The following is a 288358-nucleotide window of genomic DNA, read 5'->3' as shown; positions in this document are numbered from 1 at the left end:
TTATTATATATTCTTGTTTTTTACACTCTCTATTAATATTTGTTGTCTGATCTTCTTCTTTTCCTTTAACATAACATAACCATAACAGATCAAAAAAACTATCGTCCTATCAGTTTGCTTTTAAACATATATAAACGCAAAGAAGCAATACGGAGCACAGGAGGCCTACCAACTAGATGGACTGATGACCTGAAGCGTGTAAGTTACAGCTGGATGCAAGCCGCACAAGATAGAGACAGATGTAAAGATCTGTGGGAGCCCAGCAGTGGACGCATACAGGTTGATGATGATGATCTAGTGAAGGTATTCGACCGTGTCCAACTTAAAAACATTATATATCTCCTCTATGATAGACATATTCTACACAAACTAATCAAAACTTTGGAAAACATAAAGAGAATCAATTTCTAGAATTAAATAGAATCTAAAATAAACGGATGACATTATCAGTTTTAATAAATCAAATGAAATAATTCAGATTTTCATCCTTACTTACTTACTTACTTAGTCCTAAGCCTTTCTACCGTTAGGTGTAAGGCTGGTGGGGTTAAGATTTGCACTGTTGTCTCCATGCTATCCGGTCTTGTGTTAGATTTCGTGCACTTTCCCATGTCAATCCTTTCTTCTCAACTTCTTTTCTGATTTCGTCTACCCACCTAACTCTTGGTCTTCCTCGTTTGTTTTTCCCTTGCATTCTCGTTTCAAACACTCGTTTTATTAATCTTTCATTCGACATTCTACACACGTGCCCGAACCATCTTAGTTGCCCCTCTACTATTTTTTCGTTTATTGGTTCTAGTTTTAGGTTTTGTCTGATTGTTTCGTTTCGTATTTTGTCTGTCCTCTTTCTGTTTGCTATTTTCCTCAGGAACCTCATTTCCATAGCATTGTAGCTCTAACTACTGATTTAACGACTGCCGTTTTTACCTTCTCCGGTATTTCTTTTTTCCCCAAAAATGTTGTTTTCATAGTGTTAAATAAGCTTCCTGTTCGTCCCATTCTCTCATTTATTTCCATGTCTTGTTTACCGTTTGATTCAATTATTGCTGCTATTTATTTAAAATGTTCCACTTGTTCTAGTTGTTTTCCGTTTAATTGTATTGCGTGTGTTTTCTCTTATTTGAAATTATCATTGTTTTTGTTTTCTCTGTATTTATTTTCATATTTATGTTTGACAGTTCTTCTTCTAGGATTTCAAGGTTGTTCTGTAGGTCTTCTCTGTTTTCTGCTATCAAAACCATGTCGTCTGCAAATAGAAGCTCTGATGAGTCTGTTTCATTTGCCAGTATCCTAATGTTAGTTTTCTCATTCTTCTCTTGGCTTTCTTTATTGCTTCATCCAGTACCACTGAAAACAGCAGTGGGCTCAACACGCATCCCTGTTTGACGCCTTGACTTGTGTTGTTGGTTCTCACCGTATTTGTATTATTATTGTACATATCCTTTATTACATCAATTGTTATCCTGTCAACTCCTCTTTCCTTTAATGTCCTCCATACGTCCTTTCCTTTGTATTCTGTCAAACGCCTTTTCCAGATCATTAAAGCATATATATGTATTTCTCTATTTTTACTGATTACTTTCTCACTTATTTGTCTTATTGTGAATATGTGGTCTTGCGTGCTTCTGTTCTTCCTGAATCCACATTGTGTATCTTCCATAGTTGGTTCTATTTGGGTTTTTATTCTTGTTTCTATTATTCTTTCGAATACCTTCCCAGGAATACTTGATATAGTAATACCTCGGTAATTATTACAGTTTCTCTTGTCGCCCTTTTTGTGTATTGGTAGTATAATGTCTTTCTTCCAGTCCTGTGGTATTTCTGCTCTTTTTATGATATCATTCATTAGTTCTTTCATGCTGTCCACTCCCTCTATTCCCATGAATTTTATCATTTCCGGGGTGATATCATCCTTGCCTGGTGCTTTGCCTAATTTAACTCTTTCAATTGCCTTTTCTAGTTCCTCTGTTGTTATGGGTTCTACTTTTTGTTCTTCATTAATTTCTTGTATCTCCACTATGTTGTCTACGTCTGTATCAGTTAGCTCTTTGAAATGTTCTCTCCATCTTTCCATTATTTGGTTTTCTTCTGTTATTACCTTTCCATTCTTGTCTTTTATATTCGGCATCATGTGTTCTTTCTTTTGTCTGAGCTGTTTTAATGCGCCATAGAAGAGTTTTTGGTTTTCTCTATAATTATTTGTCATTTTTAGTCCAAACTTTTCCCATGACCTTTCTTTTTCTGCTTTCACAGCTATTTTAACCTCTTTTCTTTTTTCTTTATATGCCTCATAATCTTCAGGGCGCTTTGTACTTAGATATCTCTTCCATTTTTCTTTTTTGTTCTTTACTTTCATACGTATTTCGTCCGTCCACCATTCAGTTCTCCTCATGCTATTATTTGCTATTTTTGTCTTCCCGCAAGTTTCCTCAGCAGCTATGATTAAGCTGGTCTTGAGATTTTTCCACTTTTCTTCTATACTAGCAGTTTTTACCCTACCTTTCAAAATATTGTCTAATTTTTTCTTGGAATATCTTCTTATATCTTTCTTCTTTTAATTTGTAGCTTTTTACTTTTTCATTTACTACCTTTCTCCTCTTTTCTTCATTTTCTTTTGCTGTTCTCATTCTCATTATTACTAGATGATGATCACTGCCAATCACTGAGCCTCTTTTGACTTTCGTGTCTTGTACTCTTTTCCATTTGTTGCTACTTACCAAAAAGTAATCTATGATTGATTTTTCATTTCTACTTTCTTGTACTCTCGTGTATTTGTGTACTTTTTTATGTTTAAATTTTGTATTTGTTATAACAAGTTTATTCTCCATACATATTTCTATTATTCTTTCACCATTTTTGTTTAGTATTTCTTCTCCTTCTTTTCCCATGCATTCCTCAATTCCATTGTTATTATTTCCGACTCTACCGTTTAGATCTCCCATTACAATTATATTTTCTTTCCCATTGTCAATTTGCATTTGGAGCTCCTCGAAAAATTTATCCTTCTCTTCCTTTTTTGCATCTTCATTTACTCCGTAGGCTGTTATTATTGTCCATATTTCCTCGTCTATCAGTTTCATTTTCAGTGATAATATTCTCTGGTTAACATATGTTTCTTCTATAACGTATTGTAGTCTATTCGGTGCAATTATTATCCCTACGCCTTCTTTTGCTCTCTCCTTTGCATCAGCTCCTACCCAAAATAACCAATATCCTTCGTGTATCTTTTTAAAACCTCTTCCTTTCATTTTCGTTTCCGTTATTCCTAATATTTCTATTTTTTGTCTGATCATTTCTTCTACAAGTTCTACCTCTTTTCCATTGATGCTTCTTACGTTCCATGTTCCCATTTTTATCTCTCCTTTTTTCTGCGGTATATCTTTCATCTTCTTTCTATTCTCATCCTTGTTTACCTTTGCATCGTGCTTTTTCCTATCGTTATTCCTATTAGATTACATTAGATTAGATTAGATTAGGTTAGATTTTCATCCTAATTTTAACAAAAGTCTGATAGCTCAGCCACCTCTCGTTACATAGCAATAACATTAGTCCCAATGTTTTTAAAAAACACATAACAGTTACCGTTACCGATACTTACAACAACAAATAACTACTAACACCAAACCAAATATTCAAAAAAATGAATTATGCCACTAATGATATTTGATATGCATTCAAGTTTATTCACTTTAAAAGAATGCGGACTGGAATCTCTTACAAAATACCTATAATTTGTGGATGCAGACTTTGAGGTCATGAAGCACTTTCTTCTATTTTTTTACCTAAATTAGATCCTTAAAATTAGATGTCGTGTCAAGAAAACGCGGAATAATTTTGGAATAGGCATGTTAATTATTTTTACACAAATTCGTTGCATTCCTGTCTAAGTATAAGTTTTAATGAATGTAGATTTTTTTTCGTGTACCAATTAGTTCATTATACGGGTCTTTGTAAAAAAATGTGGTCTTTAGATTATCGCACACAGTAAGGATACTTTTAACGGGAACAAAATAAAAAATAAGGAAAATATGAAAGCAGTGTCATTGCAAATTAGTCATACAAGTATAAATGAACGTAAGTATACAGTTATGTAATTCTGGGAGAGAAGACACTGCATAGACACGACCACTATTCGCGTCCATTCCAGCTTAAGTGAAAAGGAGTTCTGAATTAAATGGGGATTGAGGATGAGAGAATCAGCAGCCCCATAGAGATGTAGGATATGTGTAAATGACGTCTTGCCAAATAACCTCCCGCGGATGATCGGATCATATGGTCTAAGATAGCAGCTATGTTAGTGGCTCAAAACTGTAGAAAAATGATTCATCATTCTGGCGTTACAACCTTGCGTGGATCCTAGCCTCCTCAAGAATTTCTCTCCAGTCGTCCCTATCCATCGCCTTCCTCCGCCAAGCACGTATTCCCATATTTCTCATGTCTTCATCGTTGTTATCAAGGAACCTTGTTCCAGGTCTTCCTCTTCTTTTCTGACCAATGGGTCTATTAAAGAGCGTTTTTCTAGCTGGCTCATTTTGTTCCATCCGCATTACATGCCCTATCCACCTCAGACGTCCTATCTTAATATGTTTTACGATATCAGGTTCCTGGTATATTTTATAAAGTTCGAAGTTGTATCGCTTTTTCCACACTCCATTGTCATTCACTGCTCCATAGATTCGCCTTAGTACTTTTCTTTCGAAACAACCTAACATGTTTTCATTATTTTTTGTTAGATTTCAGGTATCTGAACCATATGTTAGGACTTATTGTTTTGTAGAGTTTTATTTTTGTATTTCTCGATATAATTATGGATTTAAGGAGGAGATTAAGCCCAAAATAGCATCTGTTGCAAAATTATATATTAATAATCGTGCTTTTCATTGATTGCCACAGCTTCTTCAGTGGAACGCTGTCGTAGGCTTTCCGTAGGTCGACGAACAACGTATGATTCTCTTGATTCCTTGTCATCTTTTTTTCTATTATCTGGGTTAAGCAGAAAATGTGGTCAATAGTGGATCGACCCGTACGAAATCCTCCTTGTTCTTCTGCTTCATAATCTAAATATTCTCTCTCGATTCTGTTCTTTAAAACCTTTCCATATATTCGATTCATAGATCCGGTTACAGCTATTCCTAGGTAATTTTCGCAATTATTTGTATCACCCTTTTTATGTATAGTACTGAGGTATGATATCTTCCATTCCGTAGAGATTTCACTTGTGTTTATGCATTCTTGAAATAGTTGTCAAAGACATTCATACAATTTGTTCGTTCCTTACTTAAACAATTTTCCGGGTGTATCCCCTGGTCTGGGTGCTTTGTTCTTTAGCTGTTTACATACATTTTTAATTTTTTCTATTGTTAATCTAATTGGTAAGCCGACTATTGAAATTCTATCTTGGTTTTGATTCCTATGTTCTTGAAATTCGACTCTATTCTCTGCCAAAAAGTCTTTGAAATACTCTTCCCAGTCTTTAGGTTTTATGCTCTGTATTACTTCTTTATTCTTTACTTTTCTCATTTTTTTTATCAGTTTCCAGCTCTTTCTGTGCTTCTGGTTCCCACAAGATAAGTATTTATTGGTTGGCAGTTTCCTTCTAAAGACTCGTTCTTCTTCTTAGAGATTTTCCTTCGTACTTCTACTTGTTTTTCTTTATATTTTATTTTGTCTTGTAATGATTTGGAGCTTAAATATTGTTAGTATAGTTGTCTTTTACATTTTATTTCTTCCTCTATTTCGTTATCCCACCAGTAGGGTTTGTTTGCCTTGGGTTTTATGTAGTATCCCATTGCTTCAAATGCTGCTTCGTGTAAACAGTTTTTTATTTGTTCATATAACTGGTCGATATTCTTAGGGTCGGAAATTTGTAGCTTCTCATTCAATCTATTTTTGAATAACTCTTGCGTACTTTCTTCATCTAGGCTTCTGATGTATCTTCGTTTCTATATCTTTTTTGTCTTCTTTATGTATATATGTGTTTCTCTCTGTTATCTTCGGCTTGGAAAGTGTATTTTTGAAGTAATAAATAGTGATCACTACCGCATGTTGCGCTTCTCTGAACTCTTACATCTTGTACTCTCAGTCGGGTTTTTTGTTTTGTTACAATATAATCGGTTATTGATTTTATGTTTCGTGTTTCCTGAATCCATGTATAGCTGTGTATCAGTTTATGTGGAAAGTATCCATTTAAGATTCTGAGTTGATTCTGGTTGCATAAATCTATGAATCTTTCACCATTGTTGTTTCTGGTGTCTTCTCCGTATGTTCCTACTATTTCATCCGCATATTTTCTTCCTACTCTACTGCTAATATCCCCCATTAATATTATTTCCCGCGATTGACTTATTTTCGATATTTCTTCGTGTAGCTGTTTAAAAAATGCGTCTTTTACGTTGGCTAGTGCGTCGTTACTTATTGCGTATACGCCCATAATAATTGTTACTTTATATCCGTGAAGACACATATTTACTTTAATTAATCTTTCATTTATGGCTTCCCAGGTTGTTATGAATTGTCTTAGTCTTCTGTGAATCATTAAAGAAATTCCCTGTTGAGCTCTACATTCTTTTGGTACTCCACTATAGAAAGGGTCATATTTTCCTAGATTTTCCGAGTCGGTTCCCTTCTTTTTTGTTTCGGTAATGACTGCTATGTCTATTTTTAGTTCTGTTAATTCATGTAAGACTTCATTGAGTTTTTTTGATATACCTTGAACGTTTTTTTTTGGAAGCTTATGTCGTCTTTGTTGTGCCGTCCTATTCCGAGGCGTGTGATTGTATTTTGAACATTTTTATGTTTTTTTTTTTACAAGTACTAGGGAGTTAGCCCAATGCCTTAACCCCCCAACCTGGAGGACCAGGCGTTTGGGTTCAGAGTTTCCCTTTCCTGAGTGGAGTAACAAAATTATAAAATTAAGAATAAATTTATTAGTGAAAATCTAGGTAAGGCATCAAGTACGAAAAACAGAAAAGTTCTTGGAATAAGAAGCGAGGAAAATAGGAGAACTTTGTGGAAGGTGCTTAGATAAGATAGGTATGTCAAGGTGATTAGTATTGGTATGATGTAATACAGAACCTTACGAAAAATGTAATTAGGGAAGCCAAGTCGTCATAGTAATGAAAGTAAAGATAGTGATGCTATGTTTCTATCATGATTTAGTTTTTGCTTTTGAAATTGTAATTTCTTATACAATTTTTCGGTGTTTTGATGATTTGTATTTGCATTTATTGCCTTAGCTAAATTATTACTGTAAGTTTTATTGAATAATGATTGCACATTTATATGAATCATATGGCACAAATTAAGGCTCTGAAACAAATTAAACAACAGAAGTTAATAATTAAAGATATCTAAATTACATTTAGGACATATTTGTATTGGCATTTAACTCTTTTCTAAACATTAAAATGGATCTTTTTAATTAAGATCAATAAAATGAATAATAAATACTCAAAGCAGCGCCATCATGTTTGAATTATAGTTGGGACCTTTTATATTGCAATAAATAATCTCTTTGGTTATTAACGACGTTCGGCTGCCTTTGACATTTAACATTTGTTTTTATAGTTTGATAAGTTTGAAGATACAAGAATACAATATGGGTATAGTTCGTACATTCTTGTGTCGGTAGGTTGAATTAATGTTCATATATATTTTTTTTATTTAATTTAATTATTTTATTAGAGAAATTGATGGTAAGAATGTTCGTAAATACAGATATCGTAACATGAGTTAATATTTTAAAAACTCGTCAATATTCCTCAGTCTTTCGTCATTCGTGCATATTCTAACAGTGGAGTAGCAAGACCGGTGAAGTTGGGTATCTTGTCCTGTTAAAAAAGCCACTCCTAGTAGGGAGGGGAAACGGAAAATATCGAAGTATAAGGATTTGTACGCCGTAGAAAAAAGTTTCAACCAAGAAATGTAGCTGAGATCATTTTGAACAAAAATGTTTATTAGCACTTTTTATGTAAAATGAACCGTCCCTTCATGAAACAACGCTTGAAGCGACCGGCGATTTTGAATGTCAATTACGCGCGAAATCAATTTTTTAACAGCAACTCGGCGGTAAAAATTCGATATCTTTTGATCAGAGTATACTATCGACAGAAATTAAAATGCGTTTTTTAAAGGTTCTTTAAAGGTTATTATATCTAAAATATATACACAATTACGGTGAGTTAGAACACTTATTTATAAGTCAGGTCTAATGGAGTTTTACGTTTTAGGCTTTTAGGCTAAAAAACCATCCAAAACGATCCATTAAAAAAAACGCTTTTAGGTTAAAGCAAGTTTATAGCCAGGGCATTTGGATGGTTTTCTAGACGTTTTAGGTAGCGAGTACTGCACTAAACTATCACTTTACTGATCGTAGATATTTTGGATCACAATAAATATCTTTGTTTGGTACGAACCATGGGGCGTCTGATATAGGCGTAACAATTTGGATTGAAATCTTTCCATTATGGATAAACCGTTTATTAAGAATAGACAACTTCTATGTTCTGCCCAGTATCCTATAATGTTTAGGAAATTTTAAGTTCAACACTGTTGGTGCTTTTTCCATATACCTATGGGTTCTTCATGTCAAAGTTTTGGCCAGGTGCATTCCAAGGTATTTAACGCTTTCAGATTGTGGAATTGCTTTGTTATTTATTTCTATACTAGGTTGATGGTATGTTGTGATTTAGATTCATTGATCTTTATGCACCATCTTTTTGTCCCTTTTCAATGTACCTAATATGCCCTTGAAGAGATTCAGTAGCTGTTGCAGGATTATTATCTGTGGCTAACATAGCAGTGTCGTCTGCGAAAGTTGTAGTCGTTACATTTGTGTTTGTTGGTATGTCGTGCGAAAATAGCAGATACAATAATAGGACCGAGAACACTACCTTGAGAGACTTCAGATCGTATAGGATAGATGTTTGATGTTTCTGATCCATACTAAACACGGTAGTATCTTCTTTCTTAATATGATTTTAGTAAAGTAAACATTCACTCGAATGCTCATTTTTATTTTGAATAGCAACCCTTCATGCCAGACTTTATCAAAAGCCTGGCTGACGTCTAGAAAGAGTGTAGAGAAGTATTTCTTTCCTCAAAAGTTTTATACAGTATATCAACGACTCTATGTACTAGTTCTATTGTTGAATACTTCTCTCTGAAACCAAACTGATGATCCGGGAAAAGATTATTATCAGTTATTATCTTAATAAGTCTTGGTCACTGAGTTGGTACAATTTTGAGCTTTGGTACAATTGAAAAGTTATGTCATCATAACTATTCCTTTATCTGCTAACTCTTTTAAGATAGTTCCTGTTATAAGGTCATAACCTGGTGCTTTTTTTGGTTTTTAATATACATATATTTAATATCACTTTTTACATCCCTCTTTGATACTGGTTTAATTTGCACTCTTGGCTGTTGGATTGTTGCTACACTTTCGTAAATAGCTTAATCTTCTTCAGCATTGGCCGAGGGTACAGGTTGAAAATTTTCTTCAATATATTTTCCAAATGTCTCTGCTTTTTCTTGATCTATTCTCGCCCATGAACCATCTGGGTTTCTTAATGCTGTTATGTGTTTACTGGCTTGTTTTAATTTCTTGGTGGCCTTTTAAAGTGAATAATCGGTATCTACTGTTGGTGTTAAATTTAGCAGATAATTTTCAACGTAGGCGTTTTTGTGCTGTACTATTGTATTTTTTAGTTGTCTTGCGGTTCTCTGTAGTTAATTTTATCTTGCTGCTGCCTTGTTTGCCATATCTTCCTTAGTCGCCTCTTCTCTTTAAGTTGGTTTTTAATATTGATGGCACGGTTTCTTTTATCCTTTAAGTGTGGTAAATTCATATACCACCATTTCAAATTTACCTTTTGTTTTATTTGAAATATTAAGGTTTATTTTTTTATGTATTTGTTCCTTATATGAATTCCAATAAGTTTTGTAATTGTGCAGTTTCGCTGGAGATTCCTTCTCAACAAATATTGAACTTAGCGTCCCTATTACTGGGGTATGGTCTGAAGCAACATAATCAGGTACAATTTTTAGGTAGCCTTTTTAAAGCCTTTGCTTACAAAGAAATTAAGACAGAAAGTTTACTGGGGTCCAATCAAATTGGACCACTAGACATATATTATAATATCGACGAAACTGGAATCACTACAGGGTGAATTTCAGACAACATATCTAAAACAATGTTCCACCAGGAGGTATTAGAAATACAAGTTCTTTCGGGGTGAATCACAGCAACTAATTTTTTAGAATGGTGTAAACATTTTGTTAACCATGTTACGTGTTCCCTGAAAACCTGTTCTGCTATTGCTGGATAAAGATGACTCTCACCTGTCCATTGCTGCTTTAGATTTCCTAAAAAATGGCGTGGCAGTGTTATCTTTTCCTCCACACTGTTCGCAAGACTTGCCGCCATTGGAGAGATCGGTTTAATAGAGATATATTTTCAGAAGAAATAAAACGAAGACTAGAAGCCCAAATTACTCTTTAATTAGGACACGTATTTCATTTTAGAGAAGAAAAAGACACTTCAAATGGTGGAGTAGGATTCATTATACATAGAAAGCACACATAAAATGTAGTTGAAATTATCAGCATAAGCCCGAGGATTGTATATCTCATCTTCAAACTAAGTGCAATATAGGTATAATCTTAAAGTCCAGGTCCAGATCCAGACATATGTTTCAACGACTACCCACTCGGATGAAGCAATTAAAGAATTTTATGAGGACCTAGAAACAGCGTTACATGCCCACCAGCATATTACACAATAATTACGGGCGACTTTAATGCGAAAATGGAGTTTAAACAAGATGACGCAGAAGTAGCAATGAATAAGTAGGGATATGGCGAAAGAAATAAACAAGGACAAAGATTGCTCAACTTCTTACACTAGGAAAATTTATTCATTATGAACTCTTTTTTTGATAAAAAGTCTCAGCGTAAATGGACATGGATCAGCCCAGGTGGCCGTATCAAAAATAAAATAGATTATATCATAACAAAACAGACAAATACTTAACAAATTTTCAATAAGAAGCGACCACAGATTAATTCGAGACTAATGAATGTCAAATTGGAAAGAACAAAAGTGATCCTAAAAACAAGAAAAAAGAAATGGATTCCCCCAGAAAACAACGACCTGTATGAAGATACACTAACTAGACATATACAAGACTTGCAAGACGAAATGGAAGATGTAGATCAAGCAAATGATGGCATAACGAAAGCTCTAAAAGAAACGGGAAGAGAGTACTGCTCGACCGTTCTGACCCATAAAGAAAAACTAAAAAAAATACCAGAGAGCTAATAGATATAATAAGACAACTGACGGAAAGCAGAATGTGAAGCTGAAAAGCTGAAGCCTTGGGAAAAACAAGGAAACTGAACAAGAAACAAATAAATTCTGTATACAACGAAGAGTACGGCAAGGAGATACCGTCTCTCCAAAGCTATTCACAACGCTTCTAGAACATACTTGTAAGAAGGCACATCTGAACGAGCATGATATCAATATAAATGGAGAGAAGCTCAGTCATTTGAGATTTACAGATGACATCGTCCTTATAGCCGATCGAATGGATGATGCAATAATAATGTTTGAAAAATTACATCACGCTTCCTTGGAGGTCGGACTAAAGATTACTATGAACAAGACGCAAACAATGAGTAACCTGGTGCTAAATCGAAATATTGCTGTTGATGGAAGGGATATTGTGCAGACTGCATCGTATAAGTAATTAGGACATGAAATTCGGTTGGGCAAAGATAACCAGACATGTGAGCTTACACGTCGCATAGAATTAGTCTGGGCAGCGTTTGGTAAATTAAACTAGATTGTTATTTAAATAAGACCTGCCCATATACCTCAAAAGGAACAAAAACAACAGACGTCATCAGACACTTCGCCAGATTATCAAACAACCGATGGACAAAACGTATTGTCGAGTGGAGACCAAGAAGCACTACGGCGCAGAAGACGCCCACCAACTAGACTGACGACCTGAAGCGTGTTATCAATAAACGAATGCAAACCGCACAAGACAGAGACAGATGGAAAGAGCAGAGGGAGACCTATGTCAAGCAGTGGCCGCATACAGGTTGATGAGATAATGATTTTCAGAAGAAGAGTTTATGCCTCATATTCTACAGATCGTCCTGACCCACGAAGTAGTAATTTAGACAAAATGAAGAGACTAGAACAGCACGTTTAGATTAAAAAGCGTCTAATGAAAATGTCATCGTTAAAAAAAAACTCAAGATGATAAAGCAAACAAAAACAAACAAGATCCAAAAAAATTTTTGTTCATGTATTAATTGTCTAAATTCTAAATGAAGACGAAATAATTAGTAATTGATAGATAACGATAAATAACTTGGTGTTTATTAAATAATATTTTCTTTTTGTATATCTTATTAAAAAATAAAAATAGTTTAAAATTAGTCTATTAAATTAAAAAGAAGGGTTCGCGACAACGTTCCACGACCCAGCGACAACTTGCGCCGAAGCGAGGTAAGTTGCCGCGGAATGTATCGCGCTAAAGAAAATAATTTTCTTCAAAATCTTAAAATTTATTTATTTCTTCTTCTTAAAAAAATCAATCCCTGTAATTGCTTAAAAACTAAGTGAAACTAAAATCTTAATATAAATAAAACAAACTATTAATTATATATGAAACAAGATGAATTAAAATAAACAAAAAAGTACCTATAAATTGTCAAGCTCTTTTTATCCAATTTTTAAATGAAGCCAAGGAGACACCAAATATTTCTAAATTGTTCCTATTTATAATTTTCAGTGTTGGCTCAATGGTTGAGTGCTTACCATAATTTGTACGGTAAAAAAGTATATAAAACTGATCAACATATCTGAGACTTCTGGAGGAAACATATAAGTTAATAGATTGGAGAAGTTCGGGACAACAAATTAAACCATTTAATAATTTAAACACAAATACTAAATCAGGTAAAAAATTAACTAAAAAAGGTACTAAATGAACTTTGTATTGTGGAGACCATACAATAGATGCATATTCCACTTTAGATACGACCAAAGCATAATAAACCGTTCTTAAAGCCCAAACAGATAGTCTCAGATAGTTGAGAATGATAAAACCTAAAGCTTTTAAGAATTACCTGTTACATCATTTATATGTTTTACAAAACGCAACTGTTCATCAAATGTGACTCCTAAGTGTTTTATTGTTTTAACATAAGATAATTCATTATCATTAATTGTATACAAAGTATCATATTTTTTACAACTTCTATAAAAACTTATATAGCAGCATTTAGCAACATTTAAATGCAAAATAATATTCTCACACCAAATACTCAATCGGTCTAAATCTTCTTGAATTAAAGTTACTTATGTCATCATTTCTGATAACCTGGGTCATATAATGCGCAATGAACAACGATACAACCCAATTCGGACCATTCTTCAAGGTAAAGTGCATGGGAAAAGAGGTCCAGGACGAAGAAGAATATCCTGGCTGCATAACCTGCGACAATGGTTTAACTTTACCACTACCGGACTTTTCAGGGCAGCAGTCAACAAAGTCAGAATAGCCATGTTAGTGTCCAACATCCGTAACGGATAGGCACCATAAGAAGAAGAAGATGTCATCATTTGGACCTACGGATTTAAATAATTTCAAATCATTTGCACACATCAGGAAATCGCAGTTTCTTAAAACATTCTGATATATCGTTCACAAACATATTAAATAACAAGGGTGAACCGTGAGCTCCTTGGGGTACTCCTGATGTCACATGAATTATATTGGAATTAAAACATCCTATTCTCACTTGTTGTGTGCGGTCTCTTAAAAAGCTGCTAAACCATTGTAAGGATTGATGACTGAAGCCAAAGGCATTTAGTTTTTCTAATAGGATGTTATTATCTACTCTGTCAAATGCCTTGGAGAAGTCATTATAAATAGTATCCATCTGACTGTTATTCTCCAAGGCGTTTAATTTGTTACCGTTGATTTATTCTGATAAAATCCATGTTGATTGTGTATTACGTGCTCTTTACAATAAAATTTTAATTGATCGTGCATTAGTCTATCAAAAAGTTTTGGTATGGATGATTGTTTACACACGCTTTGATAATTTGTTATGTCTCGTTTATTACCTGATTTAAAAATTGGGCAGATATAAGAATGCTTCCATAAAGTTGGGAAAACTGATGTATTTAATGATGACTCAAAAGGAAAATGTAAAGGATTAGTTAGTGGATAAATACAATTCTTTAGAAAGTAATCGGGAATACCATCTGGACCACTGGTTAACTTATTAGTTAAGGTTAAAATGTTGTTAAAAATGTCTTCGACTGAGATTGAAAAATTAGGTATAAAAAGATTGCGGTTTTCATTTACTTCCAAGTTATTAATATTTGATTGTGGCGAATATTAGCTAATAAATTTTGATGCTGCCAAATTGCAACTAAGATATCCATTTCTATATTATTATATGTATCCATCAATCTTAATTAGTTGTTTTTAAATGGTATCGACCGACTTGCCCCAGTCTCCCCTAATCTTGGATTGAAAAATTGGAATTGAACGATTTTTTCAGAATTTGGATGATCTTTAACAGGATTAAATTTTCTGTCAATAAATAATACCGTTTTCAAAAAAGCCACAAGTTAAATTAAATCTGCTCTTATTAGTGTACAAGTAGGTATACAGAAAAAAAATAGCGCTAAACAATTTTACTTAGTGGCAACATTGAATATAGGTAATTGTATCTCCTTTGTATTTACGAACCGCAAAATGAATGCACATATTTTTAACTTAAGTACCAACAAAATCGAATTTTCCATCTATTTAGTTATGCAAAGTCGTTCAAATCTACAATAAATTTTATTTTTATTAAATACTAATATGATAAATAAGTAAAATGGAAAGTACCACAACTATAGGTTAATAATGAGTTAAAGAGCTAAAATTAATGAACGCATTTCTTTAATAATAATAAGTAGATTAACACAAGATCATATTTCTTTAAGAATAATAGATGAAAAATAAAAAATACCTAATATATTCAAAATATTAACATATAATGAAAATCCCGCATAAATTGTAACAATATCGTTTCAATACAGCAGTTTTATTGACAGAAGATTGCAAGGATCTTTATGGAGGACTGTTTAACGTATAATAGAAAAATTATAAACATCCATACCTTCTTGTGTCAGTTTTGTACAAGAGTTATAAAACTCTCACTAATTTTAACGAATAAAAAAGGTTTTTTAAATACTAAAACCCTATTTCATAAAAAAATTTACATAATATTCGCCCTTCACGCATTAGTGTTTTCAATTATCTATTTATTGTTACTTATCTAGAACAATGACATAATCGTACCATACATTCCCTTTGATCTAAATATAGCGACCGATTTTTTTTGAATTTTTATAATTGCCTAATTGGACATTAAAAAAAGTTTTTATATTGCATAAGAGAAATATTAAGAAAATTCAATTAAACCCTTTAATATGTCTAGAAAAATATTTTAGTAATTATTATACAATTTAACTGCAAACTATCATTTTGAAATATTATGAAACAGGAACAGGACCACAAAAACGATTAGCGAAAATATATTTTAAATATAAGTATATTATGACATTTGAATGCTATTTATTATTTTACTAGACATAATTTGGAGTATCAGTTTTTATAATATATTCAAAACTTTAACTAGATCACAATCTGACATCGACTGTTCATCGAATATCCATTAATATTTAGAAATTTATCCTATTAATTACATTAATTCTTACCGCTTGACCGAGTTGTAATTTGATATAACCTACACTTTGCAAAATGTAAATACTACTTACCTTTTTTATCGGCTATCAGCACCTACAAACTCTCCAGAAACCACAAAAACGACTTAAGGAAGAAAAACACGGTTGAATTTTAATCGGATATTAAAAGTGTCCACTTTTTACTGTCAGGTTTCGATTAATTGAAGCTTATCTTATTTTTCGGTAAAATTTCACCTGTACTAGATTCACGCACGAAACACGGACTTGCCGCGACACACTGTCCGTAGTCCCCCTTTCTCGGTTGTCACTGCAATACTAAAAGAAACAAAATACAAAACAACTCACGAAAGGTGTACACAAATGGGTAGATAGTTGTGTCTCTCGTAGTCGTATAGTATCTGACCGACCTCTTAAGCCCGTAGTCCGGTGGAAGTAGAGCTTCTTCTGGAAATAATACTTACCTGCAGCTACAGGTAACATTTTACCTAAATGTGTCGAACTCACGAATTGTCTCGCAGACGATAAAATTTATGCTTTAACCTGTAATAATTTTATTGTGTTAAAAATATTTACTGTTTAAAAGTGAAATCGAGATTCTCTTAAGGAGTTTGGCGTGGAATTAAAGGGATGAATTTTAATATTTTCGTTGTACGTAATTTTAAATTAAAAAAAAACATCTTATAATCCATTTGAAAATTATTTATAGCACTATTACAAAAGCACCGAAAACGTCAACAGGAAGAAAATATTTTTAAAATTAGATATCTACTTTAGACAAACTTTTCTTCTTCCTCTTAAGGTGCCGTGCATTTCTATGTAAGCATCCACCGTACATTGTCTTGTCAGGCGAGATACTAGTCAGGAATAAATTATTCTATTTTTAGCAGCATTCCGAAGAATTTCGTAACTGTGGATTCCTGACCTCTCTTACCCTCTATCTTTCTTTGTAGTACTAGTTGCTAAAAAGTGTATCGTTCTCTCCGTAATACGTACCCTAATTATGCAGTCTTCTTACTTTTTACATAATCAAAGAGTGCCCTATCCTGGAGGCCTGCTCTTCTTAATACTTCCTGATTTCTGACTGTCTTCTTCTTCTTAGGGTCTGTCCGTTCCGAATGTTGGCGATCATTCTGGCTATGATGACTTTGTTGGTTGCTATACGGAATAGCTTTCTATACCATGCTCTCTTAGCAGCCAGGATATTCTTCTTCGTCCTGGGGCCCTTTTTTCTTTAATTTTACCTTGAAAAATGCATTGGAGTAGCTCGTATCTGCCTTGATTTCTCATTATATATGTCCCAAGTACTGCAGCTTATGGCCCTTCACGATGTTGATCAAATCCGCGGTTGTGTTCATCCTCCGCAGTACTTCGTCATTGGTGACTTTGTCTGTCCATAATATCTTCAGGATCCTTCTGTATAACCAAAGCTCAAAAGCCTGAAGTTTTGGTAGAGTTTCCGCCTTTAATGTCCACGTTTCTACTCCGTACAGAAGCACTGAGTATACGTAACATTTAAGGAGCCTTATTTCTGTTTCTAGGGTGAGGTCATGGCTCTTGAATACAGAGCTCACAGTCAAGAATGCACTTTTTGCCTTTCCGATGCGACATTTAATCTCTTGGGTATTGCCCCACAACTCATTGATGATAGTTAAGTAGTTGTACTGTGAGACACGTTCAATTCTCATTTGGTTCACATACAGATTTGCTCCAGTTATGTTTTCCTTGCTGATGATCATTAGCTTGGTTTTGCTGGTGTTTATATCCAGTGCATATGTTCTACTTGTTTCCGTTATTTTGTTCATTAAGTTTTGCAGCCCCTCTATGGTATGTAGCAGTACGCTAAACGTAACACTTTAGCATCCAGTGAAAAAATTATTTAAAGATTTTTAACATCTTAGGAAATGTACCTGTAAAATAATTATTTCATGCTTTAATTATGTGGCATTTAGCACATTGGCATTTGTGGCATCCGAATTAATTAAGGTTCTATGTTAAAGCTCGAAGTTTTAAATAAATTATAATTTTCTTAAGTAAGTACTATGGTTTAATTCCTAAAAAGTAATTAAGACAACTAAGAAAAATTATTTGTAATGTTTTTCTGAAATGTATTAAAATATGGCAGTATTTTAAACGAATTGTTAAAATGTCAATTATTTACAATAAAAAACACTTTATATTTTAACTGAACTAGTGTTATGTATTTATTAAGCTTTAAAGGTGTTGAATGCCGAGGGCTTTAACTGAATTACATAGTCAACAGTAAAAATAAAATACAACAGACAACGTTTTTATTAATTCTAATTTATTTTTTACATTATACTCGGACTATCAGTAATTTGTTTACTTGTGAACTAAAGTTAAATTAGATACTTGTACTTGACAATAATTATTATAATAAATGTTCAAAGTGACCTCTATCTGCGCGAACACATGCATTGATACGACGGATGCGATTGTTTGTAATGCCATAGTTAACTAAATTATGTCGAATAGTTTATGCAGCATACAAAATGCGTTCCCGTATTTCAGCTTCTGTTTCTAACTAAAACTAACAATTTCATATTTCCCCAAAAATAAAAATCCAGTACATTGCATTTGGTACTTCGTGGTGGCCACAGAATGGGTCCATTCCTACCAATCCAACGAAGAGGATACGTGGTATCAAGAAGATTTTTAACAGCTCTGGTAAAACGTGCTGGGGCTCCGTCGTGAAGAAACCAGATTTCACGGAGTTTTTGCAAAGGCACGTTTTTAAGGAATACCGGCAGAACATTTTGCAGGAAATTATAGTAGGTCTCTCCATTTAGTGTTCTTGGTAATTCATATGGTCATATCAAACGTTTGCTAATTATTCCAGCCTATAAATTTATGCTAAATTTTCGTTAAAAATAAATTTGTCCTACGTATTAAATAAGGGTTCTAGTCACCCCATATGTGGCAATTATGAAAATTATACACACCATTTCTGGTGAAACATTTTTCATCCGCACATAAAACTTTAGATGGAAATTCAGGTTCTCTGGCAAGTTTATCTTAAAGCCATCTAAAAAATGTTAATCTTCGAGGAAGATTCACCTTGGTGAAATTTGCACAGCTAAATTACTGTTACACTGCGCTTCTCCATAAATCATCAACATATCATTGTACTCACGAATCGAAAACATTTTCGTGGTGACACGATTGTTCCAAATTATCTGTTCACTAAAGTTGTGACTGTTTACGTTTAGATTTTTGTACTGCACGTAATTGACAGATTTCAATTTGCATACGAAAATGTATTTTGGTTTTTTGGTCAAGCGGTTGAATTTAGAAAAAAATGTTATAAAACTTTTTTGCTCTACATGGTGCTTTCTACCTATACCTTTAAGGAACGCGCTATTTTCGTACACCCTGTGTATACTAGAATATGAGCAACAAAAATTAATTTAAGCAGTTGATATATTTCGACTGGACTAAAAGTACCACTACTGCATAGGTAGTGGACAATGAGGAACGGCGCTACTTAAAAGGGAAAATTAGTCGACACATAATATACAGAGTGTTCTTGTAATTATCCGCTTATATAGACTTAAAATCCATCTGTTACATAATTTCAACTATTATTAAAAATGTAAGCGGTATGATATCAATGCTGCAACGGATAACCAATGACCAAATTAGAAGAGCGGCGTAGGAAGAGAATATGGCTTTTTGGAGAATATGGAGACTATGGTTAGGGTCATGCGGACACCTTTTCTTATCAGAATGGAAGTATGATCTTATTTATACGTATGATCTTATTTATAAGAATTTAGATATTTCCAAAATAGTTAATCACTCAGATACCAACGAGGAGATGTGTTAATGAGTTATCATTTTATCATGCATAATATAGTAGATCTATTACGGATACTTCCTACAGATACATATTGCACTATACAAACAGCCGATTATAGACGGCATTCACTATAAATTTCTGTGTTTGGTTTTAGGTGCGTTTAAACCCTTACCTAACGAATTTATGAAACCTATTTTATGTTTAACATAATTATTTTTGTCTGACAACTTTACTTTTGTGTCTGGCTTAAAATAAAACCAAACTACTGCCAAGACAGTGATTTTCATGTCTCTAATATAGTTGACAACTTAATATAGAGGAAGAAGAAGAAAACCTGGACGACGAAAGAGATGAGGTAAGGGAAACAGGCGAGAGGGAAGAGGAACCACCAACGATTGTTAAGTTAAAGATGCAGTTAAATAACTAGCCAGAAACAAATCACCCGAAATAGATAATCTCCCAGCTGAACTATATAAAGAAGGCGGCCATGATACCATAATGGCATTACATCAGCTTATAAAAGAAATATGGATACAGAAATCCCTCCCCAATGATTGGAATGTTGGAATACATTGCATCATATACACAAAAAGAGATATCTTTGAATGCTCTAACCACAAAGAAATGTGCGTTTCTAAATGCAGCGTATAAAATATTTACCACAGTAATATATCACCGTATGGCACTATATGTAGAACGGATAGTAGAAAATACCAGGCTAGTTTCAATGGTGGTAAATCGATAATTCATCAGATTGCAACCCTGAAACAAATTTTGAAACCCTGAAAAAACACTGGAATATAGCATCACATATTTATAGACTACAAAGCAGCCTAAGACTCTGTAAATGGAAGAGAAATGTTTAAAGCAATGAAAGAGCTAGGAATACCAACGCAGTTGGTAAATTTAACAATATAAAAAATTGAATGTAGAGTACGAATTCAGGAGGAACTGTATGAACCTTTTAAAGAAAATAACGGGCTGCGCCAGGGAGACCCTTTCTCCTGTATACTGTTCAATCTGGCCCTGGAAAAAGTAATACGTATGTCACAAATCACAACCACTGGTTTAGTATATAATAAATCAGAGCAAATCCTGGCCTATGCTAATGATATCAATATTGTTGGGAGAATGGAAAACGCTGTACGAGAGGCATATGTAGCATTAAAAGAATCAGCTAATCAGTGTTATTGAAGCAGTGAACGAATTTGTATACCTAGGGGTCTCTCCTCAACACTGAAAATAATACTACCGCAGAATTTGCACGCCCAACAGATGCTATTTTGGGCTTAATCTCCTCCTTAAATCCACAATTATATCAAAAAATACAAAAATAAAACTCTACAAAACAATTTAGAGGAGTATGTGTAATTTGGAGGAGTTTAGTTTTTTCGAGATGTGGATCTACAGGAGGATACTAAAAGTATCGTATGTCGACCATATCACCAACATTGAGGTCATACAGCGCATGAAAAAAAACAAGTGCCTTATTTAGTGGAATAACGTAAGCTTGAGTACCTCGTGCACGTGATGCGGAACGAAGAAAAATATCGAATTCTTCAACTCCTTATGCAGGGTAAAGTATTTGGCAGGAGAGGACCGGGACGTCGTCGTATCTTATGGTTGAAAAACCTCCGACAATGGTTTTAGATGACCTCCGCGGAGCTGTTTCGCAGAGCAGTCAACAAAACCATGATATCCTTCATGATCGCCAACATCCGGGCCTGATTTGGCACACATTTTGGTTTTTTTGTCATTTCGTCTATAATTTCATCCATTATCAAATTTAATAGAAGAGAACGTTACGCGTCCCCTGTCGTATACACAGCTTACACATTTTATTAGACTATTTCTCGATACGCTTATATTTTGACACGGGAAACACAATATTCTAACGACTTCATGAATATAATTAAAAAGATCACACAAGATCACGAAATTAAGACTGTGTTAACTGATCAATATCCTGGCATAAATTCTAAAGAATACAAAAATTTTCTACGGAACAATCATATAAAAATAATATTCACTGCTGTTGATGCAGCATTTTCAAACGGTACCGTCGAACGGGGTAAAACCAATCACATGGGGTTAAACCGATTGCTAAGGGTTTTTTGCCTAATATTTTCAGGATGTAAATTTACCGCCAAACAAGCGTTCGTACCTGTCCAAGGATATGCCAGTCGCCATAGTGAGCTCAACGTAACAGGTTAAAAGTGTCGCGTGGCTGCAGTGTAGACTAAATAGTAAACAAAACGTCGTACCTATTCGGGTGTTTTTTACAAAACTTGGAAAGATTTCCGTCTACAGAAAAAGTGATTAATATAGAACATTTCTGGTAAGTGTTATTTTGTTGTGGAATTCTTAGAGAGTATTAGTCATGGCCAATTATGCGATTGAGGGTACCTACCTAATTCTTATGGATATGAGATCACCTAGCTCCTCTTCAAATTGGTGTAAGATTTTAACATATTTTTTTTACAGACAATGCTTCGCACCTATAAGAAGAAGTTAGGACCAACAAGAAAATTACAGTACAATGAAATTTATATGAAACGAGCATTGAAAGCTGTTGCTAGTGGGAGTATGTCTATAAGAAAGGCCTCTGAGAATTATGGAGTACTTTATACTACCTTACAAGAAAAAATTCGAAAAAAGAGGCAACATCTCAAGATTGGAGCGCCACCAGTTTTTTCTGAACTGGAAGAAAAAAAGCTGGTTGACTGTATACTAGTGTGCACAGACTGGGGATATCCTCTACACAGTATTGACATTCGATATGTGGTTTAGCAGTTTCTTAACAGAGCAGGAAGAAGAGAAAAAAGATTCAGAGACAATTTACCATGACCAGATTGGTTCTTCAAATTTATGGACCGACATAAGGATCTCACCGTAAAATTGGCAGAGAATACAAAAAGGGTAAGGGCTGCAGTCACTTATGAAACAGTTGAAGAGTATTTTCGTCATCTTGGAGAGTCTTTAAAAGGGGTCGCACCGTCAAATGTGATAAACTATGACGAAACCAACTTCACGGACGATCCAGGAGCTGTAAAAGTCGTGGTCAGAAAAGGATCAAAACACGCTCATCGAGTGATGGACACGTCGAAAACGAGCACTAGCGTTATGTTTTCGGTTGCTGGTGATGGAACACTGTTGCCACCTTATATAGTGTACAAGGCAAAGCATATGTATGAAGGATGGGCCGATGAATGCTTTTCTGGTTTCTATCGATAGCATTGCCCTACTTCAGAAACTTAGAAGGCCCTAAAGTAATAATAGGCGATAATTTATTAAGTCATCTTACAGTCAATGTTATCGAGCAATGTGAAAATAATGGTATAAAGTTTATACTTTTACCTTCAAACTCCACAGATTTATTACAACCACTTGACGTTGCCTATTTTCGACCTTTAAAGAATGCTTGGAGGAAAGTGCTCACAATTTGGAAAATCAAAAACAGGGGTGTCCTGCCCAAAACTGTTTTTCCAAGACTGTTAAAAGAAACAATAGAAAAAGTGGGTCTGAAATCAACCTCAAACATCCAAGCAGGCTTTAAAGCTTGTGGCATAGTGCCTTTAAATCCAGATCAAGTGCTCAAAAAAATACAACATTTGAAAAAAGGAGAAAACGAAAATAGCGAACTGGAAGAGACTAGAGTCGAGCAAATATGGACGAATACCATTGTCGATCATTTGAGAGAACTAAGAACAGGTTGAAGTGGAAATCCAAACAGAGGTAAAAGGATGAAGGTGGCAGCAGGAAAAAGTATTTCTAAGAAAGACCTTGTAAAAGAAAGTGAAGGTTCTGAAAGTGAGCAAGCGTTAGAAGTACACGATCTAAGTTTTTCCGAGTTGGAAAATGACGAGGAAATTTCAAAGGACACACCCCAGGTTTCTGATGATACACATTTTCAGCTTGGAGAATTTGTTGTCGTTGAATGTGTTACGAACAAAAGAGATCGATTTTTTGCTGCTAAAATTACAGATATTTCTGACGAGGAGGTCAAGCTTGAGGAAAAAGTCGTCAAAAAACAAATTTTATCTTTGCTTATCCAGAAATCGAGGATATCGATATAGTTCAGAAAGAACAGATTATACAAAGAATACAAGCAATTCCTCTCAGAAGAGGAACATTTACTTTCAGGGGGATTTCCAACCCTACGTTAGAATAAGTTAGAAAGTAGGTACAAATTAACAATGTACCACCAAAGAACCAACGTCTTCCTTTTGTTTTTTAGAAATAAGTTTTTTCAATGTTTTAAACCCAAATATGTATTTATTTTTGAAATAAAGTTCTTTAGTAAACAAATCTTGTGTTGATTTTTACAATTAATTGCATAAAAAATAGTTTAAAATTTTTTTGTGTGATCGGTTTTACCATAAAGCTTGCTTAAAAGCAACATAAACGCAATTCAACACCCGATCGGTTTTACTCCAACCTATGGGGTAAAACCGATCACCTTTTGAAAATATATGAGAAAAAAAATATTAGGATGATTTCAAAAGAAAAACCACTAATTGGCACTTCAGATATGATACTTTAACATATATAATTTGCAGTTTTCTCAATTCAAAAATAATCATGAAAACATGAAAAAAACCTCAAATTTTGGTCGGTTTTACCCCGTTCGATGGTATCAATGAAAGACTAAACCACACATTGGTTAATAAAATAAGATGCAAAATAAGTGATAGTGATAAGAAAACAACATGGACAACAATTGCCCAAGAATGTGCATAAAAATATAATGAAACAGAACATACAATTACAAAATTTGCATCAAAATATTTATTAGAAGGAGAAAATGTAATCGTTCTGCCGCAACCGCACTAGGGGTGTCTGGGGGGCTCACCTAAGCCCCTTCACTCCACGAAGTTCAACTGTCTGTCCATCTGTTTGATTTTACAAGGCGGAGCGGTCAACTCCAGTACTTTCAGCTTGCTGGCAAAACCTCCGTTCCGCCCCCTTGCTGGTTACACTAGTGCCCAGGCCCATCTTGTTAGGGAATCGTTGGTTGACGGGCATAAGAAGACGGCATCACTACATGGGATTGCATTATCTGGAGCACTATGAGCTTAAACAGTACGAGATCTTCAGCCCTAGGCGCTGACTCTCCGTCGCACGCATCGTTAGCAGGAAGCATCTGCACAGCGGGCGGGATTCGGAGCCCAGAGAACCCAATAAAACCTTGACCCCTTGCCCATCAAGAAATCCGTGTCAACACGAATGGATAACGAAGATTCCCTCCCCGGGTGGTAAAGGCCGGGGACCCCTGGACGTTGACCGCCCAATACGCTACCGTTTGGTAGAATATGTGCATAAAGAGTGTTGCACTATCTATCCTATTCTGGGAGAACCAATGCCCCTGCGAGTCCATCTCCAGTGAGGGTGACACCACAGCCATATCGTGGGGCTTTCCCCCTCCCCTCTGTTTTGCATGCAACTGGTTTAGTCATTTCGCCCCCTATTTTAGTTTCGCAATTACTTTGTTATCTTTGTATACATTTTTCAAAGTCTTTCAAATCTACTGGTATGCTTCTTTTATAAAATAGATCTATAGGTTATTCCACGAATATACGACTGTTTTGGAGTACTTCGACAACGAATATTTTACTGTGCGAGTAGAAGTATGAAGGTAAATTTGTCTAATCATTATTCCAATAAAAAGGATCTACTAGTATGACATCTAAACTAAAATTATTTCAGTTAATAGATGTTCAGATAGACGCAAAATTTATTGTGAAATTTAATCCGAAAATAACAAAAATTTTTACACAAACGCTACTATAAATAAATATAATGACAGACATTTGGGTAAGCTTTCCGTGAAATGTAAACACCAAAGAGGCGTGCCGGGTTTCTTTGATATTACACTATTTTATTACTTTATTAGGTACTACAAATGTGATAAAAAGAAATATACTATTTTTAATATAAATAAAAAGAAGTTGGCAGAACGATGGTTCAGAAACCAGAAAAAGGATTTAATATTTCACTTTGTTAGTTTTAAATATTTGTTTGCTTTGAGTGGATGTACTCTTAAAAGTTCCGAAAGTATCGGGTAATATAACATACCGGCTATTGATAGTTAAAGTAACAAGTCGTTACAGATATTAAAAAGTAACGAAAATTTATATACAGTTTCATATATCGCCGACTGATTATGGCTGGGAATCTGATCGTTGATGATAGTTTTAGGAGATTAGGAGAATAAGAGAATAAGTAAGTTTTTTTGTTTTTTTTTTAATACTAATTGAATATTCGACTAAATAAATTACACTATTTGTTCACTTAAGTATTGTTACACTTCGTTTAAATAACTTAAAACTCAATGATAGTAATTATATACTTCAAAATCTGAATTACTGTTCTATAAACTAACTACTGCTCTATAAACATATTTAAATCTGTTTATTTGTCATAACAGTATTTTAAAAATGGGGAGAATTTACTATTGTACAATTCAGCACATTGGACCATTTGAATCGATACCTTAAAGCGAATTTAAAACAGTTGTATATTCGTGGAATGGAGTATATTACATTTATTACATCACATAAATACGTTTAACTCAAACCATTTTCAACTGAAACTGTTATTTCCGTTAAAGATAGGAAATAAAACAATGTAACTACCTTATGGCATTAACTACCTAGTAAGTATATAACAAATATTTTGGGTTTTTGAAAAATCTGCATTTTGTTATTTAATTTGTAGATGTCAGATAATAATCAAACTTGTATTTACATTTAAAATGATCAAATTTAATAAATAATCGAATAAATAAATAAACCTTGTAAATCGATGATTGCAAAAAAATCGTAAAACAAAAAAAATTAAATAAATAAAAAATTAGTTTATTTAATTTTAAAATACTATTTAAAATTTAAAAATACAGAAACCATAATATAAAGCTTCGCCTTAGTCTACTGTACCGTCTACTGATCTACTTTTTTATAAATATAGTTCCAATGTCGCTGCGTTAACTAATTCCATAAAAAAAATTATTTTTTCCTTTTTTTGGCATTTACGGTTCTACTGTGAGACGATTTACCACCACAATTTGGACATCAATGAGTCGAGATTAAAAATTACCTTTTAAAATAAAGAACACATGTTTTTGACTAAATGGCGATTAATAAATCTTTCTGTCTGAAATGTTAGATGGGTTGTGTTTTATAATATATTCATTATGTAAAGATTTTCTTTTATTAAAAGCACTGGTGTGTGCGCATTCTAATGAATGTTCTCTGACTGAGCATCCAAATGCATCTCCATTTTGATTCGCCAAGAATGTTTTGATTTTGTCAATAGGATTAAGTTAATCTAGAAAGACTATAGCTTTTTTTTATTAGGGGTTCTTAGTAGCCGTTTCGACTGCCTGATATTATGACATGTGTTCTGCTTTGCTTATACCTTCATAATGATAACTATGTAGTCTTGAGTTGTCCAGAATTTCTTGGAGAAAAACTTTTCAATATTATCAACGAATATGTCTATATTCATAAAACCTATATAAAGAAACAAATATTTATTGATGAAACAACAATACAAAATATTGCCCTGCTTATTGTGTTTTTATAGTCTAAAGTCTAATAATTAAAAAAAGAAGTTAAATCGGAAGTGAATACCCATCCGATGGATGTATATTATATTTATAAAGTCTCAATGCACGCAACCAACATTACAGAATTTTGACTTCGTAGCTTCGCAATCGCAAGCTCCTTTAGTTGATATCAATTAAATTAAAATTGTAAACATTTTACATATTAAGTAATTATGTATGGTATTTTTAATACAACTTTTTTAAATTAGTTGTTTCGTAGATGCATTTTTATTATTTTTTGATATCTTTTATAGAAAAAATACACCATACACAGTTACATACGTACTTATGCTGTAAGTAATGATAAACTGTTTTTAAGCACTTTATTTGATGTCAGATATTTTAGGTTGGATGTACCTATAGTTCTAGATATGTCTTAGATTATTCAAAAGCTGGATTATAGTAATAATCGAAGTGGAAATCGAAAAGTCAAACTAAACTAATTTTAAAGTAAAATTCAGGCCTATTCCCAACAAACTAGTAAACTGTATAATATATCTAAACCTAGTATCTTTTTCCCATAAAGTATAGTTATACAAATTATAATTGACATATTAAAATACAGGATAATCTCTTAGAATATAAAATCGCTCCTTTTATATTTAAGTATCAACGGATTAAAGACATAATATATATGTATTATAAAAATTATTAATTATCCTACAAGTTGGATGCTTCATCATGTCCATTGAAAACAGAAACGTCATCAAAATTTAATTGTCAGTTTTGACATTGACAGTAGGCGTTGTGACTGTGCTGTGACCTGTGACACATGTATCGTAAATATGAATATGTGATGTGTTGATTTTAGGTTTGATTTGGTTTGGAATTGAATAATAAAATGTATAAAGTTATGACTGTACCGTTGTAAAAATTTAAACAAAAAAATGGAATATTTTAGAAGTGGACTTAAATCTGTCTTAGGTACAACAACGCCCGGAAATCAGCCCACAGATGCAGAAATAGTAAGAACACAACATCAATAAAATGCAATATGTTTGTCAATCAATTTTCTTGTAGGTTGAAAGATTATTTAGTCGAGTTAGTACGTCTACATTACTGGAAGATAGAAGAGATGCTTGTAGAGCTATTAAAGCCCTTTCCAAGAAAAATAGACTGGAAGTTGGGGCTCAGGGTCTAGACATATTGAGACAAGTATTAGAACTGGACAGGAGTGACTGTGAAATAGTAGGATATTGTTTGGATACCTTATGCAATATAACGTCAAAAGAAACATTTGAAGAGGAAAATGAAAACCTAAATAGACAAATTAATGTAGGAGAACAATTTACAGAAATGTTCCTTAAAAATTCTGAAAATGTGACATTAATTTTAGGATTTATGGAAGAATACGATTTTAGGGTAAGATGGCCAGCTGTAAGATTAATGACATCCTTAGTAGCATCTAAACCAAAAGATGTCCAGGATATCATACTAGTCAGCCCCATGGGTGTATCAAAGCTGATGGATTTGTTGTTAGAGAATCGGGAGGTTATTAGAAATGATGCATTGTTGTTGTTAATTAATTTAACCAAATCTAATACCAATATGCAAAAAATAGTTGCATTTGAAAATGCATTTGATAGACTATTTGATATAATAAGAGGTGAAGGTTGGACTGATGGAGGTATTGTAGTAGAAGATGGGTTACTACTAATGCTGAATCTTTTAAGAAATAATAATAGTAATATCAACTTCTTCCAAGAAGGTTCTTATCTACAAAGAATTGCACCCATGTTTGAATTGCCTCCAAATTTGGAGGAAATTGGCTGGACTCCACAGAAAGTGTCTAATTTTCTTTGTGTCCTGCAATTGGTGCGCACTGTTGTATCTCCAAATAATTCTGCACAAATTATCACTGCTTGTCAGAAAACTTTAAGAAACACTAATTTATTAGAAGCTTTGTGCAACATTTTAATGGCAAATGGAGTACCTGCTGATATCCTTACAGAAACTATCAACACAGTAGGTTAGTATATTGAACTTTTTTCAGTGAAATAAAATAATGCATACAGCTGTAGTACCTTTTATTATTAGAAAATTTGTAGACAGAATAATAAAGAAATTTGTAAGAGTAAAGTAAAATTTTCTTTTGGGGTTTTGGTTTTAAATTGTTAAAATAAGTTTCTTTTTCTTTTATATCTGCATTGAATATTTCTAAATGCACCTTCAGATTATGTATATGTTTATATAGCTATTGAATTCAACTTTTTTGCCTGATCACAAACATTCTTCACCTAACATTTAGGTTTTCAGACTGTACTGCTGAATATGTTGTATAATATACTCCTTGCTTGTTTTCAAAATATATGTAAGTAATTATTGACTAAATATAAAAAAAACTACTTAACTTTTTATCAAATTGTATAGAACAATTTTTTTTCTGTATTCATACCAACTTTTAAATTATGAAAAAGATTTTATCTATGAGCATAGAAGTTATTCTAAAGGTTTATAAGCTAAAAGTGACAGTAATTATGCAACAGAATTTTTTATTAATAAAAATGATTTTTTTTTACTGTTTTTGGGACATATTGATAGTATAACTCTTTAACTTCCATGTGGTACCTGCCGAAGTACCATATGTTGATTATTTTTTGTGTTACGCAAAATAACTGCTAGTTCCATATAGTTGTTAGGGCTTGTATTGCAAAAAAACATTTTTTGGATAAAAAATTAGAATAACTTTAAATTATTTGATGAATCCCTCTGAAATATTGAGGATTTATTAATCACAAGATGCATCTCTTGCTGCAATAATAAAGGTGTAGGTTTTATGAAACATAAACTATTAATGATATTGTCTTGTTTTTTTGGAGTAACAAATTAATTTTACAACTTCTAATATATGCAATTTTAAATCTTTTACAGTTTCATACCTGTTTAGCTGTAAGAATAAAATCAAAAAACTGCATTTTTGGTACTTAATTGTTAATAATTTTAAAACAATATCAAAATCTTTGCAGAAATTATAGGTTTTCTATATGTTTTATATGACTTGGAAAATATCGAAATACCTGGATAATTTCCAAGTCCTTAAAATGGTTTTTTACTTATTTCTCTGAGATATAAGATAATGCTAACAGTGTATCTTAAGAATACCACCATGAGGATAACATTCAGCAGGACAATATATAAGGAGCAATTGCTAAGAAAGACTACATTGCAAAGAATGCTAGTGGAAGAAGTATATCTAAAATTTAGTTTTATCAGTTATAAGATCATACATTAGCCCAATTTTAGTACTTTTGGTTTTCTGTATGTCTAGCAATTACTAACTAAACAACAACTGAAATTATTTTTCAATTAATATTTAAAAATATTGTGCCACCTGTAAAACTACATACTTTTGTTCATATAAAACTATCAATAAAATGAGTAACCATGTTTTCGCCTGAAGTTGGCTATATATTTGTATTAGTAGACACCTTCATTTCATATTGTACTAAATGATTTACTCTTTTAGGAGAAGTAATCAGAGGAAATTTAACAAATCAAGAATACTTCACAAATGTATTAGCACCCTCCAATCCGCCTCGCCCAGCCATAGTAGTTCTATTAATGTCCATGGTCAATGAGAAGCAGCCTTTTACACTAAGATGTGCGGTGCTATATTGCTTTGAATGTTTTTTGTTTAAGAACGAGATTGGGCAAGAATTAGTGGTTCAAACTTTGCTGCCTAGCAACACTGCAGCTTCTAATCTTAGTATGGGACAAATATTGTGTAGTGGTTTGTTCAGTAAGGATCATTTGAGTAATTGGTTTTCCGCTGTGGCCTTGTCTCACTGCCTCATCGAAAATCCAGCTCAGAAGGAACAGTTACTCAGGGTTTTATTAGCTACTAGTTTAGGTAAGTCCATACATGGAACCAAAAATATGCTTATATTAGAAAGCATTAAGCACATACAATATTTCACAATATTTTGTTTTTGAGTTTGAATGCTAAACAAACTAAATTGCCAATAGTATTCATGTATTTGAGTTTATTTTATTTAACTTTTGTGAATTTATTCTTGACATGTGCTAAAATAAAATTTTTAAATGTTTTCCAATAGCAATTAGACAGATGAGAAGTTTTTATGTAATAAAATTTATCTAATAAAATATAAAAATCAGTCTTTTTAGATATAAACTGGTTCTCATTTTGCTTTCTTAATAAAAAAATAATAAATTATCATACAAGTTGTTCAAGTACATCTAGTATGTTGTTACAATAGTACTCTTTAGTAAAATACCTTTCTCACCATTGCATCTTCGTCACTTCTGATTACATGCTAATCTATTTGGGCGTGACTTCAAGTTGTAGCATCTATGCGACAAACCTTGTTTTTTTAGTCTTTGATTTAAGCAGTTTTTGATCATTATGTGTGAGTGACCACATTTCAGCTCTGTATGCTAAAACTGATCTTATTGGTGTTCTATACACAGTCACCTTATTTAAAAAGGAGGCACGACAGTCTAGCACTTTGTCTTCCATCGTTGTTAATCCGTTTTGTAACAGAAGGACCTTGAGGTGTCGTTCTGGCTATACTATATGTGGGTGTCCGTCTTAGTTCCGTCAGTTTAAGGGCATTTGGAATTCTACCATAGCCTGGAACAGCTTCTGTCTATCTACTGAATTATAGGCTGCCTTAAAGTTCACAAATATATGGTGCGTGCGGACTTCAAATTCTAAGGTTTTCTCAAGAATTTGTCTCACTGTGAAAATTTGATCAGTTGTTGATTTATTAGATTGAAAGCTTCCTATGATTTGTTCAGCATAAGGGAGCATTTTCCTGTATAGTACATTCGATAGTATCTTATATTCCATGTTAAGGAGTATAATACCTCTTTAGCTGTCATATACCATCATGTCCCGTTCTTGTGAAGTGGGTATATTATACCTGATTTTCAGTCCACAAGTGTTTCCATAGTATACTACTCATCATTTCTTCTAGTCTTATTAGATTTCAGTGAAATATTTTCCCATATTTTCAGTGTGAATTGCCTCTTATATTTAGCCCTGTGTTCCTCTATGCATGGATTTTCATCCATTCTTGGTAGTAGTAATACCATCAGGGTAGTATTTTGTGCTTTTTGCTCCGTGGCCCTTTTTGGAGTTTTATAAACGGGCTGTGAGTTTTGTCCTGACTAGGAAGTGATCTGAGTCTATATTAGCTTCTCTACATACTTATATATCCAATATGTTAGAGAAATGCCTACTGTCAATAACTATATGGTCGATTTGGTTTTTTCTTAGACAGATTGTATATTTTTGTGAAAGCACTTGCTTGCTACCACCATTCCTAATAATGCTGCAAGATTAATCAGGCGTCAGCTGTTTTGGTTGCTGACTGTGACGGTTGTTTTGCTAGATTGTTTCTTGACTGACTTTCGCATTGAAATCACCTATAATAATTTTTATGTCATTCTTTTGATATAATTCAATGTCTGATAAAGTTCTCCAATCCTAGAATAGATCCTTCTTATCATCTTCTTTATTGTCAGTGGGTGCATGCATATTTATCATGCTGTCATTGAAGAACCTTGGACTTAGGGAGTCAAAACCTATGAAAATAGGTTTCAATCATTTATTGAGTAAGAATCCCACGCCAAAAATGTGATCAGTTTTTAGTAAGATACCACATAAAAATAGCTCTAGAATAGTAAAGAATTTTGTGTGTGAACTAATGATAATTTTTAGATGCTTTATATCAAGATGTAAAGATAAACAAGATACACATATGTACAGATTACTATTGGAGGAAAATTCAGGTTTAATTATTGTAATATCAAAGATGGTTAAATCAAATCATTTGAAGACTTTTTTGTTTTGGTTTTGACAAATTAAACTGTTTTAAACAAATTGAAAATTTTAAACTGACGTATATACTAACTACTTATCTATTTGAATATATAAAACTGTGTCAAATTATAATAACTATCAGTTTGTTACTATTTATGAATATCATTAATTAAAAAAGGAAAGTCATGTAAATAATTGTATTTTTTGTCAACTTTATTTAGATATCTACAAAGGGCTTCATATCCCATGTGTAATGTATTACTTGTATGTAGATAAGACAATAATTATAGTCTAAGATCCCACATCAAGAGCACTACGTTCATAATGTAGTTAATCAAACTCACATTTTTATATACATACATTTAAAATTAGGAGAATACATTGATAATAGGTTGTCAATAAAAAAGTGGCCGCAAATATTTTTAATTCAACTAATAGTAATTTTTGAACAAAAATTTTATATCGTTTATTTATTTTTTTTTAACTAAAATTCGCTGTTCATGACGTGTATGCGTGTATCACTTGTCAGGCCAGTGTCGTTGTGCGCTAACTTTATTTTACTTTATCTTTGATACCTCGCGTTTTTAACAGTTGGCAACCCTAATTTGCAACCATTTTTTTCTTAGGCATTCTTATATCATTATATTAAAAAAATTTTATTTAAAAAATAAATGAACGAAATACAATTTTTGTTCAAAAATTAATTAGTATTAATCGAATTAAAAATATTTGCGGCCACTTTTTGACTGGCAACATATTATCAATGTATTCTCCTAATTTTAAATGTATGTACAAATGTGCGTATGTGATGTATGTATGTAAGTTTGATTAAGTACATTATGAATGTAGTGATCCTGCAGTGGGATCTTGTACTATTAATTCCTGAAAAATCTAACTATGGGCCGAAGCTCGTGCACAGATGGATACCCACCAAAAGGAGATCCAAGAAAAGACCAAAAACAGAAAGGAATACAAAGGACAATGAGGGAGAGAAATCTGTAGCCTGGTGGTTGAAAAAGTAGAAGAGTCCCCTGCGAATTTTCTACTGCTGCACCTAGGCCTCCTTAAGTTTTTACCACTTCTCTATATCTTGTGTCCTTTTTATCCAGTTTCTAGCAATTCTGTGTATGTCGTCGGTCCATCTGCTGGGGGCCTATCCCCCTATATGTAGGTATATATATACACGGCGGAAAAATGTTATCCAAAAAATTAATTTAGATGATGATATCCATTGTATACATTACATTACATACTTATTGTCGTTTAATTTATCATCAGAACACAAAACATTTACATACCCGCGGAACTTATTAAATGTGGAGGTGCTACTCTGACTAATCATATATATATAAAATCATACTGAGAGCCTGGAATGAGGAACAAATCCCAGAAGAGTGGTGTATTGGGATCGTTTGCCCGCTACACAAAAAGGGCGATGAATTAGAATGTAGAAACTGTAGGGGAATAACCCTCCTTAATACAGCATATAAAATATTTTCGAGTATTTTATATGGTCGCCTGAGTGAATATTCAGAGGAGCTTCTTGGCGAATATCAAAGTGGTTTTAGGCCTGGTCGATCAACAACAGACCAGATCTTTGTGCTAAGGCAAATACTGGAAAAAACCAATGAATTCAATATCGACACATACCATCTTTTCGTAGATTTTAAATCGGCCTATGATAGTGTCCTAAGAAATAAATTGTATGAAGCCATGGATGAATTCCACATCCCCGATAAACTGATAAGATTGGTTAAGGCTACAATGCGTAAAGTTGTTTGCAAAGTCGAAATACAGGGCGAACAATCACAGGCATTTGAAACACATGTTGGGCTGCGACAGGGAGATGCGCTGGCGTGTCTCCTTTTCAACATAGCTTTGGAAAAGGCGGTCAGGGATGCCCAAATAGACAGCAGAGGAAACATTTTTAATAAATCATCCCAAATTTTGGCATATGCAGATGATGTTGATCTAGTTGCCCGCACAACACGCAAGCTAGAAGAAATGTATACCACCTTGTCAAACGCCGCAAAAAATATGGGCCTGCAAGTAAATGAAAATAAAACTAAGATAATGGCATCAACACCCAACAATAGAGCCAGAAACATCGGCCACCAATTCACGGTTGATAATTCTACCTTTGAAGTGGTGGACAAATTCACATACTTAGGCTCCTTGATCACCAAGGAGAACGTCACGACGGAAGAAATCAAGCGAAGAATAATCCTAGCAAACAAATGCTATTTTGGACTGAGTAAACATATGAGAAGCAGAAACTTAAGCCAAAAAACAAAAATAACCATATACAAAACCCTTATACAACCAGTGTTGACATATGGGTCGGAGACATGGACCATTTCCACGGCAGATGAAAATCTCCTGCTTATATTTGAACGAACGATCCTGAGAAGAATATTTGGTGGCATCTGTGAAAATGGTGTTTGGAGAAGGAGGTACAACTACGAGATATATCACAGATATAAACATATATTTGGTGGTAAAGACGTAGTATCCTTTATAAAAATAGGAAGACTAAGATGGGCAAGACATCTGGCAAGATCACAGCAGAACAAACCTCCTAGAAGAATCCTTATGTCACAACCTGTGGGAAGTAGAAATAGGGGTAGACCAAAACTCAGATGGAGGGATGGTGTAGATGAGGATGGTAGACAAATAGGCGCAGCAAACTGGCAACAGTTGGCAATGGATAGAACTGACTGGCGTAATAGACTTGGGAAGGTCGAGGCTCTTTTATAGGGCTGTAGCACCAATGATGATGATGATGATGACACAAAACATTTAACACAAAAGTGTTACACAGGAAATGTGTCGCAATTAAAAAGTACCAGAATGTTTCTGATTCTATTTTTAATGGTGGAGTAACTACCAAGTTTCTACACTACTTTCCTATATAGTCTTCTATACCAAGTTGGTATAGAAGAATTTCTGGCGATCATTATTATGCCAATAAGTTAAAATACATTTTTTTCTTGACACTTTGGATAAAAACAAATCATATAAGTTTGCATTTTTATATAAATTCAAGCTTAGGTAGTGAAATGCTGTTTTTCAAATATATACATATGATTAAATATTTACAATTTTTATTTTTAGGATCTCAGCCTGTTAGTTTACTTCACCAATGTGCGGTATATTTACAACATACGAGTAAATTGCAAGCAAAACTTGGAGTGTTAATGCTGCTAGCACAGTGGATGTCACATTCATCAGAAGCTGTTAAAATCTTTTTAAATGTTCCTGGATCTATGGCCTATCTTACTGCGCAAACGTCTGCTAGCGAGTTTGATAATAATGAAGAACTCCTCCAGGTAAATTTGACAATAACAAAGCCTAATGATGATTGGAAGTATTTGCTCTATTTCTTGTTTTCTTCCATTGTAGGTTATGATGTGTTGGTAGGTTGTTCATTGCTCAAATTTTTGTTGATATTTCGATTTATTTTGTTCCTTTTATTTTGACTTTTTCTGATTGTATTTAATTGCAAGATACTTCTGAGGACAATCGTTTCTTAATTTATCTTGGTCTCTACTATTTATATCACATATTACATATAGTACACAATAATCTCTGTTACGGAGCTCAAAACAGCTATCATTACTATATTTTATCAGTAGAAAAGATCATGAACAACTAACTGACTTTAGTTTATTGTATTGGGACAGCTTATTTATAGGATTTTGATCCAGTACTGGGTTAAATAGGTCCCAAGAAGATAGCTTGGAAAAATTATTTAAGGAACAGAACTGCAGACAACTACCAAATATATAAACTGAAAAGAATTAAAGTCAAAGATATGGTACTAGCAGCGAAACGGAAAAGTTGGGAAGAATTCGGAAACAAGATGGAAGAAGACTACCACTCTAACGAAAAGTTATTCTTTAAAACCCTGAAGAATTTAAGAACCGAAAAGGCTCCACAAACACCAAAGCAAATAAGGGACAAAGAGGGACACTTACTGCATGACAACGACTACATCCTAGATAGATGGAAGCAATATTTCGAGGATCTACTGAATATCCAAAACGATGTAGGCATTATCACAGAAGAACTAGAAGAGGTAGAGCAAGAAGACCAAATTTAAGATGAAATAACTATAGTAGAAACAAAAGAAATCATACAAAAGCTTAAGAAAGGCGACTGGATTTGATAAAATCACAGCAGAAATGCTTAAAAACATGGGCGACAAGGGCATTGAACTGCTAACAAAAGTATGTAATAGGGCATGGAGTGAGAGCCAAATACTAAAAGATTGGGAAGTGGGAGTTATTCTACCCATTTTCAAAAAGGGAGACAGACGCGAATGTAGTAACTACAGAGGAATAACACTACTGAGCATCCCATCCAAAGTATATGAGAGAATACTAGAAAAACGTCTATTACAAGAAGTTGATTCTAAAATGGAACAATCACAGAGTGGATTTAGAAAAGGCAGAAGTATCCAAGATCACATTTTTTACTATCAAGAAACTAATACAAAACGCACGGAACTCAAGCACTGAGTTATACCAAGCCTTTATAAACTTAGAAAAGGCATTTGATAGTACTCCAAGGAAGGTGATTGACATATGTTTAAAAAAGAAAGGTGTGAAAATCAAACTCAGGCAAGCCATTATGAGTATATATAGACATACAAGGAATAGAATCAGAACCAATAATATGGAATCCGAAGAGTTCATAGGAAATGAGGGTCTACGTCAAGGAGGAGTCCTAGGCCCCATGTCTTGGATGACATAATTAAAGAAACTAGAGCAGAAACATTGAAATTATATGTCGGACATAGAAATCTAGATGCAGTTTGGATCTCAAAGTGTGCATACGCAGACGATCTAGTGATATTTGGGATAAATGAAGAAGCACTCAATCGAAATTTACAAGTATGGAACGCTGCACTAATTAAACGAAATTTAGGATCAATAATTAGAAGACGAAAGTAATGGTATGTGGAAAAAATAGAAAACAAACGAAGATAACACTTAACGGAAATACACTTGAACAAGTCGATACTTACAAATACTTGGGAGTACAAATAGAGAACAGAGGAACTGAAGAAACTGAAATAAGTTCCATAATAGAAAGTGCTGCTCGGATGTACCACGCAATTAAAAGTACGTTTTTGTCTTAGAGAGAACATCTTAAGGTCCAATCAATTATTAAGAAAATTGAAGAGGCCCAACTGAGATGGTCACATGGTTAGAATGAATCAAGAAAGACCAGTTAAAAAAGTATGGGAAGCCAGAAGATAAACCAAGAGACCAAGGGGCAGGCCAATGAAGACATGGGATGATAATGTAACCTCAATCCTAGAGACACGAGGAATCAGCAAAGAACAAGCAAGAAACCAATCAAAGAATAAGAAGCAATGGAGAAAAATTGTACATGCAACTAACTAAAGACATTACACCCGACACCTTAGGGTAAATGGGTTTAGGATATATATATACTGGGTTAAATAGGTTCCATTTTTACTCATAAGGCGCAAATCTTCGAGTTTACATTGGAAAGAACAGTTTTTCATGTGAAAAGGTGAATTAAACCACATTATAGGCGAATAAGTTAGTTTTTTACTTGACACAACTGTATAGATGGGTTTGACAAATGAAATGTGTAGTATGAGATATTACAAAAAGACTCTCATCTAGGAATTCATCAATTTTTTAGTGGAACTATTTTATGTATCTAGGTACACAAAATTATTTAATAATAAATACCACTTTTTTAAGTTTTTAAAGATTTACAATGACTCCGTAGATTATAGTTAAAATTAAATGGCAAAAAAATATTCGGAGAGCTGGTTAAAAAAACAGAAGTTTTAGAAAAAATGAGGTCCTACACCCCTAGGAGCCAAGATAGTCCGTTTTTAAAAAAAATCATTTTTACGTTAATTAACAACATGAGCAAGAACATTCAAATTTTTTTGGGAGGAGGGTCAATAATGATTTGGGGAGGTATTTCTTACGAAGCGCGTACTGATCTTGTTGTGTTCGGTAGAGGCAGTGTGAATGTCCAAGTATATGTGCAAGAAGTTCTCCAAGACGATGTCATGCCTTTTGCACCATTCGTTGGTGATAACTTCAGACTAATGCATGACAATGCACGTTGCCGTACAGCAAGATCTACCTGTGAGTACCTTAATGAGGTCGGGATTCAAGTTCTACCATGGCCAGCACACAGTCCCGATCTTAACCCAATTGAGCATATCTGGGACAACCTCAAAAGACGGATAAGAGCAAGAGTACCAGCCCCTGCATCCTTTGAAGAGCTGAAGACAGCTGCGGTAGAGGAGTGGCACAATATCCCCCAATCTGATATCCAGGATATCATTAATAGATTGCCAAACCGGCTTCAAGAAGTCATAAGAGCTAGAGGCGGCAACATCCATTATTGATACCCAATTTTTTTTCAATTAGACTTTGATTTTCAAAATATTGTTAATTTTAATTTTCTTTGAAGATTTTATTCATTGGATTTTTACTGTAACAAATGACTTTTTTTTTCAAAAAGATTATTTTTTCTCTTCCGCGGAGATAAAAATTGATAAAAAACATGTCTAGTTTTTAAAGCACCTAACTTTTGTATTATCCAACATAAGCGAATCAATCAAAAAACAAAATGTTGAGAAAGCATGAGGCTATAGTTACGATTTAATTTCAGTATTCTACAATTGCTAGAATATTCCACAGGGTGATGCAAACTTTAAGAAGAAAACACAGTTTGATTCGTACACCCGGTATACAATGAAAATTTACCTGTTTAGCAACAATATTATTATAAAGATATTGTCAAGGAATAAGGCTATAACATATTAAATGAATCACTTAAATCGGACAACAGGTTTAGGAGATATAAGAAATCAAAAATTACTCATTTTTAAGGTGGCCGGTTAATTTTGGCCCAGAGTGTATGATTGTTGCGTTCAGACTAGAGTAAAATGAGTGGGGTTAAAAAAATGACATCTCTGGTCCTACTGGACTAAATTTTCTCTTTATTTTTTTAAACCGAGGTAGGTAACAACAAAACAAAGCAGTTAATAACTACGGGATGTAGAAACCTTTTCTTATGTCATTTTTTTATTTAAAATATATTAAATAAATATGATTTATAAACAATATTAATTTTTATTTATGAACATTTTTTCCATATACTCTATTATCTTAATTAAATTTGACCAAATCGCCAAAACGTAGTATGAAATATAGTTTCACGAGCCATATTCAGAAGATCAAACCCACCGATAATCATCCACGAGATTATTGTGGTGGCACAGCAAGGGTGAGACAATATTCCTCAAGAAGAGATTGACAATCGTATCCTTGCAATGCCAAGCCGGGTCAATGCATGCCTCGAAAACAGAATATTGATGCTGCTATTTTTTTTAGATAATTAGGAATTTTAATAAATAGAGTTTTGGGATCTTATTTCGCTTTTATTATTTTTTCCCACGCAAAACCTATGTATCTAAAAAATATATGAGTAACTGAAGTACGAGAATAACGAATTCCATATAAAAAATAATTATTTTTATTATCTGATAAATTTTGAAGGTCCCAGGTTTTTGACGCTGTCTATTTCTATGTTCATGTTTTGAAATATTTTATTAATTTTAATTAATCAATTTTATCGCATTTTTTAGGGCCTTTGTGCATTCCTGATGGGTCTGTGTGTCCTATATAACGACAATTCAGTACAAAATTACTCGAAGGAAAACTTAAGTCAGCTTGTAGAGAAACGTGTCGGAATAGATACATACTGCAAAAAATTAGTCGAAATATCCAGACACGAAGTATACGCCAAGGCAGCCAAGCAACCCCAAATTAAGGCTAAACATTCCAGCGAACTTTTATTGGAGTTCGAATTTTGTAAATTATTAAAATCTCTGGAAGGAGTTATTATCCAAGCGTTAGGCGTCCAGCGAGATCTTTCCAATGGTATGTCAGAATTGAGCCTGAATGAGCACGAGAATGCCTTGTTGCTGCAATATAAAGAGCTTATTCGGGATCAGGACAAGAAATTACAAGAGAGTCAGAAGACCATTAATAATTTGCAGAAGTCAATTCAAGATCTAGAGGTAAAGTATTTTTGCTTGGTATAAACTATTTGTTCAACATCATCATCATATTTCGTTTTAAGCGTCATTTTACCTTCAGCCTTATTCAATTCGAGGACACCGCCAGGGGAAGTGGTTACACTGGCGAGGTCTAGAAAAAATCCAGCCATCTGTTTAACAATAGTTATTCTTTAAATTACTAAAATGGACCCACAAAACCCTTGACTATTGGCACTCAGCTAACCTTTATATAGCGAGATTGGAGTGGATTCGATTCATATTAAGTCGAAAAATAGGAAATTATTACCAAGCGCCAGTTAGATTAACCTCTGTGTCAATCATAGGACAAATACTATTCTATTCTAATTAGCCTTCTTCGGTCCATCTTTGGACATAGGCCTCCCCAATCCTTTTCCATTCTTCTCTGTCTGTCGCTACAGACATCCATCTAGAGCCCACGTGCTTGTTGATATCATCTGCCCATCTCATTTGGGGCCTTCCTCTGCTTCGTTGATATTCCCACGGTCTCCAACTTATAAGAATTTTTAAACTTTTATAAGAATCGATCTTCTTTTTGTCTTATATTGTGTTCGGCAAATCTCCATTTCAATTTTGCAACTTCTTGTCTAACATCCCTCACTTTTGTTTTCTCTCTTATCCACTCGTTTCTCTTTTTATCCATTAGTCTTATGTGCAGCATTTGTCTTTCCATTGCTCTTTGGGTTTTTATGATTTTGTCCATGTTTGCTTTTGTAAATGTCCACGTTTGGGAACCATAAGCGAGAACAGGGAGTACGCATTGATTGTATACTTTGGTCTTAAGATGCTGTGAATATCTTTTGTTTTTAAGAATGTAGCTTAGTTTGCCAAATGCCGCCCATGCCAGTCTAACTCGTCTTTTTATCTCTGCTGTTTGGTTTTCTTTGTTAAGTTTTATACTTTGACCCAGATATATATAATCCTGAACTTATTTTATTTCATCTTGTCGGATCCTCATTGTGGTGTCTTCATCTGTATTTGTTATGATTTTGATCTTGCTGTAATTCATATTAAGGCCTATCTTTCCATCTTCTACGTCCAGTTCTTTCATCATTTCAAATAATTCTTCTTGTTTATCGGTTATCAATGCGATGTCATCAGCGTACCTTAGATGGTTCAAACATTGTCCACAAATTTTTATACCTTCTTCTTCCCATTCTAATCGTTTAAAAATATCTTCCAGAGCCTGATTGAAAAGTTTCGGTGATATTGTGTCACCCTGTCTCGCGCCTCTATTTATTTGTATTGATTTTGTTTCTTCATATACTTTAATTGTTGTTTTGGCTTCCCTATATATATTGGCTATTAGTTCCCTATATCTGTGGTCAATTCTGCTGTTAATCAAAGAACTTTTCACTGTCCAATGTTCGACACTGTCGAAAGCCTTTTCGAAATCTATGAACGCTATATAGAGGAATGTGGTATTCATCTGCATCAAACTGTTGTTTAGTCCCTAACCTTACTCTACTGTACTGTAGACAGTACAAAAAATTTTGTTTTGTTTTCCATATTTTTTCCATTTAATAGAGGGCGCCAAATTCAAGACGAAAAAAAAATTATTCGTCTATGGCCGACAGTTAATGTCCGGATTGGCAAGCCTGAAATAAAAAACTTAAACGGCATTTTAAAAAGGAAGGTTCCGCACATACGAATTTATTTCCATTATTAAAAAATAATGTTGGCCTAATGTATGTTAATTCGCATGTAAGATATGTTATGAATATTCATTCAAATCGGTCCAGCCAATACGGAGATTAACTGTCTGCTGTGTGAAAAAAAGTGATTTCGAGAAAAACGCATTTAAAGTTTTTTCTCGTATTATTTTTTGATTTTTATTAAAAACTAGTGACTTTGCCTGTCGTAATAAACCAAGTAAATATAAAGTATGATCTGGTGCGCTTCTGACTTACTTGACATCATGTTTTTTACTATACCCTGTATATATATATATATATATATATATATATATATATATATATATATACATTATATGTACTATAACTCTCACGTCATTTGATTTGATGTGTCATATGCTAGTATTAGGCTAGTTGTTTATTTTGTCAGAGGCCTTCTTCAGGTAAATAAAGCAAATTTGTATTCATAGTGCCCTATGATATCTCGTATGTCGCTATACGTTCATTAATAATGAAGACACTGTGTAGTATCCTTTTGGTCGCCTTGTTTGGTTTTTCTATCTTAATATATTCGTTATATCCTTCACTTTCATTTAAAGCAACACACGCTCCAATCGAACCAGTAAAAAAGCAGATATTATTTAATGCCCTTTTGGCAATGCTGCAATGTGTGATTTTTCGGTCTCAACATATTCGCTATCCCCTTTCCTTTCCTACTATGATGTATCATACGTCACGATCCGATGAACTATTCTACCCACCACAAAACGTTAAAAAAATGAGCAGAATCAACCTTAGCATTTTCTTATGAGATTTTACGTGGGAAAGGAAGCAGAAGGTAATAGCAGGCTTTTTACAGCTATAGCTTTTACTTAATTTCTTTTAATTTTACTTAATTTTATTTGATTGCTATTTAATTTTACGTAAATCCGTTTAACTTGATTTAATTTTATTTAGTTTTATTTTATTTTATTTTGGTAAAACGTTGACGTTTATTAAACGTCATTTTATTTTTATAGTAAGTGTATATGTGTGTCTAACCCAATAACGTATTATAAATATATATTATACGTCATTGATCTTACCTTACAATTATAATAACCTATATATTTAGCAATTTTGCGAAAAAATCAATTGCTATGAAGTAGTAAAATTTCCGATTAAAAATATTTGAATCATCAATTTGTAGAATGAATTAGGAATATATAATAAATTGTTGTTTCAAGAACAAAATATGATCGAAATGTCAGATGTTGGTAGTTCAGATTTCTTTCTTAGGTGGCGTAGTTACCTTACTGGACAAACCGTGTGACTTGTCATCGTAACCTTTTATATAAATAGATATCGAGTTTGATCTCTTGAAATTGATTAATCTGCTATTCCTGGACCATATAGTAATCATAAGTAAAGGCCTGTTCTTCCTCTTGCTGAGCATCTTTTCGCTCATCATGCTCATCAAACTCTAGGGGCAATTCTTTTTCTCGATTTTGAAGCTATTTCCTTGTGCCATTTTAAAGTAATGACTATTTTAATAGGAATACGCCACAATTGAAGGTTAAAATAAGTTTATTGACGTTTCAATTTCCACTTCGGAAATCGTCATTAATAATTTATTAATGTTTCTATTTTGAGAACGATTTCCTAAGTGGAAATTGAAACGTCAATAAACTTACTTTAACCTTCAATTGTGGCGTATTCCTATTAAAATAGTCATTACTTTTCTCGATTTATTTGCATCTCTTCTTGGTCGGCTGTTGTTAAACACACATCGGAAACAGAAGTCGTTTTACACAAACAAGAAGTACAATCCATCAGTACACAAAAAAATCTAAACCATTACGACCAACACCGAGTAAGCGCATGACAAAAACCACGTGCCGGTTGATTTCTAATGCTTTATAGATCACGTTGCATGAATTTATTTGTCGGTCACCAGATTCGACATTGATTTTGAAAGTAAGACCGCCAATACTGGTTTTGGAAAATTCAGTATTTTTGTCGCACGTTTTACACTTCAGCATAGTCGATATTTTCCGAAAACGTAAAAGCGATAATACAATAATTACTGTACTTTCATCTATTTAACCGCAAGATCAGTTTTGTTTGATATTTTTTGGCGGATGCACCAGTAAACGATATTCAGCTCTATGTTGGTTTCTATGATCTTCTTGTACTGCTCCTTTTTTTGTTTTTGTAGTTTTACTCGCTTTTCTGTAAGGTATAGGTATTTTTCCGTTACAATATACTTGTAAATGACCAAATAACTACTGCAAACACGACTGAAAGATGAAAATATTATACTCTGTTATGTCATTACTAACGGTTTAAGGAGTTGAAATACGAAAAAAAAAATCTTTTTAAACCAAAAGTGTACCTTAAACTCTACTATTGATTCTCTTAGCCCTTTTTTATTATAAAACCCTTTCCTAATACTGGATTCTTTCCACCAGTGTTAAAGAATACTATATCTTCTATTTTTAGTATATCATTTCCCTCTGTTTCGTTTCCTGCAATGCCACTATGTCAAATTGGAACTTTTGATTTTTCTAGCTAGGTGTTTAAGTTTCCCTTCTCAGTTGTTCCTCTTGCATATTATGTTCCTAAAAGTAAATGTTCCTTCCGACATGCATTATTGGGTTTTTATCCGATTTTAACTTCTTTCATCTTTTTTCTGTTTTCCCATTACCCATATCCTTTTCCTGTGCCTGTTTTGTGAATAGAATAAGATGGGTCGATGTGGTCGCCAGCATCTCTAGAAGATAGGCACATTTAGAAGAAGTTTTGTCAACGTTTTTCTTTTGGTTTTTTAACTCCTATTGAACCTAACCTAACCTCATATTTGTCGAGTTCTTTCTTGATCTGTATAATGAGCTTTTTTATTGTTTCCTTGCTTTCTTCTAGTTCTTTTCTTATTTCTTGTCGTTGTTTATCATTTATATGAATTGATAAATCTTTGTTACTTCATTTTTTACCTTGACTTTTAGTTGCTGTTCTTGGGATCGTCCTACTCTTTCTGAACAGTTTAGATTCTTCTTTGCTGTTTTTATATATTTCCTTCCTTTTGAACTCCCTTCTGAATGAATGTCATTACTGTGTATATATCATTCCTTTTTCAAATATTTTTCCATGTTTTTCACTTTTGGAGAATGCAAACAGGTCTTTGATGTTTTAATTTTAGAGTTTTCTCAGCTCCAAAATATGCTATTTTGTTTGCTTACATACTCATTTAAGTAAAGGTGGGCTTCATCAGAGAAGGAAAAGTTGCCGAAGCTCTCGAAGATTATATCGACTAAGGATTTTCTTGAATCTTCTTGAATTTTCTGAATTAATTTTCTTTTATTGCTTGTACCAAATTCGGCGCAAAGGCGTTCGTGATATCGCAAAAGCGTCTAAACCCTTGCGCGTGAAACGCCTTGAGTTAAAAATGTGTCTGGCACAGACATGTTTCCTTACTTCTTGTTCTCTTCGCGGCTCTTGCTCCGTAATTGCTTTGATTGTTTTTGATTAGTATTATATAATTAATAATTTTTAATATACTAACCCAGGGATCTTAAAATAGACCCGAGGAGATTTGCAAACTGATCACTGGTCTACCTGCACACCGTGGCAAGTAAATGGTTGCAAATCGCTAAGGTTGGATAGTTTAAAAGAATAATCCAAGTCCGAATGTAAATAAAGTAGCAGAGTTGGGGACCATTTCAGATATAACCGGAAATAGCACATACTCACAAATATTTTCATTAACAAGTTCACTATTAAAAACCTATGTATCTTAATTTTTATATTACAGATCTGTTTAGATTGGCAGATACGTCTAATAGGCCACTCACCGTAAGATACCCGATATATCATTTAAATTTTAAAGCAATTTGCTTAAAATAATATTGGAATTTAATAGATTACCACGTAAACAAGGAGTGTAACAGTTAACAGGCAATCTTCCATATTGCATACAAGCGCCTTATGGCAAAAAAGCTGGTGATGAGTTTACCTATCTGCGGTGATGAGTTTACCGATCTCCAAAGGATGCTGGTGATCAGTTTGGTATATCTCGGAGGGTTTAATAATTTTTTCGGGGTTATAAAGTGATGAGTTTGTACACGTCCGAATTTTTTAACCCATGATATGATTATATTAACACTTTGACACTGACTAATATTGTGCCTGGTAATGCGATCGAAATAGACGGTGAGTAGCGGCATTAGAAAACTTGTTTTGTGAACTAAATTACTAATAAACAAACTTAGAATACTGATACACTATGTGACTCGAAGGTATCATTGCTCGGTCCTGCTGGGTTATGGGCGCCGTCGTTTATAGAGGTGAGAAACACAAGAAAATAGACACAAAACAACAAAAAAGAGGAAAGAGAACAATTATTCAAAAAAAGGAGCCATTGTTTAATATTTGAATCCAAAAAAACAGATGCAAAAATGAGATATGTGAAGAAACAAGAAGTACAAAGAAGACAAAGACAAAGAAGATAATTATAACAATAACTTACCCTTTTTAAATGGGTTATCAGACAAGTAGAATCGATGTTTACATCCTGCTTTGAAAATGGAAAACGAAGAGAATTGAGAATGTGGACTATTTTATACATACAATTTACATGAATAATCAGAACTCTGCTTGGCCTAACGGTTTTACCGTGAATATTTTACATAGAATATTTGCAAACAAACCAGAACGGCATTTTATAATAATACTAAAGCGGTACCTTTTAAGAAAATCATCGAAAGTGGACGAAAATAATTAATTATTTAATGGATGTTTTTTTTTCGATCATGGGTAGTCAAAATATCATACTCAACATCATCATCAACTTGTATGTGTCCACTGCTGGACATAGGTGTCCTTCAGCTCTTTCTATCTGTCTCTGTCTTGTGCGGCTTGCATCCAGTTACCGCTAATGCGCTTCAGGTTCTCAGTCCATCTGGTTGGTGGGCGTCTTCTGCTCCGTAGTCCTTCTTGTTTTGGTCTCCACTCGACAATACGTTTTTTTCATCGGCTGTCTGATAATCGGGTGACATGTTCTGCCCAATTACTTTTTAGCGACGCAATTTTTTTGATCAAAATATATCGGAAATTTTTTATTAACACGGCTTGAATAATTTCCTGGGAAATACTTATTTCGAAATATACTGTGTTATGCAAAACTTAGTAAAATAAACGAAGTTTAGAGAAAATGTAACAAAAGTGGAAACATTTATGGCCAGTCTTTTACAATAATTTTTAAATTTTGAGTTTACAATTACATATCTGTATTATTTTTAGGCACAAATAAAAGAATTGCACGAAACCAGTACCCAATTGACTGACCAAAACACACTATTGAAAGCTCAACTCGCAGTTAACCCTAGTAGTAAATCAAGTCTCGAAACTAACGAATTACCGCCACCAGCTCCCGATGTTCACCTTTTAGAAAAAATTAAGAAACTCGAAGCCGAAAACGCCGAAAAAGATGAAGAACTCGAACGAGTCAGAAAGGACCAGGACGATTTGTTAGAAGTTTTGACAGACCAGGATTTGAAATTGAACAGTTTTAAGCAGCGATTAAGAGAATTAGGAGAGACTGTAGAAGATCCAGATTCAGATAATAATTCAGAAAATGAAAATGAGTCGTGATTTTTTATATTATTTATATTTTTTAATGAACTGTATATTAAAAACAAATTTAAATATTTCGGATGTTATATTCCAAAAAGTAATATATTTATTCGGAAACGATAAAGCTATTATTATTTACATACTACGGTATAGTTAGAAGTAGGAGTATTTCGGTCAGATTACTCAAACATTTATTTATTTGGAGCTAAATTATTACATAATAAAAAGTTACATTACGATGTTATCGATGACATTTTTTTAAGAACGAACCTGATATAATTGCGGCTTGAATATCATAAAAATTTGTGTAGGCGGCGATTATCTAACCAAATGTACAACGTACAAGATGTTTTTCCTTATCGGTTGGGTACTACTGTACAGACTACAGTATAATGCACAGCCTAAGTTTGGCGTGATTGGTCACAGCATAAGAGGTGTCTATGCTGTGGATTGGTCGGCATCTTCATCTGATTTTGAATTTTTCAGGTCATGTATCTCTTATCTTTTGGGACTCTGAAATATTTTCAGCCCGAAAATAACTTAGACGTATTTTGCTTATTTAACATTATTTTCTCTTTTAGGGACTTCGAAAATATTTCGAATATTTTATTTCTTTTTCAGGTTAAAAATAACTTAGATTATTTTTCTGATATTTATATACTGTTTTGGGACTTTGAAACATTTTTACTATAAAAATAACTTAGGATTATTTTTACTTTTCAGGTCTTTTTCGACTTAGGAAATTTTTAATACGAAATTTGTGAATTACTTTTTATTTGTTTATATTTGGTTGCATGTCTTTGTTGATTAGTCCCGGAGGCACTACGACAGACACAAATTTCGCATTTTCAGGAAAATCTGACAATTTTAAATAACTTTTGTTTCCCGAAATTATTGGGACTTGCTTTTTGCATTAATTAGTCTTAGGTGTCATAACTAACGACCTTCTTTTACAGATTCTTAGTTCTAAGACTAATTAACACATTATTTTCAGATTCTTAGTATTAAGATATCTAACCCCTTTCTCTGCAGATTCTTAGTTATAATACTAATCAACTTTTATTGCAGATTCTTACTTGTAATAAACATTTAATTGTATTTTAATAAAGGTATTTTTCCAGCTAGCTAGGGTTCATATATAACCTATATGTCCACGGACCGTGATCCCTATATGCTCCGGTCCAACATAGCTATGGATAGTGCGACTGGACCACCTTCCCTCATTCCCGAGGGTCAAATCCAGCGAAAATTAGTAATATATGTAGTAAAATTTCATAAAATATATGTATAAATGCTTGGTTTAGGCCTGAATTTTAAAGCTGTGTTAAGTAATGATGTTATAATGATGTTATATTTGTAGGCTTTTATATTAGAATTGTATTTTTAAATCGGGATGTACTGGGCCCTAGGCGAGGTTTAGAGGGGTTTTCCTTCGCCATTGCACCAATAACGGCCCCCTCTCCTTTGATTTCCCAGATGTTTAATAAAGAATAAAGACATTTTAAACGTAAAGTTTGCAATAGTTATTTCCAGTAAACCTCTGCTTCATTTTGTTGACAATGACAATTTTTCATAGTACTCGATTCACAATATATCTTTTTATTATCCTACATTTGTGGTGAAATCTAACATAATTCAGTGTTCTAAAAAATGAAAATGGATAAATGTCAATTTGGATTTATGCAAGGAGGCAGGTCTACATCAGCAATTTTTATTATAAAACAGCTAATTTAACAATTTAGAGTGAAAGAGATAGACTTGCACATAGTATTATTAATCTTGAGAAAGCACATGATGAAGTTATCAGAAACCTACTGTGGCAGAGATTTAGTAGGAAGGAGTGCCGGCTGAATATGTGAGTGGAGTATGAGCAAGTAACAACTATAATAGTGTTAGAACTACTATATATAGTTAGAATAACTATTATAGTCTTAGAACGATACAATTGTAGGTGAAACTGGTCAATTTTGTGTGCTTCATCCGGGTTTCGCCCATATTTATTCTTATTTGTGCTGGATTAGATAACAACTGAACCTCCTTGATATAGAGTAGCGGAGACAGGTCCTTAATGAAAAATGATTAAAATTAAGTTGGATACAAACAAAATATTTAGAATATTCTTTTAAAGATGATATTTCAAGTCCAGATAGAGTAGTTGGCTTGAATAGACAAGAACTCACAAAAGATGATAATTTTCGGCTTTTAGGATCGGTATTACCGTTTTATTTATCATACTTCAATTAAAGGTAAAGGAAAGAGGCAAATTGAATGATGTGTGATAAAAAAGGTACCAAGAAAACTAAAAGGTAATTGTATAGGACTGCTTTTAGACCAGCTATGATGTATGGTACTGAATGTAGGGCAGTAAAAAGGGGATGAACAGAAATTGCATGTTTCTGAAAAACCATAATCTCAGAGAAAAAGCGGACAGGTACTCCTAAAGTTTACAGGAAAATAATTAGAGAAGCCGATCCCACATAGAGAAAGCTAACGAGAATAATAATGTTAATGAATGTTCTAGAAATAAAAATAATAAGAACCTCTAAATCTTAATAAAAACATTACCTGATCAAAAAAATTAAAACAATATCTATATATCTAATAAAAAAAAGCATCATCAAAGCATATCAAAATAAAAAAAACACAAGTCAGAATTTAATTTTACCTACATAATCTCAAAAGAAAAAATAATTACATTTCTAATAAAACTGTAATAGCCAGCTTAATCCTAAAATGTGAATATCATCCGCTTTGTACCAATACCACAGTATATTGCTACTCTGTATATTGCTAATAAATTCTTTAGCGATATACTGTGTCACAATACCTCAATTGTCATTTTAATAAACATGAAACCCGCCAATTTTTAAATTGGGACCCACCCACCAACCAATCACGCCAAACCTAGGCTGTGCATTATAATGTAGTCTCTACTGTACATGAATATCTTTAAATATTTGCTAGAGTGTGCATAATCATAAAAATTAATAATTCATACTGAGTACAAATACATGATTGTGACATAACCAACCGTCAGTATTATGTTTTGAATTCGGGAATTTTTTAGGTTGCATAGAAATATTTAAATGAATTAGCTAAATTTGTAGTGCTAATTTAGCGTTGGTATTTTCTAAAATGTGCAGGATATGATGCAGAAAAGGCATTCAGGCATCATCAAATGTCCAAAAGTCTTCTCTGTCCATAATAATGAAAACACCTTCTCCAATGTAATAAAAATCATACTGAAATGATAACATCTCCTAAGGTAAAATGTTCCGGAAGCAAACAGCCTCCGTTCGGATATCCGGATGATGACTATTTCAGGGGGACCACCATTGCAGGTTAGAAAAATTAGGATAGGGTTTGGAATCTTGAAAGTCTTACAGGAAAAAGTATGGAGTTCATAAATACGCTTAAAAGGTAGAAGACAAAGAAATGATCTTGGTGGTAACACAAAGACGATACGAAAACCTCGTTGGTCATTATCGAAACCGTCATTAAGATGTGTATGAATAATAAATAACGGTCTAACAGAAACAAAAGGAATACGGAATGCTCCAAAACTGAAAAGCTAAATAGGCGTCAATCAATATTAACCAGAGATTTATAAATAATTCAAATTAGTTATAAACTATATCAAATTCTTACATCAATTATTAAAATTAACATGATACAAATATATATATATATATATATATATATATATATATATATATATATATATATATATATATATATATATATATATATAATATAGAAATATATAACACAGAATATATATATAACACCTATATAATACAGAAAAATTAGTCAACAAAATAAAAAAATAATGCAATACAATAACAATAACAATTATTAATTAAAAGATTTAAAAATGAGTAATAAGTGATAGGTACCACAATTTTTCGACCGAAAAAGCTTTTTGGTTCGTAAATCGAACGCATAATATTAGTCGTAAAATAAATTAATTTAATAATAATAAGTTAATATCCAAGTTAGTTATCCAGAGCAATTAATTAAATAAAAACAAAGTTAATATAAAATATAAAGTTATTCCGATTCTGGATTAGAAAACTCGTCATCCTCTTCTTAGGAGTAAAAGTCTTTAATGTGCCACTTTTCTGCACTAGATCCATCCAAATTCTTAACTATATACACTAAGGAAGAGAGCTCTTTAGATATTATGCCTTAAACGTATTTGGAAGTTACCCTGCCTACCAATTAAAACCACCCTCAGCTACACAGGCGCGGCTAGTCTTGTTTACACCGTCCTAACACGCATACGGAGCTTCATTTTCTTCTGTTTTTGCCTTTAATGTTTATGTTTGCTGTCGTTCCCTTAAATGATCTCTTTCCTTTTTACTATTCCAGTTATTGCCCCCAGGATTTCTTTGTATTCATTTTCTCCTCTTCTCGCCACTTCCATTATGTTATTCGCCCTAACTTCTCCCACCCTTTCGTATAGCTCCACCCTCTCGTTTGTAAACCTTTTGCAATCGAACACACAGTGTTCCACCGTGTCGTTTACCTCGCACTTGCCGTCTTTTTGCTTCCATATCTTTGCCATGTAGGCTCTGAAAGAGTCGTACCCCGTAAGGAACTGTGTGAAGAAGTAGTTAGTCTTTCTATGGCCGTGTTCTACCCAGTCTCCCACGTTCGGTATGAGTGTTCTTGTCCATTCAGCCCTATGCTCGTTTTCCCATTAAGCACAAATTTAAATTACCTCCAATCGAATTCAAGGAATTTAATGGAGACTTAAAAGATTGGCTTCCCTTTTGGTCGCAGTTCAAAGTAGTGCATGATGATGCATCAATTGATTTGAACGACAAGATAGCTTATTTGGGATAAGGTACTGTAGATACTAGTAAGGCTAGACGATTAGTGGAGAGTTTTTTTGCAGTTGCCGACAATTACTCAAATATAATTAAGAGTTTGCAGTCTAGGTTGGCAGCGAAAATCTCCAGATTGAAGTTTACATTAGAATTGACTGACAAAGTCAATTTTGAATCGAGTTTCTAGTAGTTTTTGTAATATTTCTGCCCTTTATGATATGATTTAGAGTCAACTTCGTTCACTTGAGATCTTAGGCATAACTGCTGACAAGTATGCGGCAATTTTATATCCTCTTATTGAGTCTTATTAACTAGAAGATATGATTCGACTATGTCATAGATCTTCACAGTTTTTAAGGCCTTCTGTTTCCGCGCCCATGGAAAATATCGGAGAAACTGCAGAAGTTACAACTTTAGAAACAAGATTGAGTGGCCTAAAGAGCTTTTTACAGAGTGAAATTTAAAATTAACAAAAATCGATTTAGCAACGGTAGGTTTTGGTTTACTGACTGAAAATAAATATAAATCCAATAGCCTTATTAAGAAGAAAAATGTAAAATTACCTAAGCTAGGAACGATCAGCTCTTAGCAACCGCTGCTGGGTTAATAAATTGTGCAGGTGTATTTTTTGTGAAGGGCAGCATGACAGTACAAATTATTTCAATGCACAAAAATTGACTATGGAATAGAAACGACGAACATTGTTAGAAAAGAAATCCTGTTTTCGATGTCTGAAAGTAGGACATTCTTCTAAAAAATGTAGAGGACGCTTGCCAATTTAAATAGTACATAGGTTTTTTTACAAAATCTGCGAATAAGCATAAGAAGTGCACATAGTACTGTAACGAAATAGCCAATCTCCGATACGTCATAATTCTTAGAGGGATAAATCTAGAAAACGTAAGAATTGGCATTTCAATAGCGCCCGTCTTTCGATGCGGTTTCGATGAGACGAATTAGAGGTGGGACTACCCCAGAATATTCTCGAACATAATACTTTTGGTATATATATGTAACGATGTTAGGAGTAGAGTTTAGTTGATAAGAGAGTACCGAACTGTAAACTATAAATAAATATATTTATATAAATTCGAACCGCTCGTTTTATTTAATCTCGCTACAGTACTAAATAAGTAAGGGCACTTATTGGCACTGGAGCGCCGAGAATCGCAGTTTTTTTACTAAGAGGATGGAAATATTCTACATACATTATTTGGCGGTAAAAACACTCCCGAACAACCACATAAAATGTACGAGGTAACTACGAGTGAAGGAGCATACTCTTGTTCATTTGATGCCTTAGATCAACCAAAAATTTGTGCAGATATTTCTCTTGTTTATGACAGCCCTTGGGTTGAGGAAGTCAGTGTCATGAATATTTCGCTCAGCGATGTCGGACAAACAGCACCATTCAAGATTTTGTTTGGAGCCGATATTGGAAATATGTATCAGTAACAGTCTGATCTTGTAGCGGTTGAAATTTTTGTTAGGTGGGACTATTATGATCAGGGTACTGACAGTTGTTTAAAATTTCACTAAAACTATGATTTCATTTTCGTTGTTTGTTGATAATTCTTCTGTATCCAATCCTGAGCGTTGGAAATATATATCTGGTTCTTTCAAACTTGCCGATCTTTCATTGAGAGGCTGTGGTGTTCGGCGATTATTCGAATCTCGATGGTAAGGGAGCCCGGAATGTTTGTACAGAAATGAAAATAGTTGGCCCCAATAAAAACTAAAGGTTGATGAAGAAGTTTGAATTGTTGAAGAAGAAATGTTTATATTGAAGCTAGTGAAGAACGAAGCGTTCAGTTCAAATACGAAACGAATTTCCACGCTAAATAGTTTGTAGATGAATTTGGACTTATCCGTTTAAAAACTAGCATTACTAATAGACTTGACACGCAAGGTTTTCGTCTGCCTATCTTACTTCCATTTTATAGTGCGTAAGTTAATTTTGAGCCTACACAAAATCTCTTGTCATGTAGGTACACAAGGACTACTTAATTTACTCCGAGAAAAATATTGGACTTTTTCTAGAGGATACTAGACGAATTGTGCGGTCCATTTTAAAAGAATGTGGTGTATGTAAGAGACAAGAAGGTAAATCGTTTTAAGTACAAACGCCTTCATTGCTGGCCGATAGAGTTCGAGATGCTACAGTCTTTGAAATTTCCGGAGTGGTCTTAGCTGGACCTCTTTACTTGAAATCGGGCGAGAAAGTTTGGGTTAGTTTGTTCATTCTTTCTGTTTATCGTGCAGATCATCTGGAACTCGTTACTTCGGTGTCAACAGATGCCTTTATTCAAGCTTTCGTCGCTTTGTTGCAAGGCGAGGAAGCCCTAGAACGGTTTATAGTGACAATTTAACAAATTTTACGAAATCGAGAACACGTTAAAGCAATTGGACTGGAATACTATCACGGAATATAGTTCTACACAACGTATTAAATGGCGTTTTAACCCCAGTACAGCTGCATTGTCTTGTGGATTTTGGGAGCAATTAGTAGGCGTTGTGAAAGGACTTTTTCGAAAAGTTTTGAATCGAGTTTCTCTCAATTATGAAGACTTATTGACGTTGTTATATGATTGTGAGAGTACAGTCAACTCGCAATGATCTTACTGAGTTAACTGCGTTAACGCCTAGTATGTTTTTGCATAAACAAGTCAGTTACGAGATGCAGGTTTGTGATTTGCTAGGGCAGAATTCTGTCACAAGCAAAATACGGTGTTTACAAGGGATGAGAAATCATTTGCGAAAAATATCTGTGCTGAATATTTAGCTTAACTCAAAATCAGGAACGAAGAAGACGAAAGTATCTTACGTGTTTATCAGGATGTCGTTTTAGTAGGTAATGAGAACATCAAGCGTCTTCAGTGGCCTTTAGGAAAAGTTATTGAACTTATACCTGGTAGAGATGACCAGGTGCAGTTAGTTCCTCTTGCAACCAAGGCCAACTTCTGAGATCATTGCAAAAGCTTTATCTGGTTTAAGTCGTCGAGGCAGTTATTACTGGCGAGAATGTCCAAGATAATGCTCTATCCTAGAAGTAATGCGGCTCTAGAGAGGGTGCCTCAAGAGAGCTTCAGGTTGAGGAAGAACTTTTCAGAGCAGCATTATGCAAAGTACAGGTTGCCATTATGGTCGCCAACATCTGAAACGGATAGGCATTACAAGAAGAAGAAGCCTAAATAAGAACTGGATTTACTTTCAAATTCGTCAATTCGTAACAAAACTTTGAAATCTGAACGCTATCATATGCTTTTTTCAGGTATATTAAGGCCATATGAGTTTCTCCCATTATTCATGACTATTCTTCTTTTTTCAATTAAAGAACGTAGGAATGAGGTGTTATAGGAATTTTTATGTTGTATGTTTTAGACAATGACTGTTTCAAGTGTGGGTGAATCGACTGTTATTATTATAGCAAAAACTAACTCGTGTCATTTAAGTCCGTCAGCTACTATTTTCCAAATTATGTCACGAAATGTCAAGTACCCAAGTTAGAAAAAATCGCAAAAATAATCAATTTTGCAATATTCTTCGTTTTCTTTTTTGCTGTACGTCTGTGGTAAATATTCTGTTTACCTTCAAATTTTACCAACTTTATCAATATATTTTTTTAGCGAAGAGTAGAACATGTAAACTTCAAACAGCATCCCCTGGAAGTTAACAATTCTCAGGTCGAGCAAGAAAGACGAATAACACACCAATGCCAAATCCACAATGCTGTATTTAGATGTAATGCTATGTTGGAGCTAATAGATCCAAACGAAGTTAAATCCGTACATTTTGATCATGAAATGCAAACTACTATTGACAAATTAGATGCTTTGATAAAAACTTTAAGCGAGGTTCTTGAGCTTTATAAAAAAGAAGCGGAAGTTTTTAAACAGAAAGCAGATCATATCAATATTTCAGAGGATAGTTCTTCGAGAGAAACCGAAGTTGAGTTTCCTTCAGATAAAGGTGATTGCCACAAACTATTAAAAAATTCTTCAAAAAATTATTTACCAATTGTTCGTCGTAGATCTACCTGTGGACCCAAAACACGTAGTATTGACCCCACCACTAGAATAATATATAGCAAGCAAGTTTGTAAAAAAGCGAATATTAATATCTCTAGCATACAAAACAGTCACATTCAACTTTCAACTAATTTTGGCCGATTTAGTAACAAAGTATTGGACAACCTCACAATAATCAACACTGATATCGAGAGCTTAAAGCATTTATTAAGCAGTTTGAAAGGAATATTGGTTTTTAAAGACAATATTTTTATTTCATTTAGTTGCGGAGGATTAAGAAACTGTTTTAGAACTAACGAATTATCTTTCGGCAACCCAGAGACCTTCGCTGACGCAAAAGTTAGTGCCTCACATTTTTGTAGATTTTATAAATTAAGTCAAACTTATAACGAAAAGCACAAAAAAACTCGATCACTTAAACTTTATAATAAAAGTTTTAAAAAATGAATGCGTCTTTTTAGAGGTAATTTATGTTTTCCATGTGCGATGTTAGCCTCGTAGAGATCACGCGGGACCTGTGGGAGGGACCCTGATGGTAAAAATGATACTAAGATTTATGGATAAAAATAGATCCGAAAGACAAAATATGTTTTAATTTTAAAACAGTATTCTAAATAAAAGTTTATTTAGGTACTGTAACTTTGAGTTAGTACGTGTACTTTTTTCAAATCGTTTATGAATAGAACAACAACTCTTATGTTTGCTTAAGGAAGCCTAATTTCATTAACATTTTCTCCGAAGAGACATTATTCCCTTTTTTTTACCATAGTAAGACTTACCACCATAATCTAAAAAATCACTAGCCACTGCTCGAAAAGGAAACTGAGAAAAATCTTTTAAAATTAATGGTTCCTTGAGTTGCTAAATTTGTTGCTAAATTTTTCAGAAGTCTTACTGTTCGTTGCAAGATATTTCGGATTTAATCTTCTAGGTATAGTTGTATACAGGGTCGGAGTTACTGATACATTTTATCAAAATTACGGCAATCCCACAAAGTAAAAGAAAAATACATACATATAAGTAATATTTTATAATAATATATATATTTAACATAGTGAAAAAGTACAAAAAAATAATTTTAAACTTAACTACCACATTTAAATCGGTATCACTATCATCGCTATCGTTTAAATCTATAACTACTCTATAATGTTTTGGAACGGTAAGTATTTTTCTTCTAGTTTTTTTGACATGCTCTATACATTTTTTCCAATTATCTGCTGTAATATTATTACATTCGGTCTTAATTAAATCTACAACAGTCGAAAATGATTTAGGAGAATTTTTATTTTTCCTCACATTACTTTTTAATTGAGACCACAACAATTCTATTGAATTCAGTACACAATAGTAAGGAGGTATAATGTAAACATATAACATTAACAATATAATTAATGTAAACAGTAATTTAAACGTGATTATTGTTTTCTATACAAGTTATCGCCTGACACAAAAAGAATACCTTCTTTGAACGATTACCTGGAATTACTGATAAGGCTTCACTAATGATAGTGTTACGATAAATATACTGGCCTAACTTTTATGACTAATTATTCTGTTTTATTGTAGAAATTTCGGTGGAAGTCTAGATTCAAATTATGGTGAATTCTCCAACTTGATATTCTCGACTATTCCAGTATATCAGGATTTCGTATATAAATACAACATTTTTATATGGAGAGTTAGTTAATACTCAAGACCCGCGCTCGCGAATTTGTACGTACGGATATAATAAATTATTGTCAGATAAATTAATATAAATAAAGAAATAAATTAAGTCCGTAAGTGTTATAGATATTGAACCTTTTAATAAATTCACAACAAATGGTGTCAGAGTGAGATCGAACATAAATTAGACTTATAATAATAATACAAGGGTGATATAAAATAAATTGTGAAAATGGCTACGATTTATGAGCTGACAGTGACTAATTTAAGAAGACATCTTGAAGACAGAGAATTAGCTTCTACCGGAAAAAAGGCTGAGTTAGTCCAACGACTAAAGAACGCTTTGCTAGAAGAAGGACTAGATCCAGAGACTTATATATTTGAAGATGCTGTCCTCTCGTCGATTTCCAAAGTTTCTGGTGACATCGCATCATTAGAGAACAAAGTTTCCGGTGACATCGCATCATTAGAGAACAAAGTTTCCGGTGATATCGCATCATTAGAGAACAAAGTTTCTGGCGATATTTCGAAAGTTTCCGGCGACATCGCTTCTTTAGAAAGCAAAGTTTCTAACGAGATTTCTTCTCTGGAAAGCAAAGTTTCTGCTAACATCTCTAAAGTCACTTCTGAGATGTCTGCTCTTGACGATAGAGTGTCTTCGTTAAAAAACCAAGTTGCTGCCGATATGTTGGCCTTCGAAGAAAAGATATGGAAAGAGATGGAAAGGAAGATGGAGGAAACAGGGACAGCAGAGAGAGGAAACAATCCAATTAGAGTAGAGATAAAAGAAGACGAGACGAAGTGTAAGTTGGAAACACGGCCGAAATTTGAAGGAAGTGGAAGTTCTGTGCATGTCAAAGTCCCAACTTTCGACGGAAAATCGTCATGGAACAACTACATGAAACAGTTCGAATCAGCTGCAAGAGCGAATGGATGGTCTGAAAAAGAAAAGGCTATAAACCTGACTATCGCTCTTCGAGGAGATGCCTTAGATGTGCTTCAGACCATAGCAGTAGAGGAGACCGATGATTTCGAACAACTGAAGAAGAGGTTAAATATGCGATATGGCCACGAACATTTGGAGCATGTATATCAGTCGCAGCTTAAAAATCGTAGACAGAAGAAAGATGAGGCTCTTCAAGAATATGAGGTAGATATTGCCAGATTAGTACGATATGCTTATCCAACAGCTCCCGAAGACATGATGGAAAAATTGGCCGTTCAAACGTTTATTGATGGTCTTCGTGATCATGAAATGCAGAGAACACTACGATTAGCTCGTCACAAGACGCTGGTTGATGTCTTATCCGCCGCCCTCGAATACGAGTCAGCTACGCAGGCCTCTGGCGGGTACAGTAAAGTTAGGACTGTAAAAGAGGAAGGAGATGAAGATAAACTTGACCAGCTCGTTAATATGATGAAAAGCATGACATATAAGAAAACGAAGACCATCAGATGCTGGAATTGTGGCGAAATAGGACACGTACGAAGCTCCTGTAAACACCCTAGGTACGACGCAAATCAAGAAACTCACCATCAGGAAAACTAGAACGGGTCAGCCTTAGGGGGGCAGCTTCGACCCAAAACTTTTCCAAAGACCCTCTCATACTAATAGCTTCTTTGAAATGTCGTGAAGATAGTGTATATGTAGATGGAGAAATAAATGGTAAAAGACATACGTTGTTGGTGGATACCGGAGCGACCAGAACCATTATACGTCCAACAGTTATAAACAGCCGTAAGAAACTGTTACCAACGAGGTTGCGACTTCGGACCGCTACAGGTGAAAATGCCAACATTCATGGAGAAATCCAGGTACAATTGGGAATTGGAGCAGAAAAGTTCGTCCATACTGTTATAGTTGCTGACATCGAAGAGGATGTTATATTAGGAATGGACGTAATGAATATGCATGGATTCCAATTGGATTTTAAGAATAAGGTAATCAAAGTTGGCAACGAGGAGGTATTTCTCCATCCACATAATGACAACACTGTGCAAGCAGCCATTACAGAAGATACAGTCGTACCTGCGAGAAGCGAAACGATCATAGTAGCGCGGCTACAGGGAATTGTGGACGAAGGGAGACCTGTTATGATGGAGCCTTGGAACCACGACGATGAGGTTGGCCGTGGAATCATAATTGGAAAGGAATTGGTGACTTCGGCTAAAGAAATTCCTGTGAGACTTATCAATGTCAACGACTACCCAGTGACCATAAAGAAAGAGACAAAAGTAGGAACTTGTGTACCTGTGACATCCATAATCCGTCAGGCGACAACATCTGATAATTCCAACGACAAATTCGACCAAATGGTTGCAGTTGCAGGACAGTCTCTAAATCAGATGGAGAAAAGGAAATTAAGGGAATTTCTGCGGCAGTATCGTGATATTTTCGTACCGAAAGGAGGAAAGACGGGAAGAACTACCGTTGTTAAGCATAAAATTGATACTGGTAATGCTAAGCCAATTCGTCAAACAGCTCGACGATTACCACAGGCGAAGAGAGAGGAAGCTGAAACGATTGTTCAGGAAATGAAGAAAGACGGGGTGATAGAACCTTCTACGAGCCCATGGGTCTCTCCGGTGGTCCTGGTTAAGAAGAAAGACGGAACGACGAGGTTCTGTGTGGATTACCGTTTGCTGAACAACGTTACCAAGAAAGATAGTTATCCTCTGCCTCGGATCGATGACACATTGGACACATTGGCTGGAAGTAAATTGTTTTCTACTTTAGATTTGAAGTCTGGATACTGGCAGGTAGAAATGGACCCAGTCGATAAAGAAAAGACAGCCTTCACCACAGGATCTGGATTGTGGCAATTCAACGTTATGCCATTTGGACTTTGTAATGCTCCTGCGACATTTGAGAGGCTTATGGAAAATGTGTTGAGAGGGTTATCTTGGAAAACATGCCTGGTTTATTTAGATGACATAATCGTCTTGGGGGAGACATTCGAAGATCATTTGAGGAATTTAGAAAACGTTTTTAATCGACTTAAAGCTGCCCAATTGATGCTAAACCCCAAGAAGTGCCAGCTATTTCAAGGTAAAGTCAATTATCTGGGTCATATAGTCAGTAAAGAAGGAGTGGCCGTGGATAAGGGAAAAATCGATTCCATTAAGGAATGGCCAAAACCAACTGACAAACATCAAGTGAGAAGTTTTCTTGGACTATGTACTTACTACCGGAGGTTTATTAAGAAGTTTGCAGATATCGCTAAGCCATTAACGCGACTTACAGAGGAAGCAAGAGAATACCGCTGGGATATAGACTGCCAAAATGCCTTTGAGACCTTGAAAAAGCATTTAATAACAGCACCAATTTTAGGGTATCCACTGCCAGAAGGAGAGTTCATCTTAGATACAGATGCAAGTAATGTGGGAATTGGAGGAGTGCTGTCTCAGATTCAAGGAGGACAGGAACGAGTCCTCGGATATTTTAGTAAAGTTCTTTCAAAACCTGAGCGGAATTATTGCGTCACGAGAAGAGAACTTCTGGCAGTAGTGAAATCAGTAGAGCACTTCTATCAATACCTCTATGGAAGAAAGTTTCTAATCCGAACCGACCATGCCGCCCTTAAGTGGTTGATGCAGTTTAAGAATCCAGAGGGTCAGATAGCCAGGTGGATCGAACGACTCCAAGAATACGATTTTAAGATTGAGCACCGGGCCGGAGTTAGCCACAGAAACGCTGATTCTCTTTCCAGAAGGCCATGCTCAGCAGAGTGTTCCCACTGCAACAAAACGGAATCCAAGGAAGCAGCAGTGCTAAGAACGACGATTGTCAACGACGACTGGACGCCTACTAAGATCAGGGAAGAACAAGAGAGAGATCCAGTTATACAGAAAATCCGAAAATGGAAAGAGGAAAACCGTCGACCACCTTGGCAGGAAATATCAAACCTATGCTCAGTAGTTAAGACGTATTGGGCCCAGTGGGACTCATTTATCATCGAAGATGGCTTGCTTAAACGAGTCCTGGAAAATGATGACGGTTCAGAGAAGAGAAGACAGTTGGTGATCCCAAAGAGCAGAATAGCCGAAGTACTTCGTCAGTTACACGACAGTCCATCGGGAGGGCATTTTGGTGTAAGGAAAACCCTTCAGCGAATTCGGGAACGGTTTTATTGGATGAACAGTTCCGACGATGTAAAAGACTGGTGTAAGAAATGTACTATTTGTGCCACGAGTAACGGGCCTTACCGAAAAAGGAGAGCTCCTATGAGACAATATAATGTTGGAAGCCCGTTTGAAAGAATAGCTTTGGACATCGCTGGGCCATTTCCAGAAAGTGAAAATGGAGGCAAGTACATGCTGGTAGTAATGGATTACTTCAGTAAGTGGGTCGAGATTTACGCACTTCCAGACCAGAAGGCCGCCACCGTTGCAGATAAGTTGATCCAAGAATATATCAGCCGATTTGGAGTGCCTTTGGAGATCCATAGTGACCAAGGCAGGAACTTCGAAAGCGATCTATTCCAAGGAATATGTGATAGACTAGGCATGAAGAAAACAAGAACTACAGCATATCATCCGCAATCTGATGGTATGGTAGAACGGATGAATAGGACAGTTGGCAAATATTTGACAAAGATGGTGTCCGATCATCAGCGAGACTGGGACCAATACCTTCCGTTCTTCACAATGGCCTACAGATCTGCTGTTAACGAATCAACAGGCCAGACACCAGCGAAAGTCCTATTCGGACGCGAAATGCGACTACCTTGTGATCTAGAGTTTGGGTGTCGACCTGGAGAAGATGTAGCAGGTGAAGATTATGTGATCGAATTACGAAGAAGAATGGACGATGTACATGAGTTGGTCCGTTCCCACCTTCAGATCGCTAGCGACCGAATGAAGAAACGGTACGATACACAAGCCGAAAAGGGTTGCTTTAAGAAGAACGACAAAGTATGGCTGTATAATCCCAAGAAGCGAAAAGGTTGTTCTCCCAAATTGCAGCAGTTTTGGGAAGGTCCATACCTCATTATGGAGAAGATCAACGATGTCATCTACCGAATAAGCAAGATTCCGAAGGGAAAGCCGATGATAGTACATCATAACCGGCTGGCGTCTTTCGAAGGTGACCACGACGTAGATGAAGAAGTGGAAGTAAACCAAGTCCACGATGTGTCTGACCTCACGTTTGAGGAATTCATGGGTGCCTATGGAGGTACCGGTAAAGCGAGACATGGTGTTACCACTGAAGAAAAGCAAGATCTACTCGCGCTCCCCGATGACTACTCGCTGGCCCTCACCATCCCGGCCAGTATCAAAGACGCACCAGGGTTGGCATCCGTCTTTCGAAGGAAGTTTGGTCGAGTTGCAGAACTTCAATGCCAGGTGCCAGCTCCCGGTAAAACCTTGAAACTCCAAGATGCATCACGTTACCTTTTCTACCTGGTAACAAAAGACACTGCCCGTGACCAACCTACCTACCGAGATGTATGGGAAGCCTTACTTCAATTGAGAGAGCACGTACTAGAGTCCGACGTGCAAAAGTTAGCCATGCCAAAGTTGGAGTGCCGCCAATTAGATTGGAGGGTTATCCGAAATATGGTGGAGGAGATCTTTAAAGACACCGAAGTCCAGGTGTTAGTCTGTTGCAATCCGCATAGTTACTGGTGCGGAGAGAAAACCGTCCCTTGTCATTTTTATACAACTGGAAGTTGTAAAAGAGGGTCCAGTTGCCGATACCAGCATACAGTTCCGGTTCCAGTCCCGACAAGGTTCCAGGAGGAACCATCTTTTAAGAGGGGGGCAATGTTACGATAAATATACTGGCCTAACTTTTATGACTAATTATTCTGTTTTATTGTAGAAATTTCGGTGGAAGTCTAGATTCAAATTATGGTGAATTCTCCAACTTGATATTCTCGACTATTCCAGTATATCAGGATTTCGTATATAAATACAACATTTTTATATGGAGAGTTAGTTAATACTCAAGACCCGCGCTCGCGAATTTGTACGTACGGATATAATAAATTATTGTCAGATAAATTAATATAAATAAAGAAATAAATTAAGTCCGTAAGTGTTATAGATATTGAACCTTTTAATAAATTCACAACAATAGTTTAAGTAGTTTTTATGCCACATTACAGCTTATGCCAATAATATAATTTAGAAATTGTTTGCATCTTCCATTTAGTTTGTAGATGTACATTGTTCATGTCTTACCTACCTACGTTTTTGGTGTCAATATTTTGTTATTTGCATTTAAAAATGACGTCGACAACAGGTTTTATCTCGGTTAAGTGTAGTTTTAAAGGTGCCTTCAGTCTAAAAGAGAAAAATATAATATTAAATGTACACGATGCACTTGTACATCAACGCCCTTTAAGTAATGTTCGTGAAATCGTTAACATGTGTTCAAATATGACAGGGGTTGGAGAAGCAACAATTTATAGATTCCTAAAAGAAAGAAAATGAGGAACTGTTTCATCTCCCAAGAAGAGTGGAGGGAGTAAACCCTTGGAAATTGAAGAAATACATACAAACATGATAAGACGCAGCGTCCACTTATTTTTTTTTAACAAAGAATTTCCAACATTGGACAAAATCCAAACATTAATTAGAGAAAACGAAGAGTTACCAATCATAAGCAACAAGAAATTATGGGGACTATTGAGAGAGATGGGATTTCGCTGGCAAAAGAATAGAAGAAAATCCGTTTTAATTGAAAAAGATTACATTGTATGTTGGAGACGAGATTATCTACGAACTATTAAAAAGTACCGAGAAGAAGGGAAAACAATTTTTTATTTGGACGAGACTTAACTAAATGAAGGTCATACTGTACCATATCTATGGGTTGATACAAATGTTAAAAGTTCCCGTCAGGCATTCATCGAAGGTGTATCTACTGGAATAAACAATATTCCCGTTGGAAAAGGACGCAGACTCATAATAACCCATATTGGAAACGAATGCGGTTTTGTCAATTATGGAATATTAAGTTTTGCCTCAAAATCAACCAAAGATTACCACGAGGAAATGACTGCTGACGTTTTTGAAGAATATTTTGAGCAAATGTTGGATTTAATTCCAAAAAATTCTGTCATAGTCATGGATAATGCTAGTTACCATTCAAGACTAGCAGAAAAATTGCCAACAACGGCATGGAAAAAAGGAGAGATAATCGGATGGTTGGATAAACACGCAATTGAGTACAAGGAGAATTCGACAAAAATGGAATTATTACCTATTGTAAAGCAACATAAAGCAGCTTATAAAAAACATATAATTGCTGAAATGGCATTAAACCGTGATGTAATTATTTTACGTTTACCCCCATACCACTGTGATCTGAATCCGATAGAAAATATATAGTCTCCAGTAAAGGGTGAAGTCGGACGCAACAACAAAACTTTTAAATTAGAAGACTTACAACAATTATTAGAACATTCCTTATCAAAAGTAACTCCAGAAAATTGGAAAAATGCTGTTAGTCATGTTCACAAGGAAGAAAATAAAATGTGGAATTTGGATAATATGACTGATGCAATGCTGGAACCGGTAATAATTAACATTGGAGTTAAAGATTCCTTAGATTCTGAAGAAAGCAGTGAATTTGAAATGGAATTTGATTAAAATAATATTCATTTTTTTACAAATCGGCCCCTGTTACGGCCACAAATTATTTTATATATAACCAATAAAATAAACATCTTACATTTCTTGAAAATTCATTAGTACCTGTTAATCTCCATCACTCCGACACTGGCAACTTTATTTAGGGATTAGTGACCCTCAAAACTATTGTATTCTATTCTGCTTCAACCTTTATACCTGATGGTCATACTCAATTTAAAATTGTTTTCCTATATACTTCTGTAAACTTGTTGACAAATATCTATTTTTCATTGAGTCACCCGTATCAACAGTTTAAGGATTTGCATACATAATGTGCTATCAATATGATGGAAATGAACTATAATCTTAATACTTTATTGCCATAATTCTCAGCTAGCCTGTCGAGAACTGAATTTTTTTCACATTTAACTAATTTTAATAGTTTCACAAGTTGTTTTTTTTTGTGTAAGAATTCATAAAATACATTTCATGTTTTGATAAAAATTCTAGAATTTCAGCTTTGTTTGAATTCGTGTTTGGAATTTTACTCTTTAGTCTACAATGATACGGAGCATTATCCAAAATAATAATGCTATTTCTATTTAATTTAGGTAGTAATTGCTGCTCAAACCACTTTTCAAACAAAGTACTGTTCATATCTTGATGATAATCTAAGCGACAATCACTTACACTCTTCGCAGAGAGTAATAAAGCATCGTCTACCCATCCTGATTCTCCCCCACAATGTAAAATACCTATTATCTTCCCTCTAGAGGGAGGAACATTGGTGACGCAAATTTTACTACCATCGGTCCAACATTTTTTAACTATTATCGTGGGTGTCGAACCAAGTTTCATCCAAATAATAAGTTATTCACTTCACCTCCACTTTATTAAACAGCTGGATTCCATAATTACCTGCCGTTTATTCACTGTTTTAAACATAAAACCATTAGATTTTAAAAACATCCAAAAAGTAGTTTTATGACACTAGGGGATTATTTCTTTGTTTCTTAATTCACTCAAAAGTGTATTTAAAGTTGGTAAGTTATTCACTGAATACATAATGATATATATTTTTTTCCTGTGTAGCTGATAAATTAAAATTCGGTAATACTCGATGAGCACCCGAATCCTTTTTTTTTGCAACACTGGACCGTCTTTTATAAGTGCGTACACAGTGGATCGTGGCACTTGTGTTAAAAACCGTCTTTTTGATCGCTTCTGATTTAACCATCGTCGAAAGAAGACTTAAGAAAAAATATAAAAAATTCCTTACTTTTTAAGGAATTCTAAGGATTTTTTAAGGAATAAGTAATCGGTAAATATGATTAACTTTCCTAATACCGGGTGGGGCGAATTATCGCCCCAGGTCTAACGTTTTTATTAATATCTGTAATTAAATTTAATCAATCGCTTTGACGGTTTCGGACATTGGTAGTTGATGTATTAAGAGCACAAAGAAGTAGTATTCACCCGGTATTAGGAACGTTAACTAAAGAGTATTGTTAACAAGTACTTACCGTTGTAAACGTTAAGAACGATTTGTTTTGCATCGTATGTGAGATGAATATAACCAGAACGTTTTTCAGGTTCAGACTCGTCCTCACTTCTTGAAATAGTGGCAGGAATGTACAGGACATCGTCACTAATCATTTCTATATCACTTATATTTATAGTTATTACACTGACTTCTCTTCTAAATGAACGACAAAAGAAAAATGAAGTTCTTTTCAAATAAACTTTCTTCTTACAGAAGCCCATTTAGTAATAATTAGATATTAAGTTAATATTATCTTTTTACCTGAATAAAATTCCAAGAAATTTTCTAATCTCTTATAAACACTGGCTTTATGTACCTAGAAATTTATTATTCTGAATTCCAAGTACAAATGCAATTAACTGATTAAATTTAAATAGGTACACAAAATTATGCTTTAAATTTTATTTACCAATCGTTAACAACTCAAAATTGAAATACGTCCCTGGCTACACCTACTTTGTATCATTTAGTAAAGTACCTTTAAACTTGGATAAAATTTAAAATTGAACCTAATGTAACGAAAGACTAAGGATGACTATTCGTTACAGCATTAAGGGAGTACAGTCATTTTGTGCTTGATATGGGCCCAGTGTCTCTTAATCTGGGGAATTCCACCCGAATTATCTTGCAACGGATAGTACATTCCTTGATAAAGTTTCAATATCAGGATTTATTTGAGGCCAATATAAAATATGCCTTGCACGATTTTGAGTTTTAGTAACTCCAAAATGATTCTCATGCAACAGTAAGAGCATCTTTTTGCGTAATGCATTCGGTACAAATAAGTACTATGTCATTATAAAACAGTAAATTATCAAGTAGATGTATGTCATGTCTAATTAAATTTTAAGTGATTCCGGAACTTTATTACTATCTGTAATCCATCCTATTAAGCAATAGTTTATCAATCATTGTAACATTTTACTTTACTTTACTTACTTGATCAGTAGACCCATTTGTACCTTTCGGTGTTGGACCGTTTTAAATACAATTCATTAAATTACAATATTTGACAGTCTTCTGAGGTGTCCTAGCTCTTAACGAACTTTCTCCATTCCTTCCTATTGGATGCCATCTGTGTTGCTTCCTGCCAAGTCTTACCCTTACTCTGCAGTATCTGCGAGATGTCACTGTTCCATTCTTTAATGGGTCTTTCTCTTCTGTTCTTCCCTATTGGTTTGGCGTCCTACACTCTTTTTACTTGTCTATTATTGTCCATCCGGGTTAGATGTCCGAACCATGCCAATTTTTTCTGCTTGATTGACTCAAGTATCGGTTTGATTTTGAGTCTTTCTCTTATTTCTTCATTTCTGATTCTATCAGTTCTTTTTACTCCTATCGTTCTTCTGAGGTATTTCATCTCTGCTACCTGAATTCTGCTCTGATGTCTTTTGTTTAATATCCAATTTTCTGCTCCATATGTCACTGTAGGTCTATATATTGTTTTGTATATTGTTCCTTTGTTATTAAGGAATCCTCTATTTAGTGCTTGGAATAGTTTTCCTGTGTTTTCCATTCTGTTGTTAAGATCGTCCTCGATGTCTCCTTTGTTGTTGATTACTGTTCCTAAGTATTTGTATGAATTTGTCTGTATTATTTTTTGTTGGTCTATCATTACTTCTATTTGATCTTCCGTCCCTTGTTTCCTTGATATTTTCATTATCTGAGTCTTCTCTTTGTTTACGTTTAAGTTGTATTTGCTTGCTTCTAGGTTCCATTTCTCTAAGTTGTATTTCAGTTTCTCTGCAGTTTCCGCAATTAATACTATGTCGTCTGCAAATATACACATCTCAGCATTTATCATTTGCATTATTGTTCCAACCGATGCAGTATTTCTTGAATGTTTTCTTACATTCTTTCACTATCTCATCTATTACATTTATAAATAGCACTGGGCTGAGACTTCCCCCTTGTCTAACTCCTTAAGTTTTTTCAAATGTTTCCCATATATCTTTCTGAGTCGAATGCTTTTTCCATGTCTATAAAGCTCAGATATATTTCTTTATTTTTCTTTAAAGCTTTTTCTATTACTTGTTGCATGGTGAATATATGTAACACAATATCCTTTAATTTCTCGTTAATGAAAACTTGTTTCTTCTCATCTGTAAAGTTAACTAAATGAAATATTTCTGTAATAAACTTATCATCTTTAGTTGCAATATTCTGAAAGTTTCTATAGAGTAAATCAGCAACATGTATTTCTTTTCCTTGCTTACATCTTACCTCAATATCATATTTTAAAAGTTTTACTTTTTTTCTTTGTATATATTTATACTTAAACCAGTCCTCAGAGATTTGACCTCTCAAAATCATCCGAACAAGCTGAATTTTGCTGAGAATGTCAATTTTGGAACAACAAAAAATATGTAAAAAAGTATAGCACTCTTACCCTCGGCTTCCCCCTAAAACCTCTTTAGTAGAGGGGAAAACGGAAGAAATCGATTTAATAAGAACCTCTGCGCTGTAAAAAAACAAATGTTTTAAATAAAAAATAAAAAATGTGTACTTTGTTTGAAAAGTGGTTTGAGCAGCAATTACTACCTAAATTAAATAGAAATAACATTATTATTTTGGATAATGCTCCGTATCATTGTAGACTAAAGAGTAAAATTCCAAACATTAATTCAAACAAAGCTGAAATTCAAGATTTTATATCAAAACATGAAATATATTTTATGGATTCTTACACAAAAAAAAACAATTTTAGAACTATTAAAATTAGTTAAATGCGAAAAAAGTTATGTTATCGACAGACTAGCTGAGAATTATGGCCATAAAGTATTAAGATTACCTCCTTACTATTGTGTACTGAATTCAATAGAATTGTTGTGGTCTCAATTAAAAAGTAATGTGAGGAAAAATAATAATTCTACGAAATCATTTTTGACTATTGTAGATTTAATTAAGACCGAATGTTCATATAGATCATGTAAAAAAAAACTAGAAGAAAAATACTTACAGTTCCAAAACATTATAAATAGAGTAGTTATAAATTTAAACGATAGCGATGATAGTGATACCGATTTAAATGTAGACGATAGTTAATTTTAAAATTTTATTTGTATTTTTTTACTATGTTAAATCTATATTTTAATATAAAAGTATTACTTATATTTATCTTTCTTTTACTTTGTGGGATTGCCGTAATTTTAATAAAATGTGTCAGTATGTAAGTCCGACCCTGTATACAACTATACCTCAAAGATTAAATCCGAAATATCTTGCAACGAACTATATGTCTAAATCATATTCCATAACAAACTGTAGTAATGGCTCACCTCTCATTGGTGTTGGTATCAAACACCAATGAAATACTTGCAATTAACTCACTCATACTTCTTTCCACTGTGATTTTTATGTTTATCGTCATTAAATCCCTGGTACAGAAATTCAGTATCGGCAATATTTTAATATGTCGTCTCACTATTGAAGTTCATTACACATTTTATAATATTACTATAATAAACTCTTAATCTTTTCAATAATGTTACCTAAAGTAAAAATAAAATAAATTAATATCATACTGTTGGAAGTGTGATCTTATGATCTTGTTAGTTCTCGGCAAATACTTATTTTTTACATAAGTTTTTTACATACATTTTTAAATTACATGTACTATAACCACATGGTCTTTTCCTGTGCTATGTTTGAATCAAATTGTAAACTGTATTTAGTTTTAATTGATTGTTTAGACAACCTAAGTATTTAATGTCTAGTATCTTAAGCTTCTTTACATTTTACACCATTGACTGCTACATGTCTTTTTAAGGTAACACATTTATATTGACTTTTCAATGGATGTTTGGTTTTTCATATTGTGCTTTTTAGATGAACTGATGATGCTTTCTGATTAAGAGAGCGAAACGTCTTCAAATAAATAGATAAAGTAGCCATCTTCTTTGTCTTTTTTCTCCACCTTTTGACCGAAAAACCCACCACTCTTCGAGTGATCCTTATTTATATTGGATTAACGGTCGTACTCTTTTTTTCGATATATATAGTTGTTAGTTTTAACGGTCCTGTTGATAATGTTATCTCTCCCTGTAGCTTTTGTGTGTCATGTGACATAAATCACTTCTTTGATCCGTAATTTTTTCGTCGTACTCTATAATGTATTACTGTGTACTTCGTAATCATAAAATGGTTGTTCTTTATATTCTTTCCGTCTTTTTAACTTTTGTTTGATTTCCGTTGTAATACTGCCGTCCACATTTTCCAATAACGCAGTTTGTGTTTTAGCTTTCCTGTGATCTCTTCAAGCTTCTTAAGGTGATAAAACTATAGAAAGTTCCAATTTCTTGACATCCAAGTTTCTTTTGCATCTTTTATTGTCTGTTTATTAATTTTTTGCTATTTATGTGTTTATAAATCGTTCTTTCGTTCATCCTTTCAAGAAATTCTTATTTCATCCATTATTGCTTTGTTTTAGGCAATGCTTTATTTTTCCTATTTCCTATTTATAGATACCCTGTATACATATTCAAATGTTAAGAATACTCCTGTCTACTTTTTCAATTATACCTACACATTCTTCAAGACCAAAAACGTTTGTAGTCCTTTTCAATTAGATACTTATTAAAACAATACACTGGAGATTCTTCTTTCAGTGTCAATGAATATGAATAAAGAGCACCGCCTTAGTTCTTAACTTACATCAAATCGACCACCATAAGACTCAAGATTGTCCCCGCGTGGCCGGTGTGGCTTGGCGGCCTCATGTAGAAAGAAATGGTTATACGCCACTGCTGCCGTTCTCTTCCACAACTTCTGTGTGTGTACACGTCTCCCCTCTCTCGGACCTCGTCAGTAGCGGATCTGAAAGGTTGCTTAAGGTTTAAGTAAGAACGGCGCGAAGACGAAATTAATATCTAAATAATTTTCTATTTTGGTATGTAGATATTATAATATCTTACATTGTATATTGCTGTTATGTATGCTACATAGAACCTGATTTCTTGATTGATCTGTAATACAGAGTCAATACATTATGGCGTTCATCTAAATTAACAAAGGGATTTTTATATGTTTCTATTACATAAAACCTCCTTTTCCTCCATGGTTGCCAACATTTCGTAATTTTTAGATTTTAGCAAAAAATATCCAGTTTTATAACTTCTTCTTTCACATTATGTGTGAATTAACTTTCAGAACATTATGTTATGTTGTGTTAGATTATTTGTTATGTCCACAAGCCTAATTAATGACACTCCTAATGAATCTAAGTAAATGTTTCTTCCTTGCGGGTGTATGCAATGGCTCCATTTCAATTTTGCTAGTTCTACCCTAGGAATCAATCATATACTCCACCTTCAGTTCTTTAATCGATATTTTATGAGCAAGCAGTTACGTAGGTTTCTTGATATCTCTTTTAGATTTAGAAATCTAAAGCTTCTATTTTCTTTTAAATGTCTCATTAAGTACATGTTTTTATGTAATGAAACTGCTTTATTTAAAGTTACTAGTTCAACATATTTACCCAACACGGTTAAGTTTAAATACTTTCTTTGATTTTCCAAAAAACCTTTTCTTTGGTTAAACCATTTTGCTAAATGTTTTATTTAAAGTTTAAGTTAAACAGCTTTAAAATAAAGACTTTTAAGGGAGAGTTTATGAGATTATTGGCCAATTTACAAACATTTTTGGTAATACCACCCTTAAATATGACGCCATGAACAATGACTTAATATATTTTGCAAAAAAATATTAAGAATTAAATGATATAATATATGAAATCGATGATTTACAATGATTTTTAAACAACTACGTGTCTTCTGTCTTCTATCCGATAAATGGGGCTTCTTCTTCTTCAACCTTAAGTAATCCATTTTTTTGACATAGGCCTCCCCAAATCAATCCAGTGTTTTCTATTTTGCGCCACTTGCTTCCAGTTGTGTCCTTCAATCTTCTTAATATCATCCGCCCATCTCATTTGTGGCCTTCCTCTGCTTCGTTTATATTCCCACGTTCTCCAATTATAAGAATTTTGTTCCATCGGTCTTCTTTTTGTCTTATATTGTGTCCGGAAAATCTCCATTTCAATTTTGCAACTTCTTGTCTAACATCCCTCACTTTTGTTTTCTCTCTTATCCACTCGTTTCCCTTTTTATCCATTAGTCTTATGTGCAACATTTGTCTTTCCATTGCTCTTTGGGTTTTTATGATTTTGTCCATGTTTGCTTTTGTAAATATCCACGTTTGGGAACCATAAGTGAGAACAGGGAGTACGCATTGATTGTATACGTTGGTCTTAAGATGCTGTGGATATCTTTTGTTTTTAAGAATGTAGCTTAGTTTGCCAAATGCCGCCCATGCCAGTCTAACTCGCCTTTTTATCTCTGCTGTTTGGTTTCCTTTGTTAAGTTTTATAGTTTGACCCAGATATATATATATATATATATATATATATATATATATATATATATATATATATATATATATATATATATATATATATATATATATATATATATATATATATATATATATATATTAAATGGCCAAATATATGGCCTAGGAGGACAAATTCGTTAAACTTCCCGTGCTCGAATCGGTATCAATAAAGTGTTATGATCATTTCGGCCTATCCCAGCCTCATCAGACACTTGGGCTGATACAAATTCAAACTCGGAAGTCCAACGAATGTCTCCCAAAACTTCATTACAACAGTAGTAGCTTACAAAGGCGCCACCTGCTTTGGCGGCCGTGAACGAAAACGATATGATAATATCGTTTTCTGTATCCTTTGCGCTATGCGAAATGTGTAAAAGATAAAATCTTTTAGCGAAAGCCGCTATCGCTTTATTAAAACCGCTTTATTTTTACTAAAGCAAGACCAAGGAAGACTGCCAAGACAAGAAGAAATAAAAAAAAAGCGCAGTGTTAACAGATACCCCTGAGAAATTACTTATTGAAGACAAATAACAAAAGAAGGCAATGAGCCATAAAACTAAAACCTATATGAATGAATTCAAATCGTTAAAAAAGGGAAAAAACGTGAAGGTACCATCGAAAAGCAGAAATATTCAGAAGAAAGTGATACAAATCAAAGTGAAGAGGAAGTCGAATATAAAGAGGATTCCTCAGACATGGAAATGGATGAAGAACATTTTATGCTCGATCAAGATTCAAATATTCCAACAACAGAAGGAAAATTTGTGCTCATATGGTTCCCTGGCAGAATACTATGTCGGAAAAGTTACAGGTAACAATATAGCTATAATACCTCGTATTATTGCATATTTTTTAATTTTTCTTTTAATTACAGAAGTAAAAAAGCAAGATGAAGAGTTCAAAGTGTCGTTTTTGAGGAAAAGCAATAAAATAGACAATGCTTTTGTCTTTCCTAACGTAGAAGACGTTGATTTTATAAGAAAGCCAGATATGGTATTTGTGCTTTCTTAGTTAAGGAATTAAATTTAATTTTTGAAATTTCCGAGTTCTATTTGAAGAAATATGATTTTTGTTTTACTGTGGCCCACCCTCTCCTATAGGACAATAAAATATTCTAAATAAATAAATTCTAAATAATATAAACTCCAAACTCCCAAACGCAGATAAATAGAATTCTTAAAAAAATAAAAACAGCAACAGAACTTTATTTTGGGATTTCCTTCATAAATGATATCATATATTTTAAAAGATATCTGCATGTTTCTAATATATTTACTACGATCGTTTGAAATAGAAACATAATTAACTATAATATACTAATCTTTGCGGTAAGTATACCTTACAGTCAAAATCGTTTACAACGACACCGGTTATAACGTACAATCGGATATAACAAACAAAATTGTAGGTCCCATAAAATGACATAGAAAAAATGCATTTATATTGCTTATAATGAACAAATCGGTTAGAGCAAACATATTTCTTGGAACACTAGCAGTTAAAATATTGGTTACAGCGTACAATTTCAAGTATGTACCTCAGATGATATAAAATCCATTTTTTTCAGTTATGATATTTTTACACACTGTATAATAAATAAATAATAAATAATTATAACCAACGCATGATGTAAATGACAGTAGATACAATGTTCAATATAATATTGTTTCCACATCTTCTTAATAAATAAGTTTAAAAGCGCTATCCTGTAAAGTTATGAAAATGGACATTGTAGTGTTGTATTTCTCACAGGTACTACCGATATTTAGTACCACGAAATGACAAGTAAGGATTTATTAATTTATGGTTAAAGTACATCCGGGCAGGCATCTACACTTGATTACTTGTCCTTTAGACATTTAGACCTCCCAAGACGGGTCCATTGTATTACAACATTTTGTTTATATTACACCATTTGGCCCAAGCCAAGAGTTTCTGAATTTGAATTCAGTTGTGTCTAGCCTTCATAGAAAACATGTCACGGAAACAATTTACTATTGAGAAACAGTTTGGAATAATTTGTAGAGTCGATTCCGGTGATTCCGCGAGTTCGATTGCCCGGGAATTTAAAACGTCACGCTCAACAATTGCTGGAATGACGAAACGGCGAGAGAAAATTATTATGCAATTTAATAAGTGTGAAAAAGGAAAACGCGTTCGGTCATCAAATCACAGTGACATTGAAAGTGCTTTGCTTGATTGGTTCAAACAACAACGCGCAAACAATGTACCCGTGAGTGGGCCGATGCTTCAGGTAAAGGCTGACGCTTTCGCTGTGATTTTGAAGAAGGATTTTAAGTGTAATACTTCCTGGGTTAACGTTTCCAAGCTCGCCACAATATTGTCCATGGAAAAATTTCAGGTGAGTCAGCAGTTGTTGACAGATCAATTACAAATGACTGGGTTGAAAATATGTGGTCTACATTCAGGTCCGGCTATAGCGATGATGAAATTTTTAATGCTGACGATATGGGGTTATTTTTTAGACTGACACCTGATCACACGTTGAAGTTTAAAGGGGAGAAATGTTCCGGTGGTAAATTCTCAAAAGAGCGAGTTATATTTCTTGTTGCAGCCAACATGTCCGGTTCCATAAAAAGGAGGCTTTTGGTGATAGGAAAAAGTAAAATGTCGCGCTGTTTTAAAAGCGTGAAAAATCTCCCGATTGATTACGGTTTCAATAAAAAAGCCTGGATGACGTCGGCTATTTTTGAAAAGATTTTAATAAAATGGGACATTGCACTTTTACAACAAAAGAAACGCATAATTTTAATTGTCGACAACTGTCCGTCCCACCCACCAGTTGACAGGTTAAAACAAATTAAACTTGTTTTTCTGCCTCCAAATTATACGTCCGTACTGCAGGGCATGGATCAAGGAGTTATAAGAAGTCTTAAAGCATGCTTTCGGAAAGAATTGGTGTACAAAATCATCGAAAAGAGAGAGAATAACGACGATACGAAAGTCAGTATTTTTAACGCTATACTAATGATATCAAAGGCATGGAAATCTGTGCGGAAGGAAACGATCATCAACTGTTTTCGTTTTTCCGGCCTAACTAACGACTTACAATCATCAGGAATCGCATACAACGATATTGCACAAACGCATTTGCAGGATGCCGTTTCCCTTCTCAGTTCTCACTGCTCTGCAGATGACTATGTACGAGTTGATGACGAAATAAGTACGAGCGAAGAACTGTCAGATATTGACATCGTACTGAGTCACCAAACTAGTGACAAACAAAGTACTGATGAGGCTGATGAAGAATTGGAAGATTTCGGCAAAATCCCTACTGTTGCTGAAGCGTATGCTGCTTGTTCCACCATAAGAGCATTTATTCAGACTGCTGAAACTTCCCAGAGTGTGAAAGAATCATTATCGATTGTTTTCACATCAATTGAAAAAATGTTTTTTTCAGAAGTTCAAAGAAGGCGACTTTTTTCATTAAATATTGTATTTACATATTACAAAATGTTGTATTTACATATTTTGTAATACATAAATGTATCTATTTTTCTTTGTCTTCTTAAAAATAAATAGTATATGTATGCCTACACTTTTATAATACAAAGGTTTTGAGAAGCCGTTATTTTATGAGTATACTTTATTGACATACTTATTTCAATACATATTTTACATATATGTATGTGCATATTTAGATTTACGTAAGTACAATAAACACATATGTTAAATGTTATGTATAATATGCTATTATAACATATTATAAGTATAGATAAAGTAACACATTTTTGCGTCATAATCCTAGGTACAACTAACTCACTGTTCCTACCAGTGTAATATCGTTTATAGCAACCTGTTCATTATCACCGATAAAACCTCTTACAGAGAACACTGGCTACAACGTACAAAAACCACCAGTCCCCTGAAGTTCGTTATAAACGATTTTGACTGTATTTGCTTGTGCATATCGCACAAGCGGTCACCCGTAATCGTAGCCCCGAGCTGCCAAACCGCAACAACGCCACTGGAGCGCACCAAGTCTCAGGTGGCTATGGCTTAGGTGGCTATAACCTGACCGCCAACTTGATTCTTGCCTCCTCTCTCCTACCTTTTACTCTTTTAGTTCGTCTTGTAGTTGTAGTGAGCACTGGCGTTGTTCAGTTATTCTCTACCTGTTTGCTCCCGTTTAGGTTTTTATCTATTTATTGCACTTGCAGGTCATTGTTACCCTTCGAAAAGGGATTATGCACCTGTGTACGGTAGCTTTGTGTTCAGTGGTTTTCGGTGTGCAAACTTTTTAAAACAATTCGTCTCGCGTTTATGTACAATGGAACTGGACGCTGTGACTAGATGTATTTTCAAATAGGTAAGTTTTTAACTTGATTTTCGATTTTATTATTTGTACTATTATTTATAAGCGGTAAACTTAAAAGTTAAAAAATAAATCAGCCCCTATTATTTCTATTATCTTGTACAAACAATCATAATTTGTTATTGTTATATAGAACCCAAGCTTGAGTTGCTTTCATAATGTATTTGTTTACGTTTATTGCATACTGTTTTAAATTTATTAAGTAAAAAACTGTTGTCGAGTGCAATGTTGCCAGTAAATATACTTACGCAGGTAAGTATGAATAGTTTCGCCATTTTAAGTCTTAAGACGGGGTCGAGGAACATATTTTGTAAATACAAAACCAAGAAGCCGTTTCCTAATTTATACGATGTTACTTAATTGTTTTATCTATTCACATTGATATTCGCCTCATGCTAGAAGACAATATATCATAATGTCATTTGATTATTCTGAATAAATTACATTAGCATATTTTGTTGGCTACCCGAGTTTTGACTCAACGTTATATTCTAATTCTGTGGGTATGTTGTACGTTAAATTGAGCGTTATTTTACTTATGTACTACTAAATTGACACTATTAATTTACAGAAACTAATATTTGGACCACAGATATGTGTATGGTTAGTGTTAGTACCTACTATAATATTTTATTTATTAACAACAAGCATTCAATATATTTTACGAGTAATACATTGACAACAATAGCTAATAAATCTTCATCAATTGCCATCAGTACCATTTAAGCCACTTTATGGTTCACGCTTATGTATCCATTTTTTTCGCTAGATTATCAGCTTGGTTTGTCTTCTCCTTTTGTTTATTTTTATAATTTTCTATTTCCACATGTTTCTATGTCTGCATTGTTTTTCTTATTGAAGTCAGATATACCTACTTCCATGTTTTACGGCTTGCTAGTATTTCTCTTGCGGGTTTCCCCTCTCCTTTTCTGGGTTGGTAGTTTTGTAGGTTTATTCTCTTTTTATCATTAAGCCTAGCGTATTGTACACCTTTTATTTGGTGGATTAGTTTTTTTCCTTCTATGTTCCTCCATTATTACAATTTATTTTAGTTATCTTAGTTTTTTTCATCATTATGGAATTTACACTTCTAACGCAGAATGACTCTTCTTTTGTACTGCTTCCAATAATTTTGGGGTCTTGGCGTCCATAATTTTCCACCATTATTTCCTGGCTTTGGCTTTGCAAATGGTAAGCATTTCGATGTGCTCAATTATTTTATTCTCATTTTGGGTTTTCTTAGTTTACCTATCGCTAATAGTATTTGGTAATAGATGCTCCATCCAAATTATTTTGTGTCTTGATCAATTTGATGGAACAGTGACGACAAGCTCTCGAAGAAAAAGGTTTAAAACTTCTTCTTCTTCTTATGGCGCCATCCCGGAGATCATTCCTCCAGCTATTTGTTTAAACAAACATTTTATTTGAGTTGTACATTACTTTTTTCGATAATTAAATTCAGACATTATTATTCCTCTTCAACAACTTTTATTTCCTCATGAAGTTGACATATTGCTCTGGAATGTACTGACACATGTTTATAAGATCATTTTTTGCCGCTTTAACCGGGAATTCCGCCTTCATACAAAGGTGGAGAACTCTGGACATAGGGAAGCGTCTTCTGTTTGATTATCCTTGTAGTATTTTGGCCAATTTGTAAGTGCTCCACAGCTAAAGGACATTGTGGGATCTCCTTCCTGTTAGTCTAACAAGATCATCTTTTTTTATGTCTGTAAAGTTAGCATATCCATTTTATAAGGCCGAATTCAGAGCACCACTATAATTTATTGCTAATTTATTAAATAAAACATTTTTGCTGTAGTCGTTTTCGAGAAACTGGGTATGCTAACTTTACGGTACAGCTTACATAGCCATAGCTATATCTCGGCAAAGAAAAGAAGTATAGGATCCATCTTGGCAAAACCTGGCCCATCATCCCCTAGCTCAAATCACACCCCCGGAAAACAGGGATATCGGTCAAAAAGCGAAAGGCAAGGAATTTATTGTCATCTTGGCGGATTATTTTATTGCTAATTAAATGCTGTTGATGGGTACATTAACCAATCCAAAAAAACTATCCCATTGTCCCCCTAGCTCAAAATTCATCCCTCGAAAAATCAATCAACCAAAAACATTGAAACCAGAAAAGTGAACCGCTATCAATTAATTGCGAATTTATTGTTGAAGTTTTATGCCAAGAAACACTTTATTGCTGCAAACGTTTCCCAAAAATATTGATGAGTGAACCTATCTTATTATATGTGATAGCGTCATATTGTATTTTCTTGATTAATTAAAACGTGTTTCGTTTTTATTAGTTCGTTCATCTCTTTTCTTTGTCCTCTGATCATTCTCCATATTTCTTTTTGTGTTCCGTCGAAGTCGTGTTTCATCTGTTTTGAGAAGCTCTGCCAGTGTTCCCTTTTTATTTGTCTAACTAAAGGATTTGTTTCATTTCTGATTCGTTTATAGTGATTTTATGCCTGTTGTGTTTGTTGTGCTCTGTATTGTGAAAAGGCTTTCTTCTTTTCTTAACGTTTTGTCTTCACTTCCTCTCAAAACCATGGAAATTTTGACAATCGGCGCAAAGAGCAAACAGAGAAAGTATTTGGAAAGAAAGAGATGTATGAACACTGGGACTCAACTACATAATTTTTAAACGTAGTTTACAGGTCGGGTTTACTTTTCCTACTAACATAATTTCAGGTAATTAGGATAATTAAGATGTAGGATTTTCAGTCATTCCTAGTTTTAACAAAGTGTGCGCATTTGTAGTACGGTATGACTTGACGTCTTGAATTGTTCTCCATTTTTGTTTAATTAAAATATGATCTATATTATTTCTTCAGTTGATCCTGGTATTTACTACCTATTATTTTTTTTTAGTGTGTTTTAACCAAATTTAGCCTTATACACCTAATTTAGCTGAAAATTCACCTGTGTCACTACTGGCCGAAGTTGACTTTAAAAAAAATTAAAAGTCTTCGATTTTCTTACAAACATTTTTTGAGACACTCTATAAACACAGTTTTTCTGAATGAAGGAACCATGGGACTCGAAAACATATGTATCTTACTACTGTACAGGAATACTACCACACTACCGGTTTTACCGTATTTCCTCTAATTCGAAGTATTACCGACGATTCGTATTCATTGTTGGAAGCGGAAGTCCCGTTACACTATCATCTATCACTGATGACAAACGAAGAGATAAAGAGTATTGTTATTTACTCTAAACTTTAACAAAACAACTGTTTGGTCACGTAGCTATTCGTTATATGCTAAGTAATAAATGTATATAACAGTAATAAATGAATAAATAAGTGATCGATAAAGAATAAAAATTTTAAAAAGTTTTTCGAATTCTATAAATTGGAAATATGGAAAAAGGAATACGGTTAATTCTAGCTTTCTCTATTCAGAGCTGATTCTTTATATTTCTTTCCTTAGATCATTATTTGGGTGTGCAAATAGTTCGTTGGGGCTTAATACAGTGGGTGTGGAAGCGATTCGAAGTGCAGTTATCATGTACTTTCGCGATCGTCGTTTTGTGATACATTGTATTTATTGTCTTAAAGAAAAACTGTGGTTGTTTTTCCGCAATGTCTTTTTTCAAATGCAAAAATAACGATATATTGTATTTGCTATTGACGATTTTTCCTTGTTTAAGGAAGTGGATTCAGCATATACCTTGCGCATTCCAAAATACGGAAGAAAAAAACTTTCCAAGCTTCGAGTAATGTTTTCATTTTTGGTCATTTTGAACAGCTTTTAAGTGTATTTTTATTTTAGCATTGTTACTTCTTCGCGTGCCATATCAAAATTATCCGACGTTGGCGATCACCATTGCGAAGGCTTCTCGATCTTCTGCAATATGGAATAATTGTCCTGCATTTTGTTATCTGTGTCCATTCACGAATGTTTTTTAACCAAGAAACTTGTTTTCTTCCTACACCTCTACGGCCCTCTATTTTACCTTTAAGGATCAGTTGTAATATTTTATATCGACTTCCCCTTACTATATGTCCCAGATAAGACATTTTTCGATGTTTAACGGTCTTTAGCAGTTCTCTATCTTTGTTGACGCTCCTCCATTTCGTCTTCTACCTCGTGAATACGGTCTAGCAGAATTTGGAGACCTTCAATATTATCTGAAAGAATTACTGTATCGTCTGCATATCTAATCACATTAAGTAGTTCCCCGTTGATTTTTATTCCCTATGGTTGTCTCTCAAGTGCCTTTTTAAATAACTGGTCCGAGTAAACATTGAACAATGTTGGCGATAAAATGCAACCTTGTCTGACTTCTCGTTGTATGGAGATTTCATCGGTGTGTTTATCTCCAATTTTAACGACAGCAATTTTTTTACAAATTTTTAATGACACGAATATTCTTGTCATCTATTCCGATATTTTTCAGTATTTGCATTAATATTACATGCTGTACTTTATCGAATACCTTTTCGAAGTCCACGAAACATGCAAATACATCTTTTCTTTGGTCACGGCATTTTTCTAATAGGATGTTAAGTGCAAAAAGTGCCTCCCTGGTTCCCATAGGATTTCTAAAACCAAATTGGGTATCTTCGAGATCTTCTTCGCATTTGCGTCTAATTCTGTTGTGAAGTATTCTTAGGAAAATTTTAATAGTGTGGCTCATTAGCTGATTTTATCTTTTATGACTGCCGTTAACAATTTTAATGTACTAATGCCTCTATAATTTTCAGGATTTCTCGAGTCTCCGGTCTCCTACTACTCCGGTATTTATTATATCGACGAATAATTTTAGGAGCCATTTGGGTAGTGTTGTTCCTCCATATTTTAGCAGTTCATTGTTTATCTTATCAGGACCTGCTGCTTTTTAATTTTTTTATTCTTTCTTGTAGCTCTTCTTCTGATATTAGTACTCTATCGTGAATTTCGTTAATAATTCTTTCTTTGTTATCTTCTTTTCATTCTCAATATAATTTCGTGAAATGCTCAGTCCATTGTTCCTCCATAATGTTATCTATGCGTACAAATTTATTCATTTCTGTTTTTTGTCTCCTTATCATCTTCCACACCTTTTTCTGGGATTCATAGAGGTCATATTCCATGTCTTTGATAAATGTCTCCCAGTGTTATTTTTTGATGTTATCTATTTCTTGGTTTACTCTATTCCTGATTCTCACGTAGTCTTCGCATGCCTCCGGGGTCTTCACTCCTTTGTATGTTAGGAAAGCTTGTTTGTTTTCATTTGCTAGTGCTTTCACCCTTTCGTCGTACCATGGAGTTTTGGTCACTCGTATACCATATCAAGTGGTATACGAGTTAAATCAAAATTTTCAACAAATGTCTATATTATCGAACTTGACGCAAAATTAAATAAAGGAATTCTGATGTTTTGTACCTCCGCATTTAAGAATTGGCGGCAGCACACATTTAACGCCACTTTCATTAACATGCGAAACGTCCTCAACAGCAGGAAACAAAAATGTGTTTTTACTCTTAGCACTTTTACGCAAAAATGTAAGTCGTCGTTTACTTCAACAATTTTCGCTACATAAAAAACTGACTTTTTTATCACGAAATTCCACCAGCACATACGAATTAATCTCAGGCAAATCCAGATAACGACCAAACTCAAAATTTGTGAATGATTCGGCATCTACCAAGGAAATTTTGTTTTGGTTCCAACTGTATACATGATCTTCTAAAAAATTTCAAAACTACCAAAAGACGTTCCTGATGTACCAATTTAACAAATTATGCACTCCCATAAAACTTTCGTAGCAGCCGGAGGTTGTTTTAAATTAGAAAATAAATCTTGAAAAAGGAACCAATTTTTGACATCAGGTTTTTTGTAGCTATCATAATTTATTCAAAACAAAACTGTTTTTGATATAAAATCTTCAGAATTTTAACGTTTTCCAAATAAAGAAGATAAGTTTGAATAAAATGACGCTCGATACAACTCATTTAGGCTATAAATAAGGAAACAATTAGCATATTCTCAAGAATCTTTATTTATTGGCTATAATAATTTTTTTAGTATCAAACGGTATTATACGATTTTACATAAAAATGTTTATCTAATCGAATATTTTATTGGCTGAAAGTCCAGTTTAACAGATGTTGCTGTTAACTTCTTTTATTTGTTACAGTTATTAGGAAATATTAAATTTATCTTTCTACTCTCTATAAAATGTTTAGTCTGCAGTAAATGATTAAGTTATTAGAGCAATCTAGTAAAATCTAATTTTTGATTTAACAATTTTTATAGTTGGAACAAAGTTATTGTTAATGATTTATATGTAAAAAGAGCTCAAATAAAAGTTTCATCACAATAAACAAAACACTTATTAATACAATAGCACAAATTATAATAAAAAAATATCAAAAATATTAAAGTACCTTTAGTACCTAGTGTGACACTATCTAGTGTTCAATAAAGTCCGGCATTTTCCATTCTTCTTTGCTCTTTGAAGAGGCCAAAGCCTAGAAGAGGTTGTCATAACTTGTTCTGCTCTTCTACTCTTCTACATACTTTTACATAGGCAAATTGCCTGTTTTTGTTCGACGTCACCTCCTACCCTAGTGGAATACTATCATTCCATCTTTTCCGTGAACGACCTGTGTTTCCGTCCGTTCTATGACGTCAGATTGGGAGGAGCTTACAATGCTAATAAGATACAAAATTTTCCCTTGCTAAAGTGTCCCTTAAGGTCGTGGCATATTATGGTGCACGTATAGTTTCCGGCACGTAGCGTTTCCACTCCAGCAATTGCGCTGCGCGTTCACATTTTCATACATAGAATGTTTCAGTTTGGTTCGGTGAAGATATGATCTCGCTTTTCTCGACAAAAATTATGTGCAATTACTCTTCTACTTAACGATGAAGAATGAAAAACTGTGTTAAAAAGAAGTACATCCAATGCTAAGAGAAAGGAAGAAGGAAGGTGAATACTGGACTTTATACAGAGAATTAATTGATGACGATGAAAAATATTATGGATATTTTATAATGAATAGGATTCAGTTTAAATATGTTTTAAATTTAATTACACCTTCAGTTAAAAAACAAAATACTACGAAGCCATACATATCAAACCAAAGGGTATTTTTAAAAAAGAAGAGGTATCTTTTCCGTGCAAAAGTCCTAATTGTTTATCACTTTCGTGTTTAATTGTCACAAAGCAATAAAAACACAATGCATAAATGACAAAATAGCCTCGAAAATTATTTTTTCAAATACTCTGTATCAAAATCAAACAAATACCTAAATAAACAACTAGGGGAAAACGACGGACATCTAATTCACATTATCCGTATCAATCGGTTACGACTCGTTACGTAGCCGTCAGCATCAGTAAAATATTGTTTTCGAATATACTGAACGAAAACGTTAGGTGTCTGAAACGCTATGTTCCTGACAGTGTAAATTGTTCATATTTAAAACCATTTAAATTATATTTTTCGGGAACTAAACACTACGTGCTGGAAACGCAACGTGCATGATAATATGCCACGATCTTTACTCTGAATGCCGCATACGTATGACCTCAAATGATTCGAATTCCCACATCATACGTTTTTATTTTTTAATACTTATTAATTTCGATTTTGAAAATAGCGGGCGTCGACTAGCGGATAATAGTTGAAATATAAAAATAATTTTTAAATTACTATGGCGATAAAATATCTAACAAAAGTGCAATGGAAGAAGACATTACAATCGAAAAGAATATTTGACAGACGAAAAACGAAGAATATTTGAAAGTCTACAAGAAGATTTGAATGCCGCGAAAAGGAAGAAGAATTAATGTTTGACGCCGACTAGCGGATAATAGTTGAACTATGAATGACAGTCAGTGATGTAGATTTTTTCGACGTAATGTGTAACAGAGTGGGAGGAGCTTACAATGCTAATAAGATACAAAATTTTCCCATGCCCAAGTGCCCCATACGCTGCTCGTTGACGATCGTACAATTGACAACTTATAGTCCGGCAGCTGGGTACCGGTTTGTATGCATGGAAGGGTATATAGTTAAAAACTAGTCAAAGTAGTGTCTTCACTTTAAAGTCGGATTTTTTCAAAACTAAACCTTCTAAACCAGTTAAACTTCCATAATGAATATTTGTATGTAAATAAAGTAATTTGTAAATAAACAACGAATAGTTTCAACCAGGGTGGTTGGAGTGGGGGGGTTGGAGTTTTATTTTCTGTGTGACAAAAAATAAAAGCGGACTTTATTTTAGTTATAACTTACCTTAATAAAATTATTTTGCCAATTCGGCGGCTGAGTGACCGAGCACACACAATCCGGGCGGGGAGTCATCGACTTAGGTGGGTGACTCGCTGTCCGGAAGACACATATTGGGACACAAGTCCAAAGTCATGTAAAAATTAACTTCAGTCATTCATAGGGAGAAAAGCTTTTCTAGCTACCCCTAAAATCAGGTGGTTTTACCACATAAAGTAAAATAGAGGATGTCCCATTACCCAGGGCATCCAAAGTAACTTTCAGTACAAAGCCTCCTCGTTCGTTATGTCCTGCTATGGGGAGGTTATAGCTTGGGGGTCAGATAGGTACACACCGGATTGGAACACACATGTCACTCGGAGCTGGGGTTCTACAAAAATGAAAAACCTTAATTTTCATTCAGATCACTTTTACCAATGGTCATTTTAAAGGTTTTTTAAGATCTTTAAAAAAGATTTTATAATTTTTCCTTCTGGTCCCAAACCTGAATGACCGCTTCTATCATTTTTATTTTTGTAGTACAGTCGATTTTGCGCAGTCCAGCTTTGGAAATGGTCCATAAATCTTCAATGGGGTTTGAGGTCTGTCGAATAAGCGGGCCAATCTAAACCATTTTTATTCTTATTTTTGAAAAATTCCATCATTTGCTTTGACTTGTGACAGGAAGCAGAGTCCTGTTGAAGAATCGCTCCTCTTTGGGGCTGACATTTTTGGAGTTCTGTGTCCAAACGCTGTTCCAACATGGATTTGTATTTTTGGCTGTTCATCGTGCCTTTGATTGATACCAAAGATCCAACCCCATGTATGAAAAACATCCCCAAAACAATTTTTTGACTGGATGTTTTACGGTTTGATCAATATGAGATGCTGTAAAGTTTTCATTGTCAGACTTCCTGACGAATTTCAACCGCTGTCCCTGAACTATAAAGTGAGTTTTGTGTTTGTAAATAGGACTTTTCTCCAGTCGTCTACAGTCCAATTAGAGTATTTTTTGGCACAGAATAGCATTTGTTTCTTCATTATTCAGTTAGAAGTATTCATATTCGTTCAGTTAGAAGCTGTTTTTTCTGTGGACGCATTGCCCTTCTACCATTCTGCAAAAGTCTTTTCCCGAACAGTTGAGTCATGAATCACTACACCTGATGCTGCTAGATCTTGTTGGAGCCCTTGGCTTGTTTTTCTTGGATTCAATTTGCTCTTTCGAAGTAAAAATCTGCTGGTGGCTTTTCTTTTTCTTTCGCATTTTCCTAACCTTTTCACATCCATTGATCCCGTTTCTCGTTTACGCTTCAAAATCTTGCTTACTACCCCCTGAGTCACTCCATATGTTCGTGTTATTTCTCTTTGTGACATAGAAATGTATTCACTTAACGTGATAATCTTTTCACGCTTCTTAGGCGTAATATCCATGATGAAATTAAACGAAACAAACTCATTAACTACCGAAAACAACACAAACTAAGTCGGTATAAATATAAAAATAAAAATAAAAACGTTTATTGCCATATTAATAATACATTTTAAACTGTTTATTATCTTATTTTTCTTCTCGACGTCCCGCTCTTGCACCGCCTGCTGTGGATGGTTCTTCCTTTTGGATTCCTGGACTTCTGCTGTTGGCTTCATGGCTTCTTCTTCTGTAGGTACTTTTTGTGGCATCGTACCTACTTACCTGGTTGGGTGTTCACGGCTTCTGCCCGGCTAGTCCCTGATCAGGTGGTCGATCAGCTTGTGGGTGTTTCTGAACATCCTCTGGACCCTGTTTTTCTCGAGGATGTCTCTGGTCTTACGAAGTCTTCTTGTGGCCTGGTGGAAGAAGTACCTGGTCCTTTTCTCGGCCACCTCCCTTAGTGGTGTGTATTGTAGTCTTTCTTTGATGGTCGCATTGGTTCTTCTTTCTTCCCATGTTGATCCGTCTATGATCCTGTAGCATGATGTCTCTGTGGCTTCAAGTCTCCTCCAGTTGGTCTCCACTATTGAACTCCAAACTGGGACTGCATACAATATCACCGATATAACGTAGGCCTGGTACAACTGGATCTTCTTGGCTTTCGTTAGTGGACTTGTCCTGAAAATATAGGAGAGTATTAGTTTTTTAGCTGCGTTAGCTTTTACCTTGGTTTTTTGTGTATGCAACCGGAAATTTAGTCTTCTGTCGAGGTGGACCCCTAGATATTTGACTGAATCTCTTGCTTGGATCCTGTTTCCTCGTTCTGTAATTTCATGTACTGGTAGGTTGCGTTCCTGAGTGAAAATGATAAACTGCGTCTTCTCAGCGTTGATTTTTATCTTCCATTTGTCCGTGAATTCCGTGATTTTTCCGAGATGATTTTCCATATTCCTGATGATTCTTCTGTCATCCTTTCCGGTTGCATACACTGCTGTATCATCCGCGTAGAGGGCTGTGGAAGTTTTTGGATCGGTTGGTAGATCTGAAACAAAAATATTATATAGAATGGGTGATAGAATACTACCCTGAGGCATCCCTTCCTGGATTTCTTGTATCATCGACATCTTTTGGTCAGCTGAAACTTGAAAAGTTCTATTAGATAAATACATATCACAAATGTTAATTAAGTAGTGGGGAAGTCCAGCTTTATCCATCTTGAAGATTAGTGCCTTTTTCCAAACTAAGTGGGAAATGTCCTAAAACACCCTCAAATAAAAGGCAGAGAAAAGTAAGGTTATGTTTTCAATGTTTGGTCAGTTGTAAATGTGTGGACAGTGTTACCAACTGTGGATATTGAAAAATGTCCAACAATGATTCCATTAATTCGCACAATACTGTAATTATAATAAATGCAAATAGTTTTATTGACACATATTCAATTATAAAATCTCTTGGAAATAAAAATTTGCTGTGGATAATAGAATCCATTTACTGTATTTACTTCCAAATAGTTTTATCACCGGATTATATGATAACCACTTTTTGTGTTCTGATTATTCCACGATTTTCGTGTAAAAACACATTTCTAGATTCAATAAAAATTTTTTTGTTCTATTAAACGTATGCTCACATTCATATCTTTATGTGTTTATTACAATAAGATAAAACCATTCGACTACTACATGCAACTATAAACTTATGTTAATTGTGAACTCGTATAGCAATTTACTTGTATAGCGATTGTTTAAAAGTAAATAATGATTTATAATAATGACAAAAATTAAGCAGTAGTTTATTTTTACATAAAAATAAATGGATATTTGTGACGCAATAAAAAAGTAAGTGCGAAAGTTTTTATGTTATTAATAAGTAAGACAATTTAGGTTAGGTTTATCTAGTTGATTCACTTTTTATTGCTTTAAATTCACACTGCCCCCTATATTTCCAGAGGCTCGTTAAGTAACTCTTTATGTACATACGTTTAAAGCTTTGCCAGGAGTTTATTTTAAAAGGAAATCCTTTGCAACTGAAGGTATTAACACTTGAAATTTTAAATTAATAAATGATTTTTTGTTCTTTATGTTTATAAATAAGGTGTCAAATATTTGAAGATTTTTTCGTCCCAAAGGGTCGCAGGGCAACTTGGGTATGGGACGATTTATTTGGATAATAGATATGTACTATACAGAAAATTGGCTTACTTCGGCCACATCATGCGTAATAATAAATACCGACTTCTACAGTTGATTCTACAAGGCAAGATTGAGGGTAAGAGAGTCCCTGGACGTAGACGTATATCCTGACTAGGCAATCTTATGAAGTGGACTGGTCTAACGTCAACTGATCTATTTCGAGCTGCTGTGAATAGAATAAGATGGGTCAATGTAGTCGCCAACATCTCTAGAAGATAGGCACATTTAGAAAAAGACACAGAATGTAAATAAGTTTGGTAAAAAAATAATTGTTTGAAATTTCTTTTGCAGGCTTGAAATTTAGTGCACAGCTATAAAGATTGTTGTGTACATTTACTCCGCCATCTACACGTGGACCGTGAAGAATGGTTTAATAGCCATGCAATTAACTTTTGAGTTGCTTCGATGTAACGAATTTGCAGTGTCTATGTAATAATATGTATGTAATAAAAGCTGAGGAATGCGTTACAATTTATTTGTTTGCACTTGGCAGCATGTAAAGCTCATGGTAAATGCAAATCCTTCGAAAAGCAAATTAAGCTAGTCAAAATATTATCAAATACGATAATATGTATTTAAGAAACTTTCTGTAATTTTGTTGAACATTTTGGCAACAAACTGGTATGACGTTACTTTTTTTTTCAATTGACTCATTCATTGCTAGCTCAAATGACTTTTGTCTGTTGAAATAAGTTCTGTTAATGATCGAGAAATATATTGGAACCAAAATGCTGCCTTAATGGTATATCTGCTGAAATTTCATCGATTTTTGAAACCATAACCTTCAAATTTCTTGTTACAATATTTCTGTAGATATAATTCGACGGTATAAATAAACATTGTTACCGTTATCTTTTTCGTAATTTTTGTATGCTTTGTTTAGTATTCATACAGATGATGTGAAGAAGAACTTGACATACCTGAGACAATCCTCAAATAACTAGAATAAAGTTATTCACAAATTGAGTCATCAAAAAGATTAATATTCTATATTGATCGACGTCGGTCCTGTGAAAATTCATTTCTTGTTCTTCATTCTATGAATACGTGCTCTGGTTTTATTGTATGTAGGGAATTCCAGAGCGCAAAAAATCAAAGAAAAATTAGAACTTACAATTCTCATAACTGACTCGCTTCTGGGTGGAGTAATTCCGTGTAATATTGTCCAGTAACCGCAATGAATGATAGTGCATATTTTTGTGAAATCAAATTATGCGGCTAGACCATTGTTATAATAATATATTTTAGAGATATGTATACATATTCTGAACGTCCATCACTTAAAATAACTGTGAGTAATTAATTCTAGAGATTTAATATATTTACGAGGCTTATAAATCTCGCAGTTATAGTTAAATCCTTGACATAGCTCTCCAATTCTTCTTTCTCTACATGAAACTTTTCGGTTTTATTCAACAATTTTCTTCAAATTTTGAAAAATTTGCTAAATTCTCCCAGAAGAAACCAATTGAATACTTCAGATTGTTTAACATTTGTTGTCCTCTAGAACCTAAACTAACTGCCGTATTCGCAAAAAACACAACGGCCCATCATCTTGGAAGGCATTCGAGTGTTATAGGCTATAGTATCATCAACACGTTCAGCAACGACAATCTTCTTCTTCTAATGGCGCTGCAACCTTAAGTGGGTCTTGGCCTGCCTAACAACGTTCTTCCATTCTGCTCTGTCGGATACTTTCTTTCGCCACTGCCTGATGTTCATGGTTTTAATATCTTCCTCTTCATCGCCTATCCACCTTTTACGGGGCCTTCCTCTTGTCATATTTGCTTGGGGTTTCCAATTCTGTATTACTTTGACAACTCGATTATCTGACATTCTTTCTAAGTGGCCAATCCAGTTTAGTTTTTGTGACTTTACAAATCTCACAATATCTGCGCTCTGCAGTAATTCATACAGCTCATAGTTCATTGTTATTCTCCACGAACAATCGCTACAATGAGTTAGTCCAAATCCAGCAAGGACGACTTAGTTGTCTATTTATATTCAGGTTACATTTTATTTCTTTTCAATGTGTACTCACCATTTTATTACATTAACTGTACCAATATTTTAGGATTGAGTTTAGATTAATCTTATAAGGGAGTGGAAGAAAGACAACATCTATTTTTTAGACTGTTATTTACTAAAGTATTGTGAAATTTATACACCGATCCAAAAAAAGGGAATAAGACAAACTTCAAGAACTACCGCTGTATCTCAGTTACCTGCCTTCTCAGTAGATTATTCGGAAAAGTTATGAAAACCCTAGTCGAAACGAATATGAGCAACTTGAGCTCGAATAGCAAGCAGGATTTAGAGTTGGACGATCTTGCATCGAGCATATCTACATTTTGCAGATCTGCGAAAACCCAAAGAATTTAACTGGTGTAGAACTGACCTTTCAAGCTGTTCCTAGCTCCAAGACTACATTTAAATCAAGTACTTATTCGTATACAGTCTCACGGGAATTCGGTAACAGAATGGCGATGTCATGGTTCATCTCTTCGCTAATTATTTTTCAGGTATTTGTGGATTTTCAGACTCTGGAACTTAGCATAAAGCACAAGAATAAATATTTGGAGAAATATAGTGACGGACTAGAAGAGATGATTAAAAGGAAAGAAGTTGTTTCATAAATGGCTAAATAACAGAACCAAAGAACTTAAGAAAAGAATATGTTACCCTCATACAACAAGTAATAGGGTACCACAGATCAATGGAAGTATGGAAAAAACATCAGATAAAAGAAGTAAGAATATACGGATAAATAATTACACCAAAGAAGTGGACAAAGCATTACACAAAATCACTGCAGGAGAATAGACCGGAGTGACAATAATAACGAAGGGAAGCCGAAATCACAGAAGAAGATATAACTAAAGCACCAAAGAAAGCCAAAAACAACAAAGCACCAGGACCAGGGAACATAAAAATGGAACTGCTGAAATATAGAGGCGCAAGGATCATATCCTTTATACGCGTGATGTTTAATAAAATCCCAGATGGGAGAAAAAACCAGAAGGGGAGATTCCAGATAAGTGGAATCGTATTATACATATTCTCCATTTTTAAAAAAGCCGACAAAAGGTCAACAAATAACTATAGAGGAATCTGTGTAATGTCTTCAATAGCAGGAAAGTGTTCCACAGTTGTAAAAGAAAAATAGAACAACCATTATGGCGAAGAACAAGCTGGATTCCGAAAACCCAGATTTATCGACAAAAAGCATACGATAGCTTGCCCAGGAACTAACTATAGGAAGCAATGAGATGGATGCACATTAGAGAGAAATGGTTGAATATAACACAAAGACTGTATAAAGAAACGGTGCTGATTTTTTTACCATATATTGAACAAAGGTATGGCCAATGACAACAACTACGAAATAAAATAAGAACTGCTGAATTTGGCTTAAGAAGATGTCTACAAATCATCAAAGAAGATAGAATAGGAAATATGGAACAAAATGGAAGTAGAATGCTCAATACAAAAAAAGTTAGAAAACAGAGCCCCGTAGAGGTACGGGCTTGTACAAAGAATGGCGGAGTACAGGTGGCCGAAAAGAATATTGGACTGGGATTCGCCGGGAAGGAAGGCCTGCTACAAGATGGAAAACGTACATAGGAAATGCTATAATCGGTATAAACTGACGCCGGTCACCTTCTCTTGGAGAATAGAGTGCTGTGGAGGACGAAAACAGCGGGCTCATGAGGAGAAAAAGCCGAAGAAGAAAGAACTTAGCATAAGTGATATTATTAAGAAGATAAGTGATAAGTGATTATTAAGAAGATAAGGGCAGAAAAAATAATAATTTCCAACTTTTTCCTATTACTTTTTCCTATAAGTACATCTCCTACTGTATAATTTTATTTTTCATTTTATTTAATCTCATTTTGTCTTTTTTAATCAGGTTCCACGTTATTGAGTTATTAAGATTTTCTGTTTCTTATGTTTTATATACTAAAACTGTTTCTTCGTGTAAAAATGTTAATAAATAAATAAAAATACTACATGACAATATTGTTGCTTTAGAAAACAATGACGATACTTTTATATTGTATCTTAATCAAATAGATTTTACGGTAACATTTTGAAAGACTTTGTAAACCTTAAATTAAATTTAAAAGGATAATTTAGAAAGTAAGAGAAAGTTTAAAAACATCGTTGTTTTTCCTGGTGCTTTTTGACTTCTAAATTGTTTTTACACCTTTATTTACCTTCAAAGTGGTTTGTATTGCTTAATGATATTTCGGTTAAACGTGTTTATCTTTACATGGTAAATATCAATGTAAAACATGCAAAAATATTGCAATTCTTTATAAATAATATATTATTTATATCATTTATTTTAAAATAAATGATAATTAATTAAAAAGTTAATAGAGTTAAAAGGTATGTACGTTTTTCGTTGACCTTTTCAAATAGATTGATTAGTAAAACATCTTGGCAACACTATAAATTCGTTCCAAAATAATAAGTGTACATGCAACGGTTTTTGAAAGGATAAACTTGACAGAGCTACACTGTTGCCGCGTAGTGTACGAGATCTGTCCCAAAAGTATCCGACTTTCGTTTACAACTTCGTAATTCTGCGGTTCTGAAACTGTTTTTGTGTGGCAATTTGATATGAAAATTATGCTATAACGAATTAGATCCTTTCCGTTGGCACTTCGGTATGCGGCATTTTGTAAAGAATTACTTTATGAATGAAGATTGATACTCTTGGGACAGACTCTGTCTTAAATAAACGTGGACATTCCAGACATACCATCTCTGAGATGCCCACGTTATGAACAGTAATAATGAACAAAAATAAAGGATATTTAGACAAAAGATATAGATTGCAAAAATTTTGTATTAAATTCAAATTCTCTATTACAACAGTTTGTTTTTGAGTTCATATCTAGTTGTTAATGTGGCATTGTTCATTTTGTACGTATATTGACACGCTTTAACGAATAGCTACAGTACATTCAACCAACGTACACCTCTAAACGATTAATGAAATTCGCAAAAAACCTTTCGCTGTAGTAGAAGGCACGGGAACTGCACTGGAGTTCTCCATAATCTTTTTAATTACTTAATTTGTTTAGAATATTTTTGCCTGTATTATGAGTTAGAGTTAATTTGTATAAAATGAGGAGCAAAAATTCAAATGGAATTTTAAATATTATTGTTTATTTGGCTAATAATTAATGTATAAGTATAATGGTTAACGTGCTGTACAATTATTTTGTCTCTCTCTCTTGTCGTTTCCTCATTGCTAAGGATCGTGATTTCCTACAATGCGGGCTGTCAATTCTCTCCATCTCTTGCGATTTTGGGCTGCTCTCATGGACTCGGAAAACGTCTCTCCAGTGGCTTTCTGTACTTAATCTGACCATCGGATAGGTGAGCGTCCTCTGCCTTTACGTCCTTCTACGTTTCCGCACACAATTAGTCTTTCTAAGTTGTCATTGTCTCTTCTCGCAATGTGGCCGAAAAACTTTAAAACATTTGCAAGACACTGAGAGGAGAGTCTGGTCTGAATGTTTAGCTCTTCGAGAATCGACTGATTGGATCTGTGCTCTGTCCACGAGACGCGTAGCATTCGTCTCCAGCACCACATTTCGAATGCGTCAATCCTTTTCCTATCCTCTGATTTTATTGTCCATGTTTCGGCACCGTAACTGAAGATTGAAAAAATGAGTGTCCGTACCAGTCTCATTTTGAGTTTTTTGGATAAAGAGCGGTCCTTCCATATTTTTGACAGTCGACTCATCGCGTTCTTGGCCATCCCTATTCTTCTGCGAATTTCCGTATGGGAGGAGGCTACATTGCTTAAGGAAGATCCTAGATACGTGAACTCGTCTACTTTCTCGAATTGATTTAGGGCGCCTGTTGTTTGGAGGATATTCGCGTGGTCCACAATCATGATTTTTATTTTCTGATTATTAATCTTACTTACTGATTATTTAAATTTATAAATCATCATCGTCGTCATTAAATTCACTACCGCTATCTTCTTTTTCTTCTTCTCGTAGCACTACAACCCAAGGTGAGTTTTGGCTGACTGCACAACTTGCTTCCATCTTGAACGGTCGTCCATAATAGTTGGGTCAGTGGGTAGCCCCATTGTTCTTAGATCTGACCATATATTGTCTCTCCATCGCATTCGTGGACGTCCTAAGGACCTTCTTCCTGTGGGGGCTTCCTTCCATATTAACTTGGCGAGGCGGTTATTAGGGAGACTATGGACATGGCCAGCCCATCTAAGACGTTGGGATTTAATCTCTTGGACTATATCGCTCACTCTATACATCTGCTTGACCTCAGCATTTGTTCTCATTCGGTATTGGTTGCTATTAATGTCGTAATAAGGCCCAAAGATTCTTCTGAGGATTTTCCTCTCAACACATCTAAGCTTTATTTCAGTTTCTTTGGTCAGGGTCCACGTCTTACACCCATACATGAGCACCGGTCTAATCACCGTTTTATATATTCTAATCTTTGATGTTCGTAACCTGAATTCTTCCTTTAATCTCTTCTGCGATATCGTTATCTGCAGTGATTGTTGCTCCGAGATATTTAAAACTCTCTACTCTTTCAAAGTTATATGGGTCTATTGTAACATTTTGCCGCCCTATTCTATCTCGTCCCTTCTGTCTGTTGATGCACATGTATTTGGTTTTCTCTTTGTTTACTCTTAAACCAGTTTTTTTTGCCTCTACCTCTAATTATTAAAAGTCTCCTTCACATTGGCGACTGTGTTTCCCAAAATGTCAATGTCATCTGCGTATGCTAGTAGTAATTTTGGTCCATTTACTGTCAGTAATTCTGTTTTGAGTTGTGCTGCTCTTACTACTTTCTCCAGGATGATATTAAGGAGAGGAGAGCTGACAGCGCATCTCCTTGCTTCAGGCCACTACTTATTTCGAAAGATTCTGAGAGTTTGTTACCTATCTGTACTCTGGATCTACAGCTATTCACACATAACTTTACAAGCTGGATAAGTTTTTTTGGAACTGAAAGTTCTGCCATTGCATTCCACATCTAATCCCTTTTAATGCTGTAGTACGCTTGCCGGAAACCTATAAAGAGATTATGGATAGTTCTATTGAATTCCCATCCTTTTTCAAGCAGCTGCCTTAGAGTAAAGATCTGATCTATGGTCGATCTATGTTTTCTGAAGCCGGTTTGGTATTCCCCCATGAAATTTTCTACAAACGGTATCAGCCTACTTAATAGGATGTTCTATAAGATTTTATATGCCGTATTAAGTAGGGAGATGCCTCTATAATTAGAGCACTTGGTTTTGTCTCCCTTTTTATGGATGGGGATTATTACACTTTCGTGCCATTTTGTTGGTATTTTCTCTTCGTTCCATATAAGTGTTATTAGTTTGTGTATTTGTCTAGGAAGAGTTTCTCCTCGCTACTACCACTACCATTATGTAAATCTATAATCACTGGATTAATTTCACTAATTTTATTTTCCCGGATCCACCACTCTTCATATAAATTTTTCACATTTATTTACAGTTTTGGCCATATTTCTGGAGTTTTAAGAGCATCTTGCCACATTTCCCTAACTGCATCGTCACTGTATCCACTGCATCCAACGTGATTATCATAATACGTTTTACATATACCCCTGATGTGTTCGATGGGATTAAACTGGCAGTGATATCGCGACGGTAACCGTAATACTTGATGTCCATAACCTAATACAATTTGGTCGACTATATAAACTGTTGTATTTTCATTACGTTTCGAAATTTTCAGTAACTCTGATTTGAAGTCGTATTCCGAAAAATTGATATTATTTTTAACTAACCAATTTTTTAGGCTCGGTACGTTCCACGACTGTTTTGGTTCTTTCTCTAAAATCTCCGAATGGTAAGGTGCATTATCTAAAATTATAACTGATGGTTCACTCAGACTAGGTAACAGTTTCTCCTCAAGATGTGTCTTTTGTCTTCGCTATCTGTGTGTTGTATTGATTTTATGCTGTCGTCTTGCCAAATTCTTTTAATTCCACCTTTTGCAAATATCCATGTCTCATCTAAGTATACGAATGTTGCATTTTCAGATTTAAGTCTAGTATATTCTCTCAAAAATTTAATTCTTTTGTGAACCACCCTACTCCTTTCGCACAAAAGTAACCGATTATTTTCTTTTTTGAATTTAAATCCTAAATATCTCAACACTCTCCAAAGGCTAGTCCTCTTAATTTCAAAAACTTGTCTTTCTCTTATTTTGGCCAGTAAAGTATCTAAACTTACATGTTGATTGTTTTCACGCATTTGATACAAAATATTGCGAATATCAAATTTTTCTCCATCAGGTAATTCAATGCTCTTAGAATGTTTACAAGTTGTTTTCTTGTCTTCGTGACTCAGCTACAGTAAGATCTTCTTGAGAATCTCTGACAGTCTTCATTACAGTTTTTAGCTTACTTTCACTTTTCCCGAGCGTGTCACAAATGCGTTGATTTATACATAATAATGACTTTAAAAGTCCACCATTGTCTCTTTCCATGGTAAAGTATTTATGCACATTTGCAATTAATTCATCAATATCCAACTTACGTCTAGGCATAATGGTCACTTGAAAATACACGTTTGAATTACAATATACTGAGTTCGGATCTATGACACAAACTTTCTAACTGTTGTGCTTGAGAGGTAAAATATAATATAACCGCTCACAAAGATTCTAAACACATTAAGCAAATTGTCCTAATGATCATTAGGAATGCGGATTGTAATTTAATTATGTTTGATAAAAAGTTTAGAAAGGGTTGGAAACCGTAAATAAACAAATTAAAATTTTTCCCACAATTATTTTTTTTTATTACAAGTATTTTCATTTGAAAATTAAAAGTTAAATATATCTACCAAAACCCTAACTGTAATCCGTAATCGCAGACGTCTCAAAAACGGTACACTCTAACAGACATATGGTCAATCTAACCACCACTATTTAAATTGACAAAATGTTCTAAATTACTACGAAGTATTTTTTGACAAAAATTAAAAGTGATATTTTAGTACTTTGTATATCTACTTTGAATATAAATTATCCTCAGCACGGTTGTATTTGTTTCAGAAAAAAATTATTATATAAAAAATGATATAAAAAAACAAGATGAAAGAAATTTACGTTAAATGACAGAATGCAAAAATACTATTTATTAAACAAATATGCAAAACTATGAACAACGGGTTAATGACAAATCTTCTTCTTTAAGTGCCATCTCCGCGATGAAGGTTGGCAATCGTCATGGCTATTCTGATCTTCGAGGCAGCTGCTCTGAACAAATGCCCTGAGCTGCAACCAAACCACTCTCTCAGGTTCTTCAACCAGGAAACGCGTCTTCTTCCTACGCTTCTCCTACCCTCTACTTTTCCTTGAATTATGAGTCTCAAGATGTTGTATCTTTCGCCTCTCATCACATCCCTCTCTCTGCCTATTCTCCTTAACACTTCTGTATTCGTGACTCTATCTACCCATGGAATCCTTAACAATCTTCTAAATGTCCTCATTTCAAACGCTTTAAGTCGATTTATTGTATTCCGGTTTAATGTCCATGATTCAGCTCCATAGTAGAGTACACTGTGTACATAGCATTTAATTAGCCTTATTCTGAGGGCCAATGTCAGATCTTTGCTGCATAAAATCTTTTTCATTTTCACGAAGTTGGCACGTGCTTTTTCAATTCTGACTCTTATTTCTGCAGTATAATCGTTATTTTCTGTGATTATCGTTCCCAAGTAAATATATTTTTTTACTCTCTCAATCTGCTGGCCGCCTACCGTTAATTTTTCGTTTGTATTGTTGTTCTTGCTAATTTTCATGAATTTGGCTTTTTTGATGTTAAGAGAGAGTCCGTATTCTCCACTATATCTTAATATTTTGTTCATTATTCTTTCTAAGTCTTCCAAGTTGTCGGCTATTATGACTGTATCGTCGTCATACCTAATGTTGTTAATTAAACTTCCGTTCACTTTTATGCCGACTGTCTCGTTTACCAAAGCTTCTTGTATGATTTCTTCAGAATAAGCATTAAACAATAACGGCGACAGTATGCAACCTTGCCTGACCCCTCTCCTTATCTCCACTTCTTCTGACACTTCTCTTCAAATTTTCACATTTGATCGTTGGCTGTAGTATAGATTTGATACCAATATCAATGACACATATATTTACTTTATACCCAAAATTTAGCAGTGTTAAACATTATGGAGAACTCCAGTGCAGTTTGCCGTGCCTTTTACTAAGACGAAAGGTGGTCTGCGAATTCCATTAATCGTTTAGAGGTGTGAGTTGGTTGAATGTACTGTATCTTCTGAAACTGCTTTCTTGTGGCAGGCGTGTAAGTTAAATGTGATGTTTATATGGGATTAAGCCATAATTTATTGTAATAACAACTACATTTTTAACTAAACAAAGTTTGACGTTTCGATTTCAACTCCGGAAACCGTTTTCAAAAAGATTTTTTTTTAATTCTAGGAAATGTATAAAATAGGAAATATATTTTAAAATAATCTTTTTGAAAACGATTTCCAAAGTGGAAACCAAAACGTCAAACTTTGTTTAGTTAAAAATATAATTGTCATTACACTAAATTATAGTTGTCTTGTTCCATCCATTTTAGTATTTCTATTTAATCCTGGATTTATTATAAATTCAATATTTTCTTTCTTATTCGACTAACAAGATATATAGCTTTTGTTTTTTCCATTTATTTTATCAGCCGATTCTAACTGCCTCTCCACTATATATATTTTTTCATTTTCTAATGAGTTCAGTGTTGTATTTAAATAATCCAACATCTCATAGCTTTCCTAAATATTTAAATATAATAGTCCTTGCTTTACAACTTTCTTAATATCAATCTAAATCGTTATATTATTAATATGTATATTACAAACTCTTCTTTTCTTACAGATTACGATGCCTGAGACAGCAACCAGTTCTCCCGTAGAGGAGCGTCCTCTGTCGTTGGCTCGTCACGACTTCTCGCTCCCTTCTTCGGGAAGCAGTAATCGATCCTCTTCCGCCAGCCGATATGAAGGCCAGCTCGGATATCAGCAAGTACCATTACAAAGCACCATGAGCCACCATAGGGAAAGTTCCGCTTTTGTGCCGGTTGTCCCTTCACGAAATATGCATCAAATGATGTATTCGGGCGAAATGCATCCCCTACTCGGATCGGAACTAATTCGAGAAAGCAGAGATCGATCTGAAGGAAAATCTGCAGAAAACGGTGCTTCTGCATCTGGTTTTCCTAGTGTTAGGAAAACCTCCTCGTCCGGATTTGATTTGATGGCTATCATGGCAGATAAGCGTAAAGAATTACAATTCCGAGAAGAAGCAGTATGTGTAGCAGCAGCACATGCTGCTGCTCTAATGCTTCCTCACCGACCTAGACCCCCTGCTGGTTTATTGGAAGCATCTGGCAGTGCGCAAAACCATTCGTATCCCGGATTTTTACCTACGTCACCAGCCGGTCCGGCTTCTTTTACATTTCCAGGAGGTAGCACTCTGTTCCCTCCGGGACCTCCGCAGATGCATGCTCACTTAGACAGGAGGCTACTACGAGCACCCGGTCGGGCTTCGCGACCTAAAAAACAATTTATATGCAAGTATTGTAATAGACAGTTTACTAAGAGTTACAACTTGTTGATTCACGAACGTACTCACACTGACGAACGGCCGTATTCTTGTGATATTTGCGGTAAGGCATTCAGAAGACAGGATCACTTGAGAGATCACAGGTTAGTACTTTTTATTTTAAATTTAAGAAGTTATTAATTTTGAATAAAATAAACAGACATTTCATGAGAAAAGACAATACTTAACAAGCAAAATCAAACTTTATTGCCAACGGGCACTCTAACTATTGTAGCATTTTTAAATTCTTTGGTATATATTGAAATCCCCTCGTATATGTTAAATCATCGAAAAAGTATTTTTAATCCATTTTGCGTCAACGAGTTGATATAAGCAAATTTTACAGTTTGTTTAAATTTATCACAGACGCATATTCTTTGGTATTTTTCTGTGATCGAAGCCGCTTAATATTCTGCGTTTCAAAAAAATATTCCCGTTTATATGTTTTGTTTATACCAAGCTAAGCGAATGATTTTTAAGAATTTACCTACTCTCGGTAAGGCCGGTCGCTGTTAAAGGCGTGTTTAGTTTTACTGGAGTCCGAATGTAGCATCAAAGTCGTAGTTTTTTCGTTTTCGCCCTTTTTCATGGGAAAATGTGTAGTGTTGTATCAGTTAATTGTGCAGTATGTGTAGTTATAGAGATTTGGAAGATGGGCCATTCAAAGCAGATGGGTTTAGTTTAGTCGGAAAAACCAGCAAAATTTGTTAAAAAAAAAGTGATTTATACTCAAAGTAATGTGTCAGTTCTGGTAGGAGTAATCACTGTTTTGTTGTATGCCGTATCTCATCTGAGTTCATGTTCCATTGTTGAGTTTTTAAGGAGACAAGTTGCGTGGCAGTGAATCTTAAGTTCCAAGCTCAGAAATGTAAAGTAAAGCAATTTTAGTGAAATCCAAGAAGGAAGAGCCTTTTTCTTTCATCCAGCAGGAAGTTTTCTCAAAGCGGCGTCCCATTTTAAATAGCTAGAGGACCTTCTTGTGTTTTGTTTTGCCATTTGTCCAGGAGATTCATGTAAGTACCCTCTTTTTGTTTCATTTTTGTAGTTGCCCCAATCCAACCCTCTTGCCATTCACTTATCCACGACCCAGTTTCTCCAAATAAACCCTGAGCGCCGTTCGCGCATAAGTTTCGTTTATTTTGCTTGCTCTATCTCTAGCTCCGTAATTTCTGTCCCCAATTTTCAACCCCCTTAATAATACCCTATGTGGTAGGCAAAAATATTCGTTACACTATAATAAAAGGAACGATCAATTAGAATAGTAACAGTTTACATACCAATTCCCGAGTAAAAAAACCTAATTAATCGACAAATGTGGCTTGGATACACTTGGATACACACAACATCCAACGACGTTAGAATAATTTCTCATAGGAACTGTTATCAAAAGAATGTATTTTGACTCTAGAAATCTTTGCCTGTATTGCGCTGTACTTTGCTCCTTAATTTTACATATGTACACAGATCGTTGAGTTAAACATTACAAGAGACGTCATGGTGTAATCTATTTGGACTAGAAGACCAGAAATCATAATTTCTCTGTATATTCTGTGTTTTGCTGATCATTCCTATGGCTGCATGAATAGAGTATGGACAGTTTTTTTTATTGAAGGATGTTTTTAATTTAAAACATATTGATGCTTTCTGTAACCTGGATGAGAGCATGTATTATTATGCATTATGTGAACCGATATAGGTTCATTGTCGTCATCATCAACAGTATATTGATATCCTTGCATATTATGGAGTGGAGCACTCAGTTTTGTCAGCGCAGCTAAAACAGATTCGTCTTAGAGCATTTATCCCTAACGCTTAATGCATCTGGCTATCAGGCTCTCTTAAAGGATAATATTTTGATGTACCTACATAGGATAACTAAAATAAATGATACTGGAGCTTGACGTTCTGGATATAATTTTGCAGTACATATACTGCATAGAAAACATTTTAAAGATATAATTGCTGCAATAAGAATTAAACGCTGCAGTTCATAGAACATGGGCATCCAAAGCAAGTACTCTGCACCACGTGTTGTATAGACGAAACCTAAAGAAACTAGTCGAAAAGCTAGATTAAGATTAAGATGGTGGGATGGTGTAGATATGATACGAGGAAAATCGGTGTGCCAACTTACATTAAGCTGTTAGGAAATAAAACTAAAATATTGTTTTAAATAGGATTTTCATAGAATTGTTATACCTCCTTATTCTTCTGGCTAATTTTCCGTCTATTTATTTTAAGAGCCGAGCCGTCTTTGTAATATTTCTTTATTAAATTAAATAAATGATTTCTACACATCTTTAAAAAGAATCATAGTCATAGTTCGTTAATATGTGTTCATTTATGTCCAAAGAGTTCTCCAAATTTGGCCTATGTGGGTAAAAGTAAATATTTACATAATAAATTCCGACTGGTGTGGTATACACTGTGCACGTTTTACTTTTACGAATGAACTAGACGGCGGACTTACCTCTCGCTCTTAGTCACACGTTAGCAAAGGAAGGCGGATTTACTATAATTATTATGGGCATGGTCGTACCCGGTCACGACTTTTGTGTTCGATATGAAGTACTTCTTGTACTCTTGGTGGTAAAATGTTAATTATATTTTTATATTTGTCGCTCGGGTAGTTACAGTGTTTGCTATATTATGACCGCTTTAGTATATTGCCAAATATTTAAAATTAAAACTGTTAAGTACTAGTATCTTGTATTTTATTATGTACATTAATAAAGTTGCACAAGGAGTGGTTAATTAAAAGGGTTAAGTAATCTATGCCGACAGAATAACTAACATGTTATATTTGATAGACACAAATTTGGCAGTTGTTCTCAGAAAACATCATAATGTCACCAAAATTGACTGCGCAACAGAACAAGTGAAGTTCACAGAAAGTACTACGTTTGCTCACAGTCGATCAAAACAACAACGCGTCGATGATTTAGAGCGTCGTTTGCAAATTTTTCACCTTAACCAACAGGAATTTTCGCGTGTCGATATAATATGACAATTAGTCCAGTCGGGATCGGGATAGTATTTGACCTTGCATAGCAAGCTGCACCACATTTTGTTATTCTAACCTTTAGAGGAAGTCAATAGTAGTGTAAATTTAAAAATTGCGACTGAATTCCGCCTTTGCGTCAGCTGCCATCTTGATTTTTAAAGGATAACCGTTTTTGCTTAACATCTCACAGCATATCTCAAAATGGTGTGGATTGAAATTGTTGTAAATGCGATTTAACACAATTTCTTATTTACAAATTTTTTAACGCGATGTTATAAGATAAGATTTAACATGAAGGGAACATACATTTTCCCTGCTCGAAAAGTTGGACAACTTTGTCCAACTAATAGAGCCTGCCAAATGATTAGGCCGAGGAGGAAGTACTTGAAAAGAAACTAATACGCTAAGGATATTTGCCGTGGTGGACGACAGGTCGTGGAATGCAAATTGTAGATTCCCCTTGTCGGTAAATCCATTAAAACGGATAAGTTTTAGTTTTGACTAAAATAAATATTTTTTATTAGTTATTCCAGAGACTTCTTGCTTTTTCTTCTTCTTCCTCTTTACAAGCAATTCTGCTTGTTCATTGGCGGATTAATACCTTTATGGAAGGTTGTCACTCCATCTTTTGCGCGGTCGTCCGATACTTCTTCTGCCGATTGGTGACTTATCTCTTGCTATGTTGACGACACGGGTCTCCTCCATTCTGCTTATGTGGTTATTCCATTCTTTTTTTTATTTCGTGTCCATTCATTTATACTATACACTATGCGTTACATTTTCTTCTAATGTCTTCACTTCTCTTTCGATCTCTCAGCATATTTCCTGTAATTCTTCTCTGTACTCTCATCTCTGCCGTTTCCAGTAGCCTTCGCGTTGTGGCTGTGTCGGGTCTTGTTTCTGAGGTGTATATAATTATTGGTATTACACTGGCTTTATCAGACTTTATTGACTTCATCTCAGTGTTAATGGATCTGTTTCGCCATATAGTGTTATTAAGGCATTCTGCCAGTATATTTGCTTTTTGTACTTTATCTCTCTCTTCTTTGTCCAGGTCTCCATAGCTGGACAGTGTGATTCCCAGGTATTTAATTCCATTACTTGTTCAATACTGATGCCATCAATTTCTATTTTACATCTGGTTGGTTCTTTGCTGACTACTATTGTTAAGTTTTCTGAGATGAGATTGTCATATTAAATTTGTTTGCTCTTATGTTAAATCTGTAGACCAGTCTTTGCAGACTACTTTCATCTTGGGCTATCAATATTGCGTCGTCTGCGTAACAGATCAAATAAACCTGAATCACTTAATGATCTTCGCCCAATAAGCATTCTACCGGGACTGTCAAAAATTTTAGAAAAGGTTATCTATAAACAGATATACGATTATATTTTTAGAAATAATGTAGTTACGTATATACAATCAGGCTTTAGAAAAGAGTTTAGTATAACGACCCTGCTTCTTGACTTAACAGATAATATACTTCGATCATTTGATGAAGGAAAAGCAACCTCAGTCATCTTGCTTGATTTTTCTAAAGCCTTCGACACTATTGATCACGCTCTTCTGTGTGCTAAATTGAAATATTTTGGATTTGATGATACATCCTTACTGTTTTTCAAATTTTATTTGGTACATCGTTATCAAAAGGTCATAATCGATAATAATTCATCAGAATTTGCATTTGTCAATTCAGGGGTGCCTCAAGATTCGGTTCTTGGTCCTCTTCTTTTTTAATTATATATTTCCGACCTGTATAAATCTTTAAATAATCTGAAATTGCACTCTTTTGCAGATGACACACAACTGTATTTCTCTTTTAAACCTAACTCTGTAAATCAAGCGTCACAAAAAATAAATCAGGATTTGGAATCTATTTGTACTTATTCCACTAGACATAATCTTAAACTAAATGCTAAAAAATGTAATTCTTTGTTATATTGTTCAAAAAATTATAAGGCCACTGTTCAGGATAACTTAAAACTAATTATAAAAAATGAACCTCTAAAAAATGTTAATAGTTGCAGAAACTTAGGATTCATATATGACGGTACGCTACGTTTTCAAGAGCATGTCACCCTTTTAGTAAAAAAGTGCTATTTAGTTATGCGTAAACTGTATAGAAGTAAAGGCCTTTTACACTTTAAATTGCGTAAGTTACTTTGTGAAACTATGGTAATGTCAATTCTTAATTATTGGCTCTTGGTATTTTATCCTTGCTTAGATCAAGTTACGAAATTAAGGTTGCAAAAAATTCAAAATAATTGTTGCAGATTTGTCTTTGGCATAGGAAAATATGATCGTGTATCATGCAAAATAAAAGAACTTCAATGGTTAACCATAGATAATTGATACAAATATCACCTCGCCTCATTAATAAATCGAATTATTTCATCGTCAAATCCTATTTATTTAAGGAACAAATTAGTATTTCGTGGAGACGCTTATAATCTGGATCTGAGATATCCTCATAGTCTTATGCTGCCAAGATATAGACTAGCTATTTTCCAGCGATCGTTTACTTACAATGCTGTTTTAGTGTTTAATAGTTTAACAAAAAATTTAAGAGATAAATCTCTTGATTTCATGAAGCGACATTATAAGAAATTTTTACTACAATCGCAGTAACGTTATTATTATTATATAGTATATTGTTGTCGTTATTGTTACCATTAGAAATTGTTTTGTTTTTATTTATCATTCATATCATTTATCACATAACATCACAAATTATTTTCTTTATATTATTTTTCTAGTAGCCACATGACTATTTCTATCATTTCAATATTATATTATTATTTATGTCAATTTATAAATAATTTTTTTTTTCATTTTCTACTTATTTTAAACTAACTTTGTAAACTTGAGGTTATAGCTAGACTTACAGACTAAATAAAGGCAATTTATTATTATTATTATTATATTATAACAAATATTGCATCTGTACACGATCTTCCACTACGAAAACCCTGTTGTTCATCTGCTAAGCTTATTCTCTGATTTATTAGTACTTACTTGTAAAATTTTAGTTGTAAGTTTTAGGGTAATATTTAACAAGTTTATACCTCTGTAGTTTTCTGACTGTTTTACTCTAATTTTTTAAATAGTAGAATTAGTTCGCTCGTTCTCCATTCTTCCGGTATTTTATTGTGTTTTATAATTTTATTAATTAATGTTGTTAATTGTTCTGTCATTGCTGCTCCACAAAATTTCAGTAGTTCATTTGGTAACCCGTCTTTACCTGCTGCTTTTCTGTTCTTCAGGTTTTCAAGTATTTTCTGAACTTCGTGTACATTTATCAGTGGCGGCTGGTGTGGTAAAATTTTGGGTAGGTCAAGCCAGTAAATTACATATAGCTATGTGTAATCAGTGGTGGATCCAGAGGGAGGGGTCACAGGGTCATGGCCCCTCCCCTTAAAAATATTTGAAAACCCACTTATCCTATTGGTGGTAAGACTAAAAGTGATATATAAGCCATACATAAGTTGCATACAATTAGGCGATATAGAAATCATGCAAATGTGATTTTTTTTTTCGAATTTTACGAATTTTTTTAAATTTATTTGGGCAACCGTGCACTTGTTTGCAATTGTGTTGTTTGTTTAAAAATATGTTACAATTATAGATTATGTTACATATTTTTTTATCATAATTTAAAAGAAAATTTATATTACAATTCGATAATTACGTTACAAGTAACAACGATGGTCGGCGTAGGCCCGATCGTCTGGTGCCTAAACGGCAAGCATAAACACGACAATATAAATCGTTGTCCGGCAAGCTGCTTAACTTCAAACGCTTTTTGTACGGAAATCTTATGTGAGCTGGATCGGCCAATTCCGATCGGGCCTATTAATGATATTTAAAATGCCTGAATACGATTCGATGCTTTTTGTGGTAATATAATAACATAGTTGTTTTAACGGACGCTAATGTATTGAGTGATTTAGTACATTTAAAAATTATTTACATGCATTAACATAATTTTTGAATATATGTTTTTTAATTTTAAAGCTCTTAAAATTATTGGGTAGGCCCGGCCTATCCTGCCTACCCCCAAAAGCCGCCACTGACATTTATATTAAGTTCTTCATAAGTGGTAATTTTTGGTGGTTCCTATTCTAACGTCGCTTGTTCTTCCTTTGCATAGAACTTTTTTAGGTAGTCAATCCACTTATCCTGTTCTATATGTTTTGTTTCTTTACCTCCGTTCTTTGACCTCTTATAAAGCATCATATTTTCTTTTGCAAGCCGTAAAAATCATGTTCCATTTCTTTCGAAAAGCGTTCCCAGTGATCATTTTTTATTTTTCTTAAAGTGCATATGTTTCGTTTCTAATTTTCTTGTAATTATGGTATGCCTCTTGTGTTTTGGTTGACATGGTTGATTTTTGTTTGAACTGTAAAAATATTGACGCAAAAATTCAATTTCTCGATTTATTCTATATATTATTTTTATTCCTATATTCTTAGAACAGTGCGTCCGTTTCTCCTAAAATAATTTATATTCTATTCGTTCGCATTTGGGAATTATTCACTAATAATCCATGTGTAAGATGTCAACAAAATGTAATTCGACAATAGGTTATAAATCCTCGGGTCACGCTCTAAGCTTTCACTTATCTTTCGGTTAAACATATTATTGGCAAACAACCACAATGGTTCTTTCTCATTTATTATAAAATGCCAATTTTATTTTAACCGCTGGATATCTTCTAACCGGAAAGTAAACCAGTATTGTAAAACTGTCACTAGAGAATAAAAAGTTCCTGTCGGAATTTATAATATAATTCAAGCCTACATCACTCCACTTCTTTGTGTATACTGTCATTTTCATTGTTTATCGAGGATTTTTTTCAATTAGGCTCTTATTCGTTTCAGCAGTTGTTTAAATGAAAGGTTGTCTTGTTCCTACACTATTTTCCTGTGTAACTGCTGTCTCTAAAATGTTTAATTCTCCACATCAATGTTACTACATCAGTACTTGAATCTCGATATTCCCTGCTGTTTTATTAGTCGTTCCTCTCCATTGACAACTGTGACTAATTTGCCGTGTTAATCTTCTTCATGTGTTTGTCTACACCACCAATGCAGTTCTGTTTTGACTTGTCCCTTGCATATTAATTTCTTGGCCTTTTTCTGTCACTCTTCCTTTAATTTTCCCTCCTCAATGTTTATTTTTTCGTTTGTCGTCAGTTGTGGTATTGGTGGTTCATTGTCGTCACCTTTAGCAAATTACTTTAGACTTGAAAGTAGTCTGTCCGTGTTTCCTTCTGAATGTGTTTTGTTTTTATTATTAGACTTTTACGGTCAAAAACCGCTTTGGTATTTATTCATTAAGAGGTTCTTCCATGCATCATGCAGGATTATTTCTAGTTATTTATTTGTTTCACTTACTTGCTTCTTCGTCTAGTAATTTATGTTTGGGAATCCAGCCAAATTAGCATCTTTTTAGCCCTGTATGAAAGTTCTTGTTATCTTTTTTTTTTTTAATGTTACATTTTTTTCTTTCCCTAGTGGTTCCTCATCTTTTTACAATATTATATGTTTCTTTAAGGATTGTCATTAAAGTGACAAACGGTTCTAAATAGAACGATGGTGGAAAAGAAACGACGGGGAATTCTACGTAAGATTAAGATGAGAGTGGAGGTTATGTTATAAGAAATGAACCGGGTATACGTAAGCAAAACAAAAATCGACGGACGGAGATGCATATTCCTTGCGTTGTTATCTGTTGCTAAATGGTTTTTGTTTTCTCGTTTTCTGTCTAGGAGTCTAAGGCTAAGGTGTCGGAGGGGATCGGTGAATTACAATTACCTTGTACTAGGCAATGTTGCCGATTTTAGCGCTTTATGTAGTTTGCAATATCTAATCCAAAACTTAAGGTACTGTATTCAAGATATAAAAAAATGAATAACGAGTATCTCCTTCACAGAGTCAGAGCTTAAACTACTGAAGGTCCCGGACTCAACTAAACAGCAAAGAGTTAAGTAACATTGCCGCCCATGCCATGTTTCTTTAAGCCCTGTTATTCTATTTTCATATTTGTGTGGTAGACAAAGATTCTCTATTTACTAAACTACCCGCCACTGACTTTTTGTAAAGATTATTCTGGTCCAATATTTATTTTATTGGCTTTCTGATTTTAGCACATTTTAGGTAATATATACCCTTCTCTGTCCTAAATAAACAACAGATATAGTTGTGGAACATATACACAGAACTAAAATCTTGCTAAGTAGACTGAACCTGATAATTTATTTAAGTTAAGGAAATATAAAATATCCATCAATCTGTGAAAAAATTTCATGAAAAAGTCATACAGGGTTTTGAAGATGGGCCAAATAGTTTGTTATTAAATTTGTTTATCCCAGAGAGCGATTATTTAAATATTTATTTTGGGTATTTACCCAAAAAGTGACTCTAAAGGTATCTAACAGATCCCATTTGATTGTTTGAGGCTTCATTTTTTAGATATAGTAAAAAAATTCAACATTTTATCAAAATTTTTATTTAAAAAAACCGTTTGAAAAAGGGCTGACTTTTTAACTTATAAATATTTATAATAACTAATATTTTTATGTCACGGCACTTACAAATTAGTGAACAAACACAATCTTTAAAAAATAAGAACCTTCTATGACCAATCGGAACTAAGATTAGTAAGGTAACTAATTTTTCTTTCTATTGAATGTTCAATTGTGGCTTATTCCCAGTAAAATAGTAAATTGGTTAAACATGGATTTTCTATTATGCTGAGATATCCAATCAATCCAGTTGATAAATTTTGATTTCCTAGCTAATCTATATTTAACGATAAGATTTTGTCTACTGGATAAATTTTTTTTTTAATTCTTGGTCAGACTGAATCATTCGGTTTAAAAGCGGATAAAATACAAAGAGTTTCACTTTTTTTTATTGTTGACTTACAATGCTTTTACGGCATTATTATTTAATCTAGTAGAAACTTTATCAAAATATTATCAAATATAGATGGTTCGATCCTTAATTCTTCCAAAGCAAGCGCTAAGTTTAAAACTTCTTCTATAGCTTCACAAATTTTATGTCTGCTGATTGAAGTAATTTGCTAACTTCGACAATCATTTGCAGAATTAGATGCATTATTTCCAAACACATATTAAAATCAAAGGATTTTATTGATGTAGTATGTCTTTACTTTTAGCTCTAGCTTTTGCATCAGTTGCATCATAAACTCTCTCTCCAATGGCTTCTCTAATTTCTTCAAGCTGATCTTTGACCACAGGAATTGCCTTAGCACGACAATCCCAACGTGTTTCAGATAAAGTTTCAAAAATATTATTATTTGTGAACTTCACAATCTCTTTAAATACATCATGCCTTTTTGGACTGCCTTCAATATAAGAATAAACCAATTCTGTTATACCAAAAAAATCGAAAATATTTGGATTTTCAATATGATTAGTGCAAGCGGCTATCCATGCTAGATTAAGGAAATGAACATGTATTTTCTGTACACCAGTTAGTTTCATGACATCACTGAAGTTCCGTCAAAACATACAGCTTTAACATCCTTCCACGAAACATTCATATCATATAAAGTAGGATTTATTGTTTCAAAAATGGTTTCTGCATCAGTTGAATTTAAACATTTTAATGCTACTAGCCTTTCAACTGGCAACCTACTACCGGAAATGACATCCAAAATCTCATTTACAATCACAGGAAGAGGCTACCCTTTTACTTTCTTCTAAATATTCCTTAGAATTACATTTTTGAGAGAATGTAAAATATCATTTTGAATGTGGGCCGATTCCAAGTATGCTTTAAAGATAAAGTCATATTGTTTAAGAAGTTGTACAATTTCGAGAACCAATCCTTTTTGATTGCTTTCTTCCGTTTCATCATGACCACGAAGAGGTTTTCAATATTTTACTAGAACTATAATTATATCAATTAGTTTCTACATATAATCTAAATTTTTGCCGCTGCTTCTCTCTGGCTTTCAGTTCAGCCTTTTTTTTGCATTTGAAGATCTACGGACTTCACATTATAACTCTTAAGTTTGTGTGCTAAATTCATGGCAACTTATATTTTAATGCGTTTTAAATCGTTCTATAGCTTTCTTCCATGATGGCAGACTTAATACTGCTATGCTAACACATAGAGCTTTTTAACTATTACGCGTTTATCAAAACTTCTTAATGTATCACCCTCAAATTTTCTTCAAGCTAAATTTTGTATCCTCGCGTTCAATTTTAAAATACCAACGGTGGCCCGTACTAGGTATATCTACCTTATTTATAACTTTCAACTTATTTCTTACAAAACTTTTACTTTTTAGAACGATCCCAATTTTGCGCCCCTCGAAAGTATGGGTTCCACGACACACGTGGCACCCGCTACTTCCACGCCTATGGTGTATATATAAAACTTCGTAGAAAAAAACGTTATAGAACAATGTTTGCGAAAAAATAGGCAAAATCAAGCGTACAATAGTGTTTAACCCAGCCTGAGAGACTTGTACACCACTTAAGAATGACATTCGGGTGATACAATTCATCGGGGCGAGGAGGATTAACTCGTGTAAACAGGAATCACTCCACAACGCCTCCATGCTCCAGACCATCCACTCCTCCAACCCCGCCATAGCACTCTGATGCGCTATAGAGGCTCTCTTATCAGCAAAGTGCTTATCATGTGGAGTCCTGGGTACAATGACTCTTACCCGAAATCCTACCCCGAACAAGGCAGGCCAACGTAAGGTGCTCTATTGCCGCTATCTCTAGTAACTTCATCGATCTGTATTGCTTCCTCGGTCATCGAGTCACCGCTCAGGGGTCGTATTTTCGAATTTATTCGAGCATATTCCGCATACGAAATTAGAAGAAATTCGCTCGAAATCCAGTTTTTTGTATTTTCGAATACTACGTGTACGAATTTTTTCGTATACGGTGACTCGAATGGGTCTGAACCATTTGAATTTCGATGTTAGTATACGATCAAAGTAATTGTTGTCATTTCAGTTGTCACTTGGCCCGTGTACGTCAGATAATATTTCGGCTGATAGTTTTTAATTGTTGTTATATAAAATATTTTTACATTGAACTTTGTTTTCATTAGCGGTTTAAATAATTTTTTAATAGAAAAAAATACAATTAATGCCCTTGCAGAGGCGGAAATATTAGCAGAACCGAGAGGCAGAATTTTCCCTCCCTTTCTTAACGATGTGGAGGATTATTCGGATGTACAATTTCAAAAATTATACAGATTAACAAAGCCTCTCCCAATGTAGTTGGTAGGCTTGAATAGCTCTTTTTTTTTGTTCGGCCAACACCGAACTAACATATTTTATGCCTTTTTTTACTCCTTTCAGCTAATTTACAAGCAACGAATTGTTTTAGATGACAAAAGCACTTTTTCTCCTCTTTTTATTTGAGTTTTGATTGTTCGAATTTGCATGTTGCTGGTGTAAATTCTTCTCGTATACGTATAACATTTCGAAGGACATTCAAAAATACACATTCAGATTCGTATACGAAATTTTTCGGTTCGGTGATTCGGCGCTTGAGGATATGGGCCCCACTTGCCCGTTTTTTGGGCTTTGTTAGTATTTTTTGACTCCTTTTGTTGTGTTTTATTAATTTTGTTTGGTAACCGAAGCCGTTTTTTTGTGTTTTTTTTTGTAGATTTTACGTCATTTTGAAAAAGAAAGATAGAAGTTTGTTCTGTGAAATGCTCATACCTATACCCCATGAAAAAAGTTATGGAGCAAAAAAATTGCGTTTTTGCTTTCTTTTTTGAATATATTTTTGACTTTAGAAAGTAATTTCGATAGAAAATTGAATTGTGAACAACTTTTCTAATTCACGCCTTTTTCAAAAACACACCCCTTAAATGGTAGCACTCCGCGGGTTTTTCATATTTTGGGGTCCATTGACCATATGAAATAATAAAACCCCTTTAACGTTGCAGTTTATTTCGTCTTCTTCTTCTTTTTTTAGATAGACATGACTCTGTCTGTTTTTTAATGTGCCTCCAGTAAGTTGTCATTCCATCGTTTGTGTGGTCTTCCTACTGATCGTCTTCCTATTGGGGAACCGTCTCTTGCCGTCTTTACTACTCTATTTGTTCGGCTTATATGATCGTTCCATTCTACTCTTCTATTTCTTACCCAGTTTTTGATGTTCTTCACCTTTGTCATATCTATGTCGTATTTCTGTACTTATAGCTCTGTCCCATAATGTCTTACCATCAATTTTTCTAAGTGTTTTCATCTCTGCTGTTTCTAACATCCTTTTTGTTAGTTTAGTTTCTTTCTAAAGTACATAATTAATATCCTAAAGGGAAACCGTTGTTCTGCAATTTTTTTACTTCCTTCAATCTGAATGACCTTTTCAATGGCTCGATTTATTTGGAACATAAAAATAATAATGTCTTTTATATTTGAATCTTGAATTGGAGCTGATTTCATATAATCCTGAATTATCCTGAAATAAACTGATTTCAGAAATACACTTAAAAAACAAATTAATGACACCGTTCTAAAGACCAGATTCCAACTGTCAATATAAGTAGAATTGAGAACATTAAATTTTAAGAAAGTAATTTTCTCTAAAGCCTAATCTTTTATTTCTCCAAAACAGGATTTACGTAAATATTTTTTAAAAATTGTAATACAATTTCCACCTCCTAATAATCTCTTAACGTTTTTTTATTGCTGTTGAATCAGTAGTGAACTTTTAATAAACCCTAACTACCAATTTATTAAGAGAACATATCAAAGTTCATATTTCTTATTAAAAGCACACATTTATGTCTACCTCTCTGCAGGCGCCATCAGATGCTCATTAAAAGTCTTTGCCTTGTGTAAAAAGACACAATTTTAATTTTTTTTTTCTTAAGAGTTTTAAACGAGGAATAAGTTTTTGTGGAATGTCAAGATTTACCGTTTAAAATATGCCCAATCATCAATTTTTTGCGGTTTTTCCTTAACAAGTGGAAACACGCAAATGGTTAACTGTTAATGGATTTTACTCATTACTTGAAAGTTAGTTATTATAATGGTTGTTGGCGATTGTTGTCGGTTCTGTTTAGTTAAATATTTTAAAAGAAAACTTATTTATTTATTGTAAAATCAAATTATTTATTGTAAATATCGTATTTTTCCGCAAGAGGAATTTTGTACCATTATGAAAGCCTTACTGATTTTAATATATTTTCAGGTTAAGTGTGTTATAATTTCTCCTGGGCATTATTTCTGTAGTCTTTAGTCTTGTTTACGTCCAACCCAAAATGAGAAAGGTACTTTGTGCAAGAGAACTAAAATTGGACTTGAGAGTTAGGCTGGCAAGGTGTTATATTTTCTCGACTCTGCTTTATGGGATAGAAGCATGGACACTTAACGCGTCGACTGCTAAAAAGTTGGAAGCATTTGAAATGTGGGTGTATAAAAGAATCCTGAAGATATCATAGACCGAGCATGTAACAAACAACGAAGTCATGAGAAGAATCAACAAAAGAATGGAAGTATTGGAAACCATCAAGACACGAAAGCTGTAATACCTGGGGCATGTTATGCATAATGAGAGATACAACCTACTTCAATTGATTATACAAGGGAAAATCCAGGGCAAGAGAAGTGTAGGAAGAAGAAGAATCTCATGGTTGCGTAACTTGAGGGAATGGTACGGATGCACATCAATTGAACTATTCAGAGCAGTAGCATCTAAGATCAGAATAGCCATGATGATTGCCAACCTCCGTCGCGGAGATGGCACGTGAAGAAGAAGAACGTCCAACCCTGTACACATACTTCCTTTAGCGGACTCCATGTTTGTTTAGCATGTATGATGCTAAATATATCTTTATCTTTCGAATATATATGAGGGGATCCATTCCAAAACTGGTCTTATCCAATTTTTTTAAAAATAAGATACGGGTGATTATGACATCTATTAATAACCAACTATAGGCTGTCACTTAAAACTGGCAAAATTCACTTGTCCCGCTTTAAAAGCATAAGAAAATCCAAGCATCATTCCATAACTACTTGCCTTATCGATCACGTCTATTATTCCAAAATTCATCTTGCCCGGGCGACCAATAGAAACTCAGAATTTGTATTTCGTACGTGTCACAGAACAATTATTATAATATTCATCATACGAACGACTTAAAAACGTTTTGTTCTGCTGACATTTAAACACTTCTTTAACAAAAAATTATTAAAGTTAAAAAAATTAATAAAATATTTAATAAAGTTAATATGAATATGAAAAAGACAGAAAAGATTTTATTTCACGTTCAAAGCGTCTATGTATCTATTGATACGTATTTCGCTTTAATAAAGCTCATCAGAATAGTTATTCATAGCCGTTCTTAACGTGAAAAATAAAATTCTCTGTCTTATTAGAAGTAACAATAACATGACTTACTGTTTCGAAACTATCTTACCGATTAATATGAATAATTAATTCTTTGACAAAAAATATTAAATATTTAATAACGTTAATATGGATAAATAAGGGAGGATAAGTTTAAGGGAGATGCCGCCTCAGTGATCCTACAAAATGGAAGAACAACAGCAAAATTGAAAAGGTAATTACACCTTTCTAATTTGAACATTTTAGGTTATGTTTCTGTTCTTCTTGTATAGATACGCGCTTTTTCAACTACCTTTTTTCCCAAAATTCAAGCATTCAACGGGAAAAACATATCGCTGTTCAATGCTCACAATGCAAGATATTAAAGATTTCCATGCCCTATTTTATTCCCTGAAAACGAAAACTGAACAAGAGGGAGACTGACTGACTGACTTCTAAATTGACAGATTGTGGAGTAAAGTCCTATAGAAGAAGTAAAGTCCTATATATCTTATAGAAGGAAGTGGCAAAGCAATACTTGAAAGGTGTTCAGTACTGGTATTTTAAGTTTGTAACTGCCAAAAGAATTGTAATTGAAAAAAATGAAGAGAAAATAAAAGTTAGAGGCGAGGAAAACTAAAGCAGCAATATAGGAGAGGCAAAACCAATTTTTAAACGTGGGAAACCCAGATGAAAGTTGTTAAGATTGAGAAAGGTTTGGCAGTAAATAAAAAGAAGGTTAAGGATGTCAAGAACTTACTAGACTCCCATTTTGCAGATCATTGGGTAGAGCTAGAAGATTTTATTTTTTTTAAGAGTTTCTGTGAGGAACAAGCCAACATTATTGAAACATTAGATGAAGAGACTGAAACGAAAGCGTTTTGCAAAGGGGCCTTGATCAAGACATTTTGCCAAGAATTTAGAATATCCTAATAAACCATATTCCCTTATTATAAAACTAATATTTTAAAATTAATAAAAATAAAATATATTAAATGTTGCTTATCATTTCATAAATTTTCTTATTCGAGCAGTCATGCCAAAACTTGTCTTGTCCATCTTTATTTATGGAGTTTCTTCGAAATTGATTTAACAGGATTTAAATGAGGGCTAAATTACTACTGTCAATGTTGTAACACAATCCACTACTGTATTATCAGGTGGTCTAATTTCCGTAGTTCTAGTAAAAACATTTTTCGCGAATTGTGAAATATTACTTAAAGTGGACAAGGGGCGAGTTTTGGAATGGAACCTCTCACATATTGCTAACTTATCAATATTTGCATTTTTTTCTTGGGGACTTCTTCTTCAGTATAGGTAACCAGATAATACTTTTTTTAGTAAGATGATAGCACTTTCTTTAATTTTTACCCCACTACTTCTATTAAAAGGTTGTTGAATCTGACCATTGGATTCTATGTTTGTCTCACGTGCAAGGTTCACTTTCATTTATTGTAACATATAGAGGTCATGTCTTCATATTTCACCAAAATAAAAGTTGTAGTATTCACAAGACATTTCATCCAATAAACCTCCTCTCAACTTAGAAAATATCTTCTACTTTCATATGCTGCATCAACATCCGTAAACCCCTTTAATCCCGTTCATTCCCTTATTACCTCAATCCCGTCTTCTTCCTTCAACAATATCCAACACCGTATCATAAAACTAATACCTCCATTAATTACTCCACTACTTAAAAATATTCACCTCCGTCTGACTAGTTCACTTCCTTCATCTTTATTTCCCCCTGGGCTAAACACCTTCCCTCAAAAGACACCTCACTCACCATATTTAACAAACATGAATCTTCTAACATTCTTATAAAGAAAGTATTTTTAGAAATTATACAAAAAAAATCATATAATTTCTCTATACCGATGATTCTGAAATACCTCTGGTATTGGCTGTGTAGTTATATACCACTCAACATGAACTTGTTAGATCATCTCGGTTGCCCTTAACATGCAGCGTTTACACAGGTAAACTGTATAGTATTCTATTGACTTTTAAATGCATCTCATATCAAAACAAATATATTGCTATTTGTTCAGATTTCCTTTCATCTATCCATTCAATCAATACAATTTGCACTGATCACCCATTAGTTCAAAACATTCATAACATATACCAAAATCTCTCACGATGTAACAGTCTCTCTCATATGGCTGCCTTCTCATACTGAAATTACTGGTAATGAAACAGCCGATCATTTTGCCAAAGAAGCTACCAACCATAGCACAATTCAACTAGCTAACGACCTCAACCTCGTTAGTAGAGAATACTTGGCAAAACTTATGGCAAAAGAGCAAAACAACTCTTCATGAACTCCAACCGTTTATTGGTGATCTCTCCCTGGACTTCCTAACTAGAAGAGAAGCATCGATTATTAGAAGACACATCACACAATCAACCACACCAAACTTACTTAATATCCTCAGGTACTCGTCTAATTTGCCACCCTTGCAATGTTTCCCTAACTGTGAAACACATCCTCAGCGACTGCAAACAATTCACCAACCTGTTTTTGTTTCTAAACCAACAATATGCAGTTTCTAAAAACCGCTCAACTCTACTACAAGTTTTAACTTAATAGACATTATTTAAAGTGATAAAATATTATTTGTTTTCATTATTTATTGTTCCTGTAATAGCCATTTTTGTCGAGGTAATTTATCTAAATAAAATAAAAAAGATATTTTATAAACATGGTCCTTCATTTTTTCTTGTTCATTGTTGAGCTTAGTTTTTGATAAAATCGGCATACTTCATCATATTTCCTATCCTTTTAGTCACATTTGACACAAGAAAAAATCTTTAGGTCTTATTGGTGTTCTAAATATGTTTAACCAGTTCAGCTTTTATGCAAAAAGTTGAGGTAATTTGTCTCTTGAGACATTGTAACAGTTACTGGCAGTCTGATTTCTTGGTTTAGATCTGTTTATACGAGTATATTTCGATTTCTAGTATTTATTTGTACTCCTATTTTCAGTGCAGATATCCCTGACGACCGAAAAGCTATAGTCAGTGACTCCATGGACCTGGCGATAGTGTATGTCATCTTCATATCAAACTTCTAGACTCTGGGTCTCTCGACTTACTTTTTCTAAATACAATTTTGAATACAAGGCAAGACACTCCCCTTCCTGGCTTAGTCCATTTTCACAATAGAAGGACCTTAAAATTAAATTCTAGATTTTGACTTTGCTATTTGCATCTGTAAGCAAGTCCCACAACCTGTGTGAATTTCATGAGTTGAACAAGTTGAAGCGGTATTTGAAATTCACCATAACCTAAAACAATTATTGTATATTTACTATGTCATATGGGGCTTTAAATTCCCGAATATGTGGTAGATACGAGGTCGAACTGTAGGGTTTTCACAAGAATATGTCACACAATAAAGCTTTGAATAGAATAGAATAGAAATATGCTTTATTGTCACTGAAAATTGTTTAATTTTATGGACAAAGCTTACAAAAAGTCAGGAAAATAACAATAACGGTTTTAAATTTAGTAATATCACAAAATAAAGGATACTAAAATAAATAATCCAATGCAAAATTGAAATAAATTGCAAATTGCGTAATAAAACCTTACGAACTACGAAACGATAAGTTTAAGTTGCTGCATGTGATACCAAATAATATAAAAAATACTTAAGTTACTTGTACATAAAGGTACTGTGATTTCTTAGTTATTCGTTAAGAAACTCTTCTACTGAATAATATGGTCTTTTAGATAGATAAGCTTTTGTCATTTTACGGAACTTGGGGAAAGATGTTGCAGATTTAAGTTGCAAAGATGGTTGTATAATTTTTTCGCCGAATACAGATTTCTTTACTAACTCAGTGGACGGGATCGGTAAATACACATCAAAGGTTGAATTTTTGGTCCATTGTTGATATATAAGACCGCTAGCAAACTAATAGATACTATTATACATTACTAGTATTAGTATTTTGCATTTCTCTAAATAGTGGTTTTTAAATTTTCAGATTTTGTGTTAATTGGAACTCTATGTAAAAATTTATGATGATCTGAAAGTAAATTATCTGTAACTTAGATTTGGATAGCGTAGTATATGCCTGAAAAGCATCAATTACTAATAACGCATTAAGTAAAGCACTGTATTTTTCCAAAGAGTACCTGAAGAAACCTAATTTAAATAATATATGCCTTTTTAAAGCTCCTTCGGAAGACTGTACCATAAATAGAACCTACCATCAATAAATATATTTTGCTTCTACCGGTTTTTTTCTTTGAATCGAGCGACTTCGAAAAACGCAACTTGTATTTTAAGCGGCTTTCAATTTTATTTTATCTAATTTGAATAAATTTGCCGCATAGCTTTCGTTTTTCGTGTGTGTAAGTGATGTTTTATTGAAAATAACGTTCTGTCCCATCTCTAGTTATAATCTCTTAGCACGAGATGCACGACATTCCGTCGGAATACCTCTGAACGAAACCAAAGCGGTGTTGCCGTAGTTGCATTTGTCCGTCGATTGGTGCTGGGTGAACGGTATTCTCATCTCGGATGAATAGGTACATTTTTCTTCATTTAATGTTCGTGAACATTTATATTTGTTTCTTAATCTTGAAGGTTTAATGTTGTTCTTTAACAATGGTCAAATATTTTTCAAGTGTGACTGTTATTATGTTCGTCTGTAAATCTTTTGAATGTGATTTAGTTCTATCTCATATATTAAAGCTTATAAACATATTGGACTTTTCCTTTTGTACCTTTAATAATGCTTAGGGTTGATGGCCATTGTGCATCTTCTTGGTCTAACATTAAATATAAAAGATAAAATAAAATATTCCTCGCAGACCAAAACGTATTGGTTGAAAACTAGAGCATTAATTGAACAGTCGCTCTAAATGCAAACAAAACGCAATTAAAAGGATCCAGAAGCCAGTCAAGACCCGGCAAAATTGTCCTAATTGTTCTATTACTTGGCAGAATATGTAGTCTACCTTTATACTTTTCATTTTCAAGATCTTTTAGGCCGCGTCTTCATCTACATCCATTACGGCACTCATCATCTCTTTTACTTCGCCTCGTGTCTCGGTCCAAATTTTTATGATGTCACAGGCCCGCTCTTTCCCAGCTGCTTCCTCTGTGGCTTTTTGGATCTCCTCCGTTGTATTGGGTGGGATTTCCTGTACCAAGATTGTTGTCTTCACGATGTCCCCTTTTGCCATCACTCTCGACATGCATGTATTATCAGAGAGGAGTTTCTTCACTTCCTCCGCTTAACTCCAGTGATATTCCTTGGTCTCTAGTCTGTCTGATCCTTTTTATGTCAATGTCTTTCTTCCCGCCAGTTTGTTTTTTGACGTGACAACGTCTTAAATTAGGTTGTGGCTCGGAGTCACTCATGAAAAAGTGTAGCGCCCGCTCACGTCTGTTACGATGAGTCACCGAACGAGAGAGAGGCCCGCCGGACCGGCGAATGCCTTGCGTCTCTCCCACTCAAACATGATCGGTCCGCTGCGCGCGCAGCACTAGAGAATTAGGCGCGTTGAATCGGTGCGTGCTTGTGTCTCTGTCTTTCTCGAGCGTTCTTGGCGTTGGAAAACCGAGAAAGCGTCATAATACAAGTTCACACGTGTGGTTAAAGTATCGTCAGCTGTGTCTGTAGTGAAAATGTGGAGTGCTTAGATTCGTCATTTACAACAACTACAACAATAAAGGTAAATAATTGTACACTAATATTTCATTATCGTAAACTATGATTGATTGATTAATTGTTAGATTGACACAAAAGTTGAGAAACTGAGTTTATAGGTTATGTCATACTATTGACAAATGTTGATAGTGTTAAGTAAATTATTAGTTTAAATCACTCTGCAATCAATCGTAATTCAGTCGATTGAGAAGAAACAGCGCGTTTCAACTGCAAACAACTATTGTGCAATTTAATAATATTCATATCAATAAATATTCTACCGAGAAAAAGACGTTGTCACGTAAAATCTTCGCCCGTAAAACAGACTTTACAGGCAACCGATTTTTTTACTTCTGTCATTAGATCCACAAAAGATTTTTCTTTGGTTTTGTTAATGATTACCACTCAATTTTGTTTTTTGGGCTTGGTGTTAATGTTGGCCCACCTTCTTGTTATTCTTTACATAGGAGCGTGATCGTCACATCTCTTCCTCTTGCACCCCACTCCATAGTTCTCCTCGATATCTCTATTTCCAGTGCTGCCGGCGTTTGGATTCCCACGTTTTTTCTTCCCAGCTCCTCCATCTTCTGTACCAGTTTCCTGCGCGTTTTTAGGAACTTCACCGGCACAGGTTCTTTCTTTTTGTTTGGGAGAAGTTTGAGTCCATACTTCCCCTTGTGGATCCACATTCCATCTTTACGAGCAGGCATCGTGACTCTCATAGTCCCCAGGCGACCCTGCTCGTCCACCTCCGCTGGACCACCTGTTAGCTGCGGAAACATAGCTTTGGTCTTTTCCATTCCTTTGTTGTCCTCATCGTTCTTGGTGACAAAGACTGCCACGTCTCCGTTTATTTCCGGGATCCGATTTTTTAGGAGCATCCGATTTCTCAGATAGACGATACTAGCTGCATCCAATGGAAACGGGCTCTGTTTTAACCATACAGTGAACTGTTTGTTGAACACACTCTAAAACTCCCATCATTCCTTATAAAACCTACATTTTACTAGTCAGAATAAAAATAAAAGAATAAATTATTATGAAAGGTACTATTTCTCGCAGGCAAAATCAATATCTCTACAAGAGTCTAGAAAATTAATTCTCGGAACTAGAGCAAATATCATCCGCGAGCAAAATTCCAGAGCCCAGAAGATGTTAAGAACTTTCTAATCCATCCAAAATAAAACTTACATATCCCATCCATTCTAAAATTAAAAGTGAAACTGGAACAAACCATGAAGTGGAGATATCCAGGAGTGGCTAGTATACCTGTTGAATAAAAAGCACGTGGTGTTCGTGTGTATTAAGGTATAAAAAATGCTTATTAAAAGCTTAAAAAAGCTTTTAATAAGCATTTTTTATACGTTAATACACACGAACACCACGTGCTTTCCATCCATTCTACTTACAACATTGTATAGGTGAACTTCCGGACGAATAGCAAATCACCTCTTTGAGTTACCATACCTTCATATCTCAACTTCCAATTCCTTCCCCCAGGACACGGGATATCGGTTTTTTTCGACTTCTCAATCCCATTTCACAACGGTACCTGCCCTTTTTCGTTTTTTTTTTCTAACATTTTGTACAATTTTACTCTCTCACCATCCGTTTAGTGTTTTTACAAAGATAATCAAGAGATCTTAAGCGGGAACAGGCTTTAATAATACATGTTCAACAGGCTTTAATAATACATGTTCAGTTCCTTTTATTAAAGACTAAACTTCTACCAAATTCGTAAAATGTACATTGTTCGATCGATTCATATGATACAATCTCAGTGGGTAGTATTATACTATTATTGACAGAGTATTAGCATCTTACAAAAATTACGGTAATTTGGACTTATAGGAGTTTTTTTAACAATTGATAAATTTAACATTTTAAGTTTACCCTTTGGCGTTTTTTTTATCCAACTTTTTTATACAACTCTCTACATTCGCACTCGCACACTGCTTTGCTTTACAACTATCACTATAACACTACACTAGTTTAAATAGTTTCCTTGTTTTCAGTTTTTTACATGACTTAAGAAGCTGAAGTTGACATTCACTCGCGCACAATATTCTTCTTAAAACTGTTACTGCACTAAATCAATTGGTTTGATCCCCTTCAGATTTCTTATTTGACATTGGTTCGCAATCCTCCTTCTCATGGGAACATCTAAATCCCGAGGCAGAACATATTAACCTTGTCTTGAAGTATTTAAATAACTTCAATTATTTATTTTTGATATTAACTTTAGATCTTAACTTAGTATCTAGTAGTAACCTGAAATGATGCCGAAATCTGCTGTTCATATTTAATTTTTTTAGCACAAATATTACAAACAAGTGTACGTCGTCCTGAATTTTAAGTGTAAGATTATGTATAGCAATCAAAATTTATGTATATATTAAAAAAAAATAGCGTTTGAAAGTAGATTTTTTATTTTACTGTAAACATCTAATACAATCGGTTAGTAGTTATACGGTTAGGGTTGGCCAATATTTATGCAAAAGGCGCATTTTTTGGTTTTGGCATCCACTACTGTTATTCCAAGATATTTTGCAAGGCTTTCGTTTATGTTTACTTTGTTATTGAGTGTTTATACTGACTTAGTTCTTATTCATTTATTTGTAAAATTGATGTGTACTGATTTGGCCTTCATCATCATAAGTGGCTCGACAATCCGTTGTGGATCTTGGCCTGCTCACAAAGAAGTCGCCACTCCTGTCGATTCCTGGCAACTTCCCTTCAACTTCTAACCCCTAGAATCTGTACTGATTTGGCCTTATTCAACTTAATTCTTTAGTCACATTAATAATTTGTTACAGGATTTCATTTGATTATTGCTGATGTATCAACATTTTCTCCAATATGGTATCATCTGAAAATGTATCTGTGGGTTGTGAAGATCATTAGTATACAGTGGGTTTAAAATTGGAAGATCTTTTGTAATGTGAAAGTTTAAATTCAGCGTTTTTTAGGCATATTTCAAATGTCTCGTATTTGTTGCCAAAACTCAAAATCGAACTTTTGCCGCACTCTTCACCTTTAAAACGCATTTTGATTTTTATCGATGGGACACTCTGATCAAATGATATCGAACTTACCGTCGATTTAATACACATTTTGTTTAAGAAATTGATTTCATGCGTATAACGACATTCAAAATCGCCGGTCGCTTCAAGCGTTGTTTCTAATAGAACGGTTCATTCTACAAAAAAGTGCTTATAAACATTTTTGTTTAAAATTATGTGAACTACATTTCTTGTTTAAAACATTTTTTTCTACGGCGTAGAGATTCTCGGTAACTCTGTTGACCCTAAGCCCGTAGGTAGGAGTGGCAAATGTTTTTTGGGGTCCCAAAATTAGCAAAAACATTTTTAGCAAAATTTAGCTTGTTCGTCTGATTTTTAGAGGTTATTTTAGAGATATTTTCGTCTCTGACGCTGGAGTAATGTTCAGCTAGAGCACCTGAAATTGAATATTATTAGGAGTGAATTGAGTATAAGCTGTCCTAAGTGTAAATATCTCCATCTATTTCTCTACTACTCTGTACTACTGATTATAGGTATTTAAAACTATTACTTTCATCATCATTATCGTTTCACCATCACCATCGTTTCATTATCCAAAATTACCATTTTTTTGTATTAACTAAATCTTTAAATAGACATCCCAAATACTATATATACTGAGTTCTAAACCTTTTACCTCAATACCCCAACTGCTTTACCTCTCGTAATTTTTTGCTGGAAGTGCTTGAACAACTTCCTCGTTTGTTATTTTGCTGACCATTGCTGTTACTGTCTCCGTTAGCTTAGCGGTAGAAGTCTCTGCTGATTTTACTGGTTTTCTGGCTGTTGGTTTGTTTTGACATTTTATAATGTCTCCTTGATCCTCTTTTATATTTTGAATATGATTTCGATTACATTAGTATCTTATTAATAGAAATTTATTTTATTGTATATTAATCCATAAACAAAACATTTTGTGTAATTATTAGTACCATAAAATTTTATTTACAGCTCATAAAATAAATTTATTAAACTTACTTTTCGGTCTGACCACACACACTTGCATTTCAGTTATTGTAAGTGTTATAAATCAAACCAGTAGGCCCATAATCTATACGAAATTGCAAAAGAACTTGAACAAAGCCTCTCGTTCTATTGTACCTATCTTTCTGAAAATCAACAAATCTCAACACAATGGTCTATTATATTTGACAGTTGGTGTGACGGACAAAAGATGATCATTCGATCCCAAATCACTGGGTTTGGTGTTGACAGTTTTAAATCATTCGCCAATTTATTGGTACTGAATACTTTTTGACAACAATGTAAAGGGTCAATGTAATCAGTTATACGAAATGAGATGTAATAAAATGCATATGTTTTGGCTTAAATATTTGTAAGGATGTTTTTTACCTCATCACTTTCTAAATATATTGAATATAATGTGATATAATTGAATAATATCAGATTGGACTATTCTGATTTATTATTAAATCCATTATTTTTATTTGGATAGCTGGTCTATAAAAGGTCTAATTAATCTATTATCAAGCACGGTCTATTTTATAGCCCCCCATAATATTATTAGACCCTCTGAGATATAGCAAACTGATCACCGGCATCCTTTGGAGACCCGAAACCCATCACCGTAGATCAGTAAACTCATCACCAGCTTTTTTTGGGCCAATGTGGTTTCTAATGTGGAAGATTGCCTGTAACCTGTTACATTGCTTGTTTACGTTTTAATCTATTAAATTTAGAAATTGTTGTAAGCAAATTTGTATAAAATTAAACTGATATATTTATATCGGGTGTCTCACGGTGAGTGACCTGTTAGATGTATTAGACGTAATCAATAAGCAATTCACTATGTTAAAGGAAGAAGGGCAAATGAAGAGACATTTTTATTTTCGCATAGTTTTAGGTAGCTATCAATAGAATTTATTTGAATTCCCAAATACCATTTAATGTATTGTATTTGCATTTTATACATTCGGACTTGGATTATTCTTTTAAGTTATCAAACCTTAGCAAGTTTGCAAGCACTTTATGAGTTTTACCTGCCAGAGGGTGTAGGTAGGCCAGTGATCACTTTGCAAATCTCTCCGGATCTATTTTAGAATCCTCGGTTTCATTGCGGTGATGAGCTTGTACTATCTGCGAGTGCATTTATGCTAATTGGTGAGGAGTTTACGTGTACCCCAGTTTAAAACTCTTGGTCTATATTTTTAATTTTAATACATAACACTTGTCATTTTTAAACCTCATGTTTATTTTTTGCATACATGGACTGTATGGAAAGGGATTAAGTCTTTTGAAAAGGTCTATATTTAAATACAATAATTAATATAGATTGTCAATCTTATAAATAAATATATTGACGTCCCGAAGAAGAAAGAGAACAGAAGATTTGCATTTTATGTTTCAATCACAAATCACATTGAAAAAATCACTTACTTGAAGATTCTATTTTACTGGGGAAGCACTTCCTACAGAAAAACCTCGAGACAGTCTATCGAGTACAACATAAAAATTAACAATTTTATCCGAGTCTAAGTTGATTTTATTTTTATTTAAAAATTAGTGCATTATCTTAAAAAAATAATACAATAGTGTTGGAATAAAGGCAAATTCGGTGGTAATAGGTAAAGAAATAGTAGATTTTGACTATATGTGATCTGGTTTTTGCCAAGGTGTAACATTTGAAAAATTTATCCTGGTAGAATTTGTGAAAACATGATTTATAATGAATATTGTAATTTAATTTTTGAGTTAGACCGTGTAAGAATTATTATCGCTTTAATTGAAGAAGGCCATTAACAGCGGTTCGTGGCGAAAGAGTGGGTGTTCCTCAGAGTGATGTCTCACGGATATGGAATAGGGATATGGAGAGAAAATCGATTTAGAGAGGGTCAATCACGAATCCATGGCAAATGAACGTCTATACGCTAGAAGCGAATGACACTTGAAGAAGTCATTATTCTAAGCACCTCCTCGTTGATAATGAGTAGTTCACGAGATCTTAAAAAATCGGCAGTTCTAAATATCGCTCCTATTTTTCAAGCTTCTTCTTCTTCTTCGGCCTTAAGTAATCCAACTTTGGACATAGACCTCCCCCAAATCAATCCAGTGTTTTCTATTTTGCGTCACTTGCTTCCAAAAGCAACAACTGGAAGCAAGTGGAAGAAGCATTTTCATCTAAACCACCCTTTTATCAAAATATTGGCCTATCTATCTACTACCGGCTGTGATATGAGGATTCGTCTAGAAGGGCTTCTCTGCCTCTGTGATAGAAACCCTGGAGAGTGCAATTCTTGTGCCAGGCCGTTTTTATGAAATTGTTAGATTAAAAGTTTTAAAATTAATAGATTATAAAAAATTCACTTGTATTTTGCTCAACAAAAAACGAGATCTTCTATCAACTATAATTATATGTACTTAAGTCTTAATATAAGTATTTTCCATATAAGTATCAAATTCAAATATACTATTAATGTATACTCAGTGACATTAGAAGTGTTACACCCAGAAGGAATAATTAAACTTAATTTTTTGGCAACAGAATGACTATATTTAAAACATGCTATGATAACAATACCAATGTTTTATCTGTTTTACTTTTTGTAAAAGTAAAGTTTTCTTTTTAAATTTTTTTGTGAAGACCGATTTGTGAAAACCAGTACGTATAGAAATTTTTAGTTATTATTCCTGTATAATTGTATTCAGTGTAAAAAAATGCCTCGAGTTCTAAGACACCAAAATTACCATCATATTAGCGATTTTGACAGGGGTAGAATGATTGCGTATAGAGATATGGGTTTGTCGTATCGCAAAATTGGGCGTCGTGTTAATTGTATGGCAATGACAGTTATGCGTGACTGTCGTGTGTGGACAAACGAAGGTAGAGCAACACGAAGAAGACCAACTGGTCAACCGAGGCGTACCACAGAGCGCCTAGATAGGCGCTTTAGATTACTGGCTCTGCGAGACCGTTTTGCTACTACGCGTCAAATTTCTGACCAATGGTTTGGAGTAGTAGGTAGACCTGTTAGTATGCGTACACTGTACCGTCGCACTCGAGCATTTGGACTGGTTTCATTCCGCCCACGACTAGTGCTTCCTTTGACAGCGGATCAGTGTCATCAACGTTTGAATTGGTGCAGAGAACGGTGCATTGGGTGGCAGAATGGCGTAATGTAGCATCGAGATGATTCACGATTCTGTTTAAAAATGCATGATGGTCGTAAGATGGTAAGACGCCGCCGTGGAGAGCGACGAGATATCGGGTTTGCTGTTAAGAGGCATGTACACAGGACAGTTGAAGTAATGGTTTGGGGAGCTATTGCCTGCTATGGTAGCCGATCACCACTTGTGTTTATTCGAGGTAATATGATAACTGCGCGTTATTTTTTTGACATCTTACAAACCCCTTTACTGCCTTATCTCGACGGCCGTCGAGACGTCCCTTTTTAGCAAGACAACGCGCGTCCCCATATGGCTCTTCAAACTATAAATTGCCATAGACTTTCTTCAAGAAGCTGGCGTTAATGTTTTGCCGTGGCCGCCCCGTACTCCGGATTTAAATCCTATCGAACATGTATGAGATATGATGGGAAGGAGACTGTCCACTTTGCACCATCCTCAAGCAGACATCGATCATCTCATTTTGTCAATGCCTATACGAATACAGAGGGTCGCCAAACACATTATTAATATTTTTTTATTACTTGTTAATAAAAATTCTTGACAACGTTATCGCTTCATTCTTGATGTAAATCTACCATGTTGCCAAAAAATTAAGTTCAAGAAATTATTCCTTCTGGGTGTAACACTTCTAATGCCACTGAGTATATTTGAATTCTCACCAGTACACCAGTAACTTAAACACAGAATATAAGTATATAGTTTACAATTGAGCTTATATATATTTTAATTTTATTTGGAGTGATCACTAGTTCAGAGTTTGCAGATGTTTACATGCAACAAGAGCGCTATATTTAAATGTACTCTACTGTATCAAAATCAACAGTCATCATTTCGGCGCCAAATGAAAAACATTTTGAAATTAATTACGAAAAATATGTTTTTTCCGGTTTAAAATTATGGTTTATGAAAATTAGAGTTGGTTTAAGGATTATTGTAAAGTCATGATAGTACATAATAAAGAAGTGTATGTCTACTATAATTATAGTATGGTCGCTAAGACTGGTTCTGCTATGATCTTCCTAGATGTCCTGCCTATCTTAGTCTTCCTATTTTATGAGAGATATCATGTCTTTATCACCAGATACCTGTTTGTATTTGTGGTATATCTCACAGTTTTACCTCCTCCTTCAAATACCGTTTTCACAGAGACCACCGAATATTCCTCTCGGGATTCTTCGCTCAAAAATGAACAAGATGTTTTCGTTTGTATTAGAGATGAACCATGTTTTCGATCCATATGTCAGCACTAACAGTATAAAGGTTTTGTGTATTGTAATTTTTTTTCAGGCTTAAGATTCTACTTTTCTTGTGTTTACCAGTCCAAAACAGCACTTGTTTGCTAAAGTTATTCTCCATTTAATTTGTTCTCTTATGGAGTTTGATTGGTCATCAGGTCATTGTCAAGACACATGGGTAACAGTTAAATATGTAAAAGGATTGACATTATCACGAAGGAAGAGAAATCAGCACTGACAGCAACAAAGAATGGAGAAGCAAAGGGACTAGATAGCTTGAACATGGTGTTAATAGTGGTCGAATGTTGCTTGTATGCCTACTAAACAGATTTAAATATGTTGGAAATAAATCACGTTATCAGATGATTAACAAAAGGCCAAAATAATATCAACATTTAAGAAACGAGTTCAAACAAATTGCTAAAACCACAGAGGCATCAGCCTTCTAGATAACACCAGCAAATGATATACAAGAATTTAAAAAAATAAAACCTTAAAGTAAAGTTCGAAAAGATATTTGATATTGTTTATAAAGACGTTAGTGAGGAGAAGTATGAAATGCTAAGACTTATCATGCAAGGAAAGACGAAAGGTAAGAGAAATGTTGACCAAAGGAGGTATTTCCTAGCTAAGAAACCGACGAGAATGGTATAATTGCAGCTCAGTAGACCACTTCAGCGCAGCTAAAAATAAATTATGGATAGCTATGATGATAACCAACCTCCCATAGGAGGAGAAACCATAAGAATAAGATAAGCTTTCTATGGAACGCCAAGGAAAAAAGGGACCATCTAAGACATGTGAAAAAGCTATTAAAATATTATACGTAAATCCCAAAATATTAATAGAGTAGGTTAATGGAAAAAATATAAGATAAGATAAAAAAAGTGAATGAGACAAGACTGCTGTATTTTGAAAATAATTTTTGGGATATATATAAAGCTAAATATGACGAAGTAATATTTTATTATTCTTCGTGGTGTCTTCTGTTAGCGAAGATCGATAACAATTTTTGACAACTTCTTCTGTTTTTGGTTTTGCTCGACAGATTCCAATCCTGTCCAATCTCGTATGTTCTTAAATCAAGAAGTCTTTAAGCGTCCTGGTTCGCGTCTATCTTCCATAGCACCTTCAATTATAAACTGAGGGAAGTCGTATCCGTGTTATCTCATTACGTGACCAAGAGTTCAAGTTCTATATTCTATACCAATTTTTTGCAGAACTTCTAAGTTAGTGGTGTGGGTAGCCTAAGATATTCGTAGCATTTATTGATATACTCACTTTTACAATTGGTTGCAATCGCTCTTTAGCATACAGGCTTCAACTCCATACAAAGGTGTACCATATCTAGCACTTCATACAGCTATATTTTATTTGTATATAAAATGTTCTGTAGCTTAAAAAGATTAGCATTTTTAACAAGTTTGCTTTACCATTTCAATCCGAGTTCTGTTTTATAATTCAGGATTCAGATCCTCACCGATCCAGCTTCCCAGATATATGTGAGCTTAGAAACTTTGGTTATCTCTGTTGCGTAAACATTTATGTGTACTGAAGACACTTACTACATGAAACGAAGATGATACGCTTTGCATCTTCTTTATTATATATGTAGATATAAAGTCCACAAAGCTTCATCCAAATCACTTGTGTGTCTTCTGTATTATTATATTTCCTAATATCAGTAAATTGTTTTACTTCTTTTTTCTCTTCATAGATACCTTTTTAAGTTTGAGTTTTCCTCCGTCTTGTAGTTTTTATTTGAGAAAAATTCTTATTTCCGTAACTAAAATTTATAAGTTCTTTATAATTAGATTAAAAATATAAAATATACTTGGCAACATCTAACAGAGAGGTAGACGACAGACTTTTTAAGAGAGTTCAGAACAGGTTTTAGATCTACATCTACATGTTGAGTTAATGGAGCAGCTTTGCGGGACCCTACAAAGACGTAGTCGATGGGGGTTTAGAAGGGGCGGATATGAATTGAATTAATATTATTTTTTATTGAAGTATTGTTGGATTTAATGCTAACTAATTGATAAAATTGATATATGTATATGTATAGTATATATATATATATATATATATATATATATATATATATATATATATATATATATATATATATATATATATATATATATATATACCAGGATTTTCGGGGTCGTCCTCTTTTCAACCTTCCTATGGGGCTCCATTCGGTTATTCTCTTTATCCATCTGCTGTCGCTAGTTCTTCTTACATGTACATACTACTTTTTCTGTCTTTTTTGTTCTATATATGTTAGTATGTATGTTTCTATTGATGTTCTTTGCTTTCCGATCCGATAAAATTGATACAGTAACAATAAAACTTGAATTATATTTGTATAACTTCCCCCTATCTATTTCTCTTACTCTCTGCGGCTCTCACTTCTTACTACTAAAATAGATACAGATAAATAGGGTGTCTAAAACTTTAAGCCTAAGAGGATACTCTTTTCGTATTATCGAGCCCTAGATGACAATTTATCCTAGATTATCTCCTACAGATTTTTTAATGAATTTTTAACTGACATGTTCACTGAGAACTACTTTGATGTTCTTCAAGAAGTTTTTCCGAATGAAACCATTAGTTGACAGGATTATAGTTTTTCTTCTCTTTTTCCTTTTTATAAACAATGTCTGTTTGCCTTTTGTACCTATCTCTCACTTCCCTCTCCAGGTCTCCATAGATGGACAGTGTAATTCCAAAGTATGTTATTTTTATTACTTGTTCAATACTTGTTTAATATCCAATCAATGTCTAGTACATCTGGTTGGTTCTTTGCTGATTAGTATTGTTTTGGTTTTGTGACTGGATATTGTCATACTTACATAATTGTTATGTTATATCTGTGGATTAGTCTTTGTAGACTATCTTCATCTTGGGCTATCGATATTGCATCGTCTGCGTAATAGAGTATTTTTATTTCATTTTGTTGAGAGCATAATAAGTCCCCCTATCTAAATAGAAAACAGGATTATAGTTATTGTCTGAAAACTTGCTTTCTCCATTTTGTTTCAGGATTTCTCCACTTCCGGTATGGTCATATCCATAATCATTGCTGGTTTAGTTAGTTTGTTTCTTCATCATTAGCCGTTTTGAGTACTTTGCTGAACATAGGCTTCTCATAAATAATTTTATCGCATCCGATCCTGAGCACTTTGAATCCAGTTGTGATCCAGATAAGCATCGTGTCTAGGTCTCCATTCTAAAATTTTCGTGGTCCATCTCCATATCTGATTCTGGCAACATGTCCTTCACAGTTCCATTTCAGCGTTGTAATTCTTTTAATTGTGCCCGTAAGACCAGTTTGTCCCCTAACTATTTGATTTGAAACTTTTGAGGGATATATTCAACATTGACCTCTTTATTGCTATTTGTGTCACTTATATCTTATTTATTACTTTTCTGATAAGAGACAATGTTTGCTCCGTACATTGGAACTGGGTGTATACATTGATCAAAGACCATCCTTCTCAAGCACATGCGAATATCCGATCTAAAGACTTTCCTTAGTTTTCCGTAAAGGTATATTTATTTTAAGGCCAACTCGTATAAAAGATCTCTGAAAATCTTGACGAAGTTCTGTGAACTTCTAGTTGTTCAGAAACTCCTCATTTATGTTGACTCCAATATTTTCCCAATTATTATCTCGAAAGTTACACCGAAATATTTTATTACGGTAGATTGTTGTTATGGAGGCGTTCCAGTCTGGTAGGCTTTTGATGTGAGTATCATACTTACTTAGTCCTTTTTGATTTTAATTGCAGCAAATTCCTGGCAGCTTCCAGTAAGATATTGATTCGTTTCTTGAGCTTGTAATCATTATTTGAATTGGTCATTCCGCACTTGAGGATTTTTTACTGAATAGTAAATACAAAATTCTTCCTTTCAGGAAATATCCTTTGACAACGCTGATCTCATTGGGATACCGTCCTAAATAGGTTTTTTCATCCAGATTAGTATTTTTTTAATTTTTAACATAGATGGTTTGTGCGCTTTTCTTATTTACTCAGTGTAAAGGATCTTCTTCTTCTTCTTCTCGTAGCACTACAACCCGGGGTGGTTTTTGGCTGAATGCACAACTTGCTTCCATCTTGTACGGTCGTCCATAATAGTTGGGTCAGTGGGCAGCCCCATTGTTCTTAGTTCTGACCATATATTGTCTCTCCATCGCATTCGTCCTAAGGGCCTTCTAACTGTGGGGGCTTCCTCCCATATTAACTTGGCAAGGTGGTTATTAGGGAGTCTATGGACATGGTCATCTTAGACGTTGGGATTTAATCTCTTGGACTATATCGCTTGCTCTATACATCTGCTTGACCTCAGCATTTGTTCTCATGCGGTATTGGCTGCTATTAATGTCGTGATAAGGCCCAAAGATTCTTCTGAGGATTTTCCTCTCAAAACATCTAAGTTTTCTTTCAGTTTCTTTGGTCAGAGTCCACGTCTCACACCCATACATGAGCACCGGTCTAATCACCATTTTGTATATTCCAATCTTTGATGTTCGTATTAGGCTTTTAGATTTAATAGTATTGTGGAGGCTGTACATACATCTGTTTGCTGCCTGAATTCTTCCTTTAATCTCTTCCGCGATATCGTTATCTGCAGTAATTGTTGCTCCGAGATATTTAAAACTCTTTATTCTTTTAAAGTTATATGGGTCTATTGTCATATTTTGCCCTATTCTATCTGCTGTAAAGGGTGCTGTATTAATATTTTTTGCATTAAAATTAAGTCCCAATATAACAAAAAGATGTTTTTTTGGAAAGATTTTCTTTGTGTAAGTTATCTAATTTCTTATCTTATTTGTTTGTCTAATTACCACATTATATTCTTTTATAAGTTGTAGCGAAATAAAACAAAAAGAGTTTTTGTCTGTATTTTATCTTAAAATGAGCTTTGTCCCCTTACAATGGTTTTCTGGTACAGCCGTGACGACCAAACCAAATAAAAAAATATATGAGAGCACCGGACTTGATTATATGCATGTGCCGGTTGACAGTTCCTACACTAGCCTTACCTCTTACCTCTTTTAACTTACGTGTTCAGTGTCGGTAGATGGAATACCTACCTATATATAGGTAGGTATATACGGCGGCCTCAGCGGGAGTCAACCTCCGTATTTTTACTAGAGATATATCGGGTTTCCCGCCTTTTGACGGTTCGAGGAAGTCCAAAATGATTGATTTTGGTTACATCACCATTAGCAAAATGTAAATCACGGTAATATATTGTCTCCCAGAGCTTACGTAGATGATAATTATTCTTAAAAAAGAAGAGGAAATCCTTATCTAAACAAGAATCGTTTTAAGAAACATAAACCTTATAATAAATAGTGTTGGAATAAAACCAACAAAAATTTGAGTTATAAGAAAATAGTATTGAATACAAAATGCCCGAACATAATCAGGATAAAAATGGCACAAAAAATAAACAACAGGGAAACATAATAAATACCACAAAGTATATAATAGATACAGCTTCTTATAGAAGTTGTTGTTTCCTCTTAAAAATCTTTGTTATTAGAAAAATCAATAAATAATATACAAGGTGGTCCAGAATTATGTACATTAATTTCTAGAGCTCATAGTACGTCCAAAAATAAGGGTACTTCTTTATGTACACTTTTTTATAAAACTGAATAATAAGGGAGATACAAACCCTTTAAAGGAGTGAATTGAAATTCTTATATATCTTCCAAACGGTTTTGAATACGGAGTTCATATTTTGGGAGTGATTATAAGACATTAGGATAATTAATTTCATGTCACCACCTACCACATCCTATATTAATACAGGGTAGTTTTGGAGGGTAAGTGGGGGTTATTGCGTCACATGTTTTTTAATTTTTACATATTTTAAAAAAATATTTTAAAAATTGTTTCCTTGGACTTTTCTACGCAAAAAAGGTGCTCTTGTAATATTTCGATAGATATCACCGTTTTCGATTTATTTAAACTCGAAGGTATACATGTATTTTATTGTAATCGTTACATTTCTTAATATTCATCAAGTATGCTTTGGAATTGACACTTGTGTTAGCAATAATATTACAAATTAATGGAAAACTTAATTAATACTTAACATTTAATTAATGGCGAAAATAATATTTCACAACAACTGTTCAAAATGTCCTCCATTTTGTTGAATACGTAATCTAATTCTTTTATTTAGCGAACGCATTAATCCATTTAATGTTACTAGATCGTTTTGTAAATCGGTAAATACTTGTTCAATTTTGTCTCTTAACTCACTTACTGTATTAATTGGAGTGTTATACACTTTTGTGAGGCCAATGAATCGGTGCATCCGCACCCCGGCCTATCCACCTATCAGGGAAATGTTCATGTAACCACCTTCTACAAATTCTTGTGTAATTTGGTGTAGCACCATCATGCATGAAAAACATGTTTCTTCGTATTTGTAATTTTCTTCCAAAATATCATGTAAAATATTGTCTAGAAAATTGTAATACATGTTACCATTTAAATTTCCGGAAAAGATGTGGTATCCTATGAAACTATTTCCTAAAGTAGCTGCCCAAACGTTTATCTTGAACGTGTGTTGGAAGTGAGTTTCCATTGTAGCCCTTGGATTTTCTTCAGCCCAGAAGTGCATATTTCTAGAATTGAACATACCTTGTCTTGTAAATGTGGCCTCGTCTGTAAACAGAATGTTGCTTAAAAAATTTGGTGCAGTTTGAACTTTATTTTGCAATACTTCACAAAAATCAACTATAAGTGGCATATCGTCAGGTAACAATTCCTGCACTTGTCGATAGTGGTAAGGATGTAATTGCTCTTCATGCAGAACTCTTAAAACACTTTGATGGGAAATATTCGTTCTTAATCCTAACCTGCGTGTACTTATTGTGGGGTCATTTATTACAGCATCCAATATTTGCTGTTCAACGCGAACATTTCTTGCTTCTCTACGACGACCAGCATCTGTATTCCTTCTTTGAAGACAACCGGTTTCTCTCAGTCGTCGTTCAGTACTTACAAAAGTCCTGGCATTGGGAATATTTCTGTTCGGATACTTTTCTCTGTAGCGTCTTACAGCGGCAGCAGCATTTCCCGAACATTCCCCTAATACTAAAAGTATGTCGGTCATCTCAGAATTTGAATAGTGTGCCATATTGCGGGCAAACAAATTTAAAAATATAGCAAGAGACGTGTTAAACAAATTTCACTGTCGAGTACAATAAAAGTGTAGATAAAATAATTTAATTGTTATTAAACGTCACTGACAATTCATAGACTACTTGAGATTAAAGTGTTGTTGCTAACACAAGTGTCAATTCCAAAGCATACTTGATGAATATTAAGAAATGTAACGATTACAATAAAATACATGTATACTTTCGAGTTTAAATAAATCGAAAACGGTAATATCTATCGAAATATTACAAAAGCACCTTTTTTGCGTAGAAAAGTCTAAGAATACAATTTTTAAAATATTTTTTTAAAATATGTAAAAATGAAAAAACATGTAACTCAATAACCCCCACTTACCCTTCAAAACTACCCTGTATTAATATAGGATGTGGTAGGTGGTGACATGAAATTAATTATCCTAATGTCTTATAATCACTCCCAAAATATGAACTCCGTATTCAAAACCGTTTGGAAGATATATAAGAATTTCAATTCACTCCTTTAAAGGGTTTGTATCTCCCTTATTATTCAGTTTTATAAAAAAGTGTACATAAAGAAGTACCCTTATTTTTGGACGTACTATAAGCTCTAGAAATTAATGTACATAATTCTGGACCACCTTGTATATAATAAATATAATTTTAAAGTCTTTGAGTTTGGCGGGTCAAAATACATAAGATACACTCTGAAACTCCGTGAGCTTTGATCGTCCACAAAACAGTCCTGACTCGTACACTATTTTGGATCTATTACAATTTCATCTAAATTCGCGAATTCGCCAAAATTTTAAATAAGCGCGGAAGCTGAATTTAATGAGCTAAAGTAATGACTTATCTTGTCCGATGACTAAAAATTTATTATTTGTCACTAATAAAAAGTCTGTAAAAATCCAGGACTTTTCTTTGTTGTCATTTGAATAATAATAATAATAATATCGAATTGCATTTTTGCCGGGAAGATCTTCTCGGATTGTTTCCTCGCCAATTGAATTTTTAACCCTGTTTCAGGTAATTATAACTATAACTACAACTTATAGCACGTTGACTACTCGCGAACATTTTTAGAAATAAAAATGTCGTTGTTGGTGTTGAGAATCGAACGCTTGGGCTCTGTCTTTGAAATCCAGTATCTTAGTGGCTGAGCTTATTTGGAGTATTGTTAAAAATTTAGACAAATCAAAAAAAATTTTTCTCTGCTCTTTTATTGAAAGATTGAAATGTATTAAATTCTGAATGACCTGAGAATCCTTGTACATGGCCACTGCCCTCTTCAATACAATGTTTTAGTCGCTTGAGAAATTATGTTTAACAGAAAACAATCCCTTGATTTATAAAATCGACAGGTCCTAGTATATTTATACATTTTTTCACTCCCATTTCAAATTTATTTCAAAATTCTCCAAAAACAGCAGATCAGATATCACAAATATTTTGCAAAGAGTGAAAACTTCTATTCGTATCATATTCTTAATTGAATGTGTTATTTTCATAGCATAAGGAAAACATTTTAGCATCCTTTTTGTAATTAATTAGAAAAGCGACCTCTTTTAGCAAAGTGCAAACGTAACCAGGAAAAGTTACAAGGAGGAAATCACGTTGGAGTATTTTGATCATATGCAAATGTCCTGGATAACATGCATTACCAAACTATATTCTGCTGATAGTGGTTATACTTCTACGATTGTAATCATATTGGCTGTACCAAGTTTTTCTTCCTAACTTGGTTTTTATTTTTGTATATTGTATTGGAATTTGTAAAATAGCTCTTGCCATAAGTATGTCCACTTCTTCAACATTTTTCCTTTTAATAAATTTATTTGTTTTTCTGTTGTTAAGAATTTATTTCTTCCCCCATGTGTATACTTTCTGTGGCAATTTTATCAACGACTTAATTGTTTGTTATACCTTTGTGTGATTTGACCCAGAAGAATTTAATATTTTTAACACGATCTTGTACTTTTTTTTGGTAGATTTTGAATATTAAACATAATATCTTTGGATATATTTGAATTGGATTTAAAATTTTTAGAACTGAAAATGAATCTGTAAAAATAATCGCATTCTGGTAATCTTCCTGATCATAACATAAGCGAAAATAAAAAATTACAGGTCATTCTTTCCATGCTTTTTTGAAGTACTTGAGCAACTTCCTCGTTTGTTATTTTGGTGACCGTGTTACTGGCTTTGGTAGTTCTACTGGTTATCCATCAAATTATTCTTTGAATACACATTTAGCTTTTGCTATAGCTACTTTAGCTTTCTTTTTAGAGCCTCATTGTATTTAATATTGAAGATGTGCATTGGGGCTATTTTTTGACAATCTTTATACATTTTTCTCTTCTTTTTAGTTTTTCTTGAATTTTCTATGATCACCATCAAGTCTCTTTTGATTTGTATCTCTATTTTTATTCTATTAATATTTCCTTCTACTACACACTCTAAAACTCGCCAACACGCTTGGCCCGCGTGGTGTTTGAAGGCCAAATTTCCCCTCATGATGCATACCTCAAGTGTACGACCCGCAGTCTCCGGCGGTTCCAATTTCCCTGACCAAGGTGGCGGTCAGAACAGAGTTTAAGCAGAGGGAGCTAAGAATCACGGAAGAGGTGAGGCCACCATAACGAACGACAAATGCATATATTTGGCTACAACGTACAAACTCTATTAACAGAAGTATCAATGGAGAATAGATCTGGAAGAAGAACGAAAACAGATAAAATGGGATAACCCATATAAGTGAAGTTAGGCGTCGAGGAGAAGACACACAATAATACTTAAGTCTGGAAATATGTTCCTTTTCAGAGAAAACCAAGTGGCGGTCAGAACAGAGTTGGAGCAGAGGGTGCTAAGAATCACCGGACGAGGTCAGGCCACCATAACCAACGACAAATGCATATATGTGGCTACAACGTACAAACTCTATTAACAGAAGTATCAATGGAGAATAGATCTGGCTGGAGGAAGAACGAAAACAGATAAAATGGGATAATTCATATAAGTGAAGTTAGGCGTCGAGGAATAGACACAAAATAATACTTAAGTCTGAAAATATGTTCCTTTTCGGAGAAAACCAAGGGTCATCTGACGGAGGAGTTGGTCTTATAATACATAAGCAATGGGTACCAAACATAACTACAATAGAAAGTGTATGTTCAGGAGTCGTTTACCTTATTATTCAATTTATTCCAAGATTCTAATTTAAGATTTTACAGGCTTACGCACCAACCACGAGATACTCAGACGAGAAAGTTGACTAATTTTATGAAGATATCAGATCCGCTATACATTCTTCAAAAACCTATTACAAAATGATAATTGGAGATTTTAACGCCTTCGGCAAGCAGAACCACATTTTCAAATACATACCAATCCAGTGTTGACGTACGGAGCGCAAACGTTGACCATGACAAGGAGAACAGTGCAAAAGATCTTTGTGTCTCAAAGGGCGATGGAGAGTGCTATGTTGGGTGTTTCACTGCGAAACAAGATCCCAAACCGCCAGCTACGATGAAGATCAGGAGTGACTGATGCTGTAGAGAGAATAGCAACCCTACAATGGAAGTGAACAGTTCACGTGGCTCGAATGACAGATTACAGATGGACGAAGAGGATACTGGAATGGAGACGATGCCTATCGAAGCAGAGATCGTCCACTAACAAGTTGGACTGACGATCAAAAAGGTTGCCATAGGAATTGCATGCAAGAGGCAGACGATGGAAAATTATGAAAGAGATCTATCTTTGTTTGATGATCTCTATTCGATTGGACTACGTCTAAGATATCTCACTGATATTATTCTATGACTCGTTCTTTTAAAATCTACTACGTATTGTTTCATTTCCATATGAGCAATTATACCAGCTCTATTTCTAATCTACAGACCAAAATTTGTATCCTTCATCTAGTCATTTCACCCTTTGTTTGTTTCACTTCAAATCTTTCAAGATTCCAATACCTTATCCTGATTTTTTTTAACCTATAATGGTATTCCAGGATGGTTCTAGGCTTACTTTACTTTTGAAATATTTTATATCAGGGATGTCATCGTTCCAGTATAATTTTTGTTATGTATTCTAACATAGAATCTTTTCATTGTTATGGCCTGAAAAATTTTTTTAGCATTTGACATCTGTACACCTTTTCTATAAGCATCATGCCCAGCAGGATTTAGGTAACACACTATCAATGCAACCAAAGTGCACTATCACCCCTTAAGTTCTTAAATTTTTCTGTACAAGATCTGTACTGTAAGAATAGTCCTGTCAAGATATTTGCCCGTTTCCCCCCACTGGTAAGTACGCACTTTGGAATACGGTGCGTGCTTTACCGTACGGTAGGATGCAGGCACGTAGTTTGGGAACGAATGATTAAAAAAATATCTAATTAACTGCAATTGTTGAAAACAGGACTTTTGTGGCATCAAATCTTGTAAAATTAATAAGAAAAATTAAAAATAAATTATCAATAATAATATAGCAATCGATAGCTTAATATAGCAATCAATAAAAATTGAATGCTATAAATTGGTAGATTTCTACATCTAAAAAACTTTTTTTTGAATTTAATGTGGAATATACCATTCCATAAATAGAGTTAGATGCCAAATAATTGATAATTTCACGCATAAAAAACGTTTCTTTAAAATCCTTGTTAAATATTCAATTATATTAATGTATTCATATATTAATAAAGATAAAATGAGTTCATTCCATAAAGCAAAAATATATCGAGCATCCGACGAAAGTCGTCAGGCAAGTTTCTTACGCTCGATTGAATTTATTTTCAATCTTCACCGACCGAGAGAGGTTACAACTTTTACGGTAGACCTCTAGGCACATATAGTCATAAAATCGACTCCTGCGTTGTCATTTTTAAATTGTCATAAATCAACATTATTGTGATCATTACAAAAACGATAATAGTAGTAAGTACACATTAACTTCTGATAAACTATCGAGTGTACCGAAATATGACATACATTATACAGATTACACCAACCAACGAAATAAGCAAAAAATTAACCTGTTCCAAACAGGGACTGTGACAAATTCAGGAATCTGAATTTTTTAGTTATTATAGGACTATTTAAAGAAAGCCTATAAGTTTTTTGTAGGTTTCTTCTTTTTTTAATTATTAATAATTTATTTTGTTTGCTTGCTGTCTCCATTGGCTGCGATCTTGTGGCGTATGGACGGCTTCATGTAGGGATTTTCGCACCAGAATCTTCATTTAGTCTGCCCATCGTTTTGGAGATCTTCCTCTTGGTCTTCGGTCTTCTACCTTTCCATCTACTACCAATAGTTTTAATGGTCCCCATTCTTCTTAAACGCTTAATATTTTAGGTAAAATTACAAAGCTTTCTCTGTTGAAACACAAAAAAAGCTTTAAAATGGCTGTTGCAAAATAAGTGATGGAAGCAATTTGTAACGTAATTTTGGACGTAATTTGTTGCTTCGCAAACTGCAAAATAAGGAAAGATCGTTAATTGTTTATAACTATTGCAAAAATCAATCTAGGTATTTGTTATTGGGCCCAAATTGAGTATTGTGGTCTTTATCACAGTCTCAAAATTTCAAATTAATTAATGAATTAGTTTAATGATAGAACGTTCAGAAAGCCTTTTGGCAGTACAAAATATCTTATTTTCTCCTTATCCGTATCCTTAATTATGTATTTTAGAACTGAATTACGCATTTATCATAGTGGCGTAACCACTTAAAATAAACGTAGTAGTTTAGCGGAAACATTTTAAGATCGGTGACCGTGTTTTTGCCAAAGTCCCGTTATTTGATAAAAAGAATAGCAATAACTTATGGAGTATTGCTCTTTTTGGACTAAATTGAATTCTGCAGTATGCTATGGCATTATAAAGTCCATTTTAGCTGACACTGCAATTGCTTTATGGGATATAGCTGACAGTGCAATGCCAATTAAAGTAAATTTGTTAAAATAGATTAAAGGTTAGTAATCTGATTCTAAAATTTCATTGGATTAGCTTCATTATTAACTTTTTTCGTAAATTCTTGTATATCAGAAAGGGAAAAGAAAACGAGTAAATGTCCCTAAACATAGTACAACAAAATCAATAGACATCGATGTGCCAAATACTTCTGGACATGATGAGTGTAGTATAATTGATCAAGAAATTTTTTCGTCTTCATCTTCATCAAGTGATAGTGAAAATAAAAGTTTTGGGACATGTGACCCAAGGTAACAGTGTTTTTGACAGTAACAAAGTAACTGCGTACGATACAACATGGAATTTGTGGAATAAAAAGTTTAGTTCTTTTTGTAAACGTTGCAATACTGCGTCGTTAGTTATATGATGTACATATGATATTCTGAGCATGCGACGATAGCACCACATCTCGAAAGACTGCAACCGTCTGCAAGACGCATCAGTGAGTGTCGATGCCTCTGCTCCATACATAAGAACAGAAAACACATAACAATTAAGGATTTTGAGTCGGAGATGTAAGTTCAAGGTTAAATTGCAGAGAACTTTCTTCATCTGTTGGAAGGCACTCCTTGCTTTTTCGATCCTACATATAATCTCATATGAGTGATCCCAGCTGTCTGTGATGTTGCATCCTATGTAGGTATGTTATTTTTTCTGTTCTATCCAATACCTCATCGTCTGCCATAAACTTTGCATCTGTATCTTGGTTTTTGCTTATGATCATAATTTTCGTCTTCTTATTATTAAGTTTCATTCCATATTTTCTACCGATGTTAACTACTTGATCTATCAGTCTTTGTAATCCTTCAGCACTATCCGCAACAAGGACAGTGTTGTCTGCATATCTTAGATTATTTATTACTTCACCGATAACAATCACGCCATCAGTCGTTTCTCCCAAAGCTTCTCGAAATAGATGTTCAGAGTACGCATTAAACAGCAAAGGCGAGAGTATGCAACCTTGTCGTACTCCTCTTTGTATTGGGACTTCATCGGATAATTGATTGTCTACTCGAATCTTGGCTACTTGTTTCCTATAGAGATTGGCTATTATTCTTATATCCTTGTCATCGATGTTTGCGATTCGCAAAGTTTCAATAAGCCTCTCATGCTGTACTTTGTCAAATGCCTTGTCGAAGTCAATGAAACAGGCAAAGACATCTGTATTAACATCTCTTGCTCGTTGTATCAATACTTGTATGCTAAAAAGTGCTTCTCTTGTGCCAAGACCGCTGCGGAATCCAAATTTTACATCAGCAATACCAAAAAAAAAAGAGAATAGATCAGTATAATATCACTATATATAAACCAAAATTAAATACTTACAAACAATATTGTAAAAACAAAAATTTAAATCCAACCAAAAAGGAATGTAGCAAAAGTGAATTTTTCAAAACGGTCGGAATGATTTACGCTATGAGTACTAATATGCTACATAGCAGAAGAGAATATTGGTCTTTAAATGTTGAGGAACTATTTCCTGCTCTAGCCTTTGGAAAAAGATTTGACATGGGATGCCATAGGTTTGAAGAAATTTTGCAAGGTTTAGCATTTTCCGTAGAAAATATTGAAAATCAGGACAAGTGGTATCCTATCTAATCTTTTGTGGACATGCTTCATATAAAATGATATTATGTAGACGAATCAATGTTTTACTGGTATGGAAGGTGCAATTATGATCCTGATGGACTGCCAACGGTTATTAAGATAAGAAGAAAGCCTAAAGGTATAGTCTTTCTTCTTTACTTGCCATATCAGAGTTATCCGACGTTGGCGATCACCATTGCGAAAGATGTAGGCTTATTTAGGAGTAAATTATACGAACGGCAATGTTGTTGCTTCGTGTTGTCATAAACAAAGTAGTAAGTACGTCATCAATATACATTACATCCACTTTTGATAACCTATTGAGTGACCGATTTGGCATATACAGATAGTTCATCGAAATAATGGATTTAGTCATTTACAAATAGTTTATATAAATAATGTATTTATCACATAGTCCACATTTTAAAATATATAGTTACTCGCTAGCAACTCTATTTTGGTTAAATGTATGTCTTTTTTACAAAATTTTTATTTTATATAAAATTTATACCAATTCTTCATGAATCTGAAGAATTGTCATGTAATCAAAATCACATTTAAGATGAGTCAACGATGTCCGAAATTTGAGTTTTTCTTTAGTTCTCTTTTGGGAGGACAGTACCAATAAGTTACATTACAGTTAATAACATTAAACTCTACTCGACAAAATTAATAACTATGAATCTTTGCAAAATTTATTTAACCACTGAATAGCATAAATAAGGAAACAAACAATAGTAATAAAAGAAAATGACTGAGCTATCGTGGGGAGTCACTATTGTTGAAAGTTTTATAGATATATATAATTCATAGTAATAGTTAAATTCATAGCTTTGCTATAAATTTGAATTAATTAGATACATATTAGTTATTTCACAAGAATTTTATGATGTTTTTAATCGGAAATTAACGAACAATTAAAAATTGTAAATATTTTATTTTTGCTTTCGACCCGATGATCTTTAATTGTTTTCAAAATACCGTTTACTATAAGTTTATGAAAATTGTTCAAGTGAAATTTGACAACAGCAGGAAGTTTTCTGTGCCAAAAAAAACTATAACTTCTACAGTATCGAAAACAGGACAATGATATATAAAGGGTGTGTAAGAGAATGAAAAGACAGAAGTTCAAGCGTAAAATATGTATATTTAATTCCTCTACAGAGCATTGAGTCAATATTGTTTATCGTCCAGTTGCACATTTTTCAGTTTTACGTTTTGTGGCAAGTTAAAAGGCAAAAATGTAGCTTTTTTGAATTAGTATAAACATCTAGAGTGGCTCTAACAACGATGTGATAAAGTAATCTATTAAAGCTAAATCTAAAAGTTGATAACCATACATTCTAATTTACCTTCCGTTTTCTTCTGAAGGTTGGTTGATCTTAGTGGCAACTGTAACTTTGTAAATATTTTCTTGTGACTTTCAACTTTCAATACAGCATTCAAGTATTGTATTTGTCTCTATTTGATGGTGTTGAACACTTCTTTTTGTTTAGTCATGCGCTGGAGTCGTTGGTGATCCTCGTATCCATGAAATTCGTATTCATTTATGTGCATAAATTTCGAAGGCCTCTATTCTCTTTTCTGTTTGTTAGTCCTTGTCCAACTTCTGGTTACCAAACAGTTGAGCTTCTCCGTCGTTTAAGACTGACTTGGGCAGCCTTCGGCAAGCTGAACTATATTTTCAAATCGTCTGATATACCAATATGCCTTAAAAGAAAAACGTTTAATCAGTGTATTTTGCCAGTGTTAACTTACGGTGCGGAAACGTTGACCATGACAAGGAGAACAGTTCAAAAGATCCGTGTGTGTCAAAGGGCGATGGAGCGTGCCATGTTGGGCGTTTCACTACGAGACAAGATCCCAAATCGCCAGCTACGATAAAGAACAGGAGTGGCTGATGCAGTAGAGAGAGTAGTAACACTGAAATGGAACTGGGCAGGTCACGTGGCTCGAATGACAGATAATAGATGGACAAAGCGGATACTGGAATGGAGACCAAGAGATGATGCCTACCGAAGCAGAGGTCGTCCACCAACACGTTGGACTGACGATCTAAAACGTTGTCATAGGAATTGGATGCAAGAGGCACAAGATCGAAATAGATGGAACATTATGAGGGAGATCTATGTCCAGCAGTGGATAAGCGAAGATTGAATGATGTCCAACTTCTGTATCCGTAAAGTGGGATTTGACCGTAACATCGGACCATCCGAGTTCTTTGATAGTATTTCTTTTTTGGAAGTTTTGCCTATTGGTATTAGCTCTCAGATATTTTATAGAGCTTATCTGTGTTGTTTGTCCTTTGACATGTCAATGTGCGTTTATTTGTTTTTTTCAGCTAATAAATATTTTGGATTTGGTGCATAAGTCGAATATTTAGCAATGACGAACTACGGTATTCATTATATTTTGTAGCTTTCTGCATAAAAAAAGGGAGATAGAACGGACCTACAAAATTATAGACCTATTTAGCCTGTTGAACCACATATACAAGCTCTTCACTAGATTAGTGACATTAACATTGGAGAAAAAATTAAATTTGTACCAACCGGGAGAGCAGGCAGGATTTCGTTCAAACTATGGTACCAATGACCACCTCTATACAGTAAAGACACTCATTGAAAAATCTCTAGAATACAACAAACCTCTTGTCCTCACCTTTTAAGATTTTCATAAAGCGTTCGACACTATCGAAGTAGACAGCCTTATATAAGCAATGAATGACAGCAGGATTAACCATAAGTATAGTGAACTTATTTACAATATTTACAAAAATGCTACTCTGACTGTTAAGATACACGATAAAACCAGACCAATAAAAATAAAACCTGGGATAAGGCAAGGAGATACACTGTCACCGAAATTATTGATAACGGCATTCGAGTATGCCTTTAAGATGGTCAATTGGGACCATATAGGAGTAACAATAGACGGCGAAAAGCTTAGCCATCTCCGTTTCGCAGATGACATTGTCCTTATCACAGATAATTTATTAGGAGAAGCCACAGATATGTTAAATGAAATGGACTTTGCATGTTCGAAAGTAGGCCTCAGAATGAACTTGACCAAAAATAAGTTTATAACAAATCTGGTCCCCAATAACCATTTAACTATTCAAGACAAAGTGGTAGAACTGGTGGAGAAATATACGTATTTGGGTCATAATATAAGAATCAGCGGGGATATCCAAACATGCGAAATCCAAAGACAAATTACTTTAGCGTGGGCAGCCTTTGGAAAACTGCGAGACACACTTAGGGCCAACATACCAATTAGCCTCAAAAGAAAAGTATTTGACTAATGCGTATTACCGGTCATGACCTATGGGGCGGAAACTATGACTCTAACCAAGAATACGGATTCGAAATTGAGAGTGGCATAGAGACGAATGGAACGGTCTATGATGGGACTGGGAGTGACGTTGCGGGACCGAAATGGAACTGGGCAGGCCATGTAGCAAGAATGCACGACCAACGATGAACGAGCAAAATTACAAACTGGAGGCCAAGAGCAGACAAACGACAGTTGGTTTAGAATGGAAACGTTTGTCCTATCAGCTGTCCAGAAGACATAGTCTTTGTCATAGTTCTTACATCTATTGCAAATTGCATAACTTACATCTATTTTATGCAATGTATCCGGTGTTTACAGGGTACTAAGCATCCGGGGATGTGAGTGTAGGATTTTTGTTCACAGAGCTGGATTATATTTCTATACATCGATCCAACTTCGTTTGTTGAAATCAGTGCATATGTTCAGAGTTTTGTTGCAGAGTAGGCACCTATAACATACAGTCACTTTATGATTTATTAGCAAAATAGTAAATAGGGCTTAATTTGACATATACAAAAAATTCAAAAAATTCGAATGACATCATTCTATATAACTATTTGCGATTATAATATATTGAGTTTTGTTTTAAATTATACCTATTTTCTAAATGTATCCGAATGAGTACTATGATTTAAGAAAGCATCAGATTTTGAGATATTTCGCAACTATCAATCATAATATAATGTTTTGAAAAGTAAAGAGATACCAAAGTTGTACGAAAGCTTCTTTTATTGGACGAGCACAAAAGAGTGTGACTATCATTTGCAAGAAAACATATTAGTCCGCAACTAGAAAATTAAAAATATTTAAAATCGGTAAGATAGTTTCGAAACAAATTCAGATTTCTGCTTTAATCTGGAGCCTTCTAAAAATTGCAAGGCATAGCCAGACGTTGATAAAGATGTTAATAGAGACATGGGGAATCTAAAATTTGCATTCCACGACATGTCTCATCAACTAAGCAGAAATCCTTAACGAATTTGTTTCTTGTACTCATACAGAGTAGATCCGAATAAAATGAAAAAGACAGAAAAGATTTGATTTCACGTTCAAAGCGTCTATGTATCTGTTGATAGGTATTTCGACTTAATAAGTCTCATCAGAACAGTTATTCATAGCCGTTCTTAACGTGAAAAATAATCTTCTCTATCTTATTAGGAAGCAACAATAAAATGGCTTCGTTATGGACGCAATAGCGACATCTGATAGAAAAATCGGTAAGATAGTTTCGAAACAAATTCAGATTTCTGCTTTAATCTGGAGCCTTCTAAAAATTGCAAATTGCGTTATGGACGCAATGGCGAAGCCATTTTATTGTTGCTTCCTAATAAGACAGAGAAGATTATTTTTCACGTTAAGAACGGCCATGAATAACTGTTCTGATGAGACTTATTAAGTCGAAATACGTATTAACAGATACATAGACGCTTTGAACGTGAAATCAAATCTTTTCTGTCTTTTTCATTTTTCATTTGAAAATATTTCCTTTTCACGGATGAGTTTCTTCAGTGTTGAAGTGTTCACTTATTCAGTGGTGTATCTATAATGGTTTAGACTACAATGGTTTGGTCAATATAGCACACATTGTAGTCGCAAAAGGCAGCCATGACAATCAAAGTTATGTCGGCAACGTTCTGAATGAATATGAGTTATCTAGCATTTGTTTGCAAAGTATTTTTTGAAGTGATTTGTATCTATCTATAATTGTAGTGATTTTTAGTGTTCTAGTAATCTTGTGAAATACTGTACCTACATATATTGGTTTTGATATTTCTATAAACATTACCTACGACCTTTATTACTTTATTAAATTATTAAATTCTAAACCGTTCGGCATGGCAACATCATCAATTTCTGACCCTCGTGTTACAGACTCCTACAAATCTCTAATAATGAGAACGAAGTGGTCCATCCAGTCTGTCGGTATAAAATAATTAGTTTGAAATACCTTCACATCCTATAAAACTGTATCAATTCGTCACGTCTCTCCAACGTAGCATATTAAAAATAACTCAAAGAAAATGGAACACACCCAATGCTAAGCAAAACAATTTTAATGTTTTATAACTGCTTTGTACCGAGAACACTTATTTCTTGTATGCAGAATCATGCAGCGAGTACATGAGTAATATCTAATAGAAATCGATTACCGTTATATAAATAGAAGTTAGTTTCGGTTTTGTAATGCTTCTAAGGTACTTGTTAAGTAATTTAAACTCTGTACAAGGTAGTAACATTCAACTAAAATAATTGTACATTTATACAATGTACGGTCTTTTTGAAGATACGCTAACTTGGTTATAATTTTTTCTTGATCGTGAAAGAAAGTGTGCTTCAGGATATATTTTTACAGAAGTAGTCGATGTTGTAGTAGGTGTTCATCAATCATTACCAACCTCAATAACAATTTAACTTATATTGAAATCTTTATTTAATTAACTACATCAGCATCATTCACTTTTTTTGAGATATTTGCTTCTTCAATTATAAACACAGAAACATAACTTGTTTACATTTTATCAGTTGTACGAATAAAAGGAAAGCTGACAGATAACTTTAATATCGAAATTTCAGTCAAGCACGTCGATGCTTAACAGTACTTTTTAATCTAACTTTAGAATCAGTCACAGCAAAAGGGTAGTGGCCCAAAAATGTATAGCTGTCTTAACTTGGTCTAAATATTAACGAAGTGAAGTCAAAATATACGAAGATCACAAAATCCGATCGGCATGAAGAGCTAGTGATAGAGAAGAAGAATTTACCTTCAGCTTTCCTCTCAGTCTAAAATGACAATGTCAATTCAGAAATTCAAACACGATAAATAGTGCTTCTATATATATATATATATATATATATATATATATATATATATATATATATATATATATATATTATTAATAATAAAGAGCAAATTATGTCAAAAATGTCATACCAACATGCGTTATAATCACGCCCACACAGTCCCATATGTTAAAATTAACATGATGTAGAAAGCTATCTTCATCCTGCAGTATATTTGATGACTTCAACAGCCACAATGAACAGTGGAAATCAGGAACAATAATATACACTTGTATCTAATCCTTCACGCTAAGGACAAAAATAAATTTAAATCAGCTTTATGGAATAGGTAGTACAACAGTACACTTGGGTAAGTGTCAAGTGCAAGATGGAAGTTCAAACAAGAAGATTGGCAAAAATTCGCATCTAAACTTGACAAACCTTTTTCTTCTTTCTTAGCTCTACAACTATAAGTGAGTCTTGGTCGCTTTTACTACTTTCCTCAAAAGTTCGTGTCAAAATACTGATCTTGTATAAGAATATACAAAACTAAAAGACCAAAAAAACGCAGGCCAGCTTATCCATAATCAAAATGCAGGAAGCCAACAAAAACAAATTGAAATTGTAGAAAACCTTCCAAACTTTGTCGGAAAAGAGTTGGATTGTCCCTAATAAGAAAATTTGGAGATGGAAAATCTCCTTAACAGCTTTCTCTCTTCTTCATGTACCATCTCCGCTACAAAGGTGGCTATGATCATGGCAATTCTGACCCTGTAGGTTGCTGCTCAGAAAGGTTGAATAGAAATGCAAGCCAACTGTCCCCTGAGGTTTTTCAGCTTAGACTTTCTTCTCCTTTTTATGCTGTACGTACATCCACACTTTACCTTTATCATTACTTGCAATAGTTGATATTTATTATGACATTTTTGTGATTTGTGAATATGATTTTCTGACATGCTCGAGTAACGCGCGAAATCCCCGCCAGAGGCTCACCTACTATTGATATTTTTTGCAATGAGCGTATTGCAAATTGCAATATTGCAAATGGGATGACCGCTGATTTATGCCGGCTGTTTCGCTCTCAATGACTTTTTTAATCACTTCTTCAGAGTAGACATTGAACAAGGTTGGAGACAACACACAGCCCTGGCTAGCACCTCTTCTGATCTTTATTTTATTTGATATAGAGTCATTTATTTGCACTGCAGTTACCTCGTCGTAGTAAACGTTGTTTATTATTCGGATGTCTCTTGTATCAATGTTTTTGCATTAATGGCGTCATCATCATCATCATCATAGTCATTAACACCTTGGCAGACGTGTTGTGGTTTATCATTGAGCTTCAGCAGCTCGGATGGTCTGATCAATGATACTTCTCCATTGGTCTCGGTCATCTTTTGCGTGTACTGCTTCAGTATACTGCTTTTTTGTGATGTCTGTCCATTGCTGCGGAGATCTGCCGCGTTGGCATTGACTCTGAGACCTTCTTTGGACCACCAACCGCTCTATTTTATGATCACTTCGATGGAGATGACTAAAGAACTTTAAAATCCTAGAGTAAACAAAAGCGACTATGCGTCGTCTATCTGATTCATTGATTGTCCATGTCTCGCATGCATAGTAAAATATGGAAAAGACCAGAGTTGAAACGAGTCTCTTCTTGTTTGTCATAGTAATGTGACGATCACGTCAGGTACCGTTTAATTCAGTTATTGCTGCTCCTGCTAGTTGAATGTGTCTTCGAATTTCGGGTTCACAACTGCCTGTGTTGTTCACTAGAGCTCTAAGATATATCATAGAGGAGACTACCTCGCATCCCGCAATAGTTCGGGTTTCAGGAAACTGTTATTGGCGATCAATAACCATGATTTTGGTTTTGTTATAGTTAACTTTGACTCCAAAGTGCCAAAGACTCCCTCTAAAGTGAATGAGTCAGATGGGTATCCGTCCATTCGAATATATGACAGGTTATCTTGATAAAGTGTTCTTATAAGTTGATGAATGGCTTATGTTAAGGTATATCAAATGATTTGTTATGGTCAAGAAAAGAAATATGTCATGGTTGACGTCTAAGCATTATTGTGTTAAGACATTAAAAGCAAATAATGCTTCTCTGGTTTCTAGTCCGTTATTAAAGCCAATTTTTTAAGAATATTTTTAGCACATGACGTATTATACTGATGTTCCGGTGTTTCCAGAATTTTTTTGCGTTTTGCTTTTATGGTATGGTTATTATTGTGGTTAAGCCAGTCTTTCTTTTTTTTTCAATTCATTTCTTTTGTAGGGTATTAATTTAATTTTTTAGATTATATTTGTCCTTCTATCTTTTTTTCGGTAATTGTTTACTTTTTTCTATTTTTTGCCAGAAAATTAGTGATAGAGAGCAATAATATACCTAATAACACTCTAGTATAGAAAGTGTTCAGCTACACTTTAACTCATACCATTTTTATCTCCTCTTTCACCTATCTCATGAAGTAAATTTATAATTCAACATAAAATAAACCGGATTCCGACCATTTCAGAACCATAATTAGATGCAATTCGAGCGATGTAAAGCAAGTAGATATGTAGATATATAAAAAGTAAAGCAAGAACCGGACTAGAACTTAAAAAATATGTAGTAGATCAAGCTAAGAAATCTCCAATAGGATGTGCCTACTGATACAAATGCGGGTTAGTTATGCATTTTAATGAAGCATTAAAAAACTATTTCAGAAAATAAAATTCATTGTTAATGATTTTATTGGCATTCTGTTTTAATACAAGATATCCAAATGAATCATTAAAAGCAATTTTTTTTAAGTTTTGATTTTTATGCAAATATCAGTAACAAAAAAGACCTCGTCTGTCTTTTTTGTATTCCTGTTACACTATTTGAGAGTTTTCTTATTTACGTTTAATAATGTTTTGCAATATAACGGTCCAAATGGTCTTCAACTCATTAGCTACATTTTCTAAAGTGTTCGGTATCTGTTGATCTGAACTTTCTCGTCATCGGAACAAAAACGTTTTCAACACAATTTATGTCTGGCTAACACAGTGGCCCAAATTCTTATGATTTTATGATATTATGTCCTTTTATGTACAATTCTTGCACAATGGGATATGTATTCCATCCATCCATCCAAATCTGGCTGAACTGAGGGCGACAGGATGGACAGACAATGCAGGCTGGTTTCCGGAGACAGCCATATTAGCTGTGGATCCAAATTGTTAATATACAAATGGAATCTTGATCAGTAAACAGACAATGTATCCAATATGCATAGAGTCTGTAGCATGTCTGGTAACCTTTATAGCCCTTCTTCTGAACGTATTTCCACTACACCTTTACCCGTATATTGACTGGAAAGTTGTTTATTATTGAAGTTGTGCATGTTCTGTTTCCTTCCTGTCTTACTTCTTAGGCTACAGTTCCAGTTGTTATAAACCGATTTCTTGCTTTACTCACGACAGCTTTTGAAACATTCAGTTATTAAACGATTTCTAGTCGACAAAGTGACATCTTTTTAATATTCATTCACCTAATTATTGTTAATAGTCAGTTACCGCAAGGATTACGACTTCTTCTGTTTGACTGTTTGATGTGTTTTAAGGAGTATTGTTAAATTAAAGATAGGGCAATTAGGTTATTATGCAGTTTTCCTTTTTTCGTAATGAATAAATAAAGATTCGTTATCAGACAAAACATTCTTAACAGTGTTTCTCTGTAGGTGGGAATTTGAGACTCTTAAGAAGGTGCCCTGATTACCATAAATTCTTTTGAGCTTTTTTCTAGCTTTTGAGCTTTATACTATAACAGCTACAGTCAAGATCAAGAAAGGATGGGTTCAAAGTTAGGATGAAAATTTGAACCATATGTTCCACAAAGCACACCAATCACATATTTTCAATCGATAATAATTGATTCAACAGAATTCAATAATTGAATTCTGGACATACTTGGGACTTTTTTGGTGTCTCCGGCTTAGGTGCTTGACGAACTACTGACAATAACAAGTTCTCAAATGATGCGTTACCACTAGGTTCAGATTCTTTTGTAGCACTTCCTTCTTTTGATGTAAAAGCCACTGCAGTGTCATCTGCTGATGTAGAAGCCACTGCAGTACTGCAGTATCATCTGCTGATGTAGAAGCCACTGCAGTGCCATTCAGTGGCGCACCCAGGGAGGGGATTTAGGGGTTAAATAGCCCCCCCCCCCCCAGGGCACTCTTCCTACACTGTTACTCACACTCATAAATTTTAAGAACTCAAAATGGAAGTAGTATAAAAAAATTTCGGTGCCCAACCAAACCCCCCCCCCCACACAGTAAAATTCTAGGTGCGCCACTACTGCCATCTGCTATCGAATTCCCGTTAACACGGATAGCACTTTGAGAATCGTTCCATCTTTTTAGTGCTTCTGGTGGGAAAGCTTTATCTGGTATAAACTTTTTATTAATTGAGAAAATTCCACCTTTTCGGTATCCACCCTCTATAACTTCTGTTGAAATAGCTTTCCAGGTTGCGCAGAGAAACTGCAAAAACATTCTCTTTGGCAGTTTTTGGCCCACATGCTGTCTTTTCCAAGATATCAACTTCTCATCCCATTTTAGTTTAAATTGCCGAAAAACAGACATTATGTTACAATAAGTTGCTTACACGCTGCTTAAAGACGAACAGACTATAAATTTCCTTCTTTCTAATGGTGGGTGGATTTTTACGCGACCTTTAACCGTAATGTAGGGGGCAGCACTATATTTTAATCTGTGCTAAATATGTAAGTCATCGTCACATTTGCCCCATTATCACATTCACCCCACTTCACCTTATATCATTGTTGGGCAGTCTTTATCTCTTCTTAAAAATTTCATATCTGCTGTCTATATTCTGTACTCGCGTTAGTTCTCGTTTATCCAACTGTTGAGAGCCGGCCGGCAACGGAACTCTACAGACCGCAATTAAATGCCGCAACGCGCATTTACTGGTAAAATCACGTCAGCGCGGTCAGTGGATGTACATGTATCATGGAAGATGAAATTATTCTCAAAAATTATTATTATTCGTTTGTTGTGCTTAAAAAACCTTCTAAAACTGTTTGTTTGTGGCCTTTTTTTAAGTTATTCCATTCGGGAAATCGTTTAAAAAAAGATTATTTCAAATTAGGGAGCTGTTATTATAACCAATAGTTGTTTGGCGGTTATTGTCTTCCAAATTGACGATTGACTTAGTTGGCCTCAATCTTTTAGGCATATAACCATGCTTTTAGTTGATAATTCTGAGGGTGATGTTTATACCCTCAGGATGATGTTAAAAATTCTGATTGGTTTGTGTGTGTATGTATTAAATATTCATGTATTGTGTGTTGTATATCTATTATCTAAAATTGTAGATGGTGTGGAATTGTTTTTAGTTGTTGAGCAGAGTGTTGCAGTTCTTTTAGTGTTCCAGTCAGAAGGACGGTATCGTCAGCATATCTTATGTTATTAACTGACTCACCGTTTATTAGTAGGCCCTCATTGACTTCGGCCAACGCTAATTCTGAGATGGCTTCACTGTATAAATTATATAACGATGGTGATAAAATAGACCCTTGGCACACCCTACGACGAATCTGGATATCCTCAGTCAGTTCATTTTCAACGTTCACTTTCGCTGTTTGATTTCAATAGAGGTTACATAGAATTCAAATGTCTCTACTGTCTGTTTTTATTTAACAAAATTTCTTTAAGACGATGATGCTGCATAAAATTTTATTTTTGGTCTCTTCTTGTTTTATTTTGTATCTACTTATTGTACCATTTATTGCTTGTCATTTTTTATATTATTGTCTATAGGTGTCTATATGAGACAAGGGAGTATTTTGTTTTCGTTGCAATTTAACATATCTTCGCAAAAGCTTTGGAAAAACAAAAAGAAGCCATATTAATCAACAGAGTGCATCTAAATAACATGATATGCTGACGATGTAGTAGTAGTTATAGATAGTTTAGAAAACTTACAAAGAATAATGTCATGTATATCAGATTGGATATCAAGAGTAAAGATTGGATCTGCACACAAAAAAACAAAGTACATGGTAGTCAGTTAGTTATCCAACAGCGAATTGACAGGGTCGATAGTTATACCTACCTTGGTACCAACATAAATAGCCAATGGGGCCACTTCATCGAAATAAAACACAGCATAGTGAAGGCAAGATTAGAATTTGTAAAGATGTTATGTTTTTTTTAACTTGTTGTACGGAGTAGAGGCTTGGACGCTTTCTGAAGCTTCTTTAAAAAAGCTTGAAGCCTTTGAGATGTGGTGTTGTAGGCGCGTCTTTAGAATTTCATGGGTGGACCGGGTGTCTAATGTTGAGGTTATATGTAGGTGCCAGCAAAATAAGTGTAGCCATGTTAAACGCCAACATCCAGATCTGATAGGTACCGTAAGAAGAAGAATTGTCTATATCGTTATTGTATTCATACTTTGCATCCAAAATACTGAAAATATGATAGTTACTTGCTATATTAGTCTGTATCGACGATTATTTTCAACCGTACTGGATTTTTGCCTTTAATAACAACTTTTGTCTGTGTTAAGGAAATTTTGAGGTTATATTTCAGACATATTTTATTTCTGTTATAGTTTGTCCCCTGTTTCTTGTACTATTATATTGTTATCTGCAAATAGTCAGACGCCTATATATTTTTCTGATTTAAGGATGAACAGTGTTGAATTTGTAGTCAATAGATCTCCTAATGCCTTTTCTTTTTTTGAAGGGAAACTCTTAGAGCTTTGAAACTTGATACATGATTTTCTATAGGTTTAATGAACTCGTTTGTATCACCTTCCTATGTCTTTTTTCCATGAAGGAAAATTGCTGTATACTTGAAACTGGGTACATAGGAGAAGAAACGTACTATATTTCAGGCAATCTGACTTCTTTTTTCATGAATACTTGTTAGGAATATCATGAATCGCAGAGCTTTCGATTAAAATTCGTAAATATTCAAAATTATTGGTGTTGGTTCTTTCTAGGTGGCGATTACTATACCTTACGTTAGTACCACTTCATTAATTTTTCTTTACTCTTCATATTTTTAATACTTTTTCCCATCGCTTATTTTAAAATATTGGCAGTTAAATGGGTTTGTAACAGCTGCCTTGGTTTTAGAACTAGATGCTCTAGTGTATTTATATTCAGTATTTTAAACTATATAAGTTAACTCCTATAATGAAAAGTAAGTTACTGAATTGTGAGTCTAAGCTTAGAATCTACAAAACAGTAATTAGACCAGTGGTCACATATGGATGTGAAACGTGGACGACCCTCTCAACCACTGATGAACATCAACTGAGAATATTTGAGCGCAAAATACTAAGGAAGATATTTGGACCAACCCAATGCAGCGATGGTTCGTGGAGAATTAAAATGAACCACGAGCTGGATGAACTAATGCAGAGCGCAGATATTGTTAGATTTGGAAAGTCACAAAGACTAAACTTGCTTGGTCACCTAGAAAGAATGCCAGATAATCGAGCTGTAAAAGTAGTCTAGACATGGAAGCCCCAAGGAAACAGAACAAGACGAAAGTCCCGTAAAAGATGGATTGACGACGTAGAGAGGGATCTTAAAACCATGAACATCAGGCAGTGGCGAAGGAAAGTATCCGACAGGGCAGAATGGAAGAACATTGTTAAGCAGGCCAAGACTCACAAAGGGTTGTAGCGCCATTAGAAGAAGAAGATTTTAAACTATATGTGTATGTGATATAAAGCAAGCGTTTCTTGTCTCATACTAGTGCAGGTCAGATTAAAATTAGGGTACAATATTCGAATGATTTTAAGTTTGATTACTTATACCCCTTACAAACGTGGACTGTTTGTACATTGATCCTATTACTGTTTATTTGATTTAGTGTAGAATTTTTTATTTAAAATACTATACACGAAAGATTTTATTATATCAATTTTCTTTCAATTAATATTTTTAATCTTTCAATGATACCTAGGTCTTATATTTTGACCTAGATATGATTACTGAAACATTTTTAAATTTATGGTAGGTTTACTGGTTTTATTTCGTTAATTAAAAGTGTCGCCGCTGCTGATGGTAGACAAACATTAATTCAGTGCATTCTTCATACTACATATTATTAATCAAATGACAAGTAAATAAGTACAATGACATTCTGATGGACTCAAAGAAAGAATTTCGTAATAATCCACTCTCGCTAGGGTGATAGTAGACACTATCTATCTACGAATATTATACATCCGTCTGTCGCTATTGGTAACAGCATCCACATCTTCGTCCACTAAGCCGCTGCCATGGCTGGTTAACCTTGAAAAGTGGCCAAAGACCGAAGGAAGGAACACTGACGGCACTATCAGTGGCGTAGGAAGTAACTGGGAATAAAATAATATTATGTACTATCTAAAGTTCCGGTATTTACATATCTGAAATCCTTGAAATCGTGACATTAAAAAAAGGTGTCCACAACATGTCTACAGCGAATTCTACAGTTATTTGGTCACGTTGTTCGCAGAGGTAACGATAATTTAGAGAGATTAATTGTTTCTCCGACACGATACACGGACTATATTGTTGCTACTATTTACGCTCTATTGTCAGAATCTGCTAGAATAGCAGAAGATAGAAATACGCGGAGGAACATTGAAAAAATCAGTTAATAGCATTATGATATAACGATACCTGCATCAGGTTAACGACTAAGAAGAGGATTGTTTCTGGAAACTTTTCAGGAAGAAGACCAAGATCAATCAGATGGTCCAACCAAATTCAAAATTCTGCGCGCCACTCATTCTGCGAAACTCTTAATGGGAAAATTTGTTAGTAGTATTAAAGGAAATCACGATCCTTAATAATGGGAAAACGACAAGAGAGAGAGAGAGAGATAGAGAGAGAGATAGAGAGAGAGAGATAGAGAGAGAGATAGAGAGAGAGAGATAGAGAGAGAGAGATAGAGAGAGAGAGAGAGAGAGAGAGAGAGAGAGAGATAGAGAGAGAGATAGAGAGAGAGATAGAGAGAGATAGAGATAGAGAGATAGAGAGAGATAGAGAGAGAGAGAGAGAGATAGAGAGATAGAGAGAGAGAGAGAAAGAGAGAGACCTTTGCGCTTAACGGAATGTGTAAAAATTTACATCTTCTAAAAAATCTTTCTATCGCATTGACGTATTTATGACAGTATATGTCATAGGAACATGATTTATTATTCTTAGTGTTTAAATCGTTCACACCACCATACTATGACGTCATTTCGCTGTGAGTGTTGGATTGTATTATAAATAAAAGCTTTGCGACAAAAACCCAAATGTTTACTGTATAATTAGTATAGATAGTTTACAGTGAAATTAGTGATTAGTGATTCGAAGAAAAAAAGAAAAATGTATAGAGTGTGGTTTAAAAGTTTTTATGAAGAATCAAAATCATATTTTTTGTCTATGCTTCAGTAGGTACATAACACAGTTTTCGCAGTCTGCAGCGGAAAATTAATTTCAGAAGTTCGGGGGTGCTGGAGTTTTAAAAGTTTTGATTGGTATCCAAATTTTTTCACGCTTTTTTCAGCCCCAATCTTCCCGATCGCAGTGTTTTCTGAAGATAAACCCTAAGACTGTGGAAGAGAGCTGCATCTTGTTCTTGTGTTGGCGGAAGCGATGATAAGTTAAATGTATTTTTGGTCACTGTTTTGGCGAAACGTTTGTATCTCTTGCTGTCAGAGAATCATATTTATTTCCACCATATAAAGAGACAAAAAAACGTTCACCAATGACAGTGAACAAAAATAGCTGGACTTTCTCACTGAGAAATAATGCTGTTTCGCTAGCTAACTCAGGATGTTTGTGTAAAATTTTAATGAATTTAATTCAGGATGTGTCAATCCTAAAAAAGCATGGAGAAACAGCAAATTCTCTGAAATGACGTCGTCGTATATAAAACTTGAAGGACAGTATAATTGATGCGACTTACACTCTTTTGAAGGTTTAAAAAATTGGTCACTTTAGATACACAACATTGGACTGCTTCCTTCCTAATGCTGTGAACAAGACAAGAATGTCAATGACTGTATCTGCATCAGATTCAGCCTGACACTAAAACCCACTTGCGATAGAGCAGTTTTAAGAAGGTCTATTAAGTTTTGTTTTGTTCTTTTCATTACGAAGAAATTTATCTTGGAATAATATTGGTACTGTGCTCTTATTAAACTTTATCTCTGCCAATTGGTGCTTTTTCATGCGACGCAAGCGCATGAGGTTGGGTAAGTTTTGTGGTGGCGGAAAGAGTCTTCTTCTTCTTCTCCCTTCTCTTTTCTTCAGTGGGTAGCCCCATTGTTTTTAGATCTGACCATATATTGTCTCTCCATCGCATTCGTGGACGTCCTAGGGCCTTCTTCCTGTGGGAGCTTCCTCCCATATTAACTTGGCAAGGCGGTTATTAGGGAGTCTATGGACATGGTAAGCCCATCTTAGACGTTGGGATTTAATCTCTTGGACTATATCGCTCGCTCTATACATCTGCTTGACCTCAGCATTTGTTCTCATTCGGTATTGGTTGCTATTAATGTCGTGATAAGGCCCAAATATTCTTCTGGGGATTTTCCTCTCAAAACATCTAAGTTTTCTTTCAGTTTCTTTGGTCAGAGTCCACGTCTCACACCCCTACGTTGGGATTTAATCTCTTGGACTATATCGCTCGCTCTATACATCTGCTTGACCTCAGCATTTGTTCTCATTCGGTATTGGTTGCTATTAATGTCGTGATAAGGCCCAAATATTCTTCTGAGGATTTTCCTCTCAAAACATCTAAGTTTTCTTTCAGTTTCTTTGGTCAGGGTCCACGTCTCACACCCCTACATGAGCACCAGTCTAATCACCGTTTTATATATTCTAATCTCTGATGTTCGTGTTAGGCTTTTAGATTTAATAGTATTGTGGAGACTGTACATACATCTGTTTGCTGCCTGAATTCTTCCTTTAATCTCTTTCGCGACATCGTTATCTGCAGTGATTGTGGCTTCGAGATATTTAAAACTCTCCACTCTTTCAAAGTTATATGGGTCTATTGTAACATTTTGCCCTATTCGATCTCGTCCCTTTTGTCTGTTGATGCACATGTATTTGGTTTTCTCTTCGTTTACCCTTAAACCAGTTTTCTTTGCCTATACCTCCAATTTATTAAAAGTTTTTTTCACATTGGTGACTGTGTTTCCCACAATGTCATTGTCATCTGCGTATGCTAGTAGTAATTTTTGTCCATTTACTGTCAGTAATTCTAGTTTAAGTTGTGCTGCTCTTACTATTTTCTCCAGGATGATATCAAAGAGGAGAGGTGACAGAGCATCTCCTTGTTTCAGGCCACTGCTTATTTCGAAAAATTCTGAGAGTTTTTTACCTATCCGTACTCTGGATCTACAGCTATTCACACATAACTTAACAAGCTGGATAAGTTTTTTTGGAACTGAAAATTCTGCCATTGCATTCCACATCTGATCCCTTTTAAAGCTGTCGTACGCTTGCCGGAAATCTATGAAGAGATTATGGATAGTTCTATTGAATTCCCAACCTTTTTCAAGCAGCTGTCTTAGAGTAAAGATCTGGTCTATGGTCGATCTATGTTTTCTGAAGCCGGCTTGGTATTCCCCCATGAAATTTTCTACAAACGGTGTCAGCCTACTTAATAGGATGTTCTCTATAATTAGATCACTTGGTTTTGTCTCCCTTTTTATGGATGGGGATTATTACACTTTCGTGCCATTTTGTTGGTATTTCCTCTTCGTTCCATATAAGTGTTATTAGTTTGTGTATTTGTCTATGTAGAGTTTCTCCTTCGTACTTAAGGAATTCAGCCAGTATATTGTCAGAGCCTGGAGCTTCTCGGTTCTTCAATTTGTTAATTGCTTGCAATGTTTCGTCTATTTTGGGTTCCTCTACCGGTAGGTCCACCCCAAAATATATATTTTCTCCATATTCTTCCTTTTAGTGTATGTTTAGTAAAGTATTGAAATATTCTTGCCATGTTTGGAGCAGTTCTTTTTCGTTTATTATTAATTCATCATTTTTTTTTGAGTACAGACGCGCATCTAGGTCTGAAGCCTTTCTTTTCGTTTGACACTGATTTGTAAAATGCTCGACTATTTGACTGTTGCCTATTTCTTTCCATTTCTTCATAATTCTGTTGTTCGTACTTCCTTTTTTTCTCTCTAATTAATTTTCTTGTTTCTCGGCGTGAAGTTGCATAGTTTTCTTTACTTTCTGCTGTTCCTTGTTGAAGCATAATGTTTCGCTTTATCTGTCTGTCGTATAGTTTTTCTTGACATTCTCTATCAAACCATTTCCCTGTTCTCTTCCTGGTTTTTCATATTATTAGTTCTGCTGACTCCGTAATTGATTTTTCCAGTTGTTGCCACAGCCTTTCGACATCATTGCTCTGGTCTACTGTATTTAGATGCTGTTTAATTTCTTGTTCGTAATTTTCTCGGATTTTCTTATTTTGCATTTTCTCGATGTTCCACTGCCCCAATGCTTTGTTGGCCTTAGGTTTCTCTGAAGATATTCTCAACCTCATTTTTGCTCTTACTAGGTGATGGTCTGTATCTCCATCTGCTGGAAAGGGTCGATAGTAGATTAATAATAACATGGAAATGTTAAGAAATATATAATATATAATAATATAATGATAAACCGATTTAAAATGAGATGAATAAAAAAATATATAATAAAAAACTAAGCCAGAACCTGGTCCCCTTTGGTGCGCTGTAAAACCCAGAAAAAAATGAATGAAATTATACAAATTTGTAGTGAAAATTATTCTTTGAAAAACCCTCTATAATATTACTCTGATGTTATTATTCATATATCATTTACCTTAAGTTCCAAAAGCCAATTTGTTCAAATATTTTTAGTTATTTATGTGACTAACAATTTTATATTAAATTTTTCAATAGAAAGTAATAGAAATAAAGTTGTAGAAAATTTAATTTGCTACAAATAATGTCGAATTTAATTTTCATTAGGGTTGCTAGTGTACCAGATACAGCTAGAAAACTCTTTGCACCCCTTTTTCCAAGATGTCGGCCAGGGGACAAAGGTGACGACCCTAAAAACTTGAACTCAAGCTTATACTCCCAACATATCAAATAAAGTTGCGTCCTCTAAGAAATGCACATTAAGGTCTAAAAAATGTAACATTTCAATGGATTATATAGATTGATAATATCGTCATTTACTTATTATTCAACAAGATTTGTAATGAAAGCACACAACACGTACAGGTAACAGATAGTTTGTAGTCAAAACTACAAAAGGCGATTAAAAATGGTAAAAATGGAAAAAAAGTGTGGCTAGATAACGTTAAAAAAAAAATAAAACTGTATTTGAAATACAGTTAGCACTATATTAGTTTGAAACATAAAACTGAAAAAATATTTCTGTATACTTTTTTTGCCGAAAAAGTGTTTGTCAGATTTAGGTTATTAAAAGTTGCGAAATATCTACTTCACACGAGACTTCACATTCTCATTGACTCTGTTCTCGCCAAAGGTTGCAATTACTCCTGGCGTTGATAAATTTTCTAAACGGGCGTTTCAATCACTGGTCAGTTCAGTTATTTTACACAAATTGCGATATGAATTCTTATTACAAAACAAAAGTTATTTCTGTGGTAAATTATTTCAATTTGTCAATACCACTTCATTCACAAGTCACAAGTTTCTGCAGTAACACTATGGTTGGTTAGGTTTAATTACGTTAACTATTACTTATTGCAGTTTGTTTTGACTTGTTTTGTGCACTTTAAAGTATTCTCTTTTGAACTTTTAATATTAGTATGTTATCTCCCTGTATGAGTGTGACTTTGATGCTGCTTTCGCATGCTGATCAATCGCACTTTAGACTAAGTAATTCCTTTCTGTTCGAGATTACTCAATACGAGACATTCATCAACCAAACAATAAATATCTTTTAATGATATCAGATCAGATTGGTATTGACCTCCCGTTATCCAATACAATTTGGTGCGTCACTGTCTCTTCTAAGCTAGCACACCTGTTGAAGAGCATCAGGGTCGAGGGACTCTGCGCTCGCTAGTTATGTCTACCATAATAATGAAATATTACCACGGTGGATTCCTACTATATTACCAGAACTATTATTTTAATTAAAATGCACCTTTATCTCCCACAAAAAGATATTAAAATTTAAATAATTAAAACAAACAAAAAGTGCCCGTCGTCAGCCTCTTTTTTGTAGTTTATTTCTCACTACTCTTTTGTTGTGGTTTGTTGCTTTTTTAATAATATGTTATTACTACCTGTCTTAAAGCTACTGCTATGACAAAAGGGGGGTGTATGTTTGGAATAGTTACCTGTTTAAGTATAAAATTATTTATAGAAACGAATTTCTTTAAATGTTGCTATTGTGGTGATTACAGATTACCGAAAAGCATTCAGCATACGTGTTTTCAAAAATGTGGATAATCTTTTTTACTTTGTACTTTTACATGTATTTATTTTTAATTCCAGGAGTTCTCCTTGTACTTCTATGTATTATGCTCTTATATTCTATTTTGCTCTTATACGCTTGCACAAGTTCTTCCTAGTATGTTCCATATTTGGTTTCTTTTATTAGTTCGGGACTATTTTAGTATTCTAGATGTTCTTATTCTTTTCTACTATATATAAATTGCGATGTCTTTATGCATCGTGTCCTTCCAAGGTATGTTTATACTCCATACATTGTTATCGCACCATAACTGAAGTTATTATGAAAGTAACAGATCTAAGAGATGAGTCTCTATTGCCATTCGAAAAAAACTTAAAAACAATATTAAATCGTGGACCGAAGTAAATGAACAACTGCTAATACTGGAAATGAAAAAGAATGGGCACAACATCGTAATTGTCTGAGTTTATGCCCCAAATGAAGATGCAGATCCAGAAAGTAAAGACGATTTCTACAACAAGATGAATGAAATACTCTCTGAAGTTAAAGAAAACAGTGAAATCTTTATCTTCTTCTAGTTCCATGACCGTTATCAATCATTGGATATCATGTTGGCTATACTCGGTTCGCTATTCCCAGTCCGAACTGTCTAGTGAATTTAGTAATTATTTTTTTGCGAAGTTAGTTACTTTTTGACAGACTAAAAGTGGCTGGAAATTACTATATAACCAAGCACACGTACTCATAGCCAATATTAATAGTAAACAAACTAAATAGTAAATAAAATAGAACTTTGCGAATTACCGACAATCAATATTTATTTATCTGCACCATATAATAAATAGTTATGTTAAATTATAACAACTAAAATATATTTTTTAAATATATACTACCCAAAATTTCATGGGTTTAGTATACACTTCCACTATTTAGACTAATTCTTCTTTTTTTAAAGAAAGAAGTCTGCAATACTAGGATACTTGAGCTATTAATACTGAGAAGTAGGAATTGTTGTGTTGTAGGTTTCCGACAATGAACTGCTAGTAAAAAGAGAAGCAGTGAAAAGTAAAAATGAGAGATGTGGGATCGAATATGCGCAGAGGTGGATAGGTATATTGGTGAAGCAAGAGTTGGGCAAGCGTGGAAGGTGATAAAGTCTCTCCGGAGGGAAGAAAAGGTCCCAATTGAGTTGGTAAAGTATAGACCAAAAATATTACATGAGGTGTTGGTTCAACTATTTAACAAATGCTTAAAAGGACAAAATATCCCTGATGAGTGGAATGTTGGATACATCAGCTTAATATTCGAGAAAGGGGATAAACGCAAATGCTCTAATTATAGGGGAATAACTGTTATCGGCTCAGTGAGGAGGTTGTACGGTCGAATAATAAAAGAAAGAATAGAATCAGAATACGAAGACATAGAAGAACAAAATGGATTTCGTGCAGGAAGATCGTGCACTGATGGTATATTATTATTTTTCGCAGATGATCAGGTAGTTGTAGAGAATGATGAGGAAGACATGTACTACATGTTTAGAAAACTAGAGAAAGAACATGAAAAATGGGGCCTCAATATGAATATGTCAAAGACAGAGTATCTTAAAATAGGAGATGATGAAGAAGATCCGGAGTTAGAAATTAGAATCACAAAAACATGTAATGAATATAAATATCTCGGATCTATAATATCTACAGAAGGCACTACCAAAAGAGACATCGAAAACAGAACGCAGCAGGAAAAAAAAGCAGTAAACATTCTAAAATTTCTACTATGGTCTAAAGATATTAGACAAGAAACGAAATTGACAATCTATCGAACCTTGGTAGAGCTTATTATGACAGAAGTTTGACAGATCACGAAAAAATATAGAAAAAGAATAGAAGTAGTAGAAATGGATTTTCTAAGGAGAGCGTGTGGTGTATCCAAAAAAGGTCATATCAGGAATGAAGATATTAGAAGGAGGACAAATAGTGTATATTCCAGTGTAGACAGAATTGAAACGAGACAACTACTGTGGTATGGTCACGTGAAGCGAATGAATGAAGATAGATGGCCAAAGAAAGCTTTAAATTACATACCACAACAAAGAAGAAGAAGGTCTTCAGTTGCCTGGAAGAAAATGTACGGCACATAATGAGAGATAGAACCATCAAAGAAGACAAATGGATGGACAGAAAACGATGGCGGTCGAAATGCGAGAAGCGGCAGAGGCTGTAGGAACCTCGCTTATATATACATATATATATATATATATATATATATATATATATATATATATATATATATATATATATATACATTGTTATCGAATGTAGTGTTTTTTGAGTTTATTGATCGTGTTTCTTTTCCTTTCATACTTCTGCCGTATCTTTTCTTTTTTCCATTATCTAATTGTTCCATTGCTGCGTAAGTGGGAAATAAAAATGCCAACAGCGAACCAAAACAGACTAAGGTATGGCAACTCTAACAGAAGAGTCCCTGGCTTTCTAGGTTGGGGGTTGGGCTAGAAGCCGAGAACCTCTTCATGTAAAAAAGCATATGTTACAGAATCTCAGGAACTATTAGCTGGACGCAACTCACGTCGACGACTCTGCAAACAAAAAATGGAATTGAGATTAGGAACATGGATTACCCGAACCCTGTACCGAACTGGAGCACTCACATTTTTACTAGACATATTGATCAGAGAAGAAGAGGAAAACCCAGAGCAAGGTTCCTTGATAACATCGATGAAGACATGAGAAATATGGAAATACGTGCTTGGCGGAGAAAGGCGATGGATAGGAACGACTGAAGAGAAATTCTTGAGGAGGCTAAGACCCACACAGGGTTATAAAGCCAGAATGATTATGAATTGTTCCATTGCTTCGCTTGCGTATATCACTTATTTAATATGAGGGTATATTTCCTCTATATCGTTCTTTTCCTTGTAGTTCTTCGTCTAATATTTTCTCTTTTCTGATATGATATTGTGGACTATGTTCGGGGAGACTTAATTCTTTCAATATATTTCATTTCTCCACTTTCCTTGTGTTGTTCTTTTGACTTTTTGTCCATTTTGATGATGAGATGTGATAAAAATATACACTGACCCGCAAAAGTAACCGGACACTAAGTTTATGTTAAGTAGAATAAAAAGTATTAGAAAAGCTTCAATTTTAATGAATTATTTTTATTGTATGTTCACTAACAAACCATAAAATAAAAAAAAAAATATTGACTAATATAACAAGAAATAACAATTTACCATTTTTGTTATACCTAAGTCCTGATTCCAAAATATTTTTCAAATCAAAATCATAAAATATTTCTAAAATATGGATATTAAAATCGGTATTTCCTCCTTAAACTCGAATTATCTCTCGCATCCTTTCTAGCATACACGTGATCAAAGCAGAAATCTAGTTTTGCGATATTTATTCACACTTTTTTATTAGTGCCGTTTCTAACGCTACGAGAGTTTCAAACTCGCCATAATTTGGCCGTAATCAAGTTGTTCCACAAATGCTCTATCGGGTTAAGGTCTGGGCTTCTATGTGGTCAGGCTAGTAACCGAATACCAACATCTGTAAAGTATTGCATTGTTATCCTGGCTATGTGCGGCAAGTATTATCGTGCATTAGGAGAAAATTTTCACTTACAAAATGCATATAAGGTAATACATGTTCTTCTAGACATTCCTGAATGTACCTATCAGCATTAGGGTTATCTGCTATCTGAATTTCACGTGTCCAGTTACCTTTGCGGGCCAGTGTTGTTTGGCATTAACTAGATGATTATTTGAGACATATTCGACTAGTCTAGAGATTAGACATCTTTTGTTTAAATGAATGAATTTTGTTGCATTATAATTTCGCATTCTACACATAGGCTTATTAAAGTTTTTGCTGCTGTCGTTTACTGTGTCTTTCTAATTTTATTCGATTATTTTATCGCTATTTCTTATACCAATTTGGCCGTTAAAGACTCTAATATTTTTTCTGTTTTTTCATAGTTCTGTAAACAACTTTCTATTTTCTTCAAAGAAGTGTTTTTTATTTAAGACTTTGGGAGATATATACTCTTCTTTTCGTGACGTTCAGGTATATTTTATTCTCCATTTTTGATATTCATAATATCGCTCTATTCATAATATGTCTACCTTGCTTTCTTCTTCCATGCGGTGTCCGGTTCAATACTTTCTTTGGTATTCTTTAGACGTGTCCATACCATCTTAGTTGATTTATTCTGATGTCTTCTGTTATATTGTGCTTAACACCCATAATTTCTCGTATTCTTTCGTTTCTAACTCTGTCTAATCTTGATTTTCCAGCCACTCTTCTCCAGAAGTATATCCATCTTTTACCTACTATAAAAAACTCAAATCAGATGGTTCTGTTCACATATTAAGAATCATGCAATCAATTGCATCTCCCCTTTGTCCCCTTTGGAGAGTCGCTAAACTTTTTGCTTGAAGTCGTCTTATGAAATCGATCTACGTATAAAACCAGCGTAATTCTAGTTTGCCAATTTAGATCACCAAATTCGCAGCCAATTTTTTAGGATCAACAACATTTTCAAAAGAATTAAAAATTAAATTTTTAAAATAATAAACTTCTTGCCTGAAAGGGCCGGTCTTTCTACCTCCTGATAAATATTGTACAGATAGTTATCTGAAGGAAAGACATTTATTTATAAGATAAAATGTACCAGCCTTTTCACGTCAAATTATGTTGAGGTTACTTATCGGTAAAATAAATTTAAAATTTATTTCGGAACACACAAATATTTAATTAATTGTCAAAGAAATCACCATAATGTTTTAATATCTCTTTTGATTATACATTTTGTGGTGGCAGGAGTAAATTAAATTATATAAAGAAAAATTTAATAACAAATAAAAAAATAATACATGTTTAATGATTCTTCTCAGGTTTTTCCATAACACTAAAATATTATATAAGTTTAGCTCAAACATCTTCAACTTCAAAAAGTTCAGTAATGTCTTCATTTAGCAATTTATCTTCAAAATTGTCTTTGATTGAAAAATTTTGATTTCTCGCTAGGTTATACTCGTAGAATGTTGCTGTAGATTAGAACGATTGAATAGATAGAATTGAATTGATAGAAACCTTCTCTTCCATATATAAAAAATTATGTTGCATATCTGGTTCTAATATGAAACTCATTATAGAAATTGTATTGTTTAGTGGACTTTTTAAAATTGGCTTTACTTTATAATCGGAATCTCCTTATAAGAACCCATTTCTATTATCTCCATTTAAACTTCTTATCAAGAATACAGAATTATTTATTCCTACCTGGTAGGTAGCTAAAAAACATATCCAAGAAGTATCACGAAATTGTCAGAATTTAAAATCAATATTCCATATATTATATAGAAGATTTATTGAAAGTTTTGAAAGTTTCCTACTACACTCTGGATATTTTGTATACTTACTCTGAGTCTTTTTTGCTACTTATTTTTTTTTTACTATTATTGAATCAATAGCACCAATATCTCTTGAAAAAGGTTAATTAATCCATTTTTTAATTATCAAGATTATGAAAGTATTGAATCCCTAAACTAATTAAATGAAAATATGTATACATCTACTTTTATAATTATTTATTAACAACAAATTAACAAAAATTAAAATGTTCAATTCTGCATCAAATATTATATTTTCGCACAAGTTTATAAACATTAAACATCATACTGATCATACTTTCCGATTTCATTAAATATTTTAATATCCATGTCTCTAACCTACACTAAACAACAATATTTAGGTTATATTTTTGATTTCGCGATAACCTACAACATAATAACGAACCACAATAAACACAATTTATTTTCCAGATAACTTTTTATTCAGTACTTTATTTGGCAAATATATATTTTATATTTTATATTCAGATAATTTTAATTTATTTTATCTATCAGTTTATCTGTTCGGATTTCTTTCCTAGGTGACGCTAGAATTTTAAATCTAAACTAACATAATTTTTAATTATTTTGTATTAAATCGTACCTTAAAAATAATAATATTATTTATTAATTATAGTAATATGTAATTAATATAGTATTATTAATTAAACGTATCGTTTAAAGAACAAAATATGATTGAAATGTCAAATGGTACTTCGTCATATACTGCGGAGTTGTTTGCAATATTACAAGCACTTATCCACATAAAAGAGTCAAAACGGTCCCCGTCTCTCATGATAACCGATTCACTAAGCTCACTTCACACTATCAAACGTTTATATACCAATAATCCAATTACCTCACATATCAAATCAGAAATAGAGATTCTAAATAATAATAAGATCACTGTTGACTTCATGTTTGTTCCATCACATTCAGGTATACAAGGAAATAAAGAAGCAGATGAACTAGCACGCTTAGCATCCTTCAGCCAGGACTCCATTCTTATTAATGAGGTTTCTTCAGATGACTTTAAGTCAGAAATAAAACATAAAGTGGAGTGCATCACAAAATAAACTCAAGGAAATCAAACAATTAGTGAAACCATGGTTCCAACCCACAGCGAATAGACAGGACCAAGTGAGAATGACACGTTTGCGACTAGGACACAGTAACTTTACACATAAACACCTCTTTACGCGAACTGTGCCGCCAATGTGTGAAAATTGTCAAGTAACACTCACCGTGAAGCATATACTAACTCTGTGCAAAACATATGAAGCAGCAAGAAAGAAGCACACTATACCAAATAATATAAAGGAAGCCCTAGGAAAAAACATGAACATTAAAAACACAATAAGTTATCTTAAAGACTCAGGACTGTATCAATTGTAATTTTTTATAACTTTACCTGTATTATATATTTAGGTCGCTAATAACCCTGGTGGTTACAGCGTAAATAAATAAAAAAAAAATGTCAAATGGTAATAGTTCAGATTTCTTTCCTAGATAGCGTCCTTAGTTTACTAGACAAACGGTGTGACTTGTCATCATAGCCTTGCATATATAAATATGTATGTATTTATATCTAAATAGGGCCTTGTTGTTTCCTCATCATATCGCTATTACTCCAATGTTATTAATTTTTTTTTTATTTCAAATCCTATATAAAAGGTATATAATAAAATACCCAAACGGGCTATATCACAATTACATTACAGAACGTTTTCGGAATGTAAATTCCATCATCAGTGTAACAAATTATACATGCTATGAGCCACTAAGATATATGGGTGAAAACCCTTTAAATGTTATTAATTTATAGATATGTTACATTATATATTATAAGTTACCGTTGGAATTGGTAACATAGCGACGTATGGGTCTACATAGGTTACATGGTCCTGAGACAAAGTGTCTTCGAGGACCTGTTGATAACAACTCTTAGTTTCCTAGTGGACTCCAATGCTATTGTTACATGAAAACCTGAAAAAAAAAAACGTTTTTAATGGCAATAAATGATTAAATTAAGCATTTCAGTGATATGATTTGATAATAAACTCAATATTTATTTTGTTTCAGATACATACACAGTAAAGAAAAACCGTTCAAATGCGGGGAGTGCGGCAAAGGTTTCTGCCAGTCGCGTACTTTGGCCGTACACAAAATCTTACACATGGAAGAGTCTCCTCATAAATGTCCCGTGTGTAGCCGTTCCTTCAACCAACGATCAAATTTGAAAACTCATTTGCTTACTCATACTGATCATAAACCTTACGAGTGTAATTCGTGCGGCAAAGTTTTCCGTAGAAACTGTGACCTTAGACGGCACGCACTGACACATGCGGTGGGTGATGTTCCTCCGGATGGAATGGGAGATGGTTATATACCAGGTAAGTGAGAAAACTGTGATTATCTAGTAGGTTATTCTTCTATCCTAGAGCGTTACTCTTTGCCACGGAGTTGAGTTAGTAAAAATAAAACATTATTGCAATTTGATTAACCTAGTCTGAGAGACTTGCACGCCCCTTAGAATCACACTCGGCTGTTACAATTCATTAGAGCGAGGTATATGGTGTTATCAAGAACCACTCCACCGCGCTCCAATGCTCCAGGCCATCCCTTTCCCCCCTATAGCACTCTGATGTGCGATAAGGGATCATTATCACCAAAATGCTTTTCGTGTGGAAGTCCTGGGTACAGGAACTCCAACACGATATCCTAACCCGATCAATGCAGGCTAGCGTGAGGCGCCCTTTTCCAGCTTTCTCTAGTGACGTATGATCGAACTAAAATTGCTTGCTCGGTCCTCGAGTCTCCAATCCGGGCTGCGCCTAGTTCCGCGACTCGGTGCCCGAGGATGTGGGCCCTTCTTGCCCAGGTTTTGGGGTTTTGTTAATTTTTTTGGATGGCTGTCGCCATTTTGTTAATATTTTTAATTTTTTTTTGGTTGCCGAAGCCTTAATTTATGTATTATTATTTTTGAAGGCTGTCCTAAAAATATGCATCAATTATTAAAATTGCCAGTAATGCGTGCTGGGGCTTCTTCTGTTGGTAGAGCTACGACTTATCTAGACTTTATGTGTTTGCCCGGATTTGCTGTTTTGGTCTTTTGTGCTTCCATCGATGGAACGGATCATATCTTATCATCTCTCGCAGGATCGGTCTTGGGTGATTCTCTAATTCTGCAAACCTAATTCTGGCTTTTTCTGCCATTTTATTTATCATCCTTACTATTTGCAAGTCTCCAAACAGAAAGCGATGTGTCCTCAAGCGAGAGATGCATATGTAATTTTTGGAAGTATGATGCTGTTTATCAGTCTCATTTTCTTGTTTATTGTACCTATGCTTGTATCGTACCTTGCTTTTTGTACCTACGAATCCTCTTGTTGCTGCTCTGGCTGTTGCTGTTTTTTGGATGGTGTGTCCACGTGTTGCGTGGATGTTAAGCATTGGTCCATAATGACTCCTAGGTATTTCACTTCTTTTCCATTCGATGGGATTATCTTGCACTAACAGCTATTCCTCTGGGCTTTCTCCCGTCTTTTCAAATATGATTGCTGTGTCTTCTCTGAATTGATTGCTATTTTACATTGGATACACCATTCTTCAATTTTATCCAATGCTGTCTGTAGATTGTTGATCGCTACTTCTAAGTTTCTGTGTTTGGCCGCAATCGCTGTGTCGTCTGCATAAAGGCTGAGTAGTGTTCCTGGTGTTCTTGGAACATCTGCGGGTATGTTGTGTAGAGTAGGAATGACAGGACTGCTCCCTGTGGCACTACAGCCTCCGGAGCTCCGTGTTCGGATAATACTTGTTCTATTCGAACCCTGAAGCTTCGGTGGCTCAAGTAAGAAGAGATCAGTCTCGCCATGGCCTCACTGTATCCGTAGCCTCCCATTTTGTACATTAGGTCTTTATGCCAGACTCTTTCGAAGGCTTTGCTTACATCCAGGAACGCTGCTCCTGTGTACTATTTGTCGTTAAATCCAGCTGTTATGTATTCTGTCAGTCTAATTACTTGTAATTCGCTGGAATGTTTTGCTTTAATCCGAACTGAGCTTCTGGAATTAGTCCTATTTCGTATGTTTCAGCTTGTAGTTTGCTTAGTACCTATTACTCTTTCTACAATCTAGCTGTTTGCTGAAAGTAAGCTTATCGGCCTGTAGCTTTGCGAAACGTGGTATCCTTTCCTAGCTTCGGAATCATGATAACGTGGGCTTCCTTCCATCGATTGATTTGAGAAGAGCCTGAATCTAAGGATTGCGTTCGTTATGTTGGTTAAAAATACTATTGCTTTCACTGGTAGATACTTCAGAGCTCTATTTGAAATTTCATCTAGATCAGGCGCTTTTCTCGGTGAACTATTTTTAATTAGCTCGTTTGAGGAGATGTAGGTGTGATTATCTCCTCTGGTTCTTCGGGCATTTCTTGTTGTCCTTCGACTTCTTCGATGAAGTCTACAGCTTTGTCTTGGTGATAATTTAATGTACACTTTCTCTCGAGAGTCCTCGCCATCACCGCACTTTTTCATCTATGGTGTAGACAATTCCATGCCATACTTCCAACATGGAAGTAGAATGCTCAATTACAAAAAAAATTGGAAAACATAGCCCTGCAGAGCAGAGATGACCGAAAAGACCTACTATATGATGGAAAACGTACATAGGAAATGCTATAATAGATAGAGACAGAGAAGGTGACTGGGAGAATAGACTGCTGTGGATGGCAAAAACGACGAACTCATAATGGGAAAAAGCCGAAGAAGAAGAAGGATCTATAGAAGAGCCACCTATAGAAGAGCCACCTTTGTCTTTGTTGTTTTATGTTTTCTCTCCTCAAACTTATTTGTGGGTTTTTTTTAACACACAAAAGATCATTTTAAATTTTCTTCCATTTATTATCAACATTTGAGTATCAGTTTTGTCATGTTACGTTTTATACTTCATTGATCATAATTTTTTAATTTTTCTAGACTTTGATATAATGATCACGTACAATATTCACGGCGCTGTAGTGTTTTCTTAGTGTCTGTGTTTTATTAGTACCTACCGACTTTCTTTATTTATAGTTATCTTGAAGTTAAATAAATTAATGAAACAATAAATTTCCAATGCATGTAAAATACTGGGAACAGTTTGATATACTACAGTGTAATTGTCAGAAAAACAATGAAATCATTAGCATTGATTACGTACAAACAAAAATGTATATTTAGATATATCAACGTAAGTTGGCAATTAACTTTCAAATGAGACAGTAATTGTTTTTATTTATTTAAAAAATGATTTGTAAAATAAGGAAATACTGTTTTTGAAATCGTAGCAAAGTCTGTGCTAAACAATAAAAATGCTTGGCTTGAAACCCTTACGGCAACGGTATTAATATACTTAAACTAAATATGGCGGAGTTTCCATCTAGAACCCATTCAGAGAAATTCTCTGAGGGTCTGCAACAACTCCTGTGGGGAGTCTTACGTTGCTATGCAGATTATTTGTTAAAACTTTAACATCACATCTTTTTAAGAAAAATGTTTTTTAATTATATACATACCTTTTATAAAGGATTTTAAATAAAATAAATAAAACATATATATATATATATATATATATATATATATATATATATATATATATATATATATATATGTATATATATATATGGCCTGTGTCGTTTTAACTGACAAGAGTTGTCAGTGTTCAAGTCGAGCAAGGAAGCATGCTGCTCTTTAAGTATTAACATCTACAACCATTGTCATCGACCTAGGGTCGCATTATAATTTAAATTAAAATATGTAAACCATATTATTGATGTCTCCACTGCAATTTTAGTGTTAGCTACAAGTACCAAAAGAAGGCACTGAGGATGATCTATAATTTTTTGACGACACTTTTAACAAGTTTTAATCAAATGTTTTTATACCAATATACAAATTTTGAAGTTTTTTTACTTCTGTATAAGTTGTCTAACTATTGCTTAAACGTTTCGGCAATTTTCCATTTTCAATAAGCACTTTTTTTATAAACATTACATTATACAATTATATTTCATGTTTACACTCTTTAGAAGTTTACATGGATTAAAAAATTGATATCTGACATTGACAGATGACATTGGGCAGATATCTTAAAACAGGAGTGTTTCAGGGTCGTATCTTACATCTTAAATATCTTCCATGGTGCATTTAAAAACAACTCAATTTATTAAATTATGATGCATATTGGAAAGATCTTTGATGTCAGTCTTATTATTAATAGAATTTGGATCTTTGTTCTTTTTCCAAAATCCAAAATTCCAAAATAAATGACATCCAGATTTGGCCATACGGCTCACACTCCCTCTAAGGGGACAATTCACTCATCCCAGATACCTACGGTATCAAAAGGATTGAGCTCTGATGGGACTCTTTCCGTATTATCGAGCCCTAGGTGACTTGGTATGTTGGAGTATCTTCCAAAAATTTTCGTACACATCTGGACGTTGAGAGGAGTACAGCTTTCTGCATGGTTTTGTAGAGATGTTCATTCAGACCTAGCTTTATTATGTTTTCTAGGAGGTTCTTCGGAATGACTCAAGTAGTAGAGAGAATAATAGGTATTGTCTGGGTACTTTCCATTCTCCACTGTCTTCGTATTTGAATTTCCAGATCCCTGTACTTGGCGATCTTTTCGTTTTGTTTACCACGAAGATTTTTGTTGTTGGATATCGCCACATCAATTAGTGTTGTTTGTCTCTTTAGTTTATTAACTAGTATGAGATCTGGTCTATTATGTGCCACTGTTTGGTCTGTGAGCACAGTGCGGTCCCAGTATAGCTTGTAGTTATCATTCTCAAGTATACTTTCAGGAACGTATTGATGATATGGGAGATGGTTTGTTTGGAGAAGTCCCACTTTGATGGCTATTTCTTGATGAAGGATCTTTCCTACTGAGTCGTGCCGTTCCTTATATTCAGTTGCAGCAAATGCCTGGCAGCCCTCGGTAAGGTGTTGGATGGTTTCTTGAGCTTGACATCCATATCGGCATTTGTCATTTTGGACCTGAGGGTCTTTGACGATATATTTCAGGTAATTTTTGGTTGGTATAACCTGATCCTGAATGGCGAGTAATGAACCCTCTGTTTCAGGGAACAACTTTCCTGATGTCAGCCAATAGTTCGACGCTTTATTGTCGACATGGTCTTGACTGATCTCATTAGAATGTCGCCCGTGAAGAGGTTTACCCATCCAGGTGCGCATTTTTTCGTCCTTAGTAAGATGGTTTATACGCATTTCTGGTTCCCTCAGTTTGATCGGTATTGTATCATCTACTGCACAAATCGCACGATGTAGAGTAGATGTCTCAGCCTGCACCTGAAAATAAGTTCTTAAATTAGTAATGTGTTTTTCTAGTTGCTCACTTATATCCATAAGTCATCGTCCTCCTAAATACCGCGGTAATGTCGTTCTTTCTACTGCACTTTGAGGATGGTGTTTTTGTGCCTTTGTGAGGTGTGTTAGTACTTTTCGCTGAAGATTTTCTATATCCGTTTTTGTCCACTTAACAATACCAAATGAGTAGCTAAGTGCGGAACATGCATAGGTGTTTAGTGCCTTAAACAAATTTTTATTATTAATTTGTGAACGAAGCAGCTGTTTTACCCTTCGTATAAACTCAGTAGTTATCTCAGTTTTCATTTGCTTATGGTCAATCTTCCGCGCTTGCTTTATTCCGAGGTATTTATACATATCATTTTCACCCATGGCCTCGATGTTCTGGCCGTTTTGCATATCGAATCCACCGGGCTGAACCTTTCCTTATCATTAGATTTAAGACACGGCACTTGTCAAGGCCGAAGTGCATACTAATGTCATTAGAGAAATTTTCCACTGTTTTCAGCATCTGATCCAGGTGTCATCGAGTAGAAGCCAATAGTTTTAAATCATCCATATACAATAGATGATTAAGCTTTGCCACAACAGTAGTGTTATTTTTAATGCTAAAACCTGTGTCAGTTGAGTTCAGTAGCTGGGATAGGGGGTTCATCGCTAGACAAAACCACAGTGGGCTCAACGAGTCTCCTTGAAATAGACCCCGGTTGATTGCAATATTTTCAATTATTATTATTATTATTGCTAGGTATGGTTTGGGTTTGTTTTATTTTGGTATTGGAATTAGATTGATTTCTGATAATATAACTTCTTTTTTTAATTGGATGGTTGTAAAATTCTAGTGGATAAATATATTTTTTTAAAATATCTTTAACTTTTCTCAACTTTGCGGAATGGCACTGTGGGATAGATAGCTTAATTGCTCTGTCAGTAAGACTGAACACAACACTTCTTTTATGGGCTATGGGTGCGTTGGTATTAAAATTTAAATATCTTCGGAACCAAACATCTTTTGTAAACCAGTTAGTTGTTATCATTCAGTTAGTGTTGCTAAATTCTAAATTTAAATCAAGAAAAGTAATTTTGTTGTTTTCTTCTAGTTCATAAATAAATTGAATGTTATTATGAAAATTATTGAACATTTGAAAAGTATGATCGATTTCATGATCCGGAATGCAGAGTAAGCAGTCATCAACATATCGTTTGTATTTGAGCGCAGTAAAAACTGCTTGACCTTCTTAATTGTTGCATTGCATATGTGTGTAGATATAATAATATTTAATGAAATTTATCCAAAAATTTACATTTTACATTCTTTGTACGGTTTAAATGATGTGACTAGTCGTAAAAATTTAATATTATTCTAAGATATTTGCTGATATGAAGATTGCAGGTGTTATAAGAATTTCAATAAGCTTTTTGTGGTTTTAAGTTGACCTTTTCTATCTCTAATTTTGTCTAGATCATCTCTTCAATCGAAACAAGCACCAATGAGGGTATATCCATTCGTGAATTATGTAAAGAATGTGACTCATAAAACTCATGGTCCTTTGATTGTGATCTTCATGTTTTATTGCCCCTGCTTTTAATTGCTATTGGGAAAAACGCTGATTAATATCAGCTAATCAATCAGCTTAATTCCGATCTGGTATATTTTATTAAATAACTAATGCAGAAGATAAATACTTCTTAGTATTTTTTAGTCTATTTAAGTATATTTAATTAATAATGGTCCTTTCTCTATATATGAAAATAAAAATTATATATATATATATATATATATATATATATATATATATATGTATACATATATGTGCACATATGTATATGAAGCAACAAGAAGTCGGGAGATCTCTTTGATAGCGAACTAACCTTTTACTCCGACATGTATCTACAGTTCACCCTTAAAAACACTATCTTATTCGCTCTTTATCTTTATCCCTCATCAGGAACACTCGTGGAAGTTCAAACTGAAATCAAATGCAGTCTAGCATTTTTTCGTTATAATAACAATTGCATGCCTAGTACACTATCAGCGACATCTATATGAAGCAACAAGAAATGTTATTATAGCCGCCAAATACTAAACTGCATTTTATTTTAGTTTGAACTTTCACAAGTGTTCCTGATCAGGAGTTGAATAACTCGAAACACGTGTAGAACAATGGTGGAATTCGAATTGAAATGAAATGCAATTTTTTACTTTCATCTGAACCTCTTCTCTCTACGTAAAGAGTGAAAATGTCAAAGCATGTCGGAATATACGATTACCGATTACTTTTACGATTTTAAGGGTGAAGCCCGGAGGTAAACGTGGTAAACTTTTTTGCATCTTTTTTGAGGTCCCAAAATTAATATTCTCAGCAAAATTCAGCTTGTTCGTAGGAATTTTAGAGGTTTAGTGACATTTTCGTCTCTGACAACTGGAGTAAATATATCTTTTGAATTATTGTTTCACACCAATATTCAAATCTCCTACGGACCTTGTACCGTGATCGACATAAAATTGATGTATTACAGTTTTTAAGACCGTAATATTTTATTTGTTCTACTAGTTATTACAGATCTTTAAAAATTGCCGCTAATATTACTGTGTCATCAGCATATCTAATATTGCTTAGTAAATTCACTTAATCTCTTCTAGATTATTAGTATCTACTAACTTGGGTATTTCAGCAACTCCGGGTAACATAGCACATTTACAACATTTACATTTTTTCTACCAAGTTTTAGATAATATATTACTTTATCTATATATAAACAATAAATATTACTAAAATAATGAGTATTTACTTAAACCTTGAGTTTTCTTTTCATGATGCCGCTATTGACTTTACATAATAAATGAGCGTTAATTATTTTTATGATTTTCAGCTGTTAAGTTGTTTTATTCATTATATTACATCGTGTTACTTTTTGACAAAGTTGTCAATTAGTACTAGTTTACGAATTGTCATTTACAGGTGTAGCTATCAAAGCCAGTAATTGTGTAGTTTTTGTATCTTGATCAATCTAAATTTATTGATTACGCTTTTCTTTATTTTTTATACACTATGATTTCGAATGATTCTTTAAAACATCTGCAAAGATTCAGCTACCTAAAGCATACAAAAAATCCCACCTCCTCGTGACACTAGTAATATAGTTACCGGGAGTAAGAAATTCTCATGTCCGAAGCTCAAACGGGTCCCCAAGCTATCCAACCACTCCGCCCCAATCGCAAGACATAACGTTGTGGTGGCTTACTAGGTTTATTTTGGATGCCCTGAAGTATGGGGCGCCCGAGAGTTACAGCGATGAAGCGCTTAATTTTACGAGTAACTTTAAGCACTTTTCTCCTTTTTTGTTTGTACTATCTTAAAACCTCGTTGAGTTTTCTCCGTATGCCCTGCGAGCAAGCGGCTTTGATCGTAAGCTTTCTATCCAGAGTTGTGTGTGCGGAATGACCATCTGGCGATTTGGCAAAATATTTTTTGCTGAAGGTGTATAGAGTCCTCACATGCTTTATGTATATTTTTTGTATTTTTTGGTATTGTTTTAAGATTTTTTGTGATCTCCATTCATTTACCAGGTCCAATCCAACCCTATTTAGAGATTCTTTTCTACTATGTTATCTAATGATGTTCTCCTTTCTTGTCTTTATTCCGCAGCTTGGTACCGTATCAGTTAATATGTGCCCATGTTTTGTCGCCAATTTCTGCTCATAGCTTGATATATTTCTTAATCTTACGCCTTTTCTTATATTTGCTTCAATATTTTTTATATCCCTGAGAAAAAATCTTTCTGGCACCTAGTCAAGGATGTTAACCGCTTCTCTTATTATATGATTTCGGGTAATTTGAATCTCCTGTTGGTCTTGGTGTTGGAATTGCTGGTAAGATTATTAGTCCAGTCAATGAAGGTAAAATACAGCGTACCTGCATAATTTTCTGAGCCTGCACCGATTTGCACCAAAATTTGGTTCTAGGGGGGGAATGCCACTCCGGTTTTTTGTGAATTACTTAAAAAGTATGTATTTTATCAAAAAAAAATATTATAAATAATGTAGCTTATACGAAAAAAAAAAGAATGGTGGGTTTATGGCCTCTGCAGCCCCAATACAAGCGGAAAAATAGTTTGTTGATTTATCTGATCGACTTATCGGCAGTTAAGTATGGCACTATTAAGCTTTTCCATTTTTGTCTTTTAAGTGTTTTTTGAACTTCCGTCTTGTTTGCATTAAGTTCTTCGTTTGTGATAATCTCTGGTATACATTTTCTTTAGATAGTCAATTTAGGTATCCTTGTTTGTGTTTCGGGTGTAGTCTTCTTCACCTCCGTTTGTTAATCTCGTATAAAGCGACAGATTTCCTTTTATAGAGCAAAAACTCATGCCCCGTATCGTTTACGAAATTTTTCGTTGTCGTTTCATTTTTTATTCTCTTGTAATTGTCCTACGCTTATTATGTCTTGTTTCAAATGTATTTCAGTTAATGAAATACATTTCAGTTTTCTTTTGTTTGAATTTTTCCTTTACTTTTACACAGAAACATCGAGTTTTCGCCATGAAGATAATTCACTTGTATTTATCTTTCTTAGCTGAGTTTAATAAGTTTGGTTGAGTTTTTGGCCAGCTTTTTTCGACTAGATAACTTTATGGGATAGTTTTTTTACTTCTTGAATAAGTGAATATATCACACGGAAATATATTAAACAAAGAATAACCCGTTGGTCAAAATTATTTCCTTAAGCGGCGATACACTCATTCCAACGCTTTTCTAATTTTTCTAAATGCCGCTCGTGTAAAACGATTTATCTTTGCATTCAAAATAGGCTTCAGTTTCGGAGATTACTTCCTCATCGGAGCGATATCACTTGCCACGGAGCATTTTTTTTTTAGATCGGAATAAAGGTGGTAATCTCTGGGGGGCCAGATTTGGACTACAAGATGTGTGACGAAGCAGTTCAAAGCCCAATTCGTGTATTTTATTATCGTTTTCATCTACTTGTGACACGGTGTATTGTTTTGGTAAAACAACAATTTTTTTTTGAACAAATGAGGCCTTTTCTTTGTGGTTTTGGTATAACTATATAGTAATATAGTTGTTGCTGTTAATTGTTTCTCCATGTTTCAAATAGTCAATGAACTCAATTCCTTGCGGGTCCCAAAATACAGAGGCCACAAACTTTCCGACGGTTTGTTGCGTCTTTGGTCGCTTTGGACGGCTTTCTCCGGGTGCTGTCCACTCATATGACTGCCGATTTCATTCCGGAGTGAAGTAAAGGACCCATTTGTTATACCAATGCAAAAACTCCTACTTATTCCCATTAAACATGTCCAAAAAGCGCCGAGATTCATCAATTCGTTGTTGTTTTTGCCCTGGTGTAAGCAAACGCGGCCCCCATTTGGAAACAGCTTTCTTATGCCCAAACGTTCATGTATAATGGTCAAAATTCTACCATTTGATAACTTTAAGAGTGTCAGCTATCTTTTACAACTTCATTTTGCGGTTTTTCATAATAATTTTCAGCATTTTTTCGATGTTTTCTGGAATAATTGCATCATTTGGCCTTCAGAAGCGCTCAGCATCATTGGTGTCGGTACGACCACATTAGAATTTAGCAAATCATTGTTTAATGGTTGTAATCGATGGAGCAGAGTTCTGGTACTACTTGTTGAACCGTTGCTCAGTTTAGACGGTATTTTTTATCATAAAATAATAGTGCTAAATCAACACACGAAATTGCTTGGAATTCGTTGTTTATAAAAATCACACAAATAGCGTCACTTTAAACACTGTAACTCGGTAAATAATAATCCGAATGACGTGAACATTTTGACAGTATACCTTTGAAGGTTAGTACTACCGCAATGTTACGTGGAATATTCATTTAAGTCGCCATTTCATGGTTAGGTCCGGGACTTACTAACCGACGTATTAGATGAGTGCGTACTGATTAATGAATAAAAAATGATGGAATATTTACTTAAGTCACTTAAGTAAGTAAGATGGAGTCACAAATAGAAGTAGACAAATCCAAAAGCAAGATTTTGCAAGACAATTCTTACCTATATGTCTCTTGATTTGTAATTAACATAACGAATTATTGTTAACTGAAGTTTTGAATAGAGAGTTTGAGTTGGGCAATTGTACTTGTACTTAAAAATGAATTTAGACTACTTTTTATTTCTTCGTGTTTATTAAAAGTCTACGCTTCTAACCTATTGCTTACATTATATATGTATTTTAGGACCCGACGACCGAGAAAAGATGTCTCCACGACCAAGAAGTTTATCTGTAGATTCTAGAGACGAGAGGGAAATGCGAGCTTGTTCGCCAGTTCCTGGAATAACTCAGTGCCACGAGCCTTGTTCATCGTCGAGCCCTTACACGATGAGACCGTCCATAGATAGAAGCCATCCTGATACAGACGATGAAGATTTGGATGAAGATCCAGAAATAGGTAAATCCTTTATCTTTAGAACGTACTTAATTAAATTCTTCTGAAATATCTCTGGTTAAGCATTTATTGATAATTATATACAAACGTTTCTGTAAAGGTATTTGCAAAAATGTGCACTCATGTACGACTAATATGCAGCATAGAAAATAACGTTAAATAATATATAGTTTTCATGTAAGGCTATGAATATAGTAGTTATCTTTCGATCTGTATCAATCTAGTGACGAAAATCAGATAATTTAATTTTATTTTCTGAAGAACGATCTTGTAAATAAAAAATAGCAAAACTTTTAAGGTGGCTAAAGAATTTAAATACCTAGAGTCAACCATCACCGATGATAACAAGGTAGAACGGGAAGATGAAATGTAAATAATGGCGGGAATCAGATCTTGTTTGTTACTTCCCACCAATTAATATGCGTAACGAAATCGTTAAATCTGTTGACGAAACTGCAATGGAAGCTGTTGAAGAAATTGATAGTATAAGGAATAGAAATGAATTATAAAGATACTACTAAAGATACTAAATAATAAAGAAATATAAGATCTTGTGGGGATGAAGAAAATGTATAATAAATGGCTAGCAACACCGAACATTTACGATCAGAAGCAGTACAACAGCTTAAACAACGATGTAAAAAACATGAGACATGTAATAAAGCCTGCTATAACGTAGAAAATTTTTTGGTTGGCCCAAGAAGTAAAGAAGCCTGGAAAACCATGAATGAGGGGTAGTAGAACAGACAGAAAAGATCGTAGTAGGTTACCATATCCCCGTGTACGTAGGCAGAATATTATGGAAAAAGGATGACAGAAGATTGAGCAAAATTTCAAAATATTGGCTAAGAAAAACATGATACTTTATGAGAAAAAACCAAATAACGCCAGAAGAACTTAAAAAACACGCCAAAGTTAGAAAAAATGAAAAGGATGGTAAGAATGACCGAGAGCTTAGTATAACGAACTCAACCGGTAAAATGTACTGGAAAAGAATTAAAAGTCTTATTGAAGATTGTTGGGAAGACGTTGAAGATCTTTGAAGAAAAAAACATCCTGAAAAAAAAATAGTGGCTTTCGTACAGTTGGTTCGTGTATAGATGATGTGTTCTGTCCAAAACAAACAACAGAAAAGCTCTTGGAACACAATATGGAGACATATGATATTTATTGATCTTCAAAAGGCATATGGTAGTGTCCTATTAGCCAAGCTATAGCACGTGCTAAAAGACAAGAAAATTCTACAGAATTATATAAATGCTGCGATGGGGTTATACAACGATATGAGGATATGAGTTCCATAAAGATTGGACGAAAAGGGAACAAAAAAAAATAAGGGAGTTAAAGGACTTTGGCAAGGCTGCTGCATTGCGCCTTCGGTCTCATTGCGCCTTTGGTCTCTAAATTTATTTATAGGGGGTTTTAAACGACTGGAAAAGAAAATGTGAACCTATGGGTATTAAAATTGAAGTAATACGACCAAGTAATATTTGCAGAAAATCAAGATGATATCCACTACACAATAAGAAAAATATATGAGGGGTTGATCAATTAATCCATCAAAAACAGAGTATATGGTGGTGGGTGGTGAAACAAGGTGCTTTAAACTAGAAGCCACTCAAACAGTCACTCTGTCTGCAGCAGTTCTGAAGATTTCTATTATTGTTTTTCCCCTCCACTGCTTTATATTTTTCATCTAGGACGTGTGATGTCACCCCGCTCCTCTTTTTCCTTTCCCTTGTATAACCAATCGCATAAGCTCATATTTTTCATTTCTTAGTATGTGACCAAAGTAGCTCATTTTTCTTTCCTTTATAGTATTTAAGTTTTTCCTTTTTTTATCTTTCTTAATGTTTCTGTATTTGTTACGTGTTATGTCTATGATATTTTTCACATTCTTCGATTACACCACATCTCAAAGCATGCAAGTCTTTTTACAGTTGCGTCCGTAATTGTTTAGGCTTCAACTCCATATCATCATCATCATCAGCTATTCTATCCATCGTCGGGTGGTTTATATTGGATGTGTCCATTCATATATGTTTGTTGTTTTTTGCATCCATTCGTGACCAGCCATTCGCCTGATAATACGGGCAGATAATACGTAGCATCTCAATACTCAATTCAGCAATACTTCCACTGTATACGGTACTTTGGAATAGCCACATCACTAGGAACACGAAAATTGAGATATACAAAAGTATCATATAAAGTATTGTTACATTATATAGTTCAGAGCTTTGGATAATGAATAAAAAAAAACGCATCCAAAATAAAAGCTATGGAAATGAATTGTTGGCGTAGGTATTGCCAACTCACTAGAAATAATATAGTAAGGAATACTAAACTCAGAGAGAGCGCATGGGAATAGACGTCGACATCTTCTAAACTATAGAATGCAAAAGGCTGAAATTGTATGGTCATGTCGAAAGGATGGATGATCAACGATGGCCAGTCGGAACAAAAGGAAACGAAGAAGATCGTGGAGACAAGAAGTCGACAACGTGATGGAAGATAGAGATCTACAAGCAAATGACTGAATAGATCGCAAGCGTTGTTATATATTTAGATCTTTCTTTGCAATTTAATATCAAATGTAAAGACCATAATACGAGCAACAGTCACAAATTAACGACTTCCGGGAGAGGAAACGCAAAATCCTTATAGATTAGTTATATATGGCCCTTGGAGAGATAGCATGACAAACGAATGGTGGCGCAGATAAAACGAGTTCGGAAAAAAAAATCTATTGAGATACATAAAGGCCAACAGACTAAGTGTGATCGGACCATAGGATGGTATTATATTATCATCGCCAGGTAAAATAAATGCATTATTTTAAATGCGAGCGTTCACTGTCAGTGCTATGCTCTAGGCGAGGATACCATGCTATGGTCTCCGTAATGAACCCACCCTAAGATATAGGATGAAGGACACCCTGGAAAAAGGTGGAAATATGGAGTCAGACAGTCAGGATCTGGAGAAAGTGAGACAGTGAGAAATAGAGCCACAGAAACAATAAGAGTAGAAAACATGGTCTACTCTTATGAAACAATCGGAGATTTCCGAACATATCCAATGAAAGAACTAATATTTTATAACAGCTTTAGACGTTATGAACGTATTTAGATCCAAGTACCTAACCAAAATTCGCAAGTAGTTTTGACAATTTAGAATAATTATAATAAAATAAACTTGCATCGAGTATCTGAACAGATGCAAGACTGAAGAGCGGTAAATCACCGTATTGACGACTCGTATCATATCTACTACAATATTTCTTAATTTATAAAAAACACAATGTTCAAATGATAAAGAAAAAGTCCGTTACTGCATAAAAATTCAATAATATGTTAAAATTGTTTATTTTAGTCACTAAATGTCGTCACCCGAAGATTATTATTGATGTGTGCACGATGGTAAAATTAGTATTATTAGCCATAATGCTAGGTTTCCGATATTTCAAATTTATATTATTTAATAATTATTAACTGTCAACCATTGAAGTTTACCGATTCAATTATTGCAATATAAATAATTTAGAAGTGTGAGAAATTTATTTCAATAAAGCTATTAACATAAATTTTTATTACGCTTGAACCTTCAGAATTAACCTACTGCCATACTTCGAGCAACAGATACGCATAAATTAAGTGAAAAAAACCTTCCTGGAATAATATGTTTAATTGCATGTCCACGATTTTGACAAGATTACGTTAAACCGTCCAGTAGGGGAGACTGAAGGCAGTTTTCTATAAGAAATACACATTTTTACTGTCAGCAGTTTTGTATGTTTTTTAATTATTATTTTGATTTTTATTTCCGGTGTTCGATGACTCGATAAAGCGTTAACAAATAACGATAACATAGACGATCAGTGGGACAAAATTCAAGAAGCTATTTTATCTCCGACAACAATTTAAAACTTGAAAGGCAAACAGATTTGATGACAAACGAGATACTAAGTGTGGGGATTCAACAAATAATGTACTATTACGAATTAATAGTAATTAAATTAACACGAACTATTCCTTCGATAGCTCTGCCAAGATAAATGAACTTTAACTCATAGGTGCAAATAATTATCAAAATTTAAATGGTTGCAATAAACAATCAAAAAACAATTTAAAGGTTGAGGTAAAACTAGGTGAAGAACTTACCGCTAATTACCATGATTTGCACTACTCTACGAAACAACGAACAAAACCAATTCAATATGAATGCCTCGGTCACTAGCGGTTTGCGTCTTTTCTTCTCAACCACTTACGCTCTTCTCTGGTCTTTAGCGAGATGTATTTCCGAGCCTCAGCGGTCTATTAAGGATCGGATGAATACAGGGGAGGAAAAATGTATTGATTAATTTATACAACCATATTTGAATATAAACACTAAGCCTTATGGAACTGAGGAGAGATTATAAAAATAAAAGTATGAATATTCTCTTTAATATAATAATGGACGAAATAATACAAGCTGTACGTAAAGGCCTTGGTTACAGAATGGGGAACAAAGAAATCCAAATATTATGTTATGCAGACGACGCCACATTAATCGCCGAGACAGAAGACGAGCTCCAAAGATTAACACATATCTTCAATACAACAGCCAAGAAATGCAATATGGTAATATCAGCAGAAAAAACCAAATGTATGAAAACATCTAACCACCCACTACGATGTAAAATCGGAATTGATGGAAAAATAATAAAGCAGGAAGCAAGGTTTAGATATCTGGGAATAGACATAACTAGTTACGGAGATATTGAAGAAGAAGTATGACAACAAAGCTTAAAAGAAATAAAGCGGCGGGATCTCTTAATGACACAATCTGGAAGAACAAACACCTAAGACAAGACACAAAAACAAGAATCTATAAAGCAGCAATTAGACCTATAATAACATAAACGGCGAAGACAAGACCTGACACATCTAAAACGAGACGACTACTAGAAACAACAGAGATGAAAATACTTCGACAAATATCAGGGAAAAGTCTGCTGGATAGGGAGAGAAGCGAAAATATAAGAAGAGCATGCCATATAGAAGACATAAATGGATGGGTGACAAAACGGAAACAGGTGTGGAACAAACACATTAGTAGAATGACAGAGGATAGGATAGTACGAATAGCATGAGATAAGTTACCAAATGGACGAAAAAGTATTGGCAGACCAAGAAAAAGATGGTGCAATAATTTAAACAATTCAGGAGGCTAATATTGAAGAAGAAACAGGCTTTATAGCCTACATACAAGAATGAAGAAGAAGAAGAAGAAGATATGAATAAGTATAGAATAGTAAATAGGGAAACAAAAAACGAGAAGCAAAAATGCCTGGGTGAAAGAACTATGCAAGGAAATTGAGATATATGAAAGGAAATACGATCAATTAGCCGATATTTGTCCATTACTAAACATACTCCACAGTAGATTCAAGGAAGGAGATCTGTTGGCCGAAGGCAGAATTCTTGGTTGAAGAATCTACGTGATTGGTATCAATGCAGATATATTGATTTGTTTGGATCAGCAAATTCAAAAATAAAAATAGATTATGATTGCCAACCTCCGTAGGGAGACGGCACAAGAAGAAACATAGTCCTCCTGTAAACCTTTCGTGGTGATTTATATCATCCGTCCATCTATTTGGTGGACGTCCTCTGATTCAATATGCCTCTTGTCTTGGTGGCTCTTAAAGAATCTATCTAGTCCATCTATCATCGGTTCTTCATACTCTATCTCTGCTGGTAATGCTCAACATTGATCTTGTAGCATTTTCTTTTTCAGAAAGTAGGTCACAAAAATCGATATGGTTCATGTTTTGTTGCGTTTAAAATAGTATACTAGACAACTCTGAGAGATTGTTTGTTTTAGCGGTAAGTTGTTTTCGAAGGGGAACTATTTGCTGCCTCTTTATTCAATCCGATTTCCTCTGTTCTCATTACAGAGAATTTAAAAATATTGGCCGAATTTGGAATAAGATTTGATAAAATGTAGGGTTTTGCTTCTTACTACGCATTAGAAAAACAGGACACTTGGCTACTATGAGAACGTTTATCATTGCGGCAGGGAATTTGTGAACAAGGCACTATTCGTTTAGAGAGCACTCAGAAAGGTTGTGAGCGAAATGCGGCATTGGTTGCCGCCACGCTCCGAGGTCCCAAGTTCTGGACTTCTCGCTGGGGCCGCAGAGAGTACGGTGAGACCTATCTTTCTTAGTATTTCAATTGTCTTTTACTACAAGGTTGGTCATACATTTGGTTTTTGAGATGTTAATGTTAATAATGTTAAGGTTTATTGAAATACCTACATACAAGAACTTCACAATCTATAAAATTATTAATAAGAATTTCAAGGTAATCAAAAAATAATTCAAAATCTGTTTCTGTTAGAAAAAGTGGAATATAAGTATAGTATATGAGAAGAGTGATCTCATGTGAGGAAATATCATTTTTATTCATTCAATGTCAATGAATCTTCTATCTAGTCGCTAGCTTGTTTTCAAGCATCGTGATTTCGTGAAATCTCTTGTACTGTCAGTTTCCATTTGTCTCGATCTTCCGCTTTTTTTTTATTGATTGTGATAGTCTTGTATGGTAGATTTGTAATAAGATCCATGCATCTGGTGGGCTCTTACTCGACATATTTTCCAGTGGGCCACTGTAACTCTTTGCAAACCATTTCTTTTAAAAACGTGCCCGAAGAACTTTATATACTACTATATTTTCAGCTACTATGGTACGTAGTATTCAGTTCAGTTCAGTTCTTTATTTGGATCTATTGGAGGATTGATAAATTAGTTCTTTTCAAAGGCATCTATTTTCTTGTTATCTGTTTGTTTTAATCTCCAAAATTCCAGCCTATAGGAATGATGGCTATAGGAATATAGTGGACACTAGGCTTTTAACTATTCGTAATTTGGTGCTAAGCGTTATACGATGACTTTTCCAGATCTTTGTAAGTTTTGTCTTGGCTTGCTTGGCCAGTGCAATTCTTCTTCTAATTTCTTCACTGCATCCCTCTTGGTTTGTTAACAAAAAGCCGAGATAAGTAAAAATGTTAACAATTTCAATGTTATATATTTTCTTTTTATTTACATTTTTTGACCGACCAACTTTCAAGGTGGTTCTTCTAATTATTCTAGATGCAGTGATAAGGGTGGTATTATTACCGAAGGATATTAATATTGGTGCCATTGGTGGTGATTTCTCCTTCCCAGTTTTCTAAAGTATGTCTTATAATCCATTTGTCGTATATGTTGAAGAGCATGGGACTCATTACGCATTCCTGTCGCACACCCTTGTTGACAGAAAAACACCCAGTGAGTTCACTTTCCACCTTGACCTGGACGGTGTTATTGTTGTACAGAGTTTTTATGAGGTATGTCAAATCACGTCACGCAATCGAACGCTTTGATATACATAGTTAATATAAACGCGTTCAGGATTACTTCGCATGCGCAGTGTAAAAATGAGCGTTCGCGGTGATCAAGTTCTATACTGAGAGGGACTGCTAGTCCAGAATCTTGTTCGCCGGTCCCAGGCTTTTTCTACAATTTGTCTTAAAATCTGTTCTCTAGTGCCTCTTGACAAGTACAAAGTCCGCTTGATTATACGTTGTGGTAATGTGTAATATTTAAGACGCTCTGATATAATCCGCAGCATCACATTGCTGGCATGTGAAGTGAGCGCTATGATGCGATAATTTTCGCGTTTGTCTTTCGTACCTTGCTTGTGGAAGGATGTATATTGATTTAGTCCAGTCCTCAGGCTAGGTTCTATTGCTCCAGATTTTTTCTTTAGGTAACATATTTTATAAAAAATATTAGTGCCTGCATTTACAATCGGCACAAGCCTTTCCGTGACAATGTTGTCAGCTCCAGGTGATTTGAGAGTTTTCAGCTTTCTAAGTGCAGCAGCCACTTTTTCTCTGAATATTGGTGGATCTGGTTCTGGATGTTCAAGTTGCAAATGATTTCATTAAATATTCACATTATTCTTTCCAACGAACTTTGATTTGTATTTTATCTGTTACCAGAGTGCCATCTTTTGTCGCAACAATAAATGAACAAACATTATTAAAATCATTATCGACTGTTCTAAGAGGTGGACTGGATTCGTCAATTTCCCCTATACCCTACACTATTAATATACATTTATTTTATAAAAAATTAAATAAATATAGAGATGTAAGTTGCTTAGGTTTTTCCTCTTAACACTGATTACTTCCGCTTAAACATACAAAGACGTAAAACTAGTTTCAATAAAATATAGTCACGTACAGTATTCTAGGTATTATAAATATATTAAAAACTATGTACAATTGCATAATTAATTACTATATTGATCTTGAATATATGTATAGATTATTGCCAATTAAACATTTTGTAAATAGATTTAATAATGGTATTGGATTTCAAGCGTAATGGGTTTTCAAGGTAATCTACTGTATTTCTAGTAAAATGTGAATTTAAAATGTATTGGAAGCACCAATTTTTACGACTTTCTTTCACAGTTTATCTTTTTAAGCTTTTATTATACTGTCTTTCATTATTTTATCTTTTGTTGTCATTTTTTTGTCATGGTTTGGGTCTTCATTCCCCCATTTTTTCAGTTATGTTTTCATTTGGATCTGAATTGTTTCTTTAGGATCATTAATTTAGAAGAATTACATGACAACAGCGTAATATCCTTAGAAAATTCCGTGAAATACTTCGGTATGTGGTTGTATCAAAAACTTTCCTAGAAAAAGCACATACAACACTTGACGGTAACATGCAACAAAAGACTCAATTTGCTTAAAACCCTACCAAACCGCTACCACCGCAACCAAGACTAGATACCCTATACAATCCACAATGCCGCACTTCGAATCGTCCTCGGAGCTTTTTACACGTCACCCTTAGAAAACTTTTAATCCGAAACTGGAGAACCATCATTGCAGTTTATGCGGACACTTTTTACACTTTCATATGCTTCTTCTGTAGCTAAGGATCATCCACCATTCGAAAATACATTTTCCGAAAATAATCTTGACCGTTTCTCTGTTAGACATCGTACTGGAAAACTTTATTTACACATACATAACATAAATACATATTTGTGATATTTGTATTTCTTTGTAATTCGTATTCGCAATAGGTATAACTAAAGTTTCTCTAATTTATTATCGATTATATTAAAAACTAAGAAAGGCTGTTGTAAGAAGAAGTGGAAACACGAAGCATCGTTTGTGCCTACTTTTCAACATCTAATTCAGTTTTCAGCAATCGCCGCTAGAGGCGCAAGTGTTGCGAAGGGTGTTACAAATACAATAGTGTCTTATAGACTTATTTATTATTAAATTCATTTTATTCATGATTTTATCGTTATTAGACATTCACTTATTGGTTGATTACTGTCGAATATATTTTATGCCGTAAATAAATTATTTCAACCGTATAACATATCGACGTGTGGTCAAAATCAAATTTAAATTTGCCATTAATCTAATTTGGGACAGCTCATTTTGAAGCGGAAATAATTTGTCACATTATTATCTAACTGCCTCATTTATATACCAATGGAATTTCAACTGCAAATTAATTGGTATCAAAAAGTTTGTTATTTGAAAATATCAAATAATTTTTAGTGAACCAAATTACCATTTTCCAGGATCACCTTCTTCTGATTTTAGGGATAGCTAGTTATACAGTCAAATCGAATTGATATTTCATAATTGATTGACGGAATATAAAGTAATTTTAAAACTTTCCTGTAAGCATACAATTGAGACTGGACCAAATTTACATAAGTACCTACCAAGATTAATAAGTAAATCTAAAGTTTTACATGCACACTTTTAATATTATAAAGTGTAACGGAAATGTTAAACACTTCATTTATATTCTGAAAGCTTCTATTAAGATGTTTAAGTTTTGTTAATAAAAATATATGCAAATTAACTATTAACGACAGTCCGATTTTTACAAAATTCTTTGTTCCGACAGAAAAACTTCAAGATCCTCTTACTATTATCATTGTAATTTTCAGGTTTAAATAAAAATCAATAATGGTAAAACACAAACTTTATTTATACTGAAGAAAATAACATAAAAACGAAAATAATCATGAATCTAACCTAACCTAACCTAACCTACAACTGAATCACCTGTTCTCTTAGTCTTTGATGGGCATTCAAGCCACACCAGAAATATTGACATTATCGAGAAGGCTAGGCAGAACCATGTTACAATCATCTCTTTACCGCCTCATTCAACTCATAAGTGGCAGGCCTTAGATAAATCTTTTTTGTCTCCTTTAAAGACTTATTATAGTCAGGAGATCAGGCAATGTTTGTTAATAAACCAACGCCCTCTAACAGCATTTGACGTAATGCAGCTGTTTGGCAAGGCCTACATAAAGTGTCAAACGGCAGAAATAGTCATCAATGGGTTCAAGATAACTGAAATTTTTCTACTGGATAGAAACCAGTTTTCTGATGCCGAGTTCATTGCAGAAGCCCAAAAAGAGATGCCTATTGATCTAGATGATAACGGCTGTACATCTGATGATCCTGTTGAAACTTCTTCGAATTCTTCAAACAATACACTTGATGAGGAAAATTCTGAATCTTCTCACCTAGTGACACATTCTTGTTCATGGATTGCACACAAACAAGCGTCCACCTCAACTCAGTTGGTAGAACCTCCTCCCCTACCTCTGCCATTCCCCTCATCAAGTTCTCTTTCAAATCCTTCTCCAGTTTACACAAGCCCCTTTCAAATCTTGCCTGTGCTCAAACTGATAAAAAAATCATCTGGAAGAGGCCGCAAGCCCAGCAAGTCGGACATAATCACTTGGTCTTCTTATAAAGCAGACTTAGAGGCAGAAATTGCTAAAAAAATTCTGTCAGGAAAAAGAGATCAAACACATAAAGACGCCAAAGGAAAATATAAGAAGACTGGAATAAAAAAAGATGTTAAAGGCTGAAAATAAAGAAAACTTACAGAAAGAGTGTAAAAAGCATAAACCTAGCTGTCAGGTCAAGAGACAATTAAATTTTGACATACACAAAGGATCTTCATCTGAGTAAGAAGATCATCTGTCTCTGAAATCGGTCTCTTCCATCTGATTCGTTGTAGGATCAGGAAAAACACCAAATGAATTGGATGTGACGACGTGCATGTTCTGCAACGAACAATGGTTTAAGTCAATGACGGGTGAAAAGTCACTTGAAAGTCAGATTTGTACACAGTTTGTTAATAAATCTATTTTAAAACAAATAAATTTATACATTTAGTTAACTGTAAATTATTTCTACACCAGTTATAATCCATTAGATTTCTAGGGGGTACGAAATACGAGGAAAAAAAGGGGTCTGAATTTACAAATTACAAATTTTTTTAAGTGTCTATTTTGTAAACTTTTGCAAAAATTAGCAGAGTCACATACCTAATATATATTTTTAGAATATTTCAAACTAAGAAAAGTTATTCCTAGATAATGTCAGTTTAGTTTTTTTCTTAAAATGGAATTCAAACTATTTTCGTATAAATGTTATTAAATAAAAACTAAATGGGGATCCGAATTGGCCGCCTTTCTATAAATAACATAAAGACAAATCATAGAAAAGTCGCATGCATTTTTACTTACTTGGTTATTGAAGCTTCGTTAAATTCCGTTTTCAATTTTTTATCGGAACGATAACCTGTTATACATCCCGGTACAAAGCAAGTTTTACTGGTGTAAGCTTTCTTAGCACTCATATTTGTATAATATAAACCACCAATACCAGTAATCTTATATTAACTACGAATAATTAATTATTTTCGAAATTTTCGTATTCACTCCAATGTAATACATACTAGCACCCTTCTCTACACCAGTTTCAAGGTCGCTAAATCTCGATTCTTCTCCTATTTTATAGGTCTCCATATTCAAAACTAAATGAAAGTTGTAAAAATTATAGTAAATTTTTAAAGTAAAGATTTGGCGGGCTTTCTCTGACATTCTTGGCAAGCACTGGTGATAATTCCTTAGTATAACTATAACACTTCGAAGGCATAATGTTGGACACTATGGATATACATTCCTCCATTTGGTAAAAACTGTAATGTGCTCATGTAATGTACTTGTTTCTTATGTAAAAATATTTTACTGAAGCAAAAGAATATAAAGAGCCAAAAGATAGTGTGAATATACCTTCATTTAGCTTTATCATTTATAATTTGTACTAACAATAATTGATAATGAGCGAAAATTGACTTATTTTTTTTTATTAGATCCCGGTCAAGAAGACTGTTCCGAAATATTGAAAGAAGCAGACTTAGAATCTCATCATACTCCGATCCCGCAGTTACAAATTCGACGTGATCTACACCATCCTCCTCATTCAAAACCGAGTACTATTACAAGCGAACCAATAGAACCAAATTTCCTGCACTCGTCTTCCAGGAAACGGCATTTTGATCAAGACAGACCAAGTTCATCGTTCACACACAGGTAATTACTATATTTTAGTATTTTTTTTTAATAATGACTTAACTTTATCTACCTCATTCACAATACACTAAATGTATGCGAATTTGATTGTTATCACACAACTTTTTCTGCAAAAATCTAGAATGCTACCCCTCACGTCCAAATGTAGTCGTTTTTTACAGATCCGCCCTGGTCTATCATAGAGATATAATTCCTAAAAGTGAAATTAGAGTATGTCCTTTTAAAATCGTTGACACTGTTTTACAAGTTTTACATTTTGGCACAAAGTTATCGGAAAACTAGAGAAATTAGGACATTATAAATTGATGAAAGTGGAAAGTTATTATTATTATAAATGCATTTCTTCAGAAACACAAGATAAAAAATTGCACCGACTAACAAAATGAAGTCCAATAAAGAATTTGTATTATTCAAATTAAATACAGAACCGACTGGTTCTTGACAAAATATTCATAATAACTAATGTTTTACTCTCTCTTAAAGCTCTAGTGTTATTTATCAATATATTGTAGCGAGATTAAATAAAACGAGCGGTTCGAATTTATATAACTATATTTATTTATAAGTTTACAGTTCGGTACTCTCTTATCAACTAACTTACTTCTAACATTGTTACCTATATATATACTACAGTTACTACGTTCGAGAATATTCTGGCGTTGTCCCACCTCTAGTTCGCCTACGTGACCGGTTATTCTCTCTCGCACTCGATACACGGAGAAGCTTCTGGAAGGGTATTAGAGATGCAATGCAACCGTTACCTGGGCCATGCCGAGAGCATGTTTGTAACACTGCTCCCCTCTTAAATCTGATCGTCCCGATCAGCAACTCTATATGTAGGCACAGGATGGCGGAATCTACAGGACTCTCCAGCTCTGCATGAACCCTTTAGAAAGAAATAACAGTCTACTGACTTTGAAGGATACGATCTCATCGGGTTAATGCAACACACAGTAATTCGTACGCCGGTTTCTCGGAAGATTACTTCAAGCATGCTTCTGACAATCTTCCAATCCAGATTATCTAGTGCATGGCCTATCTTGGGTAAGGCCAAATTCTTGATGTCGTAATTGCACACAATTTTCTTCAAATTAGTTAGAGCACGCCATATATCCTCGTAGCTTGCCCTGTCTGTATACGACCTCCTAGTCACCATATACAACAAAGATCGAGAACCATCTTCTAATCTCAGTACTCTTCCAACTTTAGGCTGCTGGTTTTTTAACTCGTCCAAACGACCGAATTTCTTATAAAATACGGATGAGATTCCTTTAGTCATCTCAAGATCTTGGGCAACACAGTGGGCTAGAGAGACGTTATGCGGAACACTAAAAAGATCCTGCTGAACTTCTGTGGTCACGCCGAATCTAGCACTCTTTCTCTCTGCGTAATTTGACATAAATTCATTAAAGCTTGGTCGCCGGTCATCTTTGCTCTCATGTTGAAGGGTTCGTGCTTCTTCTGTTTCATTTGAGCCAGCATATGGTGCAAGACGATTTATGTGCACTACTTTTGGTTTACCTTTCGGCAACTTCTTAATTCGGTATATTACGTCATTTATTTTCTTTTTAATTTCATATGGACCTTCCCATTGTCTTTGCAGTTTGGGAGACAAGCCTCGACGACGTTGTGGATTATAAAGCCAAACAAGATCACCTACTTCATAGCTTTCACTCTTGCATCGAGAATCATATTGATCTTTCATTCTGTCACTGGCTATCTGGATGTGTTGTCGGGCAAGTTCATGAATGTTGTTCATTCTTAACTTCAGGCGGTCGACATAATCTTCGCTTGCAACATGTTCTTCGGAAGGTCTGCAGCCAAACTCTAGGTCGCAGGGTAAACGAACTTCACGACCTAACATCAGACAGGTTGGAGTCTGGCCTGTAGTTTCATTCACGGCCGAGCGGTAGGCCATTAGGAATAAATGAATGTGCTGGTCCCAATCTCTTTGATGTTCTGATACAACTTTGGACAGGTGTTTACCCATTGTTCGGTTCATTCTCTCGACCATTCCATCTGATTGAGGATGCAGGGGTGTCGTTCTGGTCTTATTGACACCAATCAATTTACAAACGTTTTGGAATAGGGTTGACTCAAAGTTTCGCCCTTGGTCGGAGTGGATCTCCAAAGGAACACCAAATCGGCTAAAGAATTCTTTAACAAGTACCTCTGCAACGGTAGCAGCTTCTTGATTTGGTATCGCATAGGCCTCAGTCCATTTCGTAAAATAATCCATGGCTACCAGGATATATTTATTTCCATCATTTGTCTCTGGAAGTGGACCTGCAATGTCGATTGCTACTCTTTCCATAGGACTACCAACATTGTACTGTCTCATGGGTGCCCTCTTTTTACCAGCTGGCCCATTACTGGTTGCACACAGTTCACATTTCCGGCACCATCTTCTTACATCATCTTTACAGTTCACCCAATAGAACCGTTCTCGAACCTTTTGCAGAGTCTTCGTGATACCAAAGTGTCCACCTGATGCACCGTCATGCAACTGACGCAATACTTCTGACACTTTACTTTTAGGTACAATCAACTGAAGCTTAGTTTCTGTACCATCATCGTTCTCAAAGGTTCTATACAGAAGATCATCTTTCAGCACTAGACAATTCCATTGGCTCCAGTAACACTTGACTTCTGGACTACATGCACTAATGTCTTGCCAAGAAGGTCTTTCACTTCGACGCATCCAATCCAATACTCTTTTTATACATGGATCATCTGCTTGAGCGTCTTGTAGCTGTTGAGGCTGCCATTGGTCATTAATGACGGTGGTTCGTCTCACGGGGCAAAGTCGTTCTTCTAATTTAAGACAGTGATTACAGTTTGCACTGCACGGCCGTCTCGAAAGGGCATCAGCATTTGAATGAACTCTGCCAGCCCTGTGTTCGATCTCGTAATCATATTCTTGCAATCGTTCTAACCATCTTGCCATCGGGCCCTCTGGATTACGGAATTGTAGAAGCCATTTTAGAGCAGCGTGATCCGTGCGAAGAAGAAACTTTCTGCCATACAAGTATTTATGGAAATGCTCGCAAGCCTTTACTACGCCTAGCAATTCTCTCCTAGTAACGCAATAGTTTCTTTCTGGTTTTGACAAGACTTTGCTAAAGTAAGCGATGACTTTCTCCTGTCCATCTTGGATTTGTGAGAGAACAGCTCCTATTGCACTGTTGCTTGCATCGGTGTCCAACACAAATTTTCCTGTCTGTCTAGGGTAGCTTAAAATCGGTGCGCTGGTTAGAGCCATTTGTAAGTTTTCGAAAGCTCTTTGACACTCTTCGCTCCATGTATATTCTTTGCCTTCTTCTGTCAACTTTGTTAATGGCTTGGAGATGTTGGCAAATCCTTTAACAAAACGTCGGTAATATGTACATAGGCCAAGAAAACTTCTAATTTCGTGTTTATCTCTTGGTACAGGCCAATCCTTAATTGCTGAAAGTTTTTCAGGATCAGCTGTTACACCATTACTTGCTACAATATGTCCCAAGTACTTCACTTCTCGTCGAAACAAGTGACATTTCTTTGGACTTAACTTTAAATTCGCTGCCCTCAATCGTTGAAAGACTTCTGTCAGATTATTGGCATGTTCATCGAAGGATCTTCCAACCACAATTACATCATCCAAATAAACCAGGCATGTTTTCCATGTTAGACCTCTTAAAACTGCCTCCATTAATCTTTCAAATGTGGCCGAGGCATTACATAAACCAAAGGGCATAACTGTAAACTGCCAAAGCCCTGATCCTATCGAGAATGCGGTTTTTTCACGATCAGCTGGCTCCATGTCTACTTGCCAATATCCACTTTTCAGATCGAGTGTGGAGAACCAACGAGAACCAGAAAGTGTATCCAAAGTATCGTCTATTCGGGGCAAAGGATAACTATCTTTTTTAGTTACTGCATTGAGCTGTCGGTAGTCAATACAAAAACGTGTTGAACCATCTTTCTTCTTTACTAGCACTACTGGTGATGTCCATGGACTATTTGATGGTTCAATTACCCCTTGTTTGTTCATATCTTTGATGATGTCTTCGGCTTCATCTCTTTTCGCAAATGGAAGTCGTCTAGGTTGTTGTCTGATTGGCTGAGCGTCTCCGGTATTAATTTTATGCTTTACTATGCTTGTTTTGCCATTATCCTTCTTATCCATGGCAAAAACATCTTGAAATTCTATCAGCATAGACTTCACTTTTTTTGTTCGTTCATCATCAAGGTCTTGCCACGTTTTAATGATCGTCTCAACAAGCTCCTTTGGATACTTAGATTTCGACGGTTTCTCATTAGTATTCATGGAACAAATCGAAGCCACGGGAACACACTGTCCGATCAAAGTTCTTTTACTTAACTTAATAGCATTTCCCTTTAAATTCATAACTCTTACAGGGACGACATCTCGAATTCTCACCAAAGCTTTTGCCGTTAGGAACTCGGCATTATTCACATCTTCGACCATCCTTAAACTTCCCTCTCGGCAGTTACCATCAGGTCTGGTCATCAAAATTTTCTCACTATTACCGGGTATTGTTACGTCACAAGTAGTTATTAAGCTGATAACGTCTTCTTTGTCTTCATGAAACGGCAACTCTTCACCACTGATCTCGAGAACTCCATCTTTGACATTCAATACAGCCCCAACTTTCCTTAGTAAATCCATCCCCAATATGAACTCATCGGAGATCTCTGCAATTAATACTGTATGTTTCACTGTGGTCTGGCCAATGGATACTGACATATTAGCCTCGCCATATGTATTAATTATCTCACCAGTTGCTGTTCTAAGCTTTACTGTTGCAGGCAATAATTTAAGATGGCCTCGTACTACTTCTGGCCGTGCAATAGTTCTCGTTGCACCTGTATCTACCAAAAACGATCTACATTTATTATTGATACGACCCTCTATGTACAAGCTATGAATTCCACCTGAGGACGTAATGTTCACAGTTACTATGGGGGCTGTGTTTCTCGAGGTCGGCAGTTGCCCCTTGTTGTCGACCCGTTCTAGTTTTCCGACTGTTGTATCATTTTCTTGCAATTACGGCGAATATGACCTACGTCACCGCAATTCCAACATCTGGGCTCGCGTCTCTTCGGCATCGTGTTACGAACTACTTTTCATTTCTTCCAGACGTTCATCGTTTGGTTCGTCGCCTTCTTCAATGGTTCTTACTCGATGACTCCGTGAAGTTTGACTGGCTGTTTCATGTTCCAAGGCAATAGCGAGCGCTTCATCTAGAACTTTTGGTCTTGCTAGTCGTAAAGCTTTCTGTAATTCACTTTCTTTTAATCCATTGACGAAGGTATCTACAGCAATTTCTTCTAAAATGTTGTCTGGTACCTCCGGATAAGCCAACCGCACTATACGAGCAACATCTGCTTCAAACTCTTGCAAATTTTCACTTGCTCGTTGAATTCTACTTCTTAGTTGCGCCTTGTAGACTTGTTGTAGATGGGCATCTCCGTAACGTTTGTCTAGTCGAGTGAACAAGGTCTGGTAACATTTTTCTTGACCCTTAGGAATCGATCTTAGGATATCTGCAGCATCACCTCGTAAAGCAGCAGTCAAGGAAACAGCTTTTTCTTGTTCTGTCCAATGATTGGCTGTCGCAATAGCTTCAAATTGTCTAAGGTATATGGACCAAGAAGACTTTCCATCAAATGGTGGCAATTTGAATCTCATATTATGTGTCGTTTCGTCTCTGGGTAATTCTTCTTTCACTACCGGATCTAAGGCTATTGTATTAACTGGTGGCAGTACTTTTGTGTTAGTTATCATGGTCTCTAATTGCTTGATCTTCTCTTCTACGTCTTCTATCTTGTCGTTTACATTTTTCTGTATTTTATCAAATGTTTTAGAAACTTCTTCAAATTTTTCATTGTTCTTTTTAGAAGTTTCTTCCATCATTTGAGAAACATTTTCAAATTTCTCGTCGAATCTTCGAGATACATTTTCGAATTTCTCATCGAATCTTTTGGAAACGTTCTCTAATTTATCATCATTTTTTTTAGAAGTTTCTTCAATTTTTTTAGAAGTTTCTTCTATCATTTGAGACGTTTCATCGAATCTTTTGGAAACAGTCTCGAATTTATCATCAGTTTTTTTAGAAGTTTCTTCTATCATTTGCGACGTTTCATCGAATCTTTTGGAAACATTCTCGAATTTTCCATCAATTATTTTAGTTAAAACGGCTTCGTCTGCTGACTGGAACTGGAATGTCTCTGGGTCTTCTCCATTCTTGTTGAGAACAGTCTTCAGTCGTTCTTGGAGTATCTTCTTGGACCCGCTGCAGTCTTCATCGCGTTCTTCCAGTTGCTCACGCAACTGTTTTACCGAAAGTTCTACTAGCAGCATCTTTGGTCAGGCACACACGTACTTTTTAAATGTTCTTTCGTACAAAGGTCACTACCGAACTACGCGAATTTTCCCGACGAACAATACTTTTCAAAAGTTCAAAAGTCTTTTTCAAAAATCACTGCTGAATTTATTTGCAAATCTCACACCGGACACCAACTGTAGCGAGATTAAATAAAACGAGCGGTTCGAATTTATATAACTATATTTATTTATAAGTTTACAGTTCGGTACTCTCTTATCAACTAACTTACTTCTAACATTGTTACGTATATATATACTACAGTTACTACGTTCGAGAATATTCTGGCGTTGTCCCACCTCTAGTTCGCCTACGTGACCGGTTATTCTCTCTCGCACTCGATACACGGAGAAGCTTCTGGAAGGGTATTAGAGATGCAATGCAACCGTTACCTGGGCCATGCCGAGAGCATGTTTGTAACAATATTTTATATAATAAATTTAAAAATAAACTAATAAATTATAATACAAACAATAGAAATTTTAATATTCAATATTATAGAGCAAACATAATTCACTATGATAAATTTGGTTGCCTAAGTTGAGATTCTTCAACGTGAATTTGTTTTTGGGCATGTGAGTGACACGACAGACACTAAGTACAACTTTCATGGGTTTACTTTTAATAGTTCTGTGATTAAAGTAATTACGCCTAAATCCACGGTTCGTAGAATTACTACGGTTGCGTCTTCCGACTAACCAATGAACATTAAGCCGGAAATTACGTCACGAGAGTACAGGAATTTGAATCGTAACAATGTTAATCGTCATTTTTATGTCTTTTATGTGTGGAAAATAAAGATAGTTATGAAATAAAGATGTCTAGTGGATTATAATACCTAATTATGGAAAACTGTTGATATGTAGGCAGTTTGGTACTTAAAATTAATCAGAACCACTTGTTAATTTTTATCCAATGTTAATACAGGATTTACGTAAATCTAGGACTTCAATCTCCATTTTACACTGAAAATTTGTCGCGTATACTGAATTTCCATCAATACTGGATTATCTATTGAATGAATTACCGAATTACATAAATATTTTTTCCATTGTTTTTTAATATCTTTCCTACACACTACAACCTGTGCCTGGCATTCTAAAATTTCATCAACATTATTATTACGTTAATACACAATGAAATTGTAAAGTTTTAACCTACCTTATAAAAAGATACGAAGACAATAGGTACGATGTACAACTACAATAAATAACGTTTCTTCGATAATTCAAAATAAGTTTTTATAGAAAACAACACCAAAATTTCAAATACAAAAATATAAAGTAAACTGCGATATTTAAGAAACGATAAATAATAAAGCAAATAATAAAGTGAAAGATAATTACCACGAACAAACTGTGATAATAAACGGGTTTTGTATTCTTGTGTACTCTGGTGACGTAACTCAACCATCCCCACCCCAGTCGGAAGAGGCAACCGTAGTAAGTCTACGAACCGTGGCCTAAACCTGAGTTTTCCTTACCCATCTTACCGTTTTTAATGGTTCCAAATATCTGAAAATTTCTAATTAGAGTAATTTGGATGCTAAAAATTAGAAAGTAAAACAATACAAAATATAAAAATATGAAAAATAGTGAATATATCCATATCGCACATAACCTGGCGGATGAATCGACTTTTGTCAAAGCCTAGACACATTTGGTTGTGTGGTTTGATTTGATAGTCTTTCTACATACGTGCTCGTAACTGACATTTAAATCGCCGGTTGCTTCAAGCGTTATTTCTGAGAGAACGGTTCATTCTACACAAAAGTACTAATTAACATTTTTGTTCAAAATTATCTCACTACATTTCTTCCTTAAAATATTTTTTCTACGGAGTACATATTCTTGGTAAATCGATGTTTTCTGTGCCTCCCCCTCTACGATGGATGGTTTTAGAGGGAAGCCCGGAGGTAGGAGAGGCATACTGTTTTGCATCTTTTTGGGTCCCAAAATTGACATTCTCAGCAAAATTCAGCTTGTTCATATGATTTTTAGAGGTTCAGTGGCATTTTCGTCTCTGACGACTGGATTAATTATGCAGGGTATTTTCTAATCAAAATTACTATGTATTCCGTTGGTTCGGCAAAAAGCAAAAAAATTTTATTTAAAAATACCTATTTATTATTCACGAATATCATACTTAAATTCATAGAGTTTGGTTAGATTTATTGTATAGTTGAGATTGGGAATATTTCGACGAGTCATTGTCGGAAACTGAAATAATGCAAAACCTATAGTATGATAAGGTTTTAATCAACATAAAATTGTACATAATACAACAAACAAAAGCAATAGAAAATAGAACAATATGGCAGTGACACTGACTTATGTCAAACACTGACAGAAATAAAGTTGACTACAATTTTCAAAGTCTACAGCCAATGCAATACCAATGAGGTTAGTTAACATCACATCAAAAACATCTATCTATCTATATAAGGATTTTTACAGCTGTCGCCGCCTTCCTTCTTTCAGCCAACGTCTCCAGTCCTTTCTGTTCCGCCATTCTCCATCTCTAAGGTCTCGTCTTTCCATGGCCTCGTCCACTTCATCCCTCCATGATCTTCGGGGTCTACCTCTTTTCCTCCTTCCTATTGGGCTCCAATCCGAAATCTTTGCTATTCACCTTGTATGATCTGTTCTTCTCACATGTCCATACCAAATTAAACGTTTTTCTTCAATGTAGCTGAGTATGTCTTGTTCTATTGCCATTCTTCGTTTTATCTCCTCATTTCTGCTGCGATCCATTTTTGTCACTCTGCAGCTTCTTCTCATGAACTCCATTTCAGTTGCTGTGATTTTGGACCTGTTTCGTTTATTTATTACCCAATTCTCTGCTCCATAGGTCATTATACTGCGTACCAAGGTGTTATAAATTCTCTTCTTTGTATTTCTGGTAATCTGTCTATCCCACAGTACCCCGTTCATTTGTTTAATACATGTTCTCGTCTGTGCTAATCTGCTGGTTATCCTTTGCTCGGTGGTTCCATTTTTTTCAGAGTATGAATCCTAAATATTTGAATTTGTCAGTGCCGTTAATTTCCCTATTATCGTCCATTGCCAAGTTTCTCACTGGTTCTTGCTCTGTTGTTAAATATTCGGTCTTTTCTAGATTTATTTCCAGTCCATTTTTTGTGTATTCCTTTTCTAATTTTCTGAGCATATAGCACACATCTTCTTCATCTTGAGCCGTTACCACTTGGTCATCTGCAAAGCTTAATGTGTACAAGAAGTTGTCCCGGATTGGTATTCCCATCCCTTCACATTTCCTTTTCCATGGTTTTAATATTTGTTCGAGGAATATCTTGAACAGTGTCGGAGATGTAGAGCATCCCTGCAATAAGCCTTTTGTGGTCTTAAATTCGTTGGAGTATTTATTGCCGGTTTTAACTCTTACCTTGTTGTTATTGTAAAGGTTTTTTACGGCTTCTATTAACCTCTGAGTTATTCCGATTTCCTTCATCGTGTTCCATAGTTGTTTTCTGGGGACCCTGTCATATGTCTTTTTTAAATCTATGATTGCCATGTGTACTGGTCTATTTTTTGCCATTTTTTTTTCAATTAATTGTTGGAGTGTATAGGTATATGCGGTCTATGCAAGATCTTCCTGCCGTGAACCCCGCCTGATCTTCTCCGATTTTATTTGAGATAGATTTTTCCAGTTTTTCTTTCAGTATTTTTCCATATAACCTGCCCATACATGCTATCACACTGATGCCTCTGTAGTTCCCGCATTTCTTCTTACTCCCTTTTTATGTATCGAGGTTATATATGCTTTGGACCATTCATCTGGTATTTCGTTCAGGTTTATAGTGTTATTGAACATTTCGTGTATAATTCTGTGTAGTTTGTCCGTTCCGTACTTAATTAGTTCATTAACGATTCCTCCTGGTCCCCCTGATTTTTTGTTGTTTAAAGTCTTTATGGCATTCTTTACTTCGATTAATGTTATCTCAATCTGTTCTTCATTCTGATTTTGTTGTTGTTTCTGTTCTGTGTCTGTCTCTATGAAATCTGGGCGGTTTTCTGTGAGTAGTTCTTTATAGTAGACACTCTTTTTCTGATATGTATTGTATTTGGACATTTTCGTTGTTATTCTTCCTTAAAGATTTCAGTATTTTCCAGAATTCCGAATTCCTTGTTCCTCCTGTGTATTGTTCAATTTGTGCACATGTTTCTTCCCATTCTTCATTCTTCTTCTTCTTCGGTATACTTCTCTGTTTTTCTCTTTGTACTTATATATAGATTTTTCTCCTTAATACATTTTTTGGTTTCTTTGTTTATTTTTACTTTGTGTTGGGTATTTCTTTTCTCAAGTTTCCCCAAAGCTTCTAATGCCGCCTTTTTTATGCCGTGTTTGACGTGCTCGTACGTTTCTTTGTCGTTTCTGAAACCGAAATCCTGTAACTTCTGGTCCAGTCTTCTCTGGTATAGGTCCCTTATGGATTCCTCTTAAAGTAAATTTATGTTGAACTTCATTTCTTCTTCTTTCTGTTCATTTTCTACTTGGTCTTCTTCGTGTTCTTTCTTCCTTCTAGTTTGGGTGTTCAACGTGTAGGAAAACCCCATTTGTGAAATTATTAATCGGTGGTCAGTGCCACATTCGGCTCCTCTCTTTACTCGTGTATCTCTAATTTTGATAGTACTATTTTGCTGACAATTATGTAATCGATAATGGATCTGATGTTTCTCGTTGTTTGTACATACGTGTATTTATGTATGTCCTTATGTCTGAAAAAGCCGTTAGTAATTTTCAGATTGATTAGTTCGCACAGGTCAATTAGTCTTTCTCCATTATCGTTTGTCACATCTTCTCCAAAACGGCCTATCGTGCTATCATTTTGTCGTTTCCCTGTTCTTCCATTTAGGTCCCCTGCTATTATTATTTCTTGTGTTGGTCTCACTTTTCCGATCTCTTCTTGTAAGGTATCCATGAACTGATCCTTTTCTGCTACCAAACTGTTATCCGTAGGGCCGTATACTCCCAGTATCACGATTTGCCTGCCATAGATTTCCATGATGAGTTTTACTATTCGTTCATTTATGGGTTCCCATGTTTTTATTGTTTTTACCGTATCCCCACTCCGGCAGCTGCTCTTTCTTCCTTCTTTTTCCCGCTCCAACAGTAGAAGATGTCATCTACAAATTGTGTACCATTTCCCTTTTTCTTGGTCTCAGTTTTTACCAAGATATCAAGGTTCATCCTCTTAAATTCCTCTATCACCTCTTTGTCCTTAGTTCGCCATCCTTGGATGTTCCAGGTGCTACACGTGACTTCCCTCTTTCTTTTCTCTGTTTCTCTTTTCGACGTTGGTTGAAATTTAAGAGGCTGGGCTTCTCTTACCAAAAGCAGAATTGCCCCCCCCCGTATTTTTTCATTCTGCTTCTTGTACTTTCTCCTTTTGTTTTGGTTGTTTTGCATGTGCCAGGATGCTAAAGCCTGACGCCAAAACCCCCACTTTGGAGGACCTGCACTTTCAGCCGCCCATTCTGGATCCGACGCTGGTTGCAGCCGCCCACTCTGGATCAGATGCTGCGTGATTCTATACAAACCCTAAAATCCGGGGTCGCCACTTCCGCCATCCTCGCCGTACCGAAGGTCTCCCTCTCCGCCGTGACTGCCGTTGTGGTTTTCATCCGTAACCCTGGACAAGGGACCCTAAGCAGGTACTAGTTTCCCGGGTCAGGAAACACTTGGAATCTGTGGGGGACAGGGAATGATTCATTTTTTCCTGATAGGACTATCCAAGGAGTTCCAAGGAGTTCCAAGGAGTTGTTACCCACTACTCATAATGGAATTACATTTCCTTAATTCCGGGTGTTACAGGTATACCGATGATACTTGGTTGTCAGAGCCTCGTTTGTGATAACAGGGTTCACCAACGTGAAGGTGAGGTTGACATTTGAGTAGGAGAGGCTGTTTGAGACACGTCACTACCCCCATAAACCCCATCAAAAACATAAAACATAAATAATCCCCATTATTAATAGCTGAAATAAACTTAGGTACTATTGCAAACTTTAATTGAAAATTCAAAAATAAACATTTAAAGCTTTGTTGCAATAAATATTGGCTATGAGCACGTGTGCTTGGTTGTATAGCAACCTCCATCCATTCTAAGTGGAAGTCAAAATTTGACCAACATAGCACAAAATTAATTGCCAACTTTACTATCAGTTGGGAGTTGGGACTAAGTTCAGATCTCTCTTTCCCTGTCTAATAGTGTCTAAGGTTCAGATACAATAATATACATGTTTTGCAGTTTTTTTATTTGGTTTATTAGGACAGTTAATTCCTGCTTATTTTTTTTTAATTTCTAATATTCAAAATTATTTAAGTTCAAAATCTATTAAAGTTTATAAAAATGCGAATCTACGAAAATTACAACTATTATATTATTCATTTCGTCTTGTCCTTAAAACAATATAAATATCACACCTGCGTACGTACTTCAAGAAGCACCTTAAAGAAAGCAGCAGGTGTGGACAAAAACGGACTTTGTAAAGGCCTTAGTCACAACGGTTGCTGCACATTTTTTAATATTATCTTACTTATAATCTTTCCGATGAAGGTTATTTTTTTTTCGCGTTTTATGTACAATAAACATAATAAACTTCCATAATAAAAGTGTATTTAATGGTTGGTAGTGTTTAATGTTGAGTAAAATGCTATCAGCGCTAAAAATACTTTGTCTCTTTTTTATGCTTGTCTTGTGTTTTAATGTAAAAGCGACGTGGTACGAATTCAGCAAAGCTCTCTAAAAAAATAGTTTAAACAATTAAAAAGACAGATATGGTTTGTATTCACTTATGACAATTGAATAAATGGAAAACAAAAGTACTTTAAAAGTGTTTAAAGCATTTAATTCCTATCTGAGCGCTTTCGGGTTATAAATCCATCTTGCAAGCTATGCTACAATATAACTTAATGTAAGTAACAGTAATGTTTAACTTACGTCAAATTTTTTAAAATACTTCTACTACAAAAGAGGGATTCCATTGTTCAAAAGAGGAATCTGATCAATGAAAAGAGGAAACTCCCTTCCTGGAAGGCAAGGCGATTGTGCTGTAAGTGTATAACTTAGTCCATTTTGATAAACTGCGTTAGGCTTTCACGGCCATCGTCTAACTTGTTAAACTGTCTGTTCGGGCTGTTAGGCCGTTGTCTTCTGAGATTAGTTCTCGACATTTCGCCAACACTAGGAGTTGGCATCTTCTGGATATGTTACTGCTTCGCTCGTAACCTGAAAATGACGCTGCGTTGTACTACGGAGGCAGTATTTATATTTCCCACTCGCCTCCCCTCCACTGGTTTCAAGAATGTCAGATTCCTGTAAAGTTATCCCTTTGATTTTCTCAATGAAATGGGCTGAGTCTTTTACAAATGCATCGGTTTTTCCTATATGTGGTTGTAAAATATCGGCCAGATGTTTAGCAAAGCTGTAAGACGGAGATCCTATGGAGCTCACAATAGGGCGTAGAGGTACATCGTCTTTGTGGATCTTCGGCAAGCCATACAAGCGTGGTGGGACTGCTTCGCTGTTGCATATTCTTGGCTTTATACCATCTGGTATGGACGAAGATTTTATAAGTCTATTGATTTTCCGTAGGGTGACTGCCGTGGGATCTTTTTTAAGTTTCTTATATACCGCAGGATCTAGAAGATTTTGTATTTTCGTTTTGTAGTCGTTTGTCTTCATTACGACGGGGCATTTTCCTTGTCTGCTGGTAAAATTACAACATCTTTGTCTGCGTTTAATGATTTTATGGCACGGATTTCTTGGTGGCTCAGGTTATTTTTCGGTGTCTTAGCTTTATGCAGAATTCTCGCTGATTCTGTCCTTATTTCTTCAGCTTTTTCGATTGGTAAGTTGCGAATCGCAGACTCTATATTAGCGATGATATCTTCTTTGGGTATAACTTTAGGTACAATCGCAAAATCCATTAATCAAAAAAATTAGTCCATTTTGGTTCGCGGAAGATATTTTATTTCCCCTGACCCGTCTATTCCAGGACTGGTTGGGGTATATTTCCTTGTCGACCCCTTGTGACGCGTCCGAAGGGAGGTAGACAACTCCACGGGACATATATTAGAATACAGTTAGATATAAGGTCTTCTTCTTAGAGTGCCATATCCCTACGGAACGTCGGCGACTACCATGCTTATAATATTGTTATACTGATCTCGGTCTTGCGCTACGTGTAGCAATTGGTCCGCTGTCAAACCTGTCAAGAGAGTTTCTTCCGTCCTATCCATTTCTTTCCTTCGAGTTTACCGTTGAGAATTAGCCGAAGGAACTCATATCTTGGTCCTCTGATTATATGTCCAAGATATTCTAGTTTACGCCTCTTAAAAATATTTAATAGAGTTCGTTGATGTCCCATTCTTCGAAGAACTTCTTCGTTTCTGGTTCTGCTAGTCCATGGAATTTTTAGTATCCTTCGATACAACCACATCTCAAACGCCTCGATTTTATTCATGATATCGGCGTTTTAAAGTCCAAGTTTCACATCCATACAAAAGTACAGACCACACGTAACATCTTGTAAACTTTTCACGGATTTCCAAATTTAATGAGTTATTGGATAATAGAGGCTTGAATTTTTGAAATGAGTTTCTTGCCTGTTCAATTCTACATCGAATTTCGAAGGATGGATCCAGATTTTGGGTAATCCAACATCCAAGGTATTTGAATCTCTGAACTCTCTGCAGCGGTTGTTGGTTTAATATCAGTTGGGTTGCGCCGATATCCACTTTACTGGTCACCATCTATTTAGTTTTATCGATATTTATCGACAGTCCCCAATTTGTGCATTTCATGTCAACTCTATTGATTAGCTCCTGCAGATCGTCGATGTTTTCAGCTAGAATCACAGTATCGTCGGCGTACCGTATATTGTTAATTATTTCTCCTCCTATGATAATTCCTTTTTGATCTTTTAAAGCTTCCCTAAATAGATTCTCAGAATACACGTTAAAGAGGGTGGGAGACAGTACACAGTCCTGTCTTACGCCTCGTTCAATACTGATTGGTTTTGATTCTCTGTTGTTGGTATTAATAATGGCTGTTTGGTTTCAGTAAAGTTTGGCAATAAGTTTGATGTCTTTCTCATCTAGTTGGATGCTCTGCAAGGCGGTAATTAGATATAAGGTAAAAGCAGTAAAATAAGTACGATTAAGCGACAATAAACAGAAAAGAGGAAGATCTACCCATATACAACATTATTATAACTTTCATTAAAACAACGCATCTTCAATAAATATTTCGTCGTCGTGGATGTGAAGAGAGCTAACCCACATTTTCTAAAAAATGAGCTAACTGCAGCATCGCAATCAGAAAGAAAGATTTTATAATGTAGTGAAGAGATCTAAGTGAATATGTTGTTTCAAATGGTTTGTATTCTAAAGTGTGAAAGGACGCTAAGTAAATTCACAATCCTTATTTTTTGAAGTGAAGTGATCTATGCCACTTACCACCACCGGGTACTGAAAATATTGTCAGTGGTGAACAGAGCTATCAGACGCTTGAGCTTAGTGTGCAAATAACAACAGACAGATAAATTATTACGACAGTCGATTAGTCACCTTATCGTTAGCTGGGGTTTGCTGTTAAAGCAAAATCTCATGGTACTCGATTGTAACAATTATTAAATTTATTTTATTTGAAAGCTTCTTTGTCTGCGAGTAGTTATAATCGTAAGATAATTTTATTGCTGTTCATTTATATTGATATACAATTTTTATGTAATTGAGCTTAGGTTTAAGACAAGTGGGTGTACGTGTACGATCTACAGATGATAATAATATTTCTGATTGGGTACATTGATTTGAGTGTAAAATCTTGTTTCAAAGAAAAGTTTATTCAAATTAAAAACGAACAATGTCGTATTTATCACAAATAGTAATAATAAAATAATAAAATCCCAGATAATCAAAAGGAGGTAGTACGTAATCACATTAAATCACTACCGGTGATTGATTCTCACTATTGTCGAAGTTTAACCAAAAGGAAATACTTACCTTCTGGTTTATCTGAAAAACGACTTTACCAGGATTATTTAAAATACTGCGAAGAGTATTAGGAAGATGATTCAGTGTCGTTTTATTATTATAAACATATATTCAGCACCGAATTTAACTATGGTTTCCATAAACCAAAAAAAGACCAATGTAGCTTTTGCACGCAATTCACAAAAAAAACCGAAGACGAAAAAGGAAAACATCAAGATGAATAAAATTTACATCAACTTCGAAAGAAGGAGGCTAGAGAGCATTAGAAAATTGACAAAGATCTTGCTAAAATTGATAATATTTTCAGCACCTTCACTATGGATATGAAAAAGCTTTTACTGACTTCCCAATTAGAAGTGGGGCAATTATATTATAAACGGAAACTAAATACCTATAATTTTACGGTATATAATCTCAAAACTACTGTTGCTATTAACTACATGTGGCATGCATTGAATGGTACAAAAGGATCATCAGAAGTAGCTACATGCTTATGGAACATGCTTTCTGAGCTACCATCTGAAGTGAGTGAAGTAACATTTTATTCTGATACTGTAATAGGTCAAAATAGAAATTCCATTTTATCTGCAATGTTTATAAAAGCTTTGTCTTCTTTTGATAATTTGCAAATTATTAATCAAAAATTCATGGAATCTGGACATTCCAAAATGGAATGCGACAGCGTTCATTCTGCGATTGAAAGTAGGGGACGAACAATAAATATATATGTGCCTGACGGCTGGAACACAGTGGCAAGAACAGCCAAAGTAAATCACCCTCTACACGTCGTTAAGGAATTAGATTACAGTCATTTTATAGATTTTAAAACTTACAGCGAAAAATTAATTATTAACAAAATAAAGACAGTCGATGGCCATGTTATGAAGTGGCTAAGTATCAAATGGCTGCAATATAGAAAAGAACACCTTGACATAATCTTCTATAAAACACAACTTAGTCAGGTAGACTTCAAACAATTGTGCATTCGTTGAAACACTCGAGTTGACAACAATGTTTTAGGTGAGGTTCCGAAACTTTATCCTTCTGCTTTAGGAATAGAGCCTAAGAAACTAAAAGATCTACAAGATCTTTGTAGATCAAGTACTATCCCAGCCACATACCATGATTACTACCTCCGACTTTTAAAACCAATAGAGAATCGCTGCAGACGATTCGAAATCCAAGTAGCGATAAAATAATAAGATTTCTGTATATTCACTGTTAAATAATATTCAATGTTAAAGACTAAAAACTAAATTAAATTTATTATACTTTTGTGTTATTTTTGTATCCAAAATTAAACATTTTAAGCATAATATCACCTTGTATTATTTAATTTCGTAGACTTAGATCTTTTCACACAACAAAAAACCAATATGACTCGTGAAAAGTTATCTAGTGGTGAATGGAGCTAAGTGAACGAAACCCTTCTACCCTCATATAAATCAATGTTTTATTAGTGTTTGGTTTAGTACAAAGTAGGTAACAATTTGTTTGATAAATCCTAAAAAAGTTTTAGGAATAGTTCAATGATCAGGAAAGTTATAAGCTAAAATGTATTTTTTCCTGGACATGGTAATCTAAAATGCTCATTATCTCGAAACTGACTTTTGTTGGTTAGCTCTCTTCACATCCACGGCGACGATTTCTTGAATTTAGTGATTATTTAAATGATCTGCGGAGTTCTTAAAATAGATTCATGTAATATTTTTGAACGAGAAAGTTTTTTTACTTCTTGTATTTGAGACAGTATAGGACATAATATAATATAGTTGGTTTGAAACTTAGATGTATACTGACGTGAATTTTTACTAGTTAAAGTTTTAAATTCGTTCATTAATACAGTTGTATTTTTAGCACCATGCGACCAATGACCCCGCCAATGAACCTCCGAGCATACCACCCCGGCATTAGAGGAAATCCTGGCATTATCATGAGCCCACCAGCAGTGCTGAAGCCTCCCGATACCGGTACATCAGTCATTTTCGGACCAGGAATGTCCGGCATTCCAAAGGCGATTCCAGAACCAAACTCAAGCGCCAATAACAACGTAGCCAGTGACTTGAGCATGAAAAAGAGCGAAGCTCCGCCTCAACCGCCGCCTCCACAGAATCCGCCTCCCCGGATGACAGGGTTTACTATAGCCGATATAATGGGTAGATAGTTTTTATGGATAAGAATACTTGTGTAAGATGGACAGCCAGTAAATGTATAAACTAAAATATCTTGTGAATTATTGGATATGTACAACTTTCCTTAATTTTACTCATATATTTTCTCTTATAATATGCGGTTGAGGACCATCAATTTTCTGTTAATTTTGTTCCGTTCCACCTACTCTATTTAATGAATGAGAGTAAATCACAATTGTAATTCAAAGAATACTTTATATTTGACGTTTCTACCTCTAACTTGGGAATCGTTATTAAAATAATATCAAATCAATATAAATAATGGAAATCTAAACGTCAATCGTAACGCATTTTCAATTAAAATTGTGGTATATTCCCATTACATATAGTCGATACCTAGAAGTGCCACAGACAAATAGTTTCAGGACGATGTTATTTCATTCCGCTCGAAATAACATTGCACAAATCATTCCATGAGTCTTCTTCACAATATTATTGTACAGCACTTCTCTTTCTCTCATGTTTTTATTTTTTGCGTTATCTTATATGTAACGTGCATAAATAATTGTTTCAGGTATTCATGGTTTTATGTTTTGACATAACGTGACGTCTTAGATTGCATTTTTTCATTTCTCTGTGAAATCCTGTGGTCCAAGATGATTTTGACATTATGGTAATTGTATGCTTTGTTACAATCAAACGGCCAAAATCAAAATAGAAGACCAGTTAACTGATAAAATTGCAATAGAACGTGGAGTACGACAGGGCTGTATTTTGTCTCCATTGTTGTTCAATATTTATTCTGAATGGGTATTTAAGGAAGCTTTAGACGGTTGTGCGAAAGGAATACTAATAAACGGTGAATGGTTGAATAACATTAGATATGCAGATGACACTATAGTTTTTGCCGATAATCTGAATGACTTACAGATATTAACAAATCGCATAACAGAAGTCAGCAACAGATACGGACTAGCTCTTAACATAAAGAAAACCAAATTTATGACAATTAGTAAAAAACCAATACTAAACGCTCAACTTACAATTAACCAACAGAATATCGAAAGAGTCGAGCAATATACATATCTAGGCACCAATTTAAATAGCCAATGGGACCACTCAACAGAAATTAAACAGCGAATAATAAAAGCAAAAGCAGCATTCGTTAGAATGAGAACTATTTTCAACAGTCGAGACATATCATTAAAAACAAAATGCCGTCTATTGAACTGCTACATATTCACAGTTCTGCTCTACGGAATGAAAGCATGGACACTGACTGTTGCATCTATGAATCGGCTCGAAGCTTTCGAAATGTGGTGTTATAGGCGCATCTTACGTATATCCTGGGTTGACAGAGTTACTAATGTGGAGGTCCTGCGTAGAATGGGGAAAGAATGTGAAATTCTCATGACCGTCAAAACTAAAAAGTTGGAATATCTAGGTCATGTAATGAGAAATCAAGAACGTTACGGCCTTCTCCAGCTGATTCTCCAAGGGAAAGTAAATGGTAAGAGAGGACCGGGAAGAAGACGCATTTCCTGGCTTCAAAATTTGCGAAAGTGGTATAACACGACTACCACTGAACTGTTCCGCGCTGCAATAAGCAAAGTGAAGATAGCCGTGATGATCGCCAACGTCCGGAACGGATAGGCACTTTAAGAAGAAAAAGATGCTTTGTTAAGCATCTCTCTGCATCGTTTATGCATATTGTTACTGATATGGACTTGTTTGTGTGCCCTGTTCTCGAATAATATTAACAATTTGTAGGACTTCATCGTTTGATCATTTTTCTAACCATTGGATCCGCAGGATTCTTCTGTGATGTCACATCTCTATGGCTATTAACACAAAGAAAGCGTCAAGGAAAATGGAAATTAAGAATATTCTCAGTTACATATCGAGATTTAGATGTTTGTGTTAGTTTTTATTGGTTCTAACGTAGGGGCGCTAAAAGTCAGACTGTGCTAATGGATGTCTTCTAGATGGTCTTTGATGCTTTTACTTTTGATTTTTATTCTGATTTTTTTTTCTTAATGTAGGTTCTTATTTCTTTAGATGACAAATTTATTGTAATAACAATACGATTTTATACTTCTATAAAGTACATTAAACATCAAGGTTTTCAATTGGCAAATAAAATTATCACCATCCTCATCATTGTCATCTTCAACGCCTTTCAATTCCGCAAGATTATGACAAATATTGTCTATTGTACCGTTTTTAAGTTTTTTATTAATTTCTGTTGTAGAAATTCTATTCCATGTTTTTCTATCTCAGGATTTTATTTTCCAACCCCATATATATCTTCCTCTGCATTGTCTTTACATTTCCTTCTTGGCCGTTTCCTGCCTCTCTGTCCCTTTGTATTTTATAAAGTCTATAACTTTTCTAGTCATTTCTGTTAATGATCTTCCTGTGCTAGGTCCTATTCATTCTAATCCTTTTGCTTTTATGGGTTTTACTATATTTTATGGATCTGGATATGGAGTGTGGTTCCCTTGCTTTACCTTTGTAGTATTTTTAGTTTAATTTTGTTTTTTGTTCGTTGTGGTTCTTTCCATTTCATATTCTCTCTCTTCAATGGCGCTAGAGCATACATTTTCAAGCGTCCCTTTCCTTGGCTGCTCTCCTCCAGTTATCCACCCTCATATGTCTCTGGCATCGGTTATCACTTCGTCTATCCATCTCTTCCTTGGTTTTTATACTGGCCGACATCCCACCATAGCTCCAATAAACGTTCTACTAGGTGGTCTGTTATTATAGATTCTATTTCATATTGTACTGGGAAATTAAACTTATTTATCTAGAATAAGGCTGATTGGACTGAAACCTACACCTAAAAGCGCGCTCTACAGTAATGATAAAGAACATACCGGTAATTTGTAGAACGCTTACTAAACAAACACATGTTCTAGATGTATAAGATCATATGGTGACTAATCGAAAGTAAGGATGCTAAACAGTTGCAATAAATACGCAGCTGATGACCTCACTATCTAAAGTTTTCAGTAATTCACACAAGCAAATTTCGTCGTAATATAATATTATTGTAGGTCTTATAAATTTTAATTTTTCGAAAAAATAATACTATTTTGTTGCCAGTTACGAGAAAATATTTTTTTATAGCTGAGGAAAGTTGTAACTGGTCCTAAAAAGCTTAAAATGTGCTATATCCTGAAAGTATTTTGTGTTTTTTAGTTTAATACCTCTTTACTGGTTGTAGTATTGTAATATTGTTTTCCTGATATTGTAATTTCCGTACAAAAAGGCAATACAGGATGTTATACAATTTTTTGTAAATAAACAATTGTTATAAAATATGTATGTTATGGTATTGCTTAAGAATGATAGTTTTTACGTAAGATTTTTTAAATTTAATTTAAATACCACCTGCAATTTAAGTTTTGATGAAAAATTCACAAATTTGAACTCTCAACTAAACCGTATTTTAAGAAAAAATAGCATTAGGTACTTCGTACTTCTTACATTTTAATACTTTCAATAGTGTTGCCCTCTATCGAAAAAAAGCAAAAAGTTTTGTTTTCTTTGTTTGCATATAGGTGTCGACACTGTGTAATTTTACTTATCTAAATTTTTATAAATTTATACCACAAATGGTGAGTTTGTTTTTGGACATTTTACAATTATTATTATCTAACAAATTTTCAGGTGAAAGAATAAAAAAATGTTAATCTGTGGAATATTTAGTAGAGCTCTTTATTTTAAACATATTGAACGTGCTTTGATTTCAATTAATTTAGAAAAATGTAATATTCTTACATGGATTGGAAGGATCATGATGGCATTTGGGGTTTATCCTCTCTAGAAACAACATGCACATTTACATTGTATTAAACTCTACGTTACTGAATTTGGGGTCCGTGACAAAGAATGTATGTGTACGTGTACCAATATCCAAATCAGTGGATACACAGATTTATGTAAACACAATCCTACTTACTCTTTTCTGCTGAAATGTAAATCCTCTTGTTTTATAATAAGTAAAATAAATAAATAATTGTATATTAAGGCAGATGCCAACAAAAATATTAGATGAGAATGACTATTTGTCAGCAATACACAACACACATTCTCAAGGTTAATTTGTAAGATCACCTAAAAACCTAAAACTAATTTTGCTATTATTAAATTTTAACTACATGAGTATTCTTTATAGCCTTTATTTTCCATAAGTCTCATGGTAACTCCATAACAATAAATCAGACCAAAATAAAAGTGGGTGTTCGACGCCATAGTTTTTTTTCCAAAACTTTTGTAACAGGTGTTATTACTCTATATAATTTCAAGCAGCATAGGAGTTACATAATTAAATCAAATTTACTTAAAATGCACGGTTCGTTTTAAATGCACTATTTATTTATAACTTATACAATTGTACAATTGTTTGTTAAGGTCTATTTACCGAGTAACTGTATAAATAAGAAAAACCAATTTACTACAAGGAAACCCTATAAAACTGGTCTAGAGATTTCATATCAAAAGATATCAAAAGGTTTCTCGAGTATTTACATACCTGGTCGGCGATGACTTATGTACTTTTCACCGGCACAAGTTTCGGGTCATCCCTGGGCTTTTATCAGGAGCAGGACTCACACTTCTAACTGTTTCTCAAATGTGTACAAGTTCTAGGCTGCCATTAGTTTATTGGCGGTTGCTCAGTCTTACGTTACAATATGTTTTCAAGATTTTTTTTGCAATGCTTCTTTATATGCCATATCATCTAAGAAATAGGGTAATCACCACGCCAGTTTGATGCCTCTGCTCTAAACATGTCAGCGGAACTTGGTTTAAAGTTTTTCCTTAAATTCCAATCGTTATATCATGACTATTGGTACTATACCAATAGTTGAGCTTCGATCTTCTCAGTATATTTCGCCAGTCGTTTCTGTCCATCGCTAACCTTTGCCTTAGATTGTTGCGCCCATCTTCCTCGCATCTTCGTCCACACCATCCCTCCATCTCAGACTAGTTTCTGTTTCCTACTGGTAGCGCTAGTAAAATTCCTCTGGGTGGGTATTTTTCATTTGCACTTATCACATGTCCACTCCATCTAAGATTATCTATATGAAAGATATTATATCCATATCAGTTACTATTTCTTTATACTTTTCTTACAGTTCAAATCGAATGAAATTATATCACCTTCTCCAAATACCATTCTCACAGATTGCACCCAATATTCTTCTTAGTATCTTTTTTTCGAAGATGAGCAGACGCTTTGAATCTATTTTGGGGATGGCCGTGTTTCTGACCCATGTATCGATGGTCGATGCCATCCATCACTTTGGTTTTTTCCTTATTTAGTTTTTTGCACAGTCGTTGAAAAGGTGGAAGCCACCTCTTGAAGCCACCTCTTGTGTGGTGTGTACGATCTAGTGATGGGTTGTTAGTTTTCATTACCGTTGATTTAATTAACGGTAGTGACCAGATGATATTCTCGGTAAAGACCCGGGAAACGGTGATTAATATCTAGTGAATTTAGGAATGGTCTAGTATGTAGTACTGGTTGCCTAACTGACTGAAAATTTTAAGATTCTGAGTTGAACAGTAAATAGGCTGCTCTCTTTTTAAAATAATAAATTTAAAATAATGTCATTAAACATATTGAATATATTTTTTTCTTTCGGAAGCGTTATCAAGAAAGTTTTATAGTGATTTAAATGGATTACTTTATTGTTAGTATTAGATTACTTCTCGTCGAGTCCTTAAATGCTTTCTTGTTTCATACATGTAAAACACGATAGAAAAAGGCACAAAATCCTCTCTAACATCTCTTCAATCCATATTTCTTCAATAAATGCGTTTTCTTTTTGACATTTTGACATTTTTTTTGACATTTAGACTTACACGAATAAAAACTATGTCTAACTTATTGAGACATACTGTATATATTATACCTTGTCTTTCAGTAAATTATTGATAGTTATGTATTCTTATGGTGCTGGAATCTATAGATACCTTATACGTGTAAATTTATTTTTGAAGAAGATATACATATCATTTATGTAGTAAATAAAGCTTTATAATAATGATTTAAGTTGATTTTTCAGAGATTATCAGATTTTTGATTTATTTATAAATACTAAACTAAAAACTAGCACGTTTTACTTTATTTAACTTTTAAATCGCAAATGATGGCAATATTAAAGAATATTTAAATATTTTTTATTGCCAAGTAAATAATAATCTCTGAAAATTTTTCATTCGTGTATTTATAGATTAGGAGAACAAAATCCAAATGGTATTTGTTAATCTATGTATTTTTTACAAATCACGTAATGTATAAAATATTTAATGCAATTTAATCATATATAAATTATTCCATGTTATAAGTTCACTAAAATTTTATGAGAATATTTTTCGGTGTTTTTATGATTATATAAATTGATTTTTTTATTTTATAAAACAGTTTGATATTTTCATCATGCATGATGACAATATCTCTTTTCTTCTGAGAGAGTCCGTCCCTTTCATCGTGTTGATGTTGGTTTTAATACTTGTCAGCTTTTCCCAGCTTTTAGTAAGCAAAATCTTTCTTAAGACATTTATATAGTGCAATTAGGATTTGTTTGAAAAAAATTAATGTTGATTGTAGTGAGTCGGACCTTAGATTTTTGTAGAAATGTGTTATAAGCAGCAAATTTTTACTATTCTTGACAAAACGGTAATTTCTTTTCGCTACTTTATTTCCTGTACAATTTTTTTCATAAGTACTGCACTCCACACTAATTTTTTTCTTTTTCTTCCATACTTGTAAAATGGTTTTTCCGGATCTATTACAGCTAGATAGGTTTCTCTATAGTCCATAAATTTTTGAATTTCGTCAATTATTATTTTCCTACCTAATTTTTTAATTATCTTTCATTAGACATTCAGAGATTGCATTCAACAGTTTCCAAAGAACCTCTTCAAAAGATTTTTTTTGAGACAATATTAATCATTTATATATTTTGATATCTTTCGCATTTTTTATGTACAATTTTTTTTTGTTTTTTTTTGGGAAAATAGTAAAGAATCATTTACATATTTTGATATCTTTTGCGTTTTTATTTATCTTCATACCCTTGCTTTTTGCCTATTCCTGGCAAGAACTGGATGGAGCTTTTCATAGCCCATTCTCATTGCTGTTTACGCTTTTGTAATGTTTGTCTAGTTCCGAGACTAAAATGGTGTTTTAGCACTATCATTTTTTTCAAGTTTAAGGTCGTTGTAAGATGTCATACCACGAAAAATCCTTTTTACTTTTTCTAAATGCTCCAAATACTACTGTGAAATGTATTTTTGTAACATTCGGATGTCCACTATTGGTGAATTTGCAAACTATTCTGCACACAGCTGGAATCTGGAATCCAAAATTTCAGGCAAAATATTGCACGCACTACGTAATTTACTACGTTTTTTACGTTAAGCCATTTTTCTACTATTTTAATTATAGGTTAATAGTGACTATAGACTTTTAACAATTTTTCATGGTGATAGGTCATTCATACGACTAGGTTCTACTCTTTTTATGTAGCTAAACATTCCTTAAAGACAGTAACAACGAGATTTTCAACTTGAGATCATTTATTGTACTGTACCATTAAATTAAACGTACTCTCCGATTTATGTACATTATTTATTTACAACTCTTATTTATGAGTACAATTATTTCTATTTTCAAAACTAAAAATTATTTGCAGACTAATTCTAAAACTAAAAGCGCGCTAATATATAGGCCACACACACAACATACATTATATTTTCAACGGGTCAAAGCTTCTCGATTCACATCGCTCGCCCCACACACGCGCAGGGAATCATTTTGTGACGAAATGTTCCGTCCGGTCTATGTTATGGTAAGCGTGCACTTGTCCGGACCGGCCCGCAACAGAACGCAACCGTGACGCAACTACGATGGGATCAGCGCTCACTTTATGGAAACGGAACACATCGAAACGCGACGAAAACGAGGAATAGTAAACGCGGATAGTAGTTTCGACGAAATAGTTTCTAAATTAAAGTGTTTTCTTTTGTAAGATGTTGCTACAATAGATCTTGATTTTTTTCGTAACTCCTTCATTGGTAACATCAATCAATCGTTCGCTATTAGGTCGTGGATTTGTTGAGTAGAAGGTTTGTTTTGTGCTGATTTGTTGGTCGTGGTTTGATAGAAGTCTTCGATTATTTTCTTAATTTCATCTTTGCCACGTTCTCTATAATTATTCTTACGAATTCTGTGTTATAGCGTCTAATATCTTCTCTTTTTTATAACTTGTTTATTTATTTCTGTATGTTCCGTTGTTCCTTTTTATGTGCATCTTCTTTCTTTCATTTAGTTTCTTGGTTTCGTTGAGTTACATATTTTCTTTATACATTTTGTTATATCGAATTTTGTTTTTTGAAATGCATTTAGTTCCATTTCTTCTAGTTTACATATCGGTGTGAGTCTTCTCTTCAGGTCTTCCTCATATGTGCTTTTATTTTGTTTTAATTCTACGAGTATAGAAAAGGGTTGTGTTATGTGTTCATATTAATTTTTTCTTTTCTTGTCCGGTATTAATAGTTACTTTGTCCTTGATAATTCGTTGGTCACTACCTAAGTCGAATTTATTCAGAGTCGTTATGTCATAGTATGTTTTTTATTAGATATGATATACTCTGTCTTGTTTTTTGTTTTCCCGTCTGGGCCTCTCCATGTCCATTTTCTAGTTTGTGACTTTTTAAAGAAACTGTTCATACAATCCAGGTTTTCGCATTTGTAGATAGTTGATTAGAGTCTTTTCTCTCATTAAGTTTGCCTAGTTTAAAGTCTCATCTATTTTAATATCGTCGGTGTCTGTTTCTCCTATTTTGGCATTCAAATCGCCCATGATAATGCAGTAGTATGAGTTTTCTACTTTTTACCTTCTTTTTTTTTCATCTTCTACAGCGCTTGTTGGGGCATAAACTTGTGCTACCTGTAGTCTGTATCTTTGCTATATTTGCGATACATATATAACCCTATCTGATATTTAGTTTACTTTTATAATTCGGTTTTTGATTCTTTTGTTCACTAGTTGCTGTTCCACCTATGTGCAAGTCTTTGTCTTTGTTTTTCTCATATAAGACATGACCTGGCTTTACGGTGATGAATTTTTGTTATTCTGGACGTCTGGTTACACTCAGACCCACGATATCTTATTTTATATGTAACAATTCTTCTTCTAGTTCTTCAATCTAAGTTAAACTAGTAGATCTTTGCGAATTTTTGCTTCTAACAGAATCCTTGAGACGGACCTTAAAGATGTGGGATTCAAATTCTTACTTACTTGGGGTACCGTTTCTTCTGTTTTGAAATTCGCCATTTGGGGGTTTAATAGCTTTAGTCCTCCACTCTGGCTAGTCGGTTTGGAGGATGGTAGGAAAGTACATCACGTAAGTATGTTTTGAGGTAGAAGAAAAGGTCAGGACAAGATTCCCCTCATGTAATGGAAGTTTAAAGAAAACCAAGACTCGCGTGATCAGGGTCACTTCCTTGAATTAGATATATCCTTTATCGGGGTCATAGAGTATTATTTAATGTTTTTCATTTTCATTTACATTCCCTTTTATGTAGATTATTTAGTTATGATAAGAATTTGTCTGTTGTGTGAATATTTCCTCATTGAATGATATTTTAATAAAATTAATCAATATTTAAAGGAATTTACTTGTATTTGAGAAAAACAGATTTTTTATCCTTTGTTATACTGTGTTTAAAAATATTGTTTGTAAACGTATATTTAGAAAAATGTGTACAAATAATTTAGGGACCATATTGCTCGCACTTTTGTTTTTTTTACAGCTTAAGCATCTGTACATATAGTGTTTATACATTTTGATTAAATAGTTTACAATTAATTAAAAAATAGTTTGTAGGTTTTATATATTAATAAGCAACGTTGGTACAAAATTTAAGTAACACTTGTTATTGTAATTTATTCCAATGTAGTATTAATTATGTAGCTCACATTCTAATGTGTTAAATTTTAAATTACAAAATTTTTATAAATATGTTAAACTTGTACGTACTTGATATGAGGACTAGCTTGTGATCTCATAATATATTATTGCAATCTAAAATATGAATTATGTATTTTTAAATATTATAGTTAAACAGAATGTGATTTCTACAGTTTTTGAATAATAAAGTATTTTTTAAAATAATTATATAGCAATTTTTACTCAATGTTTTTAGTGAATTATATGTAGTGTTCAGGGTTGAAACTTCAAGAAATGACCATATAATACAACTAAGAATATTTGCAATGCGACCCTGACATACAAATAAAAAAGGCAACAGGGATCACTTTAGGTTACAGGCAACAGATTATTTGTTAAATAAAAACAATAAAATCAAAAGACGAAAAAATTAATAAAGTAAGTTTACTTCGGGTGCTGGGATATACTGGTATTGAAGGGAACTACTTGTCAAGGGAGAGAAAAGAAACATTCATAGGCCCAGAACCTGTAGTTAGTGTAATACAGTGGTAACTAGAGGGTTGGTATAAAATAAAAATAAAAATAAAAATGTTTATTGCCTTATATTATACATTTCACACTTAAGATATTTCAAACCTAAGATATTTCATCCATTTTTCTTGGAGTACCGCTCCTGCAGCATCTACTGATTGAACTGCTTCCTCTTCGGGTCGTGGATTTATCTGTCTTGGAGTCCTTGACATCTTTTTCTGTAGGTACTTGTTTTTGGCATTGTACCTACTTTCCTGATTAGTTGTCTTTGGCAACCATCCGGCTAGATTCTTGGCGAGGATGTCTCTGGTCTTTAGGAGTCTTCTTGTGGCTTGGTGGAAGAAGTATCTTGTCCTATTCTCAGCCACCTCTGTTGGGAATTTGTCTTTATTGTACAGCCAGCAATTGACGGATTTGTAGTAAACTGGTTTTATTTGCGAAAAAACAACTCAAATTCCTACAATATATAAAATTAACAATATAAAAACCAATGAATTCCCATTACTTACTGTTCTCTTGCTGTCTGCTAAATTATTTAATTTTTTCCCTAATTGGTGACAGTTTGTATTCTGAAGTTTTAATATTATATCTGACATAGTCTTTAGAACAGTAGCAACGGGAAATTTTGGGTAACATAATAAAACTAAAAAAATTAACGAAAATACGGGGTGTTTAAATAAATATTCCATACAAATTAGAAATATTCGTAACAATCTCCCTCGGTGGTGTACATTGGAGCCTTTTCTGATGGTTGCATTTGTTCTTCTGTCTTTCCATGTTGATCTATTGATGATCCTGTAGCATGACGTCTCTGTTCTTTCTAGTTTCTTCCAGTTGGTTTCCGTGGTGAAACTCCATACTGGGACAGCGTAAGGTATTATCGATTTAGCATAGGCCTTATATAGTCGGATCTTCTTGGCCTTCAATAGTGGACTGGACCTAAAAATATAAGGAACTCTTTTTGCAATATTTGCTTTTACCTTGATTTGTTGTGTGTTCTTCGTGAAGTTGAGTTTTCCGATAAATTGGGGGGGTTAGCGTGATAATTTAGGATTGAAGCTGTAGATGAGTCGAATAAACCCCTCTAACGAATTGTCTCCACTCTGATAAAGGCTGTCACCATTGTAGAAGACGTCTGTCTCAATGTCCTTATCAATGCCTCTACAATTCTTAGGGGATACTTATCCCTGCGAGCGGGGCAAGGCTTACTGATTCCACTAGTCTGGACTGACTGGTTCCGCCCTCGCGGATTTACAAGAGGGTAGGGAAATCTTTCTGGAAAGGAAGGGAATTAAGGACTTCTCGGTCTCAGGTCCTGCAAAGAGTGAGAGGTTATGGGCTTACGTTAGAAGCCGGAGCACTGCATAAGCGAAATGTGTATCTCTTCTAGTCTCGACCTGTAACGGCTAGGAATAAGAAAAACAAATTTCGAGTTTACGATGTATTAACTATAATGTACACTACAAAATATCAGTTAGGACCAAAAATGTTCGACCAGGCGCGAAGGGAGACGAGAAGAGACAAGCAAGGAATTAAAGGTCGGACAATTCCGTATTATTAGATATACCTTGGGTTAGTATATAGATCTTAGTTACCTTCGCGTATCTAGGCTCTAGCTAGGGAATACGCCTCCAGTCCTACAGGGATTTGAGATTGCGAACCTTCGAATCTCCAGTTGCCGACACTACGTCACACTATCCCGTCAAGTTAAATAACGCGTCCACTGTCTGCGTATCGTCCGATCTCCACACTATGGCGTGGAGCGTCTCGCGTGACCACTTCCCACTAGTCCCCCCTGGCGTGGGGCCACTCTCGGACGCCGCGCTCTTACTGGACGTTTGACCAACTTCTGCTTTGTTTTTATCTATTGCCAACTATTCCATGTGTTAAACTGGATCACGCTATGTAAAACTTCTTAGTCAGCTCAATTCTTATCACTTGTTTAACAATTCGTGTCTTGTATTAATTTCCAACAATTTCTAAGTGTCGTAATTTTTTAAACATTCAGGCTTGTGTTAAACTGGGTCAATTGTTTTGTTTTTAATTTGAAATGTATACGTTAAACTGTGTCGAATTTATTCTTTATTAATTTGGAATATATAATAATTACTTATGTGTCGCATATGTTAACTATGTAGTGAGATAATCTAGCTCTCTCCATCTTGTAGATAAGAACTTTCTTCCAGACCGTTTCGTATGCCTTCTCGATGTCTAGGATGGCCATTCCTGTCTTCTGTTTTCTGTTAAATCTGATCTTCGTGTCGCTGATAACTCCTGCCAGTTGGAGTTCGCAGTTTCTTCCTCTTCTGAGTGGGTTGGTAATCCTTTCATATCTTTTTATAATAAGGCTTCATGAAGACCGTCAAAAACAGAAAATATATTCTATGTTGTCGTCTGTCTGTCATCTCAGGTGGGAGATAACCACAATTTGTAAAAGCATGTATGTCGACCTTTGAGAAATAGAAATAAAGTATATAAACATACAGAAGTCTTCAGTATATGGTAATCTTCAGGTAAATGCAATAAAATGACAGAAGCATCGGCAACAGTTTATAGAGGTAACAGAGGCTCCATAGGATACTATGATATAGACAAACTATGTGCAAGAGGATAAAAAAGTATCAGTTTTGTTAACGTTAATAGGCGAACAAGCATACAAAACAGTAAGGGATATCTGTGATCCTGTAAAACCTAAAAATAAAATCATGAATGTGTTGCTTGTGTGAGTCCATTTCAAATTGGTAAAAGAAATAAAATAAGACTTACAATCAATTTAATTTTACTACCAAAAGGAGCGGTTTCGCTTTCTACACTTTGCAAAGCATCTTCAGGTCAAACGGTACAAAGTAAATTAAACGCTGAAATTATAAAAAACCCTGCTTATGGTGCTTATGGTGATTTTTATCTTATAAAGATAAAAATCAAAAAAGTTATGCCAATATTACATGTCTGTGTTTATTAATATGCATAAAATTGATTAAGCAGACAAAGTAAAAACCCACAAATTGGTAAGAGATAATGGGCAGACACGAATTGAGGACCAAAATGAAATTTTAATTAAGGGTTTACTTTTATACCTGAAAAAATATCACGAATTGAGGACCAAGACTTCAAGAAGGTATAAAATATTATTAAAAGTACGAATCCCAATAATCGTAGATATTTATTGTCTATTTAAGAAACAATATTTTAAACATAAAAGCGTTACACATATTTACATTTAATATTTATAAAAATAAAAGGGGTACACATATTTACATTTAATATTTATAGTTTATAAAAACATGATGCAAATTTTACAAAATCTATTCGTCTCAACAAACCGTTATTATATTACGACAATTTAGAAGTTACCATGTCTAATCTTCGCCTAACAATTTTGTTCTTACATTTAACAGGCTCCTTAACGCTTTGAATACGAATGTAAGTATCTGTTTGAAAATTGTTCAAAACGTTTACAAATAAATACAACGAAGGGTGCATCGAATAGAAATTTGAATTAAATCGAGAGTTAAAGGACTCGCATGCATTTGTAGAATTTTCTGTAGAGACAGCTGCTTCAGCCCAAAGTGTTGGTGGAAATAAAAAATTTTCACCAACATAATTGTCTATTAAATAGTCCGCAAAATCTACCGCAGCTTTATGCAGATGATTTGGCTGAAATTCAGCCAAATTCAAAGCAAAACATTCTCCAACCTCCTCTGGTTTTAAAAAAGATAGTCCAAAAAGACACCTCAGCCACTTTCCACTTTCACTGTTTCCATCTTGATATTCTTTAGCCAAGCCCAAACTCTGTATTTTCCTGTACCAAACTTGGCCAAGATGAAATCTGCATCCAACGATCTTTGTGGTGGGCCATTGTGCAGAAATTGCTTTATGAATAGCTAATTCATAATCAGCTACAATAATTTTTGGAGCAAATATTAAATTAGAATTGCGACACTTTTCTTTAATAATAACAAAAAGTTTTTCATATGTTGACCTAAGTTTATTCGGTAATAAGCAAAAGGCCACAGGTATATAATGTCCGTTTTCTACAACATGAAGTGTGAACAATTGTAAAAAATATATCGTACAATATCGAAAAGTTCCATCAAGATACACTTTGTCACAATTACACATAAATTTTAAATTAGTGTCACACGAAAATACCACAATATTGTTAATATGATCAGTAGCCAAGAGAAACGGTTCATTTTTTATTGTGTTTAAATTTAATGTTTGTAAAATATCTAACGCATCGGAAATACAGGTTGGTAAATGCGGTTGGATTTGACGTCTCTTGTAACACATATTATTTCTTATGTAGGTAATGTCTTTTCTTGTCAAAGAATTCATAGCATCACTGTTTTCCCTTATTACAGAATGTATAATTTTTGTTGGCCGCCCTGTGATATCTTCTATGGCTTTCCGTTTGCTTGCCGTACTCAAAATTTGTCTATTTAATTTCTTTATATCATTTTCATGATTGTGCACTGTTTCTTTTCGGTAAACTGTATTATCTACACCTAGCGTAAACAATTTTGCGTTACATTTATTTACCGTACATGTCCAATACTTTTCACCACTTTTAAGCACTTTTTTTTCACGATACTTATAATCATCCAACACAAGTAACCAGTTTCCCTTTTCACTTAAGATGATTTTAATTTCACTCATTTTGACCACCTTTCAAGTTAGCTCAAAATAAACTAAATCTAAACTAATATTTTATTATTAAATATTTCCTTACTCACTTCCTTACTTATTTTGGTTGTTCAGGTAGCGGTCCTCAATTCGAGAACACCGAAATCTCCTTCGGTCCTTAATTCGGTGCACTTATTTTTTCTGTTCAGGTAGCGGTCCTCAATTCTAGAACACCGGAGATAATCTATTGAATTGTAATAAATTAGTAACAAACAAAATACTACTTACATGCCGTTACAAGAATTATTAGTTAATGATTCGTGATACATAGTTCAAACTGTATTGCTGATGATGGGTGATCTTCGGTTAATATTGTAACTGTTTGACCAGTCGCAAGGGAGCTTCTTGAGGGTAGAGATGTTAACAAATGAAATAGGAATAAGGTATATGTGATTGTTTGTTAAATGAAAGTGATGTTTTATATTATTTAAATTATTAAAAGTTATTGATTTTTGACTTTTAATAATTTGATATAAAAAACAAGTAATTTGATATAAAAAACATGCATATACTTATATTATGAGCAGCGTATTTTAGAGAGAGAGTATTTTATTTAAAAAATAAATGAACGAAATAAAATTTTTGTTAAAAATTAATTACTATCAATTAAATTAAAAATATTTGCGACCACTTTGGAGTGGCAACCTATCATGAATGTATTCTCCTAATTTAAAAGGTATGAGTTTGATTAACTACGTTATGAACGTAGTGATCCTGCAGTGGGATCTTAGGCTATTAGGGATATGAAAAATAGATAACAACCTATTTTTAGACCTACAGAATACACATGTAAATTTTTATAAAAATCGGTTCAGCCATTTCGGAGAAGTTACACAACTAACTCAGTGACACTAATATGGCTATTAAAAAATGGGTTAATAGAGTGGTACAAATTAAGGAGCTAGGAGCTTAATTAAGGAGCTAGAACAAGAGCTCTCAAATATCAAATGGGATATAATTGGACTGTGCGAAACTCGTTTACCAGGAGAAGCATGCCATCATCATCATTTTGGCTTTACAACCCTGTGTGGGTCCTAGCCTCCCCAAGAATTTTTCTCCAGTCGTCCCTATCCATCGCCTTCCTCCGCCAAGCACGTATTTCCATATTTCTCATGTCTTCATCGATGTTATCTAGGAATCTTGTTCTGGGTCTTCCTCTTCTTCTTTGACCAATAGGTCTATCAAGGAGCGTTTTTCTAGCTGGGTCGGTTTGCTCCATCCGCATTACATGGCCTATCCTCAGACGTCCTATCTTTATGTGTTTTACGATATCTGGTTCCTGGTATATCCTATAGAGTTCGAAGTTGTATCGTCTTCTCCAGACACCATTTTCATTTACCGCTCCATAGATGCGCCTTAGTATTTTTCTTTCGAAACATCCTAACATGCTTTCATTGCTTTTTGTTAAAGTCCAGGTTTCTGAACCATATGTTAGGACTGGGCGTATTATTGTTTTGTAGAGTTTTACTTTTGTATTTCTTGATATAACTGTAGATTTAAAAAGGAGATTAAGCCCAAAATAGCATCTATTAGCCGTGCAAATTCTGCGGTTTATCTCTGCGGTAGTGTCATTTTCAGTATTGACGAGCGTTCCCAGGTATACAAATTCGTTAACTGCTTCGATGACGTCATTTTCTATAACAAGGAGAAGCATGTACCATCTTAAAATCTGGTCACCAGCTATACCAGAAAAACTCCGTAGAAAATCATCACATAGGCGGTGTAGCGTTCCTGATAAACAAACGAGCTCCCTATAAAGTAACGAAATTCTGTGCAGTATCAAACAGGTGCAGATATGCACCGACAGGAAACTCAACAGACGAGGAAGCTGAATCATTTCACGAGGATCAGACAACAGCAAGGAACCAAAAAAAATCACACTCCGTAATAATCACAGGAGATTTTAATGCAAAAATTGGAACAAAAGAAAAGGGCGACGCACAATATATTGGTCGCTTTGGGCTGGACAACAAGAATGAAAGAGGTGAGATGTTGTAAAACTACTTAAACAACGAAAATTTATTTTGTCTCAACACTTTCTTTAAAAAATCTAAAAAACGTAAATGGACATGGATCAGCCCAGACAAGAAAACTAAGAACGAAATAGACTACATACTCTTCAACAACAAAAACATATGCACCGACGTGACAGTACTAAACAAATTGTATACCGGGAGTGACCATAGATTGGTTAAAGCGAATATTAAAATAGAGACGAGAGTAGAACGAAACAAACTTATTAAACGAGAACGATACCCAACCACCGATGTCCTGTTTTAAAAACAAACGGAATACCAAAAAGAGCTAAGCACAAGACTAAAATTAATAGAAACACTGAAACAAAAACGTGAAGAAAGAAATTAGGAACGATTCATAGAAACTATACTAACAATCTAATAAAAGATATAATACAAGATAACTGCAATATGACAGTACTGAAAGCAAAAAACTCAAGAGCCATAACAAAAATTATAGAAATAAAAAATGAGAAAAACGTCATCGTCCGAGACAGAAAGGAAATAAGCGAGGCCATTGAAAAATTCTACACTAAATTATACTCGGTAAATACACAACCAGAACGACGTACTGAACGAACAATAATTAACACCGGCTCAGAAGAAATACCGGACATAACCGACTATGAAAGGCTAAGACTAAGAATGGCCCTAAACCAACTAAAAACGAATAAATATCCGGGAGAGGATAAAATTACAGTTGAAATATTGAAAATTGGTGGTAGAAAAATGGAACAGGTAGTAAATATTTTATTTAATAAAGTCATTTGTGAGAGAAAGATTCGTCAAGAATGGTACAACTCCGAAGTCATTCTACTATTCAAGAAAGGAGACAAAGCAAACATCGAGAATTACGGATCAATATCCTTTCTATCACATCTGTATAAATTACTAATTAAAATCATAACCAGCCGCATAACACATAAGCTTGATTTCTATCAACCTATCGAGCAGGCTGGATTCAAGAAACATTTTAGTACCATAGACCACTTGCACACCGTAAGAACACTGATAGAAAAATGCACCGAGTATAATGTTCCAATTCATATGGCGTTCGTCGATTTCCATAAAGCATTCGATTCCATCGAATTATGGGCAGTGCTTGAATCTCTAGAAAATGCACGTATAGATTCAAGATACACTAACGTAATTAAAACATATGAAAATGCCACCATGCAGATAAAGTTGGACGAAAGCACAAAAACTAATCCCATAAGACTACAACGGGGAGTAAAACAAGGAGACACCATTTCTCCCAAACTATTTAAACTTGCTCTAGAAGACATTTTTAAGAAATTAGAATGAAACAACAAGGGTATCAACGTCGACGGATCATACTTAAACCACTTGAGATTCGCAGATGACATAGTTTTAACAGCCGATAATATTCAAGAACTAAATGATATGTTACATCAATTAAATGTAGTTTCAGGAGCGGTAGGCTTAAAAATGAACTACAGTAAAACAAAAATACTGAGTCGAGATCAGACAAATATAACAATACAAAATCATACCATAGAAAAACACAACTGGTATGGGGCACTTTCGTTAAACTAGCATATATCTTGAAAAACACCTCTATTCCTGTAAACTTAAAGAAAAAGGTGTATAACACATGCATACTACCAGTTTGTACCTACGGCTTGGAGACAGTAGCACTTAACAAAAAATCTGCTAAAAAATTAGAAACAACCTAAAGAGCAATGTAACGAATCATGCTTGGAATATCACTGAGAGACAAGATTAGAAACACCGAGATAAGACGTAGAACGAAGATTAGGGATATTGTGGAAGAAATTACAAAAATGAAATGGCGTTGGGCAGGTCAAGTAACCCGATAAAATGACAACAGGTGGACACGGAGAATTCTAAAATGGAGACCAAGGACGACAATAAGAAGCATGGGAAGACCTCAAAAAAGATGGGTAGATGACATAAGAGCAGTGGCAGGCAAACAGTGGATGAGATTGGCACAAGATAGAGAAAGATGGAAGCAATTGGGAGAGACCTACATTCAGGAGTGGATAGAAAATGGTTGACAAAGAGAAAAATTAAGGGCTGTATGTATTTTTTAATGTCACATCATAAAGACATAAAAATAAAACATTTTGTTTTAAAAATGATTATTAAATGATATAAAATTTTTTTTTAGTGTTTGGGGCGCTCATCACAACCGACACTGCTTGACTTCTGTGATCGAACGAGAACCGGTATATTCAATGTGGTATGACTGTTGCCCAATCTATCAATACTGACATTTATTTCTTTATGTTCGATTGTGCTGAATATTGTTTCCTATCCTCTGCACATACTCTAACTAGATTTGCAGCATCTCTATTTGGATCCTGCTTTACAATTCCGTTCCACACAGTGACTACACTTCTATTTTAAAATATATTTGGATCATTTAATAGTGTACTATATCTATAAGCGGTTTACTTGGCCCAACTGTTGCATTTTCTAGCAAAGTGGTTTTCGGTTCTTCTGATTGAAAATAATTCTGTTTAAGATTTTTTTAAAAAGTTTTCGTTGTCTAAGTTTTTACACGACGAAACTAGTAGTTTATGTATTATAAAAGGTAACGAATCATGAAAATTAATTTTTGGGTCCTTTGTTGCCTCTTTGTGTTCTAAATTAACATGCTGGTGTTTTATATTTTTAATTTTTTGCCTATAAGTTTCATCATCCAGAATATAATTTGTATTTTTACTACATAAGTCACTTGAAATTTTGTAACTTTGCATAAATAAAAAATTGTAAACTAAAATTTTTGTTAATGTTTTAATGTTTTCAAATGTGTAACATATTGAATGTTTTATTGACATTTATTTATTGACATTTATTTTGTTAATTTGTTAGTCACCGTAAGGCGCCATCTATTAGTTACAATGCGATTTAAAATGAGGAAAAACTGTTTGTGAAGTCTTTTCGTACATTTTTTAAAAAATATTTTTACAATAACCTTCTGCTAATAATAACAAACACAACAAAAAAAGAATTCTCTAATTTAATGCAGTCGTTCTGAAGTGATGCCCGTACAAACATTTCGACGATTCATTTTTATTAATATAGATTTGAAGACAACGATTATTAATCAGAAATATTTATCAGATTGATAATCCTGAATCCTGATAAACCAAAAGAAATTAAGGAATTACTTTATTTTTATCCTAATAATCAGCAAATCATTTATCCTTAATTCTAACACCATAAATTAGAAACCCTCTTTAACGACTCTAAAAATATCCTTCCCGAATCATGTTCTGCAAACAACATAACTTCTGCTGATTGGCAATAGGTTCAGCTGCTTATTGGCAAGCCCATTTGTCACACGGCTTGATTAAAAGACTTTTATAACTTTCTGTGGACCGGAATAACACTCACTTAATTTCTGACGGGCACTATTAGTTTGCTCAAACGCCTTGTTGCAGAATTATGTTTTGTTTGCTGAACTGATTGAAACATCACGATTGTTTACATGTAGTGTACAGAAGATTTTTTGTCTTTGTTTATTTCAGAAGGTCGCTTCTACCAAGGACTGGTACAAGCAATACAACTGGAATAGAGTGGTCAAGGGTGGTGCAAGCAATAATATATTTATGACGAAAAGTAGAAAAAACTTAGTATTGAGATAAAACTGTCGAAAACAAAACAAAAATTCGGAATATCAATAAGATATGTCATATAAAAATCTATTCAAACAAAAATCATTGTTTATTAAAACAACAATGAGTGTAAAAAGAAACTTCAATCCAAAAAGGGTGTCTTACAGAAATATTTCATATTTTTAAAATATACTTGGAAAACGAAAGTAAAACGTGAAGGAATATTTATACATATTAGGCTTTGGAGTCGATCAAGTAGTGATTTTTCTGGATCCTGAAGATCTGAGTTAAGTAATAATTCCCCTTCTTCTCGTGCCTTATCCATTGCAGAGGCGGTATTTACTGTGTCTCAAAGCGTGCTCGAAGAATTCTAGTTTTTTTCACTCTACTTCACTCACTCTTTGTAGTAGATTATGCAGATCTTCACAGCTGTTGGGTATAATGGCAGTATCGTCCGCATATCTAATTTTATATATCAACTCCTCATTGATCATTATGTGTTCTGTAGCTTCAAGTACCTTATCAAAGATCACTTATGAGTCTGAGTACAAATTGAAAACCGTACACATCCTTGGCAAAAGGGGAATGTTTTTTGATAAGTCTTTTTTGATTCTTATTTTTGTCGATTGGTTCCAGTATAGGCTTTTTATAATTCTCATGTATTTCGAATCTATTCCTGCACCTTTGAGGAGTTTTATTAGTTTTTCGTGTTTTACATTATCAAACGCATTTCTCAGAAATCTATGAAACAAACAAATACATTCCGATTCATGTTCAAGGGAGCTACATAAAACAATAATATACGAAAGTAACGTCCTAAAACATAACATGTACTTCGCAAGAATTCAAAAGTTGATTTACAAATGAGCGGCAGCATAATAGGTAAACCTTAAAGATATTTAAAAATACCTGAGGTTTCCAACGAATTAAAGTCATCAGAAGAAGAGATTAAACAGAGGCTAGGAAAAGAAAACAGCAGTTAGGCTAATGATCCATGGTCGTAAAAACAAATATTCAAAACATTATGACAACAAAACATTAGAAAAAAAATATCAACAAATATAGAAAATATGGTTCTGAAACAATTTTCTTAAATCATATAATTATGGTTCTGAAATAATTTTACTAAAATGAAGAAAAATTGACTAAATAAAGTAAAATGTGTAGCAAACAATAGAATGTAGCTGGGCCCTGGTTACAAATACTGAAAGAAAAAATCAGCAATAAGAATATGCCAATATATTAACGAGTTAATTATTGACAGGCCATTGAGTTAATACTGTTCTGAAGCTATTTTCTTGTGGCATCTTAATGAAATTACTATTTTGGTTGGGAATAAGACACAATATAAAGTCTAAAATAAGTTTATTTTTAACTTTTCGATTTTCACTTTTGAAATCGTTCTCAAAATGTAAACATTAATAAATTAAGCAAATTTTGTTTTTGTTACTTGGTGAAAAATTCTTCTAATCATTTAATTCTATCTGACTCATTCATATTGACAATTCAGGTATATATTATACATAGTACACGACTTTAAAATAATATTACCAATATTGTTGAGTTGCGTTCCTGGGACGACTTAATTGTAATTATTTTGTTCACTCAGTTACACGAGATCAACTTTAACTTGAGAATAACCGGCAGAAAAAAATCATAGCATGTGATCCGTCTTAATAAAGACACCCACATGCAATGGTGACAGTAAAATTCTCCCGTTAGTAATTCCATAGTAAATCAAGAGGAAAACCCAGAAAAAAAAAAGAAAAACTCATCATACTATCCAGACATGGTAAGTAATTGGTCTTATATTTAGTTTACTCTCAATAAACACCAAACTCTGATTTTATAAATATGTATGTTAATTAAAAACATAAATGATATATTCTTGATATGTTATTGATTTATTAAGAGTGGTATTTTCTTTTTATTGTATTCGTCTATAAATATGGATAACCAGTTCCTACTGTACTCTGCCGAGGAATGTGGGACGCAATTGGTCTCATTTAGCGTAATTAGAGCCGCTTCTTTGATTTGTCCCCTTTTACCATCTGTTTCTTTCAGGACTATACTTGAATGTCTCCATTGAACCCTATGTTCATTTTCCCATACATGTTTACATATTTGAGATCTATCAAATTCTCATCTAATGGTATTGATGTTTTACCCAAATAAAAATGATTTCAACGCATTCACAATGTATTTTATAAATACAATCATTGGTTCTTTCTTGTTCATTGTTAGGTTTAGTTTGAGATAAAATATATACTCCTTCCTCCTCTTGTCTTTCCCTGTATTATCTATCTTAGCATTTCATATCAGTATCCCCTCATTAAGTGTCCCAGATATCGTAACTTTCTTATTTTTATTGTATTTATTATTTCGTATTCTTTACCTATTTGCCGGAATACTTCCGTGTTCCTTCTTTTCTATCTCCATGTTATTCTAAGCATCCTTCTGTAACACCATATTTCAGATGACTGTCGCTTATTTTCGTGTTCTTGCTTCAGTGTCCAGCTTTCAAGTCCATATTGTAGTATCGAAAATACGTAACATCTCAGAGCTCTTACTCTCATTTCTAATCTAAGATCTTTATTTCAGAGAATCGTTTTCATTTTTACAAACCCATTTTTTGCTATTTCTATACCTACCCATATTTCTGTTATTTGATCATTGCTTTTTAAAATCCAGCTTCCCAGGTATTTGTATTTTTCAACACTTTCTATTAGTACATTTTATCATCATCAATACATTGTATATTTGTTGGAGTTAGTTGGAGTTACCAACTTGTTGGAGTTGGAGTTGGAGTCACGGTGTCATCTGCATATCTTATGATGTTAATTATTCTTCCGTTAATTATTATTCCTTCACTTTCAGTAGTTTCTTCAACAATAGATTCACTATATACATTGAATAGTAATGGAAACATAATACATCCCTGCCTAACTCCTCTCCTGATTTCAACATGACTTATTAATAAATTTGTGCTACATTGACTGCAGTCTATTAGAGACTATTGTACGTCTCTAACACCAAGTAAATGTGCTCTAGCCTCTCTTTCTTTTTGATAACGTTATATAGTTTTACAGGCTGATACATACTTCTTATATTCCATGTAGCTATTTTTACCTGAGTGGGGTGAGAATTTTTTTGCTTTTGTGTGCAAGGATTTCGCATGTTACAGACCGAGGAGGCCTTGCATTCTGATGATTGTCCTCCCCTGCCGGATTTTCGTCACCGATTACCATAATTAATAGTGTCTCTTGCGTAAATAGTGCTAGCCATTATTATTTGTACAAGAGATGGCATCAGGGATCTTTAATACAGTGGTTTCTCATTGCCTTCTACATTCTGATACCGTTGAGCACTTTCTTAGATCTTCCGTCTTTTAAGACCAATTTCTCAGTCTTAGAACAATAGAGTGCCCTTCCACCTACCAGTTCATCAGCCCGAAGCCATTGGCCAGTAAATGCTGGATTGATTATCCCAGCAAACACTCAGACATGAGAGTCTCGTTAGTTATCTAGCAGGATGTACCAGATGCTCATGATCTAGATGATCGTACGAGCAGGTGAGGTTGACATTTAAATAGGAGTGGCTATATGTTTATCACTATTCCATTTGCAGGCTTGAAATATATTCAGATACAGTGACGTTAGTTTAGAAGAATCATTGCAAATACTCGTTTTGAACAGCTCTAGCTCCAATTCAGACAGTGTTGGTTCTTCGTAGCTGACGATTACTGAGTATAGCAATAGATTTTTCCGTGATCGACCAAGTGAATTTGTAGTTTTTGACCGGTCTTTATACGGGACTGTTCAAAGGAAATAAATTATAAATATCGATACTCCGTTTTGAGTTGTCTCAGTATTGTACAATAATTTATAAAGATAATACGATCTACCTTACAAACCTCCAATACAATACATTTATTAATTTATAAAGATCCTTTTAGAAAAAATGTTTTACGACGTTAATGTAACAAATAAAAAAAAATAAAATTGAATCCACATGTCTACCTCCTCAGCAATCGGCAATCATATCATTTATACAAAGAATTCAAATAACAAGTTTATTCACAAATGTAGTATTACAACACATATACATTAGTTAAAATAATAGAAAATATTGTATTTGAAATTGAGTACTAAGCCTTTTTATCAGAGCCATATGTTCCGCAAATCCAGGACAACGTTTTGCTGTTTGGCAGTTAATACTTTTAGTTAAATATCACGTTTTGCTTTTAATTATCATATGCCTTCTATATAACTGTTATAAAATTCTAATACATCATTTTTCAATCATGGAATCGGAGAGATAAAGAATCTACTGGGCCACTTGAAGTTAGATTGATAAATACGATTCTACTCAATCCTGCGAATAAAAGTTATAAATTACATCAATGTTGATAAATACTACCGTGCTATCTATGAAACGTAAATTATAAAATATGCTTAATCAACTAATAAAAAATGAAACTTACGAAAACAATTAGGCTTTGTACAGCTCATCTTGTGCTCTTAAATCGGTATTAGTTGGGGTGAAATGTTTTTAAATTTACATTAAATTTTTATTTAAGATTCAAATATATGAATGACATTGCTTTTAACTGTCCTTACACCAGTTATCAAGAAAACCAAATAGTTATAACGAGAGTAATAAGTAAATTAGATTCTAAACAGTCGATGTTTTTCTTCTTATCTTAAGAATCTAAAATATATCTTTTAAGGTCGATCATGTGTACTTATAGTATATTTTACGAATTTGCGGACTATTTTAGATTAGGGATGACCAGGAAATTTAAACAAGCCAGTATATACATACCAGCATTAAGAACCCCAGATGGCTCATAGGCGAGAATAATTCAAGAAAAAGCAGAAACATTTGCAAAATATCTTGAAGAAGTTTTTCAAACTCTATCCTCTCAGTGCTGAAGAAGATGAAGCTATTTACGAAAGTCCAACAGCCAGGTGAGTAAATTAAACCAGTTACAAAAAGAAAAGTAAAAAGTGTCATTAAATATAGATTAAAAACCAAAAAAGCTCCAGGTTATGACCTTATAACAGGAACTATTGTAAATATATGCATCGCCTCGATACCGTCAGCGCTCCGTACACACACATTCCGACCACAAGTTCCTCTTCCATCGATGGAAGCTGCATCCAGCGCTAGAGGAGATGGACGGCCTTCGACCGTATAAAAAAGCAGCCGCCACACGAAAAAGGGAGTTCCGTCGGAGTATTGATCTGGCAACAATAACAACAGAGGTGCGATGGAATACTGGCTAAGGTTTTCGTTACGGATAGACAGACAGAATAAGCAAATTATATATATGTCGATACTGTCATGTGATATCTCATATGTCGTTATACATTCACCTTCGCTTAACGAAGAAGAGGTTTAGTGACCTTTTGGTAGACGCTTTCTTTGTTTTTTGTACATGAATATAATCCCTATCCTTTCTCCTTCATTTAACGCATCACACTCTCCAATCGGAACAATAACAACGGAGATATCATATAATGCTCTCGCTGGGGTTTTCATTATGGATAGACAGACAGAATAACCAAATTATATAGTATCCACAAGGAAACTGAGTTCCTGTAGCTGGCTGTATACCATGTATCACAAAAATTTGTTAAAATCCTTCATAAAAGGTATATAAAATTAAAAAACCCAATCGGGCTATGTCATGAAGACAAAACGTTTTCGGAAACCATGTTCCATCATCAGTGTCTAGGTGTACATGTTTGGAGCCACTAAATATCTGGGTAAAAACCCGTTAAAAGTTATGGGTTACAACTTGGTTTACATTATTTAATCTTATATATTAGGATGTTAAAGTTACCAGTGGATTATATAACATGGCAACGTACGACTCCACATGAAGTTGCTGGTCCTGAGACAAAGTGTCTACGAGGACTTGATGATAGCAACAAGCGGATAGAACGGTTGTGTCGCTTATCTGTGTTCGTAGTTCTCTGGTAATAGTTCGCAGGTCAGTTGAGAGCAGAACAATGGTAAGTCACGACGGTAGAGTAACTCGGAGAATATTTGGACATAGAATAGTTCTGATTTATTTGTGTGGACATACAATATTCGTGTCAAGTTTTCCTTTTATTCGGATAACTGCGCCGGACAGAATCGTAACAAATACGTATTTGCTTTATATAATTATCTATCACAAAAATATTCTATAACCATTCGTCATACATTTCTTGAACCAGGCCATACACAATCTGACGGTGATAGCGTCCATAGTGTTATTGAGAAAGCTTCAAGAAACATACCGATATATACATCCCATCAGTGGTACACTATTGTAAGAACAGAAAAAAGAAAATTGCCATGGTTTATTGTACACGAGTTATCCCAAAATGAGGTATATAATATGAAAGATCTTCAGGAAAAAACAGCAATAAATTTTGACAAAGATGAAAACAATGATTAAGTTTACACGAATAAATTTAAAATAGTCAAATTCGACCCATATGTCCCAAACATTATGTTTTTTTAAAATTGCATATGATGAGGCCTTTAGGAAAGTAAATTTATTAGAAAGAGGTAGAAAAAAAATTTTATCATTGAAGATATTCAGCTTAAATGTCTTTACAATAAAAAAATACCACTTACAAAAAAAAAGTATGACCATTTAATGTATCTTTGTGAAAAAGAAGTAATAACATCACCATACCATGATTTTTTTAAAGCTTTACCATTTACACTGCAATCTGATAAAGAAGACGAGGAGAATGATTAACTTTTGTTTTTATTTTTTATTTAATTTTTTCTGTTATGTTATGTTTGCTCTATGTACAAGTTAAAAACTTATGTTTTCTTACTGGGTTCCTTCTATGTTTACCAATTTTTTTCTACTAGCATAATATGTCTGACGAATTTGAAGTTTTATTTTTATGTTATTGAAGTTTCAGGGTTCAACATATTCGTGATATGTTTTTTTCAGTTCCTAGTATATTTTTTAGGCTTTGAAGAACAATATGTTTTATAAAATCTAAAAATAATACATATTTTGTTAACTGCAGTTTTCGTGTTTTATTTAGAACTATTCTAAATCATATTTCGTTATTTATTGGGTTGGGTTTATATAAGTCCACAAATAGGGTCATACCTTAGATTTATTATTGTTAACTATTGTATGTCCACATTTTTCTTATTTATAAGAACTTGATTTTAAGATTATCAGCAATGATTTCATACTCCCATTTTACTTCAGTTTCAACTCAATTATTAAGAAATTATTATTACATTCAAAGAAAAAACAAAAAAATCTTCTCCTGTAAAATTTACTTTTTGTGACTTACAATACTTCTGCATTCAGGTGACGATACATATATATATATATATATATATATATATATATATATATATATATATATATATATATATATATATATATATATTTATATATATATATATATATTGATATGATATAGGAGAAAGAAAAATAGTGATTAAAAATAATTTACAAGTTATATATTAGATATTAAAAGTAGTTGGTTATTTTAATAAGTTATATACTAGAGAATTTTATAAAAATATATTTATGTAAGGGCATTTTTAAGAAATTAGCATATAATAATTGTAAAAAGTTGTATTTTAGTAATTATAATGTGGTAGATATATTTAAGTGAGCCATGTGCATAGGCAACCAACTATACAGTAAATTGACAGACAGAAATTAATCATAATACGAATGTGAAGTGGGGTAATAATAATAATGTTAGTTTAAAATGTTTAATTTATATATATTTAATGATTTAAATGTTTATTCTGATCTGAAAAGCCTAAATGTCAACAAAATTATTAATAGAAAAGAATGGAATTCTCTAGATCACCGGAGATGGCCATGTTTGCGAAATGGTTTGTTCCAGAAAATTCAGACATGTATTTAATAGAACAAATGGAACATGATTTATTGCCAGATGATTCTAGAACAGAAAAAAAAGATATAAATACCCGGTGATTTGGATTAGGAGGGATCAGTTATGAGTTACAGTTACTATGAGTCCAGTTTATTATGAAAGTTAATAGACACATTTAGTTAGTGAAGTAAATTGTTCAGAATTTTCAAGAAGGCAGTCAGAAAAGTTTAGTAAGAAATATGAAAGTTAGTTGGAGTCAGTGAATCAGTTACAAATAGTCCAATTGTTTAATATAATTAAAAAAAGTATATTGGAAGAAATTAAAATTATATTATGATTGGAGATTAGTATAAATCAACTTATAATAATTGGATATTGGTATATTGAAAAGAAGAATAAATATAAATGCTATTTTGCTGGTTTGCTTGGTGGTTTATAAATGCTGGTGAAGAAAAATATATCTTAAATTGGTAGAAGCTGATAATTGGAAAAAGTAATTTCACAAAAACAAGGATAACCGAAGTACGAAGACATTCAGTGGTGATTATAATCTATATAGTGGAAAACAGTTCATTTAGGCATTCAGTGAAAGAAAGGTACAAAATTTTGTTAATATAATTTAGTTAGTGTCATAACAATTTCAATTTTGAAGATAGTTTGTTTAAATTTTACATTGTCTATAGAATTTAATTAGTTTTATAAGAATATCAATTTATTATCAAATTATTAAGATAGTTTATTTTAAATTTACATTGGCTAGGTTAGATATATATGTGTGTTTCATAATAGTTATAATAAAGATAATTAAAAAAAGTACTTACAAACTAATTCTTTGAGAACCGCGATAAAAACCCTATATTCTTAAAAATACTCATTGCTCATCATTCAAACAAACGAATAAATTCATTATTTCAGAAACAGACGACTTTTAAAAAAAATCTTAAAACACGTCAATTTTAATTTTTGAATGGCCATCAACTGCTATATATGTGTTAGACATTACGTCATCAGTGTCGGCGTAATGACGTAATCGACGTTTTTTTTAAATACAAACCGAGGTCACGCGACAGCTCATTTGAAAGGTCTCCTTATGCAACGATATAATAATTTGAATATTTATTTCTACAGATTTAAAAAAAAACTGTTCCTGTAGCTGAATTGAACTGAATTTATTCCATACATTTGCATCATACTGTATGTAGTCTGTAAGTGTGACACCCGCTCTAAATAAGTTAAAGACAATACATATTATTTTATAAATTTTCCAAAGTCTTTATATATATATATATATATATATATATATATATATATATATATATATATATATATATATATATATATATATATATATAATTAAAATTAGTAGTAGTTTTTGTGGATAGATGGCGCTGAGGTTTTCATTAAGGAAAAACAAACAGAATAAGTAAATTATAATATTGATACCTAACAAAAATAATTGAATAAAAAAGGGCAACTATTAAAATACACCAAACATAAACTTAACTTATTTTAAGCTCCTCGTATAATCATAATTTTTTAACCATATTTAGCATATGGGCATTGTATATGGGTGCTTAGTGGAACAGTTTCGGTAGTGTTTTGAACAGCTATAAAATAGGTATCTATAGTTTTATAACTTTGATCACCTGTCCTTTATTTAAACGTTATCTAAGCTTTTCTGATTATAATTGTCATTTAAGCTTACACCGTAATATGTATATAGCTTATGAGTGTATTTGCTTTCAATTTGCTTGGTTCAAAGCGGCATTTGTAGATAATTTTTTTTATAATAACTGCATTATGCATTTTAAATGTTTCATTTATCTCCAGAATATAAAATTATAATAGCATCTTATTTTAAAGTACAAACGGACGAAAAATATATCTACTGGAAATATGAATTGAACGTAAAAATAGGTCTATGGTATCAATAATATTATTCAGTCTTTACCTATCACGATCCATTCATGTCAGCAGCTGGATACATTTTAGCTGATTTGATGCAGTTTCTAATCAATTTTTTATTAGAATTAAGTCGATTTGGTGCCTAATAATTTTATTATCTGATTCTGCACTAGAGAAGTGTTAAATGCCATCCTAAAACTCAAAGACAATAAAGCCCCAGGAATCCATGTAATCTATTCGGAAATGTATAAAAAAGGTGGTGATCGACTTTTTGCAGCAATGGTACTTATATGGCAGAATGAATTGGCTGGACACATTGCTAGGATGTCAGATCACGAATACACGAAGAGATTAACATTTTCAAAACCAGAGGGCACAAGAAGCAGAGGACGACCACGAATGAGATGGATTGATGATGTAGAAGAAGACCTACAGATTCTAAGGGTTAGATGATGGAGGGAAGTTGCCAGGAATCGACAGGAGTGGCGACTTCTTTGTGAGCAGACCAAGATCCACAACACATTGTCGAGCCACTTATGATGATGATGATGGCAGAATGAATTGGTACCAGAAGAGTGGCTAAAGGGAATAATATGTCCGTTAAATAAAAAGGGTGATCAACTGGAGTGTAAGAACTATAAAGGCATTACTCTGTTAGCATCTGCGTATAAAATCTTCGGTAATGTATTATTTGAAAGACTTTTACTGCTGGAAAATCAACTACACATCAAATTCAAGCACATAGGCAGATTCTAGAAAAGTCACTAGAATATAACATAGATACACACCATCTCTTCGTCGACTTCAAAGCAGCCTATGACAGTGTGAAAAGAACTGCGTTATATATTGCAATGATAGACTTTGGGATCCCGCCTAAGTTAGTTAAGTTGACCCAATTAACAATACAAAACGTAAGCTCATGCGTTAGAATTGAAGGAGAAAACTCTATAAATAATGGTCTAAGACAGGGGACGCGCTGGTGTGCCTCCTCTTTAATATTGCCTTGGAAAAGTCAATCAGATAATTAAATATTAGAATAAATGAAACTATTTGATCGACGCAAATTTTCGCATTCACTGACGATGTAGTTATAGTGGGCAGAAGTATGAGAGACATGGTGCAGTGTTTTACAAGGCTTGCGGACGTGGCAAGTGAATTAAGACTTGTGTTGTGGTAATAGAAAAAAACCAAATATATGTAATTTTCTACAAACCTCCGAAATATCCAACAGAAAATTCAAATTAACAACCATACCTATGAGGAAGAAATAATTCACATATCTTGGATCGCTAGTAAACGTAACAAACACGACAAGCGACGAAATAAAAAGACGCATAGCAATAGCAAACAGAACTGTTCACGTTCTTCAGAAACATTTAAAAAATAAAAATGTAAAACGTACAGTAAAGCTCAATATATACAAGACCTTAATAAAACCTATAAGTTTTGATATATGGGGCTGAAACGTGGACCTTATCTCAAAATGATGAAAGACTTCTTGGTATTTTTGAGACAAAAATTCTTAGAAAGATTTTTGGGGCCGTAAATGCAAATAATCTATGGCGTCGAAGATACAACTTTGAACTATATCAGTTATACACCGATCCAGATATTGTGAAATTCGTTAAAGTGCAGAGACAGATTGGCTGGATATATTACTAGGATGTCAAATTACGAATACACGAAGAGATTAACATTTTCAAAACCAGCGGGCACAAGAAGTAGAGGACGGCCACGAAGGAGATGGATTGATGATGTGGAAGAAAACCTACAGATTCTAAGGGTCAAAAGATGTCGAGCCACTTATCATGATGAGATAATTCTGCATTTAACCTCACCACAAAGCCTCGCGAATTTCGCCTTTTAGTGCGCGACCGTGAGCGAGAGGCCGCTTCGCCCACATAGTTACGCCACTGTTTTAAGGCTTCTTCTCATATAACTAAAAAAAGGTAAGACTTCGATTTCCATTTATCTTTTACTCCAGCGGTATACATTATTCAAGAGTGTAAAATCTTGTTTGGTGATTTTTCACAATCTAGCTAATCCTTGTCAAATATAAATATTTGTTGCCAAACTTTCTTTCAGTCACTCATCACTATGTCGACACAGTCCCTTTAACCTAAACAAAAATCATAAAATTATTGATATTTCCAAACCCATCTGTAAAATTTTGAGCATTTTATCTGACAACACGATCCCCAGAAATCTCACACCAAGGGTGATATAAAGATATGGTACTTGTAATGGATAATTTATTGACATTTTTATCTGTCGGTCCCTCAAGACCCTTTTCTGAAAATATTTTAAAAGGAGCCATGTGGCAAGTGTGTTTTTTTCTTCTATGTAAATAAAAAATATACAAATATCACAGCTAGTCCACCACGTATAGATAATAGAGGTAATTTATTAGAATATTACCTGCTGATCTGTTAACTCTGTGTTGCATGGGTGTATTTTGAAGAATCAGGGTGTATTACGATTTTAAAAAGATATTTTCCAGAGTCGTCTTTATGGAAAATTTTTGAACCAATTAAAACAAATTATATTTTTAAAAACTATGTTCCTTTGTAAATTGTGCATGTACACAGCAATTATATATTATTCAATGGTCGTAAAAATTATCACCGTAGAACGGGGTGACTTTGTTAATTTTTTCCGTATTTTCTAGCGTAACTTTTGAATGGGTCATCCCAAAAATGTGGGAAAGTCACCATTGGGATGCATTTTATTATTTAATTTAAATTGATAGTATATATGTCTTTAAATTGAGGATTTTCTCAAAAAAAAAAAAAATAAAAAAGTGTATATCAAAGTCACCCATTGATATGAGGTCACTTTGATACTCCATTTTGAAATAGCTTAGCCGATGCATAAAAGCTGTAGTAATATCAATGTCAACCCATTTTTTAATCGACCAAGCCAATTTTTAATTTGTTTCAACCGATGGGGTCTTCAGAATTGCTAAGATATCAGCGAAAGGAGCATTAAAAACGTCGGTTTCCACAACTTCAAAATGTTTATGGGTTTCATCCAGTGATTTAAGTACAATGAGTTCATATTCGTCAAAAGGTAATTATTTCTCTTGTATCCTTCCCGCATATACGTAATTTATACATTTTCGTTTACCTGCCATAATTTTTACAAGCACATACGTTCCAAGTTCCAACATTCAATTGAGCAAGAGATGGTTTTGTTTCATCTCATCTTCATATGATTGGTTCTCCACCGAATCTTTATTTTCAATTTCATTTTTACTTTCACTGGTATAGCCGTTTAATTTGCTATCGGAGGAGCTGTCATCTGCCGTTACATGTCGACTTACACTTTTACCGGGTTGAATATTAAGCGTTTTTTTACTTCGACGGTTAATAACTTCTATCTCGGACTTCTTATTCATCAAAGAGTCTGTGAGGCTGTCGTTAATCAGAGGTTCTACCTAATCACCATCATGGTTGATTGGTGCAATTTCACTTAAGACTTTATTTGGATTGAAAGGAACTACGCCACAAGCCTAGAACCCATTCTTCAAAACTCTCTTAATTTCACTTTCTTCACAGTCTCCACGTTTGTGCTCAGTTTTTGCAATTGTCTGATCCATTAATTCCAAGCATTTTTTTAATAACGACGGAAATTGATCTTTAGATACACCAGTAATCTTTGAGTGTCGCAATTTAAATTCCGTCAAAATGTTTCGCCAAGAAACTTTCATGGGTTTAAAAAAGGATACATCCAAAAGCTGGCATATGTGTGTTGAATTACTGGGAAGGCAAGCAAATTCAATATTGTGCAATTCACAGAGTTGTCATACATGATCTGAAAAGTGATACGCCAAGTTTTCACCGATCATAACTTTTTACCTTCCAGGCGTTTTGCGTGTGGTATCAAAATGGTCTCAAACCAGTCTGTAAGACAAGTTACCTCCATCCACCCATTTTTTGTTCGGTTATATCTAGCTCCTCTTGCGCAACATCCACTACTACAACAAGGAGAGCCCTGTGGACCCCCTAATGTCCACGCATCCCACATATGTTCGCTGCGATATATTATATAAGGAGGGAGTAGTGTGCCATCAGCAGCACCGCACATCATTATTGATGTGGCGGCTTTACTATTAGTGATTTGCTCTGGGTATTCGGTCCTCTTCTATATAGGAATCTTCTTTTCCCCGGATCATCACTAACGTTGGTTTCATCGTAATTGAAAACGTGCGATGGAGGTCAATTTTAGAGAGTTGTTCTTAAATTATTGAAATATGATTCTATCGTTTCTTTTGTGACACCTGCCCGAGCTCTAATAATGTTAGACGCAAGTCGCTCAGAGATGTGCTGACTATGCCTCTCTAAAAAATGGGTTACCCAGTCGTTACCAGGACTTACCCCGTTTTTAAATTTAGAAATAATTCTTCCAGTTCTTTCTAAATAACTCTAAGTGAAAAGTTGTACATTTAACGTCGATAATGGAAATCCCCAATCGGCACATTTGACAATACAAGACACGATTGATTTTTCCTCCAGCGTTGACAACTCAGTTTGGCCCTCTGGTTTCTTCCCAAGCTTCCCTTTGTATTTATTATATAAAGTATCATACGGAATTTTGAATCTTTCTGAAGCGTCTTTAACAGACAAGTTTGCGTTTACTATTTGAAGCAGAGCATGTTCAAGAGTTTCGTCAGAGAAGTTCTTGTAGCTTCTTGATCTCAACTTTCGTTTATAAACTCGCGACATTTTGGCTTTTCATATAGATAATGATGAAAACCTGAAATTAATTAACGGTTTGAAGTATTAAGAAAACTATAAAAAGTAATAAAATATCAAAGTCACCCCGAAAAATGTATCAAAGTGACCCCGGAGAAGAAATCATGTAATTTCATGAAGTTGTCCCGGAAATAACTTAGAATAAATATTTTAAAATATTGACAGTTAAATAACCAAAAACATAAATTAAGGCAACATACACAAAATTACCTGAAATTGTATGTTGAGAGCTGTATGTTTAAATTTAGTTACACAATTTAAAATCTTCAAATTAAAACAAAAACTTCAACAGTGCATTTAAAGAGTGTACTTTTGATATTCGCCACAAACTCTTTCCGCTACAGTTAATCAACATGTGCACTGAAATTAAGTTCAGACAATCTTCATACTCTCTTGTTGCATATTCTCTTCAAACAAAATATTCATGTTCTATCAAAGTCACCTCATAGGATCAAAGTCACTCCATTCTACGGCACTTAATTTATTTCGGTATTAATATACTAATAATTGAAGAGATGAGTGGATAAAGGTATCATGTCGCATTTTCAAAGGTTTGAGTAAATTCCCTGGAGTCTTGCGTTGCCATGTCTTCGTTTTTATAACCCCGACAACCGAAAACAGCGTCAACAAGCTGATATAACTCCTCCAATATCAGAAATATTTAACAAATTCGTAGTTAGTTTTCGGGGGAGACGTAAATTTAAAATGTTCATGCCAAACAAACCCGACAAATATGATCCCGAACTGATACAACTTGTACATTTTTTGAATGAACTTGTACATTTGTACAACTGTTGTATATACTGTGGCAAGGAGTGAATGCTCCTGAAGTGAATGAATATGATGGGCGCGAACTATCAGAAGATGAAAAAAAAACTTTTGAAGCCGACTCAATCAGTTTTACAACTTTCTCGTCCATTGTTCAAAACAAACCGAAATGTCATCGAAGATAATTGGTTTTCAGCGGTTGAATTAGTGCAACTTTTATGGAACAATGGTTTGACTTATGTGGAAACCATGAAAACAAATAAAAAGGAAATTCCTCCTTCTTTTCTACCAAATAGAAAGAGGGAGATAGGAAGCACCCCATATGGTTTTACTGAACAGATGACATTGTTGTCTTCCTCTTCTTCCTCCTCTTAAAAGCAATTTTGCCTATTCATTGGCGGATTCTATGGAATTCTAATTCAACTCTAATTCTCAATTCTAATTCTAATTCAACATTCTATGGAATGTTGTTACTCCATTTTTTGTGCGTCGTCCGATACTTCTTCTGCCGATTGGTGACTTATCTCTTGCTATTTTGACGACACGGGTCTCCCCCATTCTGCTTATATGCTTATTTAATTCTTTTTTCTATTTAGTGTTCATTCGTTTATACACGCTACATTTTCTTCTAATGTCTCCACTAATTTTCTAGTTTTTATAATATTTAGGGAACTTCTTTATTATACAGAAGATGGAATACATCTTTGAGTCTTACTCTGTCAAATGATCTCTTTAAGTCAATCAGACACAGAAATTCTTATCTATTATACTCTATTGATTGCATCTATTACATTTTACATTGTTTTCATATGCAGAAAAAAAAAGGAAAAGCTATAATTGAATCAGTGAAATGTAAAAGGATAAAATTCCAAAAACTTTACTTTTGGAAAATTAAAATAAACGTTTTATATCTTCAACTATTCTTAACAGCATAAAACTCTTAATTACTTTTTTGTAGTATGGAGTAAGCAGAAGTTATTTATGTAACAATTAGGTTTTATATGTACACATTTATTGAGTAATTACTATTTTACTTATTGGAATTTTATCCTTTTAAAATTCAAGTAAAAAATCAACGCTATTTTGTTACTACAAACTTATTTATTTACATTTAAATGCTGTTATACAGTTTATTCATCGTCACTTAAATCAGTAATAAGACTTTCATCATTCCCCTCCATTGGAATCGATTGGTCCCAACTTAGGATCTGTTCGTAGAAATGTTTATGTTCCTCTGGTATGTATTGCATAATCTTTCTGACATCAACGAATTTGTTAGCTTTCACTGGCAACATTGAGTGATAGACTTGATCTGTGGGAAGCTCCACTCTTCCTCCTTTATACAACTTGATTTCAACCACGAAAGAATCAATAAATGGACGAGCGTCGACATATCCATATTTCTCACTGGTATATTGGAAGTGCTTGAATTTACTGATGTTAAAATCTTGTGTCTTGTCTTGGCTTTTTGTAGTTTGCTTGAATATTGAAGGCCACCATTGTTTGAAATCAAGAAAATTTGCATGTTCCAATGGTACTACTAGAAATTTTGGAGCTTTTACTTTAGCTTCTTGAATGATGTTATTGTATTGTTCTGGTGTAAAAATACGGTCATGTTTACGAATAGCACGTTTTTCTGTGGCAATGTCGCGATCACTGGGTAAGAAACTGTGACCGCGAACTGGGTATTAATGGTGAATTGTGTTAAATCTTCCTGTCATTGTTACTGCTAAGAACATTCTTATAATGGTGTGGTTGCGGTTTTGACCACCGCAAGCGTCACTAAAAACATGTAACTCTTTTACTTCAGGGGGTATTTTATCTCTAATGTACTTAGATACCATCGTACAAACCTCGTTAGGCGCCTTTTTCGCTGAACTCTCATGATAGGTATAAAATACTACTTTATTAGTTGTTAGGTTATGGACACTAAAGACATACAACAATATTTTAGGCAGGTAAAACATTTCCTGCACAGGTAAGGTAATGCAGGCAACTGTACATTTTGCATAAAGTCAAACTAATTACCACAATGTCTGTTCTGTTATTGCAATTGCACATTTCTGAAACACATTTTATTTTAGAGTAAAATTTTTTAGCTCTTCGTTTATGTATAGTATAACAGTATCAGCCGCAGATGATAACTTTGCATTTTGGTTAAGAGAAGAGTTTTATTTTCACAGAGAGTTCCTCGCAGACTGAACAGAGTTTTCCTTACAGTATTTTAAAAAGAAATCATACTTCACATCATTTGACGAAATTTCAGGATATTTGTCAAAAAACATATAAATTTTTTTAGCGATTAAAGTTTCATTTAAATATAAAACTGTCTTTGATGATATATTCCGAAGAGTTATTTACGCAAGCACTTGAAAACTGTACAGAAGGGATCAAGATAAATGGTGAAAATATAAATAACATAAATAACATCCGTTATGCTGACGATACAATCATTATCGCTGAAAGTGAGACAGACCTGCAGACGTTACTAAACACAATTTGTGATACTGGGGAACAGTTTGGTTTAATAATAAACATAAAGAAAACAAAAACCACAAAAAAAATTAAGATATTGGGCAAGTGGACAAAATGAAATACTTAGGAGTTTGGATTCCGGAAGATTTTAATCCGAAATCAGAAATTCGCTCAAGAATAGAGCAATCAAGAGCAGCCTTTTTGAAGATGAGGAAATTTCTGAGTAACCAAAGACTCAATCTGCAAATCCGATATCGGATGGTAAAATGATATATCCACTCTATTCTTCTTTATGGTGTCGAAGCCTGGACTGTTAATGTTGACTTAATGAGAAAACTGGAAGCTTTTCAGATGTGGCTTTTAGGAGAATTTTGAAGATACCATGGACCGATCATATTACGAACGAAATGGTGTTGCACAGAATGGGAAGAGACAGAGAACTTTTGACCACCATTAAAAGGCGAAAGACAGCATATTTGACGCACATACTTAGAAATGATAAATACGAGTTGTTGCAGCTGATTATGAAGGGTAAAATCGAAGGAAAGGAAAAAGGGTTCCTGGTAGACGACAAATATCCCTCTGAAAAACATTCGCGACTGGACCGGGTTAAACACACAGACGCTCTTAAGAAAAACAGATGATAGAGACGAATTTGCAATGGTTATAGTCAACTTTCATTAGTGGAGACGGCACTAGAAGAAGAAGAAGAAGTTTTTGATGAATAATGAGATGTCTTCTTTGGGTATGATTCAATATAATCTGGCTTTTTTTAACAGTATCATTCTTCTCTATGACTGTGGCTTCTCTGTGACCTCTGAATGTGAGATTATGAGAGGCTAAGAAGTTAATAATATCGAATAATCCAACAAACAAATTGTAACAATGTTTTTGAGATTCGCAAATTAGCCTTTTGCTTTCTTTGTCCATTGTTTTTTCGTATTTTATCGTAACAATTTTACTTTATCAAAATAAACACTATGTCACCCGTTAAGAAAATAAGAGTAATTGGGGATTACATATAACATAGGATATAACACAGGATTCAATTTTAGTTACTTGAGGAATTACCCGCATCATATTTCAGTGCAGATTCCTTGAGTACTATATTTTTCAACCTAATTATGGGTGAAATAATAAAAAAAGTAAGAACTAAAAAAGGATACCAAATGGGAGAAAAACATTTTAAAATAATCTGCTATGTAGACGACGCAATATTAATCTCTCAGAGTGAAGATGATTTACAAAGTATGCTGCACGAATTTAATATAATCGCCAGAAAATTTAACACGTTAATTTCCCCAAAAACGACAAAATGCATGGTTATAATGGTAAATTTATTAAGATATAAATTAGAGCTAGAAGATCAGATAATAGAACAAGTAATGCAGTTTAAATATCTAGACATCACATTATCTAGCTATGGAAAGCTCGAAACAGAAGTGAATATAGCAAACAGAGCCGCAGGTTGCCTGAATTAAACGGAGAAATGGAGAAATGAAAATATCGGGAAAGAAATGGAACCACGACCTGACACAGAGAGGATAAAAAGGATGTTAGAAACAGCAGAGATGAAAACATTTTAAAAAAATTTATAGCAGAACACTATGGGACAGAGCCAGAAGTACAGATATAAGACGTAGATGCAAGGTGCAGAAAATCATGGACAGGGTAAGAACTGGAAGAGTAGAATGGAACGATCATATAAGCCGAATGACAACAAATAGATAGATAGATAGACACTAAATAGTAGTAAAGACGAAAGAGACAGTTACTCAATAGGAAGATGATCAGTAAAAAGACCACGTAAACTATGGAACGATAATTTACTAGAGGCACATAGAAAAACAGACAGAGTCATGTCTACATAAAAAGAAGAAGTATTTCAGTGCTTAAACGCTATAACAAGGATTTAGATTTTAGATGGAACTGCATTCTACATTGTCTATATTGGCAAAAGTTATAAAAATGGATGGGTGAGGCCTGTCAGTTCATTTAGTGGTATGTGTATGATTTTTTTTTAATAAAAAAATGTTTATATGCAGATTCTTAACCTTGAAAGGTACCTAGAATATCGCACAATTTTAGTAAATAGTTGTAAAGTTAATGCAATTAAAGAGTTTTGCCTAAACTGAAAGGCCTTACCCGTGCAACAGATGGTTAAGTAATTTGCAAAATCGTAACAGACAGCTAGCGATCTCATTACTGTGTCTATTAGCAATATCTTATGTTCAAAAATATATGACTTCTGGCCTGAATGTTTGGCACAATGGATACCAACGTTGTAAAACCATATCTGCCTTAAACTAGATGTAGATAACTTTGGCAATTGCATGATCTCTTTTAGATCCATTTTTACATAGCACGTTTTCCCATTAATGGAGGATATTTCTGTATCTACTTTTTGAGAATGAAAACCAAACTTCCAGTTTTCTTTATGCTCTTTCGAATTATCTCCAGCATCGCAAACAGTGCATGCATCAATTTTAGGGTTACCAAAAGACAAATAGACCTTTGTTTGGAAAATGTGTTTGTAGAAGGACACCTTAACCATGTATTTTCCATCTTGTTTTTTCTCTTTATACTGCTCCATATAAAGTCGGTGAAGTATATTCACATCAAGTAATGGAAGACATACACTTTTTATTTCGATTTTTGTTTCTTTAATAGTGCGGTGTTTCTGCCGGAAATAATGTGCCTCACAAAGCAGTCAATAACGTGATCAGTTATTTCATGTGGACAATTTTTGTGACGTCCTTGCATATTATTTTTTTATAGGTGATGGGAGTGAGTGAGTTCCTTCGACCAATTTCATATAGAGAGCAGAAATCATCTCTACACACCGGTATCTCTTGTTTATCATATTTAATTGCCTATTTAAATGTGTAGTTTTTTGACGATCTCCTATTAGATCTATGCCGACAAACTGGAAGAATTTCGATAATTTTAAAAATTAAAGTGTTTTTAACATTTACATCTAATGCAGAAAATAGTCTAGTTATCAAGACATGTTTCTCATAGCAATCAATCTGTTAATAAAAACTAATAAATGCAAATATTATATTTCGGCAAGAAAAATATTGCTCTTGTTGGTGATTGTTAGCTTATTACAAATATATTTTTGAGAAAGCGAAAATTGGTGACTGAACTGGATTATACGCAAGTTTTTAAAATACAGTTTATTGATTTCATATTTTACAGACGGCACTTTGACATTTATGTTTATAGTACCAATCTACAGCAGATCAGCAATTTGTAAAGAAATCAGGTAGCTCCAACAACCTTGTATCCTATCATAAAAGTCTTAAGAGGCACACGACGTTGCATATTTTCGGAATTTAGTACTAGTAGCGCTCCAGTCGGTCCCTTTGAAGGTCGTAAAGAAATAAATGGCAGAATGACAGAGTATTATAAATGACTTCAAAGATTCTGCCTGTGAAACGTTTTTGATGAATGCAGCAACATAAAAGTTAAAAAGTACTTAACTGCTGATGATACCGTTGGCATTTTAACTGACTTCGGAATGACAAAAAAGGTCAGAATAGGGGATGAATCCGTTTTATATACGATAAAACAGGTACACTATATTGAACTAATAATGTGCATTTTAGAGTTATAGTCCTAAGATGTATGTAAAACGCTTACAAAGTCGATAAAATCTTATAATACTTTTCTATAAACATTAACATTGCAATTTAACCCTATTTATTTGCCTTTCTTGTCTTACTTGTAAAAGATTCGAATATAATAGAAATGGGTTTCTACATTTAGCGTGCTAAATGTGATGACAGAGGAAGAAAAATTTTGGAAACTCAATATGATAACAGAAAAAACAATAGAGCCAATTTTAATTTCTTTGGAAAATAACGAATGTAGTGATGATCACGCTATTCTCAAGAAAATATCTCAAAATAAGATATTATATTCAAATCCATTATTTTGATTACACAATTCTTGCATATTTTCCGCAAAACTACACGCGTCTATCAAAGTCGTCTTCGTTGAGTTCATGCATAAGTTTAAACTTACCCTTTTGTAGAATTATATGAACAGCACAGAAGTTGTAATTGAAGAATGATTTTCTTTGATTTCAAGTAATACATTTAATAATTGACTGTCGTCGGAAACAGTGGGTCTGTCACTCTTGAGCTTATCTCTAACATTGCCAATACATATCATTAAATTTATACAATATTTTGCTTATCGTCGCTTTACTTATTGGTACTCGATCAGGAAATTTTTTATTAAATATATCGCATACTTCCGTCATACTTCTTTTACGATTGTCGTAACTTAAGATCATTAAACTTCTATTCACTGTTTTTTTGACAGCACATATTTCTCAAACAGATACTAATGCAGATTTCTAAATCGATGTGAGACAACAAATCGATTTAATGACATATCCAATGGTAACTACGAACTTACTGTCTGGTTGCTAAGGAATTTGACATGTCTTCACAGCCTACTTGATTTTTGGCAATCATTACAAAGCCATTATAATTTGAATGAAATTGGTTATCTTGAATAGATAAACAATCTACCTTCTGTATCGTACAACCATAGGCCACTCCATTCGAGCATTTATTGTAATTATGTTATTTGTTCGTCTTTAACCTCCTAAGTCCATATGTTCAGTCAGCTCAGCTGGACAATGTTTACTAATTTATTACACGGTGACTATTCGGGGCGTTGGGCATCGCTGCGTCCTATATTGCAGCATACTGGACTTTTTATTTATCAGTAAAATTTACTCGTTTGAAAAATTTGACAACGGCTCCTACTTCGTGAGTTTGTTGTTACACGTGGTACGTGGTGAAACTGGTGAGGTTATGATGGCGGATCCACAAAAATACACTAAGTTGTAGTATTTTTCTGTACTTTAAAGTATTGATTGTTTTTAGTGTATGTTAGTTGATGTTTGGGCGTATTTGTGGTAAATATATGTTTGATAATAATTACAACTGGTCACGTCAAGGCTCGTCTGAACTTTTTGTCAAGCATTTTGGACACTGGGACTTAGTTAGCAAAATATGTTACCACACTCACGTTTTTTACGTTTATTTGCAGACAGAAAAAGGGTATTGACAGAACGCGAATTGGAGGCTATTTTGTCAGATAGCGATTTTTTCCTCAGTGAAGATAGCGATAATTATTTTAGTGAAAACGAGAATGTTTCTGAAAACCTCTCAACTGTTTTTCATGAAAACGAAACTAATGCCCAAAATCATTTAGAAAATGATTCAGATTCGGAGTCAGATTCTGACGATGATACTCCTTTACTGCAGCGTTGGGAGAAACTCCAGGAAACGGAACAATTAGATGATGTTAAGAATAGGTGGAATAAAAATATTTTTGAGACTCAAGATTCCGACGCTGCTGATCTATGGACAGCTAATGAAGATCACGAATTCTGGACACCATTGGATTATTTTTCTGAGTATTTTCCTGAGCATGTTTGGGAAAATTTGTCTTCAGCAAGTAACATACGAGCTAAGCAAGCAAACGAAAAGAAAAATCTAAGAATCTAAGGTCAACTCCGGAAGAAGTCAAGAAACTAACAGGTAATCATATTTTGATGGGAATTTTTGGACTACCGCGCTTACGCGTCTATTTCATGAAAGGAATTAAAATTCCTATTATTACTCAGCTTCCCCGAGATAGAATCTACAAGCTACATGTTGTAGATAACTGTGCAGTTTCAGAGGACACCAAAAGGCAAATAAACTTTGGAAAGTTCAGCCTATTCTTGATGTTGTACGAAATAAATGTATCACTCTTCAAAGATCTCGCGAGTTGTGCATCGACGAACAAATGATTCCATTAACTGACACCACTAGTCTACGACAGTATATCAAGATTAAACCTAATCCTGTAGGTTTGAAGAATTTTGTGCTTGCTTCAAAAACAGGGCTAGTCTTGGATTTCTTTATTTATCAAGGTGCAAACACTTGGCCTGATGCTGCTCCTGACAAATCCTTGGGCATTGGCGGCTCTGTCGAGAAAAAATTGTCGGCGAACTTGTGTCCAGGAACAACAATTTACTTTGATAGCTATTTCACCTCCATTAATTTACTCGATTATTTATTAGAAAAAGGATTACTTGGTATTGGTACCATTCCGAATAATCGAATTCCACGATTACTTAGGGGCAAAATAAAAAAAACATTCTGTTTTACTAAAAGAAGGCAGAGGGTCCCATGAAGAATGGGTACGCGATGATAGTAAAGTATTTATTTTGAAATGGATGGACAATAGATCTGTGACAATGGCTTCTACATCTGCAGGTTCTTTGCCATTGGCTTACGTAAGAAGATGGGATAAAAAAAATTCAAAGTACATTCTGGTGCCTTGCCCAAATACAATTATTGTTAAATACAACCAGTCAATGGGAGGTGTGGATTTGTGTGACAGATTTATTTCATATTATAGAATCTGTATGCGCACTAAAAAATGGCCTGTACGTGTCTTTTGGCACTTTACTGATCTTGCATTGACCAATTCATGGATAGAGTATTGTCAGGATCGTGCAGCGTTTGGCGATAAGAGATCAAAGGTAATGGATTTACTGAAATTTAAGCTGTATGTTGGAAGGTCACTAGCTCTAGGTGGTAAGCCTACAAGCGGGAGACAAGCTAGTGCGTCTATTCCAAGAGAACCGGAGTCATCTGAAGATGAAGAGTCCATAATTCCTGTAAAAACATCTAAATTTGTCCAGTTACCGCCTATAGATGTAAGAGAAACAAGTAATGACCAATTGCCAATATGCTCTGTCAGCAATAAAAATTCTTGCATGCGTTGTCGAAACCCTGGATGCACTAAGAAGACGAAATTCTTTTGTACAAAATGCAAAATGTACTTGTGTATTTCTCCTGAACGAGAATGTTTTTTTCAGTTTCATACTTAAATTATATGAAAGTTAGTCCTGATGTCCATTATGCTGGACCTGTCATATTATGTCTGCCAAATAATTTTTTTTTAGTTTTTATAAATTTTCGTTTATTGTTTTCACAAATTAGGAGAGAAAATATAAAATATTGTTAAACTAGTAAAAACTGTGTTCTTGTGACTGGGGAGGTTAATATAAAATGACTTCTTTAATAATTTTCTTTGTAAAATAAATTTTTAATTAAGTTTTAAGAAATACGAGCATTGGTTTCCTTTACACTCTGTATACTGAAGTTTGAATGTGATGAGTTTGGTATTTACGGTTGTACTCAGAAAAATATGGGCTTTTAATTTTTTAGATAAAATATGCCATTTCTATTAAAAAAAATGTCTATGACGTCACATTTGCTAAGATAGTGGGGGTAAAAGTTTTTTTCCAAAAAGGATAATAAACAAAAATAAAAATCAACCTGTCAGGGCTTTAACTCTGGTTTCCACACTTTATAAACACACTGTATAATCGGCATAATGATCCACACGGCTGTAATAAATAATATCACTTAACAAGATCGCCCGAATCATTTTGGCGATTCTTAGTTATAACTAACTCAAATCCGCATTTAAAAAAAATTGTACATATTGTTTAGTTTTTAATTGTATGTGTATACACAGTGTAAACTATTTGCACCTGAAATTAACTTTTTTCACTCTTGTGGCAGTCATTGCAGAATTGCAGAATGTGGCAGCTAAGGCACATGTCTGCATGTTATGTTGTATTGTATTCGAAAGGGTGGTAATATTAATTTTTTTTAAATTATTGTACAAAGCCTACAGAAAAATGTATTGACATTTAAAATTTGTTTTCTTTGAACAGTCCTGTATAAAGACAGTTGGATTCTTCTGCTAGAAAACTGTATTATCATCATACATTTCCAATTCGATTATAATTGGAAATATGTACATTGATTTAGACGTTTCAATTTCCACTTCGAAAATCGAATCCTCAAAATAAACGTAGTTTCAATTAAAATTGTTGTTAATTTCTATTAAATATAGTACATAACTTAAAAATTCCAATAAAACTATTTATTGTCTATCAATGTAATAAACTTGCGATCTTTATTATCGATTAAACTGATTACACAATTATATTTATTCTTTGAGGAGCGATTATATGATCTGTCAATTTGATAATCGTTATTAACTCGGCAAATTTAATTTACCATCCCTTGCGTATCAGCAGAATTAATCTCCTGGACTATTTAACCCCGTAATTGCAGTTAGTAACAAACAGATGTCGTTGTAGTATACGAACTCACCCCTGCTATTATCAACTACGATTTTCCGAGACTATAGCGAGGGCGTTTCTCTCTGAAACGTTGCTTCTGGCATATACTATGTTTACACAAGCGGATATGAAAACTGCCAAACAAAAATTCCTATATAAAAAATTTTCTTCTATGTTCTGTTATTTATTCTATTGTTTTAAAAAGTTTTCCTTGTTATATCTTAGTTTTTTTTATCATTTATCTAGTCTTTTCTTAATTTTGTAGTGTTTTAATAATCGGTTTGTTGTGTTTTATCAATCAACTTTCTGTTAACCATGGTTAACAGAAATTGGTATGACAATGAACAATAAAAAGGCTAAGGTAACGGTAATATCCAGGCAAGAGCCAAGAATAAATATAACGATAAATGAACCAGATATAGAGCAAGTAGCAAATGACAGGATAAAAAAGCGAACAGCGTGTATTATGCAATGAATCAAACATTTATCAACAAGAAGGAAATATCTCAAAAGACAAAAAATCCAATACACAGACATTTTTAAGACAATATGCAGACTGATAGTTACATATAGATGCAAAACATGAGTGATAACCTAGCAAGAAAGAAATAAAATGCAACCGGCTGAAACGAAATATCTAAGAAAAGTAATGGATGCAAGGTATAGTGATGCGCAACATATAGCCTCTCATATCCAAATGTCAACCTCACCGTCTGAGTGAATTCCGGTATAAAAAATAAAAATTCCCCCAGTTACTGACCAACAGCTATGGGCGGATGAGTTTGTAAGTGGTACAGTACTCTTTTGTTCTGGAATTTAGAAATTGTGCAGGAACTATAAATTATTCAACTGCATAAGGATGCAGAAAGCAAAGGAGACCTACTTCATTAAAGGCCTATTGGTACTCCTAGTTTTAACTATCATGGCTATAAAAAATTTAAGTAAAAAAAATTATATCTCCATATCTGACAGAGTAATCCCAGTGAAATATAATTCAAAGCCAACGTAATTCCGGTCTATAACTTAACATCATACAGTGATGAAGATAATTCAGAAGCATTTTACAGAGATCTTAATGATGCTGTCATCATCATCATTAACTTGCCTATATTGGCCTACTGCTGAACGTAGGCCTCCCGTAAAATTTTCCACCGATTTCTATCTTAAGCTTCTTGTGCACATCAAATTTTTGGTGATTCGCCTTATACAATCCGTCCATCTAGTCGGTGATCTCTGTTTCGATATGCATCTTGTCTTGGTCGCTATTAAATAATCTTCCTGGTCCATCTATCATCCGTCAATCTGGCAACACGTCCGACATAAGTCCATTTAGCCATGGCTACCTTTTCAACTGAATCCGTGACTCCTGTTATTCTCCTTATTTCTAGATTCGGTACTTAATCTGTAATGATAATACCTAACATTGATCTTTCCACAGCGATACTCATTGATCTAGCTTGTACTCAAAAAGATCTACAAACATTATTTGACAGTGTCGTTGAGAGCTGCAAGGAAGCAGGTCTGTATCTGAAGTGAGCTTCAGAGTGCTTGGGACATGTAATGCGAGATCCCAAATATAGGTTGTTACAAAATATTATACACTGAAAAAGAGCAGGCAAATGCAGTCCAGGACGAAGAAAGACTCTATGGTTGAAAAACTTGCGAAATTGGTATGGTATTGATACAAGCATGTTATTTACGGTGACAGTGAATAAAATTAAGATAGCTATGATGGTATCCAACGTTTTAAAAGGACATGGTACATGAAGAAGCAGCAGAAGAGTAATAGGCGTGTTACTAACAGATAAAGTAAGAAGTAAAACAATTAGAAAAGAGTTGAATACTGAATCATAACACAGTTTAAAGAAAAGAAGACAACTCAGCTGGTTAGGACACTTAAATAGAATAATAGTAACATACCTGTTAACCTTGAAATTACTGGAAAGGTATACTTCTTCTTCTTCTTATGGTGCCCTATTCAATTAGTGGATATTGACGACAATTCTGGCATACTCCTCTCGGTCTTGTGTGGCTCTAAAGAGTGCATGGGCATCGAGGTTTGTCCAATCCCTTATATTTTTAAGCCATGAGTATTTCTTTCTTCTGATGCCCCGTTTTCCTTCTATCTTACCTTCCATAATAAGCTTTAAGAACTGGTACTTGAAATTTCGAAATATATGACCCAGATAAGCAGTTTGTCTTCTTTTTTTATTGGCAGCAATTCTGGTTCTCTGCCCATTCGATTTAATACTTCGACATTTTTTGTGTGATCTGTCCAGGGAATTTTAAGTAGTCTTCTAAATACCCACATTTCAAAGGCCTCCAATCGGTTCATCACATTGGCCTTTATGGTCCAGGTATGTACACCATATAGCAGTATGGAGTTAATGTAACATTTTACAAAGCGATATCGAAGCGTTAAGTTAAGGCTACTGTTGCTTAGCAAGGTTCTCATATTAGTAAATGCTGTTCTGGTTTGCTCAATCCTGCTACGTATCTCTATGTCTGGACCTAGATCTTCAGTTATCCAACTACCGAGATATCTGAACTTGAGGACCTTTTGGATGTTCTTATTGTTTACTCTTATATTTAATTGCATATTTCGTGTTCTGCTAACCACCATTACCTTCGTCTTGTCTATATTAATCTTAAAGCCCAGTCGTTCTCCTTCAGTGTTTATTCTACCTATTAGTCGTTGTAGCGCTTCTTGGCTATCAGCTATTATGACTGTATCATCAGCGTAGCGAAGATTATTAATAGTCTGTCCGTTGATTTTGATTTCATCTTTAGTGTCATTTAAGGCTCTATCGAAAACCGTTTCAGAGTAAAGATTAAAAAGGAGGGGTGACAGAACACAACCCTGTCGTACACCTTTTTCGATTGAGAAACACAAGGAACACATGTAACTATAATTGCTGTTTAAATTCTTTTTATTTTTCCTTTCAAATCCAAGGTGGCCTATTTCTTAGGAGAACTCAAAATAGGACCACAAAATTGAATAATTATTTTTATACTTTTTCAACAATTAATCTAGTTATGTTATTTTAAATTAAGTGGCAAAACTGAATTACTGAAAAGCTACTGAAAGTGTAACCACCCTTATAGGTCTCAATGTAATCAAACAAATTGATGTGAGTTACTTTTTTATTGTAAATAATAAAATTCCAATGCACAACTCAATTATTTATACAATGTTTGCATGTTGGTTGGTGGAGCTTGTAACCTTTCCTTGCCGCATATCCGAAAAATCTTAATATATACCATGTATTGCGGCTTTGAAGAAATGTATTGAGTAAATTTTTATACCTCTGCATAGCTTCTTCATCTATAGTTATACGTTCTGAGGGCTTGTACCCTTTTTCAAGTTACTGTTCAGCATGGTTCAGATATCATGGATTGGACCAGCTCCATCTGTTGCTTGTCGTCCAGAACCTGTTCGATACTCATTATAACGAATAATCTTTAACAGTAATTGGAAATGATCTTGCGACATAGCACCACGAACAACTGGCGGAGCATTTAATTTGCATAACTCAGTTACATGTGCCCTATTTGATTTATGTAACCCAGCTTCCCAAGGATTCCCAGAAAAGCGTCCAATCCTTCTTTGGTGATGAACTTTTTTCCTGAGACCTATTGTCAGCATTCTGAAATTTTGCTTTAGTTCAGTATTGTGGTATTCTGTTATTTGTTGACCTTTTCTGTAAAATATTTGGCCGCACAGCTTGTTTTTTATGGAAAGGAGCATTTTGCCATATACTTCCATGTTTGCCATTCCTCGTCAAATTCTCTTCGTCTGCAGCAGACCTTGTTTCATCATCGTTGTCTTTATCTCCACTGATGCAATGTACTTTATCATAAAAATAATCTTTAAAATAATAAAACCATTTAAATCTTATGTAGGTACAGGTTACGTAATCTACGTCTATAAAAATTTCAAGTAACATACGTGTTAAACGTATATAAGAAGCAAAGACGACAAAAACTAGACGAGAAATAAATTCAAAACTTTATATAATTCAACCATAAACAATTTTTCCTTTTCTCATTCACATTTAACTCATTCACAATTAAATAAAAAATAACTCTGTAAAGGACCGTTTTAGCATTCAAGTCCTTTCTCCTCTGAGCACCCTTTGAGGACGACCTCCTCTGCAGGACTCTAATAACCACCACTGATCACCACCAATGATCAACGACAGAACCAGTGCTGCCACCCAAGAAGATATACCACGTCCTGAAGGGGTGACAAAAGTCACTAAAAACAGGACTCACAGAAAAGTCGCACATCGAAGTAGCGAAGAAGAGAAGACGAGGAAGACCTAAAGTGACTTCAGGTCTTCTACCTAAAGTTTCCTAAAGTGACAAGTGACCTTGGTCACTTTAGGAAACAATAATATGGTATGGAAAATACTGAAGCAGAGTGGCAAAACATGGCAAAAAGCAGGAAGGACTGGAAATTTTTTTGTAAATAGTTTATAGGAATAATAATTGTGCATCACTGGTTTGAAGAATATATATATATATATATATATATATATATATATATATATATATATATATATATATATATATATATATATATATAAACTAAGGTACACTCGAAGAGTGGTGGGTTTTTCGGTCAAAGTGGAGAAATAAAAGACAAAGACGATGGCTACTTCATCTATTTATTGAAGACGTTTCGCTTTCTGCTCAGAAAGCATCATCAGTTCATCTAAAAAGAACAATATGAAACCAAACATCCATAGAGAAGTTATAACCAAAGTGTGTTACCTTACAAAGACATGTAGCAGTCAGTGATGTAAAAAATATGAAAAAGCTTACAAAGCTGGACATTCAGAGTTAACGTTGTATATAACAATTAATTGAAACTAGGTAAAGTTTGCAATTTGACAAAATTAGCACAGCAAAAGAACATGTGATAAAAATACATGTATATATAAAAAAAATTTTATAAAAACTTAGTAAAAAAACATTAAGGTTTATTTTAAAGTGTAAAGAACTAGAAAGATCATTAGATTGCACTTCCAACAAATTTATTTAAAAATTATATTTTAATTTTAACTTTAGGTAACATTATAAGTTATTAAAGATTAATAGTAATAAAGAAAAAAATGAAGTTACCAGTCTTTAGCTTACTGAGGCTCGTTGGTAAATGAATTTAAAGGTTTGACACCCACGCACAACAACGTGAGTAGAAAGTGGCCTTGAAGTCACAATGACATAAACAGCAAGGCAAGCTACCAACCTCTATGTATTAAGGCGGTATATTCAAAGAATGTGATAAATTTGGTTGACAACTTGTCGTTAAAAAACCAAGCAGTGAAAGGAAAATGTGGTTAAGATCACCATTTAACCCTACAGTGATTGATCTGTCAACAAAGAACAAAGCAAGAGAAGTCAATCCAATATATCATATATTGTAATATTATGACGTCACTAGTTAGCCAGCTAACAGGTGAAGATTAATAAAAATTTCCACAGTCCAAAGGTTCAAACATTAAGGACCATAATGAAAAGGATTCTATCTATAACAAGTTCATCAAAAAGAACAATTACTTAATTATGTAAAAGTGTTATTGACAAATATTAATAAAAAGTAAGTTGATAAATCTTAATTAAAGAAGGAATAATTTATTTATATTTTATTTTTATTTTTATTTAAATTTATTATAAGAAAATGTGATAAAGAAAACCCCAAAATGGGACAAAATTTAAGTAAACAACATATCACTTACACAACATACTTAAATTTTGTCCCATTTTGGGGTTTTCTTTATCACATTTTCTTATAATAAATTTAAATAAAAATAAAAATAAAATATAAATAAATTATTCCTTCTTTAATTAAGATTTATCAACTTACTTTTTATTAATATTTGTCAATAACACTTTTACATAATTAAGTAATTGTTCTTTTTGATGAACTTGTTTGATAAAACTTTAAATTTGAATCTGATTCATAGAATCCTTTTCATTATGGTCCTTAATGTTTGAACCTTTGGACTGTGGAAATTTTTATTAATCTTCACCTGTTAGCTGGCTAACTAGTGACGTCATAATATTACAATATATGATATATTGGATTGACTTCTCTTGCTTTGTTCTTTGTTGACAGATCAATCACTGTAGGGTTAAATGGTGATCTTAACCACCTTTTCCTTTCACTGCTTGGTTTTTTAACGACAAGTTGTCAACCAAATTTATCACATTCTTTGAATATACCGCCTTAATACATAGAGGTTGGTAGCTTGCCTTGCTGTTTATGTCATTGTGACTTCAAGGCCACTTTCTACTCACGTTGTTGTGCGTGGGTGTCAAACCTTTAAATTCATTTACCAACGAGCCTCAGTAAGCTAAAGACTGGTAACTTCATTTTTTTCTTTATTACTATTAATCTTTAATAACTTATAATGTTACCTAAAGTTAAAATTAAAATATAATTTTTAAATAAATTTGTTGGAAGTGCAATCTAATGATCTTTCTAGTTCTTTACACTTTAAAATAAACCTTAATGTTTTTTTACTAAGTTTTTATAAAATTTTTTTTATATATACATGTATTTTTATCACATGTTCTTTTGCTGGGATAATTTTGTCAAATTGCAAACTTTACCTAGTTTCAATTAATTGTTATATACAACGTTAACTCTGAATGTCCAGCTTTGTAAGCTTTTTCATATTTTTTACATCACTGACTGCTACATGTCTTTGTAAGGTAACACACTTTGGTTATAACTTCTCTATGGATGTTTGGTTTCATATTGTTCTTTTTAGATGAACTGATGATGCTTTCTGAGCAGAAAGCGAAACGTCTTCAATAAATAGATGAAGTAGCCATCGTCTTTGTCTTTTATTTCTCCACTTTGACCGAAAAACCCACCACTCTTCGAGTGTACCTTAGTTTATATTGGATTGACGGTCGTACTCCTTTTCTCTATATATATATACATATTTCTAAATATACTCTACCAAGCCACCTGAGAGAGTCATGAATAGTCCGCTCACTGGGATGGTATTGCTCTGAGGTGTGAAACTCCATAAACAAGGGGATCTACTTGATTTATGAAATGATTTTTTGTTTATGTAATTTTACACCTCTAAAAATAGCACCACGTTGAGCTGAATATTAATGGTATAGATAGTTAAATTAAATTTGGTATCATGAGTAAAACAAAACTACGAGAGCTGTTATCTAAACAGCAGTAAAATATTACCTAAAACGTTTGTTATTTATTTAAACCATCGATATTTTGTCGGTTGTAAAGAAGTTTGATTTTTCTGTTAGTCGTTTTACACGATAGAATTCCGATAGAATTCCGTGTAAACGTACTCGGGAATGGAAGTGCGGAAAACTCATTCACCGGTTCAAAATTTGGTTATCTGCTTTATATACCGCTTATATTTTGTTTCCAGGGTACACTTTGATGCTGCGGTAAGGTATAATGGCAACCGCTGTTCATGCAAATGGCTGCCTGTGCTCTGGCTCGCATTGTTTGTCCCTTTGATGTTTAGGCTGTGATTTTATCATTAGCTTATCCATATATCCAAGCTAGTCTAAGGGGGCCAACGTCGAGATTGAAACATATCTCGCAATAAATGAGATTGGCTACGTCAAAGGGCGAATAATATTGTTATAGAGATTTTTTGATAGAGCGATATTATACTTGCAAGGTAATTTGGTATGTAGATTAAATAATCGTACTCGTTTTTGATTTATTTTTAATTACAAAAGTTTAAATGGTTTCTATCACAAAGTTCTCTTTATGCCTTTTGCATTTTAAACGCTTATAAAAAAGTCATCGGTATAGAATAGGTAGCTTGTCTACCTAATAACTGTCAGTAGTTGAAATATCAATGGCTTGTATTTTTTTTTATTTCCGATCTGTCTTATTTTGAAAATAGTCAAATTTGATAAAAAAAAAAGAAATGGAGTCATATGAACTAAGGTTTGTGTAACTTAATTCATTGTTTCATAGTGATATTCCATATTTTTTGTGTCCTAGTAAGCCAGTACGTGGCCAGAGAGCTTCGGTCGCCGTATTTTTATACGGGTCGAGTTAATCAATTTGTACAATTTTTATTTCCAAATTTTTTGAAAAAAATTTTATCAAAATAAAAAATTAATTTGTATTACAATTCTTCTTCTTCTTAAAGTGCCTATCCGTTCCGGATGTTGGCGATCATCACGGCTATATTTACTTTGTTTATAGCAGCGCGGAACAGTTCAGTGGTAGTCGTGTTATACCACTTTCGTAAACTTTGAAGCCAGGAAATGCGTCTTCTTACCGGTCCTCTCTTACCATTTACCTTCCCTTGGAGAATCAGCTGGAGAAGGCCGTAACGTTCTTGATTTCTCATTACATGTCCTAGATATTCCAACTTTTTAGTTTTGACGGTCATGAGAATTTCACATTCTTTCCCCATTCTACGCAGGACCTCCACATTAGTAACTCTGTCAACCCAGGATATAAGTAAGATGCGCCTATAACACCACATTTCGAAAGCTTCGAGCCGATTCATAGATGCAACAGTCAGTGTCCACGCTTCCATTCCGTAGAGCAGAACTGTGAATATGTAGCAGTTCAATAGACGGCATTTTGTTTTTAATGATATGTCTCGACTGTTGAAAATGGTTCTCATTCTAACGAATGCTGCTTTTGCTTTTATTATTCGCTGTTTAATTTCTGTTGAGTGGTCCCATTGGCTATTTAAATTGGTGCCTAGATATGTATATTCTTTCGATATTCTGTTGGTTGATTGTAAGTTGAGCGTTTAGTATTGGTTTTTTACTAATTGTCATAAATTTGGTTTTCTTTATGTTAAGAGCTAGTCCGTATCTGTTGCTGACTTCTGTTATGCGATTTGTTAATCTCTGTAAGTCATTCAGATTATCGGCAAAAACTATAGTGTCATCTGCATATCTAATGTTACTCAACCATTCACCGTTTATTAGTATTCCTTTCGCACAACCGTCTAAAGCTTCCTTAAATACCCATTCAGAATAAATATTGAACAACAATGGAGACAAAATACAGCCCTGTCGTATTACAATTAAATGGTTTAATTCCATGTAAAAAAATTAATGAAAAATAATCACAAGAAAATAGTTTCAGAGCCAATTTGACTTGTCATTTATCATACTGTTCGATTTGTTTATCCTTTACAGCAAAATTCGCTTATACGATAAACATTCTGAAGACCATAAATTTGATATTTTATAGACATCACGTAAACATGTATTTTGAGAAGGTTTACCCCTAATTATCTTCAAGTTATAACAGATAAACTATTTCTTCGAACACAACAAATTGCTGGTCTTCTCGAAAACCCAAACAAATATATCCGTCATTAAGTATGGTGCATCAAAATCTTTATCTCTAAATATTACTAAAAGACGGTAAATTTTATGATACCTTCTGCTTAAACATGTGGGCTCATCTTCTGAAGTGGCAACTTTTATCTAAATATGGATATCTACTTATGTGAGAAATTTAATATCTCAAAGAAAGTGGCTTTTAATTTTGTCTAAGGAATCTGAAATGTGTTAAGTGACTGACGACCGGCTCATCAGAAATGTGATAAAAGGGTTTACTAGTACGGAAAAATAAGTGAATCGATAAAATAGTCTTGTAAAGATTAAGTTAGAAAAAAACTAAAATATTTTTTTCTCCTCCAACATACGTTAATGGATAATTTTAAAAATTAATGTTAACTTGCTCAACATTATTTATGACATTGTATTGAATTTGAAGTTTGTCAGTCGTATTATTTTTATAAATTCTACCTACCAGAAGGTAGGTAACTGTTACCAGAAGTAAGAAATTTTTTTCCAAATCATGAATGTGTTGCTTGTGTGAGTCCATTTCAAATAGGTAAAATAAATAAATTAGACTTACTCGCAATCAATTTAATTTTACTACCCAAAAACGACCGGTTTTGCTTTCTAAAATTTTCAAAGCATCTTCAGGTCAAACAGTACAAAGTAAATTAAATGATGCCGGTACAAGAATTTTTATATAATGATTCGTGATACATAGTTCAAACTATCCTGTATTGCTGATAATGGGTGATCTTCGGTGAATGTTGTAACTGTCTGACAATTAACGAGGACGTTTCTTGAGGGGAGAGATGTTAACAAATGAGATAGTAGTAAGGTATATGTGATTGTTTGTTAAATGAAAAAGTGATGTTTAATATTATTTAAATTATTAAAGTTATTTATATTTATTCCAGAGATATATTTTAGAAATGTGTGTTAATTTATTCAAATTTTTTAGAGAAAGAGGACAGTTATATGACAATGAATGAAATTAATTGTGCTATTTTGTGGGTGTGCAATTTCTTTGACCTGTAATTATCAAATTTTTTTGATAAAAACCATTTAATTTCTGTTTAGGCAAAATTGTGATGTCAAATGTTAAAATTATAAAACTAAAACACAATAAGGGACGAACAGAACACAATTAAAAGGACAAAAACAGACATAAACTTTTAAAAAAGGTGGCTTATTGGCACTAAATTACTTGGTAGGAGAGGAACCACGTTTTTAAAGGTTTTATGTCTGTTTTGTCCTTTTAATTGTGTTTTGTTTGTCCCTAATTGTGTTTTAGTTTTATAATTTTAATATTTGACATCACAATTCTCTGCCTAAACAGACATTAAATGCTTTTTATTCAAAAAATTTGATAATAACAAGTCAAAGAAATTGCACACCCACAAAATAAACAGCACAACTAATTTCATTCATTGTCATATAAAACTGTCCTCTTTCTGTAAAAAATTTCAATAAATTAACACACATTTCTAAAATATATCTCTGGAATAAATATAAATAAATAACTTTAATAATTTAAATAATATAAAACATCACTCTTTCATTTAAAAAACAATCACATATACCTTACTCCTATCTCATTTGTTAACATCTCTCCCCTCAAGAAACGTCCTCGTTAATTGTCAGACAGTTACAACATTCACCGAAGATCACCCATTATCAGCAATACAGGATAGTTTGAACTATGTATCACGAATCATTATATAAAAATTCTTGTACCGGCATCATTTAATTTACTTTGTACCGTTTGACCTGAAGATGCTTTGCAAACGTTAGAAAGCGAAACCGGTCGTTTTTGGGTGGTAAAATTAAACTGATTGCGAGTAAGTTTAAACTATTTCTTTTACCTGTTTAAAAAATTTTCCATTTCCAAATCGGGACTAGCACTGTATATACGAATCATGTTTTTATAATATACCTACTCCCTTTGCACAATTATATTTGTTTCGCACTATTAGGAGTATGTCATAGATTTCATTTGATGGTAGAATTGATTTATTGGGTAGATTTTGGGAACAGGTATTGAAAGAAAAGGGCATCGCTGATGAGACTTGATCCAGTTATAGATTAGTCCACGTCACACCACTGCTAGGGTTAACTGAATTTTAATTTGGACTCTTCATATACAGGGTGTCCAGAAACTCCCCGGACAAACGAAGACTGAATATTCCTCAGATAATTTTAAGACAATTTAATCCAATTCACCTAGTCCGAAAATGCTTCCTAAGGGAGCTACAGCTCTTTGAGGATGACGCCTTGTAATTACTTTTTTTAGTACCTCCAGAACGCTTCTAGTTGTAAAAACGAAAACTGGTACGATTATTTATCATCCAGAGTTGAATCGATTTCATGAATTGCGAATTTCTAGTACCGGCCATAGTCGTCCGTTTTGGGTAGGTCAACGGTTATTTTAATGCATAAATTTTTTTCTTTGACTTTTAGGCATTGGTTATACTAGATTATTAAATTTTCAGGTATTCTAGTACTAAAAGGTACTCCTACTTAAAGTGGGTAGAATACAACATTTTCTAGAAAAACCGATTTGAAAATTTTCGTTTTTTCGACATGAAAGTTAAATTAATAGGTACCTTAATTAATGTTAAATGGTAAATTATCTTTTGTTTCAATAAATACAGCACACAATTCGTAAAAAAAATTGGGAAAATAAGCAAAAAATCAAATTGAAACAAAATTTTATTTAAAGGGTTTTAAAAACAAAACATTTATTACGATGGAACGAAACTAACACAAAAGAACAAGTACCAAAAGTAAATATTTACAGTATGTTATGAAAGTACCTTTAGAAAAGAGGCCACTATGTTTTATGTTATGTTAGATTATCTGTGTCATGTCAATTGTGAGGGGGTCAATAAATAAGTAAGTTGAAGTTAGTTGAGTTTTATTTATTATATTACTATAAATATATAACATATTTGGCGACGAGGGTAGTCGGATCTACGGGCCGTGGAAGTTATGGCTTTAATTGGTAATATTGAGCAGTTTAACCCTAAAAGTTCTGACATAACCTCATATATTGAGCGCATGGAAGAGCTTTTTGAGTGTAACATGGTGGAGGATATAAAAAAGTTTCGATGTTCCTCACTTTCATGGGAGGGGAAGCGTATGAGGTATTAAAGGATTTGTTAGCACCAGAGTTACCACGGATGAAAACATATCAGCAATTGAAAGATGTTCTTGTTCTGCACTATAGTTCAAAACGATTAATCATTGCAGAGAGGTATAACTTTTATTTAAGCAAACAGGAGGCAAATGAACCATTAAGAGATTATGCTCAAAAGTTGAAAAACCTTTCCAAGCACTGTCAATTTGGTAACTTCTTAAATGAAGCCCTACGAGATAAGTTCGTTTGTGGATTGAAATCAGATACAATAAGAAGAAAATTACTGACTAAGTTTTTTAAGATTCGAAAGAGCTCTTCAAAGTATGGCGGCGGTAGAAGATCAATCAAGATTTTTGGAGTCAGATACAGTGTTATCAAAGTTGAGTGCAAAAACAGCAAAAAAACAATCGTCATCTGCACAAGTGCCAGTGAAATCATGTTATCGGTGTAAAAGGAATCATAACTCAGAAAGTTGTCCTGCGAAGAACTGGAAGTGTTACAATTGCCACAAAAGAGGCCACACCAATCGTGCATGCAGGAAAAGAAATTCAGTGCACACAGTGCAATACGATCATAGTGAGTGTGAGGAAAATTCCTTAGAGTTAGGTTTTATTGGTAATGTAAAACAAGAACATGAGAAACCATGTAAAGTGACATTAGATATAGAAGGCAAGCTTTTAAGAGTGTTATTCATGTTAAAGATTATGAAAAAGAGTTGTCATTTTTAGAAATGTATTCTGTAAAGTATAAGTTGAAAGTTTTTACCGGTCAGAATGTAGAAATCGTAGGAGAAATTGAGGTAATTGTTAGGGTTAATAATAGGACATTTTGCTTACCTTTGGTAGTTATAAATTGCAATCGTACATTCTTACCTCTACTTGGACGTAACTGGTTATGAGTTATTTTATCAAATTGGGAAAAAAGTTTTAATATAAATGGCATCAATAATGAAAGGTTAGATTCAATAAGCAGTGAACATCAAGTTAAAAATCATAGCAATAAAATAGAGGTTTTAGTAAAACAAGTTAAAACAAAATTTAACAAAAATTTTAGAGAAGAAGCCATGTCTTCTATTAAAGATTTTAAACTACATATAAAGTTGAGGGATGGTGTGAAACCAATATTTCACAGAGCTTATGAAATGCCAGTATGGGTATTTAATCAAAGGTAAAGTGTAGTAAGTGGGCTAGTCCTATAGTTATTGTACCCAAAAGGAATGTAAATGAAATTAGAATTTGTGTTGATTTTAAAAAGACGTTAAATACAGCCATAGATGGAGACCACTGTATATCACCTTTGCCTAATGATATATATGCTAGTTTAGTAGGTAGTAAATATTTTACAGTGTTAGACTTAAAAGGAGCATGCCAGCAACTTGAAATAGGGGAAAATATAAGTTTTGTACATGCTAGTAATATTCGTAAATGTAAATTTGAGGAAGATACCTATACTGAACAAAAACCGATAGTTTCCACTACTGAAAAAGTTGTAAATGATTCTGGGCAAGAATCAGTTACACATGTAAACCCTAATAATGTAATGTCGAGAGAAGTATCAATAACAAATGAAGCAGTAGAGAGTCCTATTAGTAATGGTAAGGATGATCTCAATGATTTTAATGAAAATACTGAAAGGATCTTTGATAAAACTGAGGTCAAACTTTCTACTACTCCAAAAGCTCCTGCTACTCGTTCAGGTAGAGTAATTAAAGCTCCTACCAAATTAAATTTGTAAGATTTGTTTATTTAATTATTTTTTTTTTACTTTTTCAAGCGGAGAAGATTGTTATGAAAGTACCTTTAGAAAAGAGGCCACTATGTTTTATGTTATGTTAGGTTATCTGTGTCATGTCAATTGTGAGGGGGCAATAAATAAGTTAGTTGAAGTTAGTTGAGTCTTATTTATTATATTACTATAAATATATAACACAATAGATTCTCGATATGATAAACATTAGTCTCAATGCATAAATTTGCCTTTGTGCTTAGAGATCGCCGAATTCTTGCAAAATTCCAAACTGTAAATTCGTTGCAAGCGTCTTGTATCCTTAGCCAAAGTTGGGTACTATTTTGTATCGGAACGGAATAAACAAATGTTTTTATGTATCCCCAAACACAATAATCGCAAGGATTAACATCCGGCGACCGTGCTGGCCAAGCAACTGAACCGCCTCTCCCAATCCAGTTGTGTTCGTAGTTATTATCAAGAAAGCCTCATACCTTCCTGCTAAAGTGGGCCGGATAGCCGTCATGTAGAAACCATAAGTTTTGCCGAATATTTAAAGGCACATTATCTAACGAATCAGGTAAAACATTTTGCAGGAAATGTAAGTAATTAGCACCAATAAACCAGCAGGCAATTCAACAAGCTCAAGTAGATAATCGTTAACTACTTCTATCGAGACATTTATGCTAAGCCTATGCTGATCCGTAAATTCTTAAACAACGTAAGTATTGTCAATAAAATACGAATTATATTGTGCAGTGTTATCAAAGTTGAGTGCAAAAACAGTAAAAATTTACCAAAACAATCGTCATCTGAACCGCCAGTGAAATCATGTTATCGGTGTAAAAGGAATCACAACCCAGAAAGTTGTCCTGCGAAGAACTGAGAGTGTTACAATTGCCACAAAAGAGGCCACACCAGTCGTGCATGCAGGAAAAGAAATTCAGTGCACACAGTGCAATACGATCATAGTTAGTGTGAGGAAAATTCCTTAGAGTTAGGTTTTATTGGTAATGTAAAACAAGAACATGAGAAACCATGTAAAGTCACATTAGATATAGAAGGTAAGCTTTTAAATTTTGAAGTAGATTCTGGTGCATGTAAAAGTGTTATTCATGTTAAAGATTATGAAAAAGAGTTGTCATTTTTAGAAATGTATCCTGTAAAGTATAAGTTGAAAGTTTTTACCGGTCAGAATGTAGAAATCGTAGGAGAAATTGAGGTAATTGTTAGGGTTAATAATAGGACATTTTGCTTACCTTTGGTAGTTATAAATTGCAATCGTACATTCTTACCTCTACTTGGACGTAACTGGTTATGTGTTATTTTATCAAATTGGGAAAAAAGTTTTAATATAAATGGCATTAATAATGAAAGGTTAGATTCAATAAGCAGTGAACATCACGTTAAAAATGATAGCAATACAATAGAGGTTTTAGTCCAACAAGTTAAAACAAAATTTAACAAAAATTTTAGAGAAGAAGCCATGTCTTCTATTAAAGATTTTAAAGTACATATAAAGTTGAGGGATGGCGTGAAACCAATATTTCACAGAGCTTATGAAATGCCATATGCATTTGTTTGGGAAAGTATGTACTATTTCTTTTCATATTTTTACTATTAATATTTCTGTTACGGTACTGTAATGTGATCTAAATTCAATACTGTATCCTAACGACTTTGGTAAAATATATTGCTTCCTGTAAAATTGTTAAACTGGCCATCTCATGTATTGTGTTTTAAGTACGGAGAATTTGACTTCTCTTTTGTATTCTGTGTCACAAATGTGCACACAAGTGTACGGTTTCGTATTACGGTCTCAATTAACTTAAATTATCGCATTCAAAATCATAATACAATAGAGTGATTTATGGGTTTGCCCTCTTGCTACCGACCATCTCGAATCGTGGTCAGAGGGTTTTTTCTAAAGATTTCAAGACACTTCATCTCAAGACAGCGAACTAAACGGACCTAGTGTGATAGGTTTTCGCCATCGAGCGTCGGCGGGCGCCCCGACGCGGTACCAACGAGATTTCCTTGGCTACGATTCCAATATTTCAAAGGGTAAGTCTATATTCTTTGTACAAACATCAATAATGAGTAAGACCAGTTAATTTTCTAATTTATTGACAGTTATATTTGCTATTTTTCGCTAATTGATTTACAAACAAATTATTTCATTTTTTCGTTATTATTATTTATCGAATATCATTTAACCAGCGACTTCATTAAGTTTTATACAAAACAGCATTGAAACCAAAAGTAGAGGAAGAGTTAGGTAGAATGGTCAGTATGGGTATTTAATCAAAGGTAAAGTGTAGTAAGTAGGCTAGTCCTATAGTTATTGTACCCAAAAGAATGTAAATGAAATTAGAATTTGTGGTGATTCTAAAAAGACGTTAAATACAGCCATAGATGGAGACCTCTGTATATCACCTTTGCCTAATGATATATATGCTAGTTTAGCAGGTAGTAAATATTTTATAGTGTTTGATTTAAAAGGAGCATGCCAGCAACTTGAAATAGGGGAAAATATAAGTTTTGTACATGCTAGTAATATTTGTAAATGTAAATTTGAGGAAGATACTTATACTGAACAAAATCCGATAGTTTCCACTACTGAAAAAGTTGTAAATGATTCTGGGCAATAATCAGTTACACATGTGTAAACCCTAATAATGTAATGCCGGGAGAAGTATAAATAACAAATGAAGCAGTAGAGAGTCCTATTAGTAATGGTAAGAATGAATTCAATGATTTTAATGAAAATACTGAAATGATCTTTGATAAAACTGAAGTCAGACTTTCTACTAGTCCAAAAGTTACTGCTACTCGTTCAGGTAGAGTAATTAAAGCTCCTACCAAATTAAATTTGTAAGATTTGTTTATTTAATTATTTTTTTTTACTTTTTCAAGCGAAGAAGATTGTTATGAAAGTACCTTTAGAAAAGAGGCCACTATGTTTTATGTTATGTTAGGTTATCTGTGTCATGTCAATTGTTAGGGGGTCAATAAATAAGTTAGTTGAGTCTTATTTATTATATTACTATAAATATATAACACAGTAGATTCTCGATATGATATCCATTAGTATCTATGCATAAATTTGCCTTTTTGTTTAGAGAACGCCGAATTCTTGCAAAATTCCAAAGTCTAAATTCGTTGCAAGCGTATTGTATCCTCAGCCGGAGTTGTGCACGATTTTGTATCGGAACGGAATAATAAAATGCTTTTATGTATCCCCAAACACAATAATCGCAAGGATTAAAATCCGGCGACCTTGCTGGCCAAGCAACTGAACCGCCTCTTCCAATCCAGTTGTGTTCGTAGTTATTATCAAGAAAGCCTCGTACACGTACATTCCTGCTAAAGTGGGCCGTACAGCCGTCATGTAGAAACCATAAGTTTTGCCGAATATTTAAAGGCACATTATTATGGCACATTAATGAATCAGGTAAAACATTTTGGAGGAAATGTAAGTAATTAGCACCATTTAAAAGAACAGACAATTCAACAAGCTCAAGTAGATAATCGTTAACTACTATCGAGTTTATGCTAAGCCTATACACGTAAATTCTTGAACGACGTAAAGATTGTCACCAACATACGAATTATATTGTGCATTATGCACATTAAAAATTCCATTTTTTGTGACTGTAGCTGTATCGAAAACAAAATGTACCTGAAAACAATTATCATTTTGATTTTTCTGCTTTAGCGGTTCTTCACGGACAGGAAAAGCTCCTTATAGCAGTAATTGAACCTTTTTAAAATGAAAAAGATATAAATTTTGGTTGTGTAAGAGATTTCCTACAAAAGATTTTAAAATTGCGGAATACATGGCAGATAGTTTTGAATGCTAATTTCTGGATTTTCCTCAACTTCCATTAAATAACATCTTCACGTGCTGCTGCTGATATAGTTCGTCCCAAACCCTTCTTTCAGTGCGTCATAGTTGATCAAATTCTCTCTAACACATTAAGCTAGAAGTGACAGAAAAAAACCTGAGTCTGTGATTATTATTCATAGAAATTAGAAAATTATTTATCGTAAGCTAATTCTACTTACGGGTGTATAATTGGTTGGAGTTTAGAATACGCTAAATAGATATCCAATCGATGATGCGCATAAATATAATTTGACGCAGAAGGTCTCGATCTTGACAGTACTTTCACAACGTCAACTGATAAAATAATTGTCATTCCAGGTTAGTATTATCAGATATTTTACAGAGAAAGTTTAATTTTGTATTTATTGTCATAAAAATATTTCAAATATGCCGAGATATATCGAGAAAAGACAAAGACTAATATTAAAATTATTAAATTATTTTCAATTAGAAAAAGAGGGATTACGATCCTGCAACTGTCAAATTTAACTAAAATGTCATGCAATAATTCTCGACATTCTTAAAATCCTATATTATGTCAAAATTAGTGACGCACTGAAAGAAGGGTTTGGGACAGACTATACATACTTATGTCGTCCTCTTTCATTATTTTTTGGAACCACTATCTGTTTCTCTTAATCGTTGATGAAGTGCTGTAAATATTGAGTGAGTGGGATCACAATTGGGAAAAATTTTTAAGGTATCTACGTTGTGTTGCTCGATCGTTACACCTCATTTTGCCATAAACTAAAGTATCAGCGTATTCCTCATTGGTAAAAACCATTTTTGTTGAATTGAAATTATTATATTTGAATACCACAAAGTTTAAAGATAAACTTCGCGAACCGACCACAATTTGACAATGAAAAACGTAGCTTACACTTCTGTTGACAGTTCAAAGCAAACTAGTGCAAAAAATATTAATTTAACTTTCATGACTAAAAAACGAAAAATTTTCAAATCGATTTTTCTGGACAACGGTGTATCCTATCGACTTAGAGTAAGAGTACCTTTTAGTATTAGAATACCTGAAAATTTAATAATCTGTAATGCTTAAAAGGTAAAGACAAAAAAGTTATGGGTTAAAATAACCGTTGACCTACCCAAAATGGACGCCTATGATCGGTACTAGAAATCGATTCAATTCTGGAAGATAAATAGGACATAGTTATGCAGAATTGATCGAGCCCACACTAACATAATTTTGAGATAATTAACTTTAAAGAAAATTTAATATAACAATTTGAAATAACTATGTTTATTAATTTAAATATGCACCAAGTTATTTTAAGGTTAAAAAATAAAGTATATTTATTTTTTTCATTAAATAAAAAAACATTTGGATCATTTCTGCAAAATTGTGTTTCTTGTGGTACAAAGCAAATTTTATTATTTGCAGATATGATCCAAAGCGGTGTTTGTCTGTATTACTGTCAAATTATATTTATTTTTACCAAAGTCTGTACATAAAACAAAAATTTATTTTTGGTAACATCTTTACATTATAAAAACATTGAAATATTTAAGTTTAGAACGAAGAAACATTATTCTGTAGAACTTTCTTCCAGGGAAAAATCTAGTTCATTTCCATATACATCTATCTCATCGGGAATATTTTTGTTTCCTGTTAGAGTTTCCAGTTTTCCATAACTGTAGATATTATGTTTTGACAGTCTTTTGGAATAAGATCTAACAACGACTTAATGTCTTCTAACTTTGGAGCTGAAATCTCTTTACCATTAGGCAATAATTCTCAATAGAGGCAAAAGATTTTCTGGACTAAATATTTCCGTCAAAAGTTTACTTTTAGAATTTTTTTTTTGAATATCCACTTCCACAAATTCACTATCAAAAGAATTTCTCATGAAAATGGAATATGGATTTTCTTTTTTTAATAAAATTTCTTTGGTTTTAAGCCAATTATGGTCTTCTTATCTGTTGATAATTTTTTATTGACGATACGTTTTTCAAGTTTATGTGTACTATAGAAATTTTCGTTTTTCATTCTAGTAACCACCATTGGTTTCTTCCTTTGACACGAACGCATGACATCCATGTACTCTTCTGGTGTATAAATTCGCTGTTGTAACTTAAGAGCCAATTCTATTTTTGCCAAAATCGGTGTCATTTGGCAGGTAGGAATGACCTGGTTCTAGAAATCTTTGTGAAATTTTCTGTAAAGTTGGATGTTTGGACAAGAAGAGTTTCAATAGCAAAACGATTTTAATATTTCTATTTTACCCCCACATGAATCACTCCAAAGTATTAAATGTTTCATCAGGTTTCAGGTATTTTTCCATGTGATTAATTAAAGAACTTCCAGTTTCTTGAGCTCCGCTTCTCCTTCCATCCATACATAACAGTAACCTTTGTCTTCTGACCCTAAGTGGATACCACAATAATTATATACCCATAGTTGTCGTTTATAAAAAACGATGTTTGTAGGTATTCTTCCGAGTGGGAGAGTTTTCTGTAAAACAAATGTGATGCATTCCATTTCCTGGGACATTAGACTTTCTTTTAGATTGCCCCTCATTTTTGGTCTTGCATTTTTCCAAAGTTTAACTTGTTTCTGATGTTCGTCAGTTAAATAATTTCTCTCTTCTTCAGTTGCAACGTTTTTTATTTTTATGTTAAATAAATCATATTTTAAATTTGTTTAAGTAAATAGACTTATATTTTTTAAACGAAACACATTTTCTTACAGGATACTTTTCAACTATCATTGCAGTATACAACTCATACAGTTTTCTTACAGTCAGATTTGACTCAAGGAATAAGGCATCAGAGCAATTTGCTCTTCTGTAATGTGATGTGTAAGTTGGATTTGATTTTAGATGACGTATTATAAGTGTGAGGTCTTCAGAAGGAGTTTTATTTCAACCTCCCTGCTTTTGTCCTCTTTGATCAACTATGCTATCAGAGCGAGCCATTTTTTTTAAAGATACGGTCCCTTTTTGGGGAGATATACCGAATATTTTTACGAACATATCACGGCACACTATTTTTCCTGCTAAAGTATAGGTACGACTAAAATTTTTAATTTTCCTTTGTAAACCTTCGTTTAATGTGATATAAGATTTTTTCTTTGAGTTTTGTTTTACACAAGCAATTATATACATTGCCTGAGCATTGTATGTACCTAACTCGTGATACTTATTAAATTCCAATTCCCTGGTTTCTTTGGAAATTTGTTCGTGGCATTTTTTTTAAACATTTACAATAATTATATTCAACAAATTCTTTAGGTAATACCTTCCTGTTCTTTATGTTTGAATATGGCAAATTTTTGTATTTCCTTAATTTTCTTTCAGATCGGTTGTGTTCTCCAAATTTTATTTTTCTACCCCTCTTAGGTCGCCCTGTAGCTTCAGTTTCTATTGGACTGGTCTCTCCTATCTTTCCAGGTAGTGGAATTATTGGTAATGGTACTTGTTGTTCAGTTGGGTCTTCATAATAATTATTTACCTTAAATTTAATCCATATCAATTTTTTCTCTACATAAAAAACCTCAATTACTTACCACATTATGATTACGTCTTGAATCAGGCAGGTAATCAGGATCAGCAACATCATCGTCACTATCTATTACTACATTATTAATATTATTTATTTCGAAATCTTTGTCTTCATAATCAGGATCGGCAACATCTTCGCCGCTGTCAGTTATTACATTATGGCTTTCATTGATACTAACATCTCTATCTTCGCTAATAACAATAAGAATTTCTTCCATCAGGGTCTCTGATTCCATACTCGTAGATAATTTTTCTAGAAAAAGAAATGTCCAGTTAATATATTTATTAAAATTTTAAGAGAATCATCTGTCGCGAGTTTAATGCTTTTTCTTTATTTAAAAAGTGCACAACGTGCAACGAAAACAAGTTTTCAGCTCAAAAATTTATAAATCATTATTTTAACGTAATTACTGTTAGATCTGGCAACATTAAAAATCTTAAATCGTTAGATGTCAATGTAAAACCAAAGAATATAGACGCTGTCTATAGAAGCGTCTATATTCTTTGGTAAAACTCTAAACTTTTAAAAAGTAAACATTTTTTGTAATGAACATATGCATAACATAAATACTTATGGTTTTCTATTACAATTAACGCATTAATTTTTATTTTTAATTTAAAAGAGCTTGCCGTCATTTTGTACGTTAGGTGGTAAATTTTCCATTTTTGCATGGATGGTCTTTGTCATATTCATGATTTTATCGAGTCTGTTCATTTTCACTGAGTTGATACTTTTTATTAATAATCCAAAAAGGTAACAATAGAATTCGTTAAATGTTCAAAAAACAAAAAAAAAGCACTATGCTATCCACTTTACTATCACAAGCAGCACCTTGGACAGATCTTGGCCGGCGTTGCGTTGTTGCTGCTTGGGTTTCTTTGTTATATTACTGCATTATGGAATGTAACACTTCTGCATTTATAATGACCAAAGAAAATTGCGAGAATAACATTTGCTGATATGATTCAAGCTTTTTGAATCATTACAGTGTTAAATACATGAGTGTTATTGGCTTTATTTAATTTTGTAAAAATGATTCGGGCCACTTGGGTCATTTTGGCTTAAAAAATAAAGCCTCGTTTTAAAATTATTTTTAAAACACAATAATGATCCATCTGTCTTGGTTCATTTTGTAAATTACTCTTAAAAATACACTCGCGATCATAAAATCCGGGTCATCTTGAAAATTTCAAGTTTCTTAAATATTTTTGCCTCTGGTGCAGTAATTATCTTTTTTTTGGGTAATGTATTTTTTATTTGTCATCAATGTTTGTTTTGAAAGAAAAAAAAAATGGTTTTTTATTGTTTTTATTGAAAAAAACAGAAAAGAAATCAAATTGTTGATAAAACAGACATACGAAAAAAAAATGGAAAATACAGAACGTGGTAAAAAATCAGTGAAATTTCAATGACCAATATCGTGTATTGTCTCCCCTTGCTCTAATAACCTCTTGCAGACGACGGGGCATACTCTCAATTTTTCTCCGGATTACATGTTGTGGTATGTTATTCCACTCTCTCACTAACAGATCCTTAAGCTCCTGTGCGTTGTTAGGAGAAGGTGTATGGGTTTGAATACGTTTTTTCAAATCGTCCCAGAGATGTTCGATGGGATTCAGGTCCGGAGACCTAGCTGGCCAGGGTACCCTCGTAATTCCAACTTCGTCCAAGTATTACATACTGATCCTGGCAACGTGCGGTCGCACGTTGTCCTGCATAAAAACGGCGTTTTCTCCAAGCCCTATCATGTTGGGCATAACATGTTCTTCCGGAATCTTCGTAATGTACCTTCATGCAGTTAGGGACCCATTTTCGATGAAGGGTAATTCTGTGTGGAAGTCGGAAGATATACCTCCCCAAGCCATGACCGAGCCTCCACCAAATGGCATTCTTGGAGCAATGCAAGCTTGTGAAAATCGTTCACCGGCTCTCCTCCAAACTCTTACACGTCCATCGGATCCAGTTAGGCAGAAACGGGATTCATCTGAGAATAACACTTTGCTACAATCGTTAATTTCCCAATGCGCGTATTGTCGAGCAAAAGCTTGTCGTGCTCTAGCCATTACCCGAGAAGATAGTCAAGAAGAACGAAGTCTTCTTCTGACTGTTGCAACACTAAAATTGCGATTTCGTACTTCCTCTAGACGATTTTGATGCATAACCGCAGTTGAGGTCCGGTTTCGTAAAGCCTGAAACACAAGGAAACGGTCATCTAGTGCCTTGGTCGTTCTTCTTCGTCCAGAGCCAGGTCGCCTGGTTAGTAAACTTGCCTCCTGAAAGCGTTGAAGCACTCGCTGAACCGTAGAAAGGCTTACGCCAACAGTTCTTGCGACTTGCCGTTGAGTGTGATCGTCTTCCACAAGTGCAACAATTTGTGCCGTTTCAACAACAGTCAAAGGCATTTTTGTCAAAAAATATACACTAATAATGGCACTAATAAACACTAATGGTTGCAATAATAAACGTTTGTCCGTTGCATTTGAACAGAAAGTCGAAGTACAAACCAGACATTTAAAACAAGCGGAGTTACGGGTAGCGTTCATTTTGGGAAGTGTGCACTTTACCGGCAAATCGGCACTATTGGAATTCTTTGTTACAAAGGAAACCGCAACAATTCTCAGAAACATGCATTAGTTTGTATTTGTGTTATTATTATTTACGATAAAGTTCGTTAAAAATGAAATATCGGTGATTTTCAAGGTGACCCGGATTTTATGATCGCGAGTGTATTTAAAGATTCAAGTAGCATGAATCATTACTGCACAATCGATTAAAGATAAAAGAGCGTTTAAGATTGGACATTTTACTATTATTA

General features: G+C 34.1%; 4 protein-coding genes across 6 annotated transcripts in view; 3 read left to right on the top strand and 1 right to left on the bottom strand.

The window, feature by feature from the left end:
• The window catches only part of LOC140445782 (uncharacterized), a 283762-nt gene extending 267664 nt beyond the window's left edge, over positions 1-16098 (bottom strand). For both annotated transcript variants that reach the window (XM_072538120.1, XM_072538123.1), the window contains exon 1: positions 15863-16098. The gene's annotated coding sequence lies outside the window, so the exon portion shown is untranslated. The remainder of the gene's footprint in view (positions 1-15862) is intronic.
• Positions 16099-27975: 11877 nt separating this feature from the next.
• On the top strand, positions 27976-48470 carry LOC140445780 (general vesicular transport factor p115-like). Its single transcript, XM_072538118.1, has 6 exons — positions 27976-28178; positions 28234-29182; positions 30680-31063; positions 36113-36327; positions 40650-41084; positions 48014-48470. The coding sequence occupies exons 1-6, from the start codon at positions 28101-28103 to the stop codon at positions 48362-48364; spliced, it is 2412 nt and encodes an 803-aa protein (XP_072394219.1). The 5' UTR covers positions 27976-28100; the 3' UTR covers positions 48365-48470.
• Positions 48471-56647: 8177 nt separating this feature from the next.
• LOC140446965 (uncharacterized) lies at positions 56648-57725 on the top strand. 2 transcript variants are annotated; one of them, XM_072539558.1, is made up of 3 exons: positions 56648-56749; positions 56805-57147; positions 57209-57725. In XM_072539558.1, the coding sequence occupies exons 1-3, from the start codon at positions 56666-56668 to the stop codon at positions 57256-57258; spliced, it is 477 nt and encodes a 158-aa protein (XP_072395659.1). In that variant the 5' UTR covers positions 56648-56665; the 3' UTR covers positions 57259-57725. The 2 variants fall into 2 exon arrangements, with proteins under 2 accessions (XP_072395659.1, XP_072395658.1); XM_072539557.1 differs by having other exon boundaries at positions 56805-57723.
• A 20767-nt stretch (positions 57726-78492) lies between these two features.
• LOC140445779 (uncharacterized) lies at positions 78493-217860 on the top strand. The gene is made up of 6 exons (XM_072538117.1): positions 78493-78718; positions 101484-102313; positions 174449-174759; positions 185966-186178; positions 198432-198651; positions 216912-217860. The coding sequence occupies exons 2-6, from the start codon at positions 101490-101492 to the stop codon at positions 217216-217218; spliced, it is 1875 nt and encodes a 624-aa protein (XP_072394218.1). The 5' UTR covers positions 78493-78718; positions 101484-101489; the 3' UTR covers positions 217219-217860.
• Positions 217861-288358: the final 70498 nt, after the last annotated feature.

This window comes from Diabrotica undecimpunctata, chromosome 7, assembly GCF_040954645.1.
Source record: "Diabrotica undecimpunctata isolate CICGRU chromosome 7, icDiaUnde3, whole genome shotgun sequence".
Taxonomy (NCBI): Eukaryota; Metazoa; Arthropoda; class Insecta; order Coleoptera; family Chrysomelidae; genus Diabrotica; species Diabrotica undecimpunctata.
The sequence above is the reverse complement of the archived record's forward strand: the minus strand, read 5'-3'. Positions and strand labels throughout refer to the sequence as shown.

What these genes read in the sequence shown, in the direction of transcription:
- LOC140446965 (XM_072539557.1), top strand. Translation starts at nt 56,666, where the DNA reads ATGTCAAGTACCCAAGTTAGAAAAAATCGCAAAAATAATCAATTTTGC. An exon ending in TTTTTTGCTGTACGTCTGTG is followed by an intron (nt 56,750 to 56,804) that starts GTAAATATTCTG and finishes ATATTTTTTTAG; the next exon opens with CGAAGAGTAGAACATGTAAA.
- LOC140445780 (XM_072538118.1), top strand. Translation starts at nt 28,101, where the DNA reads ATGGAATATTTTAGAAGTGGACTTAAATCTGTCTTAGGTACAACAACG. An exon ending in AGAAACTATCAACACAGTAG is followed by an intron (nt 29,183 to 30,679) that starts GTTAGTATATTG and finishes TTACTCTTTTAG; the next exon opens with GAGAAGTAATCAGAGGAAAT. An exon ending in TTTATTAGCTACTAGTTTAG is followed by an intron (nt 31,064 to 36,112) that starts GTAAGTCCATAC and finishes TTTTATTTTTAG; the next exon opens with GATCTCAGCCTGTTAGTTTA.
- LOC140445779 (XM_072538117.1), top strand. Translation starts at nt 101,490, where the DNA reads ATGCCTGAGACAGCAACCAGTTCTCCCGTAGAGGAGCGTCCTCTGTCG. An exon ending in GATCACTTGAGAGATCACAG is followed by an intron (nt 102,314 to 174,448) that starts GTTAGTACTTTT and finishes ATTTTGTTTCAG; the next exon opens with ATACATACACAGTAAAGAAA. An exon ending in AGTTCATCGTTCACACACAG is followed by an intron (nt 198,652 to 216,911) that starts GTAATTACTATA and finishes TTGTATTTTTAG; the next exon opens with CACCATGCGACCAATGACCC.